The 233,845-nt window shown below is 46.6% G+C and overlaps 14 protein-coding genes, 1 long non-coding RNA gene and 2 pseudogenes across 42 annotated transcripts in view; 9 read left to right on the top strand and 8 right to left on the bottom strand.

Annotated features, from left to right (window-relative positions):
• Positions 1 to 42,078: 42,078 nt before the first annotated feature.
• Positions 42,079 to 43,616, bottom strand: PVRIG (PVR related immunoglobulin domain containing). Its single transcript, XM_082645321.1, has 5 exons — positions 43,541 to 43,616; positions 43,102 to 43,452; positions 42,887 to 43,010; positions 42,740 to 42,800; positions 42,079 to 42,635 (listed from the first exon to the last, which is right to left on the bottom strand). Exons 1-5 carry the CDS (start codon positions 43,599 to 43,601, stop codon positions 42,339 to 42,341), a joined length of 894 nt encoding a protein of 297 aa, XP_082501447.1. The 5' UTR covers positions 43,602 to 43,616; the 3' UTR covers positions 42,079 to 42,338.
• Positions 43,617 to 58,168: 14,552 nt separating this feature from the next.
• STAG3 (STAG3 cohesin complex component) lies at positions 58,169 to 83,371 on the bottom strand. 7 transcript variants are annotated; one of them, XM_082645441.1, is made up of 33 exons: positions 83,176 to 83,371; positions 81,897 to 82,079; positions 80,668 to 80,770; positions 80,169 to 80,279; positions 78,571 to 78,667; positions 77,538 to 77,614; positions 77,049 to 77,253; positions 76,468 to 76,619; positions 73,350 to 73,423; positions 72,266 to 72,389; positions 71,679 to 71,777; positions 71,392 to 71,471; positions 70,955 to 71,062; positions 70,573 to 70,687; positions 70,024 to 70,410; positions 69,690 to 69,782; positions 69,491 to 69,580; positions 69,034 to 69,234; positions 68,846 to 68,916; positions 68,651 to 68,738; positions 68,093 to 68,173; positions 67,913 to 68,005; positions 67,583 to 67,751; positions 67,352 to 67,488; positions 66,263 to 66,364; positions 65,597 to 65,745; positions 65,209 to 65,337; positions 64,952 to 65,109; positions 60,683 to 60,857; positions 60,334 to 60,435; positions 59,953 to 60,031; positions 58,816 to 58,875; positions 58,169 to 58,535 (listed from the first exon to the last, which is right to left on the bottom strand). In XM_082645441.1, the coding sequence occupies exons 2-33, from the start codon at positions 82,067 to 82,069 to the stop codon at positions 58,527 to 58,529; spliced, it is 3,891 nt and encodes a 1,296-aa protein (XP_082501567.1). In that variant the 5' UTR covers positions 82,070 to 82,079; positions 83,176 to 83,371; the 3' UTR covers positions 58,169 to 58,526. The 7 variants fall into 7 exon arrangements, with proteins under 7 accessions (XP_082501567.1, XP_082501568.1, XP_082501569.1 ...); XM_082645442.1 differs by having other exon boundaries at positions 83,190 to 83,371; XM_082645443.1 differs by lacking the exon at positions 83,176 to 83,371 and adding an exon at positions 82,913 to 83,054.
• Positions 83,372 to 83,771: 400 nt separating this feature from the next.
• GPC2 (glypican 2) lies at positions 83,772 to 90,120 on the top strand. 3 transcript variants are annotated; one of them, XM_082645447.1, is made up of 11 exons: positions 83,772 to 83,962; positions 84,624 to 84,782; positions 85,105 to 85,427; positions 86,253 to 86,333; positions 87,067 to 87,229; positions 87,476 to 87,606; positions 87,817 to 87,966; positions 88,056 to 88,195; positions 88,292 to 88,467; positions 89,256 to 89,532; positions 89,994 to 90,120. In XM_082645447.1, the coding sequence occupies exons 1-10, from the start codon at positions 83,797 to 83,799 to the stop codon at positions 89,501 to 89,503; spliced, it is 1,737 nt and encodes a 578-aa protein (XP_082501573.1). In that variant the 5' UTR covers positions 83,772 to 83,796; the 3' UTR covers positions 89,504 to 89,532; positions 89,994 to 90,120. The 3 variants fall into 3 exon arrangements, with proteins under 3 accessions (XP_082501573.1, XP_082501574.1, XP_082501575.1); XM_082645448.1 differs by lacking the exons at positions 88,056 to 88,195; positions 88,292 to 88,467; XM_082645449.1 differs by lacking the exons at positions 88,056 to 88,195; positions 88,292 to 88,467 and having other exon boundaries at positions 89,256 to 90,120.
• Positions 90,121 to 90,204: 84 nt separating this feature from the next.
• On the bottom strand, positions 90,205 to 99,861 carry LOC309817285. 2 transcript variants are annotated; one of them, XR_014296109.1, is made up of 3 exons: positions 99,766 to 99,861; positions 97,445 to 97,524; positions 90,205 to 90,490 (listed from the first exon to the last, which is right to left on the bottom strand). It is a non-coding gene; the product is annotated as an uncharacterized lncRNA (long non-coding RNA). The 2 variants fall into 2 exon arrangements; XR_014296110.1 differs by lacking the exon at positions 99,766 to 99,861 and adding an exon at positions 98,249 to 98,325.
• Positions 90,659 to 96,444, top strand: GAL3ST4 (galactose-3-O-sulfotransferase 4). 2 transcript variants are annotated; one of them, XM_082645452.1, is made up of 4 exons: positions 90,659 to 90,784; positions 91,913 to 92,225; positions 92,407 to 92,851; positions 95,000 to 96,444. In XM_082645452.1, exons 2-4 carry the CDS (start codon positions 92,128 to 92,130, stop codon positions 96,020 to 96,022), a joined length of 1,566 nt encoding a protein of 521 aa, XP_082501578.1. In that variant the 5' UTR covers positions 90,659 to 90,784; positions 91,913 to 92,127; the 3' UTR covers positions 96,023 to 96,444. The 2 variants fall into 2 exon arrangements, with proteins under 2 accessions (XP_082501578.1, XP_082501579.1); XM_082645453.1 differs by having other exon boundaries at positions 90,660 to 90,784; positions 92,407 to 92,710.
• Positions 96,589 to 101,331, top strand: TRAPPC14 (trafficking protein particle complex subunit 14). 2 transcript variants are annotated; one of them, XM_082645450.1, is made up of 11 exons: positions 96,589 to 97,308; positions 97,521 to 97,616; positions 97,726 to 97,855; positions 98,022 to 98,108; positions 98,258 to 98,378; positions 98,484 to 98,631; positions 98,762 to 98,844; positions 98,951 to 99,114; positions 99,654 to 99,808; positions 100,040 to 100,233; positions 100,351 to 101,318. In XM_082645450.1, the coding sequence occupies exons 1-11, from the start codon at positions 96,901 to 96,903 to the stop codon at positions 100,502 to 100,504; spliced, it is 1,740 nt and encodes a 579-aa protein (XP_082501576.1). In that variant the 5' UTR covers positions 96,589 to 96,900; the 3' UTR covers positions 100,505 to 101,318. The 2 variants fall into 2 exon arrangements, with proteins under 2 accessions (XP_082501576.1, XP_082501577.1); XM_082645451.1 differs by lacking the exon at positions 98,022 to 98,108 and having other exon boundaries at positions 100,351 to 101,331.
• Positions 101,332 to 101,370: 39 nt separating this feature from the next.
• LAMTOR4 (late endosomal/lysosomal adaptor, MAPK and MTOR activator 4) lies at positions 101,371 to 104,755 on the bottom strand. The gene is made up of 4 exons (XM_082645454.1): positions 104,645 to 104,755; positions 104,072 to 104,152; positions 102,069 to 102,186; positions 101,371 to 101,714 (listed from the first exon to the last, which is right to left on the bottom strand). The coding sequence occupies exons 1-4, from the start codon at positions 104,645 to 104,647 to the stop codon at positions 101,617 to 101,619; spliced, it is 300 nt and encodes a 99-aa protein (XP_082501580.1). The 5' UTR covers positions 104,648 to 104,755; the 3' UTR covers positions 101,371 to 101,616.
• Positions 104,756 to 109,113: 4,358 nt separating this feature from the next.
• Positions 109,114 to 190,903, bottom strand: MBLAC1 (metallo-beta-lactamase domain containing 1). 2 transcript variants are annotated; one of them, XM_082600651.1, is made up of 6 exons: positions 188,966 to 190,903; positions 154,335 to 154,397; positions 148,852 to 149,014; positions 117,968 to 118,113; positions 112,346 to 112,395; positions 109,114 to 110,071 (listed from the first exon to the last, which is right to left on the bottom strand). In XM_082600651.1, the coding sequence occupies exon 1, from the start codon at positions 190,405 to 190,407 to the stop codon at positions 189,592 to 189,594; it is 816 nt and encodes a 271-aa protein (XP_082456777.1). In that variant the 5' UTR covers positions 190,408 to 190,903; the 3' UTR covers positions 109,114 to 110,071; positions 112,346 to 112,395; positions 117,968 to 118,113; positions 148,852 to 149,014; positions 154,335 to 154,397; positions 188,966 to 189,591. The 2 variants fall into 2 exon arrangements, with proteins under 2 accessions (XP_082456777.1, XP_082456778.1); XM_082600652.1 differs by lacking the exon at positions 109,114 to 110,071 and adding an exon at positions 149,090 to 149,953 and having other exon boundaries at positions 112,062 to 112,395.
• On the top strand, positions 126,110 to 158,056 carry LOC309816728 (NXPE family member 3-like; annotated as a pseudogene). The gene is made up of 7 exons: positions 126,110 to 126,135; positions 131,880 to 131,994; positions 142,811 to 143,535; positions 147,354 to 147,427; positions 147,533 to 147,745; positions 148,460 to 148,978; positions 157,484 to 158,056. The product of its transcript is annotated as an NXPE family member 3-like (transcript).
• On the top strand, positions 166,615 to 167,845 carry LOC309816945 (deoxyuridine 5'-triphosphate nucleotidohydrolase, mitochondrial-like; annotated as a pseudogene). The gene has a single exon. The product of its transcript is annotated as a deoxyuridine 5'-triphosphate nucleotidohydrolase, mitochondrial-like (transcript).
• On the top strand, positions 170,703 to 181,089 carry LOC309816795 (paired immunoglobulin-like type 2 receptor alpha). 2 transcript variants are annotated; one of them, XM_082644565.1, is made up of 7 exons: positions 170,703 to 170,831; positions 171,146 to 171,535; positions 175,613 to 175,792; positions 179,080 to 179,110; positions 180,146 to 180,195; positions 180,427 to 180,458; positions 180,631 to 181,089. In XM_082644565.1, the coding sequence occupies exons 1-7, from the start codon at positions 170,777 to 170,779 to the stop codon at positions 180,751 to 180,753; spliced, it is 861 nt and encodes a 286-aa protein (XP_082500691.1). In that variant the 5' UTR covers positions 170,703 to 170,776; the 3' UTR covers positions 180,754 to 181,089. The 2 variants fall into 2 exon arrangements, with proteins under 2 accessions (XP_082500691.1, XP_082500690.1); XM_082644564.1 differs by having other exon boundaries at positions 180,146 to 180,199; positions 180,631 to 180,766.
• A 96-nt stretch (positions 190,904 to 190,999) lies between the features above and the next one.
• Positions 191,000 to 195,277, bottom strand: CNPY4 (canopy FGF signaling regulator 4). Its single transcript, XM_082600653.1, has 6 exons — positions 195,067 to 195,277; positions 193,035 to 193,161; positions 192,840 to 192,936; positions 192,477 to 192,599; positions 191,855 to 191,972; positions 191,000 to 191,762 (listed from the first exon to the last, which is right to left on the bottom strand). The coding sequence occupies exons 1-6, from the start codon at positions 195,167 to 195,169 to the stop codon at positions 191,638 to 191,640; spliced, it is 693 nt and encodes a 230-aa protein (XP_082456779.1). The 5' UTR covers positions 195,170 to 195,277; the 3' UTR covers positions 191,000 to 191,637.
• A 269-nt stretch (positions 195,278 to 195,546) lies between these two features.
• On the top strand, positions 195,547 to 204,808 carry TAF6 (TATA-box binding protein associated factor 6). 8 transcript variants are annotated; one of them, XM_082643566.1, is made up of 16 exons: positions 195,547 to 195,585; positions 195,871 to 196,051; positions 199,775 to 199,990; positions 200,083 to 200,169; positions 200,296 to 200,449; positions 200,625 to 200,681; positions 200,766 to 200,885; positions 201,114 to 201,259; positions 201,350 to 201,427; positions 201,540 to 201,641; positions 201,748 to 201,930; positions 202,309 to 202,383; positions 202,514 to 202,639; positions 203,421 to 203,594; positions 203,887 to 204,084; positions 204,228 to 204,808. In XM_082643566.1, exons 2-16 carry the CDS (start codon positions 196,016 to 196,018, stop codon positions 204,606 to 204,608), a joined length of 2,133 nt encoding a protein of 710 aa, XP_082499692.1. In that variant the 5' UTR covers positions 195,547 to 195,585; positions 195,871 to 196,015; the 3' UTR covers positions 204,609 to 204,808. The 8 variants fall into 8 exon arrangements, with proteins under 8 accessions (XP_082499692.1, XP_082499694.1, XP_082499689.1 ...); XM_082643563.1 differs by having other exon boundaries at positions 195,558 to 195,606; XM_082643565.1 differs by lacking the exon at positions 195,547 to 195,585 and adding an exon at positions 195,615 to 195,712.
• A 130-nt stretch (positions 204,809 to 204,938) lies between these two features.
• On the bottom strand, positions 204,939 to 208,885 carry AP4M1 (adaptor related protein complex 4 subunit mu 1). 2 transcript variants are annotated; one of them, XM_082643572.1, is made up of 16 exons: positions 208,819 to 208,885; positions 208,605 to 208,669; positions 208,415 to 208,503; positions 207,931 to 208,037; positions 207,756 to 207,852; positions 207,515 to 207,625; positions 207,346 to 207,426; positions 207,069 to 207,131; positions 206,907 to 206,973; positions 206,753 to 206,806; positions 206,516 to 206,622; positions 206,320 to 206,414; positions 205,930 to 205,974; positions 205,647 to 205,697; positions 205,403 to 205,514; positions 204,939 to 205,231 (listed from the first exon to the last, which is right to left on the bottom strand). In XM_082643572.1, exons 2-16 carry the CDS (start codon positions 208,660 to 208,662, stop codon positions 205,007 to 205,009), a joined length of 1,362 nt encoding a protein of 453 aa, XP_082499698.1. In that variant the 5' UTR covers positions 208,663 to 208,669; positions 208,819 to 208,885; the 3' UTR covers positions 204,939 to 205,006. The 2 variants fall into 2 exon arrangements, with proteins under 2 accessions (XP_082499698.1, XP_082499699.1); XM_082643573.1 differs by lacking the exons at positions 205,403 to 205,514; positions 208,819 to 208,885 and having other exon boundaries at positions 208,605 to 208,811.
• Positions 208,886 to 208,989: 104 nt separating this feature from the next.
• On the top strand, positions 208,990 to 216,328 carry MCM7 (minichromosome maintenance complex component 7). Its single transcript, XM_082643562.1, has 15 exons — positions 208,990 to 209,110; positions 210,282 to 210,361; positions 210,664 to 210,828; positions 211,000 to 211,124; positions 211,198 to 211,378; positions 211,676 to 211,813; positions 212,056 to 212,205; positions 212,406 to 212,520; positions 212,612 to 212,743; positions 212,972 to 213,055; positions 213,340 to 213,733; positions 214,030 to 214,113; positions 214,716 to 214,884; positions 215,653 to 215,762; positions 215,952 to 216,328. Exons 1-15 carry the CDS (start codon positions 209,080 to 209,082, stop codon positions 216,151 to 216,153), a joined length of 2,160 nt encoding a protein of 719 aa, XP_082499688.1. The 5' UTR covers positions 208,990 to 209,079; the 3' UTR covers positions 216,154 to 216,328.
• Positions 216,329 to 216,667: 339 nt separating this feature from the next.
• On the bottom strand, positions 216,668 to 219,356 carry COPS6 (COP9 signalosome subunit 6). 2 transcript variants are annotated; one of them, XM_082644784.1, is made up of 10 exons: positions 219,254 to 219,356; positions 218,928 to 219,053; positions 218,582 to 218,713; positions 218,184 to 218,272; positions 218,026 to 218,088; positions 217,650 to 217,697; positions 217,455 to 217,569; positions 217,272 to 217,364; positions 217,068 to 217,168; positions 216,668 to 216,927 (listed from the first exon to the last, which is right to left on the bottom strand). In XM_082644784.1, exons 1-10 carry the CDS (start codon positions 219,324 to 219,326, stop codon positions 216,787 to 216,789), a joined length of 981 nt encoding a protein of 326 aa, XP_082500910.1. In that variant the 5' UTR covers positions 219,327 to 219,356; the 3' UTR covers positions 216,668 to 216,786. The 2 variants fall into 2 exon arrangements, with proteins under 2 accessions (XP_082500910.1, XP_082500909.1); XM_082644783.1 differs by lacking the exon at positions 217,650 to 217,697 and having other exon boundaries at positions 219,254 to 219,350.
• Positions 219,357 to 233,725: 14,369 nt separating this feature from the next.
• Positions 233,726 to 233,845, top strand: part of ZNF3 (zinc finger protein 3) — a 10,479-nt gene continuing 10,359 nt past the window's right edge. The window contains exon 1 of one of the 4 annotated variants that reach the window (XM_082643553.1): positions 233,726 to 233,814. The gene's annotated coding sequence lies outside the window, so the exon portion shown is untranslated. The remainder of the gene's footprint in view (positions 233,815 to 233,845) is intronic. The other 3 variants (XM_082643551.1, XM_082643549.1, XM_082643550.1) reach the window with 3 other exon arrangements.

Genomic DNA, 233,845 nt, shown 5'->3' with positions numbered 1-233,845 from the left:
CTCACTTCCCCTTCCTTCCACAGCCCATCCTTGGGGGTCATTCACTGTGCTTCATTCAGCTGGCCACTTCTCAGGGTCTGGGGAAACAAAGGCAGGAGGGATGTGAGTGTGGCCCCTGAGGTGAGGCAGGACACACGAGGCAAAGAAAAGAGCACAGGGAAGGGGGAGGGACGAAGGGCAACGTCTTGGTCTCTGCTCTTTCCCATGGGCTGTCCATGGGCCTCTGCTGACATCAGCACTCTGTTTACTTCCTCTTGTTTTCCAGGCAGGGAGGGGCCCAGAGAAGGCTTCTCCTGCCCTGGTGGGTGCAGGCGTGCAGTGAGCCCTCCAGGAACTAGAGTCCAGCTGGGAAGGGAAGACTCTCAGCTTACTTCACTATGTGAAGCAAGTAGAGGGAGACCCAGGCCCCACAAAGTTGAAACAGGCAGGGATGACATCTCCCACTTCCTGTGTGTCGGGTGCTTTGCACTCGTGTTGACCATGTTTTCTTTTTTTTTTTTTTTTGCTGTACGCGGGCCTCTCACTGCTGTGGCCTCTCCCGTTGCGGAGCACAGGCTCCGGACACACAGGCTCCGCGGCCATGGCTCGCGGGCCCAGCCGCTCCGCGGCATGTGGGATCTTCCGGGATCGGGGCACGAACCCGTGTCCCCTGCATCGGCAGGCGGACTCTCAACCACTGCGCCACCAGGGAAGCCCGACCATGTTTTCTTATTTGCTGTATTCTTGATGCTGTGACATCTGGGGCCTCACTGACCAGGGAGAGACTGTCCCTCCCAGGGCTGCCAGTTCTTAGAAGAGCAGTGGACGTGCCCAGGAGCTCGCCTGTCATATGCAAACCAACCAGTCCAGAGCCCACACTCCCCACCACCTCTCCATCTGGCTCTTATGCTCCAGGAGGCCCATGTTCTTCTGCCGTATTCATCCCAGGGCCAGGTACCAGGCAACTAGGGACAGCCCCTAATCCCCAGAGCCCGCAGACATTATTCATACCAGCTGATCCTAAACCTGCCTGCTCTTCCTTTCCTTGTCTTTCTCACAGAACCTACAACAAAGGCTCCTGCCCATGTTTCCCCCTCCCTCCCTCTGCCTCCTGACTGACCCTGGTGCCTCCTTGCATGGCCCTGCGTGGAGTGCTGGGCATCTTGTTTTTATGGTTTTGTGAATATAAACTGCTTCCTTCATAACAGTCATTTGCATGTGTCACTTACCATACCTGATTAAAACAAATCCAGGTTATATTTTAAAATAGCTCTTAACTCTCCCAACAACCCCAGGAGGTAGGCAGGGTTTATTTTGATCCTCATTTTTATGCAGGAAGAAACTCAGGTCCCAAGTGAGATTATGAGATTTAACTGAGGGTCACATCGCATGTAAATGTCCGCTGCGGCGTTGGGTCTGAGCCCAGAGCCCGTGCTCCCTACCACTTCCCCACGCAGTGACGAAGGTCAACAGCCCTCTGGCCCCATTAACAGCCAACGCTTCCCTTTTCTGTGTTGTCTTCCTGCTACACAGGGAGAAGCTTGAGGACTGACTGGGACACTGGCGCAGGGGGCTTTGGGTCCTTGTCAGGTGGCACAGTGAGTGGGGCAGTCAGTGCTGACTGAATGTTTATGGAAGAAGGAGAGATCTTTAAAAGATGGGTATCTGTGTGATGATCCATGTAGCTTTCCAGGCTGTGTGCAGGGTCCTCTGTGTTACCTCATCCTGTCCTCACTGGGACCCTCCAAGGGAGGTACTGTTACTACCCCCACTTTACAGATGAGAAAACCGAGGCTCAGGGAAGAGAAGTCATCTACACCACAGTCGACTCCAGAGCCTGTGTCTGTAGTTCCTGCTTCTGTCATATTCACAAGTTTCATCTTTGTGAGACTGAGACTTCCTCTCTTGTCAGCCTCCTTTTCATGCCACCAGGATGCATTTCAGCTCCTGGTCAATCTGACAAATGCTGATTGGGCTTCTAGGAGATGAGAGCAGAGGGATGAGGACTGGGGATCAAAGGCTGACCCCCGACCTTGCTGAGCTCCCAGGCTGGGAGAAGTGAAGGATACCCAGAAGAATGGGACCAGGAGGTCATTGTCTGCACTTCCCCTCAGAGCAGTGTGCTGGTAAGTGTTCACCAAACCATCTCCAGAAAAGGAGTCCTGATTTGTAGGCTTTTCCAATTTCCAAGTGTCAAGTTAACTATTGTATGGACTGACTGTTTGTGTGCCCCTCTCACCCCAAATCCATATGTTGAAGCCCTAACCCCCAGTGTGGCTGTATTTGGAGATGCGCCCCTAAGGAAATGCTTAATGTTGAATGAGGTCATGAGGAGGGGGCCCTGGCCCAATAGGAGTAATGTCCTCATGAGAAGTGACCCCAGAGTGCCCCCTCTGCCTCCTCCACGAGTCTGCACTCAGAGGCCATTGTGAACACAGGGCAAGAAGGCAACCGCCTACAAGCCAAGGGGAAGAGGCCTCAGAGTGAAACCTACCTTGTCAGCACCTGGATCTTGGGCTTCCCACCCTCCAGAACTGTGAGATATAAATTTCTGTTTTTTAGCCACTCTGTCTGTGCTATTTTGCTCTGGCAGCCTGAGCAGATAATACGACTACCAATGTGAAATCACTGACTGTGAGTCAGGAGGAAATGTACAGCATGTGTCATTGTACAGCCTTCCCATCATGTGGTTACAATAGCACAGGAGCCTCGAGAGCAGACGTAGTAGTGAAATATGGTGAAATAAGTAGGAAATGATGAGCTTCCCTCATTTTTAATATAATTTATTTAATTGTAAGTTTATATTATTTTATTTTTTCTTGATTAATATTTTTTGTTGTGTAAAATATACATAACATAAAATTTACCATTTTAACCATTTAAGTGTACAGTTCACTGGCATTAAGTACACTCACACTGTTGTCTACGTATTATTTAATTTTTAATAATGGCTGTGTTTAACAACTGGCTTGCAACATTCCCCCAAATTTAACAATCAGCTCTAGCACATCCCTGTCTGTGGGGTCTCCCCAGCAATCCTCAGGTTGCTTGGCAAATTTAGGATAAAAAGCCACAAAATTGTCTTATTTATGTGTATTTCACAGAATTCAAATTTATGATAAATTATGATTGATATATAAATCCTCCTTTTTCTTTCTCTTTCCCCTCCCTCCCTCCCCTTCCTCCCTCCCTCCCTCCCTTTCCCTCTCTTTGTAATACCTTTTTAGTAATCTCTCACTCTGAAAGGCTGATAATTTGCTTCCAAGTCCTGAATTGGCAAATGGATCTCAGTTAAGGTCCTGAACACTGGATGCAGTTCATCACAGCCCACAAAACTTCACGTCATTGCATGTCACTGGTCCCTGGTATTTATCTGTTTTTGGTTTAAGACAACAGAAATTTATTCTGTCACAATTCTGGAGGCCAGAATCCACCATCGGGATGTCATCAGGGTCATATGCCCTCTGAAGCCTCTCAGAGAGGATGCTGCCCTGCCTCTTGAGCTGCTGATGCTCCTGGCAATCCTCAGCATTCCTTGGCTTGTAGACGCATTGCTTCAATCTCTACCTCCCCTGTCTATTTTTTAGTGTTACTATTGGGCTTCATTACATTCCTGATTCACAAAACTGGACCAATGGCTCTAGAGTGATCCACTGAAGGACAAAACAAAATTGTGATGAAAAGAGTTAACACTGAAATGAACACAAGCATGTGAGGGCAGATGAGACGCCAGGGGAGCAGGGAGGGAGTTTGTATCTGCAGAGATGAGTGAGTGAGGGTGGTGACACCAAGGACCGAAGGAGAGAAAGGCATCTCCAAAATCCAGGGATGATATCTGAAAATTGGGAGTGGCCCACACCTCCAGTGCTTGTGCCCAGGACACAATCTGTCATGGGACTTTATTAAACTGTGATCTCTGTAGAAAATTAATTAGGTACAAACAAAAAACAATGTTCCTCAGTACAAATTGGTGAATTTTGTTTCTAAAGGTGAAGAAGGTGGGACTTCCCTGGTGGCACAGTGGTTAAGAATCCGCCTGCCAGTGCAGGGGACACGGGTTTGATCCCTGGTCTGGGAAGATCCCACATGTCGCGGAGCAACTAAGCCCATGTGCCACAACTACTGAGCCCACATGCTGCAACTACTGAAGCCCACACACCTAGAGCCGGTGCTCCGCAACAAGAGAAGCCACTGCAATGAGAAACCTGTAAACTGCAAGGAAGAGTAGCCCCCGCTCGCTGCAACTAGAGCAAAGCTTGTGCGCAGCAACGAAAGATCCAACGCGGCCAAAAAAAAAAAAAAAAAAAAAGGTGGAGAAGGTACCAAACCTTGAGGCATTACTCAGCTGTGCTTCCTGTAGCCTAACAGGGTAAAGTCCTCCTGTTGGGCCTCTGATGATAGGGCTGCCGCAATGTGCCGGATGTCTCCCCTTTTCCCTCCCGCGCCTACCCTGTGTGCTTGTCACCCTTGCCCTTACCCGGGGGTTGATGGACTATTGCCCCATTGTGCTCAGACAATGGGAGCAGCAGAAGGATCCTGATCAGAGGGAGGGAGGACAGTGAGGTCATCGAGGGGGTGTCTCCTGGCCCCTCCTGGGTGTGGCCCCCAGGGTGTGGTCAGGTCCACTGCGGGCTGGTCACCTTCCTTGTGGACCATAGGCTTGTCCCTACCAGTCATGGGTCCCTGGCCCAAGCACAACCAGAGGCCCACATGCCTTATGTCAAAATATTTGAGTCTGCTCATAATTTGCTTAGTGAGAGATGTGCTCTATCTCTGCCTTTCGAAGTAGATCATCTTAATACAAAACTAAGAAATATGTCTTTGTACCAGTGAAAGTTAGCAAAACAGAAACAACTGTATTTAAGTATTATTGCGTGAGCCTCCAGTTTCTGTTAATATGTTGCTGATATTTGCAAGACTTTTAAATTAAAGACATACGGAATTCTTAAATTATTACATATTTATTTTGTGAAATTTATTTTTTTTCTTCTCCCAGTAAAATCACTAATTATGTTGTTACAATCAATACTTCACATAACTTGTTTTCCATTAACAGTAATGCCAAATTAGACAACATTTCTTGAATCATTGTAGTTCGGAGGTGGTTTTGGTTTATTCATTTCCGTTTGGAGAAACTTCTCTCTGTTGTGGCAGCCCCAACTAGGATCATCAATACTTTTCTTAAAGGAACACTTAGATTGGGAAATGTCACACATTTAATGCGACATGTTCATGTGGTGCGGTGTGGTCACATATCAGAAGTTATTATTGCAGAAAATATTACAAAGTGTTTTTATTTCATGATCTAAATTATCAATTATGCCATGATTTTAATCACTTTAAAAAGCAACATTGGTAGCTTGCTTTATGCATATGTCAAACCCATATATATTATATATTTTATATATGTATATATATACTGTATATATATATGTTCACACCCAGGCATGTATATAGATATATAATAGGACTTGTTTTAAGTTCTTCCGTGCCATGTACAACTGTTATGCACAGCGTGTTAATTCGTGAGCATCTCTGGAGCCAGGAATTGGAACATGGAAAGAAGAAGGTAGGTAGTGGGTGTTTGGCACGGTTGGGGGGCAGTTACTTGTTATACAAAAATCGATTGCCTGCAAGTTATCTGAGGGAAAGACTTCACAAGTTAATTTGTCTTTTCTGTCAGTTTGTACTCCTCTGCTGTTTCCTTCACACAGGCCCATGCACTGACAGTCCTCAATGTCAACAAGGGCACGACCCCCAGGTCCTTACGGCATTTGGGTCCTGTCCCCTTTGCGTCAGGACACGGGGTGAGCTGTGGGGAGAAGTACTTCTCTGGGCCCAGAAGGGTGTTAGTCATGAGTTCCCTCTTCACAGCTCCCAGGTTGCCCTGGGCCAGCAGTGGGGGGCTGGATTCCAGTGACCCAGGTGTTCATGTGTCTTCTATGAATTCACTTGTGTGTTTGTTTGTTTATTTATTTATTTATTAAAAAATATTTACCGGGACTTCCCTGGTGGCGCAGTGGTTAAGAATCCACCTGCCCATGCAGGGGACATGGGTTCGAGCTCTGGTCCAGGAAGATCCCACATGCCACGGAACAACTAAGCCCATGCACCACAACTACTGAGCCTGTGCTCTAGAGCCCGCGAGCCACAACTACTGAGCCCACGTGCCACAACTACTGAAGTTCACATGCCTAGAGCCCGTGTTCTGCAACAATGAGAAGACTGTGCAATGCAACTAAGAGTAGCCCCTGCTTGCCGCAACTAGAGAAAGCCCGTGCACAGCAATGAAGACCCAATGCAGCCAAAAAATTAATTAATTAATTAAATTTTTATTTATTTATTTGGCTGCACTAGGTCTTAGTTGTGGCATGTGGGATCTAGTTCCCTGACCAGGGATCGAACTCTGGTCTTCTGCACTGGGAGCTCAGAGTCTTAACTACTGGACCACCAGGGAAGTCCCTCACTTGTGTGTTTATGTTCAAGGCTTTCCAGAGCCTGGGGCCAGGGTAGGATCCCTCTTGCCTGAATGAAGCAGCCTTCTCCCCACAGCACACACTCTCCCCCTCCCCCTCCCCCTCCCCAGGACTGCAGGTATAAAAGCAGACTTGTTGGACTGGCCTGAGGCCACCACCCTGTCTCTTAGCGTGCTTCTATACCCTGCCACCCCTTCCTCTCTAAGCATCCCTTTCTTCAGCTCTGTTCCAACTGCCTTCATCTGAGAGAGCCACCTGTTTCCAGCCAAGACCCACCCGCTTCATGTCCAAGTCTGAATTCACTGTTGGCAAATGTGTGGTAGATAGAAAGGGAGACATGATCAGCAGATTTTTTAAAATATATTTATTTATTTATTTATTTATTTGGCTGTGTTGGGTCTTCATTGCTGCACACAGGCCTTCTCCAGTTGCAGCGAGCGGGGGCTACTCTTCATTGTGGTGCGTGGGCTTCTCATTGCGGTGGCTTCTCCTGTTGCGGAGCATGGGCTCTAGGTGTGCGGGCTTCAGCAGTTGTGCCTCGTGGGCTCTAGAGCGCAGGCTCAGTAGTTGTGGCCCACTGGCTTAGTTGCTCCACAGCATTTGGGATCTTCCTGGACCAGGGCTCGAACCTGTGTCCCCTGCATTGGCAGGCGGATTCTTAACCACTGCACCACCAGGGAGGCCCTGATCAGCACATTTTTGTCCTATTTTTTGCTGAAAAACCCCCGCTGCATGATAGCTGAGCCGCAATGTAGACTGGAAAATGTAGACAGGAAGGAAAGGGGTCTACAGTCAACCAAAGAAATGGCAACTGTATTTCTTCATTCTTGGATCTGAAGTGTACCGGGTAAAGTAAATCCTTATGACTGTGTAACAAACAGCCCAAGATGCCAGTGGTTGAGCACAATGAAAGTTCCGTCCTGGATCCTATAACATTCCAGTGTGGATGTTCCTGGTCAAAGGCTTCCTGGGCATCTCTCCTCCCATCAGTGATTCTGGGACCCAGGCTCCTTCTGTCTCACAGCTTCACCTCCTCTGGTTCCTTAGGGTCCTCTCCATTCACCTGGCAAATGAGAGACAGAGCTTGGAGGATTGCACAAGAGGGTTTTACAGCACTTCTTGTGGAGGTTACATACTTCACTTTCTTCTACACTGCATCGGCCAGAAATCAATTGCCTGACCCACCCCCATCTGTATGAGAGGCTAGGAAATGTGTTTAGATGTGGAAACAGTATTAGAGTGAGGCAAGCGAGGCACTCATCTCAGACTGAAGGTTTCAGGGGATGCCAAAAAAACTCAGTAGGTTTTGAGTGTCTTGTTGATGTTTGCTTCCATTAAAGCCAGGAAGGTAAAATTATAATAAATTCTGGTTTTTGTATAAATAAAGTCTTTAAACTTAAAATAGTGTTGTGAGTTTTAATAGACCTCCTTTTCAATTTTTCAATATTTTTGCCAACTCTTTAGTATTCTGTTAAAAATTATCCATTAAAAATACATGTAAGCATGTACATAGGGGCCCACACTTCTCTCTGTCTGGTAGGAAATGTATCTAGATCTTGAGGAACACGTAAGAGTCTCTGCCAAATCCCCCTACTTTATTCTCATCCTTTACTTATTTTATTCTTCATCTTTCTTCTTTAATAATGAATGCCTTTAAGCAGGACACTTTCCTCTGCATACATGCTCATTGTGTCCAAGGTTTTGGTGTTGTGTTTTCCTTCTTATTGCTTCCTAAGGGGTTTGTTATTTCTCTTTTGATTTCTTTTTGATCCAAGAGTTATTTAAGAGTGCACCTCTTTATCTCCCAGTGTATGTAGTTAAGATTTTTTGGTCCCATTAAAATAAATCAGCCTTATTGAGCTATGAGTCACATACCATACGGTTCACTCATTTGTTTTTTATTTATTTCAAAAATTTTTTTGTCATTCAACAAGTGTGCCTGCTGTCTTTATTTTTCTTAATTAATCTTTATTGGAGTATAGTTGATTTACAATGTTGTGTTAGTTTCTGTTGTACAGCAAAGTGAATCAGTTATACATATACATATATCCACCCTTTCTTAGATTCTATTCCCATATAGGTCATTACAGAGTATTGAGTAGAGTTCCCTGTGTAGTAGGTCTTTATTAGTTAGCTATTTTATATATAGTAGTGTCAGTTCACTCACTTCAAGTGTATAATTCTATGGTTTTGGTATACATTATTAATTTTTAAAACTTGTGGTAAAATATACATAACAAAATTTTCTGTTTTAGCCTTTTTTTTAGTGGCATTACTTACACTCACAATGTTGTACAACCATCACCACTATCTATTTACAAAACTTTTCCACTACCCCAGACAAAAACTTCTTTCTTTTGCATGTAGATATCCAATTCTCCCAGCACCATTTACTGAAGGAAACTTGTGTAGTTTTTTAATCGTTGCTCTAGGGATTATAATATATGTACTTAATTTTTCAGTTCAGTTAAAATTAATATTTTACCACTTCAAGTGACATGAAGAAAACTTACAACCATAGAGTTCTCTTTACCCTTCACTTTATGTTGTAATTATCATATGTATTAAACTTATAATCATGGAAAATCTCACCAGTAATGTTATAATTTTTGCTTTTGATAGTCATATATATTTTAAAGAATTTAAGGGGAGGGCTTCCCTGGTGGCGCAGTGGTTGAGAGTCTGCCTGCCGATGCAGGGGACACGGGTTCGTGCCCCGGTCTGGGAAGATCCCACATGCCACGGAGCGGCTGAGCCCGTGAGCCATGGCTGCTGAGTCTGTGCGTCCGGAGCCTGTGCTCTGAAACAGGAGAGGCCACAGCAGTGAGAGGCCCGCGTACCGCAAAAAAAAAAAAAAAAAAAATTTAAGAGGAGAAGATAACCTCTTCTATTCACCTAGATAATTACAATTTCTGTTGCTCATCCTGCATCCCTGAAGTTCCAAGTTTCCCTGGGGTATCGTTTCTCTTCCCCGTGAAGAACTTCCTTTAGAATCTCTTTTAGAGCAGGTTTGCTGGCCGTGAGTCCATTCAGTTTTCTTTCATTTGAGAATATGTACTTCGTCTTCATAACTGAAGGATGTTTTTGCTGGATGTAGAATCTGGGTTGACAGCGCTTTTCATTCAGCACTTTAAACATGTAGTTCTGCTGTCTTCTTGTCCTCCAGGCTTTCTGATGAGAAATCTGCATGTGTTTCAATTATTGTCCCCTGTGTGTCATGCTTTGTGATTCTCTGGCAGCTCTCAAGATTTCTCTCTTTATCTTTAGTTTTCAGTGGTTTGATTATGATGCATATGGAGATGGTTTTGAGTTTATCCTGTCTGGAGTTCAATGAGCTTCTTAAATCTTTAAATTGATCTCTTTCAAGTATTTGAGAAGTTTGCAGCCATTGTTTGTTCAAACATTGTTTTCTGCATTGATCTCTATCTCCTCTTCTTCCAGAATTCCGATGACACATATGTTAGACCTTTTTATTTTGTCCCCTGGGTCTCTAAGGCTCTGTTCATTTCTATAAATCTTATTTTTCCTGGCTGTTCAAGTTGGATAGTTTCTTTTGATCTGTTTTTAAGTTTACTGACTCTTTCCTCTGTCATCTCAATTCTGCTACTGAACTCTTCCAATTAGCTTTTTGTTTCAGCAAGATCATGTCTGTCAGCTTTAAAGTTTTCATTTGGCTCTTTCTTATGGGTTATATTTTCTGCTAGGATGTTTGTCTTTCCATCCATTTCAAGACTGTTCACCTTTATTTCATGGAACAAGTTTGTCATCGCTGTGTTAAAGTCTTTGTCTAACAATTCTAACAATTGTGTCATCTCGAGGTGTGCGTCTTTTGCCTTGTGGGTTGTTGAGATTTTCCTGTTTCTTTCTATCTCAAGTAATTTTGGACTACATCCTGGACATTTTAACTATTGCTCTATGAGATGCTGGGTCCTATTACAATCTTCGGAGAGTGTTGATTTCTCTGTTTTGGCAGCAAGTTGAGCTGACTAACTTCAGCTCAAAGTCCCAACATGCCTTCTGTGGGCTGTGATTCCAAAGCCATTTCCATTTTCAAAAACTTGGCTGTGGAGTTTGGATCTGTCCTGTGTGTGCATCCCACCCCCTTCCTCTCCTTCTCCGCCTGCCCCTCCACTGCCCATGGGCCACCCTGGGACTGAGTGGGGATCTACAGCACAGTTTAGTTCTTGAAGCCTTTAGTATGTTTTTAGGATCAGTTCCATGTATGTGTATCTTGGACATGGGCTCCATATGCAGCTGATGGAATTCCTCTTTCAAGCTTCCTCCTCTTAAAGATAGAAAGCTGAGATTTTAGCTTCCTCATCACTTCTTGCATGCACTTCTTGTAACTACATCTGCCTTTAGGGGAAGCAGTGAGAGGGAGGGGAGAGAGAAAAGCAAGGGGGGTGTCTCCCAGGCTCTTTCAACAACAAGGGCTCTCTTTCCTAGTTTCTGTGGTCAGGGAGAAGGATTTTTTTCTCTCTCCTAGTTTCTGTCAGGGTGAGCATGGCTGCCGCTGCAGCTGGGTTGCATGAGAGTGCATCTTTGGGTCTTACCTCGGGGCAGAGCTGGGTAGGATCACAAAATAAAGCCAGGGTTCTCCTCCTACTCTGTAGTCATCCTCTGATCGGAGAAGGAGGGTTTTTGTTGGAGCTTTTTCTTCCTGTGCATGCTATGCAGTTCTGGGATTCAGGATGCTCTGAGTCTGAGCTGAGAGATATGGGAGGAAATCAAACCAAACCAAACCATAAACTCACTGCCATACCTTTCCATGAGTTTTGTTTTCTCTCTCCAATCTGTCTGCTACTCCTTACTTTTCAGGGCCCTCCAATTGTTGCTTCATGTATTCGTCCAGGGTTTTAGTTGTAATCAGTGGGGGAGATATAGGGTGGAGTGTATTTACTCATCTTAACCAGACCTGGGACTCCTACCTTGATATTTTCTTTTTTTTTTTTTTTAACATCTTTATTGGAGTATAATTGCTTTACTACCTTGATATTTTCAATCCCACAAATTAGACATCATTGGTACTGTTTTATAAGCTCAGTATTACTTTTTTTTGAATTTTATTTTATTTTTTTAATTTAATTTAATTTTTTTATACAGGTACTTTTTTTATACCACCACCACTCCCCCCCACCACCGTTTGCCCTTGGTGTCCGTACATTTGTTCTCTACATCTGTGTATCTATTTCTGCCTTGAAAACCGGTTCATCTGTACCATTTTTCTAGATTCCACATACATGCATTAATATACGATATTTGTTTTTCCCTTTCTGACTTACTTCACTCTGTATGACAGTCTCTAGTCCATCCTCGTCTCTACAAATGACCCAATTTCATTCCTTTTTATGGCTGAGTAATATTCCATTGTATATGTGTACCACATCTTCTTTATCCATTCTTCTGTCGATGGGCATTTAGGTTGCTTCCATGACCTGGCTATTGTAAATAGTGCTGCAATGAACATTGGGGTGCATGTGTCATTTTGAATTATGATTTTGTCTGGGTATATGCCCAGTAGTGGGATTGCTGGGTCATATGGTAATTCTATTTTTAGTTCTTTAAGGAACCTCCATACTGTTCTCCATAGTGGCTATATCAATTTACATTCCCACCAACAGTGCAAGAGGGTTCCCTTTTCTCCACACCCTCTCCAGCATTTGTTGTTTGTAGATTTTCTGATGATGCCCATTCTAACTGGTGTGAGGTGATACCTCATTGTAGTTTTGATTTGCATTTCTCTAATGATTAGTGATGTTGAGCAGCTCTTCATGTGCCTCTTGGCCATCAATGGAACAGGATAGAAAGCCCAGAGATAAACCCACGTACCTATGGTCAATTAATCTATGACAAAGTAGGCAAGGATATACAAGGGAGAAAAGATAGTCTCTTCAATAAGTGGTGCTGGGAAAACTGGACAGCTGTATGTAAAAGAATGAAATTAGAACACTACCTAATACCATACACAAAAATAAACTCAAGGGCTTCCCTGGTGGCACAGTGGTTGAGAGTTTGCCTGCTGATGCGGGGGACGCGGGTTCGTGCCCCGGTCTGGGGGGATCCAGCGTGCCGTGGAGCGGCTGGGCCCGTGGGTCATGGCCGCTGGGCCTGCGCGTCTGGAGCTTGTGCTCCGCAACGGGAGAGGCCACAGCGGTGAGAGGCCCGCGTACCACCAAAAAAAATAATAATAATAATAAATAAACTCAAAATAGATTAAAGACACAAATGTAAGACCAGACACTATAAAACTCTTAGAGGAAAACATAGGAAGAACACTCTTCGACATAAATCACAGCAAGATCTTTTTTGACTCACCTCCTAGAGTAATGGAAATAAAAACAAAAATAAACAAATGGGACCTAATGAAACTTAAAAGTTTTTGCACAGCAAAGGAAACTATAAACAAGATGAAAAGACAACCTTCAGAATGGGAGAAAATATTTGCATATGAATCAACAGAAAAAGGATTAATCTCCAAAATATATAAATAGCTCATGCAGCTCAATATTAAAAAAACAAAGAACCCAATCAAAAAATGGGCAGAAGACCTAAATAGACATTTCTCCAAAGCTCTGTATTACTTCTGATTTACCTACATCCTTGCTTCTTTTTTCTCACCATTCATTCCCTTTTGCACCTCAGACCTTACTTCTTTCTGTTACTTTTATTTTGTCTGTAAATGTGTTTATTTTGCTAGTGTTCTTGAAAATAATTTATCTGTGTAAATAATTCTAGGTTGACTTTTTTTTCTTAACAGTTTAGAGATAACACTGTACTTTCTTTTTTTTAAAATTAATTAATTTATTTATTTTTGGCTATGTTGGGTCTTCGTTTCTGTGCAAGGGCTTTCTCTAGTTGTGGCAAGCGGGGGCCACTCTTCATCGCGGTACGCGGGCCTCTCACTGTCGTGGCCTCTCTTGTTGTGGAGCACAGGCTCCAGACGCGCAGGCTCAGCAGTTGTGGCTCACGGGCCCAGCCGCTCCACGGCATGTGGGATCCTCCCAGACCAGGGCTCGAACCCGTGTCCCCTGCATTAGCAGGCAGACTCCCAACCACTGCGCCACCAGGGAAGCCCTGTACTTTCTTTTGGGTTCCAGTGAGGAGGTAGCTGGCTCATTCTGTAGATACTGATTTTTCATTTTGCCTGCTATTAACATCTCCTCTTTGTCTTTGGTATTTTACAGTTGGACTAGAATGTTTATAGTTGTGGACTTCTTTTTATTTATTATGCTTGCTTGGTGAATTTATTGGGCTTCCTGAAAATTCATTGTCTTGTCAAATAGTGCATATTTCCTATTTTCTCTAATCTCTCTTTCTGAAGTCGTATTATTAGACACAGCAGAATTAAAAAAATTTTATTGGAGTATAGTTGATTTACAATGTTGTGTTAGTTTCAGGTGTACAGGAAAGTGAATCAGTTATACATATACATATATCCACTCTTCTTTAGATTCTTTTCCCATATAGGCCATTACCGAGTATTGAGTAGTGTTCCCTGTGCTATACAGTAGTTAGACACATCAGACTTTTTTACTCTTTTATGTTTGACTTTTTTTTCCTTCATATTTTCCCTCCCTGTGCATCCATGCTGCATTCTGACAATGTCTTTGGACCTATCTTAAGCCAACCCACAAATTTTATCTCCAGCTGTATTTAATTTGCTGTTTAATGTACCCATTTACTCTTTTATTTCAATTTTTATATTTTACATTTGTAGAGTTTCTATTTGTGTTTTTTTCCCCCAAATATGCCTGGTCAGTTTTACATTCCCTTGTTTCATCATACTTCCAATATCTTCTTTTATTTCTTTAAACCTATTGATTTATGAACAATGCCATCTATTACTAATATCAGCAGTCTTTGAAGACCTAACTTTGCAGTTGTTTCTGTAGTTCTTTTGCTCATGATCACTTGTTTTGTTGTGTTTTTAAATTGATATTTCATCTTACTTGGAACTTAATCTGTGGGAATTCTTTGAGACCTAGATGTAAGTGCCTTCCTCCAGAGGGGATCTGTGTTTACATTGCTGGGTGCAGGTATACTACCTATCGAGGGTCACTTTAAATGAAAATTTCAGCTTTGTATTTTTTAAGGCTCACAGGCACTGTGAATTCTGGCCTAAACCCTTGAGAGTGTGGGTGAAGGTTAGGGACGCTCTGGAAGATATTTTTCATGCTTTTCTCTAAAGCTATGCCTGAAGAATCAATCTCCACTAACTCCCCCTTCATGGCAGTTCTTTTTCTTCTGGCTCACTGTCAGAGGGTCAGTGATTTAGGGGTCCTAGCTTTATGCAGAGGTCTCGTCTGATCTCCATCCTGCTCTGGCCCAGGCTTTGTCTCTTGTCATCAGAGATTTGGAGGCTGGCTAAAGCCCAGGCTTTACCTTTGGGCCCCTGGGGTCTGGATGATTGATGCAAGGTATCTTCCAGGATACATTCATTTGCAACTTGCCTCTTATTCTTGCGATATTGTGATTGATAAGAAATATATATATTTGGTGATTGGGATGACCAAAACATATTTCTCATATATATGTGGTTTTCCTCCACAGTTCCTGACTCGCAGCTCCCAAAACCCTTGGAAATTCCTGAGCCATAAGAGCAATAGGAGCATTTTTTGTTATAATATTTGGTCTCTTATCCTCAGTTCTTGAAATTGTTTCAGAGCCATAAAGGTGAAATGGGCATCTTGTTATTCATAACAAGCCCCTTTTCACCACAGCTGGGTTTATATTAATGAGGTGACTTTTAGAAAGCACCACAGGATGGGGGCTGGTTGCCAGGGGAATGAACCATGACCTCACCCCCTGATTTCTGTGGCGAGCAGAGGGGTTGGAGGTTGAATTAATCACCAATAACCAAAATTTAATCATACTTATGTAATGAATGCTCCATAAAACCACAAAAGGATGGGGTCTATAGGGCTTCTGGGTTGGTGAACATGTGGGGGTGGATGGGAGAGTGCTCCAAGACAGCATGCGAGATACCTGCCCTTTCCCCTACCTTGCCCTAGCATCTTCTCCATCTGGCCATTCCTGAGTTACATATCCTTTGGTAATAAACTGGTGATCTGGGAAGCAAAATGTTTCTCTGAGTTCTGTGAGCCGATCTAGCAAATTAATCAAACCTGAGGATGTTGGCGCCTCTGATCTATAGCTGATGGGTCAGGAGCCCAGGTGACAACCTGAACTTGTGATTGGCGTCTGAAGTGGTGGTATGGTGGGAGAGGTAGTCTTGCAGGACTGAGTCCTTACCCTGTGGAATCTGACCTTGTCTCGAAGTAGATAGTGTCAGAATTGAGTTATTCTCAGCTGGTGTCTGAACATTGCTTGGTATGTGGGGAAAACCCTCACACCACACTCATTGGAATTGGGGTCAGAACCATTTTTAACTTTACACCATGATTTTCAGAGGTTTATCCAGTGTTGATAGATGAACTGGTGTTCATTCATTTTAAATGCTGTTAAGGGGCTTCCCTGGTGGCACAGTGGTTGAGAGTCTGCCTGCCGATGCAGGGGACACGGGTTCGTGCCCCGGTCCGGGAAGATCCCACATGCCGCGGAGCGGCTAGGCCCATGAGCCACGGCTGCTGAGTCTGCGCGTCCGGAGCCTGTGCTCCGCAACGGGAGAGGCCACAACAGTGAGAGGCCCACGTACCGCAAAAAAATTTTTAAATAAATAAATAAATAAATGCTGTTAAATATTTCAATGTGAATATTTACCATGATCCACTTATTCATTCTCCTATTGATGGACACTTACATTATTCTGAGTCTTTGACTATTGTAAATAATGCTGTAATAAACATTTTTTTCCATGTTTCTTTGGGTATGTGTGCAAGAGTTTCTCTAGTGTATATACCTAAAAGTGGAATTTCTGGGTCACAGAGTATGTGCACTTTGAAATTTTGGCGATTATATCTAATTGTTCTCCAAGCAATACCAAGACACACACCCACCACTGTTCACTTTGCCTCCAACATTTAAATTTTTACCAATCTGATGTGTGTGAAAATGACGATTTTCATTGACTTGTCCTTGATTGCTAGAGAGAAGAGCATGTCTCATGTTTCGCTCATTTTGGTTTTCTCTTCTGTGAACTGCCTCTTTGTATTTATCTTGTGAATATTGGAAACCAAGGGTAATCATTAGTTAGATCCATTACACCTGTAACCTGCACTCACTGATCAAGCTCACTTTAACTGTTGCTGCAGAAGGTTTGCATGTCTTCCAAGCTTCATGCAGCCTAAGTAATAAAGATATTTGCCCAAGTTGTTTTTCAAGTAACTTGGAGTCAGCTGTGTCCAGTTCGAGCTTGAGCCAGATGAAACTGACTACTGACCCTCCAACTGGGCATGCGTGAGTATCCACTCAGGGACCTTTAGATGCCAGAGGGCCCAAAACTCCACCATCAGAGCATGGTAACACCATCATTTTCTGAACATGTGTCCCATGAAGAAGCCACAGCTTAGCTGCACCTGTGCAGAAGGACAATTGCCTCACTTTTTCTTTTCTCCAATCACCTTTTCACCTTTCCCCGTGCCCTCCATGCCTCAGCTTTATCCCATCAATATCCTGTGCCCCTCCCCTTCCGGGAGACAGATTTGAGATCCATTCTCCCCTCTCCTGTCTTGGCCGCCTCGTGAATACAGTTTTACTCTGCTGCAAACTTTGGCATCTCAGTGTTTGGCCTGTTGCCTGTCCAGCGAATGAGCCAGGTTTGGTAACGTAGTTTCCTATTTCTAAATTGGTTTGCCATTCATTAGATATTTGAAATTCGAATTCTTTGTCAATCATATATGCTACAAACGTCCTCTTTCTGTCAGTGGCTTGTTATTTCCCTTTACTTTTGAACTATAGAAATTTAAATCTGATCTCAGACTCATCAAACTCTTTATGTCTTTTTAAGAAATCCTGTCCTTTTTTTAAAAAATTTATTTATTTATTATTTTTGGCTGCGTTAGGTCTTCATTGCTGCACGCGGGCTTTCTCTAGTTGCGGCGAGCGGGGGCTACTCTTTGTTGCGGTGCGAGGGCTTCTCATTGCGGTGGCTTCTCTTGTTGCGGAGTACGGGCTCTAGGCACGCGGGCTTCAGTAGTTGTGGCTCGCGCGTTCTAGAGCACAGGCTCAGTTGCGGCACACGGGCTTAGTTGCTCCGCGGCATGTGGGATCTTCCCGGACCAGGGCTTGAACCCGTGTCCCCTGAATTGGCAGGCGGATTCTTAACCACTGCGCCACCAGGGAAGCCCCTGTCCTACTCTTAAGGTCATAAAGACAGCCTCCTGTATTTTATGTTAAAAACTAAAAGTTTGCTTTTCATATTTAAGTTTTTCATCCAGTTAGAACTGTTTTTTGTGTAAGGTGTAAAGTTGGAATTTAACTATTTCCAGATGGATAGCCACTTGTCCTTGGCATCCTTCCCCACTGAATTATAATGCCATCTCTCTAATATATAAAGTTTCCATTCCTAGGCTCTCTTCTCATTGCTCTATTTGTGCCAAAGCCACATTTTCTTAATTTCAATAACTTTTTAATTAGTATCACTATGTGAGAACTGGTATGTGAAACCCTCATCTAATTTTGGTTCTTCAAAATCTCATTTAGTCTAGGTGTTTTTCTCCTCCATTTGCATTTTAGAATCTGCTTGCCGATTTTCATGACAAAACCTGTTGGGATTTTTATTGGAATGGTATGCATTCATGGACTAATTTGAGGAGAATTGACATATTTATGATATTAAGTCTCTATCCATGACCATGGTGTAAAATTAAATAAATTTCAATAGTTATACAAATTTTTCAAGAAGGTCTTACATATCTTTTGTTAGATTTATTCATTTATTCCCTATTAGCGTATTGCTTGTTTTGTTAGATAATTGTACTTTAATTAATTCAGGTCTATTGAGGTATGATTTACATACAGCAGAATTTATCTTTTTTTAGGTATTACAGCTCAACGAGCTTTTAAAAGGTATAAGGTTCCGTAGCCACGATCACAATCAAGACACAGTATTCCACTACCCCGAGTTCCTTCATGTCCCTTTATAGTCAATCCTTTCCTCCCATTTCTAGTCTTTGGCAATCACTGCTCTGAATTCTGTCCCTATACTTTTGCTTTTTCCAGAACATCATATAAATGGAATCATACAGTATGTAGCCTTAGTTTGGCTTCTTTCACTTAGCAAAATATTTTTGAGGTTTGTCCACATCATTATGTGTATTGGTAGTTGATTCCTTTTTACTGCTGAGTCATATTCATTGTATGGATGTACCATGACTTGTTGACCCACTCACCAGTTGATCAGTTGATGGACAATTTCTTCCCTCCGTTTTGGATGATTATGAATAAAGTTGCTATGAACGCTGGTGTACAGATTTGCATGAGAACATGTTTTCATTTCCTGGGGTAAATACCTAGCAGTGGGATTGTTGGGTCATACAGTAATATGTATTTACATTGATAAGAAATTGTCAAAATGTTTTTCAAACTGGTTATGCCATTTTTCATCCCCATCAGCGAAGGGTGAGAGTTTTACTTCCTCTGCATCCTGACCAATTCTTGGTATTGTAGTGGTATCTCACTGTGGTTTTCTTCTGCATTTTCCTAATAAATAATAATTTTGAACTTCATTTTATGTGATTATTTGTCATCTGTGTCTCTTCTTTGATGAAATATCTGTTCAAATCTTTTTCCAATTTTTAAAACTTGAGATTTTTGTAATTGAGTATTGAGAAGTCTTTACATGTTGTGTTGCAAGTTCTTTATCAGATGTGTTTTACAAGTGTTTTCTCCAGTCTGTAGTTGATCTTTTTATTTTCTTAATAATATCTTTTGAAAAGCAGAAGTTAATTTTGATAAAGTCCAGTTTGTCAATGTTTTTCTTTTATGGGTCATGGTTTTGGTGTTGAATCTAAGAAATCTTTGCCTAACTCAAAGTCACAAAGATTTTCTATTTTTCCCTCTAAAAGTTTAATAGTCTAAGTTTTTACATTGTCTATAATCTATCTTTAGTTTTTAAAATATATAATGGAAACTATGGGTCAAGGTTCATTTTAATTTTTTTGCACATGGATACCCAATTGTTTTAGCACCACTTGTTAAAAAGATTATTCTTAACTTATTTAATTACCTTGGCTCCTTTGTGGAAAATCAACTGAATATACAGTCCCTTGGTGTCTGTGAAGGGGATTGGTTCCAGGACCCTTTGTAAATACAAAAATCCCAGGATGCTCAAGTCCCTTATATAAAATGGCATAGTATTTTCATATAAGCTACACAACCTTCTCATACAATTTAATTTTTAATTATTTATCTTTTATTGAAACATAACTGACATACAATATTAGTTTCAGGTGTACTGCATAATGGTTTGACATTTGCATACATTATGAAATGATCACCATACGTCTAGTAACAATTTATCTCCATGTAAAATTATTACAATATTATTGACATATTCCTTATGCTGTATATTACATGGCCATGACTTATTTATTTTATAAGTGGAGGTTTGTACCTCTTAATCACCTTCACCTATTTTGCCCCCACTCCCAACCTTCTCTGGTAACCACCAATTTGTTTTTTGTATCGATGAGTCTTTCATTTTGTTGTTTTTTACATTCCACATATAAGTGAGTTCATATGGTATTAGTCTTTCTCTGTCTGACATAGTTCACTTAGCATAATACCCTCTTCATACATCCATGTTGCCAAAAATGGCAAGATTTCATTTTGTTATGGCAGAGTAACATTCCATTGTTTAAATATACCACATCTTCTTTATTCATTCATCTATTGGTGGGCACTTAGGTTGCTTCCATCTCTTGGCTACTGTAAATAATGCTGCAGAGAATATGGGGGTGCAGATATCATTTCCAATTAGTGATTTTGTTTTCCTCAGTAAATACCCAGAAGTGTAATTGCTGTATCATATCGAGTTCTATTTTTAATATTTTGAGGAACCTCCACACTGTTTTTCACAGTGGCTGCACCAATTTACATTCTCACCAGCAGTGCACAAGAGTTCTCTTTTCTCCATGTCCTCCCCAACACTTTTTTTTTGTCTTCTTGATGACAGCCATTCTGGCAGATATGACATGTTATTTCATTGTGGGTTTTATTTATTTATTTATTTATTTATTTATTTATGGCTGTGTTGGGTCTTCGTTTCTGTGCGAGGGCTTTCTCTAGTTGCGGCAAGTGGGGGCCACTCTTCATCACGGTGCGCGGGCCTCTCACTATCGCGGCCTCTCTTGGTGTGGAGCACAGGCTCCAGACGCGCAGGCTCAGTAGTTGTGGCGCAAGGGCCTAGTTGCTCCGCGGCATGTGGGATCTTCCCAGACCAGGGCTCGAACCCGTGTCCCCTGCATTGGCAGGCAGATTCTCAACCACTGCGCCACCAGGGAAGCCCCTTCATTGTGGTTTTGATTTGCATTTCCCTGATTATTAGTGATGGTAAGCATTTATTCATGTGTCTGGAGGCCATCTGTAGGTCGTTTTTGGAAAAATGTTTATTCAGGTCTCCTGCCCATAAAAAATTTTTTTTAAATTGGGTTGTTTGATTTTTTGATGTTGAGTTGCATGAGTTCTTTGTGTATTTGGATATTAACCCCTTATCAGATGTATCATTTGCAATTATCTTCTCCCCATTCAGTAGGAGATCTTTTTGTTTTATTGATAGTTTCCTTCACTGTGAAAAAGGTTTTTAGTTCAATGTAGTCCCATTTGTTTATTTTTGCTTTTGTTTCCTTTGCCTGAGGAGACAGATCCAAAAAAAAAAAAATATTGCTAAGACTGATGTCAAAGAGTCTAATGTCTATGTTTTCTTCTAGAAGTTTTATGGTTTCAGGCCTTTCATTTAAGTCTGTAATCCACTTTGTGTTTATTTTTGTATATGGTGTGAGAAAGTAGTCCAGTTTGATTCTTTAGCATGTTGCTGACCAGTTTTCCCATTACCATTTATTGAAAAGGCTGTCTTTTCCCCATTATGTAGTCTTGCCTCCTTTGTTATAGATTTATTGCCCATATAAGTGTGGGTTCATTTTGATCTCTATTCTCTTCCATTGATCTAGGTATCTGTTTTTGTGCCAGTACCTTACTGTTTGGTTACTGTAGCTTTGTATTACAGTTTGAAATCAGGAAGTGTGATACCTCCAGCTTTGTTCTTACTCAAGATTGCTTTGGCTATTCGAGGGGTATTGTGTTTCCATACAAATTTTAAAGTTTTTGTTCTAGTTCTGTGAAAAGTGTCCTGGGTATTTTGATAGGGATTGCACTGAATCTGTAGATTGCCTTGGGTGGTATGGTCATTTTAACAATATTAATTCTTCCATTCCGTGAGCACAGTATATCTTTATATTTGTTTGTGTCATCTTAAATTTTTTTCATCAGTGTCTTAGAGTTTTCAGAGTACAAGTCTTTTACCTCTTTAGTTAAATTTATTCCTAGGTACATTATTCTTTTTAATGCAATTGTAAATGGGATTGTTTTAATGTATTTTTCTGTTAGTTCATTTTTAATATATAGAAATGCTATATTTCTTTGTATTAATTTGGTATACTGCACTTCACTGAATTCATTTATTCTAGTAGGTTTTTTTGCTATCATCTTTGGGATTTTCTATATATAGTATCATGTCATCTGAAAACAGTGACAGTTTTACTATTTTCTTTCCAATTTGGATTTTTTGTTTTTCTCTACTGGCTCCTGTGGCCAGGATTTCCAATATACTGGGTTGGCCAAAAAGTCAGCTCGGGTTTTTGTAACATCTAATGGAAAAATCTGAACGAACTTTTTGGCCAATCCAATACTATGTTGAAAAAAAGTGGTAAGAGTGGGCATACTTGTCATTTCTGATCTTAGAGGAAATGTTTTTAGCTTTTCATCACTGAGTGAAAAAATTGGCTGTGGGTTTGTCATATATGGCCTTTATTATGTTGAGGTATATTCCCTCTGTAACTCACTCTGGAGACTTTTTATCATACGTGAATGTTGAATTTTGTCAAAAGATTTTCCTGCATCTATTGAGGTGAGCATATGATTTTTATTCTTCAATTTGTTAATGTGGTATTACACATTGATTTGCTGATATTGAATCATCCTTACATCCCTGGAATAAATCCCACTTGATTTTTGTGTATGATCCTTTTAATGTATCATTGTGTTTGGTTTGCTAATATTTTGAGGACTTTGCATCTATGTTCATCAGGGATATTGCTCTGGAATTTTCTTTTTTGTGGTTCATTTGTCTGGTTTTGGTATCAGGGTGATGCTGGCCTTCTAGAATGAGTTCAGAAGCATTTCTTCCTCTTCAATTTTTGGGAATAATTTGAGAAAGATAGGTTTAACATTTCCTAAATGTTTGGCAGAATCCACTTATGAAGCCATCTAGTCCTGAATTTGTGTTTGTTGGGAGGGTTTTTTTGCTTTTATTACTTATTCAATTTCATTACTGGTAATGTATTCATGTTTTCTATTTCTTCCTGATTTACTTTCTAGGAATTTATCCATTTCCTCTAGGTAGTCCACTTTATTGACATAATTTGTTCATAGTAATCTCTTTTATGGTGTCAGTTGTAACTTCTCTTTTATTTATGATTTTATTTATTTGGGCCCTCTTTTTTCCTTAATGAGACTGGCTAATGGCTTATCAATTTTTTATCTTTTCAAAAAACTAGCTCTTTTTGGTTCTTTTTAATTTTTTTAAAGTCTCAATTTCATTTACTTCTGCTCTGATCTTTATTTCTTTTATTCTACTAACTTTGAGTTTTGATGTTCTTCTTTTTTTAGTTCCTTTAGGTGTAAGGTTAAATTGTTTAGTTGAGCTTTTTCTTGTTTTCTGAGGTAGGCTTGTATTGCTATAAACTTCCCTCTTAGAAGTGCTTTTGCTGTGTCCTGTGTATTTTGTATTGCTGTGTTTCCATTTTTATTTGTCTCCAGGTATTTTGTGATTACTCTTTGATATCATCAGTGACCTACTGTTTCATAACCTATTGTTTACCCTCCATGTGTTTGTTTTTTGTAGTTTTTTTTCTTATAGTTGATTTCTAGTTTCATACCCTTGTGTTCAGAAAAGATGCTTGATATGATTTCAATCTTCTTAAATTTATTGAGACTTCTTTTGTGGCCTATATATCCTGGAGAATGTTCCATGTGCACTTTAAAAAAATGTGTATTCTGCTGCTTTGGATGAAATGTTCTGTATGTATTAATTCCATCTAAAATCTACTGTGTCCTTTAAGGCCAGTGTTGCCTTCTTGATTTTCTGTCTGGATGATCAGTCCATTGATGTAAGTGTAATGTTAAAGTGCGCTACTATTTTTATGTTACTGTCATTTTCTCCCTTTATGTTTGTTTATATAGAAATTTTTTTGTTTTTTTATTTTTATTTTTAAAAATTTTGGCCGCACCATGTAACATGTGGGATCTTAGTTCCCCCACCAGGTATCGAAACTGTGCTCCCTGCAGTGGAAGCGTGGAGTCTTAACCACTGGACCACCAGGGAAGTACCATATGTTTGTTTATATTTTTATTAAAATTTTAAAATTGAAGTTGATTTATAAAGTTATATTAGTTTCAGTCATATAACGGTGATTCAGTATTTTTATAGATTATACTCCATTTAAGGGTATTACAAAATAATGATTATACTTCCCTGTGCTGTATAATATCCTTTTTGCTCGTTTATTTTATACATAGTAGTTTGTATCTTTTAATCCCTTAGCCCTATCTTGCACTCCCCTTCCCCCTCCCCACTGGTAACCACTAGTTTGTTCTCTATATCTGTGAGTCTACTTCTGTTTTGTTATATTTATTTGTTTTATTTTTTTAGATTCCTCATATAAGTGCTAACATACAGTATTTGTCTTTCTCTGTCTGACTTATTTCACTAAGCATAATACCCTCTATTTCCCTCCACGTTGTTGCAAATGGCAGAATTTCATTCTTTTTTATGGATGAGTAATATTCTGTGGTATATATATACCACATCTTTGTTTATTCATCAGTTGATGGACACTTAAGTTGCTTCCATATCTTGGCTAATGTAAATAATGCTGCTATCAACATTGGGATGCATGTATCTCTTCAAACTAGTGTTTTCATTTTCTTTGGATATATACCCAGGAGTGGAATTGCTGGATCGTATGACAGTTCTATTTTTGTTTTTTGAGGAATCTCCATACTGTTTTCCATAGAGGCCGCACCAATTTACATTCTCAGTAGCAGTGTAGGAGGGTTTTCTTTTCTCCACATCCTCGCCAACGTTTGTTATATGTAGACTTTTTGATGATAGCCGTTTTGACAGGTGTGAGGTGATAGCTCATTGTGGTTTTTATTGCATTTCTCTGATTAGCTACATTAAGCATCTTTTCATGTTCCTATTGGCCAGTGTATGTCTTCTTTGGAAATATGTCTGTTCAGGTCTTCTGCCCATTATTTAACAAACAACCTTCTGGCCAGGTTGCTTGTTTTTTTGATTCTGAGTTGTATGAGCTGTTGATATATTTTAGATATTAACCCCTTATCAGTCATGCCATTTGTAAATATTTTCTCCCATTCAGTAAGCTGTCTTTTTTTTGTTGATGGTGGTTTCCTTTAGTGTGCAAAAGCTTTTAAATTTAATTAGTCTCATTTGTTTATTTTTGTTTTTATTTCCTTTGTCTCAGGAGACTGATCCAAAAAATATTGCTACAATTTATGTCAAAAAGTATCCTACCTATGTTTTCTTCTAGGAGTTTTATAGTTTCAGGTCTTACATATAGGTCTTTAGTCCATTTTGAGTTTATTTTTGTAAATGGTATGATAAATTGTTCTAGTTTTATTCTTTTGCATGTAGCTGTCCAGTTTTCCCAGTACAACTTATTGAACAGACTGTATTTTCTCCATTGTATATTCTTGCCTCCTTTGTCATAGATTAGTTGACCATAATTGCATGGGTTTACTTATGAGCTCTCTATTCTGTTCCATTGATCAATGTGTATGTTTTTGGGCCAGTACCATTCTATTTTGACTATTTTAGCTTTAAAGTATAGTCTGAAGTTAGAGGGTGTGATACATCCAGCTTTCTTCTTTTTCTTCAAGATTGCTTTAGCAATTTGGGGTCTTTTGTGGTTCCATATAAATTTTAGGATTCTTTTTTCTAGTTCTGTGGAAAATGTCATGGGTATTTTGATAGGGATTGCATTAAATCTGTAGATTGCCTTGCTAGTATGGACATATTAACAATATTCTTCCAGTATATGAACATGAGATACCTTCCCATTTCTTTGTATCACCTTCTGTATCCTTTATCAGTGTTTTATAGTTTTCAGAGTATAGGTCTTTCACCTCCTTGGTTAATTTTATTCCACCTATTCTTTTTGATGTGATTTTAAACAGACTTGTTTTCTTGCTTTCTCTTTCTGATAGTTCATTATCAGTGTATAGGAAAGCAACAGATTTCTGAATATTAATCTTGTGCTCCACAACCTTATTGAATTTATTTATTAGTTCTAATAGTTTTTTGGAGACTTTAAGGTTTTCTATATATAGTATCATGTCATATGCAAATAAGTGACAGTTTTATTTCTTCCCTTGCAATTTGGATGCCTTAAAAAATTTTTTTAATTTAAGTATAGTTGAATTGCAGTGTTGTGTTAATTACTGCTGTATAGCAAAGTGACTCAGTTATACATATATATACATTCTTTTTCAAGTTTTTTCCATGATGGTTTATCAGAGGATAGTGAGTATAGTTCCCTGTGCTATACAGTAGGACCTTGTTTACCCATTCTATATATACCAGTTTGCATCTGCTAATTCCAAACTGCCAATCCAACCCTTTCCTACCCCTTGGCAACCACCGGTCTATGCTCTATGTCCCTGATTCTATTTCTGTTTCATGAATAGGTTCATTTGTGTCATATTTTAGATTCCACATATAAGTGATATCATATGGTATTTGTCTTTCTCTTTCTGACTTACTTCACTTAGTATGGTAATCTCTAGTTGTGGATGCCTTTTCTTTTTCTTGTCTGATTACTATGGCTAGGATTTCCAACATTATGTTAAATATAAGTGGCAAGTGTGGGCATCCTCCTCTTTTCTTAATTTTAAAAGAAAAACTTTCAGCTTTTTACCACTGAGTAGGATGTTAGCTGTAGTTTTCTCATAAATGGCCTTTTTTATGTTGAGATATGTTCCCTCTATACCAACTTAGAGAGATTTTATATGAATGGATGTTGAATTTTGTCAAAATTTTTTTCTTCATCTATTGAGATGATCATGTAATTTTTATCCTTCCCTTTTTTTTTTTAAAATAGTGTAATGTATCACATTGATTTTTTGTAGGTATTGAGCCACCCTTGCATCCCTGGCATAAATCCCACTTGATCATGGTTATCCTTTTTATATATTGTTAAATTTGGTTTGCTAATATTTTGTTGAGGATTTTTGCACCTATATCAATCAGAGATATTGTCCTGTAATTTTCTTTTGTAGTGTCTTTTTCTGATTTTGGTATCAGGGAAATAGTGGCCTCGTAGAATGAATTTGGGAGTGTTCCCTCCTCTTCAATTTTTGGGAGTAGTTTGAGAAGGATAAGAATTAGCTCTTCTTTACATGTCTGGTAGAATTTCCCTGTGAAGCCATCTGGTCCTGGACTTTTGTTTGATGGGATTTTTTTTTTTAATTACAAACTCAATTTCACTACAAACTCAATTTCATTACTAGTGATTGTTTTGTTCAGATTGTCTATTTCTTCCTGATTCAGTCTTGGGAGGTTGTATGTTTCTAGAAATTTGTCCATTTCTTCTAGGTTGTCCAATTTGTGGGCATATAACTGTTCATAGTATTCACTTATGATTTTTTTTGTATCTCTGTGATATTGGTTGTTATTTCTCCTCTTTCATTTCTTATTTTGTTTATTAGGTCCTCTCTTTTTCTTGATGAGCCTGGGTAAAGGCTTATCAATTTTGTCTTTCAAAAAAAAAACAGCTCTTGGTTTCATCTTTTCTTTTTACTTTTTTTTTTTTTGGTCTCTATTTCCTCTCTGATCTTTATTTCCTTCTTTCTGCTGACTTTGGGCTCTATTTGTTCTTATTATAATTCCTTTGGATGGTAAGTTAGGTTGTTTGAGAGTTTGTTTGTTCCTTGAGGTAGGCCTGCAGAGCTATAAACTTCCCTTTTAGAACTGCTTTTGCTGCAACCCATAGATTATGGAAAGTTGTGTTTCCCTTTTCATTTGTCTGGAGGTATTTTCTGATTTCCCCGTTGATTTCTTCATCAACCCACTTTTTTGCTTTGTTTTGTTTTGTGGCATGTTGGTTAGTCTCCATGTGTTTGTGCTTTTCCCATTTTTCTTCCTGTAGTTGTTTTCTAGTTTCATACCTTTGTGGTTGGAAAAAATGCTTGATGTAATTCCTATCCTCTTAAATTTGTTGACACTTTTTTGTGGCCTAGAGTGTGATCTACCCTGGAGAATGTTTCATGTGTACTTGAAAAGAATGTGTATTCTGCTGTTTGGGGATGGAATGTCCTATAGATATTTATGAAGTCTAACTGGTGTAAGGTGTCATTTAAGACTGTTTCCTTATTGATTTTTCTGTTTGGACAGAATGTCCATTGATGTGAGGTATTAAAGTCTCCTACTATTATTGTATTTTCAATTTCTCCCCTTATGTTTGTTAATATTTGCATTATATAATTAGGTGCTCTTTTATTATGTGGATATGTGTTAATGAGTGTTATATTCTCTTGTATTGGTCCCTTTATCACTATATAATGCCCTTCTTTGTCTTTTGTTATAGACTTTGTTTTAAAATTTATTTTGTCTGAGTATTGCTACGCTATCTTCATGTCATTTCCATTTGCTTGAAATACACTTTTTCCATTCCCTCACTCTCACTCAGTCTGTGTGTTTTCAGCTCTGAGGTGTGTCTCTTGTAAAGAGCATATAGATGAGTCTTTTTTAATCTAATCAGCCACTCTGTCTTTTGATTGGAGCATTTAGTCCATTGATATTTAAAGTGATTTTTGATATGTATTATTGCCATTTGTTACTTGTTTTCTGGTTGTTTTTGTAGTTCTTCTCTGTTCTTCTTTTTGTCTCTTCCCCCTTTGGTTTGGTTTTCTTTAGTGGTGTGGTTGTGTTACTTTTGCTCTAGTTTTATATATCTATTGTAGATTTTTGACTTGTTGTTACTGCAGGGTTCATATATGTTGACCTATATCTATATTTACTTGTTTTAAACTGGTAGTCATTTAAGTTTAAATGAATTCTAAAAGATCTACATTTTAAAAATTCCCCCACCCACATTTTGTTTTTGGTGTCATATTTTATATCTTCATGTTTAACCCTTTACTGTTTATTGTACTTATAGTTGATTTTACAATGTTTTTTCCTTTAATCTTTGTACTAGCTTATGTAAGTGGTTGATCCTCAGCCTTTACTATATATTTGCCCTTACTAGCTAGATTTTCCCATTTCTATAGATACTTCTTGTTATAGCCTTTTCTTTTCCACTTAGAGAAGATCCTTTAACATTTCTTTTAGGGTAGGTTTACTATCAATGAACTCTTTTAGTTTTTTGCTGTCTGAGACGTTTTTTAAAATCTCTCCTTCAATTCTAAATGATAATCTTTTTTTATAGAGTATCCTAGTTAGCAGGTTTTTTCCTTTCAGAACTTTAAATATATCATGCTACTTCCTTCTAGCCTGCAAAATGTCTGCAGAAAAATCAGCGGATAGCTGTATAGGGATTCCTTGTATTTTAGTCTTTGTTTTTCCTCTTGCTGCCTTTAGAGTTCTCTCTTTAATTTTGCCATTTTAATTATGATATATCTTGGTATGGGTCTGGTTTTTTTTTTTTTTTTTTTTTTGTTTTTTGAGGTACGCGGGCCTCTCACTGTTGTGGCCTCTCTCGCTGTGGAGCACAGGCTCCGGACGTGCAGGCTCAGCGGCCATGGCTCACGGGACCAGCTGCTCCACAGCATGTGGGATCCTCCCTGACTGGGGCATGAACCCGCGTCCTCTGCATCGGCAGGCGGACTCTCAACCACTGTGCCACCAGGGAAGCCCCAGTATGGATCTGTTTGGGTTCATCTTGTTTGGGACCGTTTGTTCTTCCTGTACCTTGTTCTCTATTTCCTTCTTCAAATTTGGGAAGTTTTCAGCCATAATTTCATCAAATATATTTTTGACCTCTTTCTCTCTTCTCCTTCTGGGAGCCCTATAATGTGAATGTTGGTACACTTGTTGTTGTCCCCTACGTCTTTTAACTGTTCTCATTATTTAATTTTGTTTTCCTTTTTGCTGTTCTGATTGGGTGGTTTCCATTATTCTATCTTCCAGGTCACTTATGCATTCTTCTGTATCTCCTAATATGTGTCAATTCCTTCTAGTGTGTTTTTCATTTCAATTATTCCTCAATTCTGACTGGTTCTTTTTTATATTTTCTAGTTCCTTGTTAAAATTCTCACTGTTTTCATCTATTCTTTTCCCTGATTCAGTTAGCATTCTTATTAATAATGGTTTGAACTCTTTATCTGGTAAAGTGTTTCATTAGTTGTCCTTTCAGGGTTTCTCTCTCTTTTAATTGAAACAAATTCCTCTGTCTTATTTTGCTTAACTTTCTCTCTCTCTATGAACTTGCTTGAAACAGTTATCTATTGCAATCTTGAAGGAGTGTCCTTGTGTTGGAATATTCCTATACAGTCTGCGTGTACCCAGTGGCTTTGGTGGGAGAGCTGCATCTGACATGAGCACGAGTCACATTTTCACCAGGGTGTGCTTGCAACTATCACCTTGGTAGAAAGTGGGGCTGAAGATAGAGGGGCTAGAGCCTGATCCAGATGTGAGCCAGGGCTTCTTTTCTGCTCATTGTCCAACACCACCCTATTAGGGGCAGGAGTGTGCCCCAAGTTGCTGGAGCAGAAGCCCTGAGGGTTGGTACGAGCTGGCCCTGTTCCCTCTAAGTGTGTGCTCTCTCTCCTCCCAGCACTAGCACCCTTGCCCAGAGTGTGGCCATACTGGAACTAGAGGGCCTGGAGCAGGTGCTTAGAATGGATCTGGGCATGAGCTGTGGCAACCCTGGCCCCAGTCATAGTCCCAGACTGATTCTGATGTGCTGCCTCTGTAAGCCCCAGTAATGTCTGCCCTTGACCCGTTCAGATGCTGTCCTGGTTCTGGGTTGGCTCTGCCTCTCACAACTGAGCACTCCCCTTGGCCACTGCAGCCTTCACTCTAGTGTGGAGCTGCACCATGTAGCAAGCAGGACTGGTGCAGACATTCACCTCAGGCTGGAGCCCACTCTGGGGTGGCCATGGGAAACTGGCTAGAGTCCCATGTATTGATAGTCTCAATGTGCTTTCTCTGCCTTGTTTTGGGAGCAAGCAAGTGTGTATGCGTTCTTCACAAAAGGAGTCTAAGTTTCTTACAGCCCTCCTGTAGTCACACTGATTTTCTAAGTAGCTAAGAAGACTTGTCTTCCCAGTGCTGGTATCCAGGGCTGGGGTGCCCAATATATGGCTTGAACCATTCACTCCCCTGCGTGGATCCCCCTCCTCTTTTGTGTCCCCTCCCAGGGACACAGGTCCCGACCTGATAGCTTCTCTTCCCTTCCTACCCAATTCTGTGTGGATGTTTCTTACAGCTTTGGTTATATAAGAGTCTTTCTGCCAGTCTCCAGTTAGTTTTTGGTGAGAATTTCTCCCCATGTAGATGTAGTTTTGATGTGTTTGTGGAAGGTGAGTTCTGCATCCTACTCCACCATCTTTCTTTTTTTTGCAGTACGTGGGCCTCTCACTGTTGTGGCCTCTCCTGTTGCAGAGCACAGGCTCCGGACGTGCAGGCTCAGCGGCCATGGTTCACGGAACCAGCTGCTCCATGGCATGTGGGATCTTCCCGGACCGGGGCACGAACCCATGTCCCCTGCATCGGCAGGCAGACTCTCAACCACTGTGCCACCAGGGAAGCCCATACTCCACCATCTTGATCTTAATCTTCCCTTTTATGTTTACTAATGTTTGCTTTATGTATTTAGATGTTTCTGTGTTGGGTGCATATGTATGTACAACTGTTATATATTCTTGTTGGATTGATCCCTTTATCATGATGTAATATTGTCTCTTGTTACAGTTTTTGTTTTAAAGTTTGTTTTGCCTGATACAAGTATTGCTACTCTAGCTTTCTTTTTGTTTCCATTTGCGTGGAATACCTTTTTGCATCCCCTTACTTCCAATCTGTTTGTGTCTTTAGATCTGAAGTGTGTCTCTTGTAGGTGACATATATAGGGGTCTTGGCTTTTATCCATTCAGCCACTCGTGATTAGAGCATTTAGTACATTGACATTTAAAGTAAATTGACATTTAAAGATAGTTGATAGTTATTGCCATTTTGTTCATTGTTTTCTGGTTATTTTTGTAGTTCTTTTTTGTTCCTTTCTTCTTTTGCTCTCTTCCCTTGTGATTTTATGACCCTCTTTAGTGTTTATGTTTGGATTCTTTTATCTTTTTGTGTGTGTTATCTACTATTGATTTTTGGTTTGTGGTTACCTTGAGGTTCATATATAACAACATATGTATGTATGATTTATTTTAAGTTGATCTCTAAAGTTTGAGTGTATTCTAACAATCCTGCATTTTTTACTCCCCCTCTCAATGTTTAATGTTGTTGACATCATATCTTATACTTTTTGTATATCCCTTCCTTAACTACTTATTGTGGAAATAAATGACTTTACTACTTCTGTTTTTAACCTTCCTTCTAGCTTTGTAAGTGGTTTACCTACTTCCTTTACTGTATGTTTGCCTTTACCAGTAAGATATTATAATTTTCATCTTTTTAATTGTGATTTTTTTTCTTTTTTTCTTTTTTTTTTTTTTGCTTAGAGAAGTCCCTGTTAACATTGGTAAAGTTGGTTTCATTATGCTGAACTCTTTTATCAATAGCTTTTGCTTGTCTGTAAGACTCTTATCTCTCCTTCAAGTCTGAATGATAACCTTGCTGAGTAGAGTTTTCTTGGTTGTAGAATTTTTCCTTTCATCCTTTTGAACGTATCATGCCACTCCCTTCTGGCCTGCAAAGTTTCTGCTGAAAAGTCAGCTGATAGCCTTATGAGAGTTCCCTTGTATGTAACTAGCTGCTTTTCTCTTGCCATTCTTTTTTTTTTAATAAATTTATTTATTTTATATACTTATTTTTGGCTGCGTTGGGTCTTTGTTGCTGTGCGCGGGCTTTCTCTAGTTGCGGTGAGCGGGGGGTACTCTTCATTGTGGTGTGCGGGCTTCTCACTGCGGTGGCTTCTCTTGTTGCAGAGCACGGGCTCTAGGTGCACGGGCTTCAGCAGTTGTGGCTTGCGGGCTCTAGAGCACAGGCTCAGTAGTTGTGATGCACAGGCTTAGTTGCTCCACGGCATGTGGGATCTTCCCAGACCAGGGTTCGGACCCATGTCCGCTGCACTGGCAGGCAGATTCTTAACCACTGCGCCACCAAGGAAGCCCCATCCTTTGCCATTCTTAAGATCCTCTCTTTAATTTTTGCCATTTTCATTGTAATGTGTCTCGGTGTGGACCTCTTTGGTCTTGTTTGGGACTCTGTGCTTCCTGGGCCTGGATGTCTGTTTCCTTTACCAGATTATGAACGTTTTCAGCTATTATGTCTTCAAAATAAGTTCTCTGCCCTGATCTCTCTTCTCCTGGGACCCCCTATAATGGGAATGGTAGTGTACTTGACATTGTCCTAGGGGTCTCTTAAACTGTCTTCATTTAAAACGGTTTTTTCTGGGAATTCCCTGGCAGTCCAGTGTTAGGATTCCACACTTCCACTGCAGGGGGCATGGGTTCCATCCCTGGTCAGAGAACGAAGATCCTGCAAGCCTCACAGTGAGAGAGAGCGAAAGAAAGAGAGAGAGAGAGAGAGGAAAAGGAAGAGAGGAAAAGGAAGAGAGGAAAAGAAAGGTTTTCTCTTCCTTTTCTTTTTTGTTCATCTTGGGTGATTTCCACTACTCTGTCTTCTAGATTGCTGACTCATTCCTCTGTATCATCAAATCTATTGATTCCTTCTAGTGTATTCATTATTTCAGTTATTGTATTCTTCAGCTCTATTTGGTTCTTTTTTAAAAAATGTATTTTATTTTATTTTTGGCTGCATTGGGTCTTCATTGTTGCATGTGGGCTTTCTCTAGTTGCGGCGAGTGGGGGCTACTCTTCCTTGTGATGCATGGGGTTTTCATTGTGGTGGTTTCTCTTGTTGCGGAGCACGGGCTCTAGGCACACGGGCTTCAGTAGCTGTGGCTTACAGGCTCAGTAGTTGTGGCTCACAAGCTCTAGAGCTCAGGCTCAGTAGTTGTGGTGCACGGGCTTAGTTGCTCTGCAGCATGTGGCATCTTCCCAGACCAGGGATTGAACCCATGTCCCCCACATTGGCAGGTGGATTCTTAACCACTGTGCCACCATGGAAGCCCTGTTTGGTTCTTTATATTTTCTAACTCTTGTTGAAATTCTCATGGTGTTCATCCATTCTTCTCCCAAGTTCAGTAAACATCTTTATGATCATTACCATGAATGCTTTCAGGTAGATTGCTTATCTCCACTTCATTTAGTTCTTTTTATGAGGTTAAGTCTTGTTCCTTCATTTGTAACACTTTATGTCCTCATTTTGCCCAATTCTCTGTGTTTATTTCTGTATTAGGTAAGTCAGTTACCATTCCCAATCTTGGAGAAGTGGCCTTATGTAGGAGATGTTCTATGGGGCCCAGCAGCATGCTCCCCTCTGGTCACCAGAGCTGTATGCTCTAGGGGTGCCTCCTATGTGTGCTGCATGGGCACTCCCACTACAGCAGGACTGACTACTATGGGTGTGCCTGTAGGTGGGGTTGGCCCCTGGTCCAGTTGGCTACAAGGCCATGCCCTGTGTGGTGGCTGTGGGACCCCTGGAGGGTGGGGTAGACTTCCACTCTGGTTGGCTGTGCAGCCTGTGGTGGGGCATGAGGCTGCTGCTGGCCTATTCCTATTGGCGGGCAGGGCCTTGTCCCCAGTGCTACTAGATCAGAGGGAGGATTCCAAAATGGTGCTTGCCAGTGCAGGTGTTATCATGGTAGAATGAGCTCCAAAAATGGCTGTTGCCAGCATCTCTGTCCCCAGGGGGAGTCCCAGTTGCCTTCTGCCTCTCTAGGCTGTTCTCCAATATCAGCAAGTGAGGCCGACCCAGGTTCCTCTCAAGCTACTGCCTCTCTGCTGGGACTCAGAGTGTGTGAGGTTTTCCATTTGCCCTCTAATAGTGGAGCCTGTTTCCTCTAGCCCTCTTGCTCTCCTGAACATAAGCCCCACTGATTTTCAAAGCCAGATGTCCTGGGGTCTTGTTTTCCCAGTGCAGGACCTCTGGGATTGGGAAGCTTGATGTGGGGTTTGGACCTCTTACTCCTTGGAGAGAATCTCTAGGATTGTGATATTCCTCCCATTTGTGGGTTGCCAACCTGGGGGAGGGGGTCCTGACTATACTGTGTTTCTGCCTCTCCTATCCATCTCATTGTGGTTCCTTCTTTGTCTTAAGTTGTGGGAAATCTTTTCTGCTAGTCTTCAGGTCATTCTCATAGATAGTGGCTCGGTAGGTACTTTTAATGTTGGTGTATTTGTGGGAAGAGGTGAGTTCAGGGTCTTCCTTCTCCACTCTCTTGGCCACCTCCCCCCATATACATTTTTTAAACATCTTTATTGGAGTATAATTGCTTGACAATGGTGTGTTAGTTTCTGCTTTATAACAAAGTGAATCATCTATACATATACATATATCCCCATATCTCTTCCCTCTTGTATCTCCCTCCCTCCCATCCTCCCTATCCCACCCCTCTAGTGGTCACAAAGCACTGAGCTGATCTCCCTGTGCTATGCAGCTGCTTCCCACTAGCTATCGGTTTTACATTTAGTAGTGTATATATGTCCATGCCACTCTCTCACTTTGTCCCAGCTTACCCTTCCCCCTCCCCGTGTCCTCAAGTCCATTCTCTAGTAGGTCTGTGTCTTTATTCCCATCCTGCCCCTAGGTTCTTCATGGCCTTTTTTTTTTTTTTTTAGATTCCATATATATGTGTTAGCATATGGTATTTGTTTTTCTCTCTCTGACTTACTTCGCTCTGTATGACAGACTCTAGGTCCATCCACCTCACTACAAATAACTCAATTTCGTTTCTTTTTATGGCTGAGTAATATTCCATTGTATATATGTGCCACATCTTTATCCATTCATCTGTTGACGGACCCTTAGGTTGCTTCCATGTCCTGGCTATTGTAAATAGAGCTGCAATGAACATTGTGGTACATGACTCTTTTTGAATTATGGTTTTCTCAGGGTATATGCCCATTAGTGGGATTGCTGGGTCGTATGGGAGTTCTATTTTTAGTTTTTTAAGGAACAGCATTAAAAGCACCAACATTCTAATTATAGGGGTCCCAGAAGAAGAAGAGAAAAAGAAAGGGATTGAGAAAATATTTGAAGAGATTATACTCAAAAACTTCCCTAATATGGGAATGGAAATTGTTAATCAAGCCCAGGAAGCACAGAGAGTCCCATACAGGATAAATCCAAGGAGAAACACACCAAGACACATATTAATCAAGCTATCGAAAATTAAATCAAATAAAAAATATTAAAAGCAGCAAGGGAAAAATAACAAATAACATACAAGGGAATCCCCATAAGGTTAACAGCTGATCTTTCAGCAGAAACTCTGCAAGCCAGAAGGGAGTGGCAGGACATATTTAAAGTGATGAAAAGGAAAAACCTACAACCAAGATTACTCTACCCAGCAAGGATCTCATTCAGATTCAATGGAGAAATTAAAACCTTTACAGACAAGCAAAAGCTAAGAGAATTCAGCACCACCAAACCAGCTTTACAACAAATGCTAAAGGAACTTCTCTAGGCAGGAAACACAAGAGAAGGAAAAGACCTACAATAACAAACCCTCCTGTATACTTTAAATCATCTCTAGATTACTTATAATACCTCATACAATGTAAATGCTATACAAATAGTTGCCAGCGTGTAGCTAATTCAACTTTTGCTTTTTGGAATTTTCTGAAAAGTTTTTTCCAAGTATCTTTGATCCACGGTTAGTTGAATCTGCAGATGCAGAGGGCCGACTGTGTGTGTGTGTGTGTGTGTGTGTGTGTGTGTGTGTATACAGATGTGTGGGGCTCTATTTCCAGACTCTATTCTTTTCCATTGATCTACATCTATTCTTCACCCCTATACCTCACTGGCTTGATTACTTTAGCTTTATATAAGTTCTGAATTCAGTAGTATGAGTCTCCAACTTTGTTCTTTTTCAAAATTGTTTTGGCTTTTCCAAGTACTTTTGTTTTTCCATATAAGTTTTAAAATCAGCTGGGCAGTTTCTACAATGCAGCCTGCTGGCATATCAATTAAGAATGCTTTGATTCTTTTGATCCATTTGGTAGAATTAATCTCTCAACAATGAGCCTTCTGATATATAAACATGGTATATCTCTCCATTTACTTAGAACTTTGATTTCTCTTTTTGATGTTTTGCATATAGTTCCTGTCCCTTTCTAAGGTGCTGCCTGGGCTCTAAGGAGGCACTGACATGCCTGCACCTCGTTTGCTCTCAGACATCTCAACTTAAGCTTTTATTGGCCCCTTGTCACCCCTTCTTTGGAACATGCTGCTGTCAATCTTCCATCTCAGTGAATGACATCTCCCCCTACTTAGTTGTTCGAGCTGGATAACTGGGCTTCACCACTGAGACCATCCTGATCCCATCTCCCCACAGCCAGAAGCAACTCTGCCTCCAAAACACATTTTGAATCCATCCGCTTCTTTCCATCTACATTTTACCATCCTTGACCCAGACACCCCATTTTGGATTATGCAGTAGCTCCCTAATTGTTCTTACTTCTACTCTTAGTCCCTCCCTCTCATGCAAGTGTTCTCTACCCAGAACCAGACTGATGTTCTTATAATGTAAATCTGATCATCTTACTGCTCTGCTTAAAGCCCAACAAGGGTGACTACTACCCTTGCAATAAAACCCAAATCCCTTTTTATGGGCTTTGCCTACTGCTCTCACTCAACTTGTTTCATGACCTTCCTTGGGCCTTGCCAACACCAAGCTCTTTTTAATGTTGGGGGCTTTGTACATATCTTTTCCTGCCTGGAATAGTCTCCCCACAATCTTTGCCTAGAGAACTCCCGCTCATGTTCAGGTTTTATTTTAAATGTCATCTTGCAAATCAAAACCATGATGAGATACCACTTTATGTCTGTCCAAATGACTGTCACCAAAAAGACAACAAATAACAAGTGTTGTTAAAGATGTGGGGAAAAGGGAACACTTGTACACTGTTGGTAGAAATGTAAATCGGTGCAGCCACTGTGGAAACATTATGGAGGTTCCTCAAAAAATTAAAACTATAACTGCCATATGATATAGGAATTTTTTACTTCTCGGTGTTTACCCAAAGAAAATAAAAACATTAATTTGAAAAAATATACCCACCCCAGTGTTCACTGCAGCCTTATTTACAGTAGCCAAGATCTGGAAGCAACCTAAATGCTCATCAGTAGATGAATGGATAAGGAAGATATGATATATATGTGTGTATATATATATATATATATATATATATATATATATATATATATATATACACACAATGGAATATTACTCAGCCATTTAAAAAAATGAAAATTTTCTATTTGTGATAAAATGTGTGGATCTAGATGGTATTATGCTAAGTGAAATAAGTCAGAAAAAGTCAAATACTATATGATCCCCTTTATATGGGGAATCTTAAAAAAAAAAAAGAAAACAGATTCATAGAGAACAAATGGGTGATTACCAGAAGGGGATGGTGGGGGCAAAATAGGTGAAGGGGATTAAGAGGTACAAACCTACAGTTATAAAATAAGTCATGGGATGTAATTAATACACAGCATAAGGAATAGAGTCAATAATATTGTAATAACTTTGGAGACAGATGGTTACTAGACTTAATCATGGTGATCATTTCATAATGTATGCAAATGTCTAATCACTATGCAGTACACCTGGAATTACCATAATATTGTTCCTCAACTGTATTTAAATTTTTGTCCCTTAAAATTTACCACCTTAACCATTTTTCTGTGTATTTTGCCGCAATAAAAAAAAATTGGGGAAAAAAAGGTCATCTCAGAGAGGCTTACCACTCCTCAGAGCACCCTGATCTTTTTCTTTTAAAGTCTGTAATGTCTGTTTATTTACTTTTATCCAAATAGCTTTTTTTTTTTTTTTTTTTTTTTTTGCGGTACACGGGCCTCTCACTGTTGTGGCCTCTCCCGTTGTGGAGCACAGGCTCCGGACGTGCAGGCTCAGTGGCCATGGATCACGGGCCCAGCCGCTCCACGGCATGTGGGATCCTCCCGGACCGGGGCACGAACCCGTGTCCCCTGCATCGGCAGGCGGACTCTCAACCACTACGCCACCAAGGAAGCCCCAAATAGCTTTCTGACCCACTTCATGGATGCTGAAATGAAGCTGTTTGAGGGCCCAGTTATGGAAATTCCAGGTGTCACTGCTCCCCCACCCCCACCAGGGTTTGCGTGGAACCTGAGGGCGAGAGCTCCCGCCCATGGCTGGGCCAACAGACCTAGTGTCCTGTGCTTTTTGTGTCCCCGTGCTGGCAAGGGAGGCAAGAGGCTCTCCTGGCCCCTCAACTCTGGCCCCTTCCAGCCCCCAGCTCATCCTGCCCTGCCTTTCCTTCTGCGTCCTGCTGGCGGAGCCCTCAGACACCCCTGGGACCGATTTCTTCTCCCTAGGTCCCAGGCGCCTCCCGTTCACCGTTAAGGTCAGCCCCAGCTGGTGGGCGCCCCGACTGGGGGCGAGGCCGTGACGTTGCCCCACCTCTGCAGCCAACCCAGCAAGGGTGTGAGGCTCCCCGGACGCACAGGCGGCCCGAGGTCACACACCCGGCGGGTGGTCGTGATGCCTAGGGCCCCGAACTCCGTGTGGGCGCGCATCACGACTGGGCAGTGGCAGCCAAGAGTCCTAAGCCTAGAAAAGCCGACCGTCGCGGGCTACCGTGGGAGCAGGCGCTGGTCTGCGGAGGCCGGGCGGGGGCGCAGATGAGGAGCTTCAGGCCACGGGGACAGGCGGCGGGACCCGGGTGGGGCGGAGGGCTCCGGCGGGCTGGGAGTGGGGACTGTGTCAGGGTTGGGCCAGGGGGCGAGCCCGAGGGTGGGTGCGGACTGGACGGCAGAAGGAGGGCTCCGGGGCCGCAGAGGGGTAGAAGACTGGGGTGGGCGCGTTCTCAGGGACCCCCTGCTGGACCCTCAGTGGGGTGGGGAGGGCAGGAGCAGCTGACCGGGGCTGGGGTGAGTCACGGGGAGGGAGAGTCCTGAGGCTGGTCTGGGGAGCGTTGAGCTTGGGTCCCGGGCTCCGGGGTGGGCTCCTGGGCCAGCTGCGGTGGGACCCTTTAGAGGGGGTGGGGGGCGGGTTGGTGGCGCCACACCTCCCCTCCTCCCCACTAAAAACATCTCTGCCTCCCAGCTGCGTGACCTTGGGCTCTGTTAAATGGGCTTGTAACACGCCGAAGTGGTAGGTGTTTTCAAAGTAGTAAATAAGATACTTCGTGCTGTACTAAGCTGCTTAGTACTTGGTCCTGGTTTACAATCTCCACCTCCCCTCAGGCCTTACCTCCCCTTATGTGTGGAGCAAAGTGAGCCTCTTAGAGACTAAGTAAACCACTCGGGCACCCACAGCCGGGGAGTGGCCCCTGGGATTCCAAGCCAGGTCAGCTCAGAGCACAAGGCTTTTGAGGGATTCTGGCTGAGGGCGTGTCCTGGATGCCTCGTGGAGGTGCTGGGGCTGGTTCAGTCCTGTCCCCTTGGGCCAGTTCTCTCCCTCTTGGGCCTCAGTTTCCCCATGTGTTGAATGAAGGAATAGCAGAGCATGATCTCCACGGCTGGGTTCTGAGGGGGGGCCTGGATGCTGCTCTTGGGGGCCGTGTGCAGCCACACCTCCAGGTGCAGGGCCACAACTCGGCTCTCTCAGCTGGTCCCTTCACTGCTGCTGGTTCTGGCACTTGGGACTGGGCAGTGGGGGGCAGGCCAGTTGCGGAGACTTCCTGGGTCCCGAGGATTTTGGTTTCATGTAGTGCAGGACCAGGCTGGGCTGTGGCCTCCTGAGCTTGTGGAAGGTGGGCTCAGGCCCGGGGTGGGGGTGGGGGATGGAGTGGGGCCTCTCTGCTGACACTCTGATGGGCAAGTGGCTAGGCTGAGGGCCTGGGAGCCCTGGGAGTCTCTTCCTAGGGAAGTAAGGCTTCCTCCAAGGCCTCCCCTGAGCCCTGTTGCCCACACACCCCTGTGCTTGGTCTTGACGTGGTCCCAAGGCTGCCTGACCCTGAACTACCCCCTCCCTTACATCTCTCTACCTTCCTTGGGGACCTCCGCAGCAGCCCCACCTCTCTCCCTTGAACCCCCAGCCCTGCAGGGACTACTGAGCTGCCCAGGCCAATGCTGAGGGCTCCTCAGAAGATGACGATGCCCACGGGCTGAGGAAGGCAGTCCTGATGACCCTTAGCCACCCCCTCGCCCTGTCTGGATCACCCTCTCCCCTGCGTGGTGTAGAGCTGGTGGCTTGATGGGGATTGGTTCTGGGAGCACCATGTCTGAATAATGCCTGCAATAGTAAGCTGGGTTTCTGGAAGATTCTGTGGTTGAACATAGACTCTGGGCAGGCCCTCCCTGAGCCAGGCAGAAGGAATGGTTCCTGGGATAGCAGGTGGCACTGCCTGGGACTTTCCACATGCAGGACCAAGGAAGGGGCTGAGCGACAACTGTCTCCCCCGACACCCCCCACCCCCCAGTATTCACCCTGGTTGGGTGCTGCCTTAGCCTGGTTCCAGGCCCAGGCCTCCCCCTGTCACCGGAATCCATCACGTTCTGTGGAGGCTTGCAGCTTACAGAGCTCTTTCAGCATGTTGTCTCATGTGGCAAAGATGCGATGAGGCCCAGGCTGCTGGGCCTGATTACAGAAGGAGGGCTGCTGCCGGATGGGGAGCTGAGTGGGCGGGGGGAGCGTGGGCTCAGTCCCTGTGTCTGAGCGGGCATCTGCCTCCCCCTGACTGGCCACTGGGGAGTAGTCCTGGTGCCCTAGTAACAGGAGAGGAGCCGGAGGAAGCCACTGTGGGCAGATCTGAGGTGGGTCCCCTGCCTCTGAATGTCCACTCTGTGGAGGGAGGGCATCAGGGCTCTACCCCCAGGCCATCTCAGGGAGCCCCTGTCCCAGGGACTTTTCTGGGTTGAAGCTCCAGAAGCCCTTGCTGCTGTCCTAAGACATAGTGGGATTTGAATATGGGCCATCTTGTCTGGGGGCCACCAGACCCCCAATCCTGTCTTCCCACCTGGCGTCCCTCAGCAAGGTCTTCAGGGCCAGGAACCCCCCTGTCCCCTGTCAGGCAGAGGAGAGATCCCCACGCTGAGGCACCCTCCCCCTCCGGGTCTAACCTGGCCCCTGCCTCCCAGGGGGTTGAAACCCCTCTGACATCTTAACCACCCCCCACCAAAGAAAAAAGGCCCAGCCAAAGCCCAGGTCAGAGAAACCATTCTTGTTGGTTTAGTTATCAACCTCATCTGGGAGGTTCGGGGAATTGAAAACAGGAAACGACCTGGGATGGGGTTTTGTCACTTCACATACATACACGTGCGCCCACACATGCACACGTGCTGACCACATCCACAGCAAGTGGGCCCTGGAGGGGTATGTGTGGAGACACTTACTGGAAGCCTGAGAATAAAACAAGCTGTGCAAAGACAGTGGGCCACCAGGACACACACCCAACAGAAGGGGGTTCCAGGGGCCCAGGAGAGGAGAAAGGCAGAGTGGACTTGGGGTCCCTCTCATCGAACTCCTAACGCCCCTCCATGGCTCTGCGCTCCAGACAGTCCGGGAGCGGGATGAGGTCGGTGCCGGCGTGGAGAGGCCCCTTTTCTGCTTGAGCGTAGAGTCGGTTCTCAACAGAGATGAAGCTGCTGCGAGCGGAGGCCGGCAGGGGTGCCCAGGGGACGGGGCTCTGGCTGGGGAGCGGCGCCCACCTGGGCAGGGGCTGAGGTGGGAGGACCCGGTGCAGAGTTGCCGGGCTGAAGTAGCTAGTGTTGATGGTGGCATAGGGGATGTGGAGAGAGGTCAGGGAGGCTTGGCCGGCTGCCTGCAGGGGAGACGGGGAAGGAGGCTCAAGTGAGGCTCCACCTCGTGGTCCCCCACCTCCAGCCCCCTCCATTCCCCTCTCCAAAGCCATCCCCCGATCCTCACACTTGCTCTCCTCTGTGTCTGGGGGTTGCTGTGGCTGGGTGGCTGAAGCTTCATGACAGACCTGGGAGAGAGTTAGGAGGGTCAGAGGCAAAGCATGTGGCTGGCCCAGTGTCGTGGGCACTTGGATCAGCAGGGGCTGGGTCTCACCAGTGCCTTTGCCGACACAGGAGGTAGAGGAGGTAGACGCAGCCAAAGAGAAGGACCCCCGAAACCCCCAAGATCCCAGCCAGGTCAGCTCGCAGCATGGTGGCTGGAGTAGGAGCAGGGAGCCCTGTGCACAGAGAGAGACATACTGGTTAGGTGCCTGGCACCCTCGAGTCCCTCCCTGTCCTCCTGGGGCCCCCTCTCCTCATCAGCCCCACCTTGGTCTGGGCTGAGGGAGACGTTCCCACAGGCCTCCTGGGAGCCCTCGGGGAAGGAAGTAAACTTGCAGCAGAAGGTGGTGTTGGGACTGGAGCTTCTCCCCTCGGACCCTTCCAAGGTGAGGGAGATGCTGGTTCTGGTTTCCCAGTGGGCCCGGCAGGCAGGGTTCCAGTGCTGGGTGCCGAGCTTTGGGTGCAACACAGCCAGCGTGGTCCCTCCGGCACCATCGGGGCCCCCGTAGCTCACAGTCACCAGGGAGATAGAGCCAGATCCCAGGAATCCACAGCGGACAGTGAAGGACGGGGACTCGGTGGCCTCCATCTGAACCTGCACCCACACCTCAGGAGTCCCTGTGGGATATGGGCACAGGAGCTAGGACCCGGGCCTGGGTCTCTGCCCCATCCCCATGGCCTCTGCATCTCTCTGGCCCCCACTCACCAGCAGTGATGCAGAGAGTCAGCAGCGCCAAGAGCAGGCTCAGGGCCCGGGGCCTGTCCATGGCTCCCCTCTGGCCCAGGCTCTGGGGGCTGCCGTGGTGGGGACAGCACCTGTGTTTCCGGTCTCATCGCAGGAAGTCTTTACGTGTGAGCAGGCCCTAGGAGCGCTGCTTGGTGCTCTCCGCAAACCTGCCCCACTTCCTTCTCTGTCTTCCTCAGGGTGGTGAATCCAGGGTCGAGGACCCCCTCCCTCAAGAGACTTAAAGTGACAGTGACAAGGTTTTCCCTGTCCCCAGGCTGTGCTTTTAGTGTGAGCAGGACGGTGGCTCAGGTTCCCTTCCCAGCCCTGCCTGTGGGTACCAACCCTGGGCAGGCTCTGGGGAAGGGTGGGAGGGGTAAGGGAAGAGATGCCACAGGGGGACCTGAGATGTCCTTCCCGTGGGAGGGAGGGGCCCCCCCTGGTTTCTCCTTAGGAAGAAGGCTCTGACAGCCCCCCTCACCCCCAGCTAAGGGGTAGGGAGGTGGTGGAACTTGGGAAGAGGAAGACCTGTAGGCAGGAGAACCAGCAGGGGAGCTACCTAAGAGGCAGGCACAGCCTGACCAGTGGCTTGCCTATGGAACTCTGCCCCATCTGCAGCCTTCCTCCCCACAGCTGAAGGCAACTGGTTTCCAGCTGCGAAGGCCAAAGGCGCATAGTCACCTGTGACTCTTCACGCATCTCCAGCCCATCAGGAAATTCTGAAGGCTTCCCATCCTGACCACCTGACCTCTTCTTACCACTCCCACCTCTGGGACACAAGAGTGTTTCCCCACAAAGTGTTGCTGTAAATTGCTTTCCTGTGTATGTTCGTTTACAGAATGAAAACTGACAAGCATGCTGCTGTAAGCAGTGACAAGTGATCAGAAGCCTTTGTGTCCTGTCTTATCCTGTGCTGAGCTTGCATCTGGAGTGAGAGTAGCTTGGTTGAGCTCAAGCTTAGAGCCACGGGTCTGTGTTGAGGACTCCTGTCCAGGGTGTGGTGAGAACTGAGAGGTGGCCCCACCTCAGGGCTGTGGTCCCCTGAGGCCTGCCCTGCACACATGCCCCTGACTCAGCATCTCTTCTAATCCTGTGGTGTTAGCCAGTCGGCCTCTTAAGTAAACTCTACCACCCCATCCACACCTGAGAGGCTGGATAAGCAGGGCCTCCAGGCCAGTCACTTCACTGCTCCCAGCCCAGGTAGCACTCATTCTCTCAACCCTTTGAACTTCTCTCAGGCTCGGTGTGCCAACCTCCAAACCTGACTCTGACCCACTCTCACCACTTCCTCCACTACTGTTCCCGACACAGGAGAGGCCTGTGCAAAACTCACCCACTTCAAGGAGGCCCAGCCCAGCGTGGGTGCCGAGCAGCTGGGCACGTGGGGCTGCTGACCTCAGTCTCCCTAGCCTGGAAGACCCTTATCTTCTCCCCATTTTGCAAGGGCCAGATCAAGTCCCACCCACTCCAGGAAGCTGAACTGAGTGAGCTTTTCCTTCTTGGACAACCATTACACAGATAGCGGGCCCTAGGTGGTGGCTCTTTTATTAACCTCCACACAATCCAAGTACACATAGAGGAGCTCAATACTGGGTGATCAATGGATGAATGAAAAACCATGGCACGAAGTTAACTGCTCACAAAAATTTCCATTTTTTTTAGTTTTGTAAGCCACGTTGTCCCCAGTAAGTTCTCATTGTATAAGATTCAAAAAACACAGAGTAGAAAACATTACTGTTCTTCACCAGCCTGCGCATTCCCTTTTCCCTCCTCATTTTAATTTTCAATAAGGCTAAAATTATCAATCTTTTTTTGTTTCTGGATTTTGTGTATTGCTTAGGAGGGCCAAATTATAAAAATAATTTTATAGTTTTCTTTTTATGCTTAACTCTTATGAGGGTTTATTTTTAGCCCATGAATAATTTTAATTTGGAGGTGGTGTTATTTTACAATTTAGGTGGACAGCCAGATGCCTTCAAACCACTTTTTGAATAGTCACTTGCCATCTTTTTAATTTATTATTATTATTGATGTATAGTTGAGTTACTAGTTTCAGGTGTACAACACAGTGATTCAAATTTTTAAGTAGATTATACTCCACTTAAAATTATAAAATATTGGCTATATTCCCTGTGCTGTACAATCCTTGTAGGCTTATTCTTCTTTTTTTAAACTGAGGTATAATTAAGGTACAAAATTATACAAGTTTCAGATGTACAACACAGTGATTCACAATTTTACAGGTTATATTCCATTTATAATTATTATAAACTATTGGCTATATTCCCTGTATTACACACTAGATTGTTGTAGCTTATTTATTTTATACATAGTGGTTTGTACCTCGTAATCCCCCACCCCTATCTTGCCCCTCCACACTTCCCTCTCCCATTTGGAACCACTAGCTTGTTCTCTATATCTGTGAGTGCTTCTTTTCTATTATATTCACTAGTTGTATTTTTTAGACTCCACATATAAGTAATAACATAGAGTATTTGTCTTTCTCTTTGTTTATTTTTGGCTGTGTTGCATCTTCGTTGTTGCACACGGGCTTTCTCTAGTTGCAGCGAGCGGGGGCTACTCTTTGTTGGGGTTTGCGGGTTTCTCATTGCAGTAGCTCCTCTTGTTGGGAGCACGGGCTCTAGGTGCATGGGCTTCAGTAGTTGTGGCGTGTGGGCTCAGTAGTTGTGGTTCGCGGGGTCCAAAGTGCAGGCTCAGTAGTTGTGGTGCATGGGCTTAGTTGCTCCACAGCATCTGGGATCTTCCCGGACCAGGGCTCAAACCCATGTCCCCTGCACTGGCAGGCGGATTCTTAACCACTGTGCCAGCAGGGAAGTCCGTCTGACTTATTTCACTAAACATAGTACCCTCCAGGTCCATCCACGCTGTTGCAAATAGCAAAATTTCATTCTTTTTTATGGCTGAGTAGTTTTCCATTGTATACATGTACACCACACTTCTTTATCCATTCATCTGTTGATGGACACTTAGGTTGCTTCCATATCTTGGCTATTGTAAATAATGCTGCTATGAACATTGGGGCGCTTGCATCTTTTCAAATTAGTGTTTCATTTTCTTTGGATATATGCCCAGGAGTGGAAACGGTGGATCATATGGTGGTTTTATTTTCAGTTTTTTGAGGAACCTCCACACTGTTTCCACCAATTGGCTGCACTAATTTACTTTCCCAACAACAGCGTACAATGGTTCCCTTTTCTCCACCTCCTCACCAACATTTGTTATTTGTGGTCTTCTTGATGCTAGCCATTCTGAAAAGTGTGAGGTGATAACTCATCGTGGTTTTTATTTGAATTTCTCTGATGATTAGCATCTCTTCATGTGCCTGTTGGCCAATATCTGTCTTCTTTGGAAAAATGTCTATTCAGGTCTTCTGCTAATTTTTTAATTGTTTTTTTAAAAATATTGAGTAATGGGACTTCCCTAGTGGTCCAGTGGTTAAGACTCTGTGCTCCCAACGCAGGGGGCCTGGGTTCGTTCCCTGGTTAGGGAACTAGATCCCGGATGCCGCAACTGAAAGATCCCGCATGCCACAACAAAGATCTTGCATGTGGCAATGAAGATCCCACGTGCTGCAACTGAGACCTGGCACAGCCAAATAAATAAATAAATATTTTAAAAACAGTATTGAGTTATACAAGCTGTTTATAAATTTTGGATATTAACCCCTTATCAATCATATCATGTGCAAATATTTTCTCCCATTCAGTAAGTTGTTTTTCTGTTTTGTCAATGGTATTTTTTGCTGTGCAAAAGCTTTTAAATTTAAATAATTCCCACTTGTTTGTTTTTACTTTTATTCCTTGGCCCTTGGCAAAAGATTTAAAAATTACATTGCTATGATTTATATCAAAGAGTGTTCTATGTTTCCTTCTAGGAGCTTTATGGTTGCCGATCTTACATTTAGATCTTTAATCCATTTTATTTTTGTATGGTGTGAGAAAGTGGTCTAATTTCATTCTTTTACATATAGCTGTCCAGTTTTCCCAGAACCACTTATTGAAGAGACTGTTTTTTCCCCACTGTATATTCTTGCCTCCTTTGTCATAGATTAATTGACTGTAAATGTATGGGTCTATTTCTGAGCTCTCTCTTCTTTTCTATTGATCAATGTGAATGTTTTTGTGCCAGTACCATACCATTTTGATTACTGTAGCTTTGCAGTATAGTCTGAAGTCACAGAGCGTGATACGTCCAGCTTTGTTCTTCTTTCTCAAGATTGCTTTTGCTGTTTGGGGTCTTTGTGTTTCCACACAGATTTTAGAATTATTTGTTCTAGTTCTGTGAAAAACAATGCCATTAGTATTTTGATTGGGATTGCACTGACCTTATAGATTGCCTTGGGTAGTACGATCATTTTAATAGTATTCTTCCAACCCATGAACACGGTATATCTTTCCATCTGTTTGTGTCGTCTTCAATGAATTTCTTTCAGCAGTGTCTTAGTTTTCCAAGTACAGGTTTTTTATCTCCTTAGGTAGATTTATTCCTAGGAATTTTATTCTTTTGATAAGACTACAAATGGGATTATTTCCTTAATTTCTCTTTCTGATAGTTTGCTGTTAGTGTAGAGAAATGCAGCAGATTTCTGTATTTTAATTTTGTATCCTGAAATTTTACTGAATTTTATGAGTTCTAGTAGTTTTTTGGTGGCATCTGTAGAATTTTCTACATATAGAAAATCAGTAATCATGCCATCTGCAAACGGTGACAATTTTACTTCTTCTTTTCCAATTTTGGTGTTTTTATTTATTTTTCTTTTCTGATTATTGTGGCAAGGACTTCCGATACTATTGTTGAATAAAAGTGGTGACAGTGGGCATCCTTGTCTTGTTTCTGATCTTAGAGGAAGTGCTTTCAGCTTTTCACTGTTGACTATGATGTTATTTGTGGGCTTATCATATATAGTATTATATCAAAGTATATTCTTATACCCATTGTGGAGAGTTTTTATCATAAATGGATGTTGAATTTTGTCAAAAGATTTTTCTGCATCTATTAAGATGATTATATGATGTTTATGCTTTAATTTATTAATGTGGTATAACACATTGGTTTGTAGATACTGACCCATCCTTGCATCCCTGGGATAAACCCCATTTGATCATGGTGTATACTCCTTTTAATGTATTGTTGGATTTGATTTGCTAGCATTTTGTTGAGGATCTTTGCATCTATGTTCATCAGTGATATTGGCCTATAATTCTCTTTCTTTTTTTGTGATATCTTTGCTTTTGGTATCAGGGTGATGCTGGCTTGATAGAATGAGTTCAGAAGCATTGCTTTCTCTGCAATTTTTTTGGAATAGTTTGAGAAGGATAGGTGTTAACTCTTCTCTATATGTTTGGTAGAAGTCACCTGTGAAGTCACCTGGTCCTGGTCTTTTGTTTGTTGGTAGTTTTTTAAATTACTGATTCAATTTCATTAGTGATCATTGGTCTGTTCATATTTTTTATTTCTTCCTGGTTCAGTCTTGAGAGATTGTACATTTCTAGGAACTTGTCCATTTCTTTTAGGTTGTCCATTTTATTGGCATATAGCTGTCTAGTAACTTTTTATAATCCTTTATACTTCTGTGGTGTTGGTTGTAACTTTTCCATTTTTGTTTCTGATTTTATTGATTTGAGCCCTCTTTTTTCCTTGATGAGTCAGGCTAAAGGTTTATCAATTTTGTCTTTTCAGAGAACCAGGTTTTAACTTCACTGATCTTTTCTATTGCTTTTTAAATCTCTATTTCATTTATTTCTGCTCTTTATGATTTCTTTCCTTATACCAACTTTGGGTTTTATTCTTCTTTTTGTAGTTTTAGGTATTAGGTCAGGTTGTTTGATATTTGTTTCCTGAGGTAGGCTTACATCACTATAAACTTCCCGCTAAAAACTGCTTTTGCCATGTCCCGTAGATTTTGGATTGTTGTGTTTTCATTTCCATTTGTCTCCAGGTACTTTTTTTCTCTTTGATTTTTTTTCATTGACCTATTGGTTATTTAGTAGCATTTGTTTAGCCTCCATGTGTTTGTGCTTTTTGCAGGTTTTTTTTTTTTCTGTAGTTGATTTCTAGTCTCATAGCATTGTGGTTGGAAAAAATACTTGATATGACTTCAATTTTCAAAAATTTGCGTAGACTTGTCTTGTGGCCTACCATGTGATCTAAACAGGTGAATGTTCCATGTGCACTTGAAAAGAATGTGTATTCTCCTGCTTTTGGATGGAATGTAATATATATATAAAGTCCATTTGGTCCAGTGGTTCCTTGATTTTCTCTCTAGATGATCTGTCCATTGATATAAGGGGAGTGTTAAAGTCCCATACTATTACTGTTACTGTCAATTTTCCCCTTTATGTCTGTTAATATTTGCTTTATGTATTTAGGTGTTCTATGTTGTGTGCATATATATTTTTATTCATTGTTATTGTATTGATCCCTTGATCATTATGTAATGTTCTTGTCTCTTGTTCAGCCTTTGTTGTAAAGCCTGTTTTGTCTGATACAAGTATTGCTACCCCAGCTTTCTTCTGATTTTCATTTGCATGCAATACTTTTTTTCCATTCCCTCACTTTGTGTGTCTTTAGATCTGAAGTAAATCTCCTATAGGCAGCATATATACGGGTATTATTTTTGTATCCATTCAGCCACTGTATGTCATTTGATTAGAGCATTTAGTCCATTTACATTTAAAGTAATTACTGATAGGTATGCACTTATTGCCACTTTCTTAATCGTCTTCTGGTTGTTTTTGTAGTTCTTTTGTTCCTTTCTTCTTCTTTTGTCCTATTCCTTTGTGAATTGATGACTATCTTTAGTGTTACGTTTGAATTCCTTTCTATTTTTTGTGTATCTATTACAGATTTTTGGTTTGTTATTACCATGAGGTTTATATATAGCAATCTATATATGTGATTAAGTTGCTGATCTCTTGATTTCAAATGCATTTTAATATCTTTTTGTTGTGTTCCCTTTAACTACTTATCGTGAGCATACATGATTGTACTACTTTTGCCTTTTAACCTTCCTAATAGCTTGTATGTGGTTAACTTACTACCTTTCCTGTGTATTTGCCTTTACCAACGAGCTTTTTCTTTTTGTAATTTTCATGTCTCTAGTAGTGGCTTTTTTTTCTTTTTTTTTTGCTTAGGCAAGTCCCTTTAACATTTCTTGTAATGCTGGTTTGGTGGTGCTGAACTCTTTCAGCTTTTGCTTGTCTATAAAACTTTTGATCTCTCCATCAAATCTGAATGAAAACCTTGCCGAGTAGAGTATTCTTAGTTGTAGGTTTTTCCCTTTCATCACCATATCATGCCACTCCCTTCTGGCCTGCAGTTTCTGCTGAAAAGTCAGCTGATAGCCTTATGGGAGTTCCCTTGTATGTACCTTGTTCCTTTTCCCTCACTGCTTTTAACATTCTCTCATTTTTGCCATTTTAATTACAATGTGTCTTGGTGTAATCCTCTTTGGGTTCATCCTGTTTGGGACTCTGTGCTTCCTGGACCCGAATGTCTGTTTTCTTTCCCAGATTATGCAAGTTTTCCACCATTATCTCTTCAAATGTTTCCTGCCCCTTTCTCTCTTCTCCTTCTGTTCTGGGACCTCTATACAGTGTTAGTGTGCTCCAGATGTACTGTCCTCACCTCTTTTTATTCTTCTGCAGCAATTGCCACTACTGTCTTCCAGCTCACTGATTCATTCCTCTGTATCACTTTAATCTACTGTTCCTCTGTATCACTTTAATCTACTGTTCTTTCTGGTGTATCTTTCATTTCAGTTATTAAATTCTTCATCTCTATTTCATTCCTCTTTGTATATTCTTTCTTAAAAACTTCTAACTCCTCACTGTGTTCATCCATTCTTCTCTGAATTTCTTTGATCATCTTTACAATTGTTACCTTCAACTTTTTATTGAATAAATTGCCTATCACCTCCACTTCACTTAGTTCTTCTTCTGGGGCTTTATCTTTTTCCTTCATTTAAAACATGTTCCTCTGTCACCTCATTCTGCCTGATTTGCTGTTTTTATTTCTATGTAACTGCTAGATTGGTTACATTTCCTGACCTTGGAAAAGTGGCGTTTTGTAGGAGACGTCCTATACATCCCAGCAGTGCACTCCCCTCTGGTCACCAGGGCTACATGCTCTAGGGGTGCCTCCTATGTGGGCTGTTGTGGCTAGCTAATTACCATGGGCAGTCTGGTAGGCAGAGCCGGCCCCCAGTCCAGTTGGCTTCTAGACCCTGCCTTGCACAGAGCCCACCATCAACTAGTTGGGGCTGGGTCACAAGGCAGCTGGTTGCAGAACCCCAGGGGGCCCCAGGAATCCTGATGTTGGTGTCAGCCGGCTAGCTGGGTGGTGCTAGATCCTGGGTTCTCTGGCTAAGAGGCCCAAGGTGTCCCAGAGCTGAAGTTGACCTGCTTGTCGGCAGGGCCAGGGCCTGGGGGATGCTAGGGCTGGTGCCTACCTGCCTGCTGATGGGTGGCCTAGGTCCTGCCATGGCATGCTGTGGTCTGCGGCTAATATCTACCTGCTGGTGGGTGGGGCTAGTGAATGCTCACTGGTGTGAGGTTGGTCCTCAGCCTAGTGCCAGCTCACTAGTACGTGGACTCAGGACCTAGGGTGTCTTGGGACTGGTGCTTGCCAACTGGTGGGTGGAGCTAGGTCCTGAGTATAGTGTGTGAGGTGAAGTCAGGTCCCGTGCCCTCCAGTGGACACTGGCTGTGAGCTCAGAGGGTCTTAAGGCAGCCTGCCTGCTGGTGGGTGGGGCTGCCCTGGACCCCAATCCGGCCCACCAGTGGACAGACACCAACCCCAGGACCACCACAGCCCTGCAGTTTGCTATGTCAGGACCCAGCCAACATACCAGCAGCAGATGGGTACCAGCCCCAGGACCCCCTGAGCCCTGGCTAGTTGCTTGGCCTGAGACACCCCCGAACTGGTGCCTACAGGCTCTTGGGTGTGAGGAGCAGTGGTGGGGCTAGGTCCCAAGGCTAACGAACTGGAGGGAGGATTCCAAAATGGTACTTACCAGCACCAGGGTCCTTGTGGCAGAACAAGCTCCCCAGAATGGCTGCTGCCAGCGTCTATGTCCCCAGGGTGAGCTCCAGTTGCGTTGCCTCCTGCCTCTCCGGGAGACTCTCCAAGATCGCAGGTGGCTCTGACTTGGGCTCCTTTCAAATTACTGCTTCTGCCCTGAGTCCCTGAGCGTGTGGATTTTGGGTGTACCCCCTAAGAGTGGAGTCTCTCTTTCCCACAGCTCTCTGGCTCTCCCCAAAGTAAGCCCTGCCAGCCTTCCAAGCCATTCTGGGGGGCTCATTTTCCCAATGGCTGGGGAGCCTGATGTGGGCCTCCAAGCCCTTGCTCCTTGGGGACAACCTCTGCAACTGTAATTACTTTCGTGTTTGAGGGTTGCCTGCTCTGGCGTCTAAGTCTTGACTATACCTCAACTCTGCCCCCTTACCCATCTTGTGGTTCCTTTTAAATATCTTTAGTTGTAGAAGATCTTTTCTGGTAGATTCCAGTCTCTTTCACCAACAATTGTTCTGTAAATAGTTGTAATTTTGGTGTGCCCATGAGAGGAGGTGAATTCAGCGTCTTCCTACTCCATCTTGGTCAAATTCCCTCAGTCTCTTGGTGTCTTAATCATAAATTCTCACAAATGGGTCTACTTCTGGATTCTCCTTCCTAATCTATCCATTGATTTATTTGATTATTCCTGTGTCACTATCAAATGGTCCTAAGTAGAATGCTTTTACATTTTGATATTGAAGGTACTCATCCTTTCTCAGAATTTTCTTGGCTATTCCTGAACAGTATCCAGAATTTTGAGCTCTAGAGACACAAAAGGTCATTAAATCTAACTACACGAGCCCTGTATTCATCGTTGTTGGCCTCTTTCCTCTTTTGCCTGGAGGTACAGGTTAGACAACACAGGTCTGGTTAATGGCCACCTCCTGCTCTAACATTTCTTGGTGAAATCCCTGCAGCCACAGCCCAAGTCCTGCTGCAGAGAAAACGGCCCTTGTGGTCAGTCTCTAGAATTAGGCCCTTGAGGCTTTGAACTGGTGCCAGAATTTCACAGCTCTTCAAGATTAGGTAAAGCAGGAATAGCCCAACAGGGGACCACACTCTGCTTGAGTGTAACTGAGAGGATTTTAGCATAGGTGCAGCGCTCTGCTCATGACTGGCTCAAGCCCTCTCTCAGTGAATCCTGGTGACCATTCTTTTATATGAGACATTCCTCATTTGAGTTTGTAGCATGAGACTCATTTATTTTTACATCTATTTTAAATGTGTGTAATAAGCCACTTAAGTTCCTGCATCAAAACAATATAAATAAAAGATAATATCTGAGTACACACTACATGCTAAATTTGTAACTATGAAGCTAATATATGTGAATCACTCACAACAATCACCTTAAGAGGAAACACTTTATCCAGCATCACAAGGCTAGTAGTACATAGTGAACAAAAATTGTAGCTCCAGAACCCACACTATTAACAACCATGCTGAGCTGCTTCTCCCAGTGGAAAATTTAAATTGAATTACAAGGTTTTTGTCACAAAAGCAGCAGCCCCTGCCACATCAGCAGAGAACCTGTGCCGAGTTCCCTGCTCGGGATGCCTCCCCCTCCTGATGTGAGCGGCTACAGCACCAACACAAGATGCTTTACTTTTCAGCTTCTACTGCACACTCAGCCCCATCACTGGGTCTAATCTGCTGAATTAAATATATTTTCCTTCAGGTTTCCCCAGGATTCTGGGCTCCTGTTCTCTAGTTTCCTGAGGTTCATAGGTTCATCTTTGGTGAGTTTGCTGGTTTTCTCACTATTTCTCTGCTTCTTCCTGACCACACTCTTCAGTGCCTATTTCTCAGCCATCCCAACTAAACACACAGGGTTTTCAGTGAATCTGTGCTAAAGAGTGACTTGTTCTGTGGACCCTTTCCAGGATCGCAATGTTCCACCCTATCCCCTGGGAAGGAACTATAGAGCTCAAGTAAGACTTCAAAATGTTTTCATGTGAAAATACCTCACCCCCGCAACCTCTCATGTCATCCAAGCACAAATTCTTCTTTCATCCTGTAACCCCCAGGGTCAGTGTTGACTGGAGTTCAAAGGACAAAGTGAAGACTTTAAGTGTCACTTAGCTGAAGACTTTTCTCAGCAATCTGGAAAAACCCTGTTCACTTTATAATTTAGGAGAGAACAACAACTCACCTTTTGGCAGAGCTCATGGTCACAAGGGAAGAAAAAGTCTTACTGAAAAATATTTTAAATAATTTAAAAGCAATGATTCAACAGTAAGATTAACAGGCCATGCACAGCAATGCCAGTTCCCTGAAAAGCATTCCTTGCTGTCACTTATCAACATGGGGAAGGTTCAGCCTGTGCAGAGGCCTCCACCTCTCCTGCCGGAACTGGCCTCAGCTATGGTTCCATCCTGGCCTGGGCCTGAGCAGTTGGAGTTGCTGCTCATGAAGCACAGGGCTTACTAGCACAAAACGCTTCAGAGCTATAGTTGTCAAGGTGGGGCATTTGCACCACATGTGGTACAAAATATCCACTGGCATCATGCAGGAAAAAATTAATATTTCTAATTTTTAAAGATAACAGTAATAAAAAGTTAACTTCATTGTATTTTTAAGTGACACTGGTACCCTCGCTGGGATCCTCATGCCATGGTTCACCTCTAACAAGATCAGTATCCTAAGGTCATAGAGGCAAATTCAAGATTATGACCAACTGCAACTTATGTGCTACAGGATGTAGTGGTTTTGTGGTCCCAAATAGTATGTACCCCCTTTAAGAATGCTGTTATTTGAACTTGGAAATCATTTTCTGACCTGTTGACAAGTCTTCCAAATGAAGAATCTCAGTGGGTTTTGACTCATTTATTTAAAAAGTAATAAATGCAGCCAAAGAAGCACCTATTCCACTTGGATTTACATATGTTTGAGACATACTCTTTTCAGTTATGAAGGTCAGTTTATTTTGAGAGTTTTTTTTTTTTTTTTTGCGGTACGTGGGCTTCTCACTGTTGTGGCCTCTCCCGTTGCGGAGCATGGGCTCCAGACGCGCAGGCTCAGCGGCCATGGCTCACGGGCCCAGCCGCTCCGCGGCATGTGGGATCTTCCCGAACCGGGGCACGAACCCGTGTCCCCTGCATCGGCAGGCGGACTCTCAACCACTGCGCCACCAGGGAAGCCCTATTTTGAGAGTTTTTAATGAACTTTCAACTAGAACTTCAGAAAATGTTAAGCCATGATTTTAAAATTGTTTCTCAAAATAGGCGGAGTAGAAAGACGTGAGCTCACCTCTTCTTACGAAAACACCAAAATCACAACTAACTGCAAAACAACCACTGACAAAAAAAATGCTGGAACCTACCAAAAAAGATATCCTACATCCAAAGACAAAGAAGAAGCCACAACAAGACGGTAGGAGGGGTGCAATCACGATAAAAATGTTTCTCACTTTGTTCAGTATGTTTCTTTTAGAGCAAAAAAGTGTTTTTTGTAGTTAACCAATAAAATATTTAAAAACATTTCTTTCACCATAAATTCATCCATTACATCTTAATGTGTATAATAAGTGGTAAATTTTTATTTAATATATAAATAATTTTGAAACTGATAAATATGTCCACAATTCTGGCATCTTTTGACTCTAAGGTTCTGTTCCGGTTACTAGTGCTACGTAACAAGCCACGCAAAACTAGTGGTGTAAACACCGTTGTTTTATCATATGCTCATGGATTCTATGGGTCAGCAATCTGGAAAAGGTACAAGGAAGATGGCTTGTCTCTGCTCTCTGATGCCTGGGACCTCAGCTGGAAGACTCAAAAGCTGGGGGTTGGAATCATCTGATTCACATCTGAACCACATCTTGTGGCTGATGCTCAACACAGGCTGGGAGCTCAGCTAGGTCTGCTGGAGGGACACCTACATGTTGCCTTTCCATGTGGCTGCTTGGGCTTTCTCACAGCATGGTTCTTGGGTGCCAAGAGTAAACGTCTTAAGAAACAGGACGTGGAAGCTGCCAGTTTCTTCAAGGTCTGGGCTTGGAAACTGGCCCAGCATCACTCCACCATATTCTGTTAATCTAGCACTTACAGAGCCCATATTCAAGGGGAAAGGACTTAGACCCAAACTCTCAATATATTAAGAGTGGCAAAGAATTTGGGGAACATGTTATAAAACTTGCACAGATTCTAAGGCTGGGGATCAATCTACCACGCTGGTCTGTCAGCTGCATAAAGATCTCCACATTTACAGAGCTTCCAACTTTCTCTTCTGATCTTGTGAAGTACCAGCTTGGCAGGCATTTAAATAACTTGGGACTCCTCTTCCCCCTCCTGGATCCCTAGTGACCTCTATCTCTATATCTTTACCTTAGTTTTCCCACTCTGCTCCCAGACCCCACAGAAAAGCTCCGCTCTCTGGAACTGTTCCACTGAATACAGGCTAAAGATCCCCAGGGCACTGGTAGGCTACCTTTCTAAAATGAGACTCACAAACCCAACTTCTAGCTTTTATTTGGCAGGGAGGGAGGGTGAAGGAGGAAGAAATGAGCTTGTTTGGCTGAGTGACCTAATCACAGGAAATCATGGATCCTCCTGCAGAAACCCCTAGACTAGCTGGATGACTGTGTCCAGCCTGGGACACCACACAGTGAGAACTTGAAATTACAGCAGATGCCCAGGATAGGGAAGAACTCGAAGTCGTATTTAAAAGGAGAGCCTGAAGAGTTCCTTAAACCACAGAAGGAAACAGTGAAAGCAGAAAGAGACGACAGTGTTTTCATGTATTTGATTGCTTGTCAGAGGGAAAGGAGAGAAAAGAGGCGCTGTGCTGTTCCAGGAAGCAGAACAAGAACAAGTCAGAGTTTCAAGGAGTCCAGCATCCAGAGGCTATTTTGTGGCAGTCTGGGTGAGAGATGATAGCAAGCACTGAGAGAAGAGAGAGATCAGAGACATTCTGAAGAACAACCTGCCAGGACTTGGTGAGGAACTAGCTAGGGAAGGAAAGGATGAAGGAGACGGTGGTGTTGAGGATTTGGGGCTAGTCATTCAGAATAACTTCTAAGTTTCTTCCCAACTCTCAGATACTGAGGTTCTATAAAAGTTCAAACTATGACAGGTGTCTCTGGGATGAGGGCATGAAATTATCCCTGGAAAGAACCCTTGAGTGAAGGCTGCCAAGATATGTGGACTGGCCTGGTCTCAGTGGAGGTGAGACGGGTAGGTCCACCCTTCAGCCGATCAGGATGCTACTCTTACCTTCCCTCTTCAGCCTAAACTGTCTCCACTAGATAAACTACTCAAAGGCAGCCAGTCTCCCACTTACTAAGCAATACATCCCTAAAAGCCAGCGTACAAAGCACCTAGTGGGGGTGGGGTGGGGGGGGTGTGTGTTTGTGTGTCTGCGTGCACGCGCGTGTGTGTGTAGGGGTGCAGTGCACCTGTACATGGGACCACAGGGCTAGGCAGAGCTGCGTAGGACTCCAGGAAAGAACCTGACCTCCATCAGTTTAACAGTCTCTCAAGCCACAACCTGGAATTGACTCAAACATGTTTATTGAGCTAAATCAGCAAGGCACAAAAGAGGCTAGGAAAGACATTCCTAAAATACAGAAAAACTAATGGGCTTCAACACAGGCAGTGCCCCTCTCCAATACTGAGGTGAAGCTCCCACCCCTGCAAACAGCAGAAAATAGGCACTCTGCTCAAACAGAGGGACAGAGCCATGGTGCACCAGGAAGGACAGGGGGCTTATGACTGCTCTATCCTAGCAGCACCAGAGAAAGGTCAGGTTAGAAAGGCACAGCCCACCTCTCCTTCCCCTCAGAGACCAGGGGTGGGGAAATAATGATTCCTTTCGCTCCGTTTCTCATTGGCCTTTTCCAAGTGGTCATGTCGTAGAGGTGGGGAGTGGAGATGGGGAGGGACGTAGGGTCATGTCAGAAGTCCTACAATGAGAAAGATGAAAGTAAGATACAGAGACCTAACAACAGACCAAAGGGCAAAGAGAAGACTGCAAGGTCCTCCAGAGGACAACTCTCATTCTCCTCCTGTACCACCCCTCCCCCAGGATACTCCTGAAGCCCCAAGGCAGCTGAGACAGCAGGCCAGGGGCTGTGGCCTTTCTTTCCACCTACTTGACAGGCACATGTGCTACCTGCCAGCATCTCCCAAGGATGCACAACTCCTCTTACCCTGCCTTCCACAGTCTGTTTTGGGGACGCTCACCTCAGTGTTCAGCTCTGCAGAATCTAAGAGGTCCAGCCCGTGCTCACTGGGGGAAGACTGCTAGAGAGAATGGGATCAAAAATCAGAAAGGTCCCTCCCCACTCCCATCACCTGCAAATAACAACAAAAGGTCCCTTTCCAGTCTCTTGTGACAAGCTTGAAGGCTGGGGTAGGTCCCTGAAGCAGCCAGGGAGGGAAGAGGAGCAGTCAGAGTGGGCAGCAGCGTCAGAGTCATCAGAGAAGTGCTTCTTCTCCCGGTCTGCCAACTGAGACCCTTAAATTTGTTCAGCTTTGGAACGAGAGAATGGGGTTCTTCCTGAGGGGACTTTAGGAAAGACTCATAGAGGCCTTGCTGTCTAGTCTCTGGGTTGAACATGTTATCTGGTTTTCCCTTTGAGCACAAGACCTCCACTCCCCTCTTCTACTGTGTCCTTTCTCCACCTTCAAAGAGCAGAGAAGGGAGCAGAACAGCAGCAGACACACAATCCTTTTTTGTTTATAAGGCTCCTTCACTTCGTATTTTGTGTAAAAGGTCCATTTTAAAGATGATGGGGTTGAGAGGGGTTAAGGAGCTAACTTGCTAAAGTGGTAAAACGGAAGACTTTTAGGTCTCCTCACTCGAATTCCATGCTTTTCCTACTGAACTGGCAGCATATCCTCCTGAGGAAGCAGGCGGGCAAGGGTAGCAAATGGAGTGACTGGAGGAAGAGGGACTGGGGCAGCCCTCTAAGGAGAGAGGAAGGAAGGTCGGCTGTGCCTGTGTGCGTGTGTTACGAAGAGACTTGCTGAACGGGCTGCAAGGTTGGACTGGGTGACCTTCCATCTCTATCTAGCCCTAGGACTCCCTTTAATTCTTAGGAGATTAAGAGGCAAAATACCTATAAGGGGGTTGAGAGTGTGGGAGTGCTATTTCAGTCCTTTTTGGTATTTAAAATTTTTTCCCCCTATTTCCTTAAAGTCCAAGCAAAGTCAACAGCAACTTACAAACCCTTCCTCCTTTGCCTATGATTCTTTCAAAACGTCTTGGGCAGCTTCCAAGGACAAGGCATCATCAGGAGAGAGGAGAATCACAATAGTTTCTCTCCCTCACATCTGCTTCCAGTTCTAGAGGGACAAGGGACTGTTGGATCCACTCACCTTGCCTGTACCTTGCCACTCTTCACTTGAGTCATTCTGAATTTCTAATTCTTCTTCATCCTCTTCCATCAGGCTGAGCCTGGAAACAGTGGCAAAGAGTAGAGGTTTTCAAGGACCGCTGAGAGCTTCTCAGAGGCACCCCAGGGGAACAGGGTGGGCTTAGTAAGCAGACCAGGGCTCCAGAGTCCCACACCAGCTTCAATCAAAGCAGCTCTACTTATATCTGTTTTATATACTAGGGTTCCACGTTACACTGGAAGGAAGTGTTCTGTGGTTAAAACAAGTCCACAAAGCACAAGCATAGAAGCAACAAGAAGGAAAGAATCCCCTCACAATGGATGACATCTGAAGTGAAGACAGAAGATGATGAGAAAAACTCACCGGGTCAGCCGGTTGCCCAGACCAGGACCCAAAGAGTTGAGTGGAGTCTGGAAATGCTGTGGACTCGAGGACCTTAACCTCTGGGCACCTAAAAGGGGCTGGCTGTTGGGAATGAAGGTGGATCAGTGACAAGGATTAAAAATAAAGGTAAAAAGAGGAGGTAAAGTGGCCAGCATGAAAGCCAGTAAAAAGCTCAAGAGTGGAGGGAAAAAGAGAAAATGTAAAGCTAAAGAAAGGGGAAAGGACTGGAGAAGAATCCGAGAACGAGGGGCGCTGTGGGAGGGAACAACACAACAGAAATGACGAGACCAAACTGGGACATCACAGCCGGGCTCTCCTGGGGGCGCACCTTTGGGTAAATGCCAATTCTGAGCCGCTGCCTTCTTCCATCTCTTCCAATCCCCCCAGGGGCTGCCTACTTTTCACAGCCGTTGAGGTGAGGGTGGGTGTGGGTGGGATACTGTTCAGCTGTAGGCTTTCCTCCTGTGATGCAGAGATGTCCTCTCTGTGCCGCCTGGAGGGGCCTGCAAAGCAGCAGAGGCACATGTTAACTGTAGACCAGGTACCACCACAGACACTTTTAGTTTTTCAAGACCTGCTCAGAATTTGGTAAGGAAAAGTTATAAAAGAAGGGAATGGAAAATCTAGATGGTCTCATTACGACACGACTAAAAACAAGTACAGCCCTATGTACTATAAAAAGTAGGGTTTACAGAATTGTACCAAGGACTTGTCCAAGAAAAGCTCATTACACAGCTTAGAAAACAAGAAGGAAAGAGACATACATTCCACAGATAAACAGTAACATACAAACATGAATGTGAGAGAGGGTTGGAGTCCTTAAGATTGAGAGGTCTCAATTAATCAATGAAGACATCTGAAATCCTATTCATTCAAGATTTCTGTAGTGAGAAAAAGCTTAGTATGGCCTGAAATGAGGGAGGAAACATGAGGGTTAAGGAGAAACAGAAAAATGGGAGACTGGATTTTTTAGAAGCCAGAAAAAATGAGATAACTGCAATGTCAGCACAGTTCTAATATGAACGGTAAATGGAAGACCTGGGGCTCAAAATATTAAGAACTCTCTCCTGCAGAGCTCTAGAAAGGCAGAGGAGGAGAAAGAACCCCAAAATGTCTTAGAAAACCTAGGTAATGTTATTTTTAAAACATAAGTCAAATCCATATTAGTATTTGTCAACTGTAAATGTTCATACCCCCATTATCCTCTCTCCCCACAGCCTTGTTTGTACACTGAAACCGGCAACCGGAGAGTGAGCTGCTTCTGGTTTAAGCAGAGGGCTACCGAAACAGGGAAGAGACACGTCCGTGAGCTGTGTTCCCAGAGAATAAACCTTGGGCCCCCACGTGACTCCTAATCTCTCCAACCTATTATCACTGGTGTAATGTCCACGGATTAAGCCCTGGGACCTCTCTCTATCTTCATCTTCACTGGCTTCCTTAGCCATTCAGGTTCATGACTTTAAGTACCAACTCCCACATCTATCTCAAGTCTGCCTGCCCGCCTCACTCCAGATTCCTGTCTGTCCAACATCTCCACCTGTAGTAACATGGCTCATACCAAAGCCCTGGTCTCATTTCTCACTCACAGCCTTCCCCATCTCAGTTGCTATCAACTCCATCCTTCCAATTATTAGGCCAAAATCCTTGGAGTCATCCTCAACTCCTTTCTTTCTTACATCTTACATTCTTTCTTATTATGAAGTCCTATTAGTGATATCTTGGAAGTATGCCCAGAATCTGGCTGCTTCTCACCATGTCCACTGCTTCCCTGGCTCACGCACTCTCATCTCCTGTCTGGGCCCCCACAGCAGCCTCCTCACCAGTTCCTTGGCTTCAACCCCTGCCTCTCCTTTGGTCAGTTCTCAACACAGCAGCCAGAAGGAACCCCTTAAAATTTAAGGCAAATCCTGTCACTCCTGTGCTCAAATCCTCCAATGTTTACCCATCTCACTCTGAGTAAAAGCTGGAGTCTTTATTCTGGCTTGTATGCTCTGGACTCCTACGACCTCTTTGGTCTCATATCCTACACAGTCTCCACTCAGCTATACCGGCCTTCTCTGCTGTTCCTTGAACGTGCCAGAGACATTCCCACCATGGCCTCTGGACCGGCTGCACCCTCTAGTCTGCTATTCTGATATACACAAGGCACCCCCTCTTTCACTTCCTTCAGTTTTCTCCCCTGCATTCATGTTCTCTCCAAGGCCTTCCCCGATCACTCTTTGTATACAGACTGCAATCCCCACCTCACCAGTATTTCCCCATCCTCTTCCACAGCATGCATCACTATCTGACACTGTTCGAAAGAAAGTTCACTGCATTATTCCCAGCACAACTGAGCACAAGGTGCTCAGTAAGTGTCTGCTGAATGAACAATGGAACCGATCTTTTCAGTTTTCTCCTACCTTTACAAACTCTGTTTTAGGCAAACCAATCTACACATCTATGTGCTTTGGCAAACTCTTACCTTTCTATGTTCTGCTTGTGCTCTTCTGCTAGCCCATGATACTCACTCCTCCTCTGTTCAACTTATGTAAATCTTACCCATTTTTCAAGATCCAGCATAAATCCCATCTTCTTGATAAAGCCTTCATAGATCAACTAAACTTAAAATGATTCCTTCCTTCCCTGAATTCTATAGCATTCATCTGTCAAATCCCTGGGAATTTATTACTTACTGGTGACTTCATAAATTAGATTTTCTATAAATGTATTTTCTTTCTTTTCTATTAGATGGTAAGCCACTTGAGAATCCTTCATGGCCTCTAAAACACCTAACACAGTATCTTGCATATAGTATGTCCTTAGGTGGTATACAGAAGACATTAAAAGGAATTCATAACCTACCTCACAACACACACAAAAATTAACTCAAAATGGATCACAGACCTAAAGGTATTAGCTGTAACTAGAAAACTCTTAGAAGAAAACACAGGAATAAATCTTTGTGACTTTAGGCAATAGCTTAAGACATCAAAAGCACAAGCAACCAAAAAAATAGATAAGTTGAATTTCACCAAAATTAAGAACTTCTGTATTTCAAAGGACACCATCAAGAAAATTAAAAGACAACCCACAGAATGGAAGAAAATTTTTCTGTACCATACATCTGATAAGAGACTTTTGTCTAAAATATGTAAAGAACTCAACAAGAAAAGGACAACCCAATTTTTAAATGAGCAAAGGATTTGAACAGACATTTCTTTGAAGAAGATATACAAATAGCCAATAAGCATGTGAAAAGATGCTCAACAGCATTAGTCCTTAGGGAAATGCAAATTTAAACTACAATGAATGAGATACCAATTCACAGCCACTAGGAGATGGATAAAATAAAAAAGACAATAACAAGTGTTGGCATGAATGTAGAGAAACTGGGGCCCTTGTACATTGCTGTTGGGATTGTAAAATGATGTAGGCACTTTGGAAAACAATTTGGTAGTTCCTCGTAAAGTTACACATAGAGTTACCGTATGATCCAGCAATTTCAGTTCTTAGGTATATCTCAAGAGAAGTGAAAACCTACATCCACACAAAAACCTACACATGAATGTTCACAGCAGCATTATGCCTAACAATCAGAAAGTGGAAACAACCTAAATGTCAATTAACTGATGAATGGATAAATAAAATATGGCATATCCACTCAAATGGAATGTTATTTGGTCATGAAAAGTTATGAGGTACTGATAAATGCTAAGCATGGATGAACCTTGAAAACATGATGCTTAGTAAAAGAAGCACACAAGGCCACATACCATATGATTCCATTTATACAAAATGTCTAAGAATAGGCAAACCCAGAGACAGGAAGTAGATTAGTTATACTGCCTAGGCTGGGGGAATGGGGAGAATGGCAAATGACTACTAATATTTTAAAATGTACACTAGGGCTTCCCTGGTGGTGCAGTGGTTGAGAGTCCGCCTGCCGATGCAGGGGACACGGGTTCGTGGCCCGGTCTGGGAAGATCCCACATGCCGCGGAGCGGCTGGGCCCGTGAGCCATGGCCACTGAGCCTGCGTGTCCGGAGCCTGTGCTCCGCAACAGGAGAGGCCACAACAGTGAGAGGCCCGCGTACCGCAAAAAAATAATAATAATAATAATAAAATAATAATAAAATGTACCCTAAAAAGCACAAACACACACCTCAAACTTGTGCTTTCTAGGATATTACCACTGAAGATGAGACTATATTTATAAAAAAAAAAGAAAATCGGTTTAAAGAAAAAACAGGTAAATTATAAGACAGGTAGTGATCTGAAGATTAAAAAATCATGAAGGTTATACAAAAAGCTTTAAAAATTGGAAAATAACAAAATGTCACAGAGAAGAATCGTAAATGTACAGATTTCTTAGTTCAATCTCTGGTTTTATGATTAGTTTCTATGTAATTTTTCACAGAAGTTCGCTGTTTTTAGTTGGCTAGATAAACCTTGAAGAAAATGAGTACCCTTAATGATAGTAGGTGATCAATGAAATACTTATTTGACCAAACACAAGAGTTTGAAGGAGGCAAAAGCCAATATGCTGCTTATCTAGGTAGTGGCGATCAAGGAAGTAGCACTGGGCACCCTGATACCTGCACTCACAGCACTTTACCTTCAATGCGCCTCTTCTTGGAGCGGGGGTAGCCCTGAGGGTTGGCCTCTGCTGTACTCTCTACAGGGCTGAGGGACTGGCAGTAGGTGGTGACTGGACCCCAGGGATGGCCAGGTGCCTGGGAGACACGCTGCAGACACTTTTCCAGGTAGGACAGTCTAAGAAAGGGGTGGGATGGAGAGGCTGAAGTGGTCACAGGCCCTCACCACACCCTTCTTCTCTAACACCCATCTTTATCCACCCACGCCCTAACTTACAGCAGCTGCTTGTCCTGATGGAAGAGTCGGGGGGAGAACTCTGAAAGGAGCTCCAGGAATGCCAGATTTGGGGGCTGACTGGAGGAGCCAGCTGGAGGAAGCTCAGACAAGGAGAACCTGATGCCTTCCCTTGGTTGAGCAAAATCATTTTAGGAAGATAGTCCCTTCCCACTTCCCTCCCAGGGCTGAGGCATCCTGTCCAAGTGCTTCTTCCCCTGGACCCAGCCTGTCTCCAAAGGATACCCGCTCACCAACTCTACTGCGACTCCTCGGCATGCTTACCCTCCCCCCTCTGAGACCTCACTCCCAGCCCTCCCTGTACCCAGCCTCTGGCTCAGCCCTCTTAGGAAGATTCAAGTACCTTGCTTTCCAACCAATACTTCCTTACTTGTGTAGCATGACCACAAGGTCACGGTTCTGTAGCTGCTGGGGTCCAAAGCTCAAGGCAAACCTCCTGGCCAGGTCCCTCATCTCGATGAAGGCTGGAAGCTCATTCAGGCCCTGGGGCCCCTGTTCCTGCAGCAGTTCTGTGTATAACTGTGTCCAGGAGACATGGCACATTTGGGAAAGGGAGGAACAAGATAGAAACAAGGAAGTATAGCATTCCCTTCTCTGCCCAGAAATCCGAAAGGGCTTGGGACACCATCTGCTATTTTTACTCTTTCTTTCCTCCTAGGACACTGACCCTATTCCTGACCCCCTTGCAACAGAGAGAGGCTTCACCCTGCTCTGTAACAATAAAAATGTCTGTAGTAACTGAAGGGGTTGAGAGAGAACAGACTAGAAAAAGAATTAGGAATTCCCTATCACTTTATTGTTGGTGCTCCCATGTCCTAACTGACGTGGAGTTTCTATGGGGTTGGGGTGGAAACTGCCCACAGTTAAAAAAATACTTTTTATGGCTCTACTAACTGTGAAGGTGACTGTCATGTGGAATAAAAGCCAAAGTAAATCAGAAACTTCCTGCTCTGAAGGATCTCATGTTCTAGACGGCTGTGGGTGGGCTGCAGGGAGGGCACGTCAGGTCTGAGGCACTGGAGGCAGAAGGGTGTACCTGCTTGAGGCTCAGCAGCAGGATGCGGGAACAGTGACTTCGGTCAATCTGCCTTGCTCTAGTTAACGTTTCCTTGATAATGTCACCATAGTCATTGTAGAACTGATGGAAAAGAAGTGGAGAAGATACTGTTTGACCACAGGAAAAAACTATTTGTTTAGTTTCTTTCTTCACAGCCCTAACCGTATCTCCTTCCGAAACAGCCTTAGGTAGGGAAATGTGAACCTAAGCATAAAGCAACTCAAACTAGACCACACCTCTAACCAACAGGTACAAAGCCCCAAATAAATCAGTTTAGGCAAATAAGGGAAGAAAGTCTGCCCTGAGCCCATTTCTTGGAGAAGAAGAATAGTAAGCCTGCCAGAGCCCAGTGTCATCCAGCACCGAAGCCTTTGCTATTTGTCTCTCCCCACTAGAAGAGAAGCTCCAGGAAGGAGGAGCCGTTGACTATTTTGTTCACTGAGGTGTCCTTAGTGCCTGGGATAGTACGTACTCAATAAAGAGAAATCAACACAATGGTGGATTGAGGAAATGAGGTATATATCTAGGTACCTTGTGAGGATTGAACCCTCTTCCATTCTTATTTCCCTTTCCTACATTACCCCATTCCATAGACTAGATTCACATAAAAAAAAAAAGTCTTGGGGCTTCCCTGGTGGCGCAGTGGTTGAGAGTCCACCTGCCGATGCAGGGGACACGGGTTTGTGCCCCGGTCTGGGAGGATCCCACATGCCGCGGAGCGGCTGGGCCCGTGAGCCATGGCCGCTGAGCCTGCGTGTCCGGAGCCTGTGCTCCGCAGCGGGAGAGGCCACAACAGTGAGAGGCCCGCGTACCGCAAAAAAAAAAACAAAAAAGTCTGGACAAGAAGAATAAGATGCTTTCTCTCCAATGAATTTCTTCCTCCTAACAGTTTTTTCTCCACTAACTATTTACTACTAAGTCTCTTTTCTTTGTCCCTTTATTCTTAACTGTTGGCCTTTCCCCCTGCTTCTCCTTTTAAGCCTGATACCATCATCTCCCCAACCTTCCTTTCTGTAGTGCCACAGCATCTGCAGCCATGGCCGTGCTCAGCTTGGCGCCCTGCTGTACCTTGTTGTAGTGTTTGAAAACATCCGAGGCTGCGTCCATCTCCAGCACCCCATAAAGCACCAGCTTGCAGAACCCAGCCAGGAGGCGGCGCCGCTGGTGCAGCTGCTCTATCTGTAAATGATCCTCCTGGGAATGACCTGGTTCACATCAAGTGCAGAATGGAAACATCAGAATCACAGATTCAGACCTCCTGCCCTATATGCCTGAGCCCCAGGTATAGAGCCCCTGTACCACTGCCCAGTCCTCCAGGCTGGATGAAGACGTGGTCCATGAGGAAGCTGGCCAGCTCAGACTGGAGAGTGGCTTCAGGAATAAAGACAAGGGGCCTAAGGAACTCTCGTCCCCCGACAATCATCTGAGGGCCGAAGATGAGCAGCAGATCACTTAACAATACAAAAGCCTGTCAGAGAAAAAAAAGAATGCTTAAAAAGGACAGAATATTGAGCAAGACAGAAATTACTTTGCCAATTTCCCCTTAGAACGGGGTTTCCTCAGACCACAGGGTCGGGGTGGGGGGGATGACTCACGTTCTGACATACGCTCACTTGAGAAATCGCTCACCTGTTCCTGAATCTCAGGATCCACATCTGAGAGGCAGTTCTGGCAGAGTTCACAGAAGGCCACCATCCTGCCCTTCAAACTCAACAGCTGCTTCTGTGGAGACAATGGCTTCAGCGGGGAGAAATGAAGGAAGACATGGACTCCTCCATTCCCGTTCCCCCTACTCAGACCCATATTCACCTGGGAAGCACCTGATTCAGAAACGTGGGTTAGTGTCCAGAGAATGGAAAAATAGACAAGAGTCAAGGCTGGTAGGATCACCTGTAACAACCAAATGTTACAAAATGAGGGTCAGGAATAAGGGGCAGGTAGGGAGAGAGAGACAGACAGGCAGATACACAAAAAGGGGGGAAAAAAGAAAAAAGCAGACAAGAAGAGAGAAAATGAGATTAGGAGAGACCCAGTTCCTTTTCCGGTAGAAAAAAACTGATTCTGGAAGTCTTCAGAGGATTCTATCCTGAGTAGGAATGCCACCTCCCCCTAATTTATTTAAAGTCTCCTAGACCCCCTCAATATTATCCTTGACTCCCCAGAAACAAGAGAGAATGGCTGTTTTCAGGTGCTGGAAAGTACATTCAACTTCCAAGATTGGGATGGAGGGAACGACACACATGATCAACATCTCTCTCTCTCATCTGCTCCACAGCCCTGGGACTCGAACTGCGTGTGAGGTGGCCACCTAGAACACGGCCCTTAAAACTCCTCTCCTGCCTCCACGTCTCCAACTTGTCTACTTGCCTGGTGAGGAACCTCTCCTGTGTCCACAGCCTTCTGGAGGAGTCGGTAGCAGGGCTCATAGAGCTCCCAGCGGGTTAGGTCATGGGCACTTTGGGGGGCGGGGAGAGAAAAACGTTACACTGGAAGAGAATGAGAGGAATCAACCCCCCAGACAGCGGTAGAAACAGAAGAGGGAGCAGGAGGGGAGCTGCTCACTTGTAGAAGGCAGAGAGGCGCTTCAGGGTGGCTGCCAGACTGTACACCTCATCCTCATCTAGGAACGACGACTGAGGAAGAAAGAAGGTCCACAGTGGGATTTTCCCAAGAACTCAGATCCACACCCCCGGCTTGGGGCCTCTCCCACACAAGTCTGGGGTGTCCCGTCATGCAGCCCCACTTCCAACCTGCAGCTGCTCTTCAAGCTCCTGCTGGAAGCGGTCAGTTAGCAGATCCACAAGTTGGCTGCGGGCAAAGTCCACCCGGCTGAAGAACGTGAACTCCGGATTACAGAGCAGATAGAGGGCATGAGCACCAGCCTCAAGCACTGCTGGTTCCGCATGCTTCACCACCACCTCTTGGAGCTGCTGCAGGAGCAGCTCCAGGTGCTGAGAGAGAAAAAGGTGGGAGAAGACCGTGCTGTGGGTGGGGGGGAGGACAACTCCTCCGGAGGGGTCTAGAGGTGGGGAGAAAAGAAACAGGGTCGAAAGCTTTAAACTTCAAGGATAAGATGCCTCAGAAACGGAGAGTTATTGGTTTTTCTAGAATCCAGGTTCTTGAGAAAAACCGGATACTGGCAGTAGAAGCTTTGGCCCTAGGACGAAAGTAGCAAAGTATAGGGAATGTGTCCTCCTCTCTCCTCACTTTCTCCAAGCGCCTGGTGCAGTAGATGTTGAGGTCAAAGTAGTTGAGAAGCTGCAGCAGGGGAGCAACCTTCTCTGCATCAGCTGAGAACTGTGGTGATTGAGAGGGAAGCCTACTTATTACCTGCTATACTGCTAATCTGGAGGCCAGTTCCTTCCACCCGCTCATTCCCAGAGGCTGAGCAGTGGGGCCCCTCTACCTTGGCCAGGAGCTGGGGGAGCAGGGGGATGAGGTGCTCAGTCAGCTTCACCTTGTCGTCGGCTTGGATCTTACGTTCTTTGGGGGTTAAGCCCTGGAATTACAATCATTTGGGGGTGGGGGTAAAAGTGTGTGTACATGTATTCCTCTGCCTAATAATCTTATCTTCCCAGGAAGGAAAACTCAGCAGCTCCCTTCAGTTTCTTTCTCTGGAAATGGAATTCTTTGAGGGGCAGAGGAAGGAGCACCTGAACCTAAGACTTGAGGATTAGGACGGACAATACCTGCCTGGATTTAATATTGCTAACCAACCTACCCTGCCCCTCGTGCCATACCTTCCTCACCGTGACCCGCCCCACAGGCGGGTGACCCTCGGAAGCTTGCCGGACACTGGACACAAGGATTTCTGTCAGTGTGCTCTCCTGTACGTCGCCCAGGTCTGAGGTGGCGGGAGGATGGAAAACAGAATCACAGGGTGGCCACCCTCCATCTCCAAGGACCCCACCGCCCCACCACCCATGACACCTATGCCTTTCACAAGTCAGGATAGAAATCTCTCCTGGTTTCCTACTAGGAGATGAGAGCTCCCCTCCCCTGGCTACCAGGTGGCACACACTCTGGTCCTTCTCCAGCAGCAGGCTTGTTAGACTCTCCCAGTCCTTCAGCTGAGGCCCCGCACAGTCCCACAGGCTGTCTACTAAGTATGCAGCGTGGTAATGGAGCTGTGAAAGAAGACAGATGTTAAGTTACTGAAGCCACATGTTAAAACTCTAGGAATTGGCTACTAATGAACCATTTCTCTCCTTCCTGCAGTGCCAGCTTCCATCCTTCTCTACCTGAAGGTCTTACGCATGAGAGCCCAACAGCTCCTTTCCATACGTCACCTCACTCTCCACAAAAAAGGACAGCAGAAGGTGGAAGAAAGTCCTCTGGGAGCGTGGACTTCGGCGTCGCTCTCTCTCACCCACCGTTCTTGTCTCACACTCAGGGTAGAAGAGCCTGGTAGAGGGGACACAGGGAAAGGGCATAGCACGGAAGGAAGTAAGCAGTGCAACAGTTACCATGGAAGGAAGAAACAGTCCAAGGAGAGGATTAAAGGAAAAAGAGGCGCAGAGCTAAGGAAAGCCCCAAGGCGTTGAGAAGGGAAGGAGACACCAAGGGAGACTTTATAGGTATGAGGAGCCCTTAGAAAGAGCACCAGCAGATGATGGAGAGAAAACAACAGATGATGGTGTTAAAGGAACAAACGAAAAGAGGCCCACTCACTTCCAGTACAGAAACTCCCCTACAGCAGAGGCCAGGGCTCTGTTAGAGGCATACACAACAGGGTAGATGCTCTCACAGTCTGCCTCTGTCAGCACCCCTTCCATGTTCCTGCCAGGAGAAAAGCAGAACAAGCAGGTGGATATGAATGTCATCCTCTAGCACAACTAAGGCTAGAAACAAAAAGGGAAAACCAACAAGGATTAACTCACAAAGAACTTCCAAATGGAAGAGTGGAAAACAGAGGGATATGAAGAGTTAGAGAAGATAGGAAATTTGCCCCCTGAAGATCCTGTAACTCGGGAGTGACCTCTGTCTTTCAACCTGTATATGAACAAGAGTCAACCTACGATCCGTGGAGGGATAGGACTCTGGAAGGGCCTGTCTGATGCTGAAAAGGTAAGTCTGAGATGCTTGCCTCCCAACTTCCCAGGACTCACTTAAGGATAAGTGTTAGTAACCTGACGGCCTCCACTGCCACGTCATACTCTCGGTCCATGACCATGGAAACCAACCGGTCCTGTAAAAAGGAGAACATTGCTCAATAGCTCATTGTATCCATCCCAAAACACCGCTTTCTTAGAATCTGAGGGATTCCTAAAGACACGGTGTAGAAGCAGACACTGGGATATCTATGGATATATAAAAATAATAGACATGGATAAATGAGGTGGGGAAATGGGAACCACAGACAGAGCCAAGCACAGGAACACTGCCCCGATTTTACCTTAAAGCGGCTGGTAAAGAGCTCCAGGCGTGCAGTCCAGTCTCGGTTGCCGTACAGCCCTTTTAGAGCCTTCAAGCACTTCAGACGGACTTCTCGATGCTACTGAGGAGAAGGGAAATGTGGCTGACTCTTCCTCTACTCACCCCCACTGGGCCTCCATACTTCCCTCTCAGATTACTCATTCTGGGCCTGGGTGTCCTCTGCATCGAGGACTCTGAGATGTCTCAGAGACAATGAACAGCTGTCTTCTCACCTAAAATCCAAAAGGATCACAGCAGGATTTAGCAATCATGATTAAAAGGATCCTTTGGCTACCACCCTAGCATTTGCATTACCACCCTGTCAATAACTTTCTTGCCTTTCCATAGGGAAAGTCTTTCTCCACTCGACTGTGGTTTTGAGGCATTTAATCTCCTATATATATCTTTCTCTCTCTTAACTTATCCTACCCTCCCAAATACTGGGGGAGTTTCGAGGTTCAGTGTCTTGATGAGTTGATCACTGACCACTAGAGAAACACCTAAGTGGCAGTACCAGGAAAAGCTGAAGCATCCTAGGGAAGGGAAGAGGACTGACTCAACTCTCACCTTATCATGCAGGGTCCAGCCAATATATTTTAAATAGCTGTCAGTGAGGAAAGAGGTACTGTAGCTTTGCATCCAAGACCCAATCTCCTCAATGCAGATAGCACGGATCTCAGGAAGGACATCCCTAGGCACAGAGAGAAACTGACCCTTATTACCTTCTCTCCAAACTCACTTTCCATCCCAGCAGGTATCTCTTTGTCACAGAAGAATCTATTTTCTTGACTAAACACCAGGTACTAGGCCTTTCATTTCCTCCTCCCAATGTGAATATTTAAAAAAGTAAACACTTTCTTTCTGTAACCAACCTATAAAATAGTTGAACTTATCCTCCATGCCCCTTTTAAAAACCAATTTTGGAATTTAATTTAGCTGTTGCCCAAACTGCGCGTGTGTGTGTGTGTGTGTGTGTGTGTGTGTGTCTCTAACTGAGGTACAGTTGATATACAATATAAGTTTCAGGTACAACACAGTGATTCACAATTTTTAAAGGTTATATTTAGAGTTATTATAAAATATAAGCTATATTCCCTGTGTTGTACAATATATCCACATGTCTGTTTTGCTTCCACTTCAAGAAAAGATTACATCAGCTGAAGGGTTCAGGAAAGGCAGAGGTTGAAATCTAGGTAAGAGTAAGACACAAATACTGAGGAAAAAGTTCTTTACCCAGTATAAAACTCCCTTGCCTTTAGCACAGTGTAAGGCACAGTGAAGTGGGCTATGAAAAGGCTTGCCAAGCTGTACACCCTCAGAAAGGCCCTGACTTTTGGCTCTCTGCTCTTGTCCTCTCAAGGCTCAAGCCCCAGGAAGATGGGGGAGGGGAGGTCTCAGGCAAAGCTGGAGCAGAAGAATACTCAGCAATGCCTTACCCTCTTATCATCTCTCCCAGAAGAGTTTACATTATCCTTTGTAGGCGGGGATAAACTAAACCTAATTTGGAACATTTGTTGTTAAGAGTTTCTGCCCCAGCTGCACTAGCTGTGGGACTAACCAGATAACTCAGGGTTAGGAGGAGACCTTGTCACTTCTACAGACTCCATAACTGAGGACCAGCCACTTCAATGAGAGGATCCCAGTAACTCACCTGTACCGATGTACAAAGACACCCCTGAAGAGGGCATTCATCATTCCCTCAATCTCCTCTTGATGCTCTTGGAGCTGGAGGACAGGGAGTAACAGGTCAATCTCTCATGTCCCCCAATAATATAAGGCCACAAAAATCTAAGCATGACATCCACCTATTTCCTATTAATAAGAGGACACAGTCTGAACCTCTGGTATCCTTTGTTCCCTTTTAAACCTTCTAATTTTTTTTTTTTAATTTTCAGGACATTTGGCTTTATTTCCCACATGTTCATAATACTTTGATCTCCCCAAAATCATTTTTTCCCCCACATGAGAAATATACATCTATAGTAAGGTATGAAAGTTACAGGCCTCTAACTTTCTCTCTCTTTCTATGGATTAGATACCTTGGAAAAGAATATCACCTACTCATCCACTTGTGACAGTGGATAGGTCGGTGAAATCAGGCAGTCAATAGATACATCTAAAATACAAAGTTGATGAGAAGGGTGGAGTTTGCAAACGAAAGTAATTAAACTCATCAGTCAAAAGCAGCGAAAAAGAAAATGTAGCCAATAAGTTATCAGAATAGAAAAAGGTTAAACCTTCTAATTCTGGAAGAAGCCATATAGTCAAACTAATGCCTCAGAGATTTGTGTTTGGAAAAAATAATATCCCTTCTGTGTCTCATTATTTTGACTATCTTTGGCTATTTAGAGGCCCTAGCTGGTAGTTATACATGTTTTTGACTAACAACAATTGGGAAAAAATTTTTAATAAATGCAGTTTGTTTGAAAAAAGAAGCGGAACTAACAAAAAAAGAGAAGGAAGAGATTATATCAGTGGTTCTCAACTGGTGGCTCCCAGGGGACATTCAGCAATGTCTGTAGACATTTTTGGTTGTCATAACCTGGGAAGGTACTACTGCCATCTAGTGGATAGAGGCCAGAGATGCTGCTAAACATCCTGTAATGCCAGGACAGCTCCCTAAATGCCATTGTTGAGAAAACCTAGATTAGATGAATAACAGATAACAAGGAAGCAGAATTGCAAGGGAACATTCTTTAAGACAACTGCCCCAACTCTTCAATAAATCAATATATTGGGGGAAAATGGGGGGGGGGAGCAGAGGTTCTGTAATAAAAGAGACTTAAGAAACACAACAATCAAATGTAATGCATAGTCCTTAATTAAATCCTGGTTGGAATTAACCAGATATAAAAGGTATTCTGGGGGGCTTCCCTGGTGGCGCAGTGGTTGAGAGTCCGCCTGCCGATGCAGGGGACACGGGTTCGTGCCCCGGTCCGGGAGGATCCCACATGCCGCGGAGCGGCTGGGTCCGTGAGCCATGGCTGCTGAGCCTGTGTGTCCGGAGCCTGTGCTCCGCAATGGGAAAGACCACAACAGTGAGAGGCCCACGTACCACAAAAAAAAAAAAAAAAAAAAAAAAGGTATTTTGGGGATAAGTGGAAAATTTTAAATACGAATTGGGATTAAAAAATATTAGGGAATCATTGTTAATATTTTGGGGTATGAAAATGGTATTAGGATTATGTAGTAACATGTTTTTTAGACGACATACTTAAGTCTTTAGGTTGAAATACCAATATGCCCATAATTTAGTACAAAATAGTAAAAAAAAAAAAAAAGATGAAGCAAATATAGTGAAATATTAGTTAAAACTAGATTTAAACCTAGTTAAATCTAGATTTAAATTAAATAATCTAGTTAAATCTCGATTATTTGTATGTGGTGTTCATTCTACCAGTGTAATCTATTTTTCTGAACGTTTGAAAATTTTCATACTTAAAGGAAAAGGAAAGAGAGGGAGGGAAGGAGGAAAAGTGGGTCATCAATACCAAATTCTATGTAAGTCGAAAAGGGAGACTGAAAAAATGTCACTGGCTATAGGGATTAAGAAGTCACTGGTTTGTTGAAAATAACTTGAAAGAAAAAAATGGGAAGCTAGGTAGTGAAAGGATTCAGCTGGGTATTAAGGAAGTAAGGAAATACTAAAAGGAAGGATAGAAATGGAGTAGCTCATGGAGGAGAATGAAAGAAGATTCAAGGGCTTATATACATTTATAAGTGGAGAGAGGAAAAGAGTGGGGAGGGAGAGATTAAAGACAGAAAGCAGAACGATAACTGATGAAGCAAGAGCCCAGAGAGGTCCAAATAATAGGAGTCACCCTAGTGTATATAATTTAAGATTTGACACAGACTCAGTACACATAAGGTTTAAGACATACTGACAGTGAAAAGAACAAAGAGAATCAGGAAAGTATAGATCTTTCTCTAATGATTTAGCATGGAAGATATCTTTGGTGAGAGCTGGAAAACAGTCAACTGGCATAGTTACACATGATGAGTCCTGCCAACCTCATGCTGGGGGAGGTTTCAGATACTTAGGGGGAATGAGGGGGAAATCAGTGTTAGTCTCATGATAGACACAGCTGTTTGAAGGTTTAATCAGTGCAAAAGATTTTGTTGGGGTTTATGTCCTCCAGTGGTCTTCTTCAAGTTTAACAGGAAACAAAGCAAGTACCTACTATGTGCCCAACTAGGCAATTTATTCATCTCATTTAATCTTCACAAAAAGAATTATCCCCTTTTTAAAGGAAATGAAACTGAAGCTTAGAGATTACATAAGGCCATGGAGCTAGTAGCTAACTGGAACAGAATTTAAACGCAGGAGTGATCCCATCCATTCCTTGAAAACTTGGCCTCCCGCATCAGTGGTTGGCCTTCAGTACTCCTGTGGTAACCTACATACTGCACACTTCACAAGAAATCAATGCTTAACCCCCTGCACAAGATGCAGGCACAACATTTAAACACCTGTGATAATGAATGCAGACAATGGAAACTGAGCAAAAGTGGAATTATAGAGAACTCTAAAATTTACTCTAAACTAGAAATGCTCTATTGAGCCCACATCCCAGAAACAAAGTGAGCATGCAATAACCTCTGACCCGAGGGGGTCTATTAAACTATTGCCAGACTCCATCATTCATGATCTGAAAGCTTGCCTGGGGGACTACGCCTTAGCAGAGAGAAGCTTGGGGACTGATAAGGTGGGCTGCAGCAGCTGTGATGGAAGCCAGGAGAGGAGGGAAGAGGCAGGGAACACTTCTCACCTCTTTGCGTTTCTCCAACAGGCTCTCCAGTCGCTCAGGTGCTCTCTGTCCTGGCCCCTTGTTTCGTTCAGCCTCATACTGACGTTGATTGTTGTCCTTGTGCAGACTCAGTTGAAGGGCAACTCTTACCAAGGAGGTCATCAGCTTCATGGCTTTGAGTCAGTACAAATAAGATAACGAGATCATTACTTAAGTCAGAGGGAGGGAGGGTAGGTTCAAAAAAGAAGGAAAAAAAGGTCAGTGAAAAAGAAAAGCTAGAGCAGGGTGACCCTAAAATCCTAAGACTCACTGTTCTGGAGTGGAGTTTTTCTCTCCCTAACTCTTTTGGGCTTCCTTTAATGCTTAGCATATTCCCAGTGGTGAGCTATAAGAAACACGTTAAGGCTGGAAACTATCACTGTAATCCACTCCTTTTTACAATTCCACTAATGAGAAACTGGATGGAGGTTTGGGATAAAAGAAGCATGACCCTTTAGTAAAGAGCTAGAATGCAGGTAGGAAAGAAGATCCAGGATTGGAGAACAGAGAAAAGTTCTACCAACCCCCAAGAGAACATTTACAGAATAAAAGTGACTGCTTACCAGCCAGGGTGCTAGTGTGACGGAAGGCACGGACTTGGGAGTCTGAGAGGCCAGTGAGCAGAGAGATGAGGTTGTCCATAGGGAAGCCATCATAGAGGAGGCTATACTGGCACCGATAGACCAACGTCCTCACAAATTCACAGAAGCTGCCCTGGAACTTCTTCCAGGATGGGCCTGGAGCTGTCAGAGGATAGTCTCCTGAGTCCTATAAAAGAGTTTATGAAAAGGATGGAAAAGTTATTACCACGTCTATGAAGTCACAGGGACTGGATGTCAAAACCCAATAGTATAGTAAAAATGTATCTCTTATACCTCATTCTCAACTCTACAGGCCTATTCAGATAACGTGTATAGGTCCCTTTTGCTCTCAAGAGATTAAACTCCTGTTTCTAAAAGCTATCCTATTTCCCAGAACCAGAAAGAAGAGGATAATGGGCCTTGTATTTTGAAAAAAGAGTGGCAAGAGGATCCTGGACTGTCTTCCTCCACCTCATTAAACTGTTCTGTTAGGTGCTGGATGATCTCCGAGTTGGACATCTTCTTGAACATTGCAGGGGTCACAGTGCCTGAGGAATGGAGGAGACGAGGTACTTAGAAGGCAAATAACAGGACACCATGACCATTTAACATATACATTTGAAGATGAGCTAGGAAATATACTGAAAAGGGCTTAGGTGGGGAATCAGAAGACCTGAATCCTAGTCATAAATCTGCTGCCATCTAACTGAGTACCTGCTATAAGGCAACCTCTCTAGAAAACCCAAGGGAATCAAACAGTGGAAAACTATGGTTAAAAATAATATTCCAGGGCCTCCCTGGTGGCGCAGTGGTTGAGAGTCCGCCTGCCGATGCAGGGGATACGGGTTCGTGCCCCGGTCTGGGAGGATCCCATATGCCGCGGAGCGGCTGGGCCCGTGAGCCATGGCCGCTGAGCCTGCGCGTCCGGAGCCTGTGCTCCGCAACGGGAGAGGCCACAACAGTGAGAGACCCGCGTATGGAAAAAACAAAAAAAAACCAAAACAAAAAAATAATATTCCAAACAATCAAAAAACAAAGAAAACTATTCCAGATTCTTATAATACAACCTGCAGTCTTATAAGACTAAAGTTAGGTCATGGCCTCTGGGGACCTGGGGCCCCACAGCTTCAGTGGAGAAATATGCGATGAAGTGGCTGAGAAATAAGGAATAAGAAAATAAAAGATTATTTCATTTAGAGAAAGGAAGAGTAAAAGTCTGATGGTCCATTTCCAAATTTGTAAACATCATACAATCACATTAGCATGATTATTTATTTTTCTCCAAAGGGTCTTGTCTCCAAGCCAATACATTTCCTTACTGGATCTCTTCCCTACTTACCAATCAACAATGTAGTCGGCACTAGTTAAATAAGTGAAATTTTTCTTATGCTTTTCCCTCTCCATTTATTTAGGAAATGCCTAATCCTACACATATAAAAGGAGGAAAAGTTTTACAATATAGGAGCAAAGGCTGGGGATTAGAAAAGGGTAGGAGTTTCCTCACCTTTACATCCACATGATCGGATGAAAAAGTTAATAAGCTCCAGGAATCCTGCATCCTGGTCTTGCTTGTAGCTATCCAGCCACTCATCTACCAAAGACTAGGAAAATAATGTAGATGATTTCTATTTCTGGCAACATGACAGACTAGAAATTCTGTATAAGCTTTCTAAATGAAGCATCTAAACTTCTGATTAAAATATTAAAACATCTTTTAAAATGTATTGCTAAACAGAATGAAAGGTAAAATTCCATAAAAGCCAAAAATGAAGTGAAGGTAGCAGTTCTGAGAGATAAGCAAGCTGACTTTTGCTGAGGGGCCTCTTGACTACAGACAGAAAGTTAGGAAACTAACTTTCTGTCCAGATGGCTGCATGGAATGTAGAGCATAGGAGATAGAGCCTAAAGGGCTTCCAAAAAGAGTAGTCCAAAAGGAGGCTCCTGCAAAGAGTCACACCCTCTTGAAAGCAAGAATGAGAAATAAACCTATAGGTAAGATGGGGACAGCAAGAAAACTAGCTTGTTATGACCTTAGTGTGGGATAGAGGGAAAAACGAACTGTCCCTTGAGAATTCAAAACCATAAGCCAGTTCCCATATCTGGATTTACAGTCCAGATCCACATTACCTCTACAACCAAAATAACCTCAATCAGATAATTTAATTTAAAGTGACTCTGGAGTGTCCTCACTCAACCACCAGAAGCAAACGTAGGTTTCCTCTCTTAACAACCCATCTTCAACCCAGGCCCCAAAGAATTCCAACACATAGAAACCAGTAACAAAAATAGAAAAACTCCGTATGTTTGAAAAATTTTAATTTTTCTAAAAACTATAAAAATCCACACTATACATCAATAAGGGTCAATCTCAAACAACTGAAATAACTTAAGTCACAGAAAACTAAAGAACGACTCACTCACTTAAATTAAGGAAAACACATTCATTGGTGATAAAATTATAATGAAAGACAAGGGAATGGTTAACAGAAAATTCATTCTACTAGTTATCTCTGGGTGGTGAGGGAACTGGGGGAGTAAGGTGGAGGGAAGATACACAAGGGTCTCTACAGCACCATTAAGGTTTCATTTCTTGAGCTGGGGCTAGAGGCCTGGGTGATCACTGAAAAAAATTTTTAATTGCATATATGCCTTACATGTTTTTAGATGGTAATAGAATTACAATAAAATTATTGAAAAAGAAACGTAAGAATACAAAAAAGATATGTGGGGAAGGAAAAAAAATTAGGTATAACTGTCAAAGTGGAGCTAAAAAGTGACAAGGGTGAACAAGTTGCCACCAAAATCCAAGCTTCTTCTCTACATTATCCAGTGCCGTTCCTTGTCTCCTCCATCAATCAATCAAGGCAAAATCTATCCTGTTCTGTGATACTATTAGGAAAGGAACATTCCCTCTCATGTAAGATCCCCCTTACATCAATCACTCCAAGGATTCACTCTGTGGTCTTATCTGCCTTTCCTGATACAGGTTACGTTCACTAAAATGTCTACATTAAATCAAGTTTGTAGGCACTTGTACTTATCTTTCCACCCAACAAGGGGTGAGATGGTATCAAGAAACAGAGGTGAGACACTCTGTTTTACCTGCATGTCACTTTTGGCAGCTTTCACAGCAGCAAAGAGATCACTGGCTGGTGGCTCTTTCTGACCATGAGCACGTACCATTTGGGACTCCTTCTTCGGACGTTTTGCCACCTAGTAAGCGTAAAGAGATCACGAATATCTTTAAAAAGTGAAAGTGACATTAACGCTCGGTCTCATCACACAGGTAGGCTTAAGCTGCCAATTCCACAGCAGAGTTTGAGTTACTGACTCAGATTAGAAATAACTGATTTTTATATTGTAAACTTTATTAATTCTAGCCTCTTGTCCTTTTAAAAGTCCCTAAGCCCCATTCCTGTTCTTCTATTCCCTAATACCCTCTTCTCTTATTCTTTGCTTTTCAAAATCTGCCTTCTTCCTACTTCTGTCCCTTAACACTTTGTAAGCCTTGTCTTTTCATCAAGCATATCAGCTGACCTCTTCTAGGTTTTCTTTTGCTGCTTCCCAGACCAGCTTCAAAAACAAAACAAAACTGACTCACTGGGGTTGTTCTGAGTGGTCGTTTTGCTGCTCTCTTCTTTACATTTCGTCTCAAGTTGTCTTCGAAGTCACTGCCTTCACCAGCTGACAAAGATTCACCATCCCTATGAGGAAGTGTGGTTCTGCTTAGATACAACACCCTAGTCCCTATATATAAAAGGGTAAATGAATTATAGTTTCTTTTTATCTCTAACTTTACACCCCTCTCCATGAGAAAAATATATTCAGATTTTAAGAAGAGATGAGCTTACTGTTGCCAGGAAGTAGGGACAATGTCTTAAGGGAAACCTTTCACTTGAATAAAGCATTGGAGATGAAGAATGAAGAACTGAGGTAGGTGAAGGACAACCCTTTCTTAATATCCTCTCTGAATAAGAGAATCAAAAGATATTCACATAAAGAAAAAGATATTCGCGTAAGCAGTGAGGGGATCACTGCTGAGTAGAGAAAAATGGCTCAGGAAGTCATGTATTACTAATACACAAACCAGAGATTAATGTGTGCCTGGTGTTAAATTTTACCCCTTGAAAACAAATTCACGTCTTGTTGATTAGGGTTAAATTTACAAAATAGATATAACCTGGTGCCAAACAGCAGCACTGACAAATAGAAATGATTCAGAAGAGACCAATTAAAATTACCATGGGATATTCTTATAACTGAAGTATAACCTTTAAAAATTGTGAATCATTATGTGGTACACCTGAAACTTATATAATATTGTATATCAACTATACCACACAAAAAAATTACCAGGGGATAAATCGGACCTTGATTAATCTTTTCCTGGAAAGATTTTTTTAAAACCCAAGACATACTCATACAATCTTCACAGAATAAGCTCATAAATGCTAACAGATAAGGACCTGTTTATAAAACCCCAAACAAAAGAACTACAGGACACCAGCTAAAAATTATACACTAGTTTTCAGGCACCAAATAAAGAACTCTTTTTCCTTCCCCCCATCTGTAGGCCCCCACCAGAGGCTGTCCGTGAACATACAAAAGTGTTCAAGAAAGGTTCAGACAAGTTGGATGATGCATTCAGAACACGATGGATTACTCCTGACGCCTCCAACACGTAGGACAGCCGAAACCCAGCCTGTTCTGAACCAGTATAGCATCTCCTGGCTTCGCATAGTCACACACGTGTTGCCACTTTACCCGTCTGTTAAATGAAAACGGGAAAAGCTGCGGACAATGCAACGATGTCTCACCAACCCCACTCACCCCTCCGATGTCTGGTCCGAGTCCCTGTCATCGCGGGGCACAGCGACAGACGAACTAGAAGACGCAGACAGGCTCCTCGGCCCAGTCCCCATCGCTCTGCGCAGCGGGGAGGACCCGCTGCTCGGGGAGGAGGAGCCATGGAGCTGGGAGGACGACGACCACAGGGTGGCCATGGTGGTCCAACTGCGGGAGAGAGAAAGGGGGAAGGCTTCCTGCCCCACCACGTCTCCATCCGCAGCCCCGACGACCCCCCTTGTTTCCAAGGGAAATGCTTTGGAACTCCGGGAGTGGGGGACCCACAAAAAAAAAGATGGAGAACACATTGTAGGTCAACTACACGTCAAATTAAAAAAGAAGAAAAACACAGCTTTTATGGTTTCTCCTGGGATAAACCATAATAGAAAAGAATATTTTTTAAAACGTATGTGTGTATAACTGAGTCACTCTGCTGTACAGCAGAGACTAGCACAACACTGTAAATCACCTATTACCTCAACTGAAAAAAAAAAGACGGAGACAGTCCCAACCTGAGGCATCAGGGCGTTAAAGACACCACGGCCCCAACGCCAACCTCCGGTTTGGAGTCACTCCCCAAGCACCGAGGAAGGCACACACCAGGGCAGCTTAAAACGAGAAACAACAACTCCCCCCCCCACAGAAGCACCTAGACTTCCATTTCTACAAGGCTAGAACAGGACTCCTCAAGGACCCGACTGCGACGCGCTTAACGATATGGGGCTAGAGGCGCCATCAGAACCAGGCCGGAAACGCTGAAGGAGTCACGGAAAGCTCACATTCTCCTTTTTTTTTTTTTTTTTCCAGAAGAGGGGATCTCTACTCAACGCTGGGCTACGCTATTTGGGCGGAGGAGCCGTCTAACCGCTCAGGAGAGCGACTATCAGCCTCTGGGTCTGGGATTCCTGGCCTCTGTGGAGGAGGATATGGAAAAGGGAGAGTCCTCTCTCAGGGCCAGAGTGCGGGGAAGGGCGACCGCCTGGGTCAAAGAGGAGCCTCACTGTCTGAACCCGGAACCGCGACTTCTGACCGAGCAGCGTTGAGGAAAAGTCACCACCGCGGGTCCCTCGGGTCTCTGTGGTCACCCTCCTCCCGCCAGCCCCACAGTCCGGCACGGGAGCCCGCCGCTTCCCTCCTGGTGGCAGAAGAATCCAGAAAAACGCGGGAAGGCGCGGGGCGTGCGGTGCGCAGGCGCGAGCCCAACGGCTCGTCTCAGGGCGGGCAAATTGTCGCGAGGCTTGGGCGTGTGCGAGCTCGTGCTCACCACGTTCCAGTCACGGCGCTCCGGCAGCCTCGTGCGGCCTCGAGCTCTCCAGCGTGCCGCCGTGTCACGTGGGCTCCGGCGCGCTGGCCACCTGCTTTAACTCGGCTCCTCCCGGCCCCGCCCCAGCCCCGCTCCTCTGCCCCCAAGTTCTCCCTCCATTGGCCGGGCTTCACACTGCACTAGTAAGAGCTCCTTTAATCTGGCTTCTCAACTGCCACAGGCTGGGTTCCACCCAGGCCCCGCCTTGCGAACCAAATAGCCACGCCTCCGAGGAAGGCCACGCCCTTCCCCCAGCCTCCTTAGTCCTGCCGAGTCCCGCCCCGCTGCCGAGCTTCCCCAGTACATTGGCTTAATTTCTCCCTTGACCCCGCCCCTGAGGCCGGCTCCTTACCATCATTGGCCGGGCCCCGCCCCGGGCCCCGCCTCCTGTCCGGCTCCCGCTCCCATTGTCTCGGCAGATGCCGCCTAGTCCGGCGATCGTGCTCCGTGTTCAGTTTTCGGAGGTCGCGCTCTTTCTCTGGCCGGCGGGGCGATCCCGCGGCAGAGAACAGGCTTCCTGAGTTCGGGCGGCTCTTCTTTCCTCCTTAGGACCCACTTTGCCCTCCCAAGGTGGCAGCAGCTATGTACGCGCTGCGATCTCTTCTGCTTCTGCTGTTGCCTCTGTGTCCCGGTCCTGGTCCTGGACCCGGTATCGAGGCAAAGGTCACCCGGAGTTGCACTGAGACCCGGCAGATCCTGGGGGCCCGGGGATATAGCTTAAGCCTACTCCCTCCCGCCCTGATCTCAGGTGAGGAGAAAGAGGAAGACTAGAGAATTGGGGGCGAGGGAGGGGGCGGGGGCCGGTCCCCCATCTCACAATAACTCTCTTCCCTTTCAGAGTGGCCGTTATAATAATCTTTTCGTCTCATAGTAATAATGTCTCTTCTCCTCCGGAACTTCTTTACCAGGATCACAATAACACTCCTGTTCACATAATAGCTCTCTACTCCACCCCCCACCCCAGGAATCCCTTTCTAGTAATTAGCACCCACCTCTGTGTTTCTTTATTCACAGCCCAATTTGTTCCCCTCGCTATTTCCATGAGCCCCTTCTATGACAATACTTTCTTTCTTACCAGGTAATCCCACCCCTCCAAACCCCATTCTTCCCATTGAATCCATCCTGTAAGTCCTTAGAGGCCTGGGGTGTGCGATGTTAGGCAGGCTACCTAGGACCCTCTGATCACTAAATCGGCCCATCCTTATTTGATCCTATGGCTAGTGGCAGTGGACTTGGGATGGGTGAGGGGACAATAAGAAGGGGGTAGAGCCAGGTGGGAATGAGGTGGCAGACAATAGAAAAGAAACCAGACAGTTCAAAGAGAACGGATGGCCCCCAGAGATCAGCAGGAGGAGGAAGGAATTTCACAACACGACTTCCCACCATTCCTTCGTGTCTCCTCTGTCCAGGTGAGCACCTCCGGATCTGTCCCCAGGAGTACACTTGCTGTTCCAGTGAGATAGAGCAGAAGCTGACCTGGGAGACTGAGGCCACCTTCCGAGGCCTGGTGGAAGAGAGCGGCTCCTTCTTGGTTCACACACTGGCTGCCCGGCACAGAAGGTTTGATGGTGAGGACCTGGCGTCCCCAAACCTGGCCTCACACCTCCTCTCTGTGCTCATGACCCAAGCAAGCATCCCGTCCCTGCTCCTGACTCTATCCCTAAGGCACTCTGGCCCTGGCTTAGCACCCACATACCCACCCTAGGCTCTCTCAAGGTCCTGCCCTCCACCCCCAGCCCCAATTTGCCCAGACCTCTAAGAGTTGCTTAATTTCTGACTCACTTTTCTTTTCTCTCCCCATGCCCATCTCTTCCTGCCTCTGCCCTTTCACTTTTCCATCCTTCTCTGGCCTTACCCCACCTCACACCCCTTTCTCTGCACTTGCCACAGAGGTTTTTCAGGAGATGCTCTCATCAGCCGAGCACTCCCTGTCCCTGCTCTTCCACCGCTCCTTCGGCCGCCTGTATGCCCAGCACACCCCCTTGTTCAGTGGCCTGTTCTCTCGGCTACGGGACTACTATGAGAGGTCCAGTGAGGGGTTAGATGATGCCTTGGTGGATTTCTGGGCTCAGCTCCTGGAGAAAATGTTCCCCCTGCTGCACCCACAGTACATCTTCTCCCCTGACTACCTGTTCTGCCTCACGCGCCTGGCCTCTTCTGCTGATGACTCTCTGAAGCCTTTTGGGGACTCACCCCGCCGCCTCCGCCTGCAGGTGAGGGGCCCCAAGGCCTGAGCTTCAGCCACCTTTGACCTAGTGACCTCTGAAGTATGTACTACTCACCTCCAGCCCAATGACCCCCTTTCCATGCCCCAGTCACCCCTGACCTGGTGATCCCTCTATCCTGCATGGCAGTCATGTCTGACCTGGTGACCCCTATCTTGAGCCCCAGTCACCTCTGCCTGACCCAGTGCTCCTTGGTCTCCTTTAATTGGATGGCCCCCCTTTCTGTGTCCTAGTTTACGCAAGTTGCTGACCCACTCACCTGCTCTTGCCTTCCCCCACCCCACCTTTCTGCCAACTCCTCCCTAATCCCAATACCTTGGCTTCCTCTGGTTCAACTAACTGTGAATTAGACACTTAATATTTAAGAAGGATTTTCATTTATAGTCTCTCATTTAATTATCATCATAACTCTAGGAAGTAGATATCAGCATTCCTATTTTACAGATGAGGAAACTGAACTTCCCAGAGGTTAAGGTCTCACAGCCAATAAGTGGTAGAGCTATGTTTCACACCCAGGTCTCCTGGCTTCGGGTTCAGTGTTTGTTCTGATACAAGACCCTCTATCTCCAAGCCCTGTAAAATGTAATCCCTCCACCTCTTCCCAAGCCCAGTTCCCCTTGGTCCTTCTAGACTGTGATTCCTTTGATCCTCTTGAACCTGCCTCCCGGGACCACCTGACACTCCTAACCACCCCAAGATAACCCTACAAACCTCATCCCCCCTGCTCATCCCCTTGGTGCAGTCTCTTGGTCCCAGTGTTGACTGACCCTCAACAGTCCTGTGGTTTTTCTCACCTTCTTTCCCCTCCCCCAGGTAACCCGGGCCCTGGTGGCTGCCCGGGCCTTTATCCAGGGCCTGCAGACCGGAAGAGATGTGGTCAGCGAAACGCTTAAGGTTAGAGGGAGCCTGAGTATGGGCAGGGCCCAGGGAGGGAGACAAGAAGTAGGAGAGGTCCCATGAAGAAGAGTCCGGTGCCAGCTGGCAGGAGAGGCCTGGGGCCTTCCCATATCAGCCTTGAAGCCTTGGCATCCCAGGGTAAATCAGGAAGGCTGGAGTCTCCCTTGTGTCATGACCCATGATCTCCTCCCACCTCTGACCCCCTGATGACTCTTACCCCCTGCCAGCCTCTAGGGGCCTGCTCATCTCCATAGCATCTCTGAGATTGGAGTACTGGCCCTCCTGGTTTTCTCCAGGACCACTCAGTGGCTCCCTCTTCCCTGCTACTGGAGGCCAGGTTCCTGGCTTGGCCTTCAAGGCCCTCTCTCGACTGCTCATTCTCTCCCTGACCTCCCAGCCTTACTTCCTGCATCCTCATTCTCCTCTCTCCCCAACCACGATGGGTTCACTCTTGTCCTTGAACCTTTTCTCAGATCCCTCACTACCCCATCTCTCCCAAGAAGCAGCATCTGCAACCTGGCCCCTAGGAGCCTCCCTCCTCTGATCTGTGGCAGTCCTGGGGTCACTCCTCCTGCCACACGGGGTCATCAGTCCTAGATGTTCATATCCAGCTCTACACTGAGAGCCTGGGAAAGGTGGGGTGGGGTATTTGACTTCTTTCTCTGCCCAGCACCAGGCTTAGCTGAGGGCAGCCAAGCGTGGATGACACAGGCCTGCTCTCTGCTCCCAGATGCCGCTGTCTGAAGGCTGCAAACGGGCTGTGATGCGTCTGACAGGCTGCCCCCTTTGTCGGGGGGTCCCCTCGCTGCCACCCTGCCGGGGCTTCTGCCTCAACGTGGCCCACGGCTGTATCGGCAGCCAGGGACTGGATCCTGACTGGGGGACCTATCTGGGTGAGGGGATTCAGGAAAGCCTGGGAGCGCTGTCTGTGTGGGGGTGGGCAGGGTGGACCAGGGAGGGAGTGTTAAGCGCTTCTGAGGGGAGAGGATGAGGAGCGGCTCTTCTCATGTCAGTTTCCCCCATCTAAGACCTGCTGCTTCCCTCCAAGGCCGGGGTCAGGATTTGCGGGAACATCCTACTTCAGTATCTCCCTGGATGTCCCCTCATTTCACCCTTTCTCTTTCTTTCCCTCTTTCAAGATGGTCTCCTGTTCCTGGCCGAGAAGATCCAGGGCCCCTTTTCCTTTGAGCTAGCAGCACAGTCCATCGGGGTGAAGATCGCTGAGGGTTTGATGCATCTGCAGGAAAACAGCGTGCGGCTGTCAGCCCAGGTACAGGGGCCACGAGAAGAGTGGGAGGTGGCGGGAGGACCGGAGAGAGAAGGGTGGAGGGGGAGGCCCCGGGCTGGGGGTACAGTGCGGGGTGTCAGGGAGACACTGTAGGGCCTCTGGATAAACTGGGGTGTCGGGGGCGATTGGAGTATTGGAGTGTGGTTTCTACCGCGGGACGACTGTCTGTGGGGTCTCTCCCTGGTGCTGCAGGTGTTCCAGGAATGCGGAAGCCCCCAACCGGCGCCGGCCCGCGCCCGCCGTGCCCCAGCCCCCCGGGAGGAGGTGGGCCGGCTCTGGGCGGCGGCGGCGGCGGAGGAGGAGCGGCCCACGACGGCTGCGGGCGCCAGCCTGCCCCGGCTGGTGAGTGGCGGGCGGCAGGCTGGGGCGCAGGCTCGGCGGGGGTCAGGGGGCGCGCGCACCAGCTCCTCCCGGGCTCTCTTTGCGTCCAGGTGTGGGAGCTCCGCGAGCGGCTGGGCCGGGTGAGGGGCTTCTGGGCCGGGCTGCCCCTGACAGTGTGCGGGGACCCCCGCGTGGCTGCGGACCTCTCCCAGGAGGCGGCGCCCTGCTGGACCGGAGCTGGGCGGGGCCGGTGAGAGCCGGGCGGCGGCGGCGGCGGCGGCGGGCGGGCGAGGCGGACTCCGTGGGCAGGGCGGGGCGGGAGCCTCCGGGGCTGCTCTGCTCGCAGGTACTTGTCGCCCGTGGTCGGGGGTCCCCAGGCCGGGCAGATCGACAACCCAGAGCTGGATGCGGAAGCCTCGAGCCCCGACCTCCAGACGCGGAGGCGGCGGCTGCAGCTCCGGGCGGCCACGACCAGGATGAAGGCGGCCGCCCTGGGACGCGACCTGGAGCTGGAGGACTGGGGTGAGGCCCCGGGCCGCAGCGAGGGCCTCGCTCCGCCCGGCTTTCCGCGATTGGACCCGGGCCAACCCGCAGCCCCGCCCCCTGCTTTCTGTAGTCCCTCCCCTGGCGTCTCTCCGTTACCATCAATTCATTGACTCACACGTATTACACGCACGTATTGAGCGCTTTACTCAAAGGTAGGGGGTAGAGCACCAACGACAGGGTCTCTATCCATGAGTTCATGGTTCCCTGGGGGAGACACCAAAACACTCTTACAGAACGGTGGGAAGCTCCTAAGAGTGGGCAATGTATTGGGGGAGACTGGGGAGGGCGGGCAATCCCGGGAGGTGGGGAACTGGGGTGCGGGCGCCATGGGGCTGGCTCCCCAAAGTAGAATTTGCCAGGGAAGCAAGGCACTGACATCCATTTTTTTTTCTCTCTCCCACTGTCTGTCTCTGTCTCTCTTTGTCTCTCCTTCCCCCCTTCCCGTCTGCTCGCTGCTTCTGTGTACGTCTGTTTTCTCTTTTCCTGTTTATCCTCTCTCCATCTGTCTCTCCTTTTTGTCTGTCTCGTTGTCTCTTCCTGTCTCTCGTTGCCTTCTCTCATTCTCATGTGTCTGATCTCTCTCCTCACCTTCCTGTCATTCGCTTTCTCCCTCTTCTCGCCCTGCCTGCTCCTCCACCCCTCCACCTTTCACTGTTTTTATCTCGAGTTCTCTTCCTCGCTGCCTGTGGCTCTTTCTCTCTCCCTGTCTCCCGCTACCTCTCTTTCCCATCCCTGTCTGTTTCCGATCCTCCCCATCCCTGCAGAGGACGCTAGCGGCTCTGGAGAGGGACAGCACTATGCAGATGACTGGATGGCTGGGGCAGCAGCTGTGGCCCCCCCGGCCCGGCCTCCTCGCCCTCCTCGAAGGGATGGTGCTGGGGGCAAAGGAGGAGGTGTCATTATCCGCCACAGCCAAGACAGGAGCAGGACTGGAGGGACGTCTGTCAGTTTTCACACCCAACCCCTCCTCATCCTCTTCCTCTCAGCCCTGGCCCTGCTTGGACCTCGATAACTGGGGAGGGGTGCCCTGGCATCAGAAGGGTTCGTGGCCCGTCCGCTCCTCCCCCTCTGCTGGGTCTGGGGAGGAGTCGAAGGGGGCTGCAGAGAGGGTAGAGAAGGGACTTTTTGGGTGAATGGCTGGGGCCCCAAATCCAGATTTCCATTGGTGGGTTGGGTTGGGGGTGGGTGTTCACAATATTTATTTTTTCATTTGGTATCTGGGGAGGAGGGGCTGGGGGTATTTATTTAGGAAGGAGGTGTGGTCTCTCTAACCCAGCCTCTACGGTTGGGCTGGTGGTGAGCCCCAACAGAGAAAAAGGGAGGAGTTTTAGAGTTGCCGGGGGAGGGGTTTGAAGGAAGTTGAAGGTGGGGATGGGTGGGGGCACCCAGTCTCAGAAACAGACAAAGCTGGTGCTTGTGGGGTGCAGGGCAGGGGACTAGGATGTCAGGATCTATGGGTCTAGTTTCTATCAAGTTTTTTCAGTATCACTTTCTTAAACTAGAAAAAAGAAAGAAGAAAACATATCTCATGGCCTCTGCCATCCGCCACATCCTTCACAAGCTTCCCTATTTCACGTTTCAGTGTTCGACTCGATGTTTATTCTATAAATAAATGGCTAATTTATTGGACCCTATGTGTGACTTTCTGTACCTTTAGCCCAGAGCCTCTGTGACCAGCAGTTCATTTCTACCTGCTTATCTTGGAACCTGTCCCCTGGGATTGAGTTTGGGCAAGCTGCCCACCCTCTGGGTCTGAGCACCTTCATCTACAAAATGGGGAGAGTTGCAGGGAGGGGACTGCAAAACTCTTTTGGACCCAAGCTACCGTTAATATTACCACACCACTGACCCTGCCTTCAGGGTCAGGGCCCCAGTTCTCTGTGTCAGCCTCTGGCTACCGTGTCATGTCCTTGACAATGTCTGCTTTCAACTCTTGTCTGTTATTCTTTCTTCTTTCCTTCTTTTGATCGCCTGAATGAGTCTTTTGTTCTGCAGAAAGCTGAAAGAAAAAGTATAATTGATTCCTAAGTGCCAAAGGAGGGTAGAACTGGTGTCTTCCAATGGCAGGCTGGGTGCCCTGAAGGAGAGGGAAAGGTGCTGGGCGGGAGAGACCCAGAGACGCGATCAAAGCCGAATCAGCTGCAGAGACTGGCGGGACAAAGGGAGGGAGGGGGAGGAGCCTGGGCGCTGAGAAAGTTTAGGGGGAAAGTTGAGCCGAGCGAGAAACCGGGCGGTGGCTGGAGCAGGCGGGAGGGCCAGACCCCGATTTCCCTGCTGCTCCTCAGGTGGCCTGGTGAGTGGGCATGTGAAGCCGAGGCCTCGGCCGGTGGAGGGACTCTAGAGTTTATGGGAGGAGACTTGGGGGGTTTCATAGAGAGAACCCCAGAGGGAGCCGACCCAGGGCTGGCAACAGACTGAGCAGTCACCGATTCCAGTCACGGGCTGGAATCGGGGGTAATAGGAGGAGACAGGGATGGATGGAAGGAATAGAAGAAATCTGGACACAGGAAGGAGTCCAGTGCGGGGCTGGATCCTGGACGCTGGGTTAGGGGAGGAAATTGGGGGATGATGCCAGAGGGGGCGGGTCTCTAGGTGGCCGGTGTGGGTTCTCTGCCTGGGGTCGCTCCGGGCTCGTCCTCAAAGGGGGCCGTCGGGGCTTGGTGGAGGGGCTGCGGGTTGGAATTGAAGGGGCAGGTGTGGACTCCCAGTAGACTAGGAAGCTGGGGCCTGGGAAGGAATTCTGAAGCTCGGCATTCGGGTTTTGTCTCTTTGTGTCGCAGAGTCTCTCTCCAGCCCCACCCTCTCAATCCCCTCTGGGTGCACTGCTGGGGTTGGAAAGTGGGAATAGGGGTGTGTGGGATCTGGGATCTGGGCTTCCTAAACAACCCTACACCCACCACCCCCCAGGCCCTCTCACACACTGGGCTCTGCCTGGCGCCGAGAGGGAAAGCATACCTGAGCTTAGATGAGCTGGTCGGCCCTTATTCTTTACAAAGTTGCTCCTGTGCTTTCACCTCCCTGGGTTCCTAAGCTGGTGCCCTGTCTGGCCCTCATTCCCTCCTTATGGCTTCTCCTCTCAGCCTCAGAATGGGGCTCTTCAGCCCGGCTTGTCACAGAGGGGCAGAGGAGGTGGTCAGGGGCCTGGTGATGTCCGTTTCACTGGTATGAGCGGACCGGTCTGATCTTTCGCCCCTTCCCTTCCAAATCCCTGGGGCTCAGTGAGGAGCCGTCAGTGGGGGTTGGAGGGAGCTGCAGGCTGGCAGCAGAGAAGCAGTCGTGGGGCACCTAGAAGATCTGGGTGTAGAGAGGGCTCCCCCCTCCGCTGCCCCCCTGCCCGGAATGAGGTCTCAGCTGCAGCAGCAGGAGAGAAGGCTCTACCTGCTCCTTAGACTCTCCTTCTTCCCCCTTATTTCCCTTCTAGACGCTGACAGAGGCAAAAATCTGCTAACTCAGGGGGCAGACTCAACCGGGGCTGCGAGCAGACCTGGGGAATGAACCCCCAAACTCGAACCGGCGCCTTCCACGGCTGCACGGCTATCTCAGGCTGTCTCTGCCTCTGTGCCTGGCCCTTGCCCTGTCCCTCTCTAGCGTCACCCTTCCCCGTGCCACACGGGCCCTCTGTCTCCTACCAGGACCATGCGCCTCTGGGGGCCTCGGAGCCTGGGGGTGGCTCTGGGAGTCTTCATGACCATCGGATTTGCCCTCCAGCTCTGGGGGGGTCCCTTCCAGAGGAGGTGAGTTCCCATCTTGTCCCAATGCCCCACAGATGCCCCCCCACTTGCTCCTCCCCGTCCCACCTGGGGCTGTGACTCTTGGGGACTCAGAGGACGCTCCACACCCTCGTCCTTGCTCCACAAGACACTCATCCACCTGCTGCTGAGGGACAGGACACTTCCCCTTCCGTCTCTCCCCCAGGCTACCTGGGCTGCAACTCCGACAGTCCTGGGCCTCAACCCCGGGACCAGCTGTCCCATCCTGCCTGCCAAGGCAGCGACTCGTGTTCCTGAAGACGCATAAATCCGGGAGCAGCTCTGTGCTCAGTCTACTTCACCGCTACGGGGACCGACATGGGCTGCGCTTCGCCCTCCCCACCCGCTACCAGTTTGGCTACCCAAAGCTTTTCCAGGCCTCTCGGGTCAAAGGCTACCGCCCTCAGGGTGGAGGCACCCAGCCCCCCTTCCACATCCTCTGTCATCACATGAGGTTCAACCTGAAAGAGGTGAGGAGTGTCGAGGGGGTGGACAGGACTGGCGAGAGATGGGCTCATGCCTGTAGCCAAGACCACCAGGGGAGGAGACCCCAGGCCTGGAGGCTCCCCAGGCATCCCCTCACCCAAGAGTTGGGCATGGGGGCCACAAAGGTGAGTCCTGCTGCCCCCTCCTCAGCTGTCCCTCCCTCAGAATTTTCTGGCAGCTGAAGTTCTGCCCTCTCCCATCTAGAGTTTACTGCATTCTCTCTCCTTGACCAATTTATCCTGCTGGCATCAGTGTCCCGCCAACTCTGACCCCAACCCGCCAACCCTCCCTCCAGTTACCTGGCCCTTCCTGGCCCCTTCCACTGGCACTACCAGGGCCCTGCGCAGTCACTGCCTTCTGTCCCGACTGCATCTCACTCCCCTCACCACGTCTGCCAGATTTTGAGGATCAGCTACATGCCAAGCCCCAGTCCCGGCCCCACCCCCAACCCCCGGAGCCTCAGTTCTCAAGGGGGAGATGAGTGCACGCATTCACAGGTTATCCGTACAGACAGACACACACACACACACACACACACACGAACCTCTTGGAGGAAGAAAATCAATGGACAAATGAACACGTACAGGGAAAGAGCAAACTTTCACTGAATACTTCTTGGGTGCTGGGTAGTCATCTTACCATCATCCTGCCAGGAAGGCATTATAAGTGTCTCCACTACACAAATGAGGAGGTTGAATCTCAGAGAGGCTAAGTGACAGGCCTCTGTTAACGGAAAGCCACAGAGCTAGCATTTGAACCCAGGCCCAGCTGCTCCAAAGTCAAAGCGCCTTCTGTGGGCTGTGTGCATGTGTACGTGTGTTTGTATTTGGAACTGTGGGGAGAATATTCATCCAAAGAGGTGGGGCTTTCTGGAGAGGTGGGTTTTATAGGAAAGGGTGGACATGACTTTGTAGTAAGGAAAATATCAGGTGTTCTTAGAGGAAAATATCAGGTGTTCTTAGAGCAAAACATCTTAAAGATATGGTGGCATTGGTGTGTGTACGTGTGTAGGTGGTAGAACTTCAGTGGTGGCTGCAAAGGCAGTCCTGTTGGAGCTGGAGCTGGAGAAGGCAGCTGAGCAGCATGAATGTGATCTAATGGGAAGCAAGGGGGCACTGCTGGGAGTGAGGCGAGGACAGCAATCACTGAGGCAGGTTCCTCTGGAGTTTAGGATGATCATCACCACCTCTCACTACCTCCCATGTTCCCCACACTTCCACATCTTTCAAGGTAAGTGTTAACCCAGATTTACTGATGGAGGCTCTGAGAAGGCTCTGAGAAGTTCGATAACCTGCCCAAAGTTACACGGTTGGTAAATGGCTGAATTGGGATTTTATTCTAGGTCCATCTGATGCCACAGACTGTTCTCTGCACTGTTCCCCTATGCCTTCAAAAAGACATACAGCTCACAGGCTCGCCCTGCAGGCATGCCCACATCGGCAGGGCAGACTGGAAGACTTGTCAGGGAGTCAGGTTCAATGACAGAGGTCACGTTCAGAGGCGGAAACCCTTCAAGGAGCCCCAGAGCTGGGTTCTGGCATGGATCTGCCTGCAGGACCACGCTAGGGTGTGGCTCAGCTCAATTCCCACCTTCCTTCTTGCCGAGAAGTGGGATCACACATCCCAGGCCTCTGAGCAGGACCGTACCGAGTGGCCATGGCTCCCCAGTGCCCATTCCAGGACCGTCTCTTGCTCTGCAAGATGCCAAGGAGCCCCAGGAGTGCCCTGTCCTCCGGCCACCCTGGGCTTGGCCTGCCCTGACGCCTATACCTGAGACAGCGTTACGACTGCTCTGACTCCTTCCTATTTGCTGCCAGTGATCCCCCTGAGAAGGCCTGAGGCCAGCTCCTTTCTTGGAGTTGTGACAAAGAGTCCCAGAGTAGGCACTTAGGTTTTTGTTGGAGAAGTGAACACAAAGCTTGATTGCTAGAAGTGTTACTGACCAAGGCAGACAGAAAGGCCCAAGGGAGTTAATGTTCTCCAGGAGCTTCCCATGTTCCAGGTTCCTTCCTACCCTTATCTCATGTAACCTCCATAATCACTTGGGAAGGAAGGTATGATGGATCCCCATTTTGCAGATAAGCAAATCGAGTCTCAGAGATGTTAAGTGCCCTACCCAAGATCTATGTAGCTGGTGAAGGAAGCTGGGGGTTCCCAGCAGAGCTGTCAGAAGGAGGTTGGAGGAGGCTGGGGGATCAGTGGGCACTGGGTTTGCTCTTAGTTTCTTCCTGGCCTAGTTCTCTCTCCCTATGTCTGTTTCCTCTTCTCTGCAGGTACTTCAGGTCATGCCTTCTGACAGCTTCTTCTTTTCCATTGTCCGAGACCCAGCAGCTCTGGCCCGCTCTGCCTTCTCCTACTATAAATCCACATCATCGGCTTTCCGCAAATCACCATCCTTGGCTGCCTTCTTGGACAATCCCCGAGCCTTCTACCAGCCCCGAGCCCGTGGGGACCACTATGCACGCAACTTGCTATGGTTTGACTTTGGCCTCCCCTTTCCCCCAGAGATGAGGACCAAGAGAGGGAATCCTCATCCCCCCAGAGACCCCAACCTGCCACACCTGCCTTCTGGTGTTGGCCCGCGAGCCCCCACCTTGGATCCCAATGCTCTCTTCCATCCCATTCCCACTGTTGCTGATGGTCACAGCCAGACATCCAGCTCTGCCTCTTTAGATTTGGGGTCTTCATCCTTCATCCAGTGGAATCTGGCCTGGCTGGACTCTGTCTTTGACCTGGTCTTGGTGGCCGAGTACTTTGACGAGTCATTGGTCCTGCTAGCAGATGCCCTGTGCTGGGGTCTAGATGATGTGGTGGGCTTCATGCACAACGCTCAGGCTGGAGGTGGGCAGGGTGGAAGTGCTGTCGGCGATGGTGGACTGACTGCTGAGGACAGGCAGCTGTCTGCACGGGCCCGAGCCTGGAACAACCTGGACTGGGCTCTCTATGTTCACTTCAACCGCAGCCTGTGGGCCCGGATAAAGCAATACGGCCAGAGCCGGCTGGACAGTGCTGTGGCGGAGCTCCGGGCTCGCCGAGAGGCCCTGGCTAAACACTGTCTGGTGGGGGGTGAGGCTTTAGACCCCAAGTACATCACGGACCGGCGGTTCCGCCCTTTCCAGTTTGGGTCAGGTAAGGTTTTGGGTTACGTGCTTCGGAGTGGCCTGAGCCTCCAAGACCAGGAGGAGTGTGAGCGCCTGGCTACCCCTGAGCTACAGTACAAGGACAAGCTAGATGCCAAGCAGTTCCCCCCAACAGTCTCTGTGCCCCTCAAGACTTCAAGGCTACCCTCCCCCTAGGCATCAGACCACTAAGTCTTAGGCTGAAAAGCAGATGAGCCACAGGGGCACAGTGATGAGTGTGAGGCAGCCACATGCCCTTTCTGCTTCCCCCAGAGACCATGTCTGCTCCCCAAAGGAAAAGTGGAACTTTGCACGGATGTGGGCCCCACGTCCTCCAGCCTGTGCCAAGGAATCCTAGTCCTAGAAGCATCCTCCCCCCATCTTGCCCCTTTCCCTTTCCAGCACCTTGCGCCCCCCCACCCAGGTCCAAACAGCACTCTCAAAGACCCCTGGAGGAGCAAACCATGGAGTACGGAAGAGATTGTTTGGGACACAAGGGATAGGAATAATGCGTCCATCTCTCTATGAAATATTTGTTACTGGGCTATACTCATTTCACTATGAAATGTTTGTTGAATGAATAAATAATTTGAAACTTTGACCTGCTCTGTATAGGGCGGAAGGGAAGGGGATGGAGCATCTTCCTGGGAGAAACGGGGTTGGAGGGGGTTCTCTTCATAGTACTCCTCTAAGAAGGGGTCTGTCTGCAGTCTCACCTAAACCCTTCGTGCAGCAGGTTAACCACACGCACACACCGCTCCTCTTGTCCAAAATCCGGTCGCCCACAAATTCCGGCGCCTCCGAGGCCACGCCCCTTCCCTTCCGCTTCCGGTGTCTCTCCAGTCATTCGGCCCAGCACCCCGGTTCCGGCCCCACGGGGTCTCGGTTCCGGGCTCGTTGCCCCGGTTCCCGGCCCCGGCTGGTCTGTCGGGCCGGTCCGGCCGCGCGCAGCACCGGTCGGGGCTCGGGGCTCGCCGGACCCACCCCAGCGGCCCCCTCGCCCTCCGCCGGCCACGGCCCACTTCGCTCCCCGGCCCGCGCCACCCTCGCCGCCCATGGAGTCCCAGTGCGACTACTCGATGTACTTCCCGGCCGTGCCGCTGCCGCCACGCGCGGAGCTGGCTGGGGACCCGGGCCGGTACCGGGCGCTGCCCCGGCGCAACCACCTCTACCTGGGGGAGACTGTCCGCTTCCTGCTGGTGCTGCGCTGCCGGGGCGGCGTGGGGTCCGGCGCCGGAGGCGGCCCGGGCTTGGGCTCCCGAGGGGCCTGGGCAGAACTGGCGACCGCCCTGGCCGCCCTGGCCTCAGTCAGCGCCGGAGGGGCGCCCGTGGGCGGTGGCTCCGGCGACCAGGATTCCGAACCCCCGGGGGGCGGGGACCCTGGTGGTGGGGGGTTGTTTCGAGGCTGCAGCCCCCTCCTCACCCACGGCCCGGGCCCTGCTACCTCAGGGGGAGCGACCACGGTGAGGAGCTCGGGGCGACACGGCACAGGGCGGAGGGGCGGTCTGCTGGGCTCCAAAGACGGGAGGGGAGAGGGACGCTGGAGGGAAGCGGGAGGCCGATGACGGGTGAGGAGAGGGGAGGGCGAGAACCACGTACCGCAGATCTTAAAGGGAACGCTGGCGCTGCGAGCGGCCTCGACTCTTCTGACCTCTTCACCCTTTTCACAACCCAGCTGCCTGTGGAGGAACCAATTGTGTCCACAGATGAGGTTATCTTCCCACTCACCGTTTCACTGGATAGACTGCCCCCAGGGACACCTAAGGCCAAGGTAAGGCTGGCACGGGGTGGAGCTGTTGTCCTAATTCAGACGCCCTTTCTGAGGCTGGCTGGCTGTGTGTCTCTCCTCTCGACTGTGGTCCCGTGTCCCCTGTGCTCAGATTGTAGTGACCGTGTGGAAGCGGGAGGTTGAGGCACCAGAGGTCAGAGATCAAGGCTACCTGCGCTTGCTGCAGACCCGATCTCCTGGGGAGACCTTCCGGGGCGAGCAGAGCGCTTTCAAGGCCCAAGGTGGGGAGGAGAATGCAGAGAGGAAATGCTGGAGTCTGGAGTTTGGGGGACAGTGGAGGGGTGATACTGGCAAGTGCCCAAGCTGGAGAGAAGAGCAAGATTAGAACTGTGGGTTGGAATGAGGCTCACCCAGCCCATCATCTCTTGCCTCTGCCCTCTCCTGCAGTGAGCACCCTGCTGACTCTGCTGCCCCCTCCAGTTCTGAAATGTCGCCAGTTCACTGTGGCTGGAAAACACTTGACCGTGCTCAAGGGTGAGCAGACTGGCGGCTCAGGTCTTGGGCAGCAGCAAGGGCACTGACTGGGTGTCAGTTACTCTGGTGGGGATAGATCCATTTTAGGGGGGAAAAGGTGGGGTCCAAGGGGTCCAGATACTCTGAGCTGAGCTGGTTACCTCCGACAGTGCTGAACAGCTCCTCCCAGGAGGAAATTTCCATCTGGGATATCCGCATTCTCCCAAACTTCAATGCCAGTTATCTGCCTGTCATGCCCGATGGCTCTGTGCTGCTGGTGGACAATGTCTGGTGAGGTCCTGGGGAGGGGCAGGGCCGCACAGTGGTGGGGATGGGGGCAGGGCCGAGAGCTCTCGTGTGGAAAGATCCAGCTCTGGTCCCTTTCTTCTGAACTAGTCACCAATCTGGGGAAGTCTCCATGGGCTCCTTCTGCCGGCTCCCTGGTACCTCCGGCTGCTTCCCCTGCTTGCTTAGTGCTCTGGAGGAACACAACTTCCTATTCCAGCTCAGAGGGGGTGAGCAGCCCCCTCCAGGGGCCAAGGAGGTGAGTATAAGAGACTGGTGTGTTCAGGAGAAAGGGTGAGAAAATGCAGTGGGAGGAAGAGGCCAGGGGGTTGACTAAGGGGAGAGGGAACCTCTGATACATGTGATGTTTCCCTTCATCCCTCTGGCAGGGCCTAGAAGTTCCCCTGATCGCTGTGGTTCAGTGGTCCACGCCGAAGCTGCCCTTTACCCAGAGCATCTATACCCACTACCGGTGAGTTTGTGGGACACCCCACCCCGGCCCCGCCTGGGTACCACCCTGTTCATCTTTGTTTCAAAACACACACACCCTGCTTCCCTCTCTCTCTCACTGCTTCTAGCCTGCCCAGCATCCGCCTGGACCGCCCATGCTTTGTGATGACTGCTTCTTGTGAGTCCCCTGTTCGGACCTACGAGCGTTTCACTGTCACCTATACGCTGCTCAACAATCTCCAAGACTTCCTTGCTGTGAGGCTCGTGTGGACCCCGGAGCACGCCCAGGCTGGTAGGTGGCTGCCAGGCCTAACCTTGTCCCGAAGGAGGGGAGGGGAAGGGAAGCAGTCACAGAGATGGGTGACTGTGGCAGGCTGCTTCGGCTCTGAACCAGGGTGGTCTCCATGGTGTCACAATGGAGAGTTTAGAGAGGCCGCGGGGCAGAGTGATTTTAAGGGCCTTGACACTGGAGCTGGGCTCCCTGGTATGTTTGACTTGTACCTCTCCCACTTCTTAGCTGTGTGACCTTTGGTAGGTTACTTAACCTCTCTGAGCCTCAGATTTCACATCTCTCAAATGGAGAAAATAATACCTCGTGGGGCTGTTACAGCGACTTAGTGAGTTAATATTATGTGAAGTGGTTAGAATAGATCTCAGTACACAGTAAGTATTAGCTACCGTCATTTATAAAATTCAGCAAACAATAGCATATACTCAGTTTACTCCACAGAGTGGCTCTGAGGATCAATCAAGACTGTGCTCGTGAATGCCCTCTGCAAACTGAGGAACACCATACAGATGTGTTTCCCAGCCCCCGTTTCTGCCCCCCAGGAAAGCAGCTGTGTGAGGAGGAGCGCCGGGCCATGCAGGCAGCCCTGGACTCCATCGTCTGCCACACACCCCTCAACAACCTCGGCTTTTCCCGGAAGGGCAGCGCGCTCACCTTCAGTGTCGCCTTCCAGGCTCTGAGGACGGGGCTCTTCGAGGTGGGCTGGTGGGGGCCAGGCTGTGTGCTGGGTGAGGCAGAGCGTCAGGTAGAAGGAGTCAGGGCCTCTGGCTTCTGTGGCTGAAGCATAATGGGCGGTGCTACAAAGCCGCGCGGAGGGAAGGTGGAATTTAGATCCGACTTCGGCCTGTCAAGTGGGGAAGATGACCTGAAAGGAGGTCGGGGGCCTGGAAGCCGAGCTGGGTGGCTGATCCATGTCTCCCTACCCCAGCTGAGCCAGCACATGAAACTGAAGCTGCAGTTCACCGCCAGCGTGTCCCACCCTCCGCCCGAGGCCCGGCCTCTCTCTCGCAAGAGCAGCCCCAGCAGCCCTGCCGTCCGGGACTTGGTCGAGAGGCACCAGGCGAGCCTGGGCCGCTCTCAGTCCTTCTCCCACCAACAGCCCTCCCGCAGCCACCTCATGAGGTACGGAACCGCGGAGAGGGGAGGGGTGCCAGCGGACTTGGTAGAGGCCAGAGTTGGAGAGGGAGCAGGGAGGGGCCCTGGGTCCAACCAGAGCTCATAGCCTCTGCCTTCCCCCAGGTCGGGCAGCGTGATGGAGCGCAGGGCCATCACGCCCCCCGTGGCCTCGCCTGTCGGCCGCCCCCTCTACCTGCCCCCGGACAAGGCTGTGCTCTCTCTGGACAAGATCGCCAAGCGCGAGTGCAAGGTCCTGGTGGTGGAGCCCGTCAAGTAGCGCTGTCCGGCTCTCCTCCCTCTCACACTCCTGGAAATCAACAGCCCCCGCAGAGCGGTGCTCCCTCCAGGCTGTGCCTCCCCTGGGATGCCTCCCACCGAGGGTGAGGAGGCCCTGCAGGGCCGCCTGTCTGTGTCTGCTGATGAAGGACGAGGGAAGAAGCTGTGAATCAGACAGGGATGGCTGCGGCGTGAAGCCAACAGTATTTCCCGGACCTCCTGGGGGGGGCTGGCCCCACCCCTCGGCCAAGGCAAGGGCTCCAGGAGCTCCCTTGCCCCCTGCCTTGCACCCTGGTTCTAAGTTTACAAAGTGTTTTCCTCGTTCCTTAAGTTGTCTCCCCTGCCTCTGACATTCCCTCCCTCCCTCCCTCCCACCCGCAGGGCTGAGATCAGAGGGTGGTGATGGTAAAGGGACCCGACAATGACATGACCCTCCTGTCTCAGGTCAGGGGAGAGAGCTCGGCCTCCCCTCGCCCTCATGTTTACGTTTGCAGTCTGAAGCACTTTATGTGGGGTTTTTTGGTTTTGGGGGGGGTTTTTTTTGGTTTGTCTGTTCCTGTAACTTATTCTCCAACTACTGCTTCCAACTGAAATAAGACTATTAAATACCTGTTCAGGAGGAGAAGAATGACTGTTCTGTGTGTGTTGGTGGCAGGAGCAGAGACCCGGGGGCTCAGAAAGATTCCCTTCAGCATGTACACCAAATAGCTCCCCTCAGCTCCCTTCCCCCCATTTTTTTTCTTCTGAGTCCCACTTTTAGATGTCTAGATGTGGCCTTGCTCCACTCCTCTGGGCTGAGGCCCTAGAAGCTGGAAGACACATGGGGTGTGACCCTCCTCCCCCAATACACACGACACATCCCTGGGCTTGGGAACATCAGACTCACGTTTATTAGGAGGGAAGGTGAGGAGAGGGAGGTCCCCTCGCCCTCACTCTCCTTAACATAGTACAGAGCCCCCAAGCCTCTGCCCTTCCTGGTAGGGGAGGGGAAATGGGTGAGCAGACAGCCTTAGTTCTAATGGCAATCAAGAGAGAGGCGGGGGGAGGTTTGCGTCTTCCTCATCACAGAGGCTCACGGCCCCATCCACCTCTGCCCCTCGCCCTCTGGCAGGCTCACACGTCAAGGGGCTCCCGGCCTCGGTTCTGCCTCTTCACCACAAACACCCTCTGTCCCGACACGGTCACCAGCAGCGTGTGTTCTCCAAAGACCACTGGAGGGGAGACACACCTTCCCCCGCCCCGGGAGAGGGAAGGGAGCAGAGAGTTAGTGGGGTGCGAAGGCCTCCCTGGGAGTCACACACAAACTGGCTGGGCTCCAAAGCCAAAGAAATTTGACAGTTCCAAGCTCAGAGGTTTGAAGATGGGAGGTCTCCATTAAACCCCCTTCCTTCTCTTGCTTTCTCATAATTCTGATGCAGGGGTGAATACCAAGGGGAACAGAGTGGCCAGAACCAGGGACCCCAGGGAGGTGGTGGGCGGCTGGTAGGAGACAGGTGCTTTTCCCTGAGAAGAGAAGCCTCGGGGAGCAGCACCCCCCAACACCGTCACCAGGGCCAGGGGCTCACCCGACAGGCGCTTGAAGGGTACGTTCATGCTGTGGTGCAGCCGGAAACCGCAGGCCGTGCTGACCAGCTCAGAGATGGCGCTGGCTGCCTGCTCGTCATTCTCTAGATCCCCAGATGACTGCATGCAGACAGAGGAGGGAGGATGGCAGGAATTAGGGAACAGAATTGGGAGAGAACTCCAAGGACACTTTGGCTCTAGCACTTGTAACCTGCCTCCACTTTCCAATACCCCAAGGTCACCCCCGGTTTTGGAAAGACCCACCTAAAAACTGCCCTGTGACGTTGTTGCCCCTCTTGATGCCATCCTGTTTGTCATCCTTAAAATACCGGGCCTCCTCCCAGGAAGCAGTGACTCTCATCCATTTCTTTACTGACGCTGTTTTCCTAATCGCTGAATCTTGATTTCTCTCCCTGTTCCCACTTATTTGATAAAACCACATTCTCAAACATCAGTGCCCACCCACCACAGACTTGTTCCAGGTGCCGTCTTTTCCTCAGTCTTCCCGTTTGTTGCCCTATCGGCAGAATCTGAAACATAAACATCCCCTTTGTCCCTGAACCCCTTCCTACTACCCAGCCCTTGCGTAATGATGTCACAGTGGCCTGGGCTTCCTCTTTTCTCGTGATGATCTCAACTTCCTCTTCCTACCTCCTCAATATGGGCCTCCCACTGAGTCAAATTCAGCACCCTTTGCTCTCTTGGACATTCTGTACCTCAGTTACCTCATCTGTAAATTGGGGACAACAATACCTATCTTATGGGCTTGTGAGGGTTACGAGAGCATATTAGCAAGATGCTTAGAATAACTCCTAGCATTATATATTTAATTGCTATTATTCTATATCAAACTCAGTGTTTAAAGTTGAGCCACCAAAATTCCTCTTACCTCTCCCCCTCGCCAATCAACTTCCTTTCTTAAGTCCCTGTTTGTTAAGGCACCATCATTCTAGGCTTGAGTTCAAAGTCTTACAGCATGGAAAAGTTATCTCCTCTATTACCTATCTCTAGTCATTACGAAGACATATCGATTCTTCCTTTAAAAATCTCTTCTCTCCTTGCTCCTTCTCATTGCCACCAGCTGTTGCATACCTAGATTTTGGCAACAGCATCCCTGCTTCTGAATCCCGCCCCTTCCGGCTCATCTTTACACCTAATAGAACAATTACTCTCAATCACTTCATCAGCTCATGTTTCTGTTCAAAAACCCTTCAAAGCTCCTATTACCCCCCAAGATTAATCCACAGGTGTTAACCCAGCCTTGAAAGTCCTCCACAATCAGATCTTTCCTTAACATATCCTCTTCTTCCCCCAAACATTTCCAAATCTTTTCAACATAAACCCACCAGCAATTCAGACAGGCTGATGTCACACTCCTGCAAATATGTCCACCTCCCAGCCCTGAATATGCTCTTTCTTTTCTGCCTGTTCACAACCATCCATCTTTTAAGGCCAGCTGAATTCTTGCCTCTTCCAAGAAAGTTTCCTTGCCAAAACGCAAGTTATAACACGAAGGGCTGAATCCTTCACTCTCTGGACTTCTTCAGTTATCTTTACCATGTGCAATACTTTGAAATTTTAACCTTAAGCCTTGTCTCTCTAGCTGAAATTTTAACCTTAAGCCTTGTCTCTCTAGCTAGATTGAAAACTTCTAGAGCACTGACACTATATTGTACTGCAGAACAAAATACCAAGCCTCTTCAATAAATACCAAATAAAGACATACTCAAGAATAACTCAGGTAATAATGTCAGTTATCAACAAACCTGTAACTAGTCTGACTTTGGTAAAGTCAGTAAACCTCTTTTACCTCAAAACAGTTACAGGACTAAGATTCCAGAGATAGATTAATTGATTTAATTCCTGAATTTAATTCCTATATGCCAGGCATGATACCAGATAAAGATCAAGAACAGAGACAAATCAGGCTAAACTGGGCAACGTTAGAAGGCATCATCGGGCGATGTGTATTGGAGGAGCCCCCCCTCCCTTTTCCAGAACGCACCGCCAACACTGCGCCTTCACTCAGCACCAGGTAGCCGAGCTGGTCTGGGATTCGCTCCAGCCCCTGGGTCAGTGCAGAAGTCTAGTGGGTAAAGATGCCATCAGTGAGCAGCAGGCTAAGAGAGCAGCCCTTGGTAAACCCAAGTCTCTCTCTTGACAATGGTCCCCCAGGCCTCTTTCCCCAGCCAGGGCCCTTCCAGACCCTCTTCCCTCTACATGGCCTTCAACACTGATCTTCCTGAGCCTCCGTCAGTCTTCACTCTCTGCCCCTGGGCTCCACCGGCCTTCCACACCCCACCTTTGCTACCCTACAGACAACTCCCCTCAGCCCGGTCTCCAATTCCACCTGTGGCCCGCCGCTCCCCCTCAGATTACTCCCCAGCCTCTATACACCCTCCCACCGACCCCTGCTCAGCCCTCTACGTCGCCACCCCTCCATCTCCATTCCCTCTCGGTCCCGGGGCGGATAGGAGGTGAGGGCGGAGTGCAGGCTCAGGACTGGGCGACCAAAGAGATGGGGGGGCAGGGACACCGAACCCCCGGCGCGTAGTCCCGCGCATGCGTCCTCACTCACCATCGCAGCCTTAGGTGCTGGGGGGCGCTCACTGCTAGACGTAGCTTCCGGCTCCAGTCCCAGGTGACGTGATTCCACCCGGCGGTCTCCTCCTCCTGCTTTGCACCGCCCGACTTGAGTCCCGCCCCCAGAATGCGGATTGGAGAGTGGCTACGTCATCAGACTTACTCTGCCAGTGTGGAGCGCCGCTTCCCGGAGGCGCACGCGGATTGGCCGCAGACCCTCTTTAACATTCATCTCCTCTTCCCTCAGCCCCAAAGCGCCGAGATAGGGTGGCATGTCGGCGGAGGGGCGGGCCTGGGGGGCCGGGGCCGGAGGGAGGAGGTAGGGCTAAGGGTTTGCGCCTGCGCACACAGGCGGCCCGGGTTCCACCTAGGGCTAGACCGCCCGCAGTGGGACAGTAAGAGAATAGAGTAAAAAAACGTGAAATGCAGATGAAGAGCTATTCAAATGCTACTCTTGTGCCTACTCCGGGCAGCTCTCTAAGTCAGGAATTTGTTCCCAAAGTGGTTTTTTGTCCCGGGATTCTGTAAGAAACGGTGTGATGGTGCATTGATCCCTCGCTAGACAAGGCAGCTGCAATACTGAATATTCTCTGTCAGGAATAATTAGAAAATGACCTTGGAGTCATTTTTAAATATATGAGTGTCATATAAATTTTTTGTTTTTATTTAAATAGTTTTTAGGCCTGCTGCAATGTTAATGTGGGTGAGGGAAAATAATAAGTCGTAATAAAACAGTAAATACTTGATGAGGATGTGGAGAAATTGGAGCCCTCATACATTGCTGGCAAGAATGTAAAATGGTGCAGTTGCTGTGGGAAACAGATTGGCAAGTTTCCTCTAAAAGTTAAATATAGAGTTACTATATTTATAAATGAAAATTAGATGTAGAAAAGTTAAATATGACCTAAAAATTCCACTCCTAAATACATACCTAAGAGGACTGAAAACATACATTCACACAAAACTTGTACACATATGTTTATAACAGCATTATTGATAATAGCCCCGAAATGGAAACAACCTAAATATCCATAAACTGAAGACTGGATAAATGAAATGTGGCATGTCCATACAGTGGAATATTATCCAGCCATAAAAAGGAATCAAGTACTGATCTATGCTACAACATGGATAAACCTTGAAAACATTATGCTAAGTGAAAGAAATCAGACACACAAGGCCACATATTGTCTGGTTCTATTTATGTGAGATGTCTACACTGGGCAAATCCAAAGAGACAGAAAGCAGATTAGTGGTTGCCAGGAGCTGAGTGGAGGGGGAAATGGGGAGTGACTCTAATGGGCGTGAAGATTCTTTTTGGGTGATGAAAATGTTCTGGAATTATAGAGTGATGATGGTTGCACAACCTTGTGAATGTAATGAAAACCACTGAATTGTAAAGCTTAAAAGGGTGAATTTTACAGTATGTGAATCATATTTCAACAACATAAAACAAAGTGTTGTTGCTTGAGGAGAAAACTAATTAGAGAAGATGGACGCCTTTTTTTTTTTTTTTTTTTTTTTTTTCTTTTTGCGGTATGCGGGCCTCTCACTGTTGTGGCCTCTCCCGCCGCGGAGCACAGGCTCCGGACGCGCAGGCCCAGCGGCCATGGCTCACGGGCCCAGCCGCTCCGCGGCATATGGGATCCTCCCAGACCGGGGCACGCACCCGTATCCCCTGCATCGGCAGGCGGACTCTCAACCACTGCGCCACCAGGGAGGCCCGATGGACGCCTTTTTTAAAGATGAGGTATGATTATAATATAAAATTTAAATTGGAGGAGGATGTAGAGAAAGTTCTGTGGGGATGCTTGATTTGCAAAGCCTTCCCTGGCCTTAGATATTGATGACAGTTTGTGGTATCAAATTTTTTTTTTTTTGCACATACTGGTTCTGAGCGTTTTCATCTGTACACTGGCCTAACCCACTCATTAACCACCCTGTAATAGTATCCCCAGATACTATACAGATGAGGAAGTGGAAACGAGAGATTGAGCCTTGCTCACGGCACACAGCTGGCAACTGGCAGAGCCAGATTCCAGTCTAAGTCTGCTGATGCTGAGGCTGATGCTTTTTCCATTGCTCCATTGGCCAACTGCTTTTTTTTTTTTTTTAAGCTACATTTAATTTTACCTCAGAAATTCCCTGTTCTCATTTTACTTAACACAGAGGAAACTTTTACAGGACATTGCTCATCAGCCATCGTTAGAATTGTTTCATTTTCACAAACAGCTTGAATCATACTACTCATGTAGGGAGCAAAGTTTCTCATTCTTTCATTCAACCGGTGTTATTAAGCACCTTCTATGTACCAGACACTCTTCTTGGAATTGAAGATACAGCAGTGAATAAAAATAAGACATATTTTTTTATTGTTTTCAAGTTGTGAGGAAGAGGGTGAGTCAGATAATAAATAAATATATTAAGTGGTGAGAAGTGCTATGAAGAAAAATGAAGCAAAGTTTCCACTCACAAGACCCAGACCTAGTGAATTCTGTAAAACAGACCTTATTAAAATAATTCCTTTCTTTCCTTAGCCTCCCCACAGTTCAGTTACTTTTCTACAATCACTTCTTTTTGTTCTATCTGGTATAAAAGCACATAGATCTGGCCATTTCTTTGGGTCTTCACTTTCTTGTGAGGGCTCCCACGTCACGTAAAACTTGTATTAAGTAAGTCTGTATGCTTTTCTCCTGCTACTCTGTCTTATGTCAAGTCAATTCGCAGACCCAGCTGAAAACCCTAAGAGGGTAGAGGTAAAAACATTTGCCTCCCCTACACTGTGAAGGTACTTCTAAGGTAGGATGAGTATTTAATTTTGAACAAAGCACATTAGCCTCCATAATGTGCTTCAACCAGCTTCATCCAACTGGTTGAAGATCTTAAGGGAAAAGACTGAGGTCTCTGGAAAAGAAGGAATTCTCATCAAGACTTTAACAACATAGAAACCCTCCTGAGTTCCGGCCTGTTGCCCTGTGGATTTCACACTCAAAACTGCAATATCAGCTCTTGCCTGCATTTCCAGCCTGCTGACCTACCCTACAGATTCGAGACATGCCAGTCCCCAAATTTTGTGAGCTAATTCCTTAAAATAAATATTCTCTCTTTCCCTCCACCCCCCCTTTGCCTTATTCTCTGGAGAACCCTGACTAATACAGTGGTTAACTTATGGCTGGTTTCTGTGGGTCTGGCATCTTTGCTGCCTCGGTTAGCATTCTTTTTCTCTTCGATTCTGATTTTTTTGGGGTGGTGATTGTTTGCTTTGAAACTAGACGTCCTTGCCTCTTACTTTCCTAGTACCAATTCTTACCCTATCAAATGGCCATCAACAAACTTCCCAACCCCAAGTCTGCCTTTCTTGATTCTCTTAACCTTGACCCACCCCTTCAACCAGCACTTTTCAAAGACTACAGTGCAATTAAATTTTAAAAAATTAATTTTTAAAAAGACTATAGAGTAAGAGTCAGAGTCATGTGCTCTGACCCCATAACTGCTCAGCTTGTAAGTGAGCAAGGCAGGCAAACAAAGAGTCACAGTGACGTGTAGTAAGTGCTACACTAGAAATGAGCCCCTTAGGTCCCATGGGACAAGGTGTGTGCATTGGGAGGGGTCGAGTTGGGGGTAAATTTTAAAATGTGTGGTTTCCAGTCGGGAGACTCTGCTAGGCTGAGAGACGGGGTGTTGGGATCATTTAGAAACAGCTTAGACAGAAAGGAGGAGGCCAGCTGGGATGGACGAAAACATGTTATTTCACGCCTCATGATTTGTTCCCTCCTTTTCAAAAGAAGGAAGGGCAAAGAGCAAAGTTAGAGACCACAAGGCCAAAACAAAAAGTCTCTAAAAACCAGAAGGAAATCCTGGGAGCAGCTGGAATAATATAGAAAAAAATTATTCAATTTGTAGGTTAGCAACGTGCTAGGTACTGAGGTAGACACTGGAATTTCAAGGTGGACCACGTCCTCATCTTCAAGGAACTCATTGTCTAAAACAAGCTCAGTGAACACTCACCAGCGTATTCTTTTTTTTTCTTTTCATTTTATGTGTATTTACATACTCGAAAAATTAAATTGTGGCTATTACAAATGCTATGTGTCATCCAGTTTGTACTGTTCATAGTCATCAGTTTTCTCCCATGTCAGTGTCACATTTCCCAGTCTCTAAGGCTACTTAGCATTCCAGGATTCAGGTTATCACAACTGATCTAATCGTCTCTAGAGCCCATTATCTTCATCAGAATATTCTTAATATTCTTCCTCAAGGTATACAGATACTTGCACAGCGAACTCCCTCAGGGTCTCCGTCCAGTTTTCACCTTATCCGAGAAGCTGATCCTGTCCCCTTGATAGAAAACCGCACACCCACCACCACCCTGACCTTCTACATCCTCTCACCCGACTTTGTTATTAAACTTTATTCAAAAGCAGAAACTAACACACCATTGTAAAGCAATTATACTCCAATAAAGGTGTTTAAAAAAACTTTATTCAAGCATAATATACATATAGGAAAAGTTCACATATCATAAATGTACAGCACAGTACCTCTTCACAAACTGAACGCACATGCACCAGCATCCAGATCAAAAAACAGCATTACAGCTCCCAAAGCACCCTTCTTGTCCAGTCTCAACCTTTCTCCCATGGAGAAAGGGACTTCTAACAGCATCGAGTAGTTTTGCCTGTTTCTGTACTTGACATAAATGGAATCACACAGAATGTACTCTTGTGTGATTGACTCCTTCTATTTAGCATCAAGGTTGTGTGATTCATTCATGTTGCCATGTGGAGGTTTCGTTCATTCATTCTCATTGCTCTATAGTGTTTCATTGTACACATGTGACACCATTTATTTATCCATCCAACCATTGATGGACACTTGGGTAGTTTCCAATTGTGAGTTATTAGGACTAAAGCTTCCATGAATGATCCAGTTCATATCTTTTGGTGAACATACATACACATTTCTGTTGGGTAAATACCTTGGGTGAAATTGCTGGGTCACAAGACCTACTTTATTTTTTTAAGATTTTTTAAATTATTGAATCTTTTATGTATTAATAACAGTGTGTATGTATGCACACACACACAGAATGAGAGAGAGAGAGAGAGAGAGAGACACTTAGATCTTAAGAAATAGAATATTACTGCCATAGACCATTCAGGCGGCTATAAAAGAATAGACTGGGTGGTTTATAAACAACAAACATTTATTTTTCACAGTTCTGGAGGCTGGGAAGTCCAAGATCAAGGCGCTAGCAGATTTGGTGTCTGGCGAATGCCCACTTCCTGTTTCACAGATGACATCTGTGCTGTGTCCTCACATGGTGGAAGGTGTGAGAGGTCTCTGGGGTCTATTTTCTTTTCTTTTCTTTTTTAATAGATCTTTATTGGAGTATAATTGTTTCACAATACTGTGTTAGTTTCTGTTGTACAACAAAGTGAATCAGCCATATGCATACATATATCCCCATATCCCCTCCCTCTTGAGCCTCCCTCCCACCCTCCCTATCCCACCCCGTAGGTTGTCGCAAAGCACGGAGCTGATCTCCCTGTGCTATGCTGCGGCTTCCCACTAGCTGACTATTTTACATTTGCTAGTTTATATATGTCCATGCTACTCTCACTTTGCCCCAGCTTCCCCCTCCATGCCGTGTCCTCAAAACCATTCTCTGTGTACGTCTTTATTCCTGCCCTGCCACTAGGTTCATCGGGACCTTTTTTTTTTTTTTTTTAATTCTGTATATACGCATTAGCATACGGTTTTGGTTTTTCTCTTTCTGACTTACTTCACTCTGTATGACTCCAGGTCCATCCACCTCACTACAAATAACTCAATTTCGTTTCTCTTTATGGCTGAGTAATATTCCATTGTATATATGTGCCACATCTTCTTTATCCATTCATCTGTCGATGGATACTTAGGTTGCTTCCATGTCCTGGCTATTGTAAATAGTGCTGCAGTGAACACTGTGGTACATGTCTCTTTTTGAATTATGGTTTTCTCGGGGTGTATGCCCAGTAGTGGGACTGCTGTGTCATATGGTGGTTCTATTTTTAGTTTTTTTAAGGAAACTCCATACTGCTCTCCATAGCAGTTGCATCAATTCACATTCCTACCAACAGTGCAAGAGGGTTCCCTTATCACCACACCCTTTCCAGCATTTACTGTTTCTAGATTTTTTGATAATGGCCATTCTGACTGGTGTGAGGTGACACCTCATTGTAGTTTTGATTTGCATTTCTCTAAAAATTAGTGATGTTGAGCAGCTTTTCATGTGCCTCTTGGCTATCTGTATGTCTTCTTTGGTGAAATGTCTATTTAGGTCTTCCACCCATTTTTTAATTGGACTGTTTGTTTTTTTGATTTTGAGCTCCATGAGCTGTTTGTATATTTTGGAGATTAATCCTTTGTCCATTGTTTCATTTGCAAATATTTTCTCCCATTCTGAGGGTTGTCTTTTCGTCTTGTTTATGGTTTCCTTTGCTGTGCAAAAGCTTTTAAATTTCATTAGGTCCCATTTGTTTATTTTTGTTTTTATTTTCATTACTCTATGAGGTGGGTCAAAAAAGATCTTGCTGTGGTTTATGTCAAGGAGTGTTTTTCCTATGTTTTCCTCTATGAGTTTTATAGTGTCTGGTCTTACATTTAGGTCTTTAATCCATTTGGAGTTTATTTTTGTGTATGGTGTTAGGGAGTGTTCTAATTTCATTCTTTTACAGGTAGCTGTCCCGTTTTCCCAGCATCACTTATTGAAGAGGCTGTCTTTTCTCCATTGTATGTTCTTGCCTCCTTTGTCATAAATTAGGTGACCATATGTGCGTGGGTTTACCTCTGCGCTTTCTATCCTGTACCGCTGATCTATATTTCTGTTTTTGTACCAGTTCCATACTGTCTTGATTACTGTAGCTTTGTAGTATAGCTTAAGTCAGCGAGCCGGATTCCTCCAGCTCCATTTTTCTTTCTCAAGATTGCTATTTGGGGTCTTTTGTTTTTCCATATGAATTGTAAAATTTTTTATTCTAATTCTGTGAAGAATGCCATTGGTAGTTTGATAGGAATTGCATTGAATCAGTAGATTTCTTTGGGTAGTATAGTCATTTTCACAATATTGATTCTTGCAATCCAAGAACATGGTGTATTTCTCCATCTGTTTATGTCATCTTTGATTTCTTTCATCAGTGTTTTATAGTTTTCTGAGTACAAGTCTTTCGCTCGGTCTATTTTCAAGGGTGTTCAAGCCATTCATGAGGGCTCCACCCTCATGACCTAAGCACTTCCCAAAGTCCCCACCTCCAAATACCATCAAATTAAAGATTAATATGAATTTGGCAGGTTGGGGATGCAGATAGACACAAACATTCAGTCTATAGCAACTATCAACTCTTTGAAACCCTTTGTGTGTCTCTCTATCCCATCCCCCTCTCTACCCCAGAAGTAACCATTATTTCAAATTTTGTTTGTCACTTCCTTGATCTTCTTTATCATTTTGAGATAGATTTCTAAATAACACTTAGCTTTGTTTTTCATGTTTCTGCCAAAGAAGTGGTAAAACCTACATGCTTTTATACCAGGTTGAGCAAAGAGGTGACTGTGGAAAAGTAACTAAACTGTGGAAAGACAGGAATTGTTTTAATAAGGTCTGTTTTACAGAATTTTCCAAGTCTTAACTTCCCATCCTTGATGATAAGAATGTTACCTTCCTTCTGGTAGGAGGTGGACACATCTTCCATATGAAGGTCTTATCTCCTGCTTTCAGGAAGAAAAAGGGGAGAGTCAGAGCATCCTTCTTGCACCTACTGGTAAAAATACCTTTAGCGCAAAGTAATTTTTATGTCAAAGAGGCATATTTTGGGGCAACATATTCTGGTTTCCTTCAACAGCAACATCTAGACTGGTGTTTGACCAGACAACTGGGCACACAACCTAGCCAAATTGGCACATAAAATGAACCATCACAGCCACAAAACCCCAAGAGGGCGGGTGCCCATTTGCTGTGATGGCTTTCATGGCAGCAGTCATACCTAGGCCTGTAAAAGGGTTCTTGGACTCCACCGCTATGTGTGTGTGTTGCAGGGCAGTCCCCACACTAACAAGGAATTCTTGGTGCACCAGCTGGGAGTCTGAGAATTCAACAAAATTCCACTTAATTCTGACACTATCTACCCAGAGATAGCATCAGATTACACAGTTTAAGGGCTCAGTCTACAAGACTGCCCCCTCCCCCACTTCAGAGACCAGTCGAAGCCCAGGTTAACACCTGTGTTTTTGATCAACTGGCTCTAGATTGGAGGTTCCAACAACCCCCTCCTCGGGTTTGATTAATTTGCCGGAGTGGCTCACAAAACCCTGAGAAAGATCTTGCTTGCTAGATCACTGGTTTATCATAAAAGGATGGAACTCAGGAACAGCCAGATGGAAGAGAGGCACAGGGCAAGGTATGGGGAAAGGGCAGTGGAACTCCCATCCTCTCTCTGAGTGCACAATTCTTCCTAAATCTCCAACCCAGAAGTTCTCCAAATCCCGTCCTTTTGAGTTTTTATGGAGACTTCCTTACAGTCATGATTGATTAAATCATTGACCATTGGTGTAGGAGGTGGGGATGGTGAGACTGAAAGTTCCAACCCCCTAATCTGGCTCCAATGACAACCAGTTCAGAACCTCAGAGTCACCTCATCAACATAACGAAAGACACCTTTGTTGCTCTCCTCACTTAGGAAACTCTAAGGGTTTTAGGAGCTCTGTGCCAGAAATGGGACAAAGACCAAATATATATTTCTTATCATAAATCACAGTGTCACAGGCTGCACTCCTGGGTAATCCTTCCCACTTTCCTTTTTTTACCCCTACTGCTACTCAGGAGTATTATGGGATAACTGAGCAAAAAGGAAGGAATGTGCTTTGTAAGAACATATCTTGGAGGAAGCTTGGGGAGCCAGAAGGGTAGGAGGCATTTGGGGTCTGGGACCTGGCAGCCTGCAAGCGCCATGTAATGCTGCATAGTCCACTTCCTTGGTTCTCTGTGGCCAAGAGGGGACCAAGACTATCTGACCTATGCAGGCTCTCTTAAAGCCCAAGCCACCTCCATTTCTCAAATTTAGTAGTATGTGAAAACCAAAGAGAAGCAAAAGCAGGGTTCCAAAATTGTGGCACGACTGAAATAGATACATTTAACAAATGAATGCTTTTAACAGGGAGATATTACAAACCTTTATAATTTTGATAGTCATGCAATAATTACAGGGTTTACAAAGTTAATCCCTGAGGCAGAATGCTGTAATGAGACACCGGTTAAACCGTAGGCTGTAAGTCTCCTTCCTTTATAGTGGGCATGTCTCTGGCTGAATATATGACCAACCCCCTTTCGAGGACTGTTCAAAACCTACATATGAGGCTCTTCGTGAATGAGGCCCAAGAAAAGAATCCCTCTCGCTCTGGCTAGGCTCCAGATACAGCTTTAACATGCCTCAATTTCTAGTTATTCTTATGACCCTAAGGAAGGGGTCCCAGACAGAATTAGTAATGTGGTCATGAGTCACATCCTCAGCCCTGGCCTCATACTTTTTTTCTACACTCAACTGAATTTATAGTTCCTTCTAGGACTATAAGTTTCCCAGGACTGGAAAGGATTCATTCACTTATTAAGTTAGCTTAAATCATCTAAGATCCTACAGCAGTCTGCTTTGCCTGTATTTGGAAATACTAAAATTTAGGAAAGTATACTAAGTACAAAGTTCATAATGCTTTGAAGTATTTTTATGCTCTGAATGTTTACATTTTCTTGTCAGTTTCTTGCCATGTGGTAACTATACAACCTGCCTAAAGATGAATATTTTTCTACTGGTATTTCAATTTGTGACCTAAATGTTTAGGCATTCAGAATGAGAAAACTGTCCAGATTTGAGAAACGAGGCTTTATTTATAGAGATTTTTAGTAACTTATAAAACTAACAGCATTTGACAAAGTTTGCCAAGCTTTATAGTCAGAGATCAAGGGCTGTCCACAGCAGGGAAGAACAGTTTAGAAAAATTATGAGCTATCCTATTTTTAGGTAGGTTATGAATGTTATCTGTCTGAGTGAATTCTTATGCCTTTGTCAGAGGTAATAGCTATACAAAGTAGTTGCTTACCTTGGCTTTCAAGTCTGACTTTAAAACTGCAAATTTTGACATAGTTTAGTTTATTAGCAGCCTTCTTAGAAGGTTCCAGTATATAATTATTTAGCTAAAATCACTAGCTTTGGGAATTGTTTAATTGATAATGCTGTTCATTGTGATTTTTACCTGTAAGCAGCCTACTTTAAATTATTTATTATAGCCAAGAGAAATGTCTCTAAAAACAGTTTTATCATTTTTAGTGTACATCTATCCATTGTCTGCCCCTATGCTCTATTTTTCCTCCTGGTTACTTATGGCTAGAATGGGCATTCCTGTGCAACTGGTCCAGTTGATTGCATATGTAATGGATGATCTACCTAACTTAAGTTGTCTTAGAATTTTTGCCCTAGAGGAGAAAGTATGGGTCACTTTCTTTGGCAATAGGGCTTGTAAGATGAAAGGTTTGGTGGCCTTGTTCTAGGTCCTTTGGTGGAAGCCAGCCTCTGCAGGAAGAGAATGCAGAGGTTGGAGATGGACCTCATTTGAGGTTATGTTGTGGAGAGGTTTCATGGTGGGAGTTTGGTAAATGAAAGGTCACACGGAAGATTTAACTGAGATGGTGAAATGGCATATCTACAGACTCGTATTTTCCTACCTATGAAGTGAAGTATTGGAGTGGGTCTGTTTTTCGAATTCTGGATTGCAGCCCTTCAGCGGTTCAGGATCAGCATTAATCACTGACACCTCTCCCATGGCCCCAGCCCCGCCCCACACAGAAACTATCGGTGCGTCTTATGTAATTATTTCGCAGTATTTTTGTTTCAGTAATATATAGGTGCACTGGTGTCACCAGTGTTCGGGGCCCTGTGGATTTGGTAGAAGCAGCATGCATCCTCGCTGCTATGGTTCCACTCAGTCTAATTGTTTGAAAAGTCCATAATGCATCGCTTTAGAACCTACTTGGTGGACCAGGGAAATGAGACGTTAGAACACTGCCATCAGTTGCTGTAGCAAGTGACCTCCTTTTCATCCTGTTCCACCTATCTATGTAGTCCTGTGTAAAGAAAATGTGTATGTCCGCTTCAGTGACTCGGTGAAAAGCTACTAAATTGGGTCCTTATCTCTTGCATATTTTTAAATTGGCTTGTGCTGTGGTGCTTCTGATTAATTCTAAAATGGAGCTTGTAGTTCTTAAATCTGTTGTGTGCTAGAAATACCTGAGACTAGCTCTGCTCCCACCCTGAACAACACTAACATTGAAAACTGGGAAATGTGTCTTAGGACACTCTTTTCAAAAGTTCCCCGAGATGATTCTGACACACCAGTCATCACCAGTTGGTGGAAAGTTTAACAACTTTGGACCTACATCTAGTTTTAGTTGTCTTAAAACTTCACGTCATTTTGTATTATCTTTTAAATTGTTCCATTTCCGTTTCAGGCTATACTCTTCAGTGAGGGGAGAGGGTTGTGTATTTCATCACCAACAGAAGACTTCCATATACTTGAGCAGAGCAACGTGATGACTGCTCTGTCTTACCACTGTCCGTAGTCTTTAGAGAAGGTTTTGTTGCTGTTGTTTGTTGTTGGTGGTAAAGTTAAAATATATAGGCAGTAATGATGCAAAAAAGTTAATATGCAATGTCTAGTAAAATCTTACTAATTTATACGTGGACATGGCATATATGAATTAAACGTATGAAAAGAAGAAGAAGATGATAAGTGCTATGGGGGAAAAAAAAAGTAAAAGTAGATCAGGGCAAATGGGATCCAGAGTGTGCTGCAGTATTAAATAGGGTAGTCATGGTGGGTCTCTCTGAGGAGACATTGAGAAGAGTCGAGTGAAGACTGGAAGGAGGTGAGGAAGTCAGCCTGGAGGAAACCCGGGACAGAGTATCCGCGGCAGAGGTAACACAATGCCAAGGCTCGGTATGTGCACGGATGTGTGTGCCTGATGTACTGGAGAATCAGCAGAGAGGCCAGTGTGGTTGGAACTTTCTGTGCTCAGGGAGGTAATGGGCCTCATCTCATAGGGGCATATGTAGGAATTTGCTTTTTCCTCTGAATTAGTGGTTGTCAACTTTTTAAAAAGTATCATGCCCCTTAGGAAACTTTCTAGACAATTTTATTTTCCTACTGGCTATCCTTTCATAAAATCTTAACACCACAGATATAACATATATTTGTTTATGTACTGTGGCCCTTTGGAGGGCCACTAACCATTGTACAATAATATCCAAGATTCTTTTCACTCCCTGCCCCCCGCCCCAAACCACTTTTATCCCCTTGGAGATGATACTGCTCCTGTTGAGAATATAGGTTCTGAGTGAAATTTTATAGTTGGTCCTGCCTGTCACAATTGGGGGTCATCTGGGGTGGTGGGTGATGGCCCTGAATCACTCTTGAGAGGCTGCTCAGGACCCTGGCAGGAGCGAAGGAAACTTTACTTTCTCACAACCCATAATTCAGACCCACTTTCTTTTTCGTACATTAAAAGAAATTCAAACGTGGACATGAATTTACCTCTTGCCTCTTTGGTAGGAAAACCCCTCCCACAAATCCCATGCCCATTGCTCTCATTTTTTGTTTCCTTGTGCTTTATTTCACTTTCCCCCATGACCAAGTGAGTAATTGTGATCCTCGGTGGGGGACCCGTTTCACCTCCTCCCCTTCACACCCACCACGTGGGCATCAGTGCACTTGCACAGAATTCCTAATGCTATTGACCATGCTTTCCTGCCCCAAATGCATGGAGAGCCCAGAGTGGCGAAGGGCAGTAGGGAAAGGAGAGGGAGTAGGGTAGAGAGGAGGGAGAAAAACAAAGGAAGAGAGAAGAAAAGAGTGAGTAGGTCAGGGTTGGGAAGTGTTTGGGATGAGAAGATGCTAATCATTCCCACACAGCTGGTACCCTCTCACCTGATAGGGAGACCTCTCAATGATCCTGTAAGCTCTCTCCCAAGACCACAACGAAAACAAAGCTAGGAAACTCTGAATTTGGTTATAAGTCTGAACTCTCTAGTCAGGTTTAAAAAAATACGGCATGATCTGCCTGTAATCTTCCATTCTGGCTGCATCTTCTGCCTCTGCCTTCCTGGGATTATCCGTTTTTCTCTCTGCAGGTGGCACTTCTGTCTGGGATGCTCTTCCCTCCCTCCTCTGCCTATCTGTGAACTATTTCATTCTTCAAAGCCCTCTTCAAACCACCACTTCCTCTGGGAGGACTCACCTGTGCCCAGAATTAATTGCAGGGTCCTCTGTGTTATTCTAGAAATTACAGCATCATACTGCAGCTACTAGTCTGTAAGCTGGGTTCCCACTTTAGCGTTGAGCTCTTCAAAGCATTCTAGCAGCGTGCCTGACCCAGCCGTTGATCTATGTTTGCAGAAGGAATAAATGAAAAGAGGTGGGTAGTTAGAACACTCCCTCACATCATACACAAAAATAAACTCAAAATGGCTTAAAGACTTAAATATAAGACAGGACACCATAAAACTCATAGAAGAGAATGTTCGCAAAACATTCTCTGACATAAATAGCAGCAATACTTTTTGGATCCGTCGCCTAGAGTAATGGAAATAAAAGCAAAAATAAACAAATGGGACCTAATTAAACTTAAATGCTTTTGCACAGCAAAGGAAACCATAAACAAAATGAAAAGACAACCTATAGAATGCGAGAAAATATTTGCAAACAACGTGACTGACAAGGGCTTAATTTTCAAACAGCACATATGGCTCAATATCAAAAAAACCCCAAACAACCTGATTAAAAAATGGGCAGAACTGAATAGACATTTTCAGAGAGGAAATGCAGATGGCCAACAGGCACGTGAAAAAATGCTAAACATTACTAATCATCAGGGAAATGCAAATCAAAACCACAGTGAGATACCAACTCACACCTGTCAGAATGGCTATCATGAAAAGGAGCACAAATAACAAATACTGATGAGGATGTAGAGAAAAGGGAACCCTCGCACACTGTTGGTGGCAATGTAAATTGGTGCAGCCACTGTGAAGAACAGTATGGAGGTTCCTTTAAAAAATAAAAATAGAACTACTGTATGATCCAGCAATCCCACTCCTGGGCATATATCTGGAGAAAACCATAGTTTGAAAATATACATGCACCCTAATGTTCATACCTGCACTATTTACAGTAGCCAAGACATGGAAGGAACCTAAATGTTCATCGACAGATGAATGGATAAAGAAGATGTGATACATATATACAATGAAATATTACTCAGCCATAAAAAAGTATGAAATAATGCCATTTGCAGCAATATGGATGGACCTAGAGATTATCATACTAAGTGAAATGTCAGACAAAGACTAATACCATGCACTATCGCTTATATGTGGATTCTAAAAAAATGATACAAATGAACTTATCTACAGAAATAGAGTCACAGATGTAGAAAACAAACTTATTGTTACCAGGAGGGAAAGTGGGGGAGGGATAAATTGGGAGATTGGGATTGACATATACACACTACCATATATAAAATAGATAACTAATAAGGACCTACTTTATAGCTCAGGGAACTCTCCTCAATACTCTGTAATGACCTATATGGAAAAAGAATCTAAAAAAGAGTGGATATATGTATATGTATAACTGATTCATTTTGCTGTACAGCAGAAACTAACACAACATTGTAAATCTATACTCCAATAGAAACTATACTCCAATTTTAAAAAACAATGAAACAATAAAATTCTTATACATGTGAAAAAAATAAATTTGTTCACATTATAAAAGACTTAGAAATTAGGAGAAAAGGTACCAACAGTCCCAAGACCTCAACTACAATCACTATCATTATTTTTGTTAATTAATTTATTTTTTATTTATTTATTTTTGGCTGTGTTGGGTCTTTGTTGCTGCATGTGGGCTTTCTCTAATTGTGGCGAGCGGGGGCTACTCTTCATTGTGGTGCGCAGGCTTCTCATTGTGGTGCCTTCTCTTGTGGTGGAGCACGGGCTCTAGGTGCGCGGGCTTCAGTAGTTGTGGCACACAGGCTCAGTAGTTGTGGCACGTGGGCTTAGTTGCTCCGCAGCATGTGGGATCTTCCCGGACCAGGGCTTGAACCTGTGTCCCCTGCACTGGCAGGCGGATTCTTAACCACTGCGCCACCAGGGAAGCTCCACCATTGTTATTTTGATGTAGTTTATTTCTCATATTAAAATGTATTTTTAAACATGGAAAAAAAAAGAAAAGATACATACACTCCAACGTTCATAGCAGCACTATTCACAATAGCCAAGACGTGGAAGCAACCTAAGTGTCCATCAACAGATGAACGGATAAAGAAGATATATATACATTTACGTATGTATATATACATACATAAATGCAATACTACTCAGCCATAAAAAAATGAAGTAATGCCATTTGCAGCAACACAGATGGACCTAGAGATTATCATACTAAGTGAAGTAAGTCAGAGAAAGACAAATATTATATGACATCACTCATATGTGGAATCAAAAAAATAGTACAAATGAACTTATTTACAAAACAGAAACAGACTCACAGACATAGAAAACAAACTATGGTTACCAAAGGGGAAGGGGGCGGGGAGGGGTAAATTGGGAGTATGGGATTAACAGAGGCACACTACCATATATAAAATAAACAACAAGGATTTACTGTATAGCACAGGGAAATATATTCAATATCTTGTAGTAAACTGTAATGGAAAAGAATTGAAAAAAAAGAATATAGATATATACATATATATGTGTAACTGAATCACTTTGCTCTATACTGGAAACTAACACAATATTGTAAATCAACTATACTTCAATTTTTATAAATAAATAAATAAGAAAAGAGATTGGTGAGGAGGGAGAAAGAGGAAAGGAGAAAGAGCAGAAAAGGAAGAAAACCTAACTAGTAATCAAAGGAGGCAGGAAGTAGAAGAATAAGAGGAGGAGAAAAAGAACAATCAATCATGCCTCATTCAGAATTTGTAATGTGCATTTTATGTCTTCAGAGCTTTTGCAGGTTATATTTACCAACTCAACCACTTTGTAATGTAAATAAGGTAGATATGATTAATTTCATTACAGAAGAAACAAGTTAAGCAAGTTATGCAAGATATGCAGTAAGTAGCTAGATATTAACAGCGGGTATGACCTGAATCCAGGATTTTTGAGGGGAGTGGTGGAGGTGTATTATTATGTATTTCTTTGTAGAGAAAAGGAAAAAAAAAAGATTGTGAAAGGAGAAGACCACCCCCACCCATCCACCTCTCCCCCAAAAAGGAAGAAGTAAAATATTCAGGAATTAGGAAGGGATGGGGTGGTTTTCATCTCTGTTTTTCTCTTAAGTCAATAGTCACATTTAGCTCCTCAACCATACAACTCTAGAGGATGGATTTGAGGCTATCTGTTTTGGAGAAATGAAGGCAGAGGAGGTAAGGGGAAAAGGAAACAAGTTGAGTCTTGGGGTTAAGGAAAATAGTGACATCTAATTCCTTTGTCATTAGGACTAGATGTAGCTTAGGACAGTGCAGACTGGAGCCCAAAAGGTGCAAAAATGGGAAGGAAAAGAAAGCATGATGGGTTTTGTGTAGGGTCCGTAGATGAAACTGCATCCCTAGAGCAAAGAGATGGAGGAGGTTTGTTGATGAAGGCAGTTAACAGTTTAAAATCTATTTTAAAAACCAAACAATACAGAAGAATTGTAGCAACATTAGGAAACATGCATAAGCAAAAAGGTGAAAATAAAAGTTACCCACAATCAGGGCCTCCCTGGTGGCGCAGTGGTTAAGAATCTGCCTGCCAATGCAGGGGACACTGGTTCGAGCCCTGGTCCGGGAAGATCCCACATGCCGCGGAGCAACTAAGCCCGTGCACCACAATTACTGAGCCTGCGAGCCACAACGACTGAGCCTGTGTGCCACAACTACTGAAGCCCACGCGCCTGGAGCCCATACTCTGCAACAAGAGAAGCCACCGCAATGAGAAGCCACCACAATGAGAAGCCTGCCCCTGGCTCGCTGCAACTAGAGAAAGCCCACGCGCAGCAACAAAGACACAACACAGCCCCCCCCCCAAAAAAAAAACAAAGACTAACGGAAAAGAGAAAACTATCACAGGACTTGTGACTTATCTCCCATTTAGAAAAGAAAAAGACACAATATCTATAGCGATTATTTTAAATAAAAGTATATCCCAAGCAGCCAGAATCAAGTCCAAGTCTTGAAGGTATCTGAAGAGTAGGAAGGTAAAATAGAAAAGCTAGCCAGTTGTTCAGTAATCATGATCTCTGTGAACTCAACTGTAAAGGTGGCGTCAGACTAATTGTGGCACTTGCTTATCATGCTTTTGAGAAAATTCCAGCTAATTTATCCCTCTCCCCCTTTCCCCTTTAGTAACCATAAGTTTGTTTTCTATGCCTGTGAGTCTATTTCTGTTTTGTAAATAAGTTCATTTGTATTTTTTTGATTCCACATATAAGTGATATCATACAGTATTTGTCTTTCTCTGTCTGACACTTCACTTAGTATGATAATCTCTGGGTCCACACATGTTACTGCAAATGGCATCATATCATTCTTTTTATGGCTGAGTAATATTCCATTACATATATATACCACACCTTCTTTATCCATTCATCTGTGGATGGACACTCATGATGGCTGCTTTAAAAATCCTCATCAGATAATTCCAACGTCTGAGTAATCTTGGTGTTGGCACCGGTTGATTGTCTTTTCTCATAGAAGTTGTGATTGTCCTGGTTCTTGGTATGAGTGATTTTCCCTTGTATACTGGACATTTTAGGTATTATATTGTGAGACCCCAGGTCTATTTAGCAGGCAGTCACCCTGTTTAGGTGTAGCATGTAGGTCCAGGTGAGGGGGGATGTTCAGCTCCCTTTGGGCCCTGCTGATGCCACCCTGGTGTAAGTGGAGCACCAATTCCCATGGCCTTGTTGCCTCCAGATGAAGGGGGAAGTTCAGGTCCACACTTTGCACTACTGACATTAGGGTGGGGGAGTGCAGTGCCAACCAGCATTTATTCACTCCATTTTTTCCTGCTGTTTTGCTGCCAGGTGGGAACAGAAGCTCAGATCCCTCCTGGAGTCAGTTTTATTTTGATTAGTGTGTATCTTACTTTGAATTCTTTATACCCTACAAAGAACCCAGTAGATATCTTGCAAGTGGAAATATTCTTTAAGAATATTCAGCAGATGGAATAAATAGTGGAATGAATATCACTTTAGAGCAAATCAGCTAAAGATTTATTTCAGAATTCAGGTTCTCTTCCTCATCGCTACAGTATTCTTTAGAATCCTCTTTACTCTGCTACAGTTAATAATTCTTTATGTTAACTTTCCCTGTTCCAATTAATGTGATTGGACACAGACTGATACACTAGTAATTCCTAATGAATCCCTTTTTTGACATTTCTCTTTTTTGCAGCAATAAAAATAGCCCTGGGGGCTTCCCTGGTGGTGCAGTGGTTGAGTCTGCCTGCTAATGCAGGGGACACGGGTTCGAGCCCTGGTCTGGGGGGATCCCACATGCCGCGGAGCGACTGGGCCCGTGAGTCACAGCTACTGAGCCTGCGCGTCCGGAGCCTGTGCTCCGCAACAACAGAGGCCACAACAGTGAGAGGCCCGCGCACCACGATGAAGAGTGGCCCCCGCTTGCCACAACTAGAGAAAGCCCTCGCACAGAAACGAAGACCCAACACAGCAAAAAGAAAGAAAGAAAGAAAGAAAGAAAGAAAGAAACTCCTACCCCCAACATTAAAAAGAAAAGTAATTTTCATTGTATCCTCATTGCTGTGTGAATACTTTAAAAAAAAAAATAGCCCTGGCAAGAGGGAAGAGATATGGGAACATATGTATATGTATAACTGATTCACTTTGTTATAAAGCAGAAACTAACATACCATTGTAAAGCAAAAAAAAAAAAAAAAAAAAAAAAGCCCTGGAATTTCAGTGGCTGTTTGACACAAAAGTTTATTTTGAACTCACCTGAAGTCCAGCCAGTGTCTGGGAGCAGCCTTCCACACTGCTGTCCTCCAAGCTGCTACTCGAGAACCCAGGTCCCTTTCATTCTATGTCTCCACTGTCTCCTAGAGCCTCCCCAGAGGTCACTACTCGTCCTCTGCACCCAGCCCACTGATGAGCTGAGAGAGACAGAGACAGAGAGACAGAGACAGAGAGACAGGGAACAAAGGATTGCATGAGATGTTTGATGTCCAGGCATGGAAATGGTATGCATCTTCACTGCCCAAGTTCCAATGACCACAACCTATTCATGGTCCAAACAGGGAATTTGGGAAACACTGTCTTCAGGAAAAGAAAATGCAACTAGCTAGCCCCTGCTTCCCATCTTTCTAATGTATTTACGTTAATTTTAGACATAGTAATCTGTGTCTAATATATTTTATAATTATATATTTTTATAATTGTATATTTTTCTCTTCATAGTCAAAACTAATACTGTGATTTAGTTTCTTGTATAGTGATTCATATTTCCTTGTCTCTCTCTTTCTTCCTTCCTCTCTCTTTCCTTCCTTCCTTCCTTCTTTTCTTTCTTTCTCTCTCTCTCTCTTTTTTCTTTTCATTCTTTCTACTTTTCATCAATAAATATTTATTAAGCACCTGTGATGTCCAGGCAGTGTTCTAGGTTCTAGGAAAATAGCAGTGATCAACAAGAAAAAAAGAGTCCTGTTTTGTGGTGCATAAACTCTGGTGAAAAGACTCAGAAACAAGTAACAAAATAAATATACATACAACTCCAAAGAATGAAAAATTTTGTGAGAAAAAGTAATGTGAAAGTTCGAGATGATGATGAGGAGAAAGATGCTTCTGAGGCAGTTTCATTTGGGCTGAGTCCAGAACAATAAGCAGCCAGCTGTGTGACGATCTTAGTGATCATCTCTGTCTCATGCAACCCTCTGCCTCTTTTTCAACTACATCTCTGCAGCTGAACATGCATGGAGAAAAAGTTCAACAACACTGAATGTTCTCACTTTAAAACCTCAAGGGGGCCTAATGCTGCACAATAATCATGGTGGTTCTCAAAATGTGATCCACAGACCAGCAGCATCAGTATCACCTGGGAGCTTGTTAGACATACAACTTCTCAGGCCCCACCCCAGACCTACTGAATCAGAAATCCTGGGGAGGAGCTCAGTCTGTGTTTCAACAAGCCCTCCAGATGACTCATACATACTGAAGTTTGAGAGCCACTGCACTCATCCCACCGTACTTCTCTCTCCTGAAACCTTCCTCATCCTCACACTCAGCTGATGACTTAACCTATTTTCTTGGGCAAAACGAAGCAAAAACTTTCCGTGCTCCCAAATAAAATTGGTCCTTCCACTTCAGCTCTAAACCTCATCCCCTCTTGCCTATTCAAGAACATCACTCGACCAATTTTCCCCTCTCCCTCCTAAATCATCTTCCTTCTCAACAGCCTTATTTCCATCACATTCCCATTAGCATATAGACATGTTACTTTTTACTTTATTTTCACATGCTTAAGTATTTTCAGGTGAATTACAGACATCGTGATGTTCCACCTCCAAATATTTCAGTATAAACCTTTAAAAAAAACAGAATATCTTTAAACATAACCAAAAGTAGATCCTTTGCATCTAATACCCAGTTCATCATCAAATTTGCTCAATTGTCCTTCAAGAGTTTATACAATTGTTTTTTCAAAGCCAAATCCATTCCAGGATCTGGTGTTTTGTCCCTTGATTTTTTTTAAAATACAGGCCAGTCCTTTCTTTTCTTGACCTTGATGTATGGAAAAGCCAGGGCCATTTGTCCTGTCAAATGTTCCACCTTTGGATATTTCTGATTGCTTCCTTATGGTGGCATTTAGTTTGTCCTCTATTTCTTGTATTTCCCGTAAACTGGAATTTAGAGTTAAAGGCTTGATAGATTTAACTTAAGCATTTGCGTAAGTGATGTTAAATTCTGTTTGCAGCACATCGGAGGATGCAAAGTATCTGATTGTTTACCATTAGTGATGATAAGAGTGACCCCTGGGTAAGAGGAAAAATGCCTGATCCCTCCACGGTCCAGTTATGTTTTCCTCTTGGGGCCAGAAAGGAACCTAGTATTATTTTGTCATTGGAAAAATTCCAGAAATCCTCATTCCCATTCTCCTAATTATTTTAACACAACTTATAATTATTGCATGTATATATATATATATATATATATATATATATATATGTATGTATATATATGTATATATATAAATGAGTGCACATAATTTAATATTTTATTATAAAATATAACAAAACATAGAGCAAATGCATAAAACAATTTAACAAATTGTTATAAAATGATCACCCATATAATGTCCACCCAAAATAAGAATGAGAACATGACCCTCAGTCCAGAAGCCCTCTGGTACTGTGTCTCTCCACAGTTATAACTCCCTCTCTCTCTCCCATTATTCTGGGTGTACCCATGATTCTAACTTTTATAATATTTATGCCCTCATTTTTCTTTATCATTTTGCCAACTTATTAGGCATTCCTAAACAATCCATGTGAGTTTTGCCTGATTTTCAGCTTCATATAAATGAAAACATACTCTATGAATTCCACTGTGTCTGGCTTCTCTATTCAGTAGTATATATTTAAGATTCATCCACATTCTCTCATGTAATTGTAGCTCATCCATTTCCACTGTCATATGGTCTTTCGTTGTATGATTGTATCACACTATATTTTTACATTCTACTGTGGATAAGACTGCTATAAAAATTGCTACCATAGGGGGAATTCCCTGGCAGTCTAGAGGTTAGGACTCCGCTTCCACTGCAGTGGGCACGGGTTCCATCCCTGGTTGGGGAACTAAGATCCCATGAAGTACAGATGGTTTACAATGCTGTGTTAATTTCTGCTGTACAGCAAAGTGACTCAGTTATACACATATATACATTCTTTTTCATATTCTTTTCCATTATGGTTTATCACAGGATACTGAATATAGTCCCCTGTGCTATATGGTAGGATCTTGTTTATCCATCCTATATACAACAGGTTTGCATGTAACTTTTGAGTCCATATGAGCATGTGTTTCTGTAGGGTGTCATCTGGCAGTGGTTTTGCTGATCAGAGAGTAGGCGTGTCTTTGACTTACTGGATTCTGCCTATTTTTAAAAAGTGGTTTTACCTGTTTACTATTTTACCAGCAGTTTTTTGTTGTTCCACATTCTTGCTAGCATTTGATATCATCATTTAAAAATATTTGGCAAAAATTATGGGTGTATAATAGTGGCTCACGTGGTTTTAATTTGAATTTCTCTGATTTTTTACAAGAGAACACTAATTTTTTAAGCCTTGGATATTTGGAATCTGATTGACCTGGCACTGCTGGCTGAGTTCATCCTTTCCCCAAAGCTCTGCTGTGCATTTTTGTCATAAATCAGGTGTCCATATGTCCATCTGCTTGGGGGCTCTCTATTCTGTTTAGTGAATTTGTCTCTACCAGCACCAATACCACCCAGTCTTCATTACTATCATTTTGTAATAATTCTGGATTTCTGGTGGACAAGACCTACATTTTTTAGGTCCTTGACCCATGTTCACTCCGCTTTTCTTTAAAAGGGCTTTGGCAGTTTTTGATCTTTTGTGCTTCCATATGAATCTTTTAATCAATCTGTGGAATTACAAAAAAAGAAATTCCTTTTGGGATTTTAATTGTGATTATATTGAATTTGTAGTTCATTTTGGTTTCAAATTAGATACTATGAACATGATATACCATTCTGTTAATAATATTTTTGTTATTGATTTCTAATGTAATTGCCTTGTGACCAGAGAACACATTTCATATAATTTAAATCTTTTGAGATTTGATGAGACTCACTTTTTGTCCCAGTATACAATCAATTTTGTAAATGTTCCACATGTATATTCTGCAACTGATAGCTTTATTGTCTAAATAGGATGGTTTTTATTTTGGTTCCCAGCCAGGGATCGAACCTACGCCCCCTGCAGTAGAAGCTCAGAGTCTTAACCACTGGACTGCCAGGGAAGTCCCATAAATAGGATGGTTTTTAAATCATGCTGTTCAAATCTCTTACATCATCACTTACTTACATATAACATAATCTTTTGTCTACTTATTTTACCAATTACTGAGAGACATGTATACAAATCTCCCAGAACAACTGTGAATTTATTTCTCTGAGTATGTGCATATTTTGCAGTTCACTTTATTTATTTAATGCCATATTGCTATTTAGAATTATATCAATATAATTCTAGCAATATATTAATTATAGCAATATAATAAATGACATATTCCTGGCAAACTGAACTTATTATCATTATGAAGAAACCTTTCTTATTTCTAGAAATGATATTTGCCTTAAGGTCTATACCAACGTTCTTTGTTACTGTTTGCATGGTTTATCTTTTTATACTAGGTTTGTTTGAATCAGGATTCAAATAAGATACACACAATTGCAATTGGTTGAGTTGTTTCCATTTCTTTTAATAATTATGGTGCTATTCAGATACCTATTGCACATTAGGTGAGTTGTAATAGTTTGTGCTTTTTAATGAATTGGTTTATCCCATCTAAGATGTCAAATTAATGTGCATGGAGCTGTTTGTAGTATTTCCTTATTATACTATTGATGCTTGCAGAGTCTGTAGTGATAGCCTCTATTTCCTTCCTGGCATTGGTAATTTTTGTCTCCTCTTATTTTTCATTTGATTTTTCTATATTTTCAATCAACTGTGATTAGATATGGAATTTTCAAGAAATTCTTTGGCTTTGTTGGCATCTTTGAAACAATAGATAGATGCCCCTCATTAGGTCTTTAATTATTTCTGGGGAATTCTCAGCTACTATCTCTACAAATGTTTTTCTCTCACTATTTTCTCTAAGTTCAATCAGGTCCCATTTGTTTGTTTTTGCTTTTATTTCATTTACTTTAGGAGATGGATCCAAAAAAACATTGCTGCGATTTATGTCAAAGAGTGTTTTGCCTAAGTTTTCCTCTAGGAGTTTTATAAGTGAAAAGACAACCCACTAAATGGGGGAAAATATTTGCAAATGAAATGATTGATATGGGATTAATATCCAATATATTAGCTCATAGAGCTAAACATAAAAAATCCCAAAAAACCCCAAACAACCTGATTAAAACATGGGCAGAACTGAATAGACATTTTTCCAGAGAGGAAATGCAGATGGCCAACAGGCACATGAAAAAATGTTAAACATTACTAATCATCAGGAAAATGCAAATCAAAACCACAATGAGATACCAACTCATACCTGTCAGAATGGCTATCATCAAAAGGAACATAATAACAAATATTGGTGAGGATGTAGAGAAAAGGGAACCCTCGTACACTGTTGGAACGTAAACTGGTGCAGCCACTGTGGAAAACAGTATGGAAGTTTCTCAAAAACAAACAAACTAACTAAAAATAGAACTACCCTATGACCCAGCCATTCCAATCCTGCATATATGTCTGAAAAAAACCTCAAAACACTAATTTAAAAAGATACATGCACCCGTGTTCATAGCAGCATTCTTTACAATTGCTGAGATATGGAAGCAGCGTAAGTGTCCATCGACAGATGAATGGATAAAGAAGATGTGGCACATATATACAATTACTCAGCCAGAAAAAAGAAATGAAATTGAGTTATTTGTAGTGAGGTGGATGGACCTAGAGTCTGTCATACAGAGTGAAGTAAGTCAGAAAGAGAAAAACAAATACCATATGCTAACACATATATATGGAATCTAAATAAAAAAAAGAAAAGAAAATGTTCAGAAGAACCTAGGAATATAGATGCAGACCTACTAGAGAATGGACTTGAGGATATGGGGAGGGGGAAGGGTAAGCTGGGACAAAGTGAGAGAGTGGCATGGACATGTATACACTACCAAACATAAAATAGAGAGCATATGTTCTTGATTGCATTCCACTGTCTTTTAATTGGTGAGTTTAACCTGTTTACATTTATTGCAATGATAGTTTCTTGTTTCTTCCAACTTGTTTCAAGTTTCCCATTTATTGTACTTTCTTTTTTTCTCTTTCCCTACTTTCCAATAGGTGAATCAAATATTTTTCTGATTTAAACATTTTACACTTTATTTTTAGTCTTATATCGGTTACTTATGTTTATTTACCCCAGCTGATTTCTTGTCTTATCAATGTCTCTCTATTTCTCCCTAAACAATACGAGTACCTTAGCATATTCTCACATCCCTTAATCTTACCCAATGCACCACCTCTAGAATGTTAATATTGCCTAGAATTTAGTCATGAGTTCTATGAATATACATATTTTTCTTTTCTAGTGTCCTTGTTTTTTTCTCCTTTTTATTGTGGTATAATTCATGTGAAGTCAAATGCACAGATCTTTTTTTTAATAGAACTTTATTGGAGTATAATTGCTTCACAATACCATGTTAGTTTCTGTTGCACTACAAAGTGCAACAGCCATATGCATACACATGTCCCCACATCCCCTCCCTCTTGAGCCTCCCTCCCATCCTCCCTATCCCACCCTTCTAGGTCATCGCAAAGCACCAAGCCAATCTCCCTGTGCTATGCTGCTGCTTCCCACCGGCCAACTATTTTACATTTGGTAGTGTATATATGTTGATTTAGACAAATGTATATACCCATATAACCATCACCCAATTCAAGATAAAGGGCTTTTCAGATCCCCATGTTTCTCTCATGCCCCCCTCCAGTCAACCCCCTCCACTGGTGCCAACTGCTATTCTGTATTCTATCACCATAGATTGGTTTATCTCTTCTAGAATTTGTCGGAAGCCATCCTGGAGCCATTGCACCATGACAAAGTCATGAAGCAACGGAAGGCGAAACTGCAAGGCAGCGCCATGCCAGGAGGGTGGACTACAGCTCTGTTGTTACATTTTATGATAATAAATTTACATATAGGGGCAATTTTGGGGGGATGTTGTTCCACGTGAAAGAAAAATTCCTCTAAGGACTCCTCCTCCTGAAACTACCACAGAATGGGAAGTACCCACTAAAGCCCCGGGGAAATGGGTAAAGAATTAAGAGCCTGGAACTAAGGGGATGTTTTTATGGAAAACACCCTCTAGTATGGAGTTACGGCCATGGACCGGAGTTCCTGATGACATAGGAAATTTATGGTTCTATTATAAAGGAAGATTAATTATAGAAAAGCAAATGCCTAGAGCAGAATTGGTTGCTAGGATAGGGAGAAAACACTGTCTCAGTTGGAGGAAACAACAAGAAAGGGCATGCAGGGTATATTGTAAATATTTTCGTGGAACCATTGTAAAAGGTTGCCCATGCAAGAAGAGAAATAGGAACAAGTAGATCCAACTTCTACAATTAAAATAATTATATAACTGCTTGGCTTGATTATTAAGAAATAACCTGTGCTTAATGGGAACTTAGGGAAATATTTTAATGGGACATCTAGAAACTAGGGGATATTTTTAAAAAAAATCTTTATAGAACATTTTGAGGTCAGATTGTGGTAAGATTGTTTGGTCACGTACCTGGTAATGTAATCAACTACAATATATAAATCTGTGACTGTAAATAATAAAGGAGAGAGAGACATATGATGCTGATACTTTAAGAAGTGTAATAGATTTATTTCCTTCGCCGACGCTATCCATCCCTTGGGTATCCCTGGACTCGCTGGAGCTGGACTCCGGCATTTCTTATTAAAAGAATCATATAAAATGAATCTTTTGTGTTTTTCTTTTTTCACTCAACCTGATGTTTTTGCAATTCATTCATGTTGTTGGATTTATCAGTAGTTGTTTTTATTGCTGAGTGGTATTCAATCGTACGAAAAACCCAAACTTGCTTATCTATTCTTCCACTGGTGGATATTTTTTTCCTTTAATTTGGGAATATTATGAATAAGGCTGCTGTGAACATTCTCATGTATGTTTTTGTAAACATGAATAGAATTGCTGGATCATAATTGCCCCAATTGTGTGCTGGAACTTCTTCACTGAACACCCAAACTTCTACAAAAGCCCTCTCAGCCATAGGTGATGTCAGAGAATTGATGTTCTTTGATGGGGAAATGGTAGGAAACTCTCATTGCATTATGTTTATGACATCACTCCTTTTGATTTTACACTTTTATCTACCTAGGGTCTTGGTCACATACCAGATGTCTAATAAACAACTCCAAGCTTCCACAGACCTTTTCATCAGACAGTTCAAGTGGCACAAGATTGTGGCTGTGGGATCAGTTATTGCAATTTGTGTAAGTACACTTCTTTCCACTTGTCCTATCCATCACAGAACTTGAAACAGTTACTTTCATCTAGACGGAGGAGGCTGAGGGAAGCTCTCCATTTTGTCATTCTATTTTCCTGTTTCTAATCCAGGTGGTGCCATGGTGGGACAAGTTCTTAGAGACAGAATGAGCACATTCTATCAGATAGGGGTAGCTTTAAACAAGTCCAAAACACTAGCCCAAAAGAGTTTGTTTGAGGGGAAGGCAGAAACCTAAGCTGTCCATGCTTTCTCTTTCCCTAAGTTGTTACATTTCTGCTCCAGCTTACCTGGCTCCTTTCCAGTTCTTAAAACTGAGAAGACCACTGTTACCTTCATACCTTGTCTCTAAGGACAACCTGCTCCTTCTCCCTACCTTGCTGCATATGTAAAATTTTCCTTTTCCCCTTGGTTCTGCTGAAAAAAACTTGAATTCTTGGGAATTCCCTGGCAGTCCAGTGGTTAGGACTCTGCACTTCCACTGCAGGGGGGCGTGGGTTCAATCCTTGGTCAGGGAACTAAGATCCCACATGTGGCATGGCCAAAAAATATTTTTTTTTAAGTTGAATTCTCCAAAAAAAAGGTTTACCAGGAATAAATAGTGGGGAAAATAGTAAAAAAAAAAAAAAAAAGATATAAATCTATGTGTTTACAAATCACTTATGTTAAGCAGTTAACAATTGTCTTCAAACTGAGTTGCCTCTAAAGCTCCTTTTTCTGAGCATTAGCTTAAACTGTTCACCATTTAGCCTGGAATAAGTTTATGTTATTGCTGTGACTTGTAAAACTGAGAACTTTTCTTGAACATCCTTTGTTGTTTTCTAGTAAAACTCAGATCTCTCTCAGAGAATAGGAGATAGGAATTCAGTAGAGAAGTGCTATCTCAGAATAGAGTGTACACCTAAGGGTCATGACCCTGGCAGAGGAAGAGATTATCCCAAGAGATGGCATTTCATGATTGACTATAGAGCCATAAGCCCTCAGGCCACCCTGCCCTGAGCTTGTGTTCTCCTCCTGCAACCCTCTGGCCTCTGTAAATCCTGTTATATCCCAGGACCTGTTCTCTGACCTCTTCGCTTTCTCCCCATCAACCAGGTGGTTCCATACTGAGGTGAAATTCAGTTCCTTCACCTACTGTCCTATACCTGTTAGAATCCAATATCTGCCTCTAACACACCTCCTCTCACTTATCTCTCTCTCTCTCCCCCTTCCTCTTTCTCTCTCTTCAGTGAAATTGATGTCATCCTTACAGATGAGTTTACCTGAAATCCCTATTAATTACATATCACCTTGTATTATAAGCACTTATTTCCTGTCTGTTACCTTTGGCAGGGCCATTCATCTCCGTATGGCCAGTGCTTAGAACATAGTAGGGGCTCATTATATATCAGCTGTATCTAATTAAGGGGGAATGGGAATTCACATTTGTCAAGTATCTAGTGTGTCAAGTATCTAGTATCTAGTGTGTGCTAGGAGATTTAGATATGTGATTTCCTTCTCGCAAGCTTGAATACACTGGTGTGCCTACACTAGTTACTTACTTTTTTTTCTGAGACATCCCTTAGGTTGCATAGGATTTTAAAAGATATTTTCTGAATGGTTAACAGTAGGGAAATACTATCTAGATACATTCACAGTAATAGATCTACAGAATGAATAACAGGATCACTTTAAGAAGTACACCTCTCTTCCTTCCTGAATAATTCAGTCAAAAGGTTTTTCGGGCAAGACTGAGTAAGGAAAGTGGATAAGTGGTGTGGCAGCTTGAATAGGGGTTTCCAGACCCAATTTCCAACTTTGACAGGGGAGGGGGGGTTCCCCATACCTCCAACAAGGAATTCTCAGACACCAGAAGGGTGTCTGAGAATTCAACTCAATTCTGATGCTACCTACCCAGAGATAGAATCAGATTCCACAGGTGAAGGGCTCAGTCCCACAGACCACCCTCCACTTCAGATGTCAGTCGCAGGCTTCCAAGCTACAAATTACAAACGGGAGGTTCTGATGACCCCCTCCTCGGGTTCGATTAATTTGCTAGAATAGCTCACAGAACTCAGGAAAACCCATTTATTCACTAGGTTACCTATTTATTATAAAAGGATATTAAAGGATAGGAATCAATAGCCAGATGAAGACATATACGGGGTGAGGTCCCAAACAAAGGAGCTTCTGTCCTCATGGAGCTTGGGACCCCACATGGTGGCACATGGAAGCATTCTGATTCTCCAGAGTAGAAGCTCTCTGGAAAAGGACCAAAAAGCTGTCCTTTTGGTTTTTTACAGAGGCTTCATTACATAGTCATGATTGATTAAATCATTGGCCAATGGTGGCTGAGTCAAGCTCAAGTCCCTCTCCCTTGCCCAGAAATCAGGGTGGGATGGATCCCAACCCTCTAATCACTTGGTTGGTTCTCCTGGCAACCAGCCCCTATCCTTAGGTGCTTCCAAAAGTCACCTCATTCACATAACAAAAAACACCTTTATCACTCTCAACAGTTAGGAAATTCCAAGGGTTAGGGGAGCTGTGAACTCCCAAATATATATATATATATATATATATAATATATGTACGTATGTGTGTGTGTATATATATATTATATATATTATATATATTTATAATTATCTAAATTTATATATGTCTTATAAATCACATCACACAGCTAATGTAGTAGAGATTGGAGATTATGCAGGAAGGCAGTTAAGAAGGGTGGCAGCTGGGGAAGAACAGGAAAAGTTTAGGAAATTGGTTTAATTTCCAATTTCCAGGGAGATTAAGCAAGTAAGTAAATGCATTAAGGATAATGAGAAGCCAGTTCCTCATTGTTGAAGGAGTTACCAATATGGAAAGGAGAAGACTAGAATAGACCCTGAGGTGTTGGGTTAGAATTAGAGAGATAAAGGGAGTTATTTCATAACATTAGAAGGATCAATTCAACAAGAGGACATAACAAACCTAACTGTATATGTTCCTAATAACAGAATTTCAAAATGCATGAAGCAAGAACTTCTAGAACTTCAAAGAAAAATAGGCAAATTCACAATTTTAGTCAGAGGTTTCAGTACCCCTCTATCAATAATTGAAAGTACAACTTGACAGAAGATAAGTTAATGTACAGAAGACTTGAAAAATAGTACCAAACAACTTGACCTAATATACGTTTATAGAACACTCCACAGAACAGCAGCAGAATACACATTCTTTTCAAATACACATGGAACATTCAGCAAAACAGATTGTGTTCTGGATCATAAAACAAGCCTTAATAAATTTAAAATGTTTCAAATAACACAAGGTTATGTTCTTTGGCCACTATTGAAATACATTAGAAATCAATAACAGATAGATTTCTAAAAAATTCTCAAATATTTGGAAACAAAATAACACACTTCTTAATAACCCAATGGGTCAAAGGAGAAATCTGAAAGGAAATTAGAAAGTATTTTGAATGGAAGGAAAATTAAACCAGACCTATTAAAATTGCAGGGGACACTCAGAGGGAAATGTAAAGTATTAAATGTCTTTATCAGAAAAGTAAGATCTCAAATCAATGAACTCAGTTTCTACCTCAAGAAACTAGAAAAAGGAGATCAAATTAAACCCTATGTAAGTAGAAGGAAAAGAAATCAGAGCAGAAATAAATAAAATATAAAACAGAAAAATATAGAAAATCAATTCATTGAAAGCTGGTTCTATGAGAAGCTCAATACAATTGATTAGCCCCTAGACAAAATAATCATGAAAAAAGACACAAATTATCTATATCAGGAATGCAAGAGGTGTCATCAATACGTATTGTACAGATATTAATACTGAGATAAATTTAAGCCAATAAATTCTATAACTTTGATGTAATTGACAAATTTCTTGAAAGACAAAAACAATAAAAAATAACTCAAAAAGAAATATCAACATGAATAGCCCTATATCTATTGTGGAAATTGAATTGTAGTTAAAAAATCTTCCTGGGAGAATACATCATTACCAAGTGGGGTTACACTATGTGTATAAGGCTGATTCAACATTCAAACATCAATAAGTATAATTCACCATATTGAAAGCCTAAGAAAGAAAAAATAGATGATCATCTCAATAGATGGAGAAAAGGCACTGGATGAAGCTCAACATCTATTCATGACTAAAAGTCTTAGCAAAATTCAGATAGAAGGGAACTTACTTTAGCTGATATAGAGAATCTACTTAATCATTCTTTTTTTCTTTACTGGGATATAGTTGTTTTACAAGGTTGTGTTAGTTTCTACTGTCCAGCGAAGTGAATCAGCCATATGTATACATATATCCCCTCTTTTTTGGATTTCCTTCCCATTTAGGTCACCACAGAGCACTAATTATAGTTCCCTGTGCTATACAGCAGGTTCTCATTAGTTATCTATTTTATACATATTAGTGTATATATACAATGGAATATTGCTCAGTCATAAAAAGGGATGAAACTGGGTCATGTGTAGAGACGTGGACGGACCTGGAGACTGTCATACAGAGTGAAGTAAGTCAGAAAGAAAAAAACAAATATCGTATATTAACGCATATATGTGGAAGCTAGAAAAATGGTACAGATGAACCTGCTTACTTAATCATTCTTAATGGTGAAAGACTGAAATCTTTCCCCAAAGATCAGGAACACAGCAAGGACATCTGCTCTCAGCACTCCTCCTCAACATTGTACTGTAAGTCTTAGCCAGTGCAATAAGGAAAGGGAAAAAAAAGTGTACAGTTTGGAAAGGAAGTAATAAAACTTTCATGAAGACATTATTTTCTACATAGAAACACCCAAGAAACCTATAAAAAATCTCCTAGAGTTAATAAATATGTTTAGCCCTTGATGCCCTACTCCTGGAGATCTTGTTATGTGAGAAAAATAAGGGCATAATTCTTAAACCACTGGGTATTGGGTTTTCTGTAATTTGCAGCCAAACTATTCCTAGATCATATAACTACCATAGTTGAGCCTTTTATTAAAAATAAGTTTGTTTATTTATTTATTTATTTATTTATTTATTTATTTATGGCTGCATTGGGTCTTCGTTGCTGTGTGTGGGCTTTTTTTAATTGCGGCGAGCGGGGGCTACTCTTCGTTGTGGTGGGCAGGCTTCTCATTGCGGTTGCTTCTCTTGTGGAGCATGGGCTCTAGTCATGTGGGCTTCAGTAGCTGTGGCACACAGGCTCAGTAGTTGTGGTGTACAGGCTTAGTTGCTCCACGGCATGAGGGATCTTCCTGGACCAGGGCTTGAACCTGTGACCCCTGCATTGGCAGACAGATTATTAACCACTGCGCCACCAGGGAAGTCCCAAGCCTTTTTTTCTGATGTTTATTTTCTTTTTATAGTTCCCTTTCTGTAAATTAGCCTGTTCATACACTGTGCCTATCTTTCTGCTGGACTATTTGTCTTTTTCATGTTGACTTGTAGCCATGCCTCCTATTGTCTGGATATTAATCCTTTGTTTATGAAATATGTTGCAAATACCATATTCTGTTAATTCTAGGATATGCATCTTTTCACATTTGAACATCTCTGAAATTGAGATGTGTCTTATAAATTATGGTACCTCACACTGCAGTCAGCTAGGGGCAGAGTGGGCATTGCTGTGGTTACCACCTGAGGTATATTTGTCAAGAGGCCAGTGAGGCTTACGGTTCAGAGTCCTTCCCTTGCAAAGATCCCTTTCAAGGCCCTGGGAGGGGCATTAGTAATGTCATGTGCTTTTGTAAAAGTTACAATGGTAAAATATTTCAACCTCAATCTGTTAAGGTCATGTATCTATTACAAGTTCCTCCATGTCAGATGATGTTGGAGTGGTCACAGGCATTTTTTGAGAGCCTGATAAGGGGAATTTGAGTTGAGGAACATTTAGTTTTATTTATTTATTTATTTATTTTATTAGTTTCTGCTTTATAACGAAGTGAATCAGTTATACATATACATCTGTTCCCATATCCCTTCCCTCTTGCGTCTCCCTCCCTCCCAGAACATTTAGTTTTGATTTAATGTGGTTTTCAGTCATTCCTGTGTATAGTTCAGTTACAGCTAAATGTCTCAGTATAGAAACAGCTTCCAGGAATACTCCTACCCCACACTGTGCCAACTCAGCATCATAGAATGAAGAGACAGCCAGAGGTCCTATCACAATATGAATGTTTCTTATGACACCCAGCACCAGAAGTATGTGGGCGGTGGAGGAGAAACAAGATTTGAAATGGCCTTTCCCTTCTTATCTCGAGAAGGTTGATGCATTGCCACACACTGAATCCACATCCCAGGTGTAAATAAAATAGGGGCAGCAACCAGCTTCATTGGTCCTTTTTATTAGGTGAGTGAAAGCTGACCCTGATATTTCTCATCAGATCCCTCCTTACATCTTATTGGAACTCAGAAACTCCCAAGAAGACTGGGAAAGTGTGGGATGTGACTGTCATGACTGGCTGAGACCAATAATAATATATTGCATGATAATAACGTATCACTTTTGGCTACATTCTGCTCCAAACGAAAATGGGATCTTGGATAGGCAATCAACAGTGTCTGTCACAAACACCCTCCCCAAGTCTAGACCTCAGGAAACCCACCTGCAGGAAAGTCTGGATCTGCACGAGACACACTTATACAGAGTCACTGCCTCACGTACACCAGCCCTGAGAGTTCAGAGATGGAGGAAGAGAGAAGGACAAGAACGAGTTCCAGAGTCAACAGGACTCCAAAATTATCACTGCACCAGACTCATACTCCCTAAAGTTAGAAAATGATAGCAAATTCCCACCCCTTCGAGCAGTTAGCCCAGAAAACAATGTTCCCAGAGCCCAGTACTGAATACAATCCAGTCTCTGGTTTTGCCGAAGACTGGAGTTGAACTTCAGAGGTGGCTGAAGCCAGGTGAAGAGGGAAAGAAGAGGAAAGCTTCTCAGGTTCAGCCTTACCCGATCACCAGCTGGTCTGCACTGGTTGTCCAACGCCTACAACCTATGAACCTAAATTTCACTGGGAAATTTCTCCCACCGAGAGTGATTTCTCCCACGGGGAGTGACTGCGTACAATTATAGGGTAAATCCACCTCTGCGTGCTGCCTCCTTTTCCAGAGGATGGGGTGTGGGACATTCCCTTCTTTTTGAAAAATGTGGAAATGTGCAATAACAAAACCCTCACCATCAGATCTTACTTGAGGGGCCCATCTTACCCATGACATGTCTGTCTAAAACATCTTAATTTCCTGTTCCCCAAGTTCCATGGTCCAGACATCCAATTGCTGCATAAGGTGTGGGTTCTGCAAATGGCAGAACAGAGAGGAATACATCACCATGTCTTGTGTGTAGGCACCTTCTGTGCTCTGTTCAAAGGCTGCGGCCACTGCTTCTTGCAGAGAATTGCTTTGTTCCATGAAATATGCCTCCTGGGGGTAGTTTCTCTCTCAGCCCCATTAATTTCACCTTCAGCAGATCCCTGAACTACATCTTGTAGCTCCAAGGCTTTTGCCTCATTTTAGAAATATGCTCCCATTCTTCCCTACTAACTCCTAAACTCAAACCTGGGTAATGTTTCCATCAGGGAAAAGGGGGAAGACTCTATGTCCAGACTCCATCACAGGCAAGAGGGGTCAACGATTTACAAACAGAAGTTGTTGGGTGGGATTTTAAAAGCTATTTTGGTGCTCTGCCTTTCCTCTTCCTGCTGCTCCAAAAGTGAATATGATGGCTGGAGCTCCAGCAGCCTTCTTGGGACCATGAGAGAAGTGCCAAGAGAATCACAGAGATGTTGCCCTGACATCCTTAAGACACTGAACCAGACACTCATTGTGAGAAAAATAAACCTTTCTTTGCTCACGCCACTGAAGTTAGTACCTGTTACTACCAGCCAAAAGCAATTCCTAACTAACACAGTTAGCGTTAGTCTTCTGCTTTTGAATTTTCCATTATTTGAGTAATGTGTGTTATTTCTCTGTGTCACATCTTTCTTTGTAGAAGAGGGTTAATCTCTGGCATTACGTTTCTCTCCACTGTTCCCTAATCATTTCAAAATGCTTCAAATAAGCTTCTAATATTTTAATGTGGTTTTAAGATTCGTCCATTTTCCTCTTCTTCATTATGGCCTTTATGTGTCATCTTTTTCTTTGCATTCCTAATCTCTCCCTAGACAGGTGAACCCCCTCAAGCTGACTTGGGTGAAGGAGGTATACTCTGAAATAAAAACAAACAAAACCATATACCCTCTTGTCTTGGTACTCTAACCCCAGTTTTAGGAGCATATTCTTAGATCAAAGTCAAAGCAGGTGCCCAGATTTTGGCTTGCTGAAGCCCATGCAATTAAAATCCATCTGCAAGGGCTTCCCTGGTGGCACAGTGGTTGAGAGTCTGCCTGCTAAGGCAGGGGACACGGGTTCAAGCCCTGGTCTGGGAGGATCCCACATGCCGTGGAGCAACTGGGCCCGTGAGCCACAACTACTGAGCCTGCGCGGCTGGAGCCTGTGCTCCGCAACAAGAGAGGCCGCGATAGTGAGAGGCCCGTGCACCGCAATGAAGAGTGGCCCCTGCTTGCCACAACTAGAGAAAGCCCTCGCACAGAAACGAAGACCCAACACAGCAAAAATAAATAAACAAATCACTAAACTCCTACCCCCGACATCTTCTTTAAAAAAAAAAAAAAATCCATCTGCAAGGCTGAAGCCATCAATTACTAGGCCCATGTTAATGAAAGCACTTACAACCAGCTTAGGGAGGACCCTGCTGAAGTATAAACTTAAAACAATTTTAATTCTTCCACTTGCTGCTATGAACCATGTATGCTGGATGCTGTCCTTTCCCTGGCTTCCTTAATCACATCTGAGCCTAATTCCATAAATTTCAAGTCAATTTCAGTTATGAAAGCAGTTGACTTTGTTCTCTAAAACCCAGTTCTATTTATTTTACTCTTCAACTTCATACCCAGTTCGAAGCTCCCCTCCTCTACTCCTTCCCTTCTCCTTCTGCCTCTTGCCACGTTCAGCCAAGTCCCCAGCTGATTGGAGATGGGCGTGAGGCGTGCTCTGCTCGCACATACCTCCCTCATCCTCTTCCCTCTATTTCCCCTTCAGCGTTGGGAAGGGAAACTAAGAGAAGGAAAAGTAGACAGCCTCGTCCCCGTCACTAACCCGAGTGAGATGGCATTCCTTCCTGGTGACTGATCACAGTCACCGACTATTGGCTTGATGAATGGGTGGTGGTTCCAACAGGCCCTTTGCATGAAAGGCTCAATCCCAAGCCACTCCCAGAGCCATCGGTGGTCTCTGTGGGACTCCCCGACATCATGTCTCATTCCTCAATTGCACAAGCCTCTTGGCCCCATGGCACACAGGTCCCTGGAAAGACGGTAGCCTCCCCAGTTCTCAGTCACAAACTACATCTCAAAGAAAGTGACTTAGATATGTTCACATTCCAGGGGCTTAATTAAGTTTCTCTGGGACAAGTCTCAATGATCTGCATGAAGGAAATATCACCACCTGCCCCTCCCCCTCTGGACCAGTTCTCCCTTCCTGATGTACCTTCTGAATCTTTCTTCCTGCTTATGTTGATTTTATCCAGGAAATATGTAAGGAGAGGCATCTGGGCATGCCCTGTGCCCTGGTGAGACCCAGGAGGGTCAAACGGCCAGGAGTATGTATACAACACCTACTCTCTGTGCTATTAGGAAACATTGAGCAAGGGGGTCAAGTTTCTTGACACTAAGATGTAGTCAGAGAACAAACTAGGTGCAGGGTAGGTAAATGCTAGAGACCATCAGATGCTGGTGGGCCATCAGACTGGATTAACTTCCTTCCCTGGGAGGAATTGCTGAGCATTTGTGCTGTGCTTTTGAACCATACGTTTGTTTCCCATGAGGCAAGGCCCACTTAGGTTTGTGCTTACCTGAGACCTGGCTTTTTGTTGGGGGCCTAGAGAGACCTGGAGCGACGGCCCACAACCTCCCAAAACCCCCTTCATCTGTTTGTCTCTCTCCTTTTGCCTCTTGTGCAGGGAAACCCTGGGGCCGCAAGTGTCTAATTCCATCGATTCCAGCTCCTGCTTCTGTGTGTAAAAGAAATCCTCCTTCTAAATCCAGGATGGAGATGGTAGAGGTCATTTGTAGAAAGAGGAAACAGGAAGGGAAAGGGGGATTCAGTCTGGGTTTTGGAGTCCAGAGAGAGAAGAAGGACTTGTAAAGGGTGGGGAGAGCTAAAGACTGGGGGGTGGGTCCAAGCCTGGACCCCCTTCCTCTGGTGGCAGCAAGAGTGTGTGCGTCTGGGGTGAGCAGAAGGTGGGGCAGGAGCTAGCAGGCGCCAGGAGCCAGAAATACTATTTATTGTCCGTGGGAATTTAGCAAAACTCACAAACACAGGATTTTAAACACAGGGTGGTAAGTGGGAGAAGGGGCAAGATAGGAGTAGGGGATTAAGAGTTACAACTACTATGTATAAAATAAATAAGCTACATGGATGTATTGTACAGCACAGGAAATATAGCCAGTGTTTTATAATAACTTTAAATGGAGTATAATCTATAAAAATATCAAATCACCATGTTGTATCCCTGAAACTAATGTAATATTATAAATCAACTATACTTCAATAAATATGAGAAAAAATACAAAATAAACATGAGATGGTGTCTGCAGATGTGTGTGATGGTAGCTCAGACACCAGCTTCGGGGCAGCAGCAGCATGATGCAGGGCAGGTGGGATTTCTGCCTGAGACCCACCAGACACTAAGTTTGGTGAACTGAGAACTTCTTCCCAGAAGAAGAAGAGACACAAACACTGATGGGTTCTTCTGGCTCTGCCCACAGATCTTCTACATCAGGCTGTCCTGGCCTGACGGCGCCGTCCCTCCGCCCCCAGGGCCCCACCCTGCCTACAGATCTTCAGGCTCTCTCCCCCAGAAGTTCTCAGACCTGACCCATTTTCTGCACTGGCCTCTGACCCCAGGAGATGGGGGCAACCTTTTGGCCTCCACTAGCCCCCAGACTTCCACCTACCACCTGAGGAATCCTGCCCAGACCAGCTACACCCTGGGAGGCTACCTGGAGGCCGTCCCCATCGCCAGAGACCACCAGGGCAGGCCCAAGACCCACGGTGGGGATCTGTTTCGGGCACAGCTGCTGGGGCCTGACCTAAAGGCAGGCGGCCTCGGAGATGTCAAGGATCTGGAGAATGGGACATACCTGTTGACCTTCCCCCTGCTCTGGGCTGGGCAGGCCCAGGTGCAAGTGCGGCTGATCCACTCCAGCGAGGCAGTGTGGGTTCTGCGGGGGTTTGGAGAGACCAGTGGGCTACAGTTGATTTCATGGGCTATTTCCGGGGACCCACAGGATACGAAGAAACTGTGACTTGCAATGTTAACCCCCTGTTAATTGGGGAGGAAGAGTCCACCTGTCACTAGAGGGATGACGATTCGGGTGAGCTCTGGTTCTGTGCTCGACTCCCCAGGCTGTCCTGCGACCCACTGGTGAGACATTCAAGCGGACGTTGCTGGAACGTGACCACAACCGTGCAAGGAGGCCCTGCTGGCACGGTAAGAGACGCAGCGTTGTCTGGGATGTCTGCCCTGACCCCCCTGAACCCAGGTCCCTGGGATTATTCTGCCTGAGCGCCTACTCTTATCATTCATCTATTCACTTCTATTAAACATGTCTCCTGAGCACCTAATATATACCAGGTCTCACGTTAAGTGCTGACAACTTTTATGTAATAGTTGGCATTCCTGCCCTCTACAAGTTTTCAGTGAGGGGACATGGGACCTTTTAAAACAAGCACTGTAGTGAGTGCTTAACTGTAGCACACACCGAGTGGTTTGAGGACATGGAGAAAGGGCAACCCACTTGGCATATGGTGATCAGGGCAGGTGACAGTTGAGCTGAAGCCTGAAGGAGAACCACAGACCTCTGGCCAAAGAGAAGTGTCCTGGTCCCTCTGCTGTGCTGACGGTCTATCAATTTAGAAATCACCAGGATGTGTGGCTGGGGAGTAAGGAGGATGGATGTGACCCCACTGAGTGAGAAGGGAGCAGAGATCGCAGCCTAGAAGCCAAGCAAAACCAAAGCTGAGAATTGTCCTCGGTCCCAGGGAAGCAAGAATGGGAGTGATGGGGAGGAGACAGTGAAACCAGGCTGGCTGGCAGTGAGCCCTACTTACTGCCCCTGGGATCTGAGGCAGGACAAGGGCTAGAGAGACCCCAGGGAGGAAAGAGACATTTTTAAAGATAGGTGCATCTGGTCTCCAGCAGAGACAGTAGGGGAAGGAGGTAAAAACTGGGTCCCGGGGATGGCTGGGTAGGGGCAGGGCAGAGGTGGAGGGACACCCCCTCTGCAGATGAAGGGGGAGAAGGGGCTGCGGGGAGAGGCAGAGGTGGTCAGGTGGGAGGGATGCTGCTCTGTGGCTCCAGAGAGCATGGAAGTTATCACTGGCTGCTGCTGGGAGGACCGGAGGTGCTGGCTGGCTGGCTCGAAGCACTGAGGCAGCTGAGCTGAAGATCCCCGAGGTGCCAGCTCCACCAGAGCCTCTCCAGAGGCTCTCAGCATCAACTGGTGAATTTCCACAACATTTACTTCCAATGTGAGGATTCAGCATCAGGAAACCTGGTTCTTTCCAGACTAATTTTTATGCTCCCTTTGGTCAGGAAAAAAGAACCACACATCCTTTTGGCACTGGTCAATTGGAAATAAATCTAAGATTCAGTACAGGAGCCATCTCAGGATGTTGCTCGGAGGTAAAGCCCAGCTACCTCTGGAGCAAGACGGCCTGGGTTCAAATCCCTGCTCCACCTGTGACTATGTTCCAGCTTCTATTCATGGGATCTCTGGCAAGTTACGTAACCTCTCTGCACCTCCGGTACCTCATTTGTAGACAGGAATAACTTTAGGACCTCCCCTGTCGAGTTGTAGTGAAGAATAAATAAGTTAATGTATGCTACGTGCTTAGATCAGGGACAGCACAGCAGGCTCTGTCGGCTCTTATAATCTGATCTCAGGCCTTTGCTGCCGTTGAGCCCCGCCCCCAACCCCTTCTCTGTGCCAGACACCGTCCAAAGCCCTGCAGGTCCTGGGGACAGGCGAGCAGGGCAGCATGGCTCCATCTCTCAGGACCTAAGAGCACGCCGACTGAAGACAGGCCCTGAACAGATAAGCACACGTGTGCAAGTGTGTAGTGGACGCGGATTTGCAATCCCAAGGTCAGGTGGTTTCTTTACATCAACTTTAATCCCATTCTGAGGACCTCTGCAGTGGGCTGGTGGGAAGGGTTCCCTTGCCTAGGGTCCTGCAAAGGAACTGACCCCCTGACCATCAGGGATCTTTCCTTAGTCTTCTGTCATGCTTGTCACCCCAAAGTGCCCACTGTCCAAGCCTGTGTGGTCTTGGGCTCCAGGATCATCCTTCACCTGCTCCCAAAGCTCTGTCACCTCTATGGGGCACCAGAGCCCCAACAGTCCTAGGGCGGGCCACACTCAGCATCTTTCCAGAGTACAGGAATATTCTCTCCCCTTCCCCCCAAAAGCAAATTCCCCTCTCCTCCTAGGATTCAACCTCTTCAATCAGTCTGTCCCTTCATTCAGTAAATGCACATGAGCACCTATTACATGCGTGGTCCTGCTGCAGACCCTGGGGATGTGGCAGTGAACAGACAGACAAGGACCTTGCCCTCATAAAGCTTACATATGACTGGAGGAAGGGATGATAAACAGCAAACATAACAATAAGTAAATTACATAGGATGTTAGAAGGAGATATGTACTATGGAAATTCTTAAATATAGAGGAGGTAAGGATTAGGAGTGTGTGGGGACAGGATGCAGTGTTAAGCAGGGGGTCAGGGTAGAACTCATTAAGGTGACATTTGAGCAAAGACTGTAAGGGGATGAGAGAGTTGGCCAAGGATGTCACTGGGAGAAGCAGAGAGACTGAAACACAGGAGGCCTTGGCCTCGGGCTAGAGCAGCAGAGGTTTCTAAAGTGATTCATTTCTGGATATATTCTGAAGGCAGTGCCCACAGGATGTCCTGAGAGACAGAATGGTCCAAAGAGAGAGAACCGGCGGGTGACTGCAGGGTTTGAGGCCCACTCACCTGAAGGACAGAGTTGCCATCTGCTAAAGGGGAAAAGGTACAGGTGAGGCAGGGGTGGAGACGGGGAGTTTGGTCATGTGTGTCAGACATCAAGCAGAGATGCTGATACATACACAAATCTGGAATTTGGCAGAGAAGTCAGGGCTGGAGATCTAACTGTGGAAGTTAAAGTCCGGAGGCCGAGCGAGACCACCAAGGGAGGGAGTGTGACTGGAAAAGAGGAGCAAAGGCTGAGCCTGGACCCTCCAGTATCAAGAGGCTGGGGGGAAGGGGGCTCGTAAAAGGGGCTACCAGGCGAGTGAGGCGCCCTGGCAACCAGGCAAAGAGCGAGTCTCAGGGAGGAGGGAGTGATCATGGGGCTGATGCAGGGATGACAAAGGCTGAGAAGTGACACTGGACGTTGCCATTTCTGGTGGGAGTGAAGGTCCAACTGCAGTGGGCTTGGTGAGACCAACAGTAGAGCTAAAACTTCTTGTAAAAAATGTAAAAGGCTCCAAGCACCTTCTTGTATTAATTGTGTTTCTCATTTTCTGTATTTGGTGATGCTTTGACATCTTGGGCTAGCTGACTCCCAGAGAGAGCAAACAACTTGTCTTGAGTACAGCTTTGATATGCAACCCACCCCATCCTGAGGCCACTTGGCCACCCTGCCTCCTTTTACCAGGCTCTTGAAGCTGCCCCGACACGCCAGAGCGAGGAACTAGGTAACTGAAGGCCACCTCTATGGCCCAGGGCCCACTGAAATTATTCAAACTATCCCAACCTAAGCTTGCGCAGCTGCTTACCCTTCCTTGCCCATCGCTTCCTGTGAAAACCACAATAAAGGCTTTCACCCACATTCTCCGCCGGATCCTTGTGCCTCCTGACCAGCCCTGGTGCTTCCCCACGTGGCTCTGCATGGTGTGCCATTCCCCCCACCCTCCACCATTTAGGAACTGTGAGTAACACACAATCTCTTCAATGGCAACTGTCTCCTCATCTGTTGGCCTCCCCAGACCTGAATTAAACCAAAGTCCTGGATATATTTTAAAACAATTCTTCTTTCTGCACTGATGAAATCCCTGAGACCATGAAATTCAAAGAATCAGGATCCCTGAACTCCAGCTTCCAATCCCTCCCTAGGCCCCCTATATTGCTCTCTCCCAGGAGCCCCGACACAGGACAGATGCCCTTGACATTGAGAACCTCCTTTCCTCCATGAACCCATCTTTCACCTCAGTCCAGGATTCCTTCTCATCACATATTCCTCTCTTGCCCACTGGTTCCTCTTCAGGAATGTGACAGACAAGGCCCTCCCTCTGGGCATTTCTCCAATCTGGGTGGCAGAGGAGAACAACAGGAGTCTGGGTAAGTGGCACCAGGGTTGGTAGGAAAGGCAGTCCTGACTCCAGGCCGCGGCATGAACCTCTCGTGTACTCACTGACTGTTTTGCTCACAAACAATTGCTTACAGCTCTGTCCCCTCAACAACCATGCCACCCTGGGATCCCAGGCCTGAAGCCCTCCGGATTCTACCACCAAAACATGTGGCACTTGCTGTCCTGCTCTGGCTGCTCTTTCTCCGCTGCTGACAGCATCCTGGGCTGCCTGGCTGGCCACATCGTCCACATGATGGGGGGCTCCACGCTCCGGCAGTGGTGAGAGTATCTGTGGGACACCGTGCCCTGTGAGTAGCCGTGAGGGGAGAGGGCAGGACCGATTTGCTCTCCCTAATCTAGAACATTGCCAGCGACCTCCTAGTTACCAAGTCTGAAGACCTATTTCTAGTTCTCAGTCTCTCCGGCCCCCTGTAGCATTTTGTCTCATTGATTTTCCTTTGGGAACCCTCTCCTTTCTTAGCTGTGTATTGTCACTCTCTGAAGCCTCCTTTCTGACTGAGCTCTCCAACTTGGATTCATCTACTGGTGCCCTTCAGCCGCCCCTGGATGAAGACTTGCCCCAGGCTAGAGATTCCGGGTTGCCCAGTTTACGTCCTTGCCCAATGCTGACCAGCCTCACGGCAGAGCATCCTGAAACCCAGTATGTTCACTCAGCTGTGTGCCCTGACACAGAGCTAGAAACAACTGAGCAAAGAATGACCAGGAAGGGAGAAAGGAACAGAATGATGTAGTGTTACAGAAGGCAAGAAAGGAAGGTTTCGGAAGAGGCCAACCAGCTTATGGAAATCAAACGCCAGAGAATTAAAAGCAAACTGAATAGGTGTTTGGACGGATAATAGGGAGATCCTTGGCAACCTAGAAAACTTGAGTGGGGGCAGCCCTAGGCTTTAGGGAGAAGGTTTACGTCCTGGGAAATGGGGACTATAATTTGTATTTCAGTCAAGAGGATGGCGCACGGTCCGATATTAATCCCTACACCTCCTCTCTCGTCCTCCGCGCAGCCCTGAAGCCGGTGGATCTACACACCACATATGAGACGGGTCCTCTGATGGCCGTGGACACCGCCTGGGGCATGTAGTGCGGCACTGACCCGCGCACAGCTGGCCCCTGTGCTCCCTCTGCACCTCTGTGGCCGCCCTGCACTCTGTGGTCCGGGAACTGGGGGGCCTGGCTGGGGGCCCTCACACCGTGGTGGTGCTGAGCCTGGGCGGCCACTTCACCACCTTCCCTCCGTCCATCTTTGTGCAACGACTGGCAGGAATCCGGGCCACCTTGGCCGTGCTGCTGGCCCGGGAGCGCCGCACTCTGGTGGTCATCAAACTGGCCAACATCAGCTACAAGTCAGGGTACGGCAGCGACTGGTTCTCCCTCCAGGTGAACCGGCTCCTCTTACCTGCCTTTGCCACCTCCGTGTGGCCTTTGTGGACGCCTGGGAAATGACCTCCAGCCTGGCCCTGCCCGACAGCATCCACCCGGGGAAGCGCATCGTCTGAAATGAGGTGGACTTCTTGCTCTCCCATGTCTGCCTCATCTGAGCGCTCTTGCCGGTCCTGGGGCTGTGGATGGAGAAGCTAGTGTGAGACCAAGCCTGGAAGCCCCTCCCCCTCATCTGTCTGTACGTCTTCTCTTACCGCCCTCTGATGCAGGTCATAATATCCACCAGCAAGAACTGGGATGTGGGTGGTGGCAGGAGAAGGAAGCCTGGCAGTCGTCCAATGTATCTTGAGCTTTCTCCCCACTTGGAAAAGCCACGCTGAGGGGATGAGAGTTGGGGACAGAGCCAGCAACACCTATTCCATTGGTACATATGAGCATATGTGTTGGGCGCTATGTTTAGAGTGTCAAGGAGCCTTGCAAAAATATAAGGGTTGGATTCCACTTCAGATATCAGAGCCACCCAAGTGGAAAGCCTGACTCTCTATATAAAGACTTTCATGGATTGATTTGTAAGATAAAATGTCTCCTAATTGTAAAAAGTAATACATGCTCTTTGTAGAAAGTTTGAAAAAGTACCAAAAAATGAACAAAGAAATCTTTGATTCTCATCCAGAGAGTGAACTGATATGCTTAAGGCGGGTGAATGAACAGCCAGAACACAGCCTTGCTTTTTTGTTACTGCTAATAAAAGAGTAACACTGTTTTCCTTACAGGGAATCCACAGATAATGTTTTGATAACCCTTGTCTCACCAGTGAACCATATAGACGTTATTTTCTAATAGATTTGGTTGAAATGTTAGAGAATCTCGTACAGAAGAATCCCTATGGTGTGCTGGCTCCTGTTCCTTGCCTAAGCATTAAAGTGTAGGTGTTTTATAATACTGGAGAAAGAAACAGAGGAACGCAATGGATCCTACATTTTTACATTCACTAAAATTTCTGCTGTGGAACCACTGCGTCCGTATTTCCCCCATGTGAGTCGATTAGGATGATCAAGGCTTCCTGTGATGAATCAGTCCTGTGATGAATCCAGGCATTGCCAGTTAACCAGTGAATCCTGGGCAAAGCAAATGAAACTGATTGCAGAAACATTTATAGAAAAGCTCTGTGTGCACAGGGTAGCTAGGAACTTTTCTGCTTGTTACACAAATGGTACAGAATTATAGTAGAAAATTAAGGTACAGTCCATGAATCATAAACATAAATTAATTATATTAGGGAAAATTACATTTCCAAAATTAAGTATTGTTATGGTTGTTTTCTTTGGGACTTGTTTATTTCTGTTCCAGTTATTATGTTCCTTCTTTCAGATCAATTTTTAAACACATATATTTTTATTTTCTGTATGATGAACTTAGTGTGTTATGGAGGTTAGGTACTAAATAGAGTTTGCTTGTAGATTTTTTGATGATGGCCATTCTGACTGGTGTGAGGTGATATCTCATTGTAGTTTTTTTGTTTGTTTGTTTGTTTGTTTGTTTGTGGTACCCGGGCCTCTCACTGTTGTGGCCTCTCCCATTGCGGAGCACAGGCTCCGGACGTGCAGGTTCAGTGGCCATGGCTCACAGGCCTAGCCGCTCCGCGGCATGTGGGATCTTCCTGGACCGGGGCACGAACCCATGTCCCCTGCATCGGCAGGCGGACTCTCAACCACTGCGCCACCAGGGAAGCCCCCTCATTGTAGTTTTGATTTGCATTTCTCTAATGATTAATGATGTTGAGCATTCTTTCATGTGTTTGTTGGCAATCTGTATATCTTCTTTGGAGAAATGTCTATTGAGGTCTTCTGCCCATTTTTGGATTGGGTTGTTTGTTTTTTTGATATTGAGCTGCATGAGCTGCTTGTAAATTTTGGAAATTAATCCTTTGTCAGTTGCTTCATTTGCAAATATTTTCTCCCATTCTGAGGGTTGTCTTTTGGTCTTGTTTATGGTTTCCTTTGCTGTGCAAAAGCTTTTAAGTTTCATTAGGTCCCATTTGTTTATTTTGTTTTTATTTCCATTTCTCTAGGAGGTGGGTCAAAAAGGATCTTGCTGTGGTTTATGTCATACAGTGTTCTGCCTATGTTTTCCTCTAAGAGTTTTACAGTGTCTGGCCTTACACTTAGGTCTTTAATCCATTTTGAGTTTATTTTTGTGTCTGGTGTTAGGGAGTGTTCTAATTTCATTCTTTTACATGTAGCTGTCCAGTTTTCCCAGCATCACTTATTGAAGAGGCTGTCTTTTCTTCATTGTATACTCTTGTCTCCTTTATCAAAAATAAGGTGACCATTTATGCGTGGGTTATATCTGGGGTTTCTATCCTGTTCCATTGATCTATATTTCTGTTTTTGTGCCAGTACCATACTGTCTTGATTACTGTAGTATAGTAATATTACTATACTGTAGTATAGTCTGAAGTCAGGGAGCCTGATTCCTCCAGCTCCGTTTTTCTTTCTCAAGATTACTTTGGATATTCGATCTACAAACAATAAATACTGGAGAGGGTGTGGAGAAAAGGGAACCCTCTTGCACTGTTGGTAGGAATGTAAATTGATACAGCCACTATGGAGAACAGTACGGAGGTTCCTTAAAAAACTAAAAATAGAACTACCATACGACCCAGCAATCCCATTACTGGGCATATACCCTGAGAAAACCACAATTCAAAGAGTCATGTACCACAATGTTCATTGCAGCTCTATCTACAATAACCAGGACGTGGAAGCAACCTAAGTGTCCATCGACAGATGAATGGATAAAGAAGATGTGGCACATATATACAATGGAATATTACTCACCCATAAAAAGAAATGAAATTGAGTTATTTGTAGTGAGGTGGATGGACCTAGAAGTCTGTCATATAGAGTGAAGTAAGTCAGAAAGAGAAAAAAAAAAGGTTATGAAGAACCTAGGGGCAGGACAGGAATAAAAACACAGACCTACTAGAGAATGGACTTGAGGATACGGGGAGGGGGAAGGGTAACCTGGGACAAAGTGAGAGAGTGGCATGGACATATATACACTACCAAATGTAAAACCGATAGCTAGTGTGAAGCAGCCACATAGCACAGGGAGATCAGCTCAGTGCTTTGTGACCACCTAGAGGGGTGGGATAGGGAGGGTGGGAAGGAAGGAGACGCAAGAGGGAAGAGATATGGGGATATATGTATACGTAGAGCTGATTCACTTTGTTATAAAGCAGAAACTAACACACCATTGTAAAGCAATTATACTCCAATAAAGATGTTAAAAAAATAAATAAATAAAATAAATAGAGTTTGCATGTGAACCGTCCCCGCCAAAAGTGCCTGGTGAAAAAGCCACATTCCCAGACTTTCTTGCAACTAGGGATTGCCATGTGACATACTTCAAGCCAATGACATTTCTGAGTTGGGCTTCAGGAAAGTTCTTTAACAGGCAGAGAGACTTGGCTGGTGAATGTCTTTTGCCCTTTTCTCTTTCTTTTCCTGACCTCCTAAGATGCAGCTCTGGTGCTGGGAGGGAGCAGACATCTTGTGACCATAGGAAACAGAGCAAATGGTAAGTTTGGTTGAAAGGAAAGTTACAGGGAGCCAGGGTTCCTACTGGGATCACAGGTCTCCTGTGCCCCCGCCCCCAGGCTGCCTTCTTCCAGACTTCTCCTTATGTGAGACACACAATTTTTCTCTAATTTGTTTAAGCTCCTGGGTCTTGTTTGTTTCTGTACTTCAGAGCTGAATCCATGTGATATTTCACACAATTGTGGATTTTTCAGCTTATTCTAATTCAGATCATTTTTCTTTCACATGATTGAAATCTGTATTATTACATGCATACCAAAACAAAAAAAAATTGACACAAAAGAGCCAATATCAGGGCATCACTTGTAAAATCACTGACATTTAAAAATAAAGAAAGAATCCTTTGGGTATTTAAGCAAAACAGGTTTAAGTCACCTATAAGAGAAAATTTTAGATTGACTTAGATTAATAAACAACAACATTGAACACTAGAAGACAGTGGAACAATGCTTGCAAAGCCCACAAACTATAAGAAAACAAAACAAAAACACCCAAGAATTTTACACTCACACCTTCAAGGAATTCATGGAAAAGACTCTGACAACTACAGGTTTCTGGTAACTGACTATACTGCTGAACTGAATGAATAAGCATTTTCAGAACTCTAACGGAAAACTGATGAACTCATAAAAGTGCTAACAAAAGATCAAGATGAGGGCCTCCCTGGTGGCGCAGTGGTTGAGAGTCCGCCTGCCGATGCAGGGGATGCGGGTTCGTGCCCAGGTCTGGGAGGATCCCATATGCCGCGGAGCGGCTGGGCCCGTGAGCCATGGCCGCTGAGCCTGCGCGTCCGGAGCCTGTGCTCCGCAACGGGAGAGGCCACAACAGTGAGAGGCCCGCGTACGGAAAAAAAAAAAAAAAAAAAAGATCAAGATGAAAAAAAATTAATTACATGGGACTGAGTGAACTGATGAGGATGATTATAATTTTTGTGACTTTCTTTTTGAATTAAAAAAAAAATCTCACAAGGACTCAGAGGCAAAACATATAAAATCAATTTTCACTGCAAAGTAAAGGAGCTGTTACAGTGGAGGATTACTGGACTGAATGTCAATATTATGACACAGTGTGAGTGTGTTTCGTGTGTGGTAATTGCAATTGTTGCTTTTGTTGTGGTCATCCATTTACAATGCTTGGTGTCAGTCTATTTATCTCTTGTAAAAATAAAATACAGTGTGTGTGTGTGTGTGTGAAAAAAAAAATTGTTGAATTCCACCCATGAACTAAGCTGAACATTTCCCTGGGCTCCCCTGGTCCAGGCATTATGCTGTTTGTATTCATTAAAACTGAATACGGTTTTCTTCATATTTATCACCAGTTTGACTTCCATAGCTGAGGCTTACTGTGCTATCAGCAGGATTCCTTGTCTCCTTTGGAAGTTTTCAAAGTGAAAATCCAAGAACACAAATGAATTCTGGCAGCCAGAGTCCTTAATTTAGTGTGTGGGTTCCAGTGAGATGAGAGGAACTGTATTTTAGGATAAAACAATTAGATAACCCTGAATTAAACTTGTGGTGTACTCATCACATTCTTTTCTTGGATTCATGTGCAATGTAACTGTACTTGACGTGATCCAATTATGTCTTAAGTTCCTGATTGCCGAAGCTAATTGAATAATAAAAGTGTAATATACCAGTCATATTTACAAAAGTTGTATAGGGCCAATGACCTTGGAAAGGGCATCTTACCTCTAATTGTGCATTATGGGCCATGTGGCCCCTACAAATCATAAAGAATAATCATTAAAATGCTAAAACTCAATTATGAGGTCAACAAAAGGTAGGGACTCTCCATTACATTTTATTAATATTGAAGGAGGATGAAGAGCATGAATGGGCACAGACTATAGCATCTTTTTTTCTGGTCTGTTGTGTGGTTCCAACCACAGGACACTTACTGTGATCACAAATGCCTGTAATCCCTTGCACATCTGAACAATTTCATTAAAGAGAAAGGTGTCCTAAAAAAAAAAAAAGAATTTTACACTCAGTTAAAGTATTACACAGCTGTGAAGGCAACAGACCAACATTTCAAATATGTGATAATCCAGGAAATACAGCTGACTTACTAGAAGAACAACAAAAGTCAAACTTCAGTCAAATAAGAGATTACTGATATGATTCAGCAATTCTACTCCTGAGTATTTATCTGAAGGAAAGGAAAACACTAACTCAAAAAGATCTCCCCTCCATGTTCATACAGTACTATTTACAGTAGCCAAGATATGGAAACAACCTAAGTGTCCATCAATGGATAAATAAAGAAAATGTGGTGTATATACATAATGGAATATTATTAATCCATAAAACAGAAGGAAATCTTGCTATTTGCAACAACCTGGATGGACTTTGACAGCATTATGCTAAGTGAAGTAAGTCAGACAGAGGAAGACAAGTACCGTATGGTCTCACATATATGCGGAACCCCATTCTCCATCCTTATGCGAGAGAGTTCTTTTCCCTTAATAAAGTACAACCTGTCACAGTCACACCCACACCTTCACATCTTGGGTCTTAAATGATGCTTGTGTCAGCTTCAGGTTCTTCCAGATTTCTTTTATAAGAACAAAAGACACTTTAAAAAATTTATTCACAGTTTTTGCCTTTCAACTCAAAAGGCAAAAATGCATATATTTTTTTGAAACTTGTAAAGCAAAGCTCCCAATTCTTAACTGCTCAGACATAGAGTGCTGTGGACTTCCATTCTTCTGGCTTTCTCTGGCTTCTATTCATTTATTCAAAAATACTGACTGAGAACCTACTATGTGCCAGGCTCTGTGCAATGTGCAGGGGATGCCACAGAGAGCAAGAGCAAGCACAGTCTGTGCTCTCACATATAGTCGGGAGAGAGGAGTCAATCAAATAAACATACCCTCCCAGACTTCAGACAAAACTCTCCCAGACTTCAGACAGCACTGCAAACCTACAGTATTCAAAACAGACATATGGATCAATGGAACAGACTAGAGAGCACAGAAATAAACCCACACACCTGCAGTCAATTAATCTTCAACAAAGGAGGCAAGAATACATAATGGAGAAAAGACAGTCTCTTCAGCAAGTGGTGTGTGTTGGGGAAGCTGGACAGTCACATGGAAATCAATGAAGTTAGAACACACCCTCACACCATACACAAAAATAAACTCAAAATGGCTTAAAGACTTAAATGATACCATATAAACTTACATGATACCATAAAACTCCTAGAACAGAACATAGGCAAAACATTCTCTGATATAAATCGTAGAAATGTTTTCTTAGGTCAGTCTCCCAAGGCAATAGAAATGAAAGCAAAAATAAACAAATGAGACCTAATCTAACTTAGAAGCTTTTGCTTCTTTGCACAGCAAAGGAAACCATAAACAGAATGAAAAGACAACTTACAGAATGGAAGAAAATATTTGTAAACAATGCAACTGACAAGGGCTTAATTTCCAAAATATACAAACAGCTCATATAACTCAATAACAAAAAAACCAAACAACCCAATCAAAAAATGGGCAGAAGACCTAAACAGACATTTCTCCAAAGAAGACATACAGATGGCCAAGAAGCACATGAAAAGATGCTCAACATCACTAATTATTAGAGAAATGCAAATCAAAACTACAATGAGGTATCACCACACACTGATCAGAATGACCATCATCACAAAGTCTACAATAATAAATGCTGAAGAGGGTGTGGAAAAAAGGAAACCCTCCTACACTGTTGGTGGGAATGTAAATTGGTGCAGCCACTGTGGAAAACAGTATGGAGGTTCCCCAAAGAACAAAAAATAGAGTTACCAAATGATTAGCAATCCCACTCCTGGACATATATCTGGAGAAAACTATAATTCGAAAAGATACATGCACCCCAATGTTCATAGCAGCACTATTTACAATAGTCAAGACATGGAAGCAATGTAAATGTCCATCAACAGGGGACTTCCCTGGTGGTCCAGTGGTAAAGAATCCACCTTCCAATGCAGGGAACAAGGGTTTGATCCCTGGTGGAGGAACTAAGATCCCACATGCCGTGGGGCAACTAAGCCAGGGCGCCACAACTATTGAGCTCGCGCGCCTCAACAAGAAAGCCCACATGCTGCAAACTACAGAGTCCATGCTCTCTGGAGCCCACGAGCCACAGCTAGAGAAAGAACACCCGCATGCCACAACTAGAGAGAAGCCTGCAGGCTTCAATGAAGACCTGACGCAGCCAAAAAAAAAAAAGTCAAGAAAGTAAATAAAATTTTTTTAAAAAGTGGCCTCTTCACCTTTTAAAATAATAAATAAATAAATAAATAAATAAATGTCCATTGACAGATGAATGAATAAAGAAGACGTGGTGTGTATATACAATGGAATATTACTCAGCCCCAGGAGGCTGATTCCTTTGGACCACATCACCCAGGTGCCTTTGCCCTCTGGTTTCCTGTCGGGACCTGCCAATGGGAGACACCTGCTGATCAAGGGGAGGAGATCCCCTCCTTGCTGAATCATCTTGGGCTGCTGTTTTCCTCCACCAAAGACCTTCCCCTTACAACTAGGGCTACTTATTCCAGTTTCTGGTAACTGTTCCCTCTCTTTGCTCCTTCAAGCATATTGGCAACAAGGACTCCACTCCTGCTAGCCCAAGATGCTCCACCTCCCTTGTCGGCGTCCCATAATCCTCTCCATTCCTTTAGAAATGGTTCCTTTATTAAACTCCATTCCCTCAATTTGAGAATGTCATCTGTCTCCTGCCCTGACTTATACAAATAGAAACTGATCTCCCAGAATTTACTAAAGTTAGTTAATTATTTAATTTAAAAAGAGAAATGGCCTGATTGCACGGGCCCATTGTGTACCAAAGAAATAAGAGAAACATGTAGATGCATTATAATGAAAGATAAGAACATCAAAGACAAAGAAAATTCTAATAACTTTCCAAGTAAGAGCAAGTTGTGTACAAAGGAACAAGATTCAGATTGTTATTACAACAGTGACAATGAAGTAAAGTGTTGTAGAAAAGAATCTTGAACCGGGCGCCCAGAGCCAGGAGCCGGCCGTGGGGTCGCCACTAGGTGGCGCCACTGACACCCGCCGCGAAGGGGCCCAATGGCGGGCGGCCTCCAAGGGGGTCCCTGGAGGTCCCTCTGCAGAGGACGGCAGCCCCGCCGGAGAGAAGAGCGTCCTGGGAGATGCTGTGGGGGTCGCGGGAGGAGGACAGAGTTGTGACCCAACCCACGTCCAAGACCCCCAACCCCTTCGTGCTGGGTCCCTCAGCCCCGCCCCCGCCCACTGCAGCTGGCCCAGCAGCCCGGACAGCAGCTTGGACCGGAGCTCAACCCTCCCCAGACCGTCCTCAGGACCCTCCCTCCCCCGTGACTATCCCCTCCCCACGCCACTGCAATCCAGCAGCGGGTCGCGAGAACGCGTTCACCCCGTCCTTCTGCCCCTCGGCGACCCCAGAGCCCTCCTTCCCCAGTCCAGCCCCACCCACCCTCGGGCTCGCCCCCTGGCCCGACCCTGACACAGTCTCCTGTCCCCAGCCCGCCGGAGCCCTCTTCCCCACCCGGGGGTCCCGCCGCCTGTCCCCGTGGCCTGAAGCTCCCAGCCCGCCACAGCCCAGCGCCCACTCCCAACCCTCCGGGTAGCCCACCGCCCATCCGGCCTCTCTCGGCTTCCGACATTTTGACACAACCGCCCTGTACTGACCCACAGACCCCGGGTGGAGGCTCCAGGCAGCTGCCTTCAGGGTCCTGCAGGCTCCTCCAGGGACCGGCTGGGAAGAACCCAGGGAGCAGATGAAGCGCTGGGCCCTGGGCACCGCGACCGCCCTGCCCAAATGAAATTGCTCATATTTGCAAATAATATATCTGATAAATAGTTAATATCCAAAATATACAAAGAACTCATACAACTCAACATCCATAAAACAAATAACCCAATTAAAAAATGGTCAGAAGACCTGAATAGACATTTTTCCAAAGAAAACATAGAGAAGGCCAACGGACACATGAAAAAATGCTCAACATCGCTAACCAGCAGGGAAATCAAATTGAAACCATAATGAACTACCGCCTCACACCTGTCAGAATGGCTGTCATCAAGAAGACAACAAATAACAAGTGTTGGAGGATGTAGAGAAAAGGAAACCCACCATGCACTGCTGTTGGGAATGTAAATTGGTGCAGCCACTATGGAAAACAGTATGGAGATTCCTCAAAAAATTAAAAATAGAACTGCCATATGATACAGCAACTTCACTTCTGGGTATTTATCTGAAGAAAACAAAAACACTAATATGAAAAGGTATATGCACCCCTATGTTCCTGCAGCATTATTTACCCAAGATATGGAAGCAACCTAAGTGCCCATCAGTAGATGAATAAAGAAGATGTGGTATATATAAACAATGGAATATTACTCAGGCATAAAAAAATGAAATCTTGCCATTTGTGGCAACGTGGGTGCATGTAGAGCGTATTATGCTAAGTGAAATAAGCCAGAGAGAAACTAACACCATATGAACTCACTTATATGTGGAATATAAAAAATAAAATAAACAAAACAAATGAAAACAGACTCACAGAAACAGAGAAGAAATGGGTGGTTATCAGAGGGGAGAAGGTTGAGGATGAGGGCAAAAGAGGTACAGGGGATTAAGAAGTACAAATCTACAGTTATAAAATAAGTCATGGGGATGTAATACACAGCATAAGGAATATGTTCAATAATATTGTAAGAATTTTGTATGAAGACAGATGGTTACTAGACTTATCATGGTGATCATTTCATAATGTATGCAAATGTCAAAACACTATGTGGTACATCTGAAACCAATGTAATATTGTATATCATCTATATTTCTATAAAAATAAATTTAAAAGTACCGGAGGATTGTGTAGGTTATATGCAAATACCTATGCCATTTTATACAAGAGATTTGAGCATCATAGAAATTTGATATTCACATCCTCGAATAAAAAAGATCATCTACAGACTAGAGAAAATACTTGCAAACACACATCTGATAAAGAACTTGTAACCACAATATGTTAAGGTCTCTTGATACTCAATAACAAAAATTCCAACTTTTAAAAATTGGAGGGGATTCCCTGGTGGTGCAGTGGTTAAGAATCCTCCTGCCAATTCAGGGGACACAGGTTCGAGCCCTGGTCCGGGAAGATCCCACATGCTGTGGAGCAACTAAGCCCGTGTGCCACAACTACTGAGCCCATGAGCCACAACTACTGAGCCCGTAAGCCAAAGCTACTGAAGCCCGCGCACCTAGAGCCGGTGCTCCGCAGTGAAGATTAGCCCCTGCTCACTGCAACAAGAGAAAGGCTGCGCATAGCAACAAAGACCCAACGCAGCCAAAAGTAAACAAATAAATAAATAAATAAATAAAATTTATTTTAAAATAAATTGGACAAAATATTTGAACAGATATTTTATCAAAGAAGAGATACAGATGACAAATAATGACATGAAATGAAGTTCAAAATTATTAGTCATTAGGAAAATGCAGATTAAAACCACAATGAGATACCACTACAATACCAAGAATTGGTAAGGATGCAGAGCAACTAAAACTCTCACACTTCACTGATGGGGATGAAAAATAGTATGACCACTTTGAAAAACATTTTGACAATTTCTAATACATGTAAATACATATGTACCATATGACCCAATAATACCACTGCTAGGTACTTACCCCAGAGAAATGAAAACATGTTCTCACACAAATTTGTACACTAATGTTCATAGCAACTTTATTCATAATTATCCAAAACGGAGGGAAAAATTGTCCCTCAGATGATCAACTGGTGAGTGGGTCAACAACTCATGGTACATCTATACAATGAATACTACCCAGCAGTAAAAAGGAATCAGCTACCTATACACAGAAAGTTGTGGACAAATCTCAAAAGTACTTTGCTAAGTGAAAGAAGCCAAACTCAAAAGGCTACATACTGTACAATTCCATTTACATGACAATCTGGAAAAGGCAAAAGTATAGGGACAGAATTCAGAGCGGTCATTGCCAAAAGTTGGAAATGGGAGGACAGTATTGACTACAAAGTGGCATGAAGGAACGCAGGGTACTGGAATATTCTTTGTCTTGACTGTAATGGTGGCTACACAGCTCTATACCCTTTAAAACTCATTGAGCTGTAATACTTAAAAAGGATAAATTTTACTTTATGTAAATTATATCACAATAGACCTGAATTAATAAAAAAGATACAGTTATCTAAAACAACAAACAATATGCTATTAGGAATAACGTGAATAAATCAAATAAAAGAAATGTAAGAACTTTTTGAAAAAATATAAAACTATTGAAATTATTTTGTTTTATACCATGGTCATGAATAGACTCAATATCATAAATTAAATATGTCAGTTCTCCTCAAATTAGACCATAAAGACATACCAAACCAATAAAAATCCCAACAGGTTTTATCATGGAAATTGGCAAGCAAATTGTAAAATGCAAATGAAAGAGCAAAACACCTAGACTAAATGAGATTTTTTTTTTTTTTTTTTGCGGTATGCGGGCCTCTCGCTGTTGTGGCCTCTCCCGTTGCGGAGCACAGGCTCCGGACGCGCAGGCTCAGCGGCCATGGCTCACGGGCCTAGCCGCTCCGCGGCATGTGGGATTTTCCCGGACCGGGGCACAAACCCGTGTCCCCTGCATCGGCAGGCGGACTCTCAACCACTGCGCCACCAGGGAAGCCCTAAATGAGATTTTGAAGAACCAAAATTAGATGAGGGTCTCGTATACCAGGTCTCACATAATGATACTAATTAAAAAGTTACTGAAATTAAGACACTGGCTTTGACACCCACAGAGCAATGAGAAGAGAGCCTGGAAATATATCCTTGCGCATGTGGAACCTTTATATATTAGAGAGATGGCATTACAATCCTACAGGGAAGGATAGCCAGGACAATTGGCCATCCATCTGGAAAAAATTAAATTCCAACTTCATACCTTACACAAAAACCAATTCCACTGGATATGACTTAAAACTTAAATATGAAAAGCAAACTTTTAGTCTTAAACAGAAAATACAGGAGGCTGTCTTTATGACCTTAGGAGTAGGACAGGATTTCTTAAATAAGACACACAGAGTTAGATAAATCTGAAAAGATTAGATTTAAATTTCTATAGTTCAAAAGCACTATAAAGTGAAATAACTAGCCTCGTACAGAGATGATGTTTGCAACATATATAATCAGCAGAGAATTAGAATTCAAAATATCTAATGAACGACAAATCAATTTAAAAGTAGAAAAATACATTACCGAACCTGGTTCATTCGCCCAATGCACAGCAGGCCAAACCATGGGACACCAAAGTTTGCAGAGAAAAGGTTTATTCACAAGGCAGCCAAGCGAGGAAACAGGAAATCTGCCTCCCGGAAGGGGTGGGGCTCAGGATATTGATGGGATAAAGATGAGGTTTGGGGAGCTTGGGGAAATGTGATTGGAGGTAAGAAAAGGGTGAGGTAATTGTCCTGCTGCGCAGGTGCAACTAAGCTACAGAACGTTCAAGAAGTCATCTCCTTAACCCAGTGGCAGTGGAAAGGAGGTTGTTATAAATAACAATATACTCATTTCACCTTTATGGCTCTGAAGCAATTTCAAGAACTGAGGATAAGAGACCAAATATTATAACAAAAGATGCTCCTATTGCTCTTATGGCTCAGGAATTTCCAAGGGTTTAGGGAGCTGTGAGTCAGGAACTGTGGAGGAAAACCACATATATATGAGAAATATGTTTTGGTCATCCCAATCACCAAATATATATATTTCTTATCAATCACAATATCGCAAGAATAAGAGGCAAGTTGCAAATGAATGTATCCTGGAAGATACCTTGCATCAATCATCCAATCCCCAGGGGCCCAAAGGTAAAGCCTGGGCTTTAACCAGCCTCCAAATCTCTGATGACAAGAGACAAAGCCTGGGCCAAAGCAGGATGGAGATCAGACGAGACCCCTGCATAAAGCCAGGGCCCCTAAATCACTGACCCTCTGACAGTGAGCCAGAAGAAAAATAACTGCCATGAAGGGAGAGGTAGTGGACACTAATTCTTCAGCCATAGCCTTAGAGAAAAGCATGAAAAATATCTTCCCTCAGAGCATCCCTAACCCTCACTCACACTCTTGAGGGTGTAGGCCAAAATTTACAATACCTGTGAGGCTTGAAAAATATAAGCCAAAAATATCATTTAAAGTGACCCTCGTGGGTAGTATACCTGTACCCAGCAGATGTAAACACAGATCCCCTCTGGAGGAAGGCACTTACACCTAGGCCTCAAAGAATTCCCACAGACTAAGTTCCAAGTAAGATGAAATATCAATTAAAAAAACCATCAGGGCTTCCCTGGTGGCGCAGTGGTTGAGAGTCCGCCTGCCGATGCAGGGGACACGGGTTCGTGCCCTGGTCCGGGAAGATCCCACATGCCGCGGAGCGGCTGGGCCCGTGAGCCATGGCCGCTGGGCCTGCGCGTCCGGAGCCTGTGCTCCGCGGCGGGAGAGGCCACAACAGTGAGAAGCCTGCGTACTGCAAAAAAAAAAAAAAAAAAAAAAAAACCATCAAACAGGACTTCCCTGGTGGCGCAGTGGTTGGGAATGCGGGGGACACAGGTTCGAGCCCTGGTCCTGGAAGATCCCACATGCCGCGGAGCAACTAAGCCCATGCACCACCACTACTGAAGCTGCACTCTAGAGCCCGCAAGCCACAACTACTGAGCCTGTGTGCCACAACTACTGAAGCCCATGTGCCTAGAGCCCGTGCTCTGCAACAAGAGAAACCACTGCAATGAGAAGCCCATGCACCACAATGAAGAGTAGCCCCCGCTCACCACAACTAGAGAAAGCCTGTATGCAGCAACAAAGACTCAACACAGCAAAAAATAAATAAATAAATTTATTTTAAAAAAAACCATCAAACACAACAAAACAACTGATCATGAGCAAAGGAACTACAGAAACAATTAACTGCAGTTAGACCTTCAAAGATTGCTGATATTAGAAGTATCTGACACTGCTCATAAATCAACATGTGTAAAGAAATAAAAGAAGATATTGGAAGTATGATGAAATAAGAGAATGTAAAACTGACCAGGCAGATTTGGGGGGAAAAACACAAATAGAAACTCTACAAAAGTAAAATATAAAAATTGAAATAAAAGAGTAGATGGGTAAGTTAAATAGCAAATTAAATACAGCTGGAGATAAAATTTGTGGGTTGGCTTAATATAGGTCCAAAGATGTTGTCAGAATGCAGCATGGATGTACAGAGAGGGAAAATATGAAGGAAAAAAAAGTCAGATATAAAAGAGTTAAAAAATGTCTGACGTGTCTAATAATACAACTTCAGAAAGAGAGACTAGAGAAACTGGGAAATAAGCAGTATTTGATAAGAAAATGAATTTTCCAGTATTGATTCAGGAAGCCAAATAAATTCCAAGCATAATAAATAAAAAAGTCCACAACCAGAAACATTCTAGTCTAACTGTAAAAGACAAAGAGATGTTAATAGTAGGCAAAATTTAAAAAAAACAAGTATCTACAGAAGAGCCACAAATAGACAGCTAGGGACTTCCCTGGTGGTCCACTGGTAAAGAATCTGCTTCCAATGCAGAGGACATGGGTTTGATCCCTGGATGGGGAACTAAGATCCCACATGCCACGGGGCAACTAAGCCCCTGCACCACAACTACTGAGCTCCCGCGCCTCAACTAGAGAGGCTGCATGCTGCAAACTACAGAGCCCACGTGCCCTGGAGCCTGTGTGCCACAACTAGAGAGAGAAAACCCGCACGCCACAACTAGAGAGTAGCCCATGTGCGGCAACAAAGAGCCCACGTGCTGCAACGAAAGATCCCACGTTCCGCAACTAAGACCCAATGCAGCCAAAAATAAATAAATAAAATAAGAAATCTTTTAAAAAATATATACAGCTAACTTCTCACTGGAACCCAAAAGATAGTGCAATGTTATCTTTTTTTTTTTTTTTTTTTTTTTTTTTTTTTTCTTTTTGCGGTATGCGGGCCTCTCACTGTTGTGGCCTCTCCCGTTGCGGAGCACAGGCTCCGGACGCGCAGGCCCAGCGGCCATGGCTCACGGGCCCAGCCGCTCCGCGGCATATGGGATCCTCCCAGACCGGGGCACGAACCCGTATCCCCTGCATCGGCAGGCGGACTCTCAACCACTGCGCCACCAGGGAGGCCCCCAATGTTATCTTTGAAGTGTTGAGAACAAAACTATGTCAACCTAGAATCATGTAGCCAGATAAATTATTTTCAAGAACTCTAGCAAAATAAAGACATTTCCAGACAAAATAAAAGTAACAGAAAGAAGTAAGGTCTGAGGTGCAAAAGGGAATGGTGAGAAGAAAGAAGCAAGCATGCAGATCAATCAAAAGTAATACTGAGCTCATAAGACAGTAACAATGATGCCTAATTTGTGGGATTGAAAATATCAAGGTAGGAGTCCCAGGTCTGGTTAAGATGAGTAAACACACTCCACACTATCTATCCCCCACTGATTACAACTAAAACCCTGAACGAATACATGAAGCAACAATTGGAAGACCCTCAAAAGTAAGGAATAGCGGACAGATTGGAGGGAGAAATCAAAACTCATGGAAGGGTGTGGCAGAGAGTTTATGGTTTAGTTTGGTTTGGTTTCAGCTCAGACTCAGAGCATCCTGAATCCCAGAACTGCATAGCAGGCACAGGAAGAAAAAGCTCCAACAAAACCCCTCTTTTTCTGATCAGAGACCTAGGACAGAGAGAGTAGGAGGAGAATCCTGGTTTTATTTGTAATCCCACCCAACCCTGCCCTGAGGCCAGACCCTGTCCCAAAGATGCACTCTCACGGCAGTAGTGGCAACCCAGAAGCAGCAGCAGCAGCCATGCCCACCCTGACAGGGCAACTAGGAGAGAGAAAAAATCCTTCTCTCTGACCACAGAAACCATATTTCACTACTACGTCTGCTCTCGAGGCTCCTGTGCTATTGTAACCACATGATGGGAAGGCTGTACAATGACACATGCTGTACATTTCCTCCTGACTCACAGTCAGTGATTTCACATTGGTAGTCGTATTATCTGCTCAGGCTGCCAGAGCAAAATAGCACAGACAGAGTGGCTAAAAAACAGAAATTTATATCTCACAGTTCTGGAGGGTGGGAAGCCCAAGATCCAGGTGCTGACAAGGTAGGTTTCACTCTGAGGCCTCTTCCCCTTGGCTTGTAGGCGGCTGCCTTCTTGCCCTGTGTTCACAATGGCCTCTGAGTGCAGACTCGTGGAGGAGGCAGAGAGGGCACTCTGGGGTCACTTCTCATGAGGACATTACTCCTATTGGGCCAGGGCCCCCTCCTCATGACCTCATTCAACATTAAGCATTTCCTTAGGGGCGCATCTCCAAATACAGCCACACTGGGGGTTAGGGCTTCAACATATGGATTTGGGGTGAGAGGGGCACACAAACAGTCAGTCCCTACAATAGTTAACTTGACACTTGGAAATTGGAAAAGCCTACAAATCAGGACTCCTTTTCTGGAGATGGTTTGGTGAACACTTACCAGCACACTGCTCTGAGGGGAAGTGCAGACAATGATCTCCTGGTCCCATTCTTCTGGGTATCCTTCACTTCTCCCAGCCTGGGAGCTCAGCAAGGTCGGGGGTCAACCTTTGATCCCCAGTTCTCATCCCTCTGCTCTCATCTCCTAGAAGCCCAATCAGCATTTGTCAGATTGACCAGGAGCTGAAATGCATCCTGGTGGCATGAAAAGGAGGCTGACAAGAGAGGAAGTCTCAGCCCCACAAAGATGAAACTTGTGAATATGACAGAAGCAGGAACTACAGACACAGGCTCTGGAGTCGACTGTGGGGTGGATGACTTCCCTTCCCTGAACTTCGGGTTTCTCATCTGTAAAGTGGGGGTAATAACAGTACCTCCCTTGGAGGGTCCCAGTGAGGACAGGATGAGGTAACACTGAGGACCCTGCACACGGCCTGGAAAGCTACATGGATCATCACACAGATACCCATCTTTTAAAGATCTCTCCTTCTTCCATAAACATTCAGTCAGCACTGACTGCCCCACTCACTGTGCCACCTGACAAGGACCCAACGCCCCCTGCGCCAGTGTCCCAGTCAGTCCTCAAGCTTCTCCCTGTGTAGCAGGAAGACAACACAGAAAAGGGAAGCGTTGATTGTTAATGGGGCCAGAGGGCTGTTGACCTTCGTCACTGCGTGGGGAAGTGGTAGGGAGCACGGGCTCTGGGCTCAGACCCAACGCCGCAGCGGACATTTACATGCGATGTGACCTCAGTTTAATCTCACTTGGGACCTGAGTTTCTTCCTGCATAAAAATGAGGATCAAAATAAACCCTGCCTACCTCCTGGGGTTGTTGGGAGAGTTAAGAGCTATTTTAAAACATAACCTGGATTTGGTAAATTGGTGCAGCCACTATGGAAAACAGTGTGGGGTTCCTCAAAAAACTAAAAATAACTACCATGTGATCCAGCAGTTCCACTCATGGGTACATATCCATGAAAATGAAAACACTAACTTGAAAAGATACATGCGCCCCAATGTTCATAGCAGCAATATTCATAATAGCCAAGACATGGAAGCAACCCAAGTGTCTATCAACAGATGAACAGATAAAGAAGATGTGGTGTGTGTGTGTGTGTGTGTGTGTATAATGGAATATTACTCAGCCATATAAAGAATGAAATTCTGCAGTTTGCAACGGTGTGGATAGACCTAGAGAGTATTACGCTCAATGAAATGTCAGACAGAGAAAGACAAATACTCTGTGTTATCACTTATATGTGGAATCTTAAAAAAGACACAAACAAATGTATGTGATAAAACATAATTAAGACATTCTGCCCTGCCATGCCCTGCTCTCAAGAGACACAAGTCATCTCCCCCAGCAAATGGGCCTGGCCTGCGGAGGAGGGCGGCATGCAGCTCCGCTTTGCCCAGCTTTCAGAGCACGCCACCACTCCAACCAAGGGGTCCAAGCGCGCCACGGGCTATGACCTGTACAGTGCCTATGATTACATGTACTACCTACAGAGAAAGCCCCTGTGAAAACAGACATTCAGATAGCTCTTCCTTCATAGATGTAGGAGCTGGTGTCATAGATGAAGATTATAGAGGAAATGTTGGTGCTGTACTGTTTAATTTTGGCAAAGAAAAGTCTGAAGTCAAAAAGGGTGATTGAATTTCTCCACTCATTTGTGAACAGATATTTTACCCAGAAATACAGGAAGTTCAAGTTTTAGATGACACTGAAAGGGGTTCAGGAGGTTTTGGTTTCACTGGAAATAATTAAGATTTATGCCAAGAACAGAAAATGAGAAAATGTACTTTTTCCTTGAAAATAAAGACTTTGCTTAAAAAAAAATCATAGTTAAGGGATTAAGAGATATAAACTAGGTATAAAATAGATAAGCAACAAAGATATATATATGGCCTGGATTTGTTTTATTCAAGTATGGTGAGACACACAGACACAAAATTGGCTATTATGAAGGAAGCAGTTTATATTCACAAAACCATAAAAACAAGATGCCCAGCACTCCACGCAGGGCCATGCAGGGAGGCACCAGGGTCAGTCAGGAGGCAGAGGGAGGGAGGGGGAAACATGGGCAGGAGCCTTTGTTGTAGGTTCTGTGAGAAAGACAAGGCAAGGGAGAGCAGGCAGGTTTAGGATCAACTGGTATGAATAATGTCTGCGGGCTCTGGGGATTAGGGGCTGTCCCTAGTTGCCTGGTACCTGGCCCTGGGATGAATACGGCAGAAGAACATGGGCCTCCTGGAGCATAAGAGCCAGATGGAGGAGGTGGTGGGGAGTGTGGGCTCTGGACTGGTTGGTTTGCATATGACAGGCGAGCTCCTGGGCACATCCACTGCTCTTCTAAGAACTGGCAGCCCTGGGAGGGACAGTCTCTCCCTGGTCAGTGAGGCCCCAGATGTCACAGCATCAAGAATACAGCAAATAAGAAAACATGGCCAACACGAGTGCAAAGCACCTGACACACAGGAAGTGGGAGATGTCATCCCTGCCTGTTTCAACTTTATGGGGCCTGGGTCTCCCTCTACTTGCTTCACATAGTGAAGCAAGCTGAGAGTCTTCCCTTCCCAGCTGGACTCTAGTTCCTGGAGGGCTCACTGCACGCTTGCACCCACCAGGGCAGGAGAAGCCTTCTCTAGGCCCCTCCCTGTCTGGAAAACAAGAGGAAGTAAACAGAGTGCTGATGTCAGCAGAGGCCCATGGACAGCCCATGGGAAAGAGCAGAGACCAAGACGTTGCCCTTCGTCCCTCCCCCTTCCCTGTGCTCTTTTCTTTGCCTCGTGTGTCCTGCCTCACCTCAGGGGCCACACTCACATCCCTCCTGCCTTTGTTTCCCCAGACCCTGAGAAGTGGCCAGCTGAATGAAGCACAGTGAATGACCCCCCAGGATGGGCTGTGGAAGGAAGGGGAAGTGAGGGAGGTTAATGGGGGTGGTTGGTGGGGGAGGGGCAATCTTGGGTAAGCGCCAAGCTCACGAGGCAGACAGACCTGAGTGCGGTCCAAATCCAGACCTGGAGGGAACCAGAGTAAGTGAGGTCACCTCCCTGCGGACTGTGGAAGACGTTTGGGCTGAATTGGTGACAGGAGTTCATCCTCCCTTCCCCCAACAGGAATGGGGGAGTTTGGGACTCTCCATGACATTAAGGCTCTGGGCCTCAGTTTCTTCCTGGGTAAAATGGACATAAGGATACATCACCACAGAATGTTGTAAAGCTGAAAATGAGAAAACGCAGGTTTAGGGCTTGACTCAGACAAGAGGGTTCCAAGAAAGGGCAGAATCTGTCCTCTGCGGCCTATAAGTGCAGGCACATAGAGAAAGCCAGGACTACCTGGCTGGCCATGAGAGAACTGTGCAAAAACTCTATTAGGATTGGGAAAAAAACTGAGAAAAGGAAAAAGGAAGTTCAAATCATGTCCTCCCACCCCCATGGTCCATTCTGTGAACCAATGCCAATGCCATCCTGGAGAGCGGGTGAGCAGAGCCTCCATCCCAGCCAGCCCTGGGGGGCCACCAAAGTTCCCAGCCCCCAGTCTCTCACCCCGCCCACCACCAGTCACAGGCGGGCAGGGCCTCCATCAGAGAGGGTCCCAGGGACTGTCACCAGGATGGATCATGACTGCTCTGACCTTCATCCTCTCTGTCCAGGGAAGGCTCCTGATGAGCCTGGGTCGCACAGGTGCTAATGGAACCCCCTGAGAAGCGTTATTAAATACAGCCTCCGGGCTCAGCCCCCAGAGCTCTGCACTCACAGGGTGAGGCCCAGAGATTCTGTGGCGCAGCCAGGAGGAAGCATCCAGAGGAGCAGAAGGCTCTGTGGGCTCAGAAACACTGGAGTTGAAGTCCTGGACCCGCCACCTCAGAGTCCTGGGCGTGGGGCAGGGCGTGTCTGAGCCCCGGTGTCCTCCTTGTAGAGTGTGGGGACAGAGGGCCCTGCAGATGCAGTCCTGCATCCCTGGGTGGAGGCGTGGCCTCCAGAAGGCCCACCCTCTGGGTAGGTGGGAACCTGCGCCCACCCTCACCTCCTCACCTCAGGGAGGGTGAGAGACTGCAGGGAGCAGAGCAGGGCGGGAGGGGCCTGGTGGGCCTTGGTTCTGCCTGGAGACTGACGCGGACACTGCAGTGTCCCCTACCTGCAGAGAGAGACCACCAGCATGCTGGGTGCCCCTGGTGCCTTGGCTGGGGGCTGAGGCTTGAGCACCAGCAGCTCCCTCCTCCTCCTTCCCTCTAAGGGGCTGTAGCTGGGCAGGGACTCAGGGCCGTGGACCTCTCCCTGAAGGAGCCTGAACTGGTCCTGCTGTCGCCCCTTTCCCCGGGAGGAGAGAGACACTCAGAGAAGCAGAGAAAAGGAGAGAGAGACACACAGAGAGACACAGAGACTGACTCCTAAGGAGATGCCAAGTGGGTGGCAGAGGCAGGGAGCTGAGGGAGAGAGGAGAGGCCCCAGCTGGCCCAGGTCAGGACCAGCCCCTCAGTGTGCAGAGGAGGGCAGGGAGCCCTAGGTCATGGTTCCCTTTGCAGTGACCACAGAGAGGCCCTTTTGCAATATAGGAAAAGAAGCCAGATTGATAAAGGAACTGCCAGTCACGGCAGGGGTGGGCGGGTTTGGGGAAGGCCCCTACCCTCCTCAGTCCTCTGAAGGAGCCTGGTCCTCGCTCTCCTGGTGCTGAGACTCCCCACAGGCGGCCCCTCCACAGGCCTCCCCTCTGGCCTTGAAGGCTCTGCTTGTCTTCTCATCCCGGGAGGAGGGCAAGGCCATGGGTCTGCCCCTGCTGTTGCCCCTGCTGCTGCCCCTGGCATCTCTGCAGGCAGGTGAGAGGCCGGGACTGTCCTGTCTGCCCAGGGCCGCAGGGACCACCCGCTCGGGGGAGGGGCTATGGCTGGGTGTCTGTAGAAGTGTCCCCTGGGGTAGCCGGCCAGGCCTCCCACCCCCAACAAACAAAGAGCTGGTCCCACAGTGCCGGGTCCCCCCAACCCCGCACCCTCCTCCCCGCCCCAAGCCTGGAGAGGGGCTCACCCAGGCCAGAGGGCCAGTCCTACCACCTGTCACACATCCCCCTGTAGGTGAGGGTGGCTGACGGTCTGGGGTCACCTTCAAAGTCTCTCCCTCTCCCTCTCTCCTCTAGGTCACTTGGCAGAACCCAATCCAAACACTGACTTTGAGATAAACCAACCAAAGAAACTCTCAGCCTCCAAGGATGGCTCCATCCACATCCCCTTCTCCTTCTATTACTCCTGGGAATTAGACAAGGTTCCCAACGTGAGACTATCCTGGAGATGGAAACACTTCCATGGGGAGTTCATCTACAACACGACCCCGCTGTTCATCCATAAGGATTTCAAGGACCGGCTCCTCCTGAACTGGAAACAGGATGGGAAGAACGGCTCCCTCCAGATCTCGAAACTGCGGAGGGAGGATGAGTCTACATACTTCTGCCGGGTGGAGGTGCGCACACTGAGACAAGGCAAGCAGATGTGGCAGTCCATCAAGGGAACCACACTCACCATCACCCCCAGTGAGTCCAGCTGTCCTGCCTGAGGCTCTTGGAGGCCACTGGGGTCTTGTCTCCCAGGCCTGGCCCAGGCCCCCTCTTCCTCTCTTCTCTCAAACTCCTCTCCCTGCCCCCTCTACTCCTCCCCAGGCCTCTCTCAACCCCTTTTCACCTTAATCTTCCCCAGCCCTGGGCTGCCTCCCTTGCCCATCCTCCTCTCTGCCCTCCAGATCCAGCGCCCTCCCTCATCCTCAGGCCTCCGCCCTCTGGGCTCCCAGCTCTTCTCCTTTCTTGCTCCAAGCTGGGGCTGCACCCTCCCCTGCCCTCACCCCATGTCCTCCAGGTGACTTGACATCTTTGGGATGTGGCCGCCTCCCCTTTGTCATGTGTCCATGTGTGGAGGCTCGGCTACCCCATGTCTGTCTCCCCACGGCCATGAGCTCAGCCCACACACACAGTAGGTGTGTGGTGGCCACCAATGGTGGCCCGAGGCGTGCCGTGTCCCCATCACCTGTTTCCCATCTCCCCCTTCCTTCTGCTGCTCTGCTCCCCAGAACGTGGCCCTCAACGCTCCCACCCCCATCCCATCTCTTTCCCATCTCCTCTTCCCCGCTTCCATCCTCTTTACCTCCTTGCCTCCCCTCCACCTCTCCCTGTGTGGTTCTAGTCACACTGTCCCCGTTGTCCACCCTGATCTTGCTCCTCTGTCCTGGTCATGACGAGGCAGCAGCAACGGTAACGGCAGCTCCCGCTGACTGTGTCCTGCGTCCCGGCTGGACACCTTGGCAGCGTCACCCCAGCTGAACCCCAGCTAACCTTCCCCACGACCCCGGTAACACTCGGCCCTTCTGCCATCCTCCTGTTACAGGAAGGGAGACCGAGGCTTGCACAGCAAACACCTGCCCGAAGTCACTCCTGGTGCAGGTGGGGTTTGACCCCAGTTTAACCCCAGAGCCTCTTCTCTTAACCATGAGCTGCTCAGCCTCACCTACTGACCTCATCATCTTGGTGTCTTGACCTCTTTTTAACCTAATAATGGACACGTTGCAGTAACAGATCTCCGTCTGTCACTCAGTGGGGCATCGGAACTTGCACCTCAGTGTATCTGTCTCCAGAGCAGCGGGGAGGGGGTTCTCTCTGACAGGAAATGACAATAAGGGTGTTGTCGTCTGTAATTTTTTAGAAAACTAATAATTGACTAAGACAGTTTGCTCTTTATAATCACTTGTGCTGGCAGTTCTAAACACTGTCCATGATGGATTACTGCTCTTGGCCGGAAAGACACTCTCCGTGTCTCTCCTCTTGGAAAACCACTGCCCCTTCTTGACCACTATGCTCTTTTAAGAGCAAACAGATAGTGACTCACAATCTGAATTAAGCAAGACAGCCTTGGATTAATATTTCCTGCACCTCCTCCATATTCCCTTAAATCAGGGGTCTGCAGCCTGTTAGGAACCGGGCTGCACAGCCCGAAGTGAGCAGCGGTCGAGCGGGCGAAGCGTCATCTGCCTCCCCCATCGCTCCCCGTCGCTCGCATTACCAACTGGACCATCCCTCCCCGCTTCCGAGGAAAAATTGTCTTCCACAAAATCAGTCCCTGGTGCCAAATAGGTTGGGGAACGCTACCTTAAATGACCTTTTCTGACAGATTTTTGGTCTCCTTAGATCCCTCTTCTTCCTTTTCTAATTCCCTAATTTCCTCTCCATTCTTTATTTTTATTATTAATGTACAACATTATCTTTTGAATGTTTACTTTTTATACTTTTCATTGTAAAAGTAAGGCATAAATTCTGGCCAAGATGCTGGGTTGTATGCACATGTTTACCTCCACTCCCTCCCAAAATCTACTAAAATGACAGCAAAGGGAATTTTAAAGACAAAAACCAACAAGGACAAAAAAATTGTGAGCTAGGAGGACAAAACCAAAATTTGGGATGCTGGAAACAGATAGATGAATGTAACTGGCTCAGGAGATCAGAGTGGTTAAACACTAAGCCACCAGTGGGGACACCCAGAAGGAAGGTGATTTACACTGGAAAAAGGGTCAGGAATGGCAACCCCTAATATCCCTGAAGGTGGGTGTGGAAGCAATCCAGATTATGATTGGAGATTAGCATAAGGTTTTTTGTTTTTTGGCTGTGTTGGGTCTTCGTTGCTGCACGCAGGCTTTCTCTAGTTGCGGTGAGCGGGCTAGTCATTATGGTGGCTTCTCTTGTTGTGGAGTGCGGGCTGGAAGCGCACAGGCTTCAGTAGTTGCGGTGTGTGGGCTCAGTAGTTGTGGCGCAGGGGCTTAGTTGCTCCGTGACATGTGGGTTCTTCCTGGACCAGGGATTGAACCCATGTCCCCTGCATTGGCAGGAGGATTTTTAACCACTACGCCACCAGGGAAGTCCCTAGCATAGGGTTTATGTTACTGTTTTACAAAATGAATTAGAATTGCATTATTTTCCATATTTCTATGTTCTGGAACCTTCTGTCTGGGAATTATCTACTCCTTAAATTTTCACAAGAATTTATCCATTAAACCTTCTGAGCTTGAAATCTCTATGAAAGGTAGTTCTTTAATACTCTTCTCAATTTCTTCTTTGTCTATCCATTAAAGTTTACTATTTCTTAAATTAATTCTTTAAAATTTTTCTTTGTCTCAGAAAATCATCCACTTCACAAAGGTTTTTAGATTTCTCAACCTATAATTGAGCACACATGCACTCATGATTTCAACAGACTCTTTGTCACTATTAGGCTTGCAAGAGTCTTGTCTGTTTTCTTATTTGTTTTTCCCTAAATAACCACGTCCTGAATTTTTGAGTCCTTCTACTGTTCTGTTTCCTTAAAAATATATCCTATCTAGGTTTTCATTACTTTCTATGAAAACTATGAGTTTCCTTAGAAACTCCTCTCTGTTTTGGATACTGAATCTTTCACTCATTTAAAAAATATCTTCAGGGCTTCCCTGGTGGCGCAGTGGTTGAGAGTCCGCCTGCCGATGCAGGGGATGCGGGTTCGTGTCCTGGTCCGGGAAGATCCCACATACCGCGGAGCGGCTGGGCCCATGAGCCATGGCCGCTGAGCCTGCGCGTCCGGAGCCTGTGCTCCACAACAGGAGAGGCCACAACAGTGAGAGGCCCGCGTACCACAAAAAAAAAAAAAAAATCTTCACATTTAAAATAATGAAAGTTTTCAATACTGTGAATTCAACTTTGAATGTAGCTTTAGTTTTGTAGGGTTTTTAACATGCGTTCCTATCACTTTTATTTTATATGACATGTTAGTATAATTAAGTAATTTTTCTTTGATTAAGTAATTTTTAAATTATAAAATCTTAGTTGAGGGACAGTATTTACACTTTTATTATTAATTTCTAATAAGAGTGGACAGTGAATTCGGTCCACACTAACCCGAAGACTTTATTGGAATTTGGGTTTTTTTCCTTTTGGCTGGGTATTAAGTAATCTTTTAATGGTCTATTAAAAGAGTTGCAATCTGTTTGTAGGACTTAATAAGTTAACCTTAGAAACGCATTCCAATATACATTAGGTGCAGACAAATACTGTTTGATTCGACTTATAGGAGGTACTTGGAACAGTCATATTCATAGAGTCAGAAAGCAGATTGGTGGATGCCAGGCTGGGGGAAAGGGGATGGGGAGTTAGTATTTAAATGGGACAGAGTCTCAGTTTAGAAAGGTGAAAAATTCGGGAGATGGATGGTGGTGAGAGTTGTACAACAGTGTGAATGTACTTAATGCCACAGAACTGTAGAGTTAAATATGATTAAAATAGTAACTTTCATGTTATGTGTTTTTTACCACAAAAAAAAACCATTTTTTTAATCCTGTGATTTAGTTCACCTATGGGTGGGTGATCAAATAAGGTTCTGAGATCACAGCACTGGTCAGTGGTAGGGTCAGGATTTAAACAGAGGGATGAGGATTCAGAGCTTCCAGCATCTGCCCTTGTTACTCCCCTCCCTGTGAGAGCTTCAGAGACTTGCTCCCCACACCTCCACATTCCCCAAACTAGGGAACAAGATGTGACAGCTTCACTCAGATACCTCCAGCCCTTTAGTGATGAATTTGCATATTTCTTATGTCTTCCCAGCTGCTAAGCCAACCACCCTGGGCCCCACTACGCCTAGCATCAGGGTCCCAGATGGCAAAAAGAGTTCAGAGTTGTGGTCCCTAAGTATGGAAACTACAGTTGGGTTGTCATTGGCCAGCGCTATGCTCAAAATCGCGATTTTGGGATTGATCGTGTACCTCAGGTGGAAGAGAAGCAAAGGTAAGTGGTCTGGGACCTCCAACCTCTCCCCAGCATTCCCAACTAGGTGTTTCTCAGAACCCTCCTGCATCAGAATGATCCAGGTGCCCATTAAAAATGCAGATCCCACATAAGACCATAAAAATGAAAACAAAACAAACAAACAAAAGAAAAAACAAACAAAATGCAGATCCCTGATGGGCCTGAGGTCTGGGCTTGGGAATCTTCATTTTTAATGATCTGCTCAGGTGGTATTTGTGTGTCATCGAGTTCGGGAACCACCGCTCCAGCCCAATCCCTCTTCATAAACCTGATCACTTTCCAGTTCTGGATGCTTGACTTAACCATTTCTCAGTCCTCGCTTTTGGTTCATGGGAGGGACGCTCTGCCCTGGGAGAAGGAAGGTGAGAGCAGAAAGAACAGGAAGTTGGCTCTGCTCAGCAAGCACTGGTTGGACACCTATTTCCCAGGGCCTGGCTTGTAAATGGAGATGCAAAAGTAAATAAAGCACAGGCCCTGCTTTCAAGGAACTGGGGGATAGGAGGATATGGGGAGGACAGTTGCCTCAAGGGCTAACTGACCCACTTATGAAGAGCTAGGTTGGGAGGAAGGAGGGGTAATCAAGGAGGACTTCCCAGAGGAAGTGACTCCTGCAAAAAGTCTCAAAAAATAAGAAAGAATTAGCCAGGCAAGTGGTGAGGGTGCTGTAGAGGTCACTGTACTTGTGGGGGAAGGAAACCATTCTGGGAACTCTAAGTAGCTCAGGGCTGTGGAGGAGGCAGGTGATGAGAGAAGATGACCTTGGAAATCACACCCCAGAGCCTCTGATCCCAGAGGCAAAGTGAAGCAGCAAAGTGGCAACCTCAGCTTGGCCTTGCAGATACACAGTCTGCGCGGTAGAGGGGCCGGAGGTGGGCCAGCCTGGGGTCACTCTAATGCCATGGCAGCGTGGATGGAGGGAGAGGGCCAGATCCTGGAAAAGTTTAAGAGGGGAAACCAGTAGGACTTGGTGATTGGATTGATAGAAGGATGAGGGAGCAGGGCTTAGTCCCATGTTTCCAACTTGGGTGCGTGAGGCCATGGTGAACCCAAGTAAAATAGGGGGCCTAGGAGGTCAAGGACCATGATTGGGAGAGAAGGATGATTCCTGAGTTTGGAATAGTTTATATTTGTGTGGCATGTGAGTAGAGATACCCATCAGAAATTTGGATGTATGCATTCACAGATGAAAGAGACAACAGGGCTAGAGGCATTAATTATTTATGCCACAACACCCACCAAAACTGATTTGAAATAATTTTTTAAAAATTTGCAATGCGAGATGAGCCCTGTGAAATATTAAAGCTCATAGGTTGAAAAGCATAGAATCCAGCATGCCTGCAGCCGGATTCACACACCTGCTTCACACCCTGGCTGGGTAAACTCTGGCACTATGATACTACTGCTCTGAGCTCCAACTTACTCATAGGTAAAATGGGAATAAAAATAGTACTTCCCTGGGGTTGTCATGACAAACAAAAGGCATTTAGAATAGATCCTGGTGCAGAATAAGCACTATATGAGCATGAGGACTTATAATTAATAAGTTACAATAATTAAAATGATGTAATTCTGGCATATGATAGATAAACAGATGGAATAAAAGTGAAAAATCAAATACAAGCAGGATGAAAACAGATCCAAATATATGATGGAATTTAGTAGGTTAAAAGGAAGCATTTCTAATCTAGGGGGAAGGATAAATAGTTCAATACATGGTCCTGGAACAATGGAGTAGCAGCTGAGAAAGAATAATGTTATCTCCCTATCTCATAATTTGCACCAAAACTGAAGATATAAATGAGGATAAAAATAACCCTAGTACTAGTAGAAAGCATGTGAAACTATTTTACAACCATGGATTGAAGATGACCAGCCTAAGTATGAAGAAGTCATGAATAAAAATATTTATAAAGTCAATTACATACAAATTGTTTTTTAATTCTGCAGAGCAAAAACCACAGTGGTTGTGTCCTGGGAGTGAGGATGAAGGTCAGAGACAAAGAGAAAATGTGACATAGTCACTAAAGAAATGCAAGATGGTATTTGAGGACCAACTCAGATGAGGAGCCATAAATCTGTACAAGAATCATTGCACATGATTATGTTTCCCCCCAGCAGTATTCAAGCATGCAGGTTTAGAAACATTTAGGAATTACTGGTTAGAAGTTGTGTTCAGCTGCAAGCACCAAAGTCCAGAAGGAACAGTAAGTTAAATAACACAGAGTTTACTTTCTTCCCCTCATATAAAAGGATGTGGAGCCAGAGAGCAGAAGCTACCACCTATAAGCACTCAGGCTTCTACCTTTCTGCTCACTGTCCTGGATCCTGGCTTCTATTCTAAAGGTTACCTCATGGTTCAAGATGGCTGCTAGGACTCCAGCCATTATTTCTGAATCCAATCAGGGATAAAGGAGGAAAGGACAAAAAGACAATTTCCCAGCTGTCTGTTCTCCTTTTAAAGAGCATCTGTGAAGTCCTACCCACAACTTCCCTTTATATCATATTGGCGAGATTTAGGTCCCACATACGTCCCACATCTACCTGTAGTGGGGCATGCTGCCACTCCAAATAAAATCAAGGTTCTGTAACTGAATAAGAAGAAGCAAATGGATATTGGGATAAGCAAATAGCATTCCCTGCCTTAGGACACATCCAGGATTGAAGATGTGTCAGCAAGTGTGGCAGAAGGACAGGGGAACACAGGAGGTCAAGGAGCGAGTGAGGGGGCAGAGATGGAGAGGAGAGGACTCAGCAGGGAGCCTGGATAACCTGAAAGAAAGTGGATCATCAAGAGACAAGAGTTAGTGAGGTTAAGCACAGGTACAGAGGGATGATGACAAAAGAGAGCTGGAAGGAAAGACTGTAGTAGCATAAAAATGATACTAGCATTTACTAGGTCAGAGGTCTCAGCCCGAGTGATTAAAAAAAAAAAAAGGCCCATGGTGTGGCTGAGTGGAGCAGAGGTCACTGGAGTTGGGGGAAGTGGGCAAGTCCAGTGTGTTCAGAAGGTGAAGGGGTGCAGGGTGCAGGGAAGAGCTGCTCTCCTGATGTGTGTTGAGGACAAGGCAGGACAGGAGTGGGCAGCCTCAGGGTGCCTGCTGGGTGCAGGCTCAGAGTCCCAGGCCCTTCTCAGGTGGGTTTCAGCCGAGCTGCTTCGCTGCTCTGGTCTCTCCAAGGATGAGCTCACAGTGGGACGGGGCAGAGAAGGTAGGCAGGAGACAGGCCTCCATGGATGACACATTGACACACTGTTGGTCCCCCTACAGGTCTGCAGACTAAAGCCAGAACCCCAGCCAGGTGAGCGCTTCTCCTCCAAGGGGGGAGGGGGGTGCTGTTTTGTGAAGCAGGAAGTTTCCTTCTGGGAACAGCACTGGGGAGCCTTTCACAGCCCCTCCCCTCCTGGACTCTCCATCCACACCCTCCCAAGTCCCCTAACAGGCCAGGCTCTTCACTTCCGGAGGCTCCAGCTCTTTAAAAAATCGAGAACAGTGGACCAGCACTTTCTCTGATTCTTTCCCAGAACATCTCCCTTTGTCTTTCTCTGGCTGCCTCTTTCCTCCTTCACCCCCAGTTCTCAGCCTTTTCCTCTGTTCATCCTGGTTTCTCTCCACCTCGTCCTTCCTGAACACACCTACCACCTCCACATTCTGTCCTCTTTCATGCCCCTCATCCAATCTGTCCTTTTCCCCTGTGACGCAGGACTTCCAGCTGCTCCGCCCTCTGTCTTTTCTCAGAGCAACTTCCCTCCTGGCTTCTAGCCTGGCTCCCTCTCCTCGGGCCCCAGCTCCTCTTCCTTTCCTGAGCTCTTACCCTCCTCATGGCCCACCTCTTCCCTTTCTCCATCTTTCCTTCCACTTCCAGGCTTTTCCTTCTCTCAGCCCCTCCCTCTTTTCTCTCCCTCCTGACTCTTGACAGCTGCCCTCCTCGGACCCCTCCCCATGGCGATGGCATCTCCTCTAGGGACCAAGGCCTGAGCACCGCCCAGGGGACCTGAGATTAGCTTCCTGGTTCTCAGGCTCCAGTTTTAACTGAGGTGCTGCGGCAGAGCGAACAGAAGCTCCCCCTCCTGCTTCTCCTCCCTGTGCCCCTGCAGTAAAGCCACTTCTCCAGAACAATCCACCTCAGTCAGCACTCAGGGACAGGGCTACACCGCAAATGACCCCTCAGCCCCGTCCAGGCGGCCTCCTTCTGAAAGCCTCAATCCTCTGCCTTCATCTTCCGAGTGTGTCCAGGCAGGTCACAGAACCCCCACCAAGAGAACCAGCCTGATGCAGGTGGTAACTCTTTTCTGCCCAGCCTCTGACACATCGCCCCCCTCCTGTTCCCACACAGGGGATCCTTCCAAAACCCGGAGGAGAAATACGAGAACCCAGGGAATAAAGAAAGGTAGGTCCTGCCGCCATCATCCCCGCTGTCCACCTGGGCCGTCCTTCCCCCCACACACCCCCTCCCTACACACGTGCCCTCAGCATCCTCCTCTCTCCCCCGCCTCACCCACCCTCCCCCAGACCCTGTTCCTGACCTAAAGATGACCTCACTACTGGAGCCCCCTGCCCACTTCTCTACCCTTGCTGCCAGGCCACCTAACCCTGGCACATCTTGATTTTTTCTAGGACAACATACAGGCCCCAAGCTGGACACCAAGGTAAGCAGCTCAGATTAGGGCCTGAAAGAATTAAAGGGAAGTTTGGAGAAGGTGGGGTGGAAGAACAGGGGGACTGTGGTTTCAGCAGGGCATCAGCTGTGGGACTGCGGCTCTGAGAAGGGACAGCTTCGCCTCTGCTGCCTAACACCCTCCCCTTTCCATTCTCCCCCAGGATGACGGCATCTTGTATGCCTCCCTCACCCTCTCCAGCTTGACCTCACCAGCAGCGCCTCCCCACCCGCCTCCCCAAGAGGGCCCCCAGGAAGAGACCCTATACTCTGTCTTAAAGGCCTAAGGAGTGGGACTGAGTGAGGACCTGCTTAGAGTCAGCTGCACACAGGGATCTCAGTTTCTCATAATCACCCTGGACAGACACAGACGACTCAGAAGCCAGCAGGTGTTGAAGGCCACCAAGGACCTGAGAGACACACAGCCACCTGCTCCAGATCCCTCTTCAACTTCCTAGCCCTTGACCACAAAAATAAAAGTCCCTGTACAATTTGCCTGAATGCATCTAAGGAGAAAGCTGACATCACCTTCCACTTCTGTCCTTCTTGCCATATATTAACCATAATAGATAGCTCACACCCAAGATCCCTCCCCTAGTACCTTTGTTCAGTGACCGCCTCAGGCCAGGGACCAATAAATCCCCAAACACTGGTAGTCAGTCTGGAAGCAAAGGTTTGTCCCCCAACTTTAACCATTCTGCTTTCCTTAGGAAGATAACTAGCATGTATTGTGTTACTGCCTTACGTGCATCGCCTAATTTCAGCATCATCAACCACCCTATATGGCACTGGATGTACCGTCTGAGGCAGGATAACAAGACCCAGAATGGTTACAGTGCTTTTCCTAAGGCCATGTAGCTAGTAAGTGGCTGAGGCAGGATTTCAACCCAGACCTGCCCTTCTCAGTGTCCTTCTCCTAGGACTCAGGTGTCATCGCCTTCCCAGATCCCTATACTGACAGGCCTCCCACCAGAAAGCATGATGTGCCACAGTGACACGGAGGAGGAGGGAGAGAAGCCAAAAGAAAGCAAGTGGTTGAGACGAACCAAACCAACTAAACCAGTAACCTGGTTTATTAACATAAACTGCACAACTCTGACTTTAGCCAACAACCTCACAGCCAATGAACAACCCCAACATTTATCAGCTTCTCGGGGATCCTCTGAGAGGCTCTGCCTCCTGCTCCCACAGAAGGGATGAGAGAGCAGGAAGGAGGTGCGAGGCCACAGCTATTCCTCACAGCAGGACACGGCGAGCTCCCCTGAATCCTCTCTGTGCTGTGGCTCCTCCCTCTGCTCCAGCTCTTCTCCAACATCCTCCATGAGCTGGTCCAGGTCCAGGTCACTGGAGGCTCCATCATCAGAGAGGACACTTCCAGCCTCCTGAGGCCATGGCTCCTGGGGTGCAGGCCCTTCTTTCCCCACCATGGGACAGGCCCCGGGAGGAGCTAGTGGGGTCAGGACCTCTGGCAGTATTCTAGCTTCTTTTTCCTCAGATGAGCTGCTTACTGGGGCCTTGCTTTGGGGAGCTTTAAATTTTTTCTTAGGGCCTAAATGAAAAAGTGACAAAACTGAGAGTCTTTAAGTTTTACATGTCAAATTCCTAGATTTCTAATTCCAAAACAATCTCCGGAAAAGATGACGTTTTTCATTAGACAGAAAAGGGGCTTTCGAGTCAGAAAGACCTGGATTTAAGCCACAGAACAGCCACATGCTAGACACTGGTCTTAAGGAAATTTTAAAACCTTTGAGCCTCAGTCTCCTTACCTTTAAAATGGCAAATATCCAATCATAGAGATAATGAAAGAAGTAAAGGGAAATAAAGGGAACAATCATAGAACTATGTATCTAGCCAGCCCACAGAAATGTCAATAAATGTTAGTTCCCGCCTCCTCACCATTCTCCTGTCCCTGGAACAAATAAATGCAATAACCATTATGTTTCTATAATATATGCTGCATTCATATAAAATGCTCAATTAAGACAACAAAAGGCAGAAAAAGTGTAAGACAAAAATAGGAACAGTGGTTGAGAGTCCTCCTGCCGATGCAGGGGACGCGGGTTCGTGTCCTGGTCCGGGAAGATCCCACATGCTGCGGAGCAACTAAGCCCGTGCACCACAACTACTGAGCCCACGTGCCACAACTACTGAAGCCCACGTGCCTAGAGCCTGTGCTCTGCAACAACAGAAGCCACCATAATGAGAAGCCGGCGCACCACAACAAAGAGTAGCCCCCGCTCACCACAACTAGAGAAAGCCCGCGTGCAGCAATGAAGACCCAATGCAGCCAAAGATAAATAAATAAATTTTAAAAAAGAAACACATTCTATCTACTTCAAATGAATAAATAAATGCATTGATAATCTGTCAAATTTTAAAGGAGTTATCAGAGGGCAAAATCTAAATGAAACTGGGAACTCAGAGAGTAATACACTAAAGACTGCTTTCCCCTTGAGGGCATTTGCCAAGCTCAAGAAACTTGAGATTTGGTGTTCAGGAAGCCAAGAGCAAGATACAGACCCCAAAGTCTTTGACAATGTGGTGAGTCTAATAGGAAATTGCCCGCTTGGCATAAAGTCAGGGTCTCAAAGTTCTACACCCTCATATTGTGTGACCTGGAGACCACCACGCCACACTCAAGCAGAGGATTTCAAAGAATTTGACTGTCTTGGACCTTGGTCCAGAACAGACAGAGAAAACTCTTTCTGGAGAATTTATACCCACAAGCCAGCCCTTAGGTAGATGTGCAGTCCAAATTCACAGAACCACTGATAGGAAAAACCTCAACCTGTGTTAACACACTCTAGGAAGTTATTAGCCTAAATTTTTGGCAGAAGCAAAAACTTTCTTTGGAGAAGCCCACTATCAGATGGGATTCTTCTATGCCTATTTGGTAACCTCTGAATTCAGTACCAAATTAATAGAAAATTCAATACCAGATTAATGAGCAAGGGATCTTATTTGGGTCAAATTTAAATTAACCATAAGGTGTTGCTATTAATAGGGGTAACTAACCCAGAGCCAAACATGCTTATGATTTAGATCCATTAACTGTTCCTTACAGTCTCTGTGGCCTTCAAACCAGCTTTCCCATTTGTTACTTTTTGGCCATCTTTCCAATTTCTTCTTTTAGTTTTTTGCTCTTGTTAGCAGCTTTGACTTGAATTTGTCATTCCAATATCTAATATTAAATTAACTGCTTTTAAAATTATTTTTCCCCAGCTTTAGTGAGGTAAAACTGACTAACAAAAATTGTATATATTTAGGTTGTATAGCGTGAGTTTTTAAGGGGTACAACATGATGGTTTAATATATGTATACATCGTGAAATGATTACCATGATCAAGCTAATTAACACATTCATCACCTCACATAGTTACCTTTTCTTGTGTATGTGGCAAGAACACCTAAGATCTACTCACTTAGCAAATTTCAGGTATACAATACAGTGTTGAGTATAATCACCATGCTGTACATTAGATCCCCAGAACTTATAACTGAAAGTTTGTACCCTTTGATCAATATCTCCTCATTTCTCCCACTCCCCAGCCCTTGGCAACCATTTTATCCTCTGGTTCTATGAACTTAACTTTTTAGATTCCACATACAAGTGAGATCATACAGTATTTGCCTTTCTGTGTCTGGCTTATTTCCCTTAGAAAATGTCCTCCAGGTTCACCCATGCTGCCAAAAAATGGCAGGATTTTCTTTTTTAAGGCTGAATAATATTCCTCTGTGTGTGTGTATACATATGTGTATCTCACATTTTCTTTATCCATTCATCCATTAATGAACACTTATGTTGTTTCCATATCTTGGCTATTGTGGATAATGCTACAGTGAACATGGGAGTACAGATATCTCTTTAACATACTGAGTTCATTTCATTTGGATACCCAGAAGTGGGACTAGGATCATATGGTAATGGTAATTACCATGGTAATTCTATTTTTAATTTTTTTTTTTTTTTTTTTTTTTTGCTGTACGCGGGCCTCTCACTATTGTGGCCTCTCCTGTTGCAGAGCACAGGCTCCGGACGTGCAGGCTCAGCAGCCATGGCTCACGGGCCCAGCCGCTCCACGGCATGTGGGATCTTCCCGGACTGGGGCACGAACCTGTGTCCCCTGCATCGGCAGGCGGACTCTCAACCACTGAGCCACCAGGGAAGCCCTATTTTTAATTTTTTGAGGAAACTCCATAGTGCTTTCTATAATGGTTATACCAATTTACATTCCTACTAGCAGTCAGTACACACAGGTTCCCTTTTCTCCTCAATCTCACCATCACCTGTTATCTCTTATCTTTTTGATAATAGCCATCCTAAACAGGTGTGAAGTGGTATCTCATTGTGGTTCGGATTTGCATTTCCCTGATGATTAGTGATGCTGAGCACATTTTCATATAGCTGTTGGCCATCTGTACGTCTTCTTTGGGAAAATGTCTATTCATGTCCTTTGACAATATTTAAATTGGGTTGCTTCTTTGCAATTGAGTTGTATGAATTCCTTATATATTTTAGACATTAACCAATTATACAGTTTGCAAATATTTTCTCCCATTCTGTAGGTTACCTTTTCATTTTGTTTCCTTTGCTATGAAGAAGCTTTTTAGTTTGAGGTAGTCCCACTCATTTTTTCATTTGCTGCCTTTGCTTTTGGTGTCATATCCAAAAAAATCACAACCAAGACCAATGTCAAAGAGCTTTTTCCCTATGTTTTCCTCTAGGAGTCTATTGCTTCAGGTCTTACATTTAAGTCTTCAATCTGTTCTAAGTTAATTTTTGTGCATGGCATAAGGGTCTAATTTCATTCTTTTGTATATGGATAACTAGTTTTCCCAACACTACATGGTAATTCACAAAATTGAATACTACGCATGTGAAAATGAATGAATTACAGCTACCCACAATAAATGGGTAAATCACCCCTCTTCTGGAGGTGAGCCTGGGTGCAGATGCAGAATTTTCTGGTAAGGTGGCTTGAAGCAGAGATAGCTGGGACAATGGTCTTTGCTTTCTCTGTGAAGTAAGTGCTGCCCCCTTCCGGAAGTGAAGAGGGAATGATGTGATGTGATTGACAGGTGCTTTGGGCAATGGGAGAAGGCATAAAAGATTGCATTTAAGAATGTATATACGAGCTTCCCTGGTGGCGCAGTGGTTGAGAGTCCGCCTGCCGATGCAGGGGACACGGGTTCGTGCTCCGATCCGGGAAGATCCCACAGGCCGCGGAGCGGCTGGGCCTGTGAGCCATGGCCGCTGAGCCTGCGCGTCCGGAGCCTGTGCTCCGCAACGGGAGAGGCCACAACAGTGAGAGGCCCGCGTACCGCAAAAAAAAAAAGAATGTATATAACAAAACACGGGAATTCCCTGGCGGTCCAGTGGTTAGGACTTGACAATTTCACTGTCGGGGCCTGGATTTGATCCCTGGTAGGGGAACTAAGATCCCACAAGACACGTAGCGCAGCCAAAGGGGGGAAAAGAAAAGTAATGTATATAACAAAACAGACTCACAGATATAGAGAACAAAGCACTGGTTATCAGTGAGGGAAGGGAAGGGGGAAGGGAGAAGGGGCAAAATAGGGGTATGGGATTAAGAGATCCAAACTGCTATGTATAAAATAAATAAGCAACAAGGATGTATTGTACAGCACAGAGAAATACAGCCACTTGTAATAACTGGAGTACAATCTATAAAAATATTGAATCACTATGTTGTATACCTGAAACTAATATAATAAATCAACTATACTTCAATTTAAAAATCAAAAAATAAAAGTAGAATCTAGGATAACCACCCCACCCCCCAAAAAAGAAGGGGAACTTTAGGGACTTCCCTGGTGGAGCAGTGGTTGAGAGTCCGCCTGCCGATGCAGGGGACACGGGTTCGTGCCCCGGTCCGGGAAGATCCCACATGCCGTGGAGCGGCTGGGCCCGTGAGCCATGGCTGCTGAGCCTGCGCGTCCAGAGCCTGTGCTCCGCAGTGGGAGAGGCCACAGCAGTGAGAGGCCTGCGTACCGCAAAAAAAAAAAAAAAAAAAAAAAAAAAGAAGGGGAACTTTTAGCATCACCAATTCGTGCACTAACCCACTGTGGTATGTTGCAACAGAAAAAAAGGGCCACAAATTCTTTGCAGCTCCTTCTATCAAGATGGAGAGGCTATTTCCTCATCCCTGAATTTGGGCTGGCCTGCTTTGGTCAACAGAATGTGATGTAGGTGATATTGTGCACTTTCTGAGCCTAGACCTCAAGTGGCCTTGCAGCTTCTGCTCTCAAGGGGCACAGTGGGGAGAGGACATTTCCAGAAATAATGACCAACACCAGGTATCACCTAATGCTAAGTGAACAATATAGAGAAGGCATAGCTAGGGTTTAAAATAAGGTTGGCAAATTCAGGGGTGGTTTTCTGTAGGAGGTGAGAGAGCTGAGCCTGGGTGTTTGAGATGGTGGAGAAAAGCGAGAGGATGGGGAGTGGAGGGGGAGCGGGCTCAAAGGCCCGCAGGAGAGGAGGGTGTGGGTGTCTGAAAGGCAGTGGGCAGTCAGCCAAACTGGAGCAGAGAGCTGTTCTTGGAGAGAACTGGGCAAGAAAGCCGGGGTTATTCTGCAACCAATGTCTGCCAATGACTTGTGAGTAGAGGAAGCTGATCATATAGGTGCAGTTTTCCTAAGAGTTTTCACCAAAAAGAAGTTTGAAAGAAACAATCACTCTGGGCCCAACCTCCTAATATCTTAAGCACTTTTTCCCTCTGTTGTCAGCCCTCTCCCCATGCTGTTGTCCTCACTCCCTGTCTCTAAGGGATCATTTCCATCAGTGTTTGTATCCATTCACAACTCATCTTGTAAACAGCTGAAAACACAGTCAGAACAGCTTAGGCACGAAAGGAGTTGATTAGCCCAGGTGACTGATGAGTTAGCAGCGGATCTGGCTTTCCGTGCTCACACCTGTCATCTGGTCTGTTTCTCGTCACTGCCCACTTCTGCCCCCTACCGTTCAGCTTCATTCTCTCATTCTCATTCCCTCTTTGGTGGCCCCAGCAGCAGCGGGCTCTTCCAACAAGGGGGCAAGATGACCCATCCTCCCATGTCAGTCTTGCAGGAAAGAATGAGACTTTTTCCCTTAGCTCCAGCAAAACCCCTAGATTACTAAGACTGGACTAGCGTAGGTGACCCGTCCATCCTGGAGACAATCAGTGTGGCCAAAGGGATGTGTTGCTCTGGGTGACCAGCCCTGAGTCAAGGGTAGGATACCCATGCTCTAGAAAGTAAGTCGGGACTGGAACTTTTATCTGTATAACTTGAGAGTGTACAGCTCTAAATAACCTGTCCCCTCCTCTCTCGTCCTCCGTGCAGCCCTGAAGCCAGTGGGTCTACACACCACGTATCAGCTGGGTTCTCTGATGGCATGGACACTGCTCGGGGCGTAGTGCGGCACTGGAACGCACAGCTGGCCCCTGCGCTCCCTCCACACACCAGTGGCCTCATTACAATTGGTGGCCCATGAAGTGGAGGGGGGGCCCACACCGTGGTGGTGCCTGGGCACCCACTTCACCGCCTTTCTTCTGTCCATCTTTGTGCAACGACTGGCAGGGATCTGGGCAGCCGTGGCTGCACTGCTGGCCTGGGAGCCCTGAACTCTGGTGGTCATCTAACTGGCCAACACTGGCTACAAGTCCACGTACAGCAGCAACTGGTTCATCCTCCAGGTGAACGGGCTCCTCTGAGCTGCCTTTGCTGACCACGTGGGCTTCGTGGACGCCTGGGAAATGACCTCCAGCCTGGCCCTGCATGACAGCATCCACCCGGAGAGGCTCATCGTCCACAAGTTGGACTTCCTCCTTTCTTTCCTCTCCCCAACCTGAGTGCTTCTGTCCATCCTGGGGCTGTGTGAATGGAGGGCCCAGGCTCGGGGACCCAGTTGTGAAGAGGACCACAGCCACAATAGGACTTCTGGGATAAGGGCAGGTCCATCAAGCTCTCTCACCTGGAAGACCGCAATGGCTTTCGATCTAGTTCAGCCCATTCTATTGTTGCCCCACTCCAACCCTTTCTCCACTCAGAACAAGAGTGGTTATTTTAAAACATAAATGAGACCAGGTCAACGGCCTGGTCTTTTGTATCAGTATAAAGCCAAAGCCTTCTATCTCAGGACAAATCCAAACCCCTAACCATGGTTACCAAGGCCTTGCAAGATGGCGCTAACTCTGTGGGCTTATTTATTGCCACTCTTCCCCAGCGTCCTGCAACCCAACCCCAAGGTCCTCTTGCTGCTCAAGTAGGTCAAGCCTGCCTCGGGGCCTTTATACCTGCTATTCCAGTGCCTGGAACGCCCCTCTCCCAGACCTCCACGTGGCCAGCTTTTTCTCATTCAGTTCTCTCATCAAACATCACCTCGGAGGCTTTTCCTGACCACTCTCCCACCCCAGTACTCTATACCCTTCTCACCCTGCTTTTTCTGCATATCAGTAACCAGAACCCGTAATTATTTGGTTTACTATTATTATTTACCTGTCTCCTTGAGTTTGTCTGGCTTGCTCACTGCTGTATCCCCGTGACCTCAAGCCGTGCTTGAGACATTGCAGATGTGTTAAGCAGCATTCATTGAACGAATTAATAACTTAAAGTCAGATGATGAGAATGATACCTGTCTGCCCTGCACCTTCTCTCAGCAAGCTGCCTCCTCTGAGAAACAGGCGATGTATCGCCAAAGTGTCCCCTTGTTGCACTTGCTGGATTATATCTGCATGATTATCACTATGAACGCTTCACATTTACATTTAGGGCAGTATTATTTTTTTTCTTTTTTCTTTTTTATTGGAGAACAGTTGAAGGGCAGTATGATTTTCAATGCAGTTTCTACTTTTATTTTGGAAGACTCTCCCAAGAACATTCTCCCATTTTACTAATGAAGCCCGAGAGGTGGCACACAGCTGAGCCAGTCCTTGGTCCTAGTGACCCTGGTGACGGCTGTGGCAAAATTACTCTGTGCTCGCTGGAAAACTGGCCTCCTGGAAGGGCTGGAAGTGACAACCCATGACTCCTCTCTGACACATCCTCTCGTGTCCTGGACGTCAGTTTCTTGTCTGGGGGTGGGGGGCTGGGGTCCCTGAAAGGAATCCAGTCAAGACTGGGGTTTATCGGTGCACCGTGGGCTCCTTGTCTCCGATCACGAGATCTGGCCGGCTGTTCCTCAGACCCTCTGTCTCTGGCGCCGAGGTTTCCCTGATCACCCTAAAGGGGGCTCCGTGACCAGGCACGACCACGTCGGCAGTGCCTAGGACCCTCTTCCGGCTGTGCTCCTGGGACACCGGGTCTTCGCTCAGCGCCTGCCACGAGTCCTCGTCCCCATCACGTTCAAACACATCGCCCACTACCATGACGGTACCCAGGGCCGTGCCAGCCACCATCACGCTCACGTCCCGCTGGCCACCATGGCCGGGCGTGGCCCACACCTCGAGTCCCGGACCCAACCGCAGAGGCTGCTCCTCAGCCAGCCCGTGGGGGAGGTAGCGGCCCCCGGGGAGGCAAAAGTCGTGCGAGACCAGCAGGGCCGCCGCGGGAAACAGCCCCAGGTTCCCGATGTGGTCCGAGTGTCCGTGGGTCCCCACCACCAGAGTCACATCTCCCGGGGCCACGCCCTGCCCCGCCAGGGCCCCCAGGAGCGCCTCTCGAGCCCAGGGCCCCGCGGTGTCCACTAGGATGGGGCCACGGGCCGCCTCCTCCAGGGCGGTCTTCGCCTCGTAGCCCTCGGGCGGCGGGTCTCGGTGGCCGGAGGCCGGGCCCCATGCCTGAGGCAGAACAAGGGTCACGGAGCCGTCGGCGCGCACGGCGTCGCCGACCCCCTCGGGCTCCGCGTAGCCCTGCAGCAGAACCACCACAGAAAAGGCGTCGCCGGGCACCCGCAGAGGAGGCTCCCCGAGCAGCGGCTCGGTGCGCACTAGACCGCTCATGGCCGGAGAGGGACGGGCTGGGGAAAGGAAGTGGGGCCTTCGGCGACTGTCCGCTCCCTTCGGGTTTCCACACTCGCCCAGCCTCCGCGGAGTGAATCTCAGTTCGTTGCCACCCCTCTCACACCCTTAAGTTGGCATCGCCCAACTGAACTTCGGCGAGAATGCGCTCGTCCCTCAGCGTCTTCGGCCACCAACCCGCTCGCGTGTGAGGTCCTCAACCGCCACCCTCCGGAGATAACGTTGTTATTTTCTTCATTCTAACCGGCGCCGCTCTCTACCTTGGACCTAGTTTTAGCGCCTCTTAGGTCTTGCCTCACCCTGAGGAAAGAGACACCGGAAAAGCGCGTGGGAGTTTGTCCTCTGCGAGCTCCCGTCACCCAAGTATGGCGGCCCAGGCGTCGCCGCGCACGTAACTTAATTCCGTCGCGTTTTCAGGCATGCGCGGACCGCGGCTGCGCAGTCCCAAGCCTGAAACCCGTCTCAGCTCGCTGATCCGTGCCACCCTCCTTGGGCTGCAAAACTACAAAGCACCGGTAGCTTTTAACAGGATGGCGACCAACGGCCCTATTCACTGGGCGCTGCCATACCGTACTGATATTTAAAAAAAAGTTTACTAGCGTTATAGAAAATTTGGCACCTTTGATATTACGTGGTGGCCCCGCAGTGAAATTAATATGAAGTAGACCAAGTGTCTACCCCACCTAACTTATCAATATTACCCCGCCCCCATCCAGTGTCCCCTTCCCGTTCACAGACTGTTGGCATGTAGACTCCTAGACGCCGGCAGCGTGTATAGGTCGTAGAGAGAATGTCCATTCTGCTTCTTTGTTATAAGAGTCTAAAAACAGATCCTCGAGGGGCAAAGTGACTTTGCCAAGGTCCACTGCTTCTAAGCCATGTTGACCTCTGGGTCTGGTGGGGAGTAGCGGACATATTTAAATATCTCAATGCTGTCACCACACACACCTGACAAGGGGATAAATGGCAGGTAGAGGACTCATCTGTCGGCACCGGGCTTCCACCTACTGCGCCCACCTTTCTCCCCATAGCCATGCGATGCTGCACCACCAGGATCCTGCCTGAGACTACATGGGAGAGAAGAGCTACACGCTCTAGGGTGGGGTCACTCACACATACACACACTCTGAAAGCTGTGGGGCAGGGAGCGCTCAGACTTCAGAGGGTTCCTCTCCAAGACCCCTGTCCCTCCTGGGGGCTCAAAGGCAAAGGTCAGAGTTCCTCTGGGTCATGCTTGGGGTGGCCTGGTGTGTTAATCACCTCCTCCTCCTCCTTTTCTGTCTTCTCTTGCCCATCTGTGATCTTCTCCTTTCCAGTCCAAGTTTCCTGTAGACATGCTAGGTTGGGTGATAGAAAACAATTTAGATATTGGTCCTGGGGAGAGGGAAGGTTGTGGCCTGGCGAGAAAGGGGCCAGCCCCCAGGCTTACCAGTTTCAGTAGCTCGGAGCACATGATCTTCACAGAGAAAATGCTGTAGGGGCTGCTCCTGATGGTGGAAATACCAGTCTCCCACGACGTCTTCAAACTCCTCCAGCATCGTCTCACACTGGTCAGGTAGAAAGGTCAGAAGGGTATCTGCTCTGCTGGCCTCTGCAGACCCTCCTCTCTGCTCTTCACTCCCTGTCTCCCCACCCCACTTCAGAAAGGCAGGGAACCAGGAGGTTACACTTGGCTTATTAGATGTGTGATCCTCATTCATTCAACAGACATTTACCAGCACCTACTCTGTCAAGTAAGTTATTATACTCCGAGTCTCAGTTCCTTGCCTGTAAAATGGGAAGTGGTAATAGTACCTACCACATCAGGTTGTTGTGAGGGTAAAATGAGGCAGCAGCTGGAAAGTATGTGGCCCCAAATCGGGCACACAGTAGGTGCTCAGTAAGTGGCAGTATATATCATTAGCCTCCATTATTACTTCTTGATATGCTCCTGGGCCCACTTCAGTCAATGGCAGAGTCCCTGCTCTGCTCAAAGATGGACCTCCTTAGGATCTAGCTCCCCTCTCAGGTTCCCTTCTCACCTTCCCGGGCAGTGCAGTATCTTATCCTACCTGCTTCTTGAGGAACGTGACCTCCACGCTGGGCTCATCCCACAGCTCCAAAGGGATCCCCAGATCCACCTTCACCCCCTTCTGCACCAGGCCTTTCAGCGTTGCCATGGTCTGACTCTGCCCCTGAGAGATGGGAATTTGAGATCAGCCCAGGCCACTGCCCTGCCTCCTCCCCTTTTTGCCATATCAGCTTTGTCAACTACTGGAGACCCCGGTGAGTTCCATAGAGATGAGGTGAGGGAGTCTACGATGGGGAGGGGACACTCCAGAGCTGGGGGGAGCTGGGCAGACATCGTGAGGACCTCAGGGGGTACAGGTTGTAGTTTCTGAGAGATGGGATCCTGCCCTGGAGAAGAGTCTGACCTTGGCATATCTCAGTGAGCCCTTGCGCTCGGCATGAACACTGTAGTCCAGGATCCGCTCACATAAATTCTCCAAGGCCTCTTCCAGCCTTGTCTCTCTGTGGGAAGAGGGGAAACAAAGACTCCCTGGATGCGGTGGGCGCTCCCAGGGCTCCTTCGGGGATTGGAAGGTGGAAGAACACCAAGAAGAACTCACGAAACACTGTAAGGGATGTTTCTCTTCCTCTTGCCTGTGTCCAGCACCTGCCCCAGCTCCAGCACCTCTCGAGATCGGCCAGTGCGACTCAGCTCTTCCTGTAGCTCCAGGCTCAGCAGTTTACATACTAGATGTCCAAGGGGACATGAAAGACAAACAAACGTACCAGCAACTCATTCGGCAGATAAGCAAAGGCAGCAGAGCACAATGGTTATGGGTGCAGGCTCTGGAGCCAGCCTGGCAAGGCTGGAATCCTGACTCAGCCACTTAGTAGCTGGGTGACAATCCTGCTGTGCCTTGGTTTCTTCACCTCTAAAATGAAGATAATAATAGTACCTCCCTCACAGGGGTGTGGTGAGGATTAAATCAATCAATCTATGTAAAGCCCCGAGAATAGTGCCTGGCACGTGGTGAGCACTGCCTAAGTGTTTGGTGTTTTCTGCAGTTATTTGTTGAGCCCCTTCTGGATGCACAATAGCAACACAGAGAGCAGTAAGACCCATGATCTATCCACAGGACATTGCCAATGTCTCTGGGGATAGATAAAAATATGATGACAATATTGTGTAATGGACTCTATCAAGAGACTTAATCTCACTAGGAAATGCAAAATTCATTCAATGGTCATTCATGGACTTCCTACTAGCCTACGATTTCCTCAAGGATGAGCATTGTGTCTCTTCCACCACTGTCTTCCCAGCACCAGTGGGTCCCAAGAAAAGGACAGGCCTATACAGAAGTGCCAAGCAAACTAAACACAGGGGCAAGGAGCAAAAGTGTCCCAACTGTGCCTATGGCACTATGCTAAGGATACACAGGGAGACACAGGTACTCTCCTTCCCTCCAATGCAGTGGGAGGTGACAGATAAGGAAGGAGGCTTCCAAAGGAGGTGACATTTAAACTGGGTCTTGAAGAACCAAATACAGAAGGGCAAGGATCATTCCAGGCAAAGGAAAAAAACAATGTGCAAAGGCAGAGAGGTGTGAGAGGATGAGGCAGGCTCAGTGACCACTGAGGGGTTCAATATGGCTGAAGCATGGGCACTTTGGGGATGGGAGGTGGGGTATGGAAATGTAAGAAAGATGGAGGCCAGACCACAAACACTTGGATGCTATGCCAAAAACCGTTGGCTGTAGTCTAATCACAGCAGGAGGCCTGAAGAGGTGTTAAAGCAAGGACGTACACAATTGAGTCTGTGTTTAGAAAAACTGACAGGTGTAGGGGGTTAAGAGAAGGGACACAAATGAAAGGAGAGGAGAGATGAGGACCAAGTCAGGAGGAATATTGCTACTGAAATGCAGCGTGGAGTGAGGCGAAGGGGAAAAGAATTCAGGAAGAAATTAAAGCAAGGGAGGCAACAAACCAGGGGACCAGGGCACTCTGAAGTGCCCCTTCCCACCTGGGCCCCATAGGTGATACAGCCACAGAAGATGCTGCTCACTGTAAAATTCATACAGTGCACACCCTCTGCAAAACCTCACAATTATGGGGAACCTCTCCCAGTTGTGTGGCCTCCTCTTTCTTTTATGAGCTTCAAAGGCTGATGTACTCACTCCCAAACCCCTCAGGAGGGCATGGGGCCTATAATTTGGGAGCGTCTCCGCCGGGGTGGAGCAGAGGATGTCCACAGGTAATGAGCCTGACACCTCACTCCTGCAGTCTCTTCAGATTTAGGTCTGGTGGCATGGAGGAGACACACAGACACACAGACACACACACACGATGCTCAGTAAAGTGGTCGGTCCTGGGCCGATATTCTCTGCACTACAATTCCCACAAACCATTGGGGGGCCCCAACCAGCAAGAAAAAGCGGGCTCCCTCTGGATGTCTCATGGGAATTGTAGTGCCATAGTTTTGGGGTAGCGCTATGCGTTCCCTCCGTTGACCCCATTCGAATTCCACCAGGCTCCATCAGAACCTCCCTCAGGTCCTGAAGGAGGTCAGGTGACCCACCCATCACGGTCCATTTGGTCTGGCCCAGACGGAGGTGGGGCAGAGGGATGCGAATAGGGGCTACTCCCTTTAGATACCTTCGCATTTGCTGGGCAAGCGTTCTGTGTCATCGTCCTCCTCCTTCGGCGTCCCAGACACAGTCAAAATGAAAAGCAACATTGCCAACCGCACAGGTCCCATGACCAAGTGCCGTCCGCAGCCAACCACCTCCTGCCTTCAAACCAACTTCGGTCAGGCAGCGGGCCCTTTAAATCCCAAGGCTGTCGGCTGCAACTTTAACCCGGCCTGGCATGGGAAGCGCAAGCGCAGTGCCGGCTCGAAGAGGGCGGGGCTGTGCGGCGCTGTGGGTTTCCTCGCCTGATTTTGTGGCACCTCCCAAAGGTCCTGGCTGCCGGATAGTGAAGGAATAAACTGAAGTAATTACAGCAAGAGGGTGTGCTCCTTACACGTAGGCACAGAGACAGCATTTTTATATAATTTCAGGCCGTGAGCCTAGGGGTCTTATTCCGGCTCGTGGAAGGGGCAGTGACCTGCTCTCGGTCTCTGCCAGGAACTGCTCCTTGAGGGGGCGGGGCCAACATGGCGCCGAGCGCCGGGTGAGCGGCGCTTTGGCGGTGGTGAGAGGCTCTTCCTGTGCTGGGCGCTCGACTGGCGGGGGCGGGTCTGAGTGGTACCCGGGACTAGACCCTTTGAAGGGCCTGTGTGGGGACCCGGAGGAGGACGGTTGGTTGTGTGTCCGTGCGCGTGGGGACTCTGTGTGTTTGCATTGGAGGGATGTTGGGGGCATGAGGTGGGCTTTCTACGCCTTCTTTCTCGCTGTACCCATTGCCTGGGGACCTTAGACCTGCTTCCCTGCTGGGGAAACTGCTACACGGATCTAGGTCAAGTTAATCTTCTGGGAAGCCTTCCTGCCGACTCCACTGACCTGAGGTTTCCTGAGGCCGTGGCGTGTTATTTGAGCCTGTACTGGCAGAGGGTACCGCGGGGTATTGAAGGATTAGTAGGAGTTCGCCAGGGAACTGGGACATGACCGCCTCCTGTATACCCGGCTCCAGGCACAGAGTATGTTGAATAAATGTGTTCCCTGCAGATAAGACTTATAAAAGCGGGGGAGGAGACCTGGGATGGTTTGAGAAGAACTAACTTGTATTTCGCCCCCATCTTCCCGCCCCTCCAACAGGCCCACACCCGCCCTCAACGTACACCTCGCAGTCAGTCCAAAACACTTTTGACATTAGTCTTCCTAATGCCAGCTTGAAGCGAGCCACTTTCCTTTTGGACACAAAGTAGATTCCAAGCTTGGGCTTATATCTTGTTCACTTGATAACAGTGGTACTTGAGGGTTTAGTGAGCAGCTAATTCCTAAGCCTTACAGTTCATTCATTTATTCAACAGATATTTATTGAGTATCTAGTGTGTCTCAGGCCCCAGTCCGGGGTCTCAGAATACATCAGGGAACGTAACAAAGATCCCTGTTCACACAGTGCGGGAAGGGGAGATGTGGTGATAAACAATAAGAAATAATACAATATGTATCAGCAGATGTTAAATTCCATGGGAATTTTTTTTAAAAAGCAGAGTGGGGGTGGGGTGCAGTATTAAACAGGGTGATGGGAATAGGCAGCCAGGGAACATCTGGGGAAGAGCATCCCAGGCAGAGGGAATAGAGCAAAGGTTTGAACAGCAAGGAGGACAGTGGGGCTGGATCAACGTGGAAGAAGGAATGAAAGGAGGTCAGAGATGTGGTGGGGAGAGAGTAAATCACGAAGGAGCTTGTAGACCATAATAAGGATTTCGAATTTACACTGTGGCACATTGGGAGCCAGTACACGGTTTTGAGCAGAGAAATGACCCAATGTAGTTTATTTTTTGACAGAATCACTCTGGTTGCTGTGTTGGGAATAGATGTAGGGAGCAAGGATGGAAGCAGGAAGACCTTATCAGGAGGCTATTGAAGTTCCCCAGGGGATAGGTGCTGGAGAGCTGGTCACACAGTGGGAGTGGAGGATCAGATTGGATCACCTGGTGGATTTGCTTTGAGGGCTCACATAATGAATGACCGCCTGGATGAATGGTGTTGCTATGAAGATGAGAAGAGCCGAGGCTGGAGCTGGTGGGGTGGGGGTCATCAGGAGTTCAGTTTAGAAGGAATTCTAAGTAGCCAGTTTGATATACAGGTCTGGAGTTAGGAAGGAAGCTCTGGGCTGGGGATATAAATTTGCCATCACCAGCCTATAAGCGATACTGAAAGCTGCGAGAATGGTTGAGGTCACCAAGGGAATAAGTATAGCTCATAGCTGTACAAGGACCAAGCCCAGGGCACTGCAACATCAAGCAGACGAGGAGAAGAGGAGGAACCAGCAGAGGAAACGTAGAGAAAGTGGCCAGTGAAGGAGGAGGAAAACCAAGAGAAGGTGGGGTAGCCGTGGTATTAAGACAGTGTCTCCAGAAGGTAGTAGGCAACTATGCCCTGTGCTGCTGAGAGGTCGAGGAAGATGGGGAAGGAGATGGGACTTTGGATTTGACAATGTAGAGTCACAATGACCTTGATGAGTGGTTTCAGGCACCTAATGGAGTCAGAAGCCTGACTAGAGTAGGTTCAAGAGGAATTAGAGATAAGACAGCTCTTCCAGGGAGTTTTGTTGCAAAGAGGAGCCAAAAAACCCCAGAGTGTCGCTAGTACAGAAAGTGGGATGAAGAAAAGATGGTTTTTTCTTTTTTTAATTATCTATTTATTTATTTATTTTTGGCTGCGTTGGGTCTCCATTGCGGCACGCGGGCTTCTCATTGCGGTGGCTTCTCTTGTTGCAGAGCACTGGCTCTAGGCACGCGGGTTTCAGTACTTGTGGCTCACGGGCTCAGTACTTGTGGCTTGCGGGCCCTAGAGCGCAGGCTCAATAGTTCTGGCGCACGGGCTTAGTTGCTCTGCGGCCTGTGGGATCTTCCCAGACCAGGGCTCGAACCTGTGTGCCTTGCATTGGCAGGCAGATTCTTAACCACTGCGCCACCAGGGAAGTCCAAGATTTTTTTTTTTTTTTTTTTTTTTTTGCGGTACGCGGGCCTCTCACTGTCGTGGCCTCTCCCGTTGCAGAGCACAGGCTCCGGACGCGCAGGCTCAGCGGCCATGGCTCACGGGCCCAGCCGCTCCGTGGGATGTGGGATCCTCCCGGACCGGGGCACGAACCCGTGTCCCCTGCATCGGCAGGCAGACTCACAACCACTGCGCCACCAGGGAAGCCCCAAGATTTTTTTAAAATTTTTAATTGTGAAATACACATAACATAAAACGTACCATCTTAACCTTTTTTTTTTTTTTTTTTTTGTGGTACGCGGGCCTCTCACTCTTGTGGCCTCTCCTGTTGCGGAGCACAAGCTCCAGATGCGCAGGCTCCGGATGCGCAGGCTCAGCGGCCATGGCTCACGGGCCCAGCTGCTCCACGGCATGTGGGATCTTCCTGGACTGGGACACGAACCTGTGTCCCCTGCATCGGCAGGTGGACTCTCAACCACTGCGCCACCAGGGAAGCCCCATCTTAACCATTTTTAAGTGTACACGTTAGGGGCATTAAGTACATTCACACCCATCAATCACCACCATCCATCTCCAGAATGCTTTTCATTTTGTAAAACAGAAACTGTACCTATTAAACAATAACTCCCCCTTCTCCCCTTCCCAGCTTCTGGCACTCACCACTCTGCTTTCTGTCTCTATGAATTTGACTACTTGAAGAACCTCATATAATTGGAACCATACAGTATTTATCCTTTTGTGACTGGCTTATTTCACTTAGCACAGTGTTCTCAAGGTTTATTTGTGTTGTGGCGTGTGTCAGAATTTCCTTCCTTTTTAAGGCTGAAAAATATTCCATGGTATGGGTGGACCACTGTTTTGTTTTTTGAAGATGGGAGAAATAACTGCATTTTGTAGGGCTAATGGGAGTAATCTGCTAGGTCGAGGAATTGACGATGATGCAGGGAGGTGGGGGAATGCTGGAGGGATGCTTGAGTTGGGGAGGGGCATGACCAGAATCTCTACAGTGAAAGGGAAGGCAGAGCATGTGGGCGCCGGTGCTGCTCAGTGGGTGGACATGGTGTTGGGAGCCTGGGGAGGTCTCTTCTGATGGCCAAAAATCAGGGAGGAGTAGAGGTGTCAGATGAGACAGAAGGAACCTGGGTGCACTGAAATGTAGGACCATCAGGCAGCATTAAGGGCCCGTTTGAAGTTCGTGGCCATGAAAAAAGTGCACATTGGTCAGGATGGTTGTGCATTTTCTCATCACGTTCAATTGTAAGGGCATATAGGCTCAGACAGGGAGAGTTGTTTTTAACCAATGTTGTATTCTTGTCAAGTGTGAATAATGATGCATGACGGAGCAAGACACATGAAAGCAGGCACATTAACAACCTTAGGGAAAAAAGATGCTTTCCACATTTTACAGAGAAGAAACCCAAAGCTGGGAGAATTTAAGTAGCTTGCCCAGGTAACATAGCTAGGTAGTGCTGGGGCTGGGATTTAAACTGAGAGCTGAGATCATTCCACTATACCTCACTTGTACTGTGCCTGGCATAGAATCAGCTCGATAAATTGTGTCGAATTGGGTCCAAGTGCTACCTCCTCCTGTTCAGCTGGTGCTGCTCGCGTGGGGATGGACAAAGGGCACCCCCCCACCCCGAGCCCCTTCCCCCCTCACATCTCCACTGTCCTCCCTTTGTGCGGCCCCTCCTGAACGGACAGCCCCTCTTCTTGGGATATCACTCTCACGTTTCCTCTCACCCCCCTGCCAGGGTCTCCATCTCTCCGCCCTGGGGCATCTTCCTTCAGGGGAGGGGAGGAGGGGCTCCAGAATGGCTGAGGAGAAGAAGCTGAAGCTGAGCAACACCGTCCTGCCCTCGGAGTCCATGAAGGTGGTGGCCGAGTCCATGGGCATCGCTCAGATTCAGGAGGAGACCTGCCAGCTGCTGACAGATGAGGTCAGCTACCGCATCAAGGAGATTGCACAGGTACCCTGGCCTCACTGCACTGTATGGAGGATGCTGCCCAGGCCGCCTTCTTCCCCAGGGTCTCGGGCTGACATCTGTCCTCCCATCCCTAGGATGCCTTGAAGTTCATGCACATGGGGAAGCGGCAGAAGCTCACCACCAGTGACATTGACTACGCACTGAAGCTAAAGAACGTCGAGGTGATGGGAATGCACAGGACTGAGGGGGCAGGGTACTGAGACCTCCCATACGGTACATTTGCCTCAGCCAGACCTGCCTGCTTGGGCTCCCTTCTCATCCCAGTGTCTCTCTCCGTCCTGTTGTAGCCACTGTATGGCTTCCACGCTCAGGAGTTCATTCCTTTCCGTTTCGCCTCTGGTGGCGGCCGGGAGCTTTACTTCTACGAGGAGAAGGAGGTTGATCTGAGCGACATCATCAATACCCCTCTGCCCCGAGTGCCCCTGGATGTCTGCCTCAAAGGTTGGGGAAGGGGAGGGGAGCAGGGGAAGGAGCAATGCGTAGGGGTATGAGGAAGCACGCCCTCAGTGTGAGGTCCCTTGTGAGGAACAGGAAGGAAAGCACGCGTCCCATAGTGTGGAGTGACTTCCTGATGTCTGCGCTCAGCAGTTCACTTTGACACCTTCCTTCCTTGCAGCTCACTGGCTGAGCATTGAAGGCTGCCAGCCAGCTATTCCAGAGAACCCACCCCCAGGTAACCTCCGTGCCCAGCGTCCAGCACCCACCCCTCTCCCTCCTCCTCCCTTTACATCTCCTGCCTTGACTGCTTTCCCACCAGCTCCCAAAGAGCAGCAGAAGGCTGAGGCCACAGAACCCCTGAAGTCAGCCAAGCCGGGCCAGGAGGAAGACGGCCCCTTGAAAGGCAAAGGTCAGGGGGCCACTCCAGCTGATGGCAAAGGTCAGTACTGCTGGGCCAGGCCTCTTGCCCCAAAGCCAGACGGTCATTTGTGAAGTGGGTGAGGTCAGGGCAGAGGGCGAGACCTCAGGCCAGGAGCCCCAGCGAGGATCAAGAAGCCCAAGGGAAGCCGGGTCTCCCTGGGTGGGGGAGGGGAGGGTTGAGGTTTGTCTGGTGCTGAGGCCTCCTCTGGAGCTTTCTTTTCTAAACCTGTCTTCCCACTTCACACAGGGAAAGAGAAGAAGGCGCCACCCCTGCTGGAGGGGGCGCCTCTGCGACTGAAGCCCCGAAGCATCCACGAGTTGTCTGTGGAGCAGCAGCTGTACTACAAGGAGATCACAGAAGCCTGCGTGGGCTCGTGTGAGGCCAAGAGAGCGGTGAGGCCCCGCCACCCTCTCCTGGCTTTACCCCTTGGAGGCCCCCCGCCCAGTGTCGGCCCCTCTTCACTCGCTCCCCTCCCCCCACAGGAGGCTCTGCAGAGCATTGCCACCGATCCGGGGCTCTACCAGATGCTGCCGCGCTTCAGCACCTTCATCTCAGAGGGGGTGAGAGGACGCGGGAGGGGGGCACCTAGGACAAGGTTCTGGGGTGAGGAGGAGGGAGAGGAAGCTCACCGGAAGGGTCCCGCTTCCCCATCGCTTCTCTCCCCCCAACCAGGTGCGCGTGAACGTGGTGCAGAACAACCTGGCCCTGCTCATCTACCTGATGCGCATGGTGAAGGCGCTGATGGACAACCCTACTCTGTATCTAGAGAAATACGTGAGTGGACCTGCCCGCCCACCTCTCATCCCAGGCCCTGGGGACCCTGCCACCACCCACAGGAGGTCATTTGTCAGAATCAGCTGACTCGAGGCTTCTCCCTTAGGTGCATGAGTTGATCCCGGCTGTGATGACCTGCATCGTGAGCAGACAGCTGTGCCTGCGGCCAGATGTGGACAATCACTGGGCGCTCCGGGACTTTGCCGCCCGCCTGGTGGCCCAGATCTGCAAGCATTTCAGCACAACCACTAACAACATCCAGTCCCGAATCACCAAGACCTTCACCAAGGTGAGCCGTTTCCCATCACTACCCGGGGTTGTCACCAGAACAATGAGAGCTTCACTCAAACCAGTGTGGCTGCAGGAAATGATGCTGAAAACCGGGGGCAAGAGGACAGGGGGATGGGGACTGGGACTTGAGCTGCATCTGCAGTGTCTTTTTTTTTTTTTCCTAATTGTGTGATTCCATTAAAGTTCAAAAACCAGAAGAACTAATCTCTGGTGGTAGAGGTCAGAATAGCGGCTACTCTGGGGAGGACAGGGTGGCTGGGAAGGAGCTGTCATGTCTTAATGGTCTACAAGGAAAATGTGTGTATGAGAGACTTTGGTCTTTAGTAGTTAGCTTTTCACACCCCTTTATTTGGGTTTATTTTCCATCCCCTTACAGAGCTGGGTGGATGAGAAGACCCCGTGGACAACACGCTACGGCTCCATCGCAGGCCTGGCAGAGCTGGGACATGATGTTAGGCCCCAGCGGAGGGGAGCCCTGGGGGAGGGGAGGGATCGTGAGGTCAGAGTGGGCAACAGTCCCCTGACCCGGGAGACCCTGTGGTGACCCCAGGGCCCCAGCTTCTCCCCTTCTCTTCCAACAGGTGATTAAGACTCTGATTCTGCCGCGGCTACAGCAGGAGGGGGAGCGGATCCGCGGGGTCCTGGACGGCCCAGTGCTGAGCAACATCGACCGCATAGGGGCTGACCACGTGCAGAGCCTCCTCCTGGTGACAAAGCCCCGCCCCTGCCCTCCCCCACTTCTTCCCGCTGATCCCCCTCTCCACCCCCCACCACACACACACAAGGACGATGTTTAGCAAACATACAGCATCCTCCATTCATCTCTCCCACCTTCGCCTCTTACGTTCAGGGCACACCACAGAGTCCCATATTGTTTGCAGCTGGAAAAACTGAGGCACTAAGGGGTTAAGGAAGAAATAAGAGTCTTAACTCTCAGCCTGTGACTTCAAGCCTGCACTGCCCCTGATGCTTCTGCACCACTCTGGCCCATTCTGTGCAAGGCACATGCCCTGTGGACTGGCTGGCCCTTAGATAGCACCAGTGTAATTACTCAGCAAGTTCTCCACTCCCACCAGCTGGTGCCCAAGTTCTCTATGAAGAAAAACCACAGCAGGGCTTCCCTGGTGGCGCAGTGGTTGAGGGTCCGCCTGCCGATGCAGGGGACACGGGTTCGTGCCCCGGTCTGGGAGGACCCCACATGCCGCGGAGTGGCTGGGCCCGTGAGCCATGGCCGCTGAGCCTGCGCGTCCGGAGCCTGTGCTCTGCAACAGGAGAGGCCATGACAGTGAGAGGCCCGCATACCGCTAAAACAAAAACAAAAACAAAACCCCACAGCATTCCTTACACACTGATAACCCAGCACAGCCTGGCTTCCAGCAGGAACACACTGAACTAGTGGGTGACCTCCTTTCTCACCCCTTCCCCCGTCATGATTCTCAGAGTCACTGCCCTCCCTCTACCTGGCTGCTCTTTGCCTTCTCTCTGCAGAAACACTGTGCCCCTGTTCTGGCAAAGCTGCGCCCACCGCCTGACAATCAGGATGCCTATCGGGCAGAATTTGGGTCCCTCGGGCCCCTCCTCTGTTCCCACGTTGTCAAGGCCCGGGCCCAGGCTGCTCTGCAGGCTCAGCAGGTCAACAGGACCACTCTGACCATCACTCAGGTCAGTACAGGGTCCGGGGAGGACAGATGAGCAAGTGGTAAGGTGAAATGAAGAAAAACACGGCGGTGGTTCCCATCCAGGCGGGACTCACAGACACCACGTACTCGGGCACACACACTGACTTTTGTAAAACACAGCCCCCGAGTCAGCCATCTTTGGGGGTGTCTAGGCCCCCTTTGTGATGATGTCCCAAACCCAGTGAGACCCATTGAGGAGCAAGAGGAGCCCTTCTTTTCATAGCTGGTATTTTTCGTAGATGGTGACGTTTTCTTCCTGCTGCTTCTTCCTACAGCCCCGGCCCACGCTGACCCTCTCACAGGCCCCCCAGCCTGGCCCTCGGACCCCTGGCTTGCTGAAGGTCCCTGGCTCCATTGCGCTGCCTGTCCAGACACTGGTGTCTGCTCGAGCTGCTGCCCCGCCTCAGCCTTCCCCTCCCCCAACCAAGTTCATTGTCATGTCATCATCCTCCAGCGCCTCATCCACCCAACAGGTATGTGGAGCCGTGTGGGACCAGGGATGGTGGGGACTGTGTCACCATGTCACTGATTATTTGGTTGGAGCAAGGGAAGTATCCCCCGGCCTCGGGTGTGGGAAGAGTGCAAGGCAAGCGGCACTGCCTTTCTCCCCGCCCAGGTCCTGTCCCTCAGCACCTCGGCCCCTGGCTCAGGCTCCACCACTACCTCTCCTGTCACCACCACCGTCCCCAGCGTGCAGCCCATCGTCAAGCTGGTCTCCACCGCCACAAGTGCGCCCCCCAGCACTGCCCCCTCCGGTCCTGGCAGTGTCCAGAAGTACATCGTGGTCTCTCTTCCCCCCACAGGGGAGGGCAAAGGAGGCCCCACCTCCCATCCTTCTCCAGCCCCTCCCCCGACCTCAGCCCCCTCCCCGCTTGGGGTCAGCGCCCTATGTGGGGGGAAACCGGAAGCTGGGGAGAGCCCCCCTCCAGCTCCAGGGACTCCGAAGGCTAATGGCTCACAGCCCCCCGGATCTGGCTCCCCTCCGCCTGCACCTTGAGGCTGTCACACGTCTGCCGACCGTCTTCTCTCCCCTGTATTCTCTCTCTCTCTCTCATTCACTCTCACACACACACACACACACACACACACACACACACACACACGCTGGATGGAAGGAAATAGTAGTCAGCTTCCCCCACGTGACTCTCTTTCGGTATTGTACAGTCAGTTCCTCAGAATAAAAGATTGATTTTTAAATTGTGATCCACCTCTGTCCTTCCTGGGTCAGATCCCACGGATGGGCGGTCGAACCCGTGGAGCCCCCCTGCTCTCTAGGACTCAGGACTCTTCCAGCCAGAGCCACATCCACAGGCCAGGATGCTGGGAGAGGAAACATCGTCCTTCTCCTGATGCACTGGTCACCTCCTTTGCCACCCGTGTCCTCGTTTGGGAGCCTCAGATCCGAATGACATAGGCGTCGCTGTGGCTTAGGTGTCGCACCCACTTGTGGGGATTGGCGTTGCCGCATGGTCTGAACGCCAGCCTGAGGAAGCGAACCTGGAGGCCAGAGCATGTATGCCGGGGAAGTTCAAACGAGAGGCTGGCGGGGCCCAGCCCCAGAGGAGGAGCCGAGGTGGAGGGGCCTTGGCCGGGAGGCCCGGGGAGGCCCGGAACGTCCATCTGTGAGGGGCAGAGGCAGGAGGAGGGTGCTGAAGGCCTCAACAGGAAGGAGGGCAGGGGAGCCAAGGGGCCAGGAAGCTGACCACGCGGACCGACCGCATTAGGAGGCTATGGGTCAGGGCTGAAAGTGGAGGTGGGAGGAGAGGGCCTTCAGGACTCAGCGGCTGATACCTGGAAGAGGCCTGAGAGCTGAGAGCCTCCCTGCACCCGAGGCAGGTCCCAGCAAAGGGCTCCCTCCCCCAGCTCTGCCTTCTGCTCTGGGCTGCTCAGCTCCTGAGACAGGCTGGAGTCGGGAGAGGAAAGGTGCTGGGTTAGCCCCTGCCATCCCACAGCTCCCTCTCCTCCCCCAGTGCCGTCCTGTTGTCTGGAGAAGCTGGTAAACCCACCCGCGGGCCCGCAGTGCACACACGCTCACCTGACCACCCCCCGTGGCAGGGGAAGGTGCAGCCTGACGTTGAGAGCCTGGCTGCAAGGAAAAAAGGAACAGAGTCAGCCCCAGGAAGGTCGTGACGTGTCCCATCTTCATTACTGTCACGACTGGAGTTCTGCACAAGTGCCACCCCACCCCCTTCCCAAACTCTAGAGCCTCTAAGCTGGATTCTGAGGCTGGTGGCCGCACCTGAAGGTAGAAACAGCAGGTATCTTGGCCTTGTCTCCTACCCTACGTAACTGGACTAAGCTTGGCTACCCCCACTTACCTCTTTGGGGGCAGGTCACATCGTAACTTCAGATAAACCTGGAGCCTGGGTGGGAGGGCACAACACCGTTACTCAGGCCCTATCCTGCCGGCATCTCACCATCCCTCACACAGGGCCCCCACGTGTGGCTGTGTGGATTTTGCCCCAAGACAGAGAGAGAAGGGCTGAAATCCACCCAACTCCACGAGCCATTACATTCACGGAGCTGGGTCCACTTGTTGGGGAGGGTGCCTTTACTAACACAGAGCCAGTATCACCACCACCACCGTTCCTTTACAGCCAGTCCAAGGGGTAAACAGATACGTGCATATATGTGTGCACACACACGTACATGCGTACACATGTTGGCTTGGGCTCCAGAGAACTTCTAGAATGGGGAAATGGTCTCACCTGCCTGAGCCTCGGTCCCAATGCACGGAGGGAAAGAGCCGGAAGGGGAGCGGGGAGGGGAGGTCATCTGAGAGTTGATACCTCATCACCGTCAGCTGAGACCAGAGAGGAACGGAGGTGAGTTTGGTCTCCTCACACCTGAACTGCCTCCCTCCCCCTCGGTAGGTGGAATATGCTAGGCCAGCCCGATCCTGACCTCACCCTGAGGTGGCTGCAGGCGGAGGATTCGATGAGATTCAAACTCATCCAGATGCACCGAGCTGTGAAATGAGACCTCATCCACCCGAATTCCTGGCCCATAACCTGGAAAGAGAGAAAGACCCCTCTCCTAACCCATATTTTGGGAGGGGGTGGGGATCTGTCTCTAACTTCCCTCCATGAAACCTTTGACAGTGACCTCGACCTAGGAGAGAAAGACCCACTTTCTCCTCACCTCTCAGTTCTGACTTCCCCACGCAAAACTCTTCCGTTAAGCCGATACGCATCTCTGTCAGAGAAAAGAACAGAAGAAGCTGCCAAATACCCCATACGTGCCACCAAGGAGCCTGTCCCAAACCCCACCCTGGTCCAGCCTGCAGGCTGCTCACCAGAGCCGCTGGGCAGAAAGCTCTTGAGTCGTATCTCTCCCTGCACGTCCACCTTCAGCAGCGAGCCCTGAGAGTGACAGGTCAATGCCCAGACGTGACCTCCCCAACACACTTCCCAAAGGCCACCTGTCCTCAGCTGCAGGGCTGGGGGCTCAAACTTACGTTAGAGGCTATCAGGACAGACAATCTCTCGACCACATCCAGAAACACTTCATTCTTTTGGCTCTAAGGAAAGAGGGATTTGGGGGTTGATCGGCCTGTGTTCTAACGTGGACAGGCAGAAAGGACAGGACAGTGGAGGCTGGAGCCCTGGGGTGAGGACACGGGTAAGAAAAGGGATCATCCACGTCTAAGGGAGGTGGAAAGATACGCTGGGATCTTGGACTCTGGGGGCTGAGAGAAAAATCAGAGGATCTGAACCCATCAATCCCTCCCTCACCTGGTCAGAGCGGCTGGACAGCACCGGGCGGCTGGCTGCACTGCTGGGGGCCACTTTGCTCTGTTGTGTCTCAGCCCCAAACTGGAAATCATCCAAAGCAATCAATCCTCACGTATGACACTTCCCACTAACCCTCCTCAATCCTGGCCTCATCTGCCCCTGGACTGACCAAGCCAACGCTGCTGAGGTCAAAGAGGCTGAAGGGTTTGCTGACCACGGCCTCCGTCTGGATGAAGTTCCTCAGCATCTCCGTGGATGTGGTCTGCACATAGCCATAGTCCTATGGGCAAAGGAAGGGCAGTCTTTGGGTGGTCGGGGGGGGAAGGGGTGAAAATGAATGGACTCAGCCTCCCAGCCAGGGGATGCATCTTCAGGGAACGGGGGACAGGGAGGGACATCCTTGGACTCACCAGCACTTCATCCAGAAGTTCGTAGACCAGAGCCACGTTGCGGGAGATGGTCCCCTCACCCAGGGAGCCACAGTAATCACCCAGGAGCGTGGCTAGCCTGCAGAACAGGACAGAGTGTGCATACCCTCCTCCTCTCTGACCCCCACGCCCGGGTGCCCAGCCCCGCCCTCCTCACCGGGAGAGCAGCTCTAGGAGGCTGAAGGGAGAAATGTTTTCTGAAGTCGTGGCCACCAAATAGAGGCCGCTGTGTCTGATGTGAATAAAATGACGGTCATCGTGGTGCTGAGGCAGAGGCAGGAGAAAAAAGCATTAGCAAGAAAGAGTTATGGTGATTCCTGGCCCATGAGACCTGGGCTGGTATCCTGATTCCCCTACTTACTAGCAGCGTGACTTGTGCCACAGACGAAACCTCCCCAGGGCCCAGCTTCCTAATGTGTAAATGGAGTTAATAATAGTACCTACTCCAGAGTGGCTGAGGATTGAGACGTGCGGGGAGCTGTGCCTGGTGCATTGAGAACGCTCAATAAACTTCCATTAATATTATTTAGAGGAATGTGCCCCCCAACTGGAAGCTCTCAAGGAAACAGCCCTGGGAGGAGGCGCCCCCCACCCAGACCCACCAAGCGCATCCCCTCCACCCCACCCCCGCCAGTGGTTACCATGACAACCGGAGACTCGTCTCCAGGCAGTCCCGTCAGCTTCCGGTAGAAGAGCTCGGCCACATCCCGGCCTCCGCTGTCTCCGCGGACTGACCGGGTGGAAGGACAGCTAAGGAGCTAGCGACACTGGCTGGCTCGGGGGCACTAGTCCCACCCAGCCCCTCCCCCCCGCCCCGCTGGCCAAGGATACAGTCCTTGTAGATAAGCGGGTCCCCCTTGGAGGACAGAATGAAGAACTGGGAAATCATGGCCGTTCTGAAGAGTAGACCAGGAGGCAGCTAAAGTTGGGCCTGCCCCGCCCTGCGGCCCCGGAACAAAAGGACGCGAGTGGGCTGGCCCTTTAAGAGCGATTCTCCTTCGACCGCGGGAAACCCGGCGCCAACCCCAGCCTCGCCCAGCCTTACCCTGCTGACACCCGCGCCGCTCCCCCGTCACTCAGCCCAGGCTCGCCCGCTGATTGGTCGCGGCAGGGGCCCGTGGCGAGTGGGAGGGGCGGAGGGCATCTTCCCCGATTGGCCCGCACTCAGCGGCGCTGGTCACGTGGGGAGCGACGTTTCGCGCCAATTTCGGTTGGTTGGCCGCAGTCCGCCGCGCCGACGTTTTTAGCTGCCTGGGGAGTGAGAGCTCAGAGCCCGCCAACTGCTGCCGCACAGCCCTCGGCAGCAATGGCACTTAAGGACTACGCGCTCGAGAAAGGTGAGGGTCTGCAAGTGTGGGAGGGGCGTCCTGCGCGGGAAGTTTCCTGGTCAACACCTGTTTGGGTGAGCTGGGGTCCCGGGGGGCCGGGTTCGGCGCGCGAGGCCCGAGGCAGGGTCGGGAGGTGGCGGGTTGGAGGCACACGGTGCCTGGGATGCGCACGGGGCGCCGAGGTCGGGGGAAAGCTGGTAACCGCGTACGGGAAAGAAGTAGGGGTCGTGGGTGGGTGGGCTGTAAGTTCCAGAAGGAAGGGTCGCCCCAAGGGGAGACCAGGACCTCAGGGGATCCTGTCAAAGGTTCAGGGTCGGCCACCCCCAGCCCTACTTCCCTCCGCGCTCCGAGCGGCCGAGACGCGCCGAAGCCCGGGGGGCGGGCAGGCCGGCCGCTGCGCTTTGGGATTGGCCGCGTTAGGCCCACCTCCAAGCGGAAGTGGAGGCGGGCGGAAGTTGCGCGACGCCGCTGGAAGGAGTGTCGTGTGTAAACAGTGCCCTTCCGCGCGGTGGCCTCGGAGAGAGCTGCTGAGGGTGGGGGCCTGCCTGGAATTGGGGTGCTTATCAGACGCAGAGAGAGGAAGTGGTGGGGTGGGACGGTGTGGCCCTTGAAGAGCCGGCCAATCGCCGGACGGGCTCCCGCCCTGGGCGGAGGAATCCCGGGCTGTGAGGCGGCGGCATCTGGGCCCATGTGCTTCTTTGTTTACTAAGAGCGGAAGCCGTGGCGGGAGAGGGGGTGGGGCGGAGGACGGGCCTGGTGGCGGAGATCCCAGTGAGGGCAGCGGTTTAGGGGACCGAAAGAAAAGGAGAATAAAACGCGTAGAAGAAATGCTGAGAACCTTGAGAGCTGAGTGTGTTGCCGGCTGTGGGAGGCCCTTAGGAAACGGTACTGAGATTTCTAACTAAGGCAGAGAGTGGAATTCCCCTGCGGGGAGGGTATCGGTTAATACTCTAAACTGCCCGGGGCCACTTTTTCTTCCCTAGGCCAAAACAGGCTTGTGAAAAAGAGTTCTGCCCTGTTTGGGGAGAATTAGGTAGGCTTATTTGAATGTTGTTTCGATTGATGAGTTCATCGATCTCATTTTAAATGGAGGTGAGTTGCTTAGATTTCTCTCAGACGGGTTTTGCAGTAGGGTATCTGAAGAAAGGTTGATTCTTACGGTTTTACGCTTTCTTTATAGAAAAGGTGAAGAAGTTCCTACAAGAGTTTTACCAGGATGATGAATTTGGCAAGAAGCAGTTCAAGTATGGGAGCCAGTTGGTAAGTCTTAAGGTTGGGTAGAGGGAATGGGGCAGTGACTTGAGCTATGAGAGTTATTAGCAAATGCATTTTTGTGTAAGTGACGAGCTTAGCACCATACCTGATACCTGTGTATCACTATATTGACAATAAGGTATTTTCAGGGGTTAGGGGGGCTGAGAAGTGAGCCTTGTTCTGTCTCACACTGCTGTTTCTCCCATGTGGGGCCTGGGACCTGTGTGCTGAGCTTGTGGTGACAGATTTTTGCTTGTCAACACTGGTAAGGTAAATTTGGCCCCGTGGCTATCTCCTCCCCACCCCAGGTTCGATTGGCTCATCGGGAGCAAGTGGCAGTGTACATAGACCTAGATGATGTAGCTGAGGATGACCCTGAGCTGGTGGATTCAATTTGTGAGAACACCAAGCGCTATGCCAGGCTCTTCGCTGATGCTGTACAGGAGCTGCTGCCTCAGTACAAGGAGAGGGAGGTGAGAAAAATGCAGGGCATGGAACTTAGGTTTTTTCCAAGAAGGTTCTTGGGAGCAGAAAGCTGGCTTTCCAAGCTGGCAGAAAGGGGGCAGTGATTTCTGCCTGGCCCCCTTTATGCGCTGTCCTTTCACCATCCTGGCTTTTTCCTATTTTCCTTCCTTTTCCTTTAGGTGGTAAATAAAGATGTTCTGGACGTTTACATTGAGCACCGGTTGATGATGGAGCAGCGGAGCCGGGACCCTGGGGCAGCCCGGAGCCCCCAGAACCAGTATCCTCCTGAACTCATGCGCAGATTGTGAGTGGTCTCGGTGGGGAAGGGTGTGGGGTTTGATCCCCAGAGCCTTGCTAACGACAGTTTTTTCCTTTAGTGAGATGTATTTTCAAGGTCCCAGTAGTAACAAGCCTCGCGTGATCCGGGAAGTACGGGCTGACTCTGTGGGGAAATTGGTAACAGTGCGTGGAATTGTCACTCGCGTCTCTGAAGTCAAACCCAGGATGGTGGTGGCCACTTACACTTGTGACCAGTGTGGGGCAGAGACCTATCAGCCGGTATGTGTGGAGCAACGAACAGTGGTTTTTCTAAGAACTAATTTTGTCTGCTGATGGTCACTTGTTATTTTCTCTGATTATTGTAAAATATGTTGGTGTATTCACCTTTTATCTTCTTTCTGACGTGGAGTGGTCTTTTTATACATTCTGTGTCTGTTGACATCCACCAGGAATAACTTAAGACATTCTCGAAAGTTCTATGGTTTTTGTGACAAAGAGGAATGTGATTCAAGTAACTGACTCTAAGGGGCTCCTTTCCTTATGGTTTCCTTTAGTGTTTCCTTTTTTGCATGCTAGATCCAGTCTCCCACTTTCATGCCTCTGATCATGTGCCCGAGCCAGGAGTGCCAGACCAACCGCTCAGGAGGGCGGCTGTATCTACAGACACGTGGCTCCAAGTTCATCAAATTCCAGGAGATGAAGATGCAAGAACATGTGAGTTTGGGGTGTGTGGTCCAGGACCCAGGGAAGGTGGAGCTTGGGAGTCCAAGAGAAGTCATCAAGAGCAGCAGGGAGGTTTAACTGGAACTTTCTGATTGAGTTGGGAAGAGGTAAAGGAGAGCTCAGCTTCCCTCCTGTCGGCTTCTGTGAGGCTGAGCAGGCCAGGAAGCAGAAGAGCAGTATGCCTGGGGAGGGGAGGTTAGTCTTTGGAGGCCTCACGTACCCTTCTCCCCCAGAGCGACCAAGTGCCCGTGGGAAATATCCCTCGCAGCATCACGGTGCTGGTGGAAGGAGAGAACACAAGGATTGCCCAGCCCGGGGACCATGTCAGTGTCACCGGTATCTTCTTGCCAGTCCTGCGTGCTGGGTTCCGACAGATGGTCCAGGTGAGAACGGGAGTTTAAAATGAGGAGGTGGTTTTCCCTTTTTCTCCTCATCCCCTTATTCTTATCCAGCCTCACAGAGAAAAGTGTCAATAGCAGAACACCAAAGCAGAACGAAAGGTTTTGTCAGGAACTCCTGAGGGAATCACGTGGATAGGCAAGTCAAAGAACTTCATTCATACCCTGGCATCTTCCTGCCCAAGGGTTTACTCTCGGAAACTTACCTGGAAGCCCATCGGATTGTGAAGATGAGTAAGAGTGAGGATGATGAGTCTGGGGCAGGAGAACTGAGCAGGGAGGAACTGCGGCAGATTGCAGGTGAGGGGTCAGGGGAAGGACTGGGAGTGTGAGCTTCATCCTAGCACTTTTTATCCCCCAGAAAACACTCTTACTTTTCCCTTTCCCACAGAGGAGGATTTCTATGAAAAGTTGGCAGCCTCCATCGCCCCAGAGATCTATGGGCACGAAGACGTGAAGAAGGCGCTGCTGCTCCTGCTGGTGGGAGGGGTGGACCAGTCTCCTCGAGGCATGAAGATCAGGGGTGAGTGCAGTGAGTGCAGCGTTCAGGAAGAAAGGATGGGTGACCAGGGCCAGTGTCCCATAGGTCACAGAATAAAAGAGCAGGCGTCTTGGCTTCCTGGGCACGGGGTGGGATTAAAAGAAATGGTGCTGGGCATGATGGGGGCAGATCTCAAAAGCACTTTTCTCTGTGTTTGGATGACTTGCATTGAAGGAATAGTCATTCAGGGGCTTCCTTCCCTTTCTCCAGGCAACATCAACATATGCCTGATGGGGGATCCTGGTGTGGCCAAGTCTCAGCTCCTGTCTTACATTGACCGCCTGGCCCCCCGCAGTGAGTAGTCAGATCCTGGGAAAGGCAAACTGAGGGCAGGAGTAGGACCACCATGCGTCCGTGTTTGTTCTCTTCTGGGAGCACTGGGGAATGGAGATTCGGTCAGCACCACCACCCACAGACCTGCAGCTGCCTCGGGAAGGCCTGGCTGGGTCAGAGCAGTTCAGTACAGGCCTTGCCTCACTAGCCCTGTTTCTTCTGTCCTTTGCCCCGTTGTTGCTCCCTTGTTGTCTTCGCTTTTCCTAAACATGTCTATTTTCTTTCTCCCTGGCCCTTTTGTTCAGGCCAGTACACGACAGGCCGCGGCTCTTCCGGAGTGGGGCTCACAGCAGCTGTGCTCAGAGACTCCATGAGTGGAGAGCTGACCTTGGAGGGTGGCGCCCTCGTGCTGGCTGACCAGGGTGTGTGCTGCATTGATGAGTTTGACAAGATGGCGGAGGCTGACCGCACGGCCATCCACGAGGTCATGGAGCAGCAAACCATCTCCATTGCCAAGGCAGGCATTCTCACAACGCTCAATGCCCGCTGCTCCATCCTGGCTGCCGCCAACCCTGCCTATGGGCGCTACAACCCTCGCCGCAGCCTGGAGCAGAACATACAGCTTCCTGCTGCGCTGCTGTCCCGATTTGACCTCCTCTGGCTGATCCAGGACCGGCCCGACCGAGACAACGACCTGAGGTGAATGCAGCTCAGCACTCAAGGAGACACCCCTTGGTAACAATCTCTGGAGATGGAGGAGAAATTGGAAAACTCATTGTCTGCTCATGGAAACTCCAGAACCTTTCCTTCATACAGCAGGGGCTGGTCGACAGTTGTTAAGAGTGGGTCAGGGTTGAAATGTTGATGGTCATTTAATGGGAAAGTTTGTCCCTGCCAGGCTGTGAGGTGGAGAGCTGAGGGGCCAAGATGTAGAGTTCGGGTGTGACGTGTGACACCGAAGAGACAGGGTTCCTACTTGCCTCCCCTCTTCCCAGGTTGGCCCAGCACATCACCTATGTGCACCAGCACAGCCGGCAGCCCCCCGCCCAGTTTGAACCTTTGGACATGAAGCTTATGAGGTAGGAGAGCTGGGCGAGGACTGGTGTACTTGCCCAGGTGCCATGGGTGGCAGTGTCTTGGCCTGGGTGTGTGTCTCTTGAAAATCTTTCGCTCCTCCTCCACCATATGTTCTGGGTCTAAGAACAGTGAGTCTAGGTCCCTGCAGCCTGGCCATGGGAGACCATGACGCAGAACCTGCCTTTCATGCTACCTCCACCACCTTCCCATCTCAGGGTTGAGACAGGTTCAGATTTTTGGCAAAGCTGCATCCTGCTGCACGGATACCTGATAGTACTATTGTCTCCATGGAGTCTGTCCAGGGACTCCCAGGGATTCCTTAAGTTTTCCTTCTTTTTACCTATTCTCTTGAAGTTAACAAAACCGTCTCTTAAGACAGGTGGATTTGTCATATTCACGCAAAAGCCATTTTCCTAAAAATTTGGGAATAACTTGAAGTGCAGCATTTGGAGAAATCCATCAGTGATATTTAAGCAAGCAGATACTCATCTGCTGATTTTGTTTTTCCTACTTAAAAGTACCCCCGCCAAAGTTTTCTTAAATGGAAAACTCTTAATGCAGAAAAAACATACTCTTTGCACCCCTCTTTCCTGTTTTGCCACAGACGTTACATAGCTATGTGCCGGGAGAAGCAGCCCACGGTGCCAGAGTCTCTGGCCGACTACATCACAGCAGCGTACGTGGAGATGAGGCGAGAGGCCTGGGCCAGTAAGGACGCCACCTTTACTTCCGCCCGGACTCTGCTGGCTATCCTGCGACTGTCCACTGCTCTGGTGAGTGCCAGTCTGTCATACTGGAGGATGGTCCACTTGGGCTCTACTGGGCAGCCTGCCTTAACGCGGCCCCCCTCGCTGCCTCCCTCCTCCGCTCGCCCTGCCGGGGCTAAAGTGCTGACAGTGCAGATAGCGGTCCTCTCCGTGCTACCGCACTGTGGGTACTTGCTGCTCTGGCAGGGCACGCCCAGCGCCCGTGGAGGGAAAGGCCTCCCTGCTTCTCCGACCTCGCCGAGGGGGTGGATGGGTTAACTTCACTCCCTGTGTCCTAGATGCTGTGCTAGGAACGCTCCTTTCTGTCCTCACATCTTGGACCTTAGTCCTAGGGGCTCCAAAGTGCTGTTCGTGCAGGTAGTGTGATTACCTGACCTACTGCTGAGCTAGCACTTCCCGAGCCCCAGGGACACTACCTCTCTGCCAGTTGCTTTCTTGGCTGAGCTCCCCAAGCTCCATCTGTCGTGGTGGGGAGCCCAGTGGAGTTCAGAAGGGTCTGGTCTCCCTCACAGGACAGCTGAACACCGGGACTGGCCAGTGTTGAGAGGCGGAGACTTGGGCAATTGCTGGACGCTGCCCTGGGCATTGCACTTGTCTCGGTCTGACAGTGCCGGCCCCACACTGCGGATGCTTGGCGGGAGGGGAGGGGCCTCTACTCCTTTGTGAGTAGGAACACGTGGGTTGTCCAGCCTTAAAGCTGGAGCGGGGGGGGGGTCCCTGACTTTGTTCCACCCCCCCTCCTCCCGTTCCCATCTCTCCCTGCCTTCCCCTTAGGCACGTCTGCGAATGGTGGACACAGTGGAGAAGGAGGATGTGAATGAAGCCATACGGCTAATGGAGATGTCCAAGGACTCACTTCTGGGTGACAAGGGGCAAGCAGCCAGGTGAGTGGCTTAGTGAAGGATGTCAGGAGTTACCTTGACCTTCTTGAGCAGAAAACTTATCCTGTGGCTTCTGCATCCCTGTGTCTGTGATGTTGGCCTCAGAATTCTAACCCTGACCACTGCTGTTCTGTTGGTACTGGGTGTTCTTGTTGTACCCTGACCTTGCACACCCATGCTTGTTTTCTCCAGGACCCAGAGACCAGCGGATGTGATATTTGCCATTGTCCGTGAGTTGGTCTCGGAGGGCCGCAGTGTCCGGTTTTCCGACGCGGAGCAGCGCTGCGTGTCTCGCGGCTTCACACCTGCTCAGTTCCAGGCGGCCCTAGACGAGTACGAGGAGCTGAACGTCTGGCAGGTCAATGCTGCCCGGACACGGGTCACTTTTGTGTGATTCCAGTCGCCTGAGACACTGGTATCTACCCTGCATATGGTCCTAATCCCCCTTCCTTTAAAGACCTAGAGATGCCCTTGAGGGGAAAGGAGGATCCCCTCTTTTTCCCAAGCTGCACTTGTTTTACTCATTCTTTTTGCTAATAAATGTGTAGATTTTCTGCCTTCTGTTAAAACAGGGTATTTTGAGTTTTCTAGATTCCTGTCTTTTCCCTTTACACTTGTCTTATTCCAGCCCCTCATATGTCTACTCAGGGGAGTTCCTGCTCTGCCTGCTGGGCACTGATAGAGAGTGCACTGGGTCTCCACTCCCACCCCCCACTCCAGTTGATAGTCTTAAAGTATGGACACGAGTACCTCTGCCTTCTGGGGTTCAGGCACGTATCTCCCTGTGGTAAACACTCAGTACTGCAGTAACTGAGAAACACCTCCCCCTCAGCCATCCACTGAGCCTGTAGGATCAAAGCTTTAAGATCCAAGAGTGTGGCACCTAACAGAGAGGACAGAGCCACTAGAAGGGGTGCGGAGGGGCTGCTCCCCTTTTATTAGCAACAGGTTTCTCTAAACGGAGTGTAGCACCCTCCTCTCGACAGCTGTCCGACCCCTGTGCTGCATCCTTTCAAGTATCCTCTCATCAGAAGAAGAGCCCCCGCATCCGCCTGCCAATGCCTTGTCGGTCATAGAGGACGTTGAACTTGTTCACAAACTGGTTCATGGTGTTGCATGTCTTGGTGATGGTGCCAAGGTAGGCCATGAGCCCCACGTCATTGCATTGCTGCGAGGGAACAGAAAGAGCCAGTTCCCCAGGGGGCTCTGGGTCCCCCGCCGCATGCCCAAGGAACAGCCAGGTCCCACGTCCTGCGTGCAGAAATGACGGCGCGAGCCCCACCTCCCTGTCCTGGGCTTTACACTCACGTCGTAGAAGTCTGTCTTGAACTTGTCTGTGCTGAGCACCGGGAGGCAGTGACACAGAGCATAGGCCTCACGCAGGATCTCATGGTTAAAGGGGACCTCTCCTAAAGGCACAACAGAGGCTGCGTTAACGTGGATGCTGTCGCCTCCCCACGAGGGAGAGGAAAAGGGGTTCAAGTGCCAGGGAGACACCTGCACCTGTCCCACCTGCTTCAGAGGCCTTGACGTACTCCAAGATGAGCTTGACGCGGCTGTGCAGCATCTTGATGGCGCTGTGCTGTGCGATCAGGTGTTCAGCCACTGCAGGGGGACAGGGACAGGCCAAGGTGGAGAAGGAGTGGGGCCACACCTTCCACCCCCCACTTACGAAGCCCCTCCAGCCTCCCCTACCAGTGGAGTTCTCTCCACTGCCTGTTGCTGTCATTCGTGCCACGTGGTCCACACCAATGCGTTCAGCTTCCTCTGTGGCCAGAGTGTAGGTCAGCTCAGCAAACAGCATTGTGGCCTACGGGGCACACAGGGAGAGTCAAAAGGAGGAAACGCCAGGAGCAGAATCTGAGGGTTGAAGAGCAGGGCGTTACCTACCTCTCCATTGATTATATCTATGACAGACTCAAAAACGCTGACGGGAAGCTGTAAAGAGATGGGAGAACAGCTCTTATTAACATCAAACACACCTGAACCTATATGTTAAGTGCAAAAAACTTGGGCTTGGCCCCTGCACATTACATTTTCTCATCTAATCTTCCCAAGGACCTAGTGAAGTAGGAATTGCCCCATTTTACACACGGGGAAAATGCACTTTAGAGGTTAAATGACTAACCCAAAGTCTCACAGCTGGTAAACTGCAAAAGAGATTCAATAAAGATGTCATACAGTTAAAGATAGTGGGATGAGAATGAAAGATGGCCACAGCGATGGACAAGCAGGACAAAGTGGGCACGGGGTCAGTTTTACTCACATCTGTGTGCTTGGTCATAGGGTTCAACTTAAGAAACAGAGGGCTCTCAATTATCTCGCACACCTGGAAGAGGGGGAGGATGCACACGAGTGTCAGGGCCCATCTTCCCCTCATGTGCTAGTCTCTGCCCCAGCATGCACAAGTGTGAGTGTGTATACCTGCTTATGGACGTGGATGTCGGAGGGGTCAGGTGGCCCCCCTGTGGTATACCAACCGAGGAACTCCAGCTCCTTGAATACCTGTTTAACTGGAGAGGAAGGGGCCAGAATATTTCTTTAAACCATCCTTCCTTAATTTGAAGTTCCTGGTGTATTTTTACCAGCTTCTCCCCTCCCCATGCTGGCTCTATTTAGAATAATTTCAGTCTTCTCTCCTTACCTTTGCAGGGAATAACTGAATGTGTCCTTTTTCTAAGGTCTCTTCAGCTACTCTATCTTCACTTTTCCTCCGTTCTCGTCCTATCCTGTTTGTTTTTTTCCCCAACCCTCTCCATCTTCCCCACTCTGCTTTTTTTTCCCACTCCCACTCCGCTCCCCCACGTCTATTCCCCTCTCACACTGCTCCTCCTTGGTGTAATAATATTCCTTGTCAATGATAATCTTCTCTTCCACGGTGTGGGACAGCAGCTCAAAGGAGTTCATCACCTCGATATTTCGGCCCTCCTGCTTCCCGATCAGAGCCCCTATCACTGGATGAGAGAAGGACGCATAAGAGGTGAGGGTAAGGAAACCCCAAACTTCCCTAATCATTATAGCTTGAGGGTGTGAGGTCAGTGTGAACCAAATATTAGGGAAACGGGGATCTGCGGAGGAGGAACTGGCTTCAGTAAAGGAAGGGGAAAGACCACCATTTGGGGGAGGTGGCCAAGGAGAGGGGGCTGGAGAATTACGCCGAACACTCACCCTGCATAGGCCGCCCCTCCTGCGAGCGCATGCGAATCCAATGATCTGAGATGTTGAGGATGACGAGGGGATGAAGAGCGACTGAAACGCTGCCAGTCACTCCGGAGGCCATCACGCTGGGCACGACTAAGGGAGGAGGAAGAGGGGGTGAGAATCCTCCCGGGAGACGGGAGTGGGAGACGGCAGAGTCGGGCCATACATCCCTCCCGCAAGTTAATCCAGGGAGCTCGCTTTTGACCCGCCCCCCGTCTTCTCCCGGGAGTCCAGGACGGCCTTGATGCGCCCCCAAGGAAGTCTCCAGAAGCCGCTCCCGCGCGGCCCATTACCTGCTGCATCCACCTCCATCCCGCTGCTCCCTCCGGTCCCGTTGGCCGCAGGTACCGCCGCCGCCGCCGCCATTTCCCCCGCGCCCGCCAGCGTCGGCCCCGCCCCCTCCCTCCCTTCCTCCCCCTCCCTCCCGGCTTCCGTAGGCAGAGGCGCATGCGCAGTGTCGCCGTGGCGCGCGCACGCCCCAAACGTGGGCTGCGCTGGCTGTATTTACCTAGCCTCGGTGGGGTGGCGCAGGCGCCCCTAGGGTGGGGAGAGCCGGCAGGTTTTCATAGCCCCTCTAGCCTTCAGCTGACTTTGAACAAATTACCTAACCCCACCCTGATCGTCCTCGTCAGTAAAAGTGGGATCAGACTACCTAGTTCCTAAGGCTGTTGCAGAATGAATGAAACGTCCCGTTGCTGCCCTCAGAATAAAACCCAAACCTCTAACCATGGCCTGCAAAGCCCTGCAAGATCCGGCCGCTGCCTGCCAGCCGGCCCTGGCCTCTGCCTTTCTGCTTCTCAGTCCCCGTGCTTCAGCCACACTGGCCCTCACGTCTGTTCCTTTCACACGCCTCACTCACCCCCACTTAAGGGCCTTATGTCGCCTTCATCACTGTAACCCCTGTGACCAAAACTGTACCTGACACATGGGCACCTAAATGATTTTTGAGTGAGGCGGTGGAGCCTGGTCTTGAGAGGCTCCATCCACACGTCCTATCTTTCCTCCTTCTGTATTACCTAGGGCACTAGGAACACCCCCTAGTGTTTTCTAACCTCTTCCAACCTCCCTCTACCCTCCATCTCCATCATTCTTTCCAAACTCACCTCTGGCAAACCTGGCCTACTACAGCCCTCTCCCCAACCCTGCACCCAAGCAAGTTGTGTACACTGCGTTTACTCCATCTTGTTGCCCCTACAATTTCGCTGGCTCTTTTAGTGCGTGTCTGCACTGAACCCAAAGTGTTAAGCTCTTAGAGAACAGGTAGAGACCTGTATCTTGACCCTATGGAGCCTACTCGTGCCCAGAACCAGCAGGTCCCAGGAGATGTTTTCTGGTGATAATGGTGCTTTCTGTGAATTAAGCAATCTTTCCTAAATGGAGCCTGAGTGAAGGGAAGTTAAAGGGCAAGCAGCCCTCAAAGGAAGGGGCTTGAGAAATCCTGCAGGGAGAGACGTCTTCTGGCCAAAGGGAAGTTAAGAGTTTCTCTCGTTTTAATGCCCAACGAGTGAAAAACCTCCCCGTCAACTGAGAGGGTTATGGGAAAACCTCACTTCTCTATATATGCCTCACTTCTCTTAGGAAAAGTGAGGTCAGAAACATGTATCTCTTAAATAATAGGCAGCTTCTGAGGACTGTAATGCTTCTCAGCTATATTGAAGACTCAAAAAAAAAATTATTCTGGTGTTGAAGTTGCTAGTTTGCACTGCTCTTTCAATCATTAGAGAATTCCTTTGCCTTTTTGTTGTTTCAAATGCTTTTGAAACATTGTTCAGATAACTATACAACACATAAAACAGTGGTTACTGTGAAATTTAAAGATGACTTGGAAATTGAATCAGTTGTTTATACATGCTTTGGAAGTAAGCTCAGCTGAGCATTTCTTTAAAGTGCATTGTATTTTAAAAAACTACCATCAGAGGGCCTCCCTGGTGGCGCAGTGGTTGAGAGTCCGCCTGCCGATGCAGGGGATACGGGTTCGTGCCCCGGTCTGGGAGGATCCCATATGCCGCGGAGCGGCTGGGCCCGTGAGCCATGGCCGCTGGGCCTGCGCATCCGGAGCCTGTGCTCCGCAACGGGGGAGGCCACAACAGTGAGAGGCCCGCATACCGCAAAAAAAAAAAAACTACCATCAGGGACTTCCCTGGTGGCGCAGTGGTTAAGAATCCACCTGCGAATGCAGCGGACACGGGTTTGATCCCTGATCCAGGAAGATCCCACATGCCGCAGAGCAACTAAGTCCCTGCACCACAACTACTGAGCCGGTGCGCCTCGAGAGCCCGTGCTCTTCAACAGGCGAAGCCACCACAGTGAGAAGCCTGTGCACCACGACGAAGAGTAGCCCCAGCTAGAGAAAGCCCGCGCGCAGCAACAAAGACCCAACACAGCCAAAACTATAAATTTAAAAAAAAAAAAAAAAACCTACCATCAAAACCTCCGGTTGAAATGATGGTGTTAAAGCAGCTATCCCACTGTTCTTTTTTTCCCTTCCAACAAAACTAAACATACTGTATCACTTTGTTGTTTTGTTAACTTTTCCTTCCACAGACAGAGTGGAGGTGACTGGGCTGGTGGGGAACAGAGCAGAGGGTCTGCTCAGAGAGCCTGCAAAGAAGGCACATATGTGAAAGCTGCTAAGAGAGTACACCTTTTTAAAAAATTATTATTATTATTATTATTATTTGCCACGCTAAGCAGCTTGTGGGATCTTAGTTCCCCGACTAGGGGTTGAACCCGGGCCCCCAGCAGTGAACGCGCAGAGTCCTAACCACTGGACCACCAGGGAATTCCCGAGAGTACATCTTAAAAGTTCTCATCACAAGAAAAAGTAACTATGGATGGCGGTGGATGTCACATCCCAGTAACTATGGCTTCTCCTTTTCTCCAGTTATCCCCTATTTCCAGACCTTTTGTTCAGAAGGGTCAGGTGACGAGGCATTTTTACAAAATGTACAAAGACCCATTACTCTGGCCACCGTGGCACATGTATTTGTTTCCCATCGTTGCTGAAATAAATTACCACAGACTTCGTGGCTTAAAACATCACACATTTATTGTCTTACAGTTCTGGGGGTCAGAGGTCTGAAATAGTTTCCACTGATCTGAAACCAAAGTGTCTGCAGGGCCACATTCCTTCTAGGGGAGAATCCCTTTTGATGTCTTTTCCAGCTTCTAGAACTGCATTCCTTACATTTCTTAGTTCATGGCTTCTTTCCCGTCTTCAAATCCAGTATTTTAGCAGCGTCTTCAAATCTCTTTCTTTGTCCTTCTATTCCCATTATCATATTGCCCTCTGTTGTAAAATCTGTCTCTACCTCCCTCTTATAAGGACACTTGGGATTGCATTTAGTGCCCACTGGGATAATCCAGGATAATCTCCCCCTCTGGAGATTCTTAACTTAATCATATCTGCAAAATCCCCTTCACAGGTTCCAAGGATTAGGACCCAGAAATCTTGGGGGCCACTGTCCAGCCTGCCACAGCAAGTGTGAGCCACTATAGGGGAGCTGGAGAGAGCAGTGTCCTCAGTCACATGATCTAGAACCACACCAATCCAACAAGAGAATCCTGATGGCTGGGTCAGAATTAAGCTGGAATTCTCTAGGCTCTCTTTTGGCTGGGCTGTACTGAAGAGAGTCTACCAGCCAGGCTGGCCTAGGGTAGCTATTAGGGGAAAGAAAAGAAATGCCATACCAACAAGTGGTCAGGGCAGACTCTTTGATTTTCAAAATAAGTCTAGAAAGACCCCCGTCCCTTTCATCCTGATCATTACCCAAGAGATGGCCAACCAAGAAGGGACAGCCACATTCAGTGACCAGGCTGCCTTACTACAGTGTGTGGACCAGAAGGAAGTGAGGGAAGTAGAGCTGACTTGAAAGAGGTCATTCCAGTGCTTGGTACCCAGATGCTGTGGGTGGTAGGGAGTGTGGAATGTCCATCCAACACCTTGACTATTGGCCCCCGGTGAGTGGCTTTTGTAACAGAAGGTGCATCAATATCAGACTGTAGAGGACCTGCAAAGCCTAAGACATGACACAGTTTCAGGGCTATAATGATGTGGCCTGAGTCAGCCGACTGGACTGGAACAGGGACACCAGCATCAAGAGAGCCCATAGCAGGTGTTAAAGGTTCGATGGAGTCAATTTACCAGGAACAGGAGGGAGCTTCTGGGCGGTGCAGGCTTGATCAACAGCCAGGGAGTCTTATCAGAGACCAGGTCCCCACTCTGGGCATCCACATGAATGACCCATCTGTCAGATAGGACCAAGGTGTGATTCCATAGTTTACTGCCCCAAGGGTGTGTCTTTAATTCTCCATACCTGTCATTTTCCAAGTGAACCAAGCAGCCAGGCCATTGGCTAGCAGCCCAAGTCAGTAAAATGTAACAAGGTTCATCAAGGGGAGTGCTGGCCAGACTCAGGATGAGAATGGCCTTGACTTCTGCCCATGGTGGCATCCACTTTCGGTTTTACGTAGCTGGCCATGAAGCTGGATGGCAGTGGCCACCCAACGCACCCATCAGGTTTCACCTTGGCTAAGTCATCAGTGAACCAAAGCCGGGCATTTAGGGGAACCTGTGTCACTTGAGGGCCCCAGATTCAGGACCTTGTTTCAGGTGGTTTCTCCCAAGGCAGTAGCTGCCACTTTTTCATGTAAAATTCCTCAAGGGCCAGGCTGACTGCGCTTTTAAATATACCATTTCTATTTGACTATCGAGGCCTTTTAGGCTCTTCCCATCTTGCTAACTCTCAGGTTCGACTTGACTCATCCCAAAATGGGGTATCAAGCTGGAGAGCTACAAAGCCTCCCGGGTGTGGAGCTCAGTGGCAGAGGTACCTTGTGGCTGTTTCAGCAGGTGGCGCTGTTGCAGTGAGAGAGGCCTCTCTGAGAGCACAGGCAGCAATCCCGTTTTTAAGAAAAGCTGTGATTTCCTTTTCTTGCTTCACAGTCTTTATTGTTTCTGTTGGACCATCGGAGGTGGAAGGAAGGAGGGTTGAGGAGTGATCTCCGTGTTCCACTGTCACCCTTTACGTACAGCAGTCCCTGGATGGGAAAAGCCCCTCTAACACTTAAGGGACTGGAAAAGTGCAAGCATATAAGCCATCAATTCCTGCTATGTATACAGGTGCAGAAGCATCAGTTGAATTCAGACACCTCTTCCCCTACAGGAACAAGGACCAAGAAATCTAACACATTTGCGAGGGGCAACAATAACCACCAGCAGGAGACCCCACGAATCCTCCAGCTGAGCCTGCAGGGCACGGTGGAGGCAGCAGAGGGGAAACTGAACCCTCAGGCTTCTCCTTCTTGGGCCTCGCACTCCAGGGTCAGCACCCACGATTCACTGCTGTCCCTTCCCTTGCATGGAGGGTTGGTACCTCCTGGCCTCCTGTAAATGCCCCAGCCCAGGGGGCCCCTTTCTTTCTGCACCCATGCATGTTGTTGCATTTCACCCTGCAGTCCTTAGGGCCTTGCCCACCCCTGTGCCGAGCACCCTGACCTTACTACCAGGAGCCAGGTACTGCGGCTGGGTTGTGAGCCCAGCCCAGCAGATACTCAGGCCACTGGCTTAGGCAGCACTGGCATAAGCCAGTGGCCTGAAAGGTGACCTGTCCGGACACCCTTGCCTTGCACAGAGGGGTAATGACTCACAAGGCCACAATGACTGCCCCCTCCAAACCCACACTGATGAAAACAAGTGGCCTTATTATTGGGCTGGGGCTGCACAGGCCCCCTGGGTCACTTGTGGCAGCCCCCCATGTGGTGGGAAGAGAGGACGAGCTGACCAGCTTCAGTTCATAGAATCCTATAGTGCCGGCCTTGAGTATGTTCCTGGAACACACAACGAGCTAGTCAGCTGTGAGCGGGCCACATCTCCTGGGCACTTCCTCCGCTCCCCCACCCCCGGAACCACACACACACACACACACACACACACACACACACACCACTGAGCTCTTTATCCAGGAAGATAAGCCAAGAGAGGATACGCATTCACCCTTCATTCAGGCTTGGAGGTGGCCAGAAGAGTTTAATCTAGAAATAAAGCATCATTAATTTTCTAATTGATTAAGGCTCTGTGGGGGTAACTAAGATAAATGTGCCCACATGTCTCTCCCCTGGGAGTTACAATCCAGAAAAAGAGAGTGACTAGTATTCAAATGTTGCAGGGAACTAGTAGACTCTGAGTGGATCCCAATGCAGTGAAGGTCAAAAAATTATCATCTCTTCTAGTCCTCTGGGTCCCTCGTTCTGGGCCTTTAATCCGTTGCCAAGAGCTCTTGGTTTTACCTCTATGAAATCTCCCATATACCAACCTCCTTCTCCCCGTTTCCGACGACACCACCCTAAAAGCACGCAGCCTGCTGGCCATCCAAGTGCCGAGGAGTCTCTGATCACCTGTAACTCGTCCCAGGCACCCAGGCTGGGCACCTGGTCGGAAGCCCCTCTTTCCTCAACCCTGACCCCTCCACTCTCACCCTGCCTCCTGCTTACCAGGAAATAAAGGCTCTTTGGTACGACTTACGTCGACTTCCTGATCTCTAACAATCCTAGTGGGTATATACATCTCTCTCCATCTCCTCACCTGTAGTTTCAGAGGATGAATCTTACCTGGAGTTTCATCGGAACATCTTGCGGGAGCCAGTCACGACTCGAGGGCTACAGGCAGCCTTTACTGGAACAAGCAGCGGCCGTGGAGATAAACGGAAGGGCCGCAGACAAGTGTGGCGGCCACTGGGAGATGACCTGCCGGGCGCGGATGCAGGACGCCCGCCCTCCACCCACAGGAAGCAGACAGACTCTGGGGTCCAGCCCAGCCATAGCCGTTCATAGCATGTGCCATCCAGGGAATCTGGTTACTTATCCAAAGTTGAAAACTTCATTTGCAAAAAACCCATATGAATTTTTGCCACAGCTGAAAATAACTGGCAAGTGAGCTGACCTCCCAACAGAGGCCTTCCTGTCCTGTGGCCACCAATGGGACCCACTCCTGGATGTAAAAGCGCATTATCTCCCTTCCTCTGGCCTCAGAGAAGCCTTCAGTACGGACAAGAAAGGGTGGCTGAGCCTCCTAACTAATCCTGGGGTCCTGTGCGCATGCGCATGAGTAAGCAGTGGGCTCGTAGAGAGGAGAATGGAATCGACCCACAGAGGAGGAAGCTGGGTCAAATCGCCTAGGGAGTGCCTGCTTCCCTTAAAGTTCCTTGAGTTCCCAACTCTGAGACGGATCCTGCCTTCGGATTCTGCGTGCTGTCCGGGGCGCTTCATCACCCTCCTTCCCCTACTTTGCACGAGTTAGTCTGGAGAGGCTAAATTACACGCGCGATGAAGCACCGGATTGCAGCGCTAACACCTCCCTGAGGCCAGGAACTTCCAGTTACTGAGCAGGAAACGCCTACAGCTGGATGCCCCAGAGCCGCTGTTGCCCTGGGCTGTACGGTGTAAAGTGGTGATCCAACGGGATTAGCACAGCAGTTCTGACCAAAAGACAGGATTAAGGGGGCTCTCTTATTCCAGGTATGTGAAGAAAGAATGCCATCCCCGGACAGAATCTTAGGGCACTTGATGTAAAGATGAAAGAGAACTATAGAATCATGCTTCCGTTTCCAGTAACCACTAAAAACTAACTAGAGTGCCCCTCTAATTCATTTTGGGGTCCAGGTGGATCCCCTAAGAATGCTCACATGCACAGAGCTGGAATAGAAGGACATCCAGACGTCCTGTCTGTCCCTCTCCAGAGCTTCAAGCCTGCTCCCTCCCACTGTCCCGGATGCCAGAGTACTTAGACCCTGTATTTTTTTTTTAAAGCAGCATTTTATTATTATTATTTTGCATTTTTTAAAATTTATTTTTAATTATTCTTTTTCTTTCTTTTTGGCCAAGCCACCGGGGCATGCAGGATCTTAGTTCCCAGAGGGATGGAGCCTGTGCCCCCTGCAATGGAAGTGTGGAGTCCTAACCACTGGACCACCAGGTAATTCCCTAGACACCTGTCTTGAGTCCTCTTGGGTCCTATATTGAGATGTTGGACAGGAGGGGCCAGGTGATGGGAAGAAACTGGCCTGGTGATGGTGGTTCCTGAGCACAAGGGTGGAGTGGAAGTCCTTGCTCCCAGGCTGGCTTTGGGGCTGGCACAGGGTCTTACCCTCAGGGCAGCAGCTTTTGCAGGCCAGCTCTTTCCACAGTGTGTCACTGGATGAAGGCAGCTCGAAGACAAATAGGCTAAAACCTTTTTTCTACACCCTGGGAGCCAGGTTGCCCTGGAGCAGAAAAGATGGGGCAGCTTCCTTGTCAATTGTCCCTCAGGGATGGGACTGCAGCTTGAGCTCAGTCAGCTGAGGAATTTGGTTGAATTTCTCTCAAAGGAGACAAACTACATGAGCAACAACGCTATTCCCAAAGCCACGTTTGGAGTCTGGTCATGGAATCTGGTACTCGGCTCCAGCTGCTACTTCCAGAGCCAAGGTGCCCTTCCCCAGCCTCACCAGTTCTCTGAAGGAAGGCAGCCATCCTAACTAATCTCAGGGAGAGACCTTTTCACCCTAACCCAGTGGTTCTCAGCTGGGGTCGATTCTGTCCTTCAGAGGTTTGGTTTCATAGTTCTATGTTTCATGAGGTCCTTATCATATGGGCAATTATACTGTAATTATTCTGTAAAATAAATAAATTTACATAAAAATACTGAATTACTATAATGTACACCTGAAACTCATATAATATTGTAACTCAACTTTACTTCAATTTTTTTTAAGTGTGAAAAATAATATTTACACAAAAAATGATGTTATGTTTGGGATTTGCTTCAAAATAATCAGGAGGAGGAGTGGGACTGCAGATGAAACAAGATTGGTACCTGTTGATAACTGATCGACTTATCATAATTCTCTGCAAAAAAATTGTATATAAACTGAAATTTAATTAAAGTTTTCTATGAACATAAGGCTTTAAGTATTTAAAAAAATTTCTCCTGGATTGGGTTATCATGATAAGTAGGACTTTACAATTGATCAAAATAGAAATGTACAACAGGGACTTCCCTGGCAGTCCAGTGGTTAAGAATCCACCTTGCAATGCAGACGACTTGGGCTCTATCCCTGGTTGGGGAACTAAGATCCCACATGCCACAGAGCAACTAAGCCCTTGCGCCCTAGAGCCCGAGTGCCACAACTACTGAGCTCCCTTGCTCTGGAGCCTACGCACCTGCTGCAACTAATGACCCTGCGTGTCACAACTAGAGAGAAGCCCATGCACCGCCACAAAAGATCCCGTATGCCGCAACTAAGACCCGATGCAGCCAAAACTTAAACAAATATTTTTTAAAAAAAGAAATGTATAACAAATCTGATCTATGAGTAACAAAAAGTTATTTTTATTAGAATTTATCTCAGTGAGATAGAGGGAACTGTCTTGTTTTTCTCAATAGATGGGCAATACTTATTACCGGAATGAAATATTATGTCTATTACTACTTTTGGGGTTTTTTTTTTGTTTTTTTAATAGATCTTTATTGGGGTATAACTGCTTCACAATACTGTGTTAGTTTCTGTTCTACACCAAAGTGAATTAGTCATATGCATACATATGTCCCCATATCCCCTCCCTCTTGAGCGTCCCTCCCATCCTCCCTATCCCACCCCTCTAGGTCATCCCAAAGCACGGAGCTGATCGCCCTGCTACTTTTGTTTTTTAATTTAATTAATTAATTTATTTATTTATTTATTTAGGCCGTGCCCCGCACAGCTTGTGGGATCTTAGTTCCCTGACCAAGGATGGAACCTGGGCCTCGGCAGTGAAACCGCCGAGTCCTAACCACTGGACTGCCAGGGAATTCCCTACTTAAGTGAGATGAGTGGTGAAAGGAATATAGTTATAGCAATGTCAATTTAATCTGCCAAAATCATATTGTGATCTATCACCAGCAATGGCCTTGTCCTCCTCTCATTTTTTTTGGAGGGAAATAATAGGAAATCACTTGAATCACAAAGGATTTGTTCATCTACTCGATATTGGCAGCAAGGTTCCCAATGAATCCTTTTGTTTGGTACCCCAGAAGTTTTGGGGTACCAAGAAAAAGAATAAAATACCTAGGAATAAACCTACCTAAGGAGGCAAAAGACTTGTATTCAGAAAACTATAAAACACTGATGAAAGAAATCAAAGATGACATAAACAGATGGAGAAATACACCATGTTCTTGGATTGGAAGAATCAATATTGTGAAAATGAGTATACTACCCAAAGCAATCTACAGATTCAATGCAATCCCTATCAAACTACCAATGGCATTCTTCACAGAATTAGAACAAAATATTTAACAATTTGTATAGAAACACAAAAGGCCCCAAATAGCCAAAGCAATCCTGAGAAGGAAAAACAGAGCTGGGGGAATCAGGCTCCCCAACTTCAAACTATACTACAAAGCTACAGTAATCAAGACAGTATGGTACTGGCACAAAAACAGAAATATAGACCAATGGTACAAGATAGAAAGCTCAGAGGTAAACCCATGCACATATGGTCACCTAATTTATGACAAAGGAGGCAAGAACATACAGTGGAGAAAAGATAGCCTCTTCAATAAGTGGTGCTGGGAAAACTGGACAGTTATATGTAAAAGAATGAAATTAGAATACTACCTAACACCATACACAAAAAATAAACTCCAAATGGATTAAAGATCTAAATGTAAGGCCAGACACTATAAAACTCTTAGAGGAAAACATAGGAAAAATGCTCTTTGACATAAACCACAGCAAGATCTTTTTTGACCCACCTCCTAGAGTAATGAAAATAAAAACAAAAATAAACAAATGGGACCTAATTAAACTTAAAAGCTTTTGCACAGCAAAGGAAACCATAAACAAGATGAAAAAACAACCCTCAGAATGGGAGAAAATATTTGCCAATGAAGCAAAGAACAAAGGATTAATCTCCAAAATATACAGACAGCTCATGGAGCTCAATATCAAAAAAACAAACAACCCAATTAAAAAATGGGTGGAAGACCTAAATAGACATTTCACCAAAGAAGACATACAGATGGCCAAGAGGCACATGAAAAGATGCTCAACATCACTAGTTATTAGAGAAATGCAAATCAAAACTACAGTGAGGTATCACCTCACACTGGTCAGAATGGCCATCATCAAAAATCCACAAACAATATATGCTGGAGAGGGTGTGGAGAAAAGGGAACACTTTTGCACTGTTGGTGGGAATGTAAATTGATACAGCCACTATGGAGAACAGTATGGAGGTTCCTTAAAAAACTAAAAATAGGGGCTTCCCTGGTGGCGCAGTGGTTGAGAGTCCGCTTGCCGATGCAGAGGACACGGGTTCGTGCCCTGGTCCGGGAGGATCCCACATGCCGCAGAGCGACTGGGCCCGTGAGCCATGGCCTCTGAGCCTGCGCATCCGGAGCCTGTGCTCCGCAACAGGAGAGGCCACAGCAGTGAGAAGCCCGTGTACTGCAAAAAAAAAAAAAAAAACAACTAAAAATAGAACTACCATATGAACCAGCAATCCCACTACTGGGCATATACCCTGAGAAAACCATAATTCAAAAGCCCACATGTACCCCAGTTTTCATTGCAGCACTATTTACAATAGCCAGGACATGGAAGCAACCTAAATGTCCATGTACAAATGAATGGATAAAGAAGATGTGGTACATATATACAATGGAATATTACTCAGCCATAAAAAGGAACGAAATTGGGTCATTTGTAGAGATGTGGTTGGACTTAGAGTCTGTCATACAGAGTGAAGTAAGCCAGAAAAAGAAAAACAAGTATCATATATTAACACATATATATGGAATCTAGAAAAATGGTACAGATGAACCTATGTGTAGGGCAGGAATACAGACACAGACGTAGAGAACGGATGTGTGGACACAGTGGGGGAAGGAGAGGGTGGGACAAATTGGGAGATTAGGATTGACATATATACACTACCATGTGTAAAATAGCTAGTGGGAAACTGCTGTATAGCACAGGGGGCTCAGCTTGGTGCTCTGTGACCACCTAGATGGGTGGGATGGGTGGGGGGTAGGAGGGAGGGCCAAGAGGGAGGGGATGTAGGTATACATATAGCTGATTCACTTCATTGTACAGCAGAAACTAACACAACATTGTAAAGCAATTTTACTCCAATAATAAAAAATATATATTGGCCGCAAGGTTCCCAAAGAATCCTTTTGTTTGGTACCCCAGAAGTTTTGACACCCTGAGGGCAATGCACCATTGCAAGATTTGGGGGTGAGAAGCCTGACTATCTTCTGCCAGGTGGGGAAGGCGACTGAGAAAGAGGGTGCCCTGGCCACTGGGATGCTTTCCAGGAAAGCAGTTTTAAATGTGAACAGATAGAAAATAAGGATCTGGGGCAAACATGGCACTGAAAGCTGTGGGGACTGTGCAGGGCCGAGTTCTGCAGCCTGTGCACCGTCTCTGTCACCGTGGCACACTGGCCCGGCTCTGCTGTCGGGTCGTAAATTCACAGACAAACATGAATGGGTAACAACAGAAAACGGTGTGGGAACCGAGGAAATCAGGAATTTTGCACAGAAAGCTTTGGGAGATGTTGTTTACTGTAGTCTGCCTGAAGTTGGGACAAAATTGAACAAACGAGGAATTTGGTGCTTTGGAAAGTGTGAAAGCTGTGAGTGAACTCCACTCTCCTCTATCAGGAGATGTAACAGAAATGAATGAAGCTCTAGCAGAAATCCAGGACTTGTCCACAAATCTTGTTATGAAGATGGTTGGCTGATCAAGATGACACTCAGTAAGCCTTCAGAACTAGATGAACTAATGAGTGAGGAAGCATATGAGAAATACATAAAATGTATTGAGGAGTGAAAATGGAACCCCTAAATAAACTAGTTTGAAACAACTTAAAAAAAAAAGAAAGAAGGATCTGAAATTGATTCTTTCAGAACTGGCTGTGTCCTCACACTCTTTGGGAAGATTTGTGTGTTCTCCACCCTCCCCCTTCCCTATGCCCCCTCCCCCAGGTCCTCATATCCTTGTCTGAAAATGGCTACAGTCTGACATGAGACCCACATACGGCCACCAGTACCCTTCCTTCTATGGACCTCTGATAAGACTTATTATTTTTTTAATGAAATTAATACTTTTACTGCTTCATCAAGGGCATTCTTAAATGAAACTGGATTTTTAAAAAAACTATGCATGCATGGCAATGAAGAATATAATAGTTCAGTTTTGCGCCATTACCTGAATTTATGCTAAGGCATTAGCAGTTTCACCCACGATTACTTTTGTAGCATCACTGCAAAGTCAACACAGTGAAAAAGACCAAAAAAATCTATCTTATGTAAACAGTTTTGACCTCTCAGACCACCTGGTCGCAGGGACCCGCACAGGTCCACAGAACATACTTTGCAAACTGCTCAAAATTAGATACTTCAAAGATAAGATAATGTTACAAATAATATCATACCAGAAGATTCGAGATTTTAGATGAAACAGATAAATTAATAGAAGAAAGTAACTTACCAAATCTGATTCAAGAGGAAACGGAGATATGAAAAACTCTAAGCCAAATTCTAGGCTTCAGAGATGAATTCTTGTGGAAGTCTCTTCTGAGATACAGAACAAGATAGATACAATTTTGTTCTAATCTGTTTGCAAAGCCACAGCTGCAGCTTACTTTAGGACAAATGGACTAAAGTGCAGATAACACTCTCTCTTCCCCTCACCAGCCTGTATCACTGCTGGAAAGTCTTCTCACCTCTGGACAGGGTCCTGCTCTTCATCACCTTTTCTTAGCACTTACCGTATTTTCTTGGAATTGATTAGATTACTGTCCTTAGAGTGAAGTCCCAGGAGAGTAAGGTCTGTTACATTGCAGAGCTGAATGGGTGCGCTATAAATATTGGAGGCAGTAAAAATTGAGATCAACCGCGAGGCAGGGCCATCAGGGAAATCAGGAGATCACAAGGGTTCATTTTGTATATCCTCTGAAAGACTTGATTCTCTCACTACCAGGATTCCTCCTGTGAGGGCATAAAAGTGAGTGAACCTGAGTGAGCCACGAAGCCTCGCTCCTCATTCCCTCTAGCATTTCACACCTTCTTCACAGTGATGGGGCTTCACCAGTTTTCTATGATCTGGATGGATCGACATCGGTAACTTCCCCAAGTCTTTTCTGCTCGCTTGCCTTGTACAGGTTTTGTCCTCACATGAACTCTGATGGGCCGGAATGTTTTCTTCAGATTTTAGTAATTTAAACGAGGCATTTTTACAAGAAACAAACACAAAACTTGGTTTGTTTGGAAGCATAAACTTGGTTTATTTGGAAACTTCAAGTAAGGGTGAATGTTCTATATTGAATCCTTCCAGCGTCCTCCTGTTTGCTGCGTGTCGGCTTGGGACTCCGATCCCTTGGACACGCACGGTGAGCAAGGCTCGGCACTCGGAGGCCCCGCGGGAGACCACGTGGGAGGGCAGCCAGGACCCACTCAGCCCCCTGCGCCCCGCCTTCTGCGCCCCGGCCGAGCATGCGCCCTGAGGACCAGGTGCGCGGCGCCCCACCCGGCCTGGCCAGCAGGGGGCGCGGCTGGCGGTGCGGCAGGCCTGGAGTGTCGCGTCGGTGCTGGGGCCCTGCGCCCAATCAGCAAACCACCGAGAGGCGAAGACCTTCCATTTTCCTAGAGGGAACAAGTGGATGTGGGGGGACCGGGGGAGGTGTGGGTGGCGGTGAATAGGACCGACCCGGAAGCGAAACGGAGCGAACTTCCGTTCTTTGTTCTGTCCCCAGTGTGTGGGTCTGTGACAGGGTCCGACGGGGCCTGGTCGGTGTCCGGCCCCCCAAATCTCCCGTCCCTGCCCCCAGGGTGAGTCCGGCCGCCCCCGGGGCTCGCGGTG

This window comes from Mesoplodon mirus, assembly GCF_964341445.2.
Source record: "Mesoplodon mirus genome assembly, chromosome: 15".
NCBI classification, from domain to species: domain Eukaryota; kingdom Metazoa; phylum Chordata; class Mammalia; order Artiodactyla; family Ziphiidae; genus Mesoplodon; species Mesoplodon mirus.
The sequence above is the reverse complement of the archived record's forward strand: the minus strand, read 5'-3'. Positions and strand labels throughout refer to the sequence as shown.

Coding starts and splice junctions, on each gene's coding strand:
- TAF6 (XM_082643566.1), top strand. CDS start 196,016: ATGACCGCCTCCTGTATACCCGGCTCCAGGCACAGA. Junction 199,991..200,082: donor GCATCAAGGAGATTGCACAG/GTACCCTGGCCT, acceptor TCCCATCCCTAG/GATGCCTTGAAGTTCATGCA. Junction 201,428..201,539: donor GCACCTTCATCTCAGAGGGG/GTGAGAGGACGC, acceptor CCCCCCAACCAG/GTGCGCGTGAACGTGGTGCA.
- COPS6 (XM_082644784.1), bottom strand. CDS start 219,326: ATGGCGGCGGCGGCGGCGGTACCTGCGGCCAACGGGACCGGAGGGAGC. Junction 217,698..218,025: donor CTATGACCAAGCACACAGAT/GTGAGTAAAACT, acceptor ATCTCTTTACAG/CTTCCCGTCAGCGTTTTTGA. Junction 216,928..217,067: donor TCAAGACAGACTTCTACGAC/GTGAGTGTAAAG, acceptor GTTCCCTCGCAG/CAATGCAATGACGTGGGGCT.
- GPC2 (XM_082645447.1), top strand. CDS start 83,797: ATGTACGCGCTGCGATCTCTTCTGCTTCTGCTGTTGCCTCTGTGTCCC. Junction 87,607..87,816: donor GCGTGCGGCTGTCAGCCCAG/GTACAGGGGCCA, acceptor CTGGTGCTGCAG/GTGTTCCAGGAATGCGGAAG. Junction 88,196..88,291: donor ACCGGAGCTGGGCGGGGCCG/GTGAGAGCCGGG, acceptor CTCTGCTCGCAG/GTACTTGTCGCCCGTGGTCG.
- PVRIG (XM_082645321.1), bottom strand. CDS start 43,601: ATGGACAGGCCCCGGGCCCTGAGCCTGCTCTTGGCGCTGCTGACTCTC. Junction 43,453..43,540: donor GACTCTCTGCATCACTGCTG/GTGAGTGGGGGC, acceptor CATATCCCACAG/GGACTCCTGAGGTGTGGGTG. Junction 42,801..42,886: donor CTGTGTCGGCAAAGGCACTG/GTGAGACCCAGC, acceptor ACTCTCTCCCAG/GTCTGTCATGAAGCTTCAGC.
- GAL3ST4 (XM_082645452.1), top strand. CDS start 92,128: ATGCGCCTCTGGGGGCCTCGGAGCCTGGGGGTGGCTCTGGGAGTCTTC. Junction 92,226..92,406: donor GGGGGTCCCTTCCAGAGGAG/GTGAGTTCCCAT, acceptor TCTCTCCCCCAG/GCTACCTGGGCTGCAACTCC. Junction 92,852..94,999: donor TGGGCATGGGGGCCACAAAG/GTGAGTCCTGCT, acceptor TCTTCTCTGCAG/GTACTTCAGGTCATGCCTTC.
- MCM7 (XM_082643562.1), top strand. CDS start 209,080: ATGGCACTTAAGGACTACGCGCTCGAGAAAG. Junction 210,829..210,999: donor CTCAGTACAAGGAGAGGGAG/GTGAGAAAAATG, acceptor CTTTTCCTTTAG/GTGGTAAATAAAGATGTTCT. Junction 214,885..215,652: donor TGCGACTGTCCACTGCTCTG/GTGAGTGCCAGT, acceptor CCTTCCCCTTAG/GCACGTCTGCGAATGGTGGA.
- TRAPPC14 (XM_082645450.1), top strand. CDS start 96,901: ATGGAGTCCCAGTGCGACTACTCGATGTACTTCCCGGCCGTGCCGCTG. Junction 97,856..98,021: donor GAGCGCTTTCAAGGCCCAAG/GTGGGGAGGAGA, acceptor CCTCTCCTGCAG/TGAGCACCCTGCTGACTCTG. Junction 99,115..99,653: donor CCCGGAGCACGCCCAGGCTG/GTAGGTGGCTGC, acceptor TCTGCCCCCCAG/GAAAGCAGCTGTGTGAGGAG.
- AP4M1 (XM_082643572.1), bottom strand. CDS start 208,662: ATGATTTCCCAGTTCTTCATTCTGTCCTCCAAGGGGGACCCGCTTATC. Junction 207,427..207,514: donor ACCTCAGCAGCGTTGGCTTG/GTCAGTCCAGGG, acceptor GATGATTTCCAG/TTTGGGGCTGAGACACAACA. Junction 206,974..207,068: donor CTGTCCTGATAGCCTCTAAC/GTAAGTTTGAGC, acceptor TGTCACTCTCAG/GGCTCGCTGCTGAAGGTGGA.
- MBLAC1 (XM_082600651.1), bottom strand. CDS start 190,407: ATGAGCGGTCTAGTGCGCACCGAGCCGCTGCTCGGGGAGCCTCCTCTG.
- LOC309816795 (XM_082644565.1), top strand. CDS start 170,777: ATGGGTCTGCCCCTGCTGTTGCCCCTGCTGCTGCCCCTGGCATCTCTG. Junction 170,832..171,145: donor CCTGGCATCTCTGCAGGCAG/GTGAGAGGCCGG, acceptor TCTCTCCTCTAG/GTCACTTGGCAGAACCCAAT. Junction 179,111..180,145: donor AAAGCCAGAACCCCAGCCAG/GTGAGCGCTTCT, acceptor GTTCCCACACAG/GGGATCCTTCCAAAACCCGG.
- CNPY4 (XM_082600653.1), bottom strand. CDS start 195,169: ATGGGACCTGTGCGGTTGGCAATGTTGCTTTTCATTTTGACTGTGTCT. Junction 192,600..192,839: donor GCTCACTGAGATATGCCAAG/GTCAGACTCTTC, acceptor CCCATCTCTCAG/GGGCAGAGTCAGACCATGGC. Junction 191,763..191,854: donor GCTCCGAGCTACTGAAACTG/GTAAGCCTGGGG, acceptor CACCCAACCTAG/CATGTCTACAGGAAACTTGG.
- LAMTOR4 (XM_082645454.1), bottom strand. Junction 102,187..104,071: donor GTGAAGGCGCAGTGTTGGCG/GTGCGTTCTGGA, acceptor GTCTGCATGCAG/TCATCTGGGGATCTAGAGAA. Junction 101,715..102,068: donor ACCCTTCAAGCGCCTGTCGG/GTGAGCCCCTGG, acceptor TCTCCCCTCCAG/TGGTCTTTGGAGAACACACG.
- STAG3 (XM_082645440.1), bottom strand. CDS start 82,219: ATGTGTTCTCCATCTTTTTTTTTGTGGGTCCCCCACTCCCGGAGTTCC. Junction 78,668..80,168: donor CTGCCAAAAGTGACATGCAG/GTAAAACAGAGT, acceptor TTATTTTCCTAG/TCTTTGGTAGATGAGTGGCT. Junction 69,581..69,689: donor TCCCCCAGCTCCTGGCCAAG/GTAGAGGGGCCC, acceptor CAATCACCACAG/TTCTCAGCTGATGCAGAGAA.